This window comes from Papio anubis, chromosome 3 (assembly GCF_008728515.1).
Source record: "Papio anubis isolate 15944 chromosome 3, Panubis1.0, whole genome shotgun sequence".
Lineage (NCBI taxonomy): Eukaryota > Metazoa > Chordata > Mammalia > Primates > Cercopithecidae > Papio > Papio anubis.
Window position 1 is genome coordinate 45,308,396 of NC_044978.1, and position 255,999 is coordinate 45,564,394.

General features: G+C 37.7%; 2 protein-coding genes across 2 annotated transcripts; one reads left to right on the plus strand and one right to left on the minus strand.

Annotated features, from left to right (window-relative positions):
* The first annotated feature begins 58,362 nt into the window (after window positions 1–58,362).
* Window positions 58,363–167,292, plus strand: FREM3 (FRAS1 related extracellular matrix 3). Its single transcript, XM_003899225.5, has 8 exons — window positions 58,363–64,176; window positions 66,412–66,501; window positions 124,670–124,816; window positions 128,080–128,310; window positions 131,245–131,370; window positions 140,883–141,131; window positions 159,049–159,198; window positions 166,845–167,292. Exons 1-8 carry the CDS (start codon window positions 58,986–58,988, stop codon window positions 167,084–167,086), a joined length of 6,426 nt encoding a protein of 2,141 aa, XP_003899274.3. The 5' UTR covers window positions 58,363–58,985; the 3' UTR covers window positions 167,087–167,292.
* Window positions 167,293–175,684: 8,392 nt separating this feature from the next.
* Window positions 175,685–216,469, minus strand: SMARCA5 (SWI/SNF related, matrix associated, actin dependent regulator of chromatin, subfamily a, member 5). The gene is made up of 24 exons (XM_003899224.3): window positions 215,414–216,469; window positions 212,045–212,119; window positions 207,925–208,091; window positions 205,107–205,207; window positions 204,017–204,117; window positions 203,108–203,287; window positions 201,529–201,684; window positions 200,832–200,963; window positions 199,017–199,085; window positions 195,015–195,124; window positions 193,296–193,522; window positions 191,297–191,418; window positions 191,075–191,227; window positions 189,540–189,672; window positions 186,410–186,558; window positions 186,094–186,213; window positions 185,221–185,331; window positions 184,486–184,599; window positions 184,026–184,148; window positions 183,153–183,285; window positions 182,560–182,678; window positions 181,881–182,093; window positions 179,956–180,063; window positions 175,685–176,938 (listed from the first exon to the last, which is right to left on the minus strand). The coding sequence occupies exons 1-24, from the start codon at window positions 215,588–215,590 to the stop codon at window positions 176,873–176,875; spliced, it is 3,159 nt and encodes a 1,052-aa protein (XP_003899273.1). The 5' UTR covers window positions 215,591–216,469; the 3' UTR covers window positions 175,685–176,872.
* Window positions 216,470–255,999: the final 39,530 nt, after the last annotated feature.

The following is a 255,999-nucleotide window of genomic DNA, read 5'->3' on the forward strand; positions in this document are numbered from 1 at the left end:
TATTTGCCAAAAACTGTAAGCAATCAAGATGTCCTTCAACAGATGAAGGGATAAATACAATATGATACATTCATGCAATGGAATATTATTCAGCAAAAAAGGGAAGAGAAGGGAAGGGAAGGAAGGGAAGGGTGTTCAGGTGATCAAGGTCAATATTAACAAAGATAAGTCATGCTGATATATGTACGCTGGATAGAATGTAATGAAAATGAAACTTTACCTGTGGTCTTCCTCCCAAAAACCCGTAACTTCAGTCAAATCATGAAAACAAAAGTCTGAAAAATTTCACTGGGGTAGCATTCTACAAAATACTTGACCAGTGCCCTTCAAAACTGTCAAGGTCATCCAAAATAAAGAACATCTGTGAAAGTATCACAGCTAAGAGGAGCCTAAGGAGATATGACTACTCAATGTAATATGGTATCCTGGCTGGGATACTGGAATAGAAAAGGATATAAGAGCTAAGGAAATCTGAATAAATGATGGGCTTTAATTAATAGCAATATATCATTTAGTTTATTAGTCATAACAAATGTATCATATGAATAACATATACCATGTTAATCAAAAGGGAAACTGGGTGATAAGGTATATGAAAACTGTACTATCTTCTCAATGTTTCTATAAATCTAAAACTGTTCTAAAAAATAAAGCTTATTTTTCAAACATCTCCTAAATTACCCACTTTGATTGTGCAATCTATTTCCTGGTGGAACACTAACTGTTAATCCAGATGTCAAACAGTGAGCAGAATAATTAAGTAAACACTGTTTCTGTTCATTATAGTGTTTTTTTACCTGTTAAAAATACTTTTATAAAATGTATAAAGGATAAAATGTTTAAGTTATATTGCTGAGTAAAGAATGTAAAAAGCATAATGCATAATTACATATATGTTTGTCAAATATCTTTTTTAACTTATAAAAGGAAAAGACTAGAAGGACAAGCACCAGCGTGTAAAAAGTATTTAAAGTGAGTGATGGAAAACAATATTTTTTCCACTCTCTTTTCCACTTCTTTGTATTTTCCAGAATTTCTGAGTATTTAATTACCTTTGCTATTACACATGGAAGTTTTTGGTAAGGTTTCAGACTTAATTATATTTTATATATTTTAATTTTGCAATTCTAACATTCTGACATAGCCATAAAATTCTCAAATTTTGCTATTTATTGTATATGTTATGGACTGAGTTGTGTTACTCCAAAATTCATATACTGAAGTCCTAACCATTAGTATCTTAGAAGGTGATTATATTTGGATGCAGATATTTAAAGAGGTAATTGCTTTTTCAATGAGGTCATTAGGATGGACTATAATCCAATATGACTTGTATCCTGGTAAGAAGAGAAGTTTAGGACACAGGTGGGTACAGAAGGAAAATCTTATGAAGACACAGGGAGAAGAAGCCATCTATAAACCAAGGAGCGGGGCATTGGAAGAAGCCAATTCAGTTGACACTTTGATCTTCAACTTTTAGCCTCCAGAAATGTAAGAAAATTAATTTCTGTTGTTTAGACCACCCATTCTGTGGTACTTTGTTATGGTAACCTTAAATCCAATGGATTAAGTTAGGTCTCATTTTCCTCTGCACCTTTTACAGTCTTATTCTCTATATTATATGATTTTGTAATTAGTTTCTAGCAATAATGATTAGTTCCTAAAACAGCATCACTATGAAAATAATTGTATATATCTTAATCTGATATTAGCTCAATTGAAAAGAAAACATTTTTACAATCATAAGCTTTAATTAAAATTTGCTGACATCAAAAATAATTTAATGTGCTCTTCAAAGGTGAATTTATATGGATATCTGTGTAAATTTATACATATTTGTAAAACGAAACAAAAACAAAACAAAACAAAAGAACACCTGGGAAGGAATTAGTGTTCGTATATTAGAATCACCTGGGAAGTCTTCAACATGACTAATACCTGAAGGCAGCCCCAGAGATTGTGGGTTAAAAGTCTGACATGTCATCTCATCCCTGGAATTGTTAAAGTTCCCTAAAGTGATTCTAATGTGCAGCCACAATTTAAGAGCCATTGCTTTTTACTAAGAAAACATTACCTACATTTTCCTCTGAGTGAAGACATAATAACGTTTTTTAAAAATTCCTCTCTTATCCATAGAATCAATAAGCAACCTAAATGACGAAAAACAAAGAATATGTTATCATCAGTTAAACAAGAAAAGAGCCATAACCCCAAAGCCCAGAATTTGAGGACAAAAAAAAAAAAAAATCTACTGATCTTGTACAGAAGGAAGAAGTTGATCAGTAATCCACTTTGTAGCAATAGTTCAGAGTCGGGGGGCGGAGCAAGATGGCCAAATAGGAACAGCTCCAGTCTCCAACTCCCAGCGCGAGCAACACAGAAGACCGGTGATTTCTGCATTTTCAACTGAGGTACTGGGTTCATCTCACTGGGGAGTGCCGGAGATCCGTGCTGGTCAGCTGCTGCAGCCCAACCAGCGAGAGCTGAAGCAGGGCGAGGCATTGCCTCACCTGGGAAGCGCAAGGGGGAAGGGAATCCCTTTTCCTAGCCAGGGGAACTGAGACACACAACACCTGGAAAATCGGGTAACTCCCACCCCAATACTGCCCTTTAAGCAAACAGGCACACCAGGAGATCATATCCCACACCTGGCCGGGAGGGTCCCACACCCACGGAGCCTCCCTCATTGCTAGCACAGCAGTCTGTGATCTACCGGCAAGGCAGCAGCAAGGCTGGGGGAGGGGCGCCCGCCATTGCTGAGGCTTAAGTAGGTAAACAAAGCAAGTCCTTAGAGACTTATAAAGAGACTTAGACTCCCATACAATAATAATGGGAGACTTCAACACTCCACTGTCAACATTAGACAGATCAACAAGACAGAAAGTTAACAAGGATATCCAGGAATTGAACTCATCTCTGCAGCAAGCAGACCTAATAGACATTTATAGAACTCTCCACCCCAAATCAACAGAATATACATTCTTCTCAGCACCACATCGTACTTACTCCAAAATTGACCACGTAATTGGAAGTAAAGCACTCCTCAGCAAATGTACAAGAACAGAAATTATAACAAACTGTCTCTCAGACCACAGTGCAATCAAACTAGAACTCAGGACTAAGAAACTCAATGAAAACCGCTCAACTACATGGAAACTGAACACCCTGCTCCTGAATGACTACTGGGTACATAACGAAATGAAGGCAGAAATAAAGATGTTCTTTGAAACCAATGAGAACAAAGATACAACATACCAGAATCTCTGGGACACATTTAAAGCAGTGTGTAGAGGGAAATTTATAGCACTAAATGCACACAAGAGAAAGCAGGAAAGATCTAAAATTGACACTCTAACATCGCAATTAAAAGAACTAGAGAAGCAAGAGCAAACACATTCGAAAGCTAGCAGAAGGCAAGAAATAACTAAGATCAGAGCAGAACTGAAGGAGATAGAGACACAAAAAACCCTCCAAAAAATCAATGAATCCAGGAGTTGGTTTTTTGAAAAGATCAACAAAATTGACAGACCACTAGCAAGACTAATAAAGAAGAAAAGAGAGAAGAATCAAATCGACGCAATTAAAAATGATAAAGGGGATATCACCACCGACCCCACAGAAATACAAACTACCATCAGAGAATACTATAAACACCTCTACGCAAATAAACTGGAAAATCTAGAAGAAATGGATAATTTCCTGGACACTTACACTCTTCCAAGACTAAACCAGGAAGAAGTTGAATCCCTGAATAGACCAATAGCAGGCTCTGAAATTGAGGCAATAATTAATAGCCTACCAACCAAAAAAAGTCCAGGACCAGATGGATTCACAGCTGAATTCTACCAGAGGTACAAGGAGGAGTTGGTACCATTCCTTCTGAAACTATTCCAATCAATAGAAAAAGAGGGAAGCCTCCCTAACTCATTTTATGAGGCCAACATCATCCTGATACCAAAGCCTGGCAGAGATACAACAAAAAAAGAGAATTTTAGACCAATATCCCTGATGAACATCGATGCAAAAATCCTCAATAAAATACTGGCAAACCGGATTCAGCAACACATCAAAAAGCTTATCCACCATGATCAAGTGGGCTTCATCCCTGGGATGCAAGGCTGGTTCAACATTCGCAAATCAATAAACATAATCCAGCATATAAACAGAACCAAAGACAAGAACCACATGATTATCTCAATAGATGCAGAAAAGGCTTTTGACAAAATTCAACAGCCCTTCATGCTAAAAACGCTCAATAAATTCGGTATTGATGGAACGTACCTCAAAATAATAAGAGCTATTTATGACAAACCCACAGCCAATATCATACTGAATGGGCAAAAACTGGAAAAATTCCCTTTGAAAACTGGCACAAGACAGGGTTGCCCTCTCTCACCACTCCTATTCAACATAGTGTTGGAAGTTCTGGCTAGGGCAATTAGGCAAGAGAAAGAAATCAAGGGTATTCAGTTAGGAAAAGAAGAAATCAAATTGTCCCTCTTTGCAGATGACATGATTGTATATTTAGAAAACCCCATTGTCTCAGCCCAAAATCTCCTTAAGCTGATAAGCAACTTCAGCAAAGCCTCAGGATACAAAATCAATGTGCAAAAATCACAAGCATTCTTATACACCAGTAACAGACAAACAGAGAGCCAAATCAGGAATGAACTTCCATTCACAATTGCTTCAAAGAGAATAAAATATCTAGGAATCCAACTTACAAGGGATGTCAAGGACCTCTTCAAGGAGAACTACAAACCACTGCTCAGTGAAATAAAAGAGGACACAAACAAATGGAAGAACATACCATGCTCATGGATAGGAAGAATTAATATCGTGAAAATGGCCATACTGCCCAAGGTAATTTATAGATTCAATGCCATCCCCATCAAGCTACCAATGAGTTTCTTCACAGAATTGGAAAAAACTGCTTTAAAGTTCATATGGAACCAAAAAAGACCCCGCATCTCCAAGACAATCCTAAGTCAAAAGAACGAAGCTGGAGGCATCACGCTACCTGACTTCAAACTGTACTACAAGGCTACAGTAACCAAAACAGCATGGTACTGGTACCAAAACAGAGATATAGACCAATGGAACAGAACAGAGTCCTCAGAAATAATACCACACATCTACAGCCATCTGATCTTTGACAAACCAGAGAGAAACAAGAAATGGGGAAAGGATTCCCTATTTAATAAATGGTGCTGGGAAAATTGGCTAGCCATAAGTAGAAAGCTGAAACTGGATCCTTTCCTCACTCCTTATACGAAAATTAATTCAAGATGGATTAGAGACTTAAATGTTAGACCTAATACCATAAAAATCCTAGAGGAAAACCTAGGTAGTACCATTCAGGACATAGGCATGGGCAAAGACTTCATGTCTAAAACACCAAAAGCAACAGCAGCAAAAGCCAAAATTGACAAATGGGATCTAATTAAACTAAAGAGCTTCTGCACAGCAAAAGAAACTACCATCAGAGTGAACAGGCAACCTACAGAATGGGAGAAAATTTTTGCAATCTACTCATCTGACAAAGGGCTAATATCCAGAACCTACAAAGAACTCAAACAAATTTACAAGAAAAAAACAAACAACCCCATCAAAAAGTGGGCAAAGGATATGAACAGACATTTCTCAAAAGAAGACATTCATACAGCCAACAGACACATGAAAAAATGCTCATCATCACTGACCATCAGAGAAATGCAAATCAAAACCACAATAAGATACCATCTCACACCAGTTAGAATGGCAATCATTAAAAAGTCAGGAAACAATAGGTGCTGGAGAGGATGTGGAGAAATAGGAACACTTTTACACTGTTGGTGGGATTGTAAACTAGTTCAACCATTATGGAAAACAGTATGGCGATTCCTCAAGGATCTAGAACTAGATGTACCATATGACCCAGCCATCCCATTACTGGGTATATACCCAAAGGATTATAAATTATGCTGCTATAAAGACACATGCACACATATGTTTATTGCAGCACTATTCACAATAACAAAGACTTGAATCAACCCAAATGTCCATCAGTGACAGACTGGATTAAGAAAATGTGGCACATATACACCATGGAATACTATGCAGCCATAAAAAGGATGCCCGTGTCCTCAGGGACATGATGCAGCTGAAACCATCATTCTTGAGCAAACTATCACAAGAACAGAAAACCAAACACCGCATGTTCTCACTCAGGTGGGAACTGAACAATGAGATCACTTGACTCCAGGAAGGGGAACATCACAATACCGGGGCCTATCATGGGGAGGGGAGGGGGAGGATTGCATTGGGAGTTATAATTGATAAATGATGAAGTTGATGGGTGCAGCACCAACATGGCACAAGTATACATATAACAAACCTGCACGTTATGCACATGTGTACCCCACAACTTAAAGTATAATAATAATAAATAAATTTAAAAAAAAAAAGAAACAGAAAAGAGACAAACACAAAACTACAAATAAGATACTCTGTATGAAATGGGATTATATTTAGTTGTAAGCAGCAACGACAAAACAACAAAATACAAAAATAAAGTGGCTCGTGTAAGAAAAAAAAAAATAGTTCAGAGTCCACTACAGTGATGCAATAAACTGTAATCTGTAAATAACTGAACAGAAGGCATCTGTTGTATACAGCTTGTCAAGAAGTCACAGGAAGGATGGCTCCACCAGGCTGCCAGTGCCACTGTTCTTGTGGTTGCCATCTCATCATTGTTATGGCAGTCTCCACCGTTGCCTTGGCCATGGCCAGTTACATCAAATGGACCTGAGGTCCACCTCATTGAATGAGGTGTCCAAGTGGAATGTCATGGTTTAGGATCAAGAGGAGCAGCACTGCCAGGAGGGGGCCCTGAGCCTTCTGCAACACCTGTGTTGACATTGGGGCCATCCAGGAAGTAACTCTGAAGCTCTTGATAGAAGGAATCACAAATAAACTTATTGGCTATTGTATGGGTGATATAAAGGAGGATGCAGACTTTGAGAATTTATAGCATAAGACTGAGTTGCTAATCAAAGAGATAAGGAAGTGAAAGGTTTTAGAGTGCTGTAGATTCTACTATACCTTCTATCACAGTTCTACTGGACCTTTATTTATGGACCATGCAGTAAATGTATACAGGGAGAAGCACTGGATCCATAGCATACTGGCAACTCAGCCATTTTCAAGCTAATAGCTCTTCAGCTTGTTAACATTTTGGCTATTTATGCACACAATGACTGGATTCCTTTATTAGTCAGAGTTCTGCAGAGAAACAGAACAAATAGGATATATATAGAAGCTTAGAAAGAGCTTTGTTATGAGGATTTGTTCATGCAATTATGCAGGTTGAAAAGTCCCACAATCTGCTGTCTGCAAGCTGAAAACCCAGGAAAGCCAGCAGGGTAGTTCCAGCACAACCCAGAGGCTTGAGAACTAAGGAATCCAATGGTCTAAGTAAGTTCTGGTCCAAGTTCAAAGGCCCAAGAACCAGGAGCACAATGTTCAGGCATGGTAGAAGATGAATGTGTCAACTCAAAGAAAATTCATCCTTCCTCCACCATTCTGTTCTATGTAGGCCCTCAATGAAATGGATGATGTCCACCTGCATGGGTGAGGGCAATCTTCTTTACTCAGTCTACTGAATTAAATGCTAATCTTTTACGGAAACACCCTCACAGACACACGCAGAAATAATATTGTGTCAGTTATACGGGCATTCCTTAGCCCAGGCAAGTTAATGCATAAAATTAATCCTCATGATTCCTAAGCCTAATCTATGACTACATATGGGAAAATATTTCTCTCTCATTCCCATAGAATTTGCATACAAAGACATTAATAAAATGTTCCTAAGAGATATTCCAAGCTCTCATTAGTAGGTGATGACTTATTTGAAGGAGATTCTCTCCAACATGGGCTCATCAGTTGTGCTTTTCATAATGACCTATTTTGCACAAATGCAATCAACAATGAGAAACAAAGTGACATACAGTTCGATGATTGTGAACATTCTATATACAACTACCTAGCGCATGATATTAGAAGTCATTTTAATACATTTGTAGGTGTGCTTTATATAGCCTTAGTCTCTATCCAGGCAAAGAACTACAGGGCCCATGGCTGCATTCTTACCTTGAAGTCTACAAAACGTATAAGGACTTTGGAATTAAATTTACTAAAAAGAAGGTAGACATATTCTTTATTCAAGTCAATCAGTTTGCATTGGCCTCTAGTTTCTTTTGGAACTGTGAACTTTCATTCCAGCCAAATACTACACTAAGTTGTATTTCCTTGGGTGTGCAATAGTTCATTTTAACCAATACTTCAAAATAAAGCCTGAGATTGCTGCGTCAAGAGTGCTTAAGTAAAGAGATTTAATTATTGTTAAATAGCTGAGCAGTACTTGCATATCATAAGAATTCTAGAAAACAATACTGAAAAGCCAATATTTGTTCTAATTCTGTTATTTAACTGGTTATCTTGCTTTACAAATTATGTCTCTATTTTTAAAACAGATTTAATGATGTCAAGAAATATGCCTACTTCTATCAGTATATGGCAAAACAGAAATTTGTTAAATCTGCCAAGAGCTATAAAAATGTCAGTTTAGTCCTTCCTTTGATCATTTAATCTATGCTATGTGTGAGTTTTTAAAATTAAACATGATTCCATAGCTGCATTCATCTGTTTCATCTGTGTTCTACTTTAATAAGATCAATTTTCATAAACATTCTAGGTGTTCAGTGTGAATATTTTAATCTTGAGGCACTGTATGTAAAATGAATCATTTACTCTTGAAATGCTAGTCACTGCTATAAATAACTTAGAATGTTCAAATAAAAATATGAACATTCAGGAGGGTGAAAAACATTTACCTTCTCTGTTGATTGCACATATTTTTGAATTAAATATTGAAAAGCATTTCTTTGGGGAGAATATATCTTAAAATTAAATTCTCTTCTCCCTGCATAATCTGGAAGTATAAATATTATATATCGTGGAATGTATATGATAATTAAATATTACCAAAATCTATATTAAATAATGTTTTCATATAGTAAATATAATGATTTACATGAATAGTTTCAGTTTTCACAATTTTACTGGATCAAATTGCTTCCATTATTTTTGTTGAAATGTTCTGTCTTTTGCTTGCTATAACATAGTAGCTAGTAGGACTATTGCTAATTTTTTAAACAAATGTAGCAAGTTTATCACACCTGGGGACATTTACTACCATTTAGATATATTATTCTTAACCTCTCCAATTTTATTTCTTGCATTTTGGTTTCATGGGATTTGTTGTTGTTGTTGTTCCATGTATTTAAAGTAACAATGATTAGTTGATACATGTAAGTTCCGAGTAATATGTTGAGACTGTGAAAAAGATTAATAAGGAACATTTACGGCATTGATCTTGTACCTTGAGAGTCTGCTATAACAAAGTATGGATTAAACAGAAATGCTTATGGTAGGGGGCTTCTGTTGTTTTGTTTTTGTTCAAGTGTATTTTTATATTATGTTTCAGGATGGAAAGGAGGCAATCTTGTGGAAGGAAGTTAGCCCTTTGGGTAGGTAAGTAAGCATCAAGTTTCAAAAATTGCTATTTGGAGTTTAGCAGTTATAATTAGCTTTAGTTTGAAAATTAGTGTGACAAGCTTTACACTTTGGTCATGTAAGTGCTTAGATACAAAGTTGGCTTAATGGATCTGCATAGTTGTAGCCACAAATTTTTTCTCTGAAAAATCTTCTGGAGAGCTTGCTGTATTATTCTAAATAGCTTATACTCTCAATCAACTGCCTTAAAATACTTAAATTATTTTAAGATGTTTAAAACTAATAATAGAAGTAGAAATAACTAAAGGCCATTTTAAATGGTAAATTCTAGTTACATAAATAGAATCTCATAAGGGATTTTTTGTATTTATATTAGTGTTAAACCAAGAGGTTTTTGTGGGGATTTTTTGTTATCGATGCTATTGTTTCTTTCTGTGTGTTTTTCTTGCAGTGGTCCGGTCCGTCTTCTAGCAGTAGTGCTGCTGCTGTTTGCTGGGGGTACTCTTCCAGCCCTATTCATCTGGTTCACTCCCATGCCTGGAGATGCCACTTGAGGAAGCTGGAGAACAGCACAGATGAGTGCCTTCTCCTTCCTCTGGGATTTCTGACCTCAAGGGGCACCACCATGATGCCAATAGAAATGCTCCTGTTCAGGGTGTCTGATAACCCCTGTTGGAGGGTCTCACCCAGCTGGGTGGCATGAGGAGCAGGACCCATTTAATGAAGCACTTTGACTGTCCCCTGGTGGAGGGGGTGTGCTTCACTGGGGGGAAACTTACTCGTCTGGGTTGCCTGGATTCCTCAGAACTAGCAGGAGGAAAGACTAAGTTTGCTGGTCTGCAGAGACTGTGGCCACCCTTTCTTTCGCCTAGGGGCTCAGGCCCAGGGAGATCAGAATTCTGTCCCTGAGCCCCTGGATGGAGTTGGAGTTCCTGCAGGGAGGCGCAGCACAGTGAGGAGGGTAAGTCAACATCAGGCCTGAAGAGACACTCTGGCTGCAGTATGCCACAGCAGTGTGTTGGACTGTGGGGGATACCTATTGGGACCCAGCCGTCCAGTCTCCTTGGCTTCAGCAGGTGAAAAGCAAGCATGGTCTGGAGCTATAGAGATGGCTACTGCCCTTCCCCTACCCTGGGAGCTTAGTGTGTTAGGTAGGTATCAGTCACAGTGTTGGCTGTCGCCCCTCCCCCAAGGAACTCAAATGGCTTAGACAGTAGGCAGCCACAGCTGGGATGCTGGTCACCCCTCCCCACCAAGAGCTTGGCAGGCTTAAGCAGATTCTAGTTTAGTGGTTGTTGAGAATCTGTGTGGCTCCATGGTTGGGACCCTAGGCCCTGGTGACATGGGCTCATGAGTGGGATCTTCTGATCCGTGGGTTGACAGTTCCATGGAAAAGCCATGGTTTTCCCGGCTGGGTAGCACACTCACTCACTGCTTCCCTTGGCTAGGGGGTGGGGGCTCCCCTTCCCTGTGTGGCTCTCAGGTGGGTCACCACACCACACTGCTCTTCCTTCCTCTCCGTGTGTCAGCCACCTAGTCAGTTCTGATGACAGAACCTGGATACCTCCATTGCTGGTGCAGGATTCACACACTGTTATGGTTCTTTTCAGTGGGAGCCTGCAATCACTGCTGCTTCTAGTTGGCCATCTTGGCCCCACCCTCCAAACAGTAATTTTAAACCATCCCTGTAACATCTGTCTTGTGACTTTTTGAGATGCCTGTTGTCTTTTTATGCTAAGCTGAGAAACATGAGCGTCTTACCTGATAACTCAACTTGTAGTAAGACCAATCTATAAATATAAAATGCTTATTAGAAGTGGTATTTGGCCAGGCACAGTGGCTCACAACGGTAATCTCAACACTTTGGGAGGCTAAGGCAGGAGGATCACTTGAGGCCAGGAATTTGAGACCAGCCTAGGCAACAGCGCGAGATTTCATCTCTACAAAAAATAAAAAACAGCCACACATGGTAGCATACATCAGTAATCCCAGCTACTTAGGAGGCTGAGGTAGGAGGATTGCTTGTGCCTGGGAAGTCTAGGCTGCAGTGAGCTATGATCACAACATCGCACTCCAGCCTGGGCAACAGAATGAGACCCTGCCTCAAAAAAAAAAAAAAAAAAAAAATTAAAAATGGTATTCATGTATATTCAATGTCAGTCAATATGTTAGTCAATAGATCATAGTGGCCTGGATGCATCAACAAGTAAAATTTAACACTTTTTTCTTTTTTTCTTACTTATTTGTACAGCCTTTCCCGGCCAGTGATATTTGATTAATTTTTCCCTCTTAATACCATGCTACTACCATTTTCTAGAAGTCAAAGAGATGTTACAGTAAATCAAACTGCTCACATGATCATCTGAGATCAATATGAGCACAAGACTCATCAACTATATCTTTCTGGAATGTATATACAACTGTGTAAATAAAATTTTGTAAATTAGTGCAAATTGTATCTTGCATACGACCTTGCATATTGTTTTGAATTCTCTCCTCTTGTAGAAATTTGTATGTTAGGAAATAATCTAGCTCTTTGGATTTGAACTGGAGATAGCCAACAGTTCTGGCTGCACAGTGGAATGACAGAGGAACTGGAAATAAGGTTTTTCAGTTTTCATGTTAATATTAGCACTTATTTAATATTTAACCTCCCGTTTTCTAATATGGTTTTTCTTCCTTACTAATTTAATTAGCCATACGTTTTTGTGAGGTTAAATTTTTGCAAGTAAGTACACTGTTCAAAGAACTCCATTCTTTGAGTAATAATCCTTAACTAAATCAAAGTAAGAAATGTAATTTAATAATTGCAAATTGAAGTGTGACCCTTTCCTATTTTCAGAACTATGAGCCTTTTTCTACAAAAATAACTTAGAAATTTATACTTCTCGATGTGAGTCTAAACCCCATGTATACAAGAGATATTGTATTAGTCCATCACATTGCTGTAAAGAAATAGAGACTGGGTGATTTATAAAAAAAGAGGTTTAATTGGCTCACAGTTCTGCAGGCTATACAGGAGGCATGGCAGCTTCTGTTCCTGGGGAGGCCTCAGGAAATTTACAATCATGGTGGAAGGCAAAGGGGAAGCAGGCCACAGCAGGAACGAGAGAGAGAGAGGGAAGGTGCTATGTACTTTTAAACAACCAGATCTCATGAGAACTCACTACCTATCACAAGAACAGCCCCAAGGGGATGGTGCTAAACCATGCATGAGAAACCGTCCCCAATTATTCAATCACCTTCTACCAGGCCCCACCTCCAACAATTCAACATGAGATTTGGATGGGGACACAGATCTAAACCATATCAGATATGATAAATAATACCTTTTAGTTCAACTAAAGCATATTTCAGTTGGCTTCTCTAAATAAAGTTGTTAATTATGGGATTGTAAAGGGTAGAAAAGATATAAGTAATATTTTAATTATAGCTATTTCCATTTTTACTGAACTAAAATATTTATCTTAACTCTATTTTAACTTCATAAAAATATGTAAATGAATCTTCCAGGTTTAAAGGAAAATTTCCTTCAACATGCTCAATTAAAAGTTTGAAACATCCACCTTTAAAATTATGAAAACATTTTCTTTTTAGACTACATACAAGCCTTCTGTACCATTTCATGAATTCCTTATTTTGTAATATAAATAAGAATGCACGTGGTAACTTGATTTTTTTGCCATAAATTGCTATGATATACTACAATTTATTCTGTATTTCAAAGTGATTTAGGCTTAAGCTTTTAATATTAATCTGTCATTAAATTGATAGAGAAAGTTAACAATGTTTTATGCTGAGGGGAAAGTTTTGTTATTGGTATCAACTTGCATTACTTTACAGAAAAGAAGGCAAGCACTAGTAATTATTATGCACAGAGCAAAAACAATGATAAGTATGTAGTTAAGCAGCTCTACCTTTACTTCAAAATGGAGTTTCTCTGGTTCTTCTTTCATCCGTTAGATCTCAGCATATCTTTTGACTGGGGACGTGTTAAGGCAATCTGTCTTGCTTTTGTTTCTTTTTTTGAAAGAAAACATTACTTATATTGAACCACCTTTTTCTTTTCTTTTCTTTTCTTTCTTTTTTTTTTTTTCTGTTACATACCACTTCTGTGATTACAGTGTTATATCTTGGGTTTGATGTCTTTGGACAGAAAAGCATATCCATTATTTTAACATTATTTTAAATAAATTTTCCCCTGTCTTTGAAGCTCAGTCTGTAAATGTGTTGCTATGAAAGAAATCACTTGGGTATAAATTACTTGAAGTTTTACACACATATATGACAGAATAAGTTAGATTTTCCTGAATAGATTTTTTTACACTGGAAACTTTTCTTTCTGGATAACACTTTGAAAGACATTAGAGATTTGGGCTATTTGGATGGGAAAAAATAATGATATTGCTTGTAGAAAATATCCTTTTGTGTTTGAGATATCCAAAATTCAAGTCAATGATAGACTTCTGTCCTGAAATCTTCTTTCTCTTCATTCCTATACTCAATGCACTTACTATATTACTGATGTTATAAAATATTATTGTCATTACATACATTAACATACAATCTCATTATATCTGTGTTTAGTGTGAATTCTATAGCTTTTCTAGTTATGGGGGAAAATGCTCTCTAAAATATTCTTTTAGCTCCTAAATGTAGGCATTTCTTGTTTACATCTTACTGTTAATGGTACTATGAATACCATTAGTCACCTTAATAAAACACTGATAAGATGCTTTAAAAATTAAAAAATAGGCCAGGCGCAGTGACTCACGCCTGTAATCCCAGCACTTTGGGAGGCTGAGTCAGGTGGATCATGAGGTCAGGAGATCGAGACCATCCTGGCCAACATGGTGAAACCGTGTCTCTACTAAAACACAAAAAATTAGCTGGTCGTGATGGCGTACGCCTGTAGTCCCAGCTACTCAGGGGGCTGAGGCTGGGTAATCGCTTGAACCCAGGAGGTGGGAGGTTGCAGTGAGCCGAGATCGAGCCACTGCACTCAAGCCTGGCAACAGAGCAAGCCTCCGTCTCAAAAAAAAATAATAATTTTAAAATAATGTAAACTATGGTCTTTGGCTAATAATGACGCATCATTGTTGGTTCATCAGTTGTAACAAATGTACCATTCTGGTGGGGGATATTGATAATGGCAGAGACCATGTACTTCCTGGGAGGTACATGGAAAATCTCTGTACCTTTTTCTCAATTTTGCTATCAACCTAAAACTGTTCTTAAAAAAAAAATGAAGTATATCAAACAATTTAAAAACACTTATCTATTGCATTTGAACTACTCAGTAAAGAGTAAGAAAAAAACTGACTCATGGCCGGGCACGGTGGCTCACGCCTGTAATCCCAGGACTTTGGGAGGCCAAGGTGGGCAGATCACGAGGTCAGGAGAGGGAGACCATCCTGGCTAACATGGTGAAACCCCGTCTCTACTAAAAAGACCAAAAAAAAAAAAACAATTTGCCTGGCGTGGTGGCGGGCACCTGTAGTCCCAGCTACTTGGGAGGTTGAGGCAGGAGAATGGCGTGAACCCGGGAGGCAGAGCTTGCAGTGAGCCAAGATCGCCAATGCACTCCAGCCTGGGCGACAGAGCGAGACTCCGTCTCAAAAAAAAAAAAAAAAAAAAAAAAAGAAAGAAAAAGAAAAAAACTGATTTATAAATGTTCTGTTAGTTATATTTCAAAACTCCTAATACAGAAACTTTCAAAGATAGTTTGAAACACTATTGTAGCCTTATAAACTAGCTTCTGTAACCTGAAAAAGAACCTCCAAGAAGTGGGAGGAGACAAGAATATATACTTACCATTGTTTGACATAGTGAGATTTCTATTGTCCAACAATCTGAAGTAGTTTCCTGTATGTATCTATGCTAAAATAATTATAAATCAATGGAATCTACAAAGAGAAAAATTTTTGATTCTGCTGTATTTAGGCACCTTTGTACATCTTGGTCAATTTCCATGATATGAAGTATTTGAGGTTTAAAATATATTATTACTATAAGGGAGAAGATGGCATTATTCCATGTGCTTAAATGATTATTTCTTTATTCAGATTCAGAAGAAAAAATGACATGAAAAAATGTTATTGCATTAGCTGTACCTTGAATTGGAAACTTGCGGCATGAAGTTTAAACTTGGGTTTATCAGATGTGAACCCTAGTAGTACAGTGCTGTTTTGAGTATGTTGTAAGTACTGTAAATACTCTCAGCACTGAAAATGTATTAATACCTCCTGAATGAATGCAACTTTTGATGCAGGAGTTCTGATATGCCTCAGAAATTCTGAGAACTTACTAATAACTTGTTTTATAATGAAAATACTTCCTGTTTTTGTTGCATATTTTCATGTCTAAAATTTAATTTTTAAATGTTTTAATATTAACAAGTAAAATGTGTCCTGTGGATAAAATAAAGTTGCCAGTAAAAAAATTAAAAACAGCCTAATTCCTGTAACTGCTTAAGTAAATGTATATTTTTGCTATATGCCCCTAAATTTCTAATAAAGCTATTTATATTAAATATAAATGATGAAGCTTGTCATGGGGGCTTATGCCTGTAATCCCAATACTTTGGGAGGCTGAGGTAGGAGAATTGCTTGAAGTCCAGCCTGGGCAACATAGTGAGGCCCCATCTGTACAAAAAATGAAAAAAAAAAAATCAGCTAGGTGCAGTGGCTTGTGCCCATAGCTACTCAGGAGGCTGAGGCAGGAGGATTGCTTGAGCCCAGGAGTCTGAGGATGCAGTGAGCTAGTATCATGCCGTTGCACTCCAGCCTGGGTGACAGAGTGAGACTCTGTCTCAAATAATAATAATAATAAATTGTTTAATTAATTAATGAAGTAGTTTCCTGTATGTATCTATACTAAAATAATTGTAAATTAATGGAATCTACAAAAAGAAAACTTTTTGTTTCTGCTGTATTTAGGCACCTTTGTACATCTTGGTCAATTTCCATGATATGAAGTATTTAATGAAGTAGTTTCCTGTATGTATCCATACTAAAATAATTATAAATTAATGGAATCTACAAAAAGAAAACTTTTTGGTTCTGCTGTTTTAGGCACCTTTGTACATCTTGTATATATATATACACATGCACACACACATATATGAAAGATGTACTTTATTTTTGTTAAGTATGTCTTTTAGCATTAATTAAATGAAGGAATATATCTTTTATGAGATTTATATTAAATAAATAAAAACTGATTGTGATGATAAATTTCTATCTTAACTGGGAAAAAATCAAGGTAATTTACCATTAACAATTGAAATTTACCATTGAAAAACAAATGATCAGTTCAATAGATTTAAAAATATGAATTTCACAAAATTCAGAAGATTAGGAATGGAAAGTCTTCTTTAATCTGAGAAAGATCATCTACAGAAAACCCACAGCTAACATCGAATCATACTTAATGATTAAATATTGAATAAATTTTCTCTAACATAGAAACAGGGCAAGAACGTTCACTCTCTTGCCATTTATCATTGTACTATTTGTTCTAATCTTTTCAAGAAGGCAAGAAAAATATGTAAGTTCATAAAAACAAGAAAGGAAGAAGTAAAACTGTCTCTATTTTCAGATTATATGATTGCTTACAGAAAACTTACAGAAAATGTAAAAAAAACAACTACTAGAAGTAATACATGAAGTTAGTAGGGCAAAAGAAAAAAAGCTAATTTGCAAAAGTCAGCAAAAATATCCAGTATCTGCATGGAATATCAATTTTATCTTATTATTAGGTTGGATAGTCTGTGCTTGAATGGCAAAGCTGGGCTATCAGAATATGTACATTTAAAGATACACTTTTAAGAAGGAAAATGAGAACAGGTAAATTACACATCTTTTTCAGTTCTATTCTAACTGAAAGGTATACATGAACATGGTTCCTAATTATGTTCTCTTATCACTCAGCGTTGGAAGAATATTGAAAATTACCTAGTTCAGTACATACATCTCAAACTACCTGTAGTGAAGAACCAGTTTTCTCCCCCAATATGTTTGGAAGAGATGCTCTTAATAAATACAATAAAAGTATCAAGATAATGTCAAATTGTTTTAAGCATTTCTAACTGCGTAACCTCAACTTCTGTACTTACTCTATTACAGACTGGTAACAAGAGTTAATGAATCAGAACCAGTTATAAATAAAAGTACTGCCACTGCCAACACTCAATTTTCTTTAATTTTTCTCACTATCCTTTTAAGATATTGTTTAAAAAACTTTCTCTTTTTTGCTACCAACTTGCCTCTACTCTTTTCACCATTTTGACCTTATGTTAAATCTATCCATGTTCATTGAATGTAATCTGAGCAATGAAGAGTACTTAATTTCACTTATCCCTGTTATTCTATAAAATATATCATTGTTTTTAAAAGTCTAAAGCTGAATAAACAGAAATTATTATTAGACCACTGAAGGTGACCAAGATGCACTGTATGAGCTGGTTAATTTTTCTCTGTTCCAGTACATTAAGCCTTATTATTAGGTGGCTATTACATTCAAATTCACATCATATTAGCATATGATAAATTATTCACATATGAATAGTCACACATTGTTAATTAGCCTTGAATTTTAAAATAAAGTGAGCAAGTAAGGAAAATTAATAGATAGAAAATAGATGGATCTAGACTACACTTGCTTATGCAGAAACTGAATCAGATGCTAACTCTCAAGAATATTTATGATCTTGAACAATATTTATGATAAAGTATTTTCCTCTGTAGTTTTGAAAGTACAAACCAAGAAGTGGTCTTCTCATAAGAATGATACAATGGGCCGAGCTCGGCGGCTCACGCCTGTAATCCCAACACTTTGGGAGGCCAAGGTAGGCAGATCACGAGGTCAAGACATCAAGGCCATCCTGGCCAACACGATGAAACCCCAGCTCTACTAAAAATACAAAAATTACCTGGGCGTGGTGGTGCACACCTGTAGTCCCAGCTACTGTAGTCCCAGCTACTGAGGAGGCTGAGGCAGGAGAATCGCTTGAACCTGGGAGGGGGAGGTTGCAGAGAGCCGGGATCATGCCGTTGCACTTCAGCCTGGTGACAGAGTGAGACTCTGTCTCAAAAATAAAATAAATAAAATAAAATAAAATAAGGAATGATACAATGGACTTTGGGGACTCAGGGAAAGGGTGGGAGTGGGGTAAGGGATTAAAAAAGTAGACATTGGGCATAGTGTACACTACTCTTGTGATGAATGCACCAAAATCTCAGAAATCACCTCTAAAGAATTTATTCAGGTAACCAAACAAACACCACCTGTTCCCCAAAAACCTATTGAAATTTAATGAGAAGGAGGAGGAGGAGGAGGAGAAGAGGAGGAGGAGGAGGAGGAGGAGGAAGAAGAAGAGGAAGAAGAAGAAGAAGAAGAAGAGGAGGAGGAGGAAGAAGGAGGTGGCCACTTTAACTGGGCATGGTGGCACACCTGCAATCGCAGCTACTCGGTACTTGGGAGGCTGAGGCAGGAGAATCGCTTGAACCCTGGAGGTGGAGGTTGCAGTGAGCCGAAATCACGCCACTGCTCTCCAGTCTGGGTGACGGAGCAAGACTGTCATAAAAAAAAAGAAAAAGAAAAAAAAGTGGTCTTCTGATACCTATTCCCAATTCTCGCTTACTCACATGATTACAACCAAAACAGAGTAAGAATTATATCCTATAGGAGATAAGATATCCTGCATTAAAGATCTCGATAAATTACACTCTGAAATTTTTTGGACTTTAAATAGTCCATTTACATATATCTTAACCATACCTGAATCCCACAGTTCTTCTATCTTACTGGTCATGATGCTATATTTTGTAATCTGCATTTTGACTCTATTTAAGTGAGGCACATTTCCAGCTGACTTTTCAATAAGAAAAGCCATAGTTGGCTTTTGGGTTTTTCTGAACCAATGCTTCCATTTCCTCTTCCTGCAAATTGCAGTGCATCTCCAGGGCTCATGAAAGTCTTCCTGGGTCCCATGGAGTTCAATGTCAGAGATTACCTCACTAGCTGAACAAGACGTGAGAAGATTGTCTCAATCCAGATAGCGTCTGACCTGAATTTGCTCCTAATAGGTGAACAATTCATGCTTGTTTTCCCAGGCTTCCTCCTGAGCTTCCCATTTACCTAGAAACAACTTTCTGTGGCCTAACCTATTAAACAACAGACAGGTTTAGGACTATATGCTTGGCTAAAAATAGAATTCAATAAATATTTGTTGAATACAGCCTATTCACAAAATTATCTTAAAAGTTTCAACTTCTCATCTACGTGAAGATTCTAGCACTTGAGAAATAACTGCTGCTAGAAAACCTTAAAAAGAAGAGAAAATACCAAATCTATATTAAATTAAAAATTTTTCATCTCTAATAATATTTCCCATCTAAGTGTTATGGCATATAATAGTGGCATAGCCCTCCAAGGAATAGGTAGGGAAATTAAGATAAACTGATAATCATCTGCTCTCCTTTTAAGCACTATAGTTTTATGATTATGTAAAATTCACCATTTAAATTAGCATGTATTATCATCTTTTTCAATACTGGTCATGAATAAACATATTTCAGGGAATACCATGGAATGTAGGAAAGATTTTAATATTTTGTTTTGGTCCTTCCGTATATGTATGTTTGTATATGTATATAACCTCGGCATTACAGTGTGTTTCTCTACTTTCAAATTGTTTGATGTTAACATTATTTTCTTAGTGAGGGGATTGTTTGGTTGCCAGAAACAGAACTCCTTGGACTGAGTTTAAGCAAAAGATAGAATACAAGAATGTCTCCTGGAACTCAGTGGTAGGAGATACAACTAGGTGTCACAAAGAAGTGGAACCAGTCAATAAATGACACCATTCACTTTATCTCTTTTGGAGTCACAGAACCGTCCATTTCTACTGACCCTCCATAAACGCTAAATTTCTCTCCCTCTCCTTGTCTGTCTCTCTCTATTTCCCAAACCTAATTTTCTCTATTTTAGTATGCACATGATTACCCCAGGTCACTTTAAATAGCCTCTCTAGTTGCAAATCCAACAAAAATTCACTGAAGTCCCTGTGCTTCAATTTCTAGGAAAGAAAAATTTATTCTCCCACTTTGAGTTAGATGTCCATACCTGTTCCAATCAGCTGTGGCCAGTGTGACGAACTCAGATGTCCTACAAAGAAGGAGATGTGTGTAGATCATCTACAAAGGTGTTACTATGTGGATTTAAAAAGAGCATATACTAATAATACAGATATAAATCTACAGAAATATGTGTTCTTTCTATGGTTAGTATTACTGAAACCAACATATTGGTCCGTCTTGACTACTTGTCCAAGTACTGATTTTTGACTTTTTAGAAGCTATTGAAGAATCCACAGAGGAAAGCCTAATGGTGTACGATAGATGTAATATGATACAGGAAAGTACAGTTGTGCAGAGTGCAATAAGGAATGTCGGTGTGATGTTCATCCGGTTATCCTGACGTTTCCTCTCTACACTAGTGATACAGCTATCAATGGTGAGGCAAACGCAGAACTTATAAACAACCCCTCCTTCTATTTGCCATCTTACTGTCTCCAAACTTCTCTTGCGTACTTATCCTTGCCTATCAAACAAACTCCTGGTATTAAACAAAGGCAAATTCTGCTCCTCACAAGTCAGCAGAGAGAAATGCTATTGTTTTTTTGCTTGGTATATAAAAACTAAGCTTGGCTACTGCCAAATCAGAGTCAGAGATCAGAAAAGCTAACAAAATCCTGGTACACTTTCTGCTTTCTGTCTTCCTAGAGACCTTTATTGACAGCCTGGCCTTAGGAAAGGAAGTTCTTTGTTTTGTAGTTGTTGCTGCTGTTGTTGTTGTCATTGTTGTTATTGTTTACAACCTCAAGGCTTAAGTTTTTTCACTGATTATTATTGTTACTACAATAATAATAATCACAACCACTTTGTAGTGCTGTTGAAAACTTTTAGAACATTCCCTAAGACATGATGTGCACCTAATAAATGTTAGTTATTATTATTCCTGCCACAGAGGAAGATGTACCGAAAAGAAAAATTCATAAACTTAAATACATATATTAATAAACAAAGAATAAAAATAAATGGATTAAACATTAAACTGAAAACATTAGTAAAAGAATAAAATGAACATAAGTCAAAACAGAAATTTTAAAAATCAAAGGAAAAATTAGTGAGTGAGAAAACAGAGATGAAGATAGAGCTAATGAATATATGTTAGAACTGAGTTCTGGGGAAGGAGGGAGTTAATAAAATATATAAACTCTTAGATAATCTAAGCAAGAAAAGGGAGCACATAAACACACAAAGTTAAAATGACAAAGACATCAAAAACCACAGATATGAAGAAAATTGCAAAACCAATGCAGGATAATTTTCTAAATTTTAAAAAAATAAATCTGAAAACCTGCATGCATGACTCATTTTTTGTGAAAATATAAATTGCCAAGACTAAATCCAGAAAGATAAAAACCTAAACAGACGAATTACCATTAAAAATAGAGAAAATTGTCAAATAACAACCACTCTCCCAAATAAAGCAACATAATCAGATAATTTTACTGTGGAGTTTTACCAAATGTTTAAAACTTTAAAATCTCAATGTTCTTTAACTGTTTCAGAGCATAGAAAAAGATATCTCTTATTCTTACAAAACTAGAATAATATTGATACTAAAAACCAACATAACCATATAACAAAATTATAAACCACATTCACATGACTACTGAAACAAGATTACGAATAAAATATTAGCAAATATAGTTCATCAGGAATTCAAGAATGATTCATTTATAAGAAAATCATATAATTCATCCTAGTATTATTTAAAAACATATTATTAATCTCAGTAGATGCTGAAAAGGGACTTCTTAAATTCAACATTTATTCATTCATGTTTAAAAATAAAAATACAGATTTTTAAATAGGAACAAATACTTCCTAAACATAATGATATTGGCCAGCATCTTGCTCAGTGAAAAAACATTTTAAAATGTACAATTAAAAATAAAAGAAAAATACCACTATCTCCAATAGTAAAAAAAAAAAAAAAAAAAAAAAATGCAATTAACTAGGGAAATACATAATCAGCATAAAAACTGGGGAGAAAACAGATGAAATTATTATTTTATAGATAATATAATTGGGCACCTAGAAAATCCAAGAGATTCACCTAAGAAAACTATTCTAAGTATTAAGACAATGTGACAGAGCAGTAGAGGAGACATTAACGTACAGAAATCAATTGCCTATGTGTACATAAGCAATCACCAGTTAAAAACATAATAGATTAAAATACCATATATTCAGTAACAACAGCACAACAAAAAAAAATTAAAAACACTGATCATGAAAAATGCAAAATATACATGAAGGAAACTTTACAATGTGACAAAAAAGAAGAAAAGGGAATGAATAAAAATAAGAACTAGTGTCCAGTCAAATGAAGTTCTTGTATATAAAGGCCTAACATCATATAATGATATCAAGGTTCCCTAAATTTACCTATAAATTTAGCATGATCTTCTTCTCACTTATAATTGGAAGCTAAACACTGGGTATTCATGGGCACAAAGACAGGAACAATAGACACTGGGGACAACTACAGCGGCCAGGGAGAGAGCTGGGCAAGGATTGAGAGACTAACTGTTGGGTACTATGCCCACTATCTGAGTGATGGGCTTATTTATATTCCAAATCTCAGCATCATGCAACATACCTATGTAACAGACTGGCATATGTACACCTTGAATCTAACATAAATGTTGAAAATATTTTAATAATTAATTAATTAAATTACTTAAAAATTTGACATGATCTCAATGAAAAATACCAACATGATTCTTTTAGAAAGTGGACAAGGTGATTACAATGCTCATCTAAAAAATAAAAAAGTAAGAATAACCAAATATCGAAGTGTATTATAACACTTCCAAGTATTAAAATAGGTTATTAAGGTGCTATAATTAAAGCAATACAGTGAAATAAGATGGAAATACAGGCATAGACAGAACAATGAAAGAAAATGAATGGTCCAGAATAGATCCATCAGTACAGGTAAGTTTAGGATATGATAAAAGTGCCTCCCAAATCAGTGCCTCCTAAAACATTAAACAGATGTTCAGACAACTGAGTGGTAATCTAAATATATATATATATATAAAAACTTAGATTTCTCCTTCATCACCAACATAAATGCCAGACTGCTGAAAGATTTACATGAATGAAATACAGAACTGTAAAAACATGAGAAACAACTGAAAAAAAAAATGTTAACCTCAGCACAGGGAAGGATGCCACTAAAAAGCCATAAGCTATAAAAGAAAAGGATCCCTCATTCCAGTGGAATAAAAATTAATAATTTCTCCATAGGAAAAAAAGACAAACAGAAATAACAACCCAGGAAAATAAGCTTAGAAAACAAATTTTTATATAGGCCTTCTAAGAGCTCTTAAAAACCAAAGGGGAAAATCCATCGCATAAGTGGTCAAAATATATTAAAAATACAGTTCATAGAAAGAGAATTACAAATGACTATTAAACATATAAAAAGATGTTTAATTTCACTCATAATAAGAAAAATTAGAGCCAGGTGCAGTGGCTCACACCTATAATCCTAGCAACTGAGGGAAATGAGGCAGGAGAATGGCTTGAGGCCAGGAATTGGGGACCAGCTTCAGCAACATAGCGAGACTCTGTCTCTAAAAAAATTTTTTTTAACTTACCAGGCATGGTGGCCTGAGCCTGTAGTCCCAGCTATTTAGGAGACTGAGGTGAGAGGATCCCTTAAGCCCAGCAGTTCAAGGCTGCAGTGACCCATGATCACGCCACTGCACTCCAGCCTGACCAACAGAGCAAGACCCCAACTCTGAAAAGACAAGAAAGAAAACTTGAAATTTAAACTACATAAAAGTACATATATAGTATATATCTGGAGAGTGCACAAGAACTAATGGTTTTGCCTCTGGGAAAGTGGAATGTGTAGCTTGAGGATCAATATTCTTGAAAGACATACATTTCATGAAATACCCTTTTGTATTCTTGGTATCATATGCATGTAGCACTTACTTAAAATAATACATAAAATTATTTTTTAAAGTAAAAATATTTAGTGGAAATAAACCAAATTTTAAAATTATATATACAGAGTTCTGTCACTTACATGACTGCTGAGAAAACAAAATGATACCTTTGTTCATGAATACATACAGATATGGTAAATGTTTCAAAAATGTGTACATAAGGGATACAAACCAACTTCATGAAAAGAAGAAGCAGAAAAAGGACTGGGCACCAAACCAAAGGGCCTTCTAATTTATCTATAATTTTTTTCATCTAAAGCAAATGTTATCATTGTTAATTCTATGTGGTAGGTACATAGGTGCATGCTAATCTCTACATATATATTTTTATACTTGAGATAGTTTATAATTTTTTAAAGCTAGAATCTGATCAGAAAATACTACCTCATTGCTATGGCAAATGTATCAAATCACTGGCTAAGAGAAAATGACATTATTGAAGATCATTTAAAGACAACATAATCTAGTCACTCCTACCCATACTTTGAATTCTATCCTGGGATCACATTGAATCAGCAGATGTCATATTACATACTTGGAGCAATCGCTTAGCCCTAACAGAGTCCATATTAATGTTGATACCATTATTGAAAATAATCGTTGAGGAGATCGTTCACTACGTCTATCACTGTATCCCCAAAATTTCAAAAGAAGGACATGTCCTTTGATTTCTTTCCTTTTAGGAAAAGCCCTGCTTTCCCTGCAAAACTGTGTGGCATGATTCTTTTAATGTGAGAATCATCAGTTATATGTCACTCTTTCTTTTGGCTGCCTTAATACATCTCATCAAATTTAAGGTCCGACTCGACAATAATATTGTCTTTCATGATTCAGATTCTTATTTTCTTTTTATTTGCCCCAATTTTGTATTTATAGTTTATTATTATATTTCCTTGAGTTATTACTATAAACCAACTTTATATCTATTATAAATATCTCAAAAGGTACCATATTAACAAATACAGATATGCATCAAATTGTCTTATTGGATCTTCAGAAATGCCCTGTGGGGTAGACAAGATTGTTACTAATTGGTCCATTTTGTGGAGAAAATTTTCCTAGAGAAGCTCAGAGAAAATGCATGCTCTCCAGGGATTGCAGTCACAGGCACCCTGAGGAGCCAGCAGCTCTCAGTTTTTATTGATTGAGCCCTCAGCGTGTATGCAGAATCTTCAACTTGATACAATGGGGAAAAAAATCAAAACACACTCACAAAAATCTATTATACATTTATAAGCACAGCATGCATTTCATCACTTACTGATGGTAGAAAAAATATTAATTTGTATCATTAAATGTTTGCATTGAATTGACTAATTTTTGAAATTTATGTGTGCCTTAGAAAAAGCTGTTCTTTCTTCTTGGAATGAACTGCTTCTCCTCCATGGGCAAATGTTTTACAGCCTTTTCTCATGCCCCTAGGCAGAACCTGGAGCTCTCTTATGGGTCTCTGCAATATAGTGATCATCCTTCAGTCATAGCACTCATCTTTCTTGATTATATCTGTCCTGCATTCGTCCATTTTCACACTGCTATAAAGATACTACTCCAGACTGGGTAATTTATAAACAAAGGAGTTTTAATTGACTAAAAGTTCTGCATTGCTGGGGAGGCCTCAGGAAACTCACAATCATGTCAGAAGGGGAAGGAGAGGCAAGTACCTTCTTCACAAGGTGGCAAGAAAGAGCGAGAGAGTGCACGAAAGGGGAAGAGCCCCACACTTATCAAACAACCAGATCTCATGAGAATTCACTCACTATCACCAAAACAGCATAAGGGAAACTGTCCCAAGATCCTATCACCTCTCCCCAGGTCCCTCCCTTGGCATGTGGGGATTATGGAGATTACAGTTCCAGATAAGATTCGGGTGGGGACAAAGCCAAACCATGTCATATCCCTTATATGGGGATGCAATAAATGTAGATTAATAAAGCTAGTTCCCACTTACAAATTTTTTTCATGTAATATATTTATTCTTTAAAAACTTATTCTCCTTAATATTTTTCCTTCCACCAGGGAACCAGACTCAATTATTATGTTATTCTCAAAGTTACTGTTGAACTCTGCAGTCTATAATGTTCAGGGATTATGACTACTTACGAGTATTCAAAAACAAACTACACTAGCTTTACCATTGAAGAATGAACAATAAAATATTGACTGCTAAAATTTAACTATTGTACAAACAGGGATCTTCATTTTAATTGGTGTTTAGATTTTATCTTTTCTCATGGATGTGTCTCAGACACACAGCACTCAATAAATATTTGTTAAATTAACAAACGTTGATGTGGAAGTGTGTTAACATTTTATTATTATTATTATTATACTTTAAGTTCTAGGATACATGTGCAGAATGTGCAGGTTTGTTACATAGGTATACACATGCCATAGTGGTTTGCCGCATCCATCAACCCGTCATCTACATTAGGTATTTCTCTTAATGCTATCCCTCCTCTTGCCCCTCACAGTTTTGTATACAAAACTGTCACTCTTCGTGGATGATACAATTGTATACCTAGAAAACCCTAAAGACTCATCCAAAAAGCTCCTAGATCTGATGATAAATGAAACTGAAACTTCAGTCAAGTTTCAGGATACAAAATCAATGTGCACAAATCAGTAGTGCTGCTATACACCAACAGCGACCAAGATGAAAATCGAATTAAGAACTCAACTCCTTTCACAATAGCTGCAAAAAAATAAAAATAAAATACTTAGGAATATATCTAACCAAGGAGGTAAAAAAGCTCTACAAGGAAAACTACAAAATGCAGCTGAAATAAATCATGAATTGACATAAACAAATAGAAACACATCCCTTGCTCCTGGATTGGTAGGGTCAGTATTGCGAAAATGACTGTACTGCTAAAACCAAGCTACAAATTCCTTCTAGACGTTGTCTTAGGCAAGGATTTCATGACGAAGAACCCAAAAGGAAATGCAACAAAAAGAAAGATAAATAGATGGGACTTACTTAAACCCAAGAGCTTTTGCACAGCAAAAGGAACTGTCAGCAGAGTACACAGACAAAAATTTTTGCAAACTATGACTCCAACAAAGGACTAATATCCAGAATGTACAAGGAACTCAAACAAATTAGCAAGAAAAAAGCAAATAAGCCCATCAAAAAGTGAGCTAAGGACATGAATAGACAATTCTTAAAAGTATATATACAAATAGGCAACAAACATATGAAAAAATGCTCAACCAATAATTATCAGGGAAATGCAAATCAAAACCACAATGCGATACCACCTTACTCCTGTAAGAATGGCCATAATCAAAAAATCAAAATATAATAGATGTTGTCATGGATGTGGTGAAAAAGGAACACTTTTACACTGATGGTGGGAATGTAAACTAGTGCAACCACTGTGGAAAACAGTTTGAAGATTCCTTAAAGAACTATAAGTAGAACTCCCATTTGATCCAGCAATCTCACTACTGGGTATCTACCCAAAGGAAAATAAGTCATTTTATGAAAAAGATACTTGCACATGCATGTTTATAGCAGCACAATTCGCAATTGCAAAAATATGGAACCAGACCAAATGCCCATCAATCAATGAGTGAATAAAGACAGTATTATACATATAAAATATCATGGAATACTACTCAGCCATAAAAAGGAACAAAATAATGACATTCACAGCAATCTGGATGGAGTTGGAGACCATTATACTAAGGTAAGTAACTGAGGAATGGAAAATCTAACATTGCATGTTCTCACTTGTAAGTAGGAGCTAAACTATGAAGACACAAAGGCATAAGAATGATACAATGGGCTTTGAGGACTCTGTGGGAAGGGTGGGAGAGGGGATAGGAATAAAGGACTATACATTGGGTGCAGTGTACACTGCTTGGGTGATGGGTGCATCAAAATCTCAGAAATCACCACAGAAGAACTTATCCATGTAACAACACACCATCTGTTCCACAAAACCCTACTGAAATTTTTTTTTTTAATTTAATGCCTGCCCTGCTGGGTTTTGGACTTATACAGAGTCTATAGTCTCTGTCTTTTGGCCAATTTCTTCCTTTTGGAAAGGGAGTGTTTATCCAATGCCTATACTACCATTGGATCTTGAAAGTAACCACTTTGTTATTTTACAGGCTCAGAGGTGGAAAGGTCTACCATTGTCTCAGATGAAACTTTGGAATTTGGACTGTGGACTTCTGAGTTAATACTGGAATGAGTTAAGAATTTGGGAAGGCATGACTGTGTTTTGAAATATGAGAAGTTCGTGCAATTTAGGAGGGGTCAGGGGAAGAATGATAAGGTTTGGGTCTGTGTCCCCACCCAACTCTTAGGTCAAAGTATAGTCCCCAATCTTGCAGGTGGGGCCTGGTGGAAGGTGATTGGATCATGGGGGCAGATTTCTCCTTTGATGCTGTTCTTGTCATAGTCCTTTTTGCGTTCTGCCATGTTTGTAAGTTTCCTGAGACCTCCTCACTCATGCTTCCTGTACAGCCTGCAGAATCATGAGTCAATTAAATCTCTTTTCTTTATAAATTACCCTGTCTCAGGTATTTCTTTATAGTAGTGCAAGAACAGACTAATGCAGTAACAGATGCTGGTGAAGTTGCAGAGAATAAAAGAACATTTACACACTACTAGTGGGAATGTGAATTAGTTCAGCCATTGAGGAAAGCAGTTTGGCAATGTCTCAAATAATTTAGAAAAGAACTACCACTTGACCCAGCAATCCCATTATTGGCTATATACCCAAAGAAATATAAATCATTCTACCATAATGACAGATGCACATGTATGTTCACCACAGCACTATTTGCAATAGTAAAGACAAGAAATCAGTCTAGATGCCCATTAACAGTAGACTGGATAAAGACAATGTGGTACATATACTACGTGGAATACTACACAGCCATAAAAAAAAACAAGATTATGTCCTTTGCACCAACATGGATGGGGCTGGAAGCCATTATCCTAAACAACCCAACACAGGAACAAAAAACCAAATACCACATGTTCTCATCTATAAGTGGGAGCTAAATGTTGAGTACACATGAACACAGAAGAAAACAGAAATCAAGGCCCAGTTGAGGGTGGATAATTGGAGGAGGGTGAAGATTGAAACACTACTTATGGTACTATGTTTATTACCCAGGTGATGAAATAATCTGAACACAAACCCCCATGACTCACAATTTACCTATATAATAAACCTGCACTTCTACCCACACTTGTATTTTTAAAAAATACTTATGAAGCCTGGTCTGAAAAATACACTGTTCTAGGATCTGCAGACACAACAGTAATATGAGGATTAAGAGCAAAGACACTGAAATGAGAAGGTCTGATTCTAATCCTGACTCTGCCACTATCTAGCTGGGTAACTTGAGGCAAATTACTTAAGTTTTCTGTTCCTTGGTTTCCTCATCTGGAAAATGAGAATATCAGCATAACCTACTTCTGAGAGTTGTATGAAGCTTAAATAAGTTAAACTTTTCAGAGTCCTACAAGTCCTTAGAATTGTACCTGGCAAATAGTAGGTACCATACAGGTGCTTGCTGAATACAGCTTTAAAAATCAAAATTTCTGTTATCATGTAGTTTACATCATAGAGAGGATGAAATGGCAGAGAAAGACAACAGATAAACTAAGTGAATAAATACAAACTTTTTCAGGAGATTATAAGTGTTCTGTAATAAAATTAAGTGAGGAAAGCAGAAAGTGATGCAGTGGGCCCAAGAACTTCTATTTTAGAGCAAGCGGACCTGAAAGGCCTTTCTGACAAGATGAGGGGTGAATAAAGTGAGAGAGTAAGCCATGTGGAAGTTAAGAACAATCATCCTTAAACATTTATAATAATGCATTCTTTGAATATCACTATTAGTCTTATTCTCAGATTTATTTTTTGCATAACAGAACTTGTCATTATGACAGAGGTATTAATTATACTGCCTTTATTAGAAATCTAAATATAGGCAACAATTAGAAAACTCTAAAACAATCAACCTAGTATCTATTCTCAGATTTATATAGTTTTAAATGTCAGGTGTAAATGCTGCCATATACTTCTGTTCTATAAATGCCAGAAGCATCACATTACCATAATTATACCCTGGTTCTTAGGAATCCAAACCCATGACTTTATCTCAGAAGGTCCTTTACTTCTGGATTGTTGGTGGAGGTGGAGAAGAGCAGGGAATGGGACTTCTCTCCATTGGTAGATTCTTTTTGTTTCTGAATAAATATTAGAGTTAGATTTGTTTTGTTATCGAACTGAACTTGAGTCTACCTGCCCAGTGCAGCAAAACCAAACACTGACATCAGAATTTGCAGCAAGAGCAAAGTGAAGTGTTTATTGTAGGGTGCCAAGCAAGGAGAATTGGGAAGCTAATGCTTAAAACCCAAACTCCTGAGAGCTCACATCAAAGGATTTTTAAAGGCAGGAGGCAGAGATTACAGGCAAAGTTATAAGTCAATATATAGAGGCTATACATTGGCTTGGCCCCAACAGGTAAGAAATCTTAAAGCAGAGGCTTACAGATCATAGGTGGATTCAGAGATTTTTTGATTTGCAATTGGTAAAGCAAGAAAGACTGTCTGACAGCTTGGAGTCAGCAGAAATGAACGTTAAAGTCTGACCTGTGGGCATGACTCTTTCTAGGATCCTCCAGAAGAGATTTAGAATACAGAATGCTAATTAGAGTTTAGTCCTCAGCTTTTCTTATCAAAGGTTTATGTGATAACAATCAGCATTTTTCATCTGGTAGGGGTCCAGGTTTCTTAAAAACAACTCAGGGACATAGATCAATATGTTATCTTTAGTTTTTATGGGGAACTAAACATCTTGTGGCTCTAACTGGTTTGGGTGGCCATGGCTTTAAATTATTACTACCTTCTTGTATTAAACTGTTTATTATTGAAGGCTAGTTAGGTAACTGAAATTTTTCTTGAAAAGACTCAAGATTTTTCTTCATTTTTATGTTTAGGGGGGCTCATCGGACCCCTAAGAAAAAATCAATTTTTTTTTCCATCAGCTAAGTGTTTCTTCTCTAAACTCCCTCTCTCTTTCTTAAATGATAGCAGCCAGTGATAGCCAGTGAAGATGATAGCCTCATTTTCAACAATAGCTTACAGATAGAATATTTCTCATTCCTAGTAGTAAACAGGTGTTGTCCCCATCACATTGATTCAATTAGGATACCAGGGCTCTCTAATAGTTGGCTTAGCTACTTTGAGAAGTGTGTATTACTACCTAATTTCCTACTAGAAAATTATTTAGCATTAAGAAGAGAACTCATCTTCTCTTTCTTTTTACTTTTCCATGTCATGAATTAGTACTTAAGACTTTGTAGTGAGATTTTGGAATAGGACAGAATTAAAAGGGAAAAAAAGGAGAAATTGAGAAAAATAAATCAAATTTTTTTCCCATCAGCTAAGTGTTTCTTCTCTAAACCAGGGTTTCCCAACCTCAGCACTACTGACGTCTTGAACTGGGTAATTATTTGTCGCAGGAACTGTACTGTGCATTGCAGGATATTTAGCAACATCCCTGGCCTTTACCCACTAGGTGTCTGTAGCACTATCCCCCAAACCCCGTATGACAACCAAAAATGTCTCTAAAAGCTGTAAAATGTCTCCTTAGAGCAAACATCACCCCTGCTTGAGAACCACTCTCTAAAATCATTTTTATAGAACTTTAAAATAAATGACAAATAATTTAAATATAAATATATGTATGCAAGCATGTATTAGAATTATCTCACAGAATGTTAGACCAGTAGATCTTAATTAAGTAAACCAGTAGATCTCGAAGTTTTTCTTCAAATCACACCTTCTATCTCCCATATATTCCACAACTAGACTTAAAAATATCCTTATTGAAAATAAGTAATCAAAAAGAATCTGTTACAACTAATAAAAAGCTGGACTTTCACCAAGACTCTTGTTACCCCTTGATATGGTTTGGTTGTGTCCCCACCCAAATCTCATCTTGAAGTGTAGCACCCATAATTCCCACATGTTGTGGGAGGGACCCGGAGGGAGATAATTGAATCATGGAGGCAGTTTCCCCCATACTGTTCTCGTGGTAGTGAATGAGTCTTACGAGATCTGATGGTTTGATAAGGGTTTCACTTCTTGCTTGGCTCTCATTTTCTCTCTTATTTGCCACCAAACAAGATATGCTTTTCACCTTCTGTTATGATTGTCAGGTTTCCCCAGCCATGTGAAACCATGAGTCCATAAAACCTATTTTTCTTTATAAATTACCCTGTCTTGGAAATGTCTTTTTCAGTAGCATGAGAAGGAACTAACACATCCCTAATACAAAAGTAAAAGGAAATACGCATAAACTAAGCACGCAGACTATTTTCACTGATTTTAGCCACTAACATCAACTTTTATCAATACCTTCATAAGAGTTTTTTAAATTACCAAGTTGAAAGGTTTTCATATCATATACTGTGAAACCTTGATTGTGATTTGCATAAAGTGGTAGTGAACTGAGGGCTACACTATGTGGGCTGGGAAGCAGAGACTCAAGGGAATGGATAGTCAGCCATTGAATCATATACACAAAATTGTCTATTCAGGAAAAGGGAACAAAGAAAACCTTTAAAAATGTAGCAATATGTCCATAAATATTTTGTACGCTCTCTGTGTCCTGTTTTCTTTCCTGTGGATCATAAAATTTCTTTTGAGGAACCCACCTTGTGGGAACATAATCACATCCCTTAGACTAAGAGAAGAGTGAGGATGTGAGAAAGCATTTCAGCAACTCTGGAGGAAAGTTCAAAACTTTACAGCTCCGCCTCCTTCCCAGAAGACTGGCAAACTTCATGCAGAAGAGAGGGAACAAACTGGAATTCTGTTCTTATAAAATGTGTTCTTGAGTTGACCCTTCTTTACCTCCCCCACTTCTCTACCCACTCTATGCCTAACCCTAGCTGTAATTCTGCTATTCTAGCCTGCTCTTTATTTAGGCTTAGAACTTTACAGCATTGATTTCTTGGTTGGCCTGCTTCTCCAGTCTTTAGCTCACTACTTTTTCTCCCAGCTCATAGCTGGTCTTTCAAAAAGTGCTCCATTCACATAAACAATGGGGATCCAGTGAAAAAAGAAAGCATGGTCTATCAGGGAAGGTGAACGTTGAATAATCACAATACAGGGAATGAGTATTGTGAAAAGGAAATTAGGGGAGAAGATTCTGGGTTAATTGTATCCCTCAGAAAGATATATTGAAGTCCTAACCCTAGGCAACTGTGAATGTAAGCTTATTTGAAAATAGTGTGTTTGCAGATATAATAAAGTTTAGATAAGGTCATTAGCATGGGCCCTAATCTAGTAAGACTGATGATCTTGTAAGAGGAAAATGCCACATGAAGACAGAGACACACAGAGAATGCCATGTGCTGACAGATGCAGAGACTGGAGTGATGGCAGCTGCAAGTCAAGGAACATCAAGAGTTGGCAGGCACCACCAGAAGCTATGAAGAGGCAAGGAAGGATTCTACCCAGAGTCTCAGGGAGCATGGTCATGATGACACCTTGATTTTGCACTTCTAGTCTTAAGAATTGTGAGACAATGAAAAAAGAAAGCATGGTCTATCAGGGAAGGTGAACGTTGAATAATTACAATACAGGGAATGAGTATTGTGACCAAACCAAAAGTTTGGTTGTTTTAAGCCACCCAATTTGTCATACTTTCTTATAACATCTCTAAGGAATTAATACTGGGCATTGTGGGAGCATAGAGCAGTGGAGACCACATCTAATCCAAGATTCGGGCCAAATTCCCAGAGAATTTATATTTAAGCTGAAATGTAAAGCATGAGTAAGAGTTTGCTAGGAAAGGAGAGGGAGAAGAATTACTTCATATGGAGGACACAAGGTGTGGAAAGGCCCAAAGCCAAGAAAAGCAAGACCTCCTTAAGTAAGCGACTAAGTTCAAGATGGCTAATGGCCCAGTGTCCCTGAGAGTGGACAGAGATGAGTCTGGAGATCTGCAGTGGATCCAGGTCCCAGAGAGCTCAGGAATGGAAATACTAGGTTGCTGCAAAAACAATTGCAGTTTACTTTTTATCAAAAAAAAAAGTTTGCTTTTTACATTAAAGAAATGGCAAAAGCTGTGATTGCTTTTGCACCAACCTAGTAAGTGGATAAATTTAAAGAATGAAGAGAGATTTAGAGGACTGCATCAAATAGAAGTTGTTGACACTAAATGTGGGGATGAAGACAAGGGAGGAGGGCTCACTTCCCAATGAGTCTCCAGTCTCAGCTCTCTGCTTACTAATTTGTTACACAGTAATAGATGATGACATGGGAATTTGGTTATAAATGACTTATGTATTACCTTTTAGATCACTAGAGTACAAAGAAGCACATTGCAAGCTGATAGAAAGGACGGCTCATCACTTAGAGTTCCTGGACTCTAAACTGGATGCAGAAACTTAATGAGACACTGGATTGTCTCCTGGGAGAGAGTGTGAATGTATCCTATGCAGAGAGAGAGTGAGAATAAGTGTGCATATAGTTACTTTTGTAGTCCTAAGAGTTACCCCTTGTCCTCCAGTACCCATTTTCACTTTCTTCCTTTTAGTAATTGGAGACAGTCACAGGTCTACCATTTAGCAACCTTTCCTGCTTCTCCTTCCATGTAACCAGGTTCAAGTCCATAAAATATGAGAAGCAGTGCTGTGTGCAACTTCTGCATCATCTCTTTCACTAAAAAGTGACTTTCCCTGGACTCTTTTCTTCCCTTTCCCAAGGTCAGGAGAGTGGACAAGTAGGTGCATCTGCCCAAACCATTCAAACAAGAACAAACTATATTGGATGGCAAAGCAAAAAAGTGAAATATTGTGTCCACAGAAGAGCTTGACTGTAGATGAAACTCTTTTTGTTTTTCCTGTGAAGACAGTAGAGCTGGAAGATGTGGTCCAATTCTACCTGATATACCAAATAATTCAAAAGAAAGAAATTGGCCAACAAATATTTGAGAAAAGAAATATTTTTCTGTATACATTAGAGTGACACTTAATTGATTTAACAAACTAACCCCAACATTCAATGCTTAACACAATAAAAGTTTATTTATTGCTCACAAAAGAGTTCAATCTGTATATTTCTGGTCAGGTAGCTTTTCTCCATACAGTGTCAGGGGCATAGATTTCTTTCCATTTTGTGGTCTTTTCTTCAATAGCAGTTTTCCAAGGTTGCCACAGTAGTCAGTTATATTCCTACCATCTAGAAATGGAAGAGAGCGTGAAAGATTATTTTGAGAGGATCTTGTAACCTGGCCATGGCATAGTGCATATCATTTCCAGTCACAAGCTATTGGTGGAACTGAGTCATGCGGCCATATCTGATGGTAGAGAAGTGGGCTAAAATGGCCAAAATGCCCAGGGGAAGAGAATGAGTTGAGTAATCATCTAGCAATCTCTTCTACAAATTGGGCACAAAAATAAAGGAACTCTTTTGAAAGTCTGTAGATTTTTATCTCTCTCTTCGGATCTAGACATTTCATTCACTGTTGCAGCACAAATGCTCTGTATTTGTTGGGGGCTCCTAAAGGACATTAAGCCACATAATTGCATGAGTAATTTGCATGCACTGGCTTGGCTGGACAGTCTGAGACTGGAGAGAGGAAGACTGTACAGACTGTTCTTCAGTTATCTAATTGAGACATCATAGTGGATTGGATTAAGGCAGTGCCAGAGAAGCAAGAGAAGAAGAAATATAAGATATAGTCTACTGAATACGTAGACTATGAGATGTGATGAAGAATTGGTGGTATTAAGGAAGAGGGACTCCTACAGAGTCCTGGGCATCTAGCTGAGATTCCTAGGGAGTGTGTACTCCAGAGAACATAATGGAGGGAGCAGATTCTCCAAGGCAGAGGGAGATGATGACTTCAGCATGGATATGTTGAATTTGAGGTGTTCATGGGATTTTCAGTCAAAGATGTCCAGTGGGATATTTATAAAAACAGTATGAAACTAAGCAAAAACCTGACAAGGAACTTGAGGTGATAAAGTTATAGCATGGTCACTTGAGAGACTGGAAGAGAAAGCAAACTGGACTCATGAAATTGATTCCAAAGAGATTGACAGCTTAATTTAGACTACATAACATGAATGATTTCATTTATGAATCTGTTTCAATGGGTGCTCACCCCGATATCACTTAGAGTCCAGTGCCTGTGGGAAAGTACATGACTGAGCAATCCCTGCTTGGCAGCTTGCTGAGAAAATGCAGAAGAAGGCAAAGGACCAAAGGAGCTCAAAGTGCTAACATAAATGACAAATGTGATGTATCAGGGGTCTCTATGGGGAAGGAAGTAGTCAGGACAAGGTTGGTGGCTTTGAAAAAAAATGATAAAGGAATCAAAGGACTGAGGTGAAGTTGGAATCAGACACAGGGGAAAGGAGATGAAAAAGTCGGTCATGTAAAAAACTGTGGACAAAGAGTAAAATATTAGATTTCTTTTAAATCCTTTTATGGTGAGAAAAATGCACATGAAAGTTAAGATCTTTAAAATAATTATAAAATGAACGACCACGTCAAAAAATAGAAAGTGTCCAACCCCAGAAGCCCCATGTGCCCACCTTTGATCAAATCCCCTTCCCTTCATCTTTTCTTCCTTTCTTCTTTTGATATTTCTTCTTTCCCTCTGCTAACATTTATGAAATTATTTTTTTATTTTCTTTAGTATCTTACCATCAATATATTTTCCCTAAACAATATAGTTTGGTTTTGTCTATTTTAAAACTATTGCATATATATATAAATAAAGTCATGTTATATGTATTCTATTATAACTGATATTCTTTTGTTTTTTCCTTATGTTTGTAATATATAGGCACATTTTTGTAATTAACTTATTCATTTGTACTGTTGAGGACATTGGGTCATTTCCAGCTTGGGTTGTTAATAGAATGCTACAATGAACATATTCATTTAAGTACCCTGGTACATTTGTGTATGGATTTCTCAAGTATACATAACTAGTAAAGAAATTGGAAGGTGGCAGAATATGTGTGTTTTAGCAGATTATGCCAAGTGATTTTACCAATTTATACTCCCACTTGCAGTGTCTAAGAATTTGTATTGCTTCACACCCTCACCAACACTTAGGTTTTAAAAAGTTGTCAGACTCTTTAAATTGTTAATCTGGTTGGCACTTAATGTAACGAAATACATATGAATTTTCAATGTCTTTATTATTAGTGATACTAAACATCTTTTTGTATGACCATTGCCTATTTGAAGTTAGATTCTCATAAAGTGCCTACTTGAGTCCTTTGCCCATTTCTCTATTGGAGTATCTGTCTTGTCCTTGTTAATTTATAAACATTCCTGATATACTCTAACTATACATACAATATATATTTATGAACATACAACATAGGTTGGCTATATATGTTATGTATATATGCTCATACATTCTGTGACTTGTCTTTTCTCCTTCTTTTTATAGTGGTTTATTTTCTTTCTTTCTTTTTTCTTTTTTCTTTTTTTTTTTTTTTTTGTGTGTGTGTGTGTGTGTTTGACAGTCTCACTCAGTTTCCCAGGCTGGAGTGCATGGCACGCTCATAGCTCACTGCAGCCTGGAACTTCTGGGCTCAAGCAATCTTCCCACCTCAGATTACTGAGTAGCTGGGACTACAGGACACACCACCATGCACCACCATGCCTGGCTAATTTTTTAATTTTTTTGTAGAAACGGGGTCTCACTATGTTGATCAGGCTAGTCTTGAATTTGTGGCCTCAAGCAATTCTCCTGCCTCAGCTTCCCAAAGTGCTGGGACTACAGGCAGGAGCCACTGTGCCCTGCCCTATAATGGCTTCTTATATTCACAGAGGTTCTTAATATTACTTTGCTAAAATTTATCAGTCACTTCTTTTGCAGAAAATTATTTTCACATCTTGTCTAAGAAAACCTTGCCTACAGCAGGGTCACAATTACACATTTTTATAATTTTTTTTAAAAAACAGTTTATGGTTTTGTCATTTCATTTATATAGTTAAATCTGGACCATTTAAGTATAAATGCTGTTTTGGGTTGAGTGCTTTGGAAGTAGTCCCTAAAATGAGGATTCTTGTGCAGGTGATTCATTAAGGACATGTTTCCAGAGAAAGCCAGCAGGAGAGTTGGAAGAAAGAAAAGTGAAAAAGCCAACCAAATGTATAAATTCAGGCAAAGTCCTGTGGAAAGCTGCTTCAGCCTGATCTGTCAGAAAACTCTAGAGAAGGGTTTCTCAACAGGGGTGATCTTGACCCCCAGGGAACATTGGGCAATGTCTGGAGATATTGTTTGATTGTCACAATTGTGAGGGTGCTATCAGCATCTAGGGGGTAGAGGTTAGAAATGCTACTAACCATGCAACAATGTATAGCCCCTCACAACAGGAAACTATCAAGTCCAAAATGTCAATAGTGTCAAGGTCAGGAAACTTTTCTCTAGAAAGTGACTTGTGTCTCAGAGCTCTCAGGTAAGAGAGCTGAGACTTCATACTCCTATACCGATCAGTCATTCATTAATGACTGCCAGTGAGGGGTTGGTGAGTGACACATTTCCAGGCATTTCTGGCTGTCTGAAGGATATAAAATAGAGTGGACTACATAGCTCAAGTCAGTCTTCTGGGGAGTAGGAGAGGAGAATGCTAAACCTGAAATATGCACAGAAATGGTAAAACAGCTATCAAAAGCATCTGAACAGAGAATGGACTTTATTTGCTATGGTCCACTCCATGAACTTCTCAAATGCACTCCATTTCAGTTTACCCAATTGCATTGTTCACAAAAAGACATAATTTCTAGTGAGAAAAATTAGAAGAGAAAGATTAGTAGAACAAACTATAGTCCACACTGCTATGATTGGCTTTGAGGCAAAAATTCATTATACTACCTGCTTTGAATGGGCCCCTCAAAGTTCATGTGTTGGAAACTTAATTCCCAATGCAACAGTGTGGAGAGGTGTAACTTTTAAAATACGATGAGGTCCTGAGGGGTCTGCCCTCATTATCTCGGGAGTGGGTTAGTTATCATGAGAGCAGGTTCCTGGTAAAAGAATAAGTTCATCTCCTTTCCATTCTCTCTCTCTCTCTCTCTGTCTCTCTCTGGCACTCTGACTCACTTGTTTGCCCTCACACCTTCCACCACGGGATAATGCAGCATGAAGTCCCTCACCACATACGGACTCTTCGACCTTGAACTTCCCAGCCTCCAAAACTGTAAGAAATAAATCTCTGTTCTTTATAAATTACTCAGTCTCAGGTATTTTGTTATAGCAGCACAAAAAATGGAGTAAGTACCACCAACCCTACATTTCCTCATCATTGGGTAGACTTCTCCTGTCATCAGTTGTTCATCTGATGGGGTGACTTTGGCCTTCGTCTTTGTGGGACTGATGGTTATCATAGTCTTCTCAGGTAGTGGTTGCCTAATTGGCCACTCACAACTAAATTTAAATATAAGAGTACCAACAGATGCCCCTGTGGATCCCACAAATTGCAAAATGCCAAGCAATTATTGTAACAGCAGTTACACCTCTCAAGATTAATGAAATAAATTGCCAGCATGAAGTGACCAAAATGACTAAATAATAACTGGAGCTTTAGGCTTGGTAGGATTCTTATTGGCTTTCCTCTCTGGGAACCAAATCTCTCCATCCATACAACCTAAAGCTATTGAAACAGAAAGCAAAAATTCCTCCAAAGGGGACACTGTGAACGATGGTGAGGTGATTCATACCTCCACTATTTGGTGGACTGTTTTCCTGTCTTGGCAGTTTCAAGGCAGTGGGGCGAAGGGAAGTCAGTTTGGGAGCTATCACTCAGTCTTTTACTGTAATGATAACTTTTATTTTATGAGTCAATGAATCAAAATTAGAGTTCTTCCAGCTGCCAAACATGTCCAACCCATGTCCAATTGATCAGCTGAACTCTACATTCCTCTATTCTTAAAGGGAGTCATATTAGTGTCTTGGGGTCCCTTGGTATCAGTGTCAGCTCAGACCCTCATCCAGCAACCTTCAGAACATCTAGTGCCCAGCTGGTGCACTGTTGCTGGAAAAGAAACCACAGATCCCTTTGGGGAAATACTGGGGGAATTGCTGTTATACATATTTGCTGTGATGTTGCAGCATCCTTCTTCCAGGGGATGAAGTCACTCATTCCATGAACTTTGTGTCTGATAACTGGCTCATTTATTAAAACCCACTAGTGTGGCTGACATTTTGCTTACATTCACCCATTCTGTTATCTTTGATTCTATATAGTAAATAATACCTTTTTCAAATGCCCCTAGAGTGTCATGCTCTATTAGCCATTAACATGTATTTCTACAGGTCAGAGCCCCCGGGCTGCCATTCTGACTCAAGCTGTCCAACACTTAGTTCCATTTTGCCTCTGATGATTCAGTGCTATCATTTGGCCTCTTCTTCTCTGAAATCTCATCATTTTTGGTACACTAAAAATTCAAATTCCATAACAGAAAATCCTACTAACAGCCGTAGCCTACAGAAGACAACTATTTCTGAGTTTCTAAATGATGCCAGGAATCTAAATGTTACCAGCAAATTTCTTCACATCTTAGTGAAGAGAGTGTCTTCTGGACCATTCTGAAGAATGTAGTCATCTGATAGATTCTCAGGTCTTATAGAAAAGATTCAGTCAAATATTTCTATTTCTATAAGCCTTTTTTTCCTCTATCAATTCTTAGCCAAGGGAATTATGGCAGCTCCACTTCATCTGACAGGGGCTGTCATTTCTTCTGAGTTTAGAAACCAACCTAGCAGTATATGAATGTCTCTAGATGCCCTTGCCAGAGCATTACATCCCAAATTATTGGAGAGTGGCCTGCATTAATAAATTGATCCCTGTTCAGCCTTACATTATGTCTCCATGCCCCAGGCCAGCATCCTGAAGATCTATTTTCAGGCATGTTCTTCAGTGTTTTTCAGTATATTTCAGTCAGGTCACAGTTCCTCTGTGGGTCATTTCTTTCTCCCTTGGCATGGCAGTCACTTTCCTAGAGAGCCATGCTGATACTTGACCCTAGTTACTGGTCTGGAAGTCAGGAGGATAGGTGGGAGGATGAATCTTGAGAAGGACAAATATTATCTTATAAGACAGCTATCTCAGTTGAGACTTGGTTGCTATCCCCTAGCAAAAGATGCAGGTGGCTTCTGCAGGCCCAGAGGATTTGGGGGAATCTGTTCTCCCCTACATCTACCCTGATGCTCCTATCCCAGGTCTCAGAGTCCCATCACTTCCTTATCGAGATCCTACTTGGGTTCAGGAGACTTGAGCTTAGCAGACTTACCAAAGGTCCCAGTTCAACCTTCTCAAGTCCCCTTACCTAAAATTCAGATCCTAGACCAGAGTTTATAAGACTTAAAAGGCATAACAATCAAACACAATGAGTAGTTCTTGATTGGATTCCAAACAAAACAGTTAAAAAAGACATTTTGAAAAAATTGGAAAAATATAAATAAAGACTGCATTCAGTGGCATTATAGGGTGGTTGGTTTTCTGTATTGTTTTTTGTTTGTTCAGGGAGTTTCTGGTGCGGTGGTGGTGGTGGTAGTGTGATTGTGAAAGAAGGAGTCTTTATTACAGGAAATGCAGGCTGGGATATTTGAACATAGAGTGAGGTGATGTTATATTGTTTCCTCGGAATACTTCAGCAAATATGGCAAAACATTAATAATTGTGATATCCAAGTGTTGCAGATATCAGTGTTCATTATACTGTTCTCTCTACATTTCTGCATGCTTGAAAGTTTTCATGATAAAAAGTAAGTGAGAGATATTTTTAAAAGAAAGAAAGGTTTAGATTCAGGTGTGATTGTTCAATACACAGGAACAATGGAAAAATCTCAAAGTAAAAACCTCCAGGAGGGAATGATCCCAGAGTGTCGTAGGGAGACTAAGTGACTATTTCACAGTCTGTGTACAGGTTGTGTGGTACTTGGAGAGTGAACCACCTGCAAAGGAATCACTCCACTAATATTCAGAGGAAATAAAGACTTTCCATACCCTATGAGAGTCAATTCTCTGAAATCTTGCTTCAAACGGAAATGAAGCATAATAAATATATCTGCTCCAAAATTTAGTACTTTCTCTCCCCTCCCCACAAAATTTTAATTTTAAAATGAGAAATTAATTCTACAAATTACGTAGGTGCCACACCAAGTCTTCTGTAATCATTTCTCATAATCAGAATACCTTAAACTCTTGGGAGGAGGTCAAAGCAAAATTGCCTTATACTAAACTCAATTTTAATATTAAGATTTTGCTGTATAGACAGAAGACAATGGGTTACATAGCTATTAAAAAAACAAAGGTTTTTGATCAGATTAAATCAGTTAGATAAATTATCTTTATTTCCACAAATTACCTTTTTCTATGACTTTGAGACTTTGGAGGTTCAAATTCTACTTATGACTGCATTTTAATTACCGTATGTGGATTTCCAAAAGCTTAGGCCATGAAGTAACAGGATTCCTAAAATATTGACTATTGTTCTGTCTGATTTGCTGTGTGCTTAATAGGTTCATCTTGTAACAATATACACATCAATATGAATATTCTATTACCCCAATCATTTTTATCTCATGATGAATAAACTTATTTAAGCATCCTTGCCAATTCTTCACACAAAGTGAGATTTAGGTATTAGTTATCTCAGTGAAGTGTTGAAGCCAGAGTTTTATCCCCCACTTCAGTCAATGAATAAAATTCTATTGGCCACTCTCCATGTTCCAGATACTGTACAATCCACCAGAAGCCCTGTGTACACAATGCACACCAGCTTCCTGCTGTCATAAAGCTTACACTTCTGCAGAAAATAGATCATGAAAGATCTTCAAATAATTAATGAAATCATTATTAGTGTTGCAAAGTGTTTTAGAAAAGAAAAAGAAACTCAATCTCCTGAAGTCGTAAAAGACAGAACTGATAGTATCTTTGTGGTATTTCCAAAGTGAATAATACTAGGAAGTCGAACATGGTTGAGCAGAAAAATAAAATTGCATGTTTTTGGCAGAGTAAAGGGTATTAAAAACAAGGAAAAATGCTTTAAAAAATAGAGACCATAAACCCCCTTTCCTCCAGTAGCCAAATTGAACTAATACACAAACAAAAGTGCACACAATACTGAAAGGCAGATATTTTCTCTAGCACATTTGGCTTGTGACAACGTTTTGCCAAATTAACTGGTGTAACCCTAGTGAAACTATTCTACTCTTATTAATAAATCAACTTCAGTGTTTCACAGATCCATCAGAGATCATATTACAAACGTAACACAAATGATCAAATACCATACGAAGGATCTACTCCCAACTACAGATATCTTAATTTTATTCCATAGTCCCATATTCTGTGGCAGAAAGATCAAATATGGTCTTTCTATCCATTCCCAAAGATTTAATTTTTTTTTTGCAATAGCACACTGAGGAGATAATTATGATAAAATTTCTTCTCCAGCAAACACTCAAAATATAATTTCTCCTACTTGCTTGAGGTTGTAGAAAACTTGAGTTTTATTCTTTTTAAACAGTAAATACAAGTCTCTCAATATATAGTGAAAATTTTAACTCATTTTTATTTTTTCAAACATAGAAACTGAGGCAAAGACAACATTTTCTTCTCTATTGTTATCAGTGACATTACATTTGGATGAATTAAAATCCTTTAGCTCCACTGAAAACAGAAATTTTTGAAGTGCTTAAAAAAGAAGTGTTTCTGCATTTAATAATCAGAAAGAATGGGCTATTGCCAGCAGACTTTCTGGAGTTGGGTAAAATTTCAGTCCCAGACATTGGTGACCCAGAGACAAATTCTCCTTGCATTTACCATTGAAACACTAATGTAGAAACTGGATGTTTTGTTTTCTATAACGGGGCAAATAAGGCACATAGCAAGGGCAACATCTAATTCACAGCCCTTTACCAGACCCCTCATTTCAGGAAAATAGCACATCTCATGCCAAAAATCCACAGCTCAACATTAAAAACCCACCACAGATGTTACCTGCAGGTGAAGGGGGTAGGGGTCTGGGAGAGCACCAAAAGTAACAAAGAAATTCCCAACAGCCAGGTCAAGCCAGGGGACAGAGGACAGTCCCAGAGGACAAAAGTGAGTTTGCCATGGGAAGGATGTAGAACAACACTTCTGGGAAGGAATGCAGAAAATGGGGCACCAGATCTGCAGCCAAGAACCTGTTCTGTGTGTGGTTGTTGTTTACATTATACAGGATTTCACATATTGCAACGGGCTTTCACATCCATTGCTTTATTCACACCTCATGAAGGAGAGGCAGGTATTATTAAGTACATATTGCAGGCAGGAGAGCAGAGATTCAGAAGGCTCACGTACACGAGTTGTGGCTCTTGCCTAAGAAAACGTAACTAATAAGCAGAGTCCAGGTCTCCACACCACAAGGTCAGCATTCCCCCCAGTACCTCCTATTTGGAGTCACCAAAACCAGAGGCACCAGGCCTTACTTACTGCAAGCAACTACAACAACTTCACTTACTTAGCATACACATTTCACCATATTTCATCAGCTTGGGATCCAGATTCTTTTTTTATTCTCCTTTGATCGCACAGTGTATAGAAAGTCTGATTCAAACAGATACACATTATAAATAACTGGTTTTTATAAGCTTGCCTTGTAATTTCAGGAAAATTTCAACTAAACAAAGATGGCAGGAAAACCATTTTTCCAATAGCTGTGCAAAAATGAGTTAAGCTGGCAGCACAAATTATACCACTGATCATCTCCAATGTGTTAATGTACAGAATTCAACTCAATATGTCTGTTGTTTTTATGTCACAGTTTAAATAGTATCTATGTGTGTACACACACATATGTGCATATATATGCATTATACATAAATGTGTGTGTGTGTGTGTGTATGTGTGTGTGTATATATATATATATATATATATAGGCAGCACCTATTAAATTGTGCTTTGCCTGAAACTGCAGCACCATAAAGATTCAATAGGTAAGAGGGCTGTCTGGCCATGTTAAACAACCAGAGGGATAAGACATCACCCTAGCAACGACACTACAAATCTCAGAATTAAGGACCTGTAATTATGCCAAACATGAGATATACCCGGCATGCCTTAGATTGTATCACAGGTACAAAAAGTAGTGGTTAAACTGTTACCCAATGAGCACTACTCATGGATTTAGCTATTTTAAGACCAGAAAAAAAATGTTGTGTTCCAAAAACAAATTATTTAGTTAGAATTATTCTTTCAATTGTTCATCATTTTTTATTAATGCTCCCGTGGGTCTTTGTACTGAAAAGGACATTCTCTAGTTCTTCCAAGTTTGAAAATATTGAATTCTTTCTCATAAAGACCACAGTTTGCAAACTTAGTTCACAAATTCAAAGAACTATGGAATTACCAACTGCATCTTAATTTAGAGTGTCTGATGTTATAAGGCATACAAGTTAAAGTAATGGTATTGAACACTATAAACGTCTGGATAACAAATACTCCAATAAAAATACTTCTCAAGAGAATGTGTGCAATAACAAAACTCACAGAACTTACACGTATGCTTAAAGCATCTATTCAAAACTTGATTTTACAATCACTGTAAATGAATAGTAAACACGTTACATTACTAAATATAAACCCATTCAATGACAATAACCAAAAAGGAAAGTAACGGGTGATCACTCCACTCCCACTGCAGCTCTTTCGTGTTATTAAAATTTCCCATTTTGCAACTGACTCAAAAGCAATCTAGACTTCTTAAAACACAGTGTGGGTTTGGATTACTTTAAAGTTATTTCTTGTAACTCAAAGACACAAGTTTTTTAACTTAAAAACATGAATTTTAATCTCCAGATTATGAAGGGTGTACATGTTCAAATACAGGAAACAGATGGGGCCAAAAGCTTCATAAACTTCACATCCTGCATATTTACATCTGTTTACAAGACTTGTGTTTCAAGCAGTCCTGAAGTGAAAAATAGACACAATCTTCAAAGCACAACTGTATTCCTCTACATATTACATAGAAACTAAAGCCAAGCCTAGAGAGATCTTTATTCAAAATACCAGATTATTATGTGAAATGTGACAGCCAGACATAAACTTTGGAATGGTTCACTTAAAAGAAAACCACTTATGGGACATCTACTGTGTATTGGGTCCTAGGAAGACATAGAAATGCAAAGCCAGGCCGGGAGCGGTGGCTCAAGCCTGTAATCCCAGCACTTTGGGAGGCCGAGACGGGCGGATCACGAAGTCAGGAGATCGAGACCATCCTGGCTAACCCGGTGAAACCCCGTCTCTACTAAAAATACAAAAAAAAAACACTAGCCGGGCGAGGTGGCGGGCGCCTGTAGTCCCAGCTACTCGGGAGGCTAAGGCAGGAGAATGGCGTAAACCCGGGAGGCGGAGCTTGCAGTGAGCTGAGATTCGGCCACTGCACTCCAGCCTGGGCGACAGAGCGAGACTCCATCTCAAAAAAAAAAAAAAAAAAAAAGAAATGCAAAGCCAGTTCTTAACCCCAAATGAGAGCAATGAGCAGAGAAACAGCAGATGCTGGGAGGCCATGATGCCAGGCACTCCCATGTGTCATTTCACTCAACTCTGACACCCGCTGGTTGGTCCCGGTGCCTTCAACATTTCTATCCCTGTGAGCTTTCATTTCCCTTTTGTTATATCTTCTTCATCTCTGTTTCCCTTTCCCTTCTCTTTTCATTTCCTTAAAACATCCTAATTTTCCCCACACATCCTCTGAAATAGAAAAATGAGGCACTAAGTGGATGTTCCTTTTGCATACAAAATCTAACTCAGATCAATCCACAGTGATCCCCCTATGGAGCCCATTCGTGGCTTCAATATCCCTGCTGCATCACAGTCCACCAGGGGCAATAACTGGATGCCTGCGTGGCTTCTTTATCATCCCTACTATGGACTCACTTCTTATGATCTTTATTTAAAATGAAATTGAATATGTACAAAGGTCCTTTCTTCCTAGTCCATGCCACGCTATATACCCTGGTGGTCTAAATGTTCCTTTAGTGCCTAAAAGATGAACTATCTTCCCCCAGAATCTTATATCTTAGCAGGCAAAAGATACTTTGTGAAACAATGTCATGTCTTTCATATATGAAAACGATGCTTGACCGTAAAGTATGTACGTCGTGATTACTAGTAGAGACAAAGATGTAGTCCATTCCTTTTTTTCCTTACACCCTATGGCTTAATTAATATATGTCACTTGTCTAACCTTGCAAGTAATTGAATTTAGAGCCCCTTCAAATTTTCCATACAGAGTACCATTAATCTTGCCAACCCTCCAAATTCTTAATGCAACTTGGCTTTAATGACTCAAAAATGTATTTCTTTTCTAAGCCAATTTTTGGAAGTGACTCCAAAGTGCTCACACCTATCTTTTAGGGGAGGGGGAAAAGAATGAAAGGTTGTACTACCTGCTGTGACTCCAAGAAGCCCTGATTACTATTCTAAGTTAGTCTGCCTTTACCAAGTAGAAGTCTCTTCCTTGCTGAGAAGAGAGAATGCATACACATATGCAGATGCAAATTTAATCTCATGTGGCCATCCTACTACTATTAGAATCTTCTTTTAAAAGTGCCTTTAATATGCCATTTATAAATTAATTTTTAACAAATGATTAAGTCCCTTTCCTTTGGAACTTTTCTTTTTTGTTGAGATAAAGTATCACTCTGTTGTCCAGGCTGGAGTGTACAGCCAGGGCTCACTGCAGCCTTGACCTCGTGGGTTAAGCGATCCTCCCACTTCAGCCTCCCAAGTAGCTGGGACTATGGCATGCACCACCATGTCTGGCTAATTTTGTTTCTATTTTTTGTAAGAAGGAGTCTTGCTATGTTGCCCAGGCTGGTCTCAAACTCCTAGGCTCAAGAATCGCTTGAGCGCTGGGATTACAGATGTGTTGTAAAGTGCTGGGATTACAGATGTGAGCCACCACTTCCAGCCCTTTGAAACTGTTAATAGAAAATATTTAATAAACTTTGTGCAAGTTTATTGAATGTATTTAAAATGCCCTTGAAATTCAAAAGTAAATAAATAGATTCACTAGTTGTATTAATCAGTTCTCTGAAGAAACAGAGCCAATAAGATATATATATATATAAAAAGATTTATTATAAGGAATTGGCTCATACAATTATGCAACTGAAAAGTCCAACGATCTGCTGTATGCAAGTTGGTGACCCAGGGAAACCAATGCTGAAATTCAGTCCAAGCCTGAAGGCCTGACAACCAAGAGCACCAAGGGCAGCAAAAGACTGATGTCCCAGTTAAAGCAATCAGGCAGGAAGGGAAAGGAGTTAATTCCTTCTTCCTCTGCTTTTTTGTTCTTTTCAAGCCTTTAACAAATTAGATGATACCCAGCGCATTGGGGAGGGAGTTAATTCCTTCTTCCTCTGACTTTTTGTTCTATTCAAGCCTTTAACAAATTAGATGATACCCAGCACATTGGGGAGGGCGGTCTACTTTACCGAGTCCACTGATTCAAATGCCAACCTGATACCATCCAGAAACACACTCAGAGACACACCCAGGAATAATGTTTAACCTTGGCACCCCATGGTGCAGACAACTTGACACTTAAAATTGACTGTTGCACTGTTTTTAAAACATTCTAAACATAATAGTTAAACTCTCCTTGCAGTTACCCTGGATGGCATTTCAAAAACAATAGGTCAATTACTGAAGCGACATTTTTATGATACCCTTTCCACCACATCCTTGGATCAGTTTAAATCAGAAAATTACAGTTTTTAATCATATCCGAGGAAAATATATATAGCTATAATCTCAGTATTTTCCATAGGTCAGTTTGATATTGCTTAATAATTTGGGTCTATATAAATAAATTATCATGAAAATAGGTGTGACTATATGGCATATCATTGGTAGTTTTTATTATCATTATTTCTGGAAAGAATCTAACAATAAAGTGATAATTTGCTCTCACATATAAAAGTTTCCAAAGTTCATTTCCTACCTTACCACCTAAATATGAATTCTCATTAAGCACTGCCTTGATTCTAAAGTTGAACAAATCAGCCCCTTATTAATCAGGTAGAATTCAAATTAGATGTTTTTTTCCCTCCCTAAAACTTGCCTGACAAAAATTTTCCTATCATAGTAACATTCTTTATAGCTATAACTAGTTAAGAATATTACCACATATTCAAGCAGGGCTGAGGGGCAGAGTTGCCACTCAGGTGGGCCTGGAGAACGGAGTAGACAGAGCATCCAGCCAAAGAGGATTCTCAAACCTTCAAATCTAATGGAATTTGCTCTGCCAGACTTCAGACTTGCCTAGGACCCATAACCCAATTTTTCGATTTGATTTCACCCTTTCAGAATGGACATTTCTACCCTATGCCTGTCCCACTGTTGTATTTTGGAAGCAGATCAACTTGTCTGGTTTTACAGGTTCACAGCTGCAGAGGATTTTTTCCCCAGGGTAAGTCATTCTCCATATCTCATCCATAATTGATGAAGATGATATTTAGATGATATTTGGGACTTAGAGTTGATGCCAGAATGGTTGGGATAAGGTGAATGTATTTGTCATGTGAAGAGAGCATGAGTTACAGAGGTAGTGTGAGAGCTCTATGGGTTAAATTACATCTCCCAAAATTCATATGTTGAAGTCCTAACCCCAAGTACTTGAGAATGAGACCTTATTTAGAGACAGGGTCTTTACAGAGATAATCAAGTTCAAATGCGTTTACTAAAGTGGGCCCTAATCCAGTATTACTGGGGCCCTTAGGAAAAGGTGAAATTTAGACACAGAAACACAGATAGAGGAAAGACAATGTGAAGAGACATAGAAAGAGCCACTATCTAAAAGTCAAAAAGAAAGACCTGGAAGAGATTCTTTCCCCAACAGTCCTCAGAAGAAGCCACCTCTCAATATCTTCATTCTGTACTTCCAGCCTCCAGAACCGTGAGACAATAGATTTTTGTGGTTTAAGCCACTCCTAAAACTGTAGTGCCTTGTTACAGCAGTCCTGGAAAACTAATACCACCCCATTTAATATTAACACAGAACATTTTACAGAATTAGAAAAATATATTCTAAAACTCATTTGGAACCAAAAAAGAGCCCAAATAACCAAAGCAATCCTAAACAAAAATAACAAAACTGGAGGTATCACATTGCCTGACTTCAAACTACACTCTAAGGCTACAGCAGCCAAAACAGTATGACACTGGTTTAAAACAAACGAACAAACAAACAAACATAGACCAGTTGAACAGAATAGAAAACCTAGAAGTAAACCCGCATACCTACAAACATCTGATCTATGACAAAATCAACAAAAATAAGCATTGAGGAAATGACTCCCTATTCAATAAATGGTGCTGGGATAGCTGGCTAGCCATATGCAGAAGAAACTGGACCCTACTTCTCACCACATATAAAAATTAACTCAAGATGGATAAAAGATTTAAATATAACACTTCCAACTGCAAAAATCCTAAAAGAAAACCTAGGAAATACCCTTCTCAACATAGGCTTTGGCAAAGAATTTATGGCTAACTTCCCAAAAACAATTGCAACCAAAAAAATTAACAAGTAGAACCTAATTAAAGAGCTTCTGCACAGCAAAAGAACTTACCAATAGAGTTAACAGAAAGCCTTAAGAACAGGAGAAAATATCTGCAAACTATGCATCACATCTGACACAGTTTTGGTTTTTGTTTGTTTGTTTGTTTTTTGTCTCGTTCTGTTGGCCAGGCTGGAGTTCAGTGGCACAATCTTGACTCGCTGCAACCTCCTTCTCCTGGGCTCAAGCAATTCTCCTGCCTTCAGCCTACTGAGTAGCTGGGATTACAGGTTCCACCATACCCAGCTAATTTTTGTATTTTTAGTAGAGACGGGGTTTCACCATGTTGGCCACGATGGTCTCAAACTCCTGACCTCAGGTAATCTGCCCACCTTGTCCTCCCAAAGTGCATGGATTACAGGCATGAGCCAGCATGCCTGGCCGACACAGTTCTAATATACAGAATCTATAAGGAACTTAAATCAACAAGCAAAAAAAAAAAAATCAAAGTTCAATGAAAAAATGGGCAAAGGATATGAACAGACATTTCTCAAAAGAAGACGTACATGCAGCCAAGAAACATATGAAAAATGCTCCACATAACTAATCATCAAAGACATCAAAGAAATGCAAATTAAAACCACAATGAGATACCATCTCATACCAATCAGAGTGGCAATTATTCAAAAGCCAAAAAATAACAGATTCTGGCAAAACTGCAGAGGAAAGAGAGCACTTATACACTGTCAGTGGGAGTGCAAACTTATTCAGCTACTGTGGAAAGCAGTTTGGAGATTTCTCAAAGTACTTAAAACAGAACTACCATTCAACCCAGCAATACCACTACTGGGTATATACCCCAAGGAAAATAGTTTATCCTACCAGAAAGACACCTGCACTCATTGCAGTGCTGTTCACAATAGCAAAGACTTGGAATCAACCTAGGTGTCCATCAACATTGGATTGTATAAAGAAAATGTGGTACATATACACCATGGAATACTATACAGCTATAAAAAAGAATGAAATTATGTCTTTTGCAGCAACATGTATGCAGCTGGAGGCCATTATCCTAAGCAAACTAACGCAGTAACAGAAAATCAAATATCACACAGTCTCACTTACAAGTGGAAGCTAAACACTGAATACACATGAGTGTAAAGATGGGAATAATAGACACTGGGGACTACTAGTGTCTATTATTAGGGGAGAGAGGGAGAAGGATGTGGGCTGAAGACCACCTGTTGATTCTTCAAAGTGGTTGTTTTACTTTGTTTTACTATGCTCAATGCCTGAGTGACAGGATCATTGGGATCCCAAGCCTCAGCATCACATAATATACTCACGTAGCAAACCTGCTCATGTACCCTTTAATCTATAATAAAAGTTGAAATTATTTTCTAAAAAATTAACATAAAAACATATTAATGTTTTTTCCACCTTTATTGATATATAATTGACAAATAAATGCTTTTTACATTTAAAGTGCATAACACGATGTTTTGGTATACAAAGACATTGTGAAATAATTGCCACAATTAAAGCAATTAAATTATTTATCACCTCACAGAGTTAACTTTGTGTGTGTATGTGTGGTGAGAATATTTAAGATCTTAGTAAATTTCAAGTGTACAGGATAGTATTATTAACTATAGGCACCATGTTATACATTAGATCTCTAGAATTTATTAAACCTGCAGAACTGAAACATTGTACCTTTAACCAACATCTTCCAAAAATATATTAATGTTTAAATGATAACATTTATATGATATTTGAACGTCCATTCAATAGCTACTAGTCATATTTTGTAGGTATAATAATAACATACTGTATGATGTAAAATCATATAGTAAGATACTGCTGAAGACACCAATTCTCTTTGAAAACATTTAATGAAGGTAGAATCATATTTCAATAGTCATGTATTTCCTACCCATATTCTGCACTTTTACTATTGATCAAAAGGGGAAACATTACAATGGAATGCTCTGAGAGGATATGCAAAAAAAACAAACAAACAAACTGAGAAGTAATTGTAATTTTATCTAACTGACAAATATACTAACAAGTCATTTTCAGAATTTATCTGAGCTTTCAACTTCAGTGCTAAAGTCATGATTATAATATGGAATGGATCGTATTTTAAGAAAGACAAAAGCTGATCTAGTAAAATTACACAATTCTTCATCAGACAAAACCTGTAGACAAATAAACAGGACTATGCCTAAAAGCCAGACTTTCACTAACTCATTCAAATTGAATTAATGGAGACCCCAAATAATGTGCAAAGTAATGTTATCTTTAAGTCATTTTGAGAGTAGATTCAACTAAAAGTTCTCAAAAAAAACCCAATGCCAATTAAGTACTATCATTTTCTTCATCATCAGAGCTTTTTCTCCTAAAATTTGAAACTACTTAAAAAGAAATCTATTTAAATAGGCATTGTACTTGTATGTACTATAAATAGAACAAAGAATATCAAGTACATTAGAAAACTACCCAATCTTTTAGCTTTGATTCTTGTTTTACACCTGTTCCTAGTGCTTTTCTTTGAAATAAAAGTTACTTGTTTTATATGTTGTATGATTTAAAGGAAGATGATCAATTATCATGTTTTAATTTAGTGCTGAATAACCCCTTTTGTTCTTTCAAGGTCTTATTTTCAGCCAATATTGAGAGTTTGAATCAGCTCTTTGTGATGGCCCAGAGCAAGATAGAGCCGTCTTCACCTACCTCATACATGCTGCCCTCTTCTGAATGCCTTGCTGTGCATCATTTTCTCTGAGTAATGACAGCCTGAACAGGAACTTTCAGAGTCAGGGATCATGTAGCCAACAGCCTAAAGGATGGCTCTTTCCAGCATGAGAGAGCTACTGACACCTGCTCTCTTTTAGATACTAGTTGATGTCTCAGAAGAACAGGCAAAACATTCATTTCCCTCTTCCCTCTTTTTTCACACCATTCAGTTTTCAAATGGCTCTGACATTACCATTGTACTTGACTTTCTTTTTTTAATTTTTTTAATTTTTTTTTTAGACGGAATCTCGCTTTGTCACCCAGGCTGGAGTGCAGAGGCACACGATCTTGGCTCACTGCCAGCTGTGCCTCCCGGGTTCACGCCATTTGCCTGCCTCTACCTTCAGAGTAGCTGGGACTAGAGGCACCTGCCACCATGCCCGGCTAATTTTTGTATTTTCAGTGGAGATGGGGTTTCACCGTGTTAGCCAGGATGGTCTCGATCTCCTGACCTCGTAATCCACCCACCTCGGCCTCTCAAAGTGCTGGGGTTACAGGCATGAGCCACCGCACCCGGCCTGTATTTTGACTTTCAACCACCTTTTTGAAGGCAAGCAAAATAGGATAACTAGTAGTTGGTTGGGAATGTTTTAGAAGTTAGTGAATGCAGCATCACAATGCTGAGTGATCATTCCATTGGGTATGATGATCTTCTCCTTGCTCCGTTGTATGGAGCCTGCCTTTACCAACATCCCATCATGTGTAGAGGCACAGAGAATAATAGTGCCCATCCCAGAGGGCACGGAGAACCTAGCCCAGATTTATGCAAGAAAGACATGGCCCTGAGATGTAGTTAGTGAGGTGGGGCTGCAGCTACTGCACTCTTCAGGTTGGGAGAGACTCACAGAAAATGAAGGTGCCCCACTGAGTCTATATGTGATGGAGGCAAAGGTGGCTCCGCCACTGACAGGCTGTGTGACTTACTTCAGTTAACTTGTCTTGAAGATGCAGTCCCCACAGGTTACAAATGGTTTGGATGCCATTTTAATGTTTTGTTTTGTTTTGTTTTGTTTTGTTTTGTTTTGTTTTACTTGTAGTCTCCCTGGAGCATGTTCTTCTAAGAGCCCTCTGGTGACTCAATTAGACCAAAGCCTCTAGATAGGCTTTACTGAAGTACATCAATGCTAAACATTTGCAAGCAACCTGATTCAAGGCATTCATGGTGTGACATGTGGGGTTTAAGATCTTTTGTTTCTCCAGCTGCTAGAGAAAAAATAACTTCCACAAAGATCAGGTTAGATAGCTGATCTCAGCTCCATTAGTTTGAGGGAATGGGGCTACTATTCTAGCACCTCCTGGTTCATGAGGTGAGAACTTTTCCTACCTGTTCCCAGTAACTTGTGAAAGCTGGATGTGACTTTTCTAAAAATGGACTCTCTCTGCCACAGCACACTCAGGATATTTGGACACATAGTCTCCCTTCTATGACCTATTTAATGCCATTTATTCTAAGTACTTCAGGGCAGAGCCACTTATTTATGAAGTGCAGCATGATGGAAAGTTGCCCTGAAGTGACAGGGGTATGTAAGAAGTCCCTCCCAATAGGACATACTTTTAGTTATAGTGGAATTAATTCACAAGGTAAAATTTTTCTACCTAACTCCTGTAAGTCTCAATTTCTTATCTATAATTATAATAATTACTTACATTTATTGAGTGCTTACTGTGTGCCAGGCACTATTCAAAGCCTTTTATGTGTAGTAATCTGTTTAATTCTTATGATAGCTGTATGAAGTGGGATCTATTATTACATAGAAATTAGAAATACGACACATAATCAGCTTGCAGGGGTTTTTCACAATGATCACATAATGTAGGGCTTATGAAAACCTTGGGGCCGGGTGCGGTGGCTCACGCCTGTAATCCCAGCACTTTGGGAGGCCGAGGTGGACAGATCAGGAGGTCAGGAGATCGAGACCATCCTGGCTAACACGTTGAAACCCCGTCTCTACTAAAAAATACAAAAAATCAGCCGAGCGGGCGTGGTGGTGGTGGGGTAGTCCCAGCTACTCAGGAGGCTGAGGCAGGAGAATGGCGAGAAACCAGGAGGTGGAGCTTGCAGTGAGTCGAAATAGCACCACTGCACTCCAGCCTGGGCAACAGAGCGAGACTCTGTCTCAAAAAGAAAAAAAGAAAAAAGAAAAGAGAAAAAAGAAAACCTTGGGCATAGCATACAGTTTGTAGTTCCCACTTTCCTTCCCACATAATGACAGACTTGATGCAGCTCAGGTTTAAAGAATAAATTTGGATTAATGAGAGACTGAAGTACAATATGGATAGTGAAATTGCCCTGTGAAAAGAAAATTTTGGTAATATAAATATTTGGCTAGAAATCAAATTTGAATTTTCTAAACAGAGCTTCCACTGACCTCTAATGAACTGGCATATTCCGAGGAAAGAAGAAAGAAGTCATCCTACACTTGCACTGGTTTCTCCTGCCTGACACCTAGACTGCATAGTATGTCGATCACTACTTCTGATTCTCCTTCATTTTTCTATTCATTCATTCATTCATTCAATCAATCAACAAACACTTATTACATACCTGCTATGTGCCAGTACTTGGCATAAGCACTAAGTATCAATGGTGAACATTACATACTCCCTGCTCTCCTACAGCTTAAAGCCAAACAGGGAAGACAGACGCTAATCGACCTGTACATGAATAAATAATTACAGAGATTTTGCAACATGGTTTGAAGAGCATATGAAAAGTGCTTCCTGAAGAAATGGGACTTAAACTGGGAGGTAGAAGAGAAATCAGAAAGGTGTGGCAACATTAACAACATGAGAGATAGCTATAGGAGTTTGCCGGGTGGAAGTTACTAATGACCTTAGCGAAAGTTTTGTTGGTGTGTCTAAGGTGGAAACCAGACTGGGAGTGCCCTAAAGAGACAATGAGTGAGAGGTGAAGAAATGGAGACAGTAACGAAATAAAAAACCCTTTCAAGACATTTAATGGTGAAGAAGAGGAGAAGGGAATATATGCTTAAGAGGGAGGGTCAGAGGACAAAAATATAAATATAGTAGTTTAGCTTTCTGTTATCTCAGTTGTCCACATCCATCTCTACTTCCAGTGAAAATAGCACAGAAAAAAAAGGTACTTGTCCCAAAGTGAGTGAGTGTGCTTGAAAAAGAACCAAAGCTGCACTCTTATAGGAATATTCATTAGGTAACTTTAATATATGCAAATTAATAAAAGTTCTACCATAAAAACCCGTCCTTTGGACAAGGCAGCAGCTTTATAAAATATAATATAATGACTCATTTTTACAATGAAATTTTACTGGTGTTTCAATTAAAAATATATTTTAAAATAATATTTTCCCAGATACACTGAATATGGTATAATTAGGCTAAACACATATTGATTCAAACTTATTATCTCAAAATTCTGTTATATGAACAAATCTGTGTGCTAATGGGGCACACTAACATTCAACTAAAGTGAATTGTATAGACACATAGCATTTCACTGGATGATTACTTTAAATGTTTAGAGAGAAAATTAAATCTTTCAAGTCACTAGCAGATTATACTTGCCCTGGAAATCAGCTGATGCTGTTGCTGCAGTGAATGAAACAGGCATTTGTAACACTGTAAAAAACTAAAAGAATAACTTGGGGATGACATTTAAAGAGTTCTAGTCCCCCTTGAAGCCATTTCTCTCAATATAGTTTTAGGCATCTATTTTTACTGCCATCAAAAGGTCTCTCACATTCACATTAATTTTATAAGGAAGCAAGTTACTATTATTACTACTTTATTTATAGAAAAAGATTACTCTGCACTGTAACTAAATTGGCTATTTTAAAACTTAAAAAGTTAATAGGATTTTGTTAAGTACCTAACACTACATTCATGGTCATCTTCATCTGAGAGCCACGAAGAGCCTGATTCAGGGTGTCAAATAGATTGAGCCACAGAAATTGATCCAAGTACCTGTGTTAAATATTTTCTCTGCTACTGTTTCCCTTGACATCCTCCCCTCTGGCTACTGTCTACGAAGAAAGTAATTAGAAAAGAGCATGTCTAATAAACTAACAGGCAAGTCACTGTTGATCAGACATGGAAATCACATTCTAAGAAAACGGAAAGAAGCCGAGCCGCACACCTGATTGTGTTATGTGAGACCCAATGACAAAAAAAAAAAAAAAAAAAAAAAAAAAAAAAAAGATTACAAGCTATTCAAGTTTGGGTGCTGATTTTCTTTTTCAAAACCTGAGCAGAAGAAAAATGTCAGGGTTGTTTGGAAGCACCGAATTACAAGATGCTGAATAAGCTGCTTCATCAGACAGACAGCTAGAAAATCCTATTTGCAAAATAGCTCCCACCAGTGTCTTTTATGTCCGAAGTGAGACTCAGTTTTTGGCTAGAAAATACACTCCTGTCAGCGGTAAGGAAGAGGAATGGTGTCTCTCCCCCTTTTCAGAAACACCATTCCCTGGATGAATGGACAGCAGGAGCGCAGTCTCACAGACGCAGGACTGACCCGAGTACAGTCACCGTCTCTCTCCCAACCCTGAGGGGGGACAATCCCTTTGCGGCACCCGGGAAAGAGAGTATCCAAACGAGCTGGTCGGAGTCTGGCAGCGTGGGCAGCAGCGCGGCGACCACGGCTCCGGGCGCGAAGGTGTGTAAGGTAGGCGGGGTGAAGCACCCAGGAGCGGAGGGAAGAGCGCTGCACCCTCGCTAAGTCTAGCCGCGCTGGGCGCGTATCTGGGCGGCCCCAGAAACCAGCAGAGGCAGACTTGGGCCCGGGCAGAGCAGGAGGTGGGCAGAGCCCATTCCCCCGCTGCCGTTACCTGCAGCAGCAGAAGCGCAGCCGCTGGCTCTTGCTGGATCCGCGCCTGGGCTACCGACTGGACAGCAGCTACCGCCTCCACTGCCTGCACCTGCGACTGAGCGGATCCCTCTTTGGACAGGGCACCCCCACTCCGGGAATCCCAACGCCAGGAGCCATCCATGGCCATGGCGGGGGCTTCTCGGCACCCGACTGGGAAGCCCAGCCAGCTCCTTGTGGCGCTCGCCTGCCTGCTCTTGAGTCGCCCTGCGCTGCAGGGACAGGCATCGTCGCTTGGGACCGAGCCCGACCCGGCGCTTTACCTGCACGCCTGGGGTGCGCTTGAAGGCACTCGCCCCGACGGCCCTAGCGTGCTGATTGCCAACCCTGGACTCCGGGTGCCCTTGGGTCGTTCCCTTTGGCTCGACCCGCTCCGGGACCTGGTGATTGGAGTGCAGCCGGGGGACCGGTGCGAAGTCACGGTACTGGACGCCCTGCCGCTGCTCAAGGGCGCGCTCTCCCCGCGCCGCTTCCCCTGCGCCTTTGGGCCCCGCCAGGTCCAGTACACTCATTTCGGCTCCCACAGCCCCGGACGCGCCCGGGTGCTGCTGCAGCTGCGCTACGACGCCCCGACTCACACTCTGGTGCTGCCCTTCACGCTGGCGGTGGACGTGGTCTTTTCCCAGCTGGAGCTGGTGACGCGCAACAGGCCTTTGGTAGTGGAGAAGCTGCAGGGCTGGAGCCGTGCCATCGACAGGAGAGTGCTGGACTTCGCCTCCCTGAAGTACAGAGCCACGGCCAGCCGCAGGTGCCGGCTCACCCCACTTCCTCAAGAGGACGGCCCCCTGCCCAAGTACGGGCGCTTGGTGGACGTGATGGGGTCCCCTCTCCCCAGGGGCAAGCGCGTAGACTGTGAAGCTTTCCTCCGGGCTGGGGTGCGCTATCAGCACACCGCTGCCTCCTCGCCCAATCGGGACTACTTGCCAATGATGGTGGAGCTGCTGGGGCCTGAGGGCCAGGACGCTGGGTCCGGGGGTGTGCTGGTCCGCGAGCATTTCCAGCTGCTGGTGAGGATCCTCGGGGGAGCCAAGAACACACCGCCCAGACCCAGCTTCATGGCCACGATGATGATGGAGGTGGATCCATTTGTGCTGACAGCCCTGACACCTGACGCACTAGCCGCGGAGGACGTCGAGTCAGACCCTGGCGACCTGGTGTTCAACATTCTCAACGCCCCCACTCCCGCACCAGGGCATCCAGGGCAGCAGGGCTACGTGGTCAGCACCGACGACCCACTAGGCCTTCCAGTCTCCTTCTTTACCCAGCAGGAGCTGCGGGAGCTGAAGATTGCCTATCAGCCCCCTACAGAGAACTCCCATGGAGAGCGCCTCTTTCAGCTGGAACTGGAGGTGGTGGACGGAGACGGCGCCGCCTCAGACCCCTTTGCCTTCATGGTGACAGTGAAATCCATGAATACTCTGGTCCCAGTGGCTAGCCATAACAGGGGACTTGTGCTTTTTGAAGGTCAGTCAAGGCCCTTGTCCAGCACCCACAGCGTTCCTATCAGTGATAAAGATAACCTAGAAGAGGTGAAAATGGCTGCAGTCAGGGGCTTGAGACATGGGCAGCTGGTGGTGTTTGGGGCACCTGCTGGGTGCAAGAATTTCACACCTGCGGACCTGGCAGCAAGGCGAGTGGTGTATCAGCATGATGGCAGCAACACCTACAGTGACAACATCATCTTCCGGATGGAGGACGGACACCACCAAGTGGAATTTCTCTTTCCCGTCACCATCCTACCTGTGGATGATGAACCACCAATGGTCAATACTAACACAGGACTCTCACTGACGGAAGGGCAGGTGGTCCAGATCTCTCCCTTTGTACTGAGCGCTACTGATATTGACTCTGAGGACTCAACCATCCACTTTGTGCTAGAGAACCAGCTCTTAGAAGGAAATAAGGAAGCACCACAGTGGGAGGTGGCCCCTGGTTCCTCCCACTCAGGCCACTACCTGGGGGACATGTTGCTGCGGCAGGCTGAACTACCTCTCTCCACCGAAGGTGGGGACTGGCACTACATGGAAAAGGAAGGGCTTTATGAGAAAGTGGTGACTGAGTGGCTACAGAGAGACATAATGGAAGGGAGACTCTTCTACCGCCATCTTGGACCACACAGCTCTCAAACTGTAATGGTCCAGCTGGCTTTCCATGTGCAGGATGACCATGACCCACCCAATCTCTCCAACCAGCACATTTTCACCATCAAGGTCCAGCCAGCGGATATACTGAGTCCACAGCTGTATCCAGGAACTACACTAGAAATGACTGTACAAGAATACCAACTCACTCACTTCCAGAAGAACTTCCTCCGATACATTGACCAGGGCTCTGATGACCAGAACCTATGGTACACCCTACTGACACTCCCGACTGACACAGATCGAAACCACCAAGTCCGGGCTGGAGAAATTGTGCTCACTGATTCACCAGACACACTCATCACGCACTTCACCCAAGCCCAGGTAAATCAGCGTGAAGTTGCCTACCAGCCTCCACAGAAGTTAGGTATTGCACCACGGGTTGTGCAGTTTACCTACCAGGTGGAAGATGCTGCAGGCAATAGCGTGCCAGGCACATTTACATTATTCCTGCAACCTGTGGACAACCAGCCCCCAGAAGTCACCAACAGAGGCTTTACTGTCTTAGAGGGAGGCAGCTTTAACCTCAGCAGTAATGAGCTGCATGTTACAGACCCAGACACAGACATTGACCAAATTGTCTTCATATTAGTCCGCAGTCCCCAACATGGACGCTTGCAGTACTTTAAAAAATGTATGGTCCCAGGGGAATCTTTCATGCAAGCTGACATTATTAATGGGAGTGTCTCTTACCAGCATGGTAGAGACCAGACAACTACCAGTGACACTTTCCATCTGGAAGTAAGTGATGGGGTGCACCATATACCCATCACCATCCCAATTTCCGTGCATCCCAGTGTGGCTAACAAAAGTCCTAGGATCTCTATCACAAGTAGTTCATTATTGGATGTTTCTATAGATGTACTAGAGAATAAAGCCACTGAAATTACCATGGGTGTCATCCATGGCAAAAGGAAGGATGTACATCACTTGATGCTGTCTTTCATTGTAAAGGACAGCCCCAAATTGGGCACTATTCTGGTCAATGGTTTGCCCACAGAACGATTCACCCAAGAGGACCTCATCAGTGGGAGAGTAGCCTATGTCCACACTGTAGGTGAAGTTGGTTTTCGAAAGCAGCACGATGCCTTCAGCCTCATCCTCTCCAATGATTCATACCAATGGGTAGTGGGGAATAGCATAATAGAGAGAGTACAGGTACGAGTAACTGTGCTGCCTGTGGACAATGTGGGACCCAGGGTCTTGGTGGGGGAGTCCTTCATTGTCTATGAAGGTGAGAAGAACTCCTTGACCTTACAACATCTCCATGTTGAAGATGTGGACACTCCTCAAGATGAACTCCTCTGCACAGTGACTAGTCAACCAGCCTCTGGCTACCTGGAAAATATTGCACCAGCTCCTGGTTCAAAAATGTCCCAGTCTGGCAGCCCCATCAGTGCTTTCTCCCTCAGAGATGTCCAAGTGAGGCATATCAATTATGTACAGAGTATTCACAAGGGAGTAGAGCCACAAGAGGATCAATTCACCTTTTATTGCTCTGATGGCATCAACTTCTCCCCAAATGTCTTCTTCCCTATAATCATCCTACCCACCAATGATGAGCAGCCTAAACTTTTTGCCCATGAGTTTGAGGTACTAGAGGGGATGAGCCTGGTCATAGACACCCAGCTGCTCAATGGAGCAGATGCTGACCTGCCACCGAATGAGCTCCACTTTCAACTCACAGTCCTCCCTCGGCATGGACAAATCATAGAGCAGCTGGCTACGGGCAGCCAGCCCATCCACAGCTTCACCCTCAAGGAGATTCAGGAGGCCTCCACCATTGTGTATGAGCATGATGACTCAGAGACCAAAGAGGACAGTTTTGAGGTCTGGCTAAGTGATGGCAAGCACACCACCCACAGGAAGGTACCCATTGTAGTGACCCTAGTGGATGATGAAACTCCTCAGCTGACTGTCAACAATGGGCTGAAAGTAGAGAAAGGACACTCTGAGATCATCACAAATCAGATCCTCAAGGCCACAGATCTTGACTCAGATGATAAGAGCCTCAGTTTTGTCCTCCATTCTGGGCCTCAACAAGGGCTTCTACAGAGGCTGAGAAAACCCAGAGGAGAAGTGAGGAACAATCTTACTCTGGGAATGAACTTTACTCAGGATGAGATTGACAGAGGCCTCATCTGCTATATCCACACAGGCCAAGAAGGGATTGTTGATATTATCAAGTTTGATGTGACTGATGGGGTTAACACTTTGACAGACCACTACTTCTATGTCACTATTGGCAACTTAGACAAGGTCTTCCCTGAGGTAATCAGCAAAAGGATCACCTTAACAGAAGGTGCCAGAGTGACCCTTACCAACAGTCTGCTTAGCAACAGTGATATCAACAGCTCTGATGAACATCACTTTAACATTACACGGGCTCCAAGCCTGGGTCACCTAGAAAGTTCTGACCATGCTGGGGAACCCATTGCCTCTTTCACTCAGCTTCAATTGGCTAGCAACAAAATATCCTATGTCCATACTTCAAATGATGAGAAAAAGATGGACAGCTTTGAGTTTCAAGTGATCAGTGAACTCTACCCTGTGTCCAGAACCTTCAGGATCTTCATCACTGATGTGGATCATAAGAAACCTATCTTGACCATCCATAGACTAACACTACAGAAAGAGGCTAGCCAACTGATCACTCCCCTTGAGTTGACAGTGGAAGACAAGGATACCCCAGATTATCTTATTCTCTTTACCATCACCCAGGTCCCCATGCATGGCAAGATTTTGTACAATGGTAGCCATCCTGTGACCACTTTCACCAAGCAAGACCTGAACAAGAACCTGATTAGCTACAAGCACGACGGCAGTGAGACCACTGAAGATAGTTTCTCCTTGACTGTGACAGATGGCACTCACACTGATTTCTATGTCCTCCCAGACACTGCCCTGGAGACACACAAACCTCAAGTAATGAGGGTCCAGATAAGATTATTAGACAATAGGCTTCCCCAGATTACTATCAATAGGGGTGCCCTAACCTTGAAGCGCCTTCACACTGGACATATGGGCTTCTTGATTACCAGTAAGTCTCTGAAGGCAGAAGATCAGGACAGTCCCCACAGGCTTCTGAAGTATAAAGTTACCAGAGGACCAGAGCATGGCTTCATTATCAGAACTGGCCTTGGAAACCAGAGCACTCGAGAGTTTACACAAGGTTAGTATGCATTCTTCCCTGACTATTCTGTCCCTCCCCTTCATTGGATCAGATCTCCCAGCTTTGTGTAAAATTGTCCTGACCTCAGACATTTGCACTAAGATTCTTGTTCTAATAAAATACAGTAAAGTATGAAATTATTCTAAAAACAAACAAAGCAACAAGTCCTTTTTCATCAATTTCATCAGAATGCCTATTTAACAGGAACTCACACGTATTTCATAAAGTTGTAGTTATACCTTAAAACTGCTAAACACAGGAGGACAGCTTCTACTTCTGAAATATTATAAGATAACCTTATATTAATTCTGATAATATCAGATTGATTTTGAATTTTAAGAATGACATATAGAAATCATTTGCATAGTTATTAGTAAGTCCAGATTTCTGAAGATGTTTGGTATCTAGATTTTGGATATAAATTCCTACATTGTTCATTTTTATTATACTATTCAAATGTAATTTCTACATCTAATAAAAGCACAGAACTATGTTTGCCTGAGATTATTTTTTTCTTTTATATTTGGTGTTACTACTAATTATGAACTAGAGGCAGGTCCCTCTACTTTCCCAGGTGATGTGATACCTGCTGGTTTTTAAATGCTCTTTATGTTGTCATAACTTTTTTAGATAGCTCTGTGCATGAAATGTCCCACATATGATACATGTAAACCTAGATGCAAACTCAGAGGAAAACTTACACATGTTTAAAAAATAGTTTGATTACATTTTCAGAATTTCTTCTAAAGCAAATGAAATCATATGTGGTTCTCCATGGCACGTGTATACCTATGTGACAAATCTGCATGTTATGCACATGTATCCCAGAACTTAAAGTATAACAGAAAAAGAAATAATGCAATCACAACAGTGATAACATTTTCAAATATTAAACTTATGTAAACTCTAAATAATAAAATCATGTGACTCTATAAGAATTATTTCTACAAACACCTCCGAGAGCAAATTGTTTTTAAAATACTAATAATTACCAATATAAAAACATAATTATAGACCTTCATAACAAATTATTACCCAAGAAAATAGGCAATAGGAAAAACTCATGATTTTATTCTAATTTTCTTTTTTCTTAGGATGCAGCAATTATTCTTGTTTAAATTCATTTTGACAAATAGTTCATGAGTATCCACAAATATGTCAAGCTCTATACTTGTGCAGAAGATTCAAAACCAGATAGACCTGGCTCTCAATAGAGGGCCAGGATGTTGTAAAGCACACGTAACTAGAATGCCCTCCTTGCTGGGCTTTAGCACCCAGAGAATATGCACATAGTAGCACTGTGACAAAGTCAGGGTTTCTTACTTTTATTTGAGGTTTGGAAGTACATATATTTAAACTCATGTCATGCTGGTTTGTTGTACAGATTATTTCATCACCCCGGTATTTAAGCCCAGTACCCAGTAGTTATCTTTTCTGCTCTGCTCCTTCCTCCTACCCTCCACCCTCAAGAAGACCTCACTGTCAACTGTTCCTTTCATTGTATTCATGAGTTCTCATCATTTAGCTCCCACTTATAAGTGAGAATATGCAGTATTTGGTTTCCTGTTCCTGAATTAGTTTGTTAAGGATAATAGCTCTAGCTCTATCCATGTTCCTGAAAAAGCAACAACAACAACAAAAACACATGATCTAGTTTTTAATGGCTGCATAGTATTCCATGGTGTATATGTAATATATTTTCTTTATCCAATATATCATTGATGGACATTTAGGTTGATTCAGTGTCTTTGCAATTGTGAGTAGTGCTGCAATGAACATTTGCATGCATTTGTCTTTATGGTAGAATGATTTATATTTTTGGGGTGTATACCCAGTAATGGGACTGCTGGGTTGAAGGATAGTTCTGCTTTTAGTTCTCTGAGGAATCACCACACTGCTTTCCACAATGGCTGAACTAATTTACACTCCCACCAACAATCTATAAATGTTCCCTTTTCTCTGCAACCTCACCCAGCATCTGTTATTTTTTGGCTTTTTAATAATCACCACTCTGACTGGGGTGAGATGGTACCTCATTGTGATAAAGTTTCAAACTAAAGTTTTATTTTTGACATTGTAGCTTTAAGAAGATTCATGTTCACTTAATCATTATTTTCAAATTTATTAATTGGAGTATTTCTATGCCTAATTAAAACTTTGAGGTTGTTAACATACTCATTTTCATTTGTGCCAATATGACTATGTGTGACGTTTGCTCTTTTTTTTTTTTTTTAGCTGACATTGATGAGATGAAGATATCCTATGTCTTGAATGAGGGCAGCAATGCATCAAAGGATATCTTCTATTTCTCTGTTGAAGACAATGGTAAGTCAGTAATAAAACCTTCAAAAGGACTCGTGGTTAACTAAAATCAACATAAAATAGGAAAAAAATTAAATAATTTCTAGGCAAGTACAGGCATCATATAAGCAAGTAATCACAATCAATAATGTCATAATACAAACAAATTAATTCTTTTTGTTTCTCTTATGGTCCTGTGCCAAATGATTCTTGATAAATAACTTTTTAGGAAGGAAAAGTAATGAGGAATTTGATAAGTGAAATGTGAAGTATTTTATCTGATCTGGATCATGTGTGACATCATATAGGCAAGTGAATCTCACCTTCAAGAGATTCTGTGAATCTAGCTAGTGGTTTCTATCATTCTGAAACAAATTAGAAAATACATCTTCAGATTTTGTTGGGATTTTTATTTGCAGAACTGAATCTTATGGCTCCCTGACCTTAGATTTGAAATCTTTCTGGATGGGGTAAATATATATATATATCTCCCAGCATAGAGGAAAGCTTACTTTAAAACTGCCTGTTTATGCTGCAGCTTGGTCTGTGTACTATTAACTTCAAAGTAGAATAATGGGCAGCATCTAGTTAACAGAAGCCACTTTCTTTACACACCTAGGGATTCAATGATTATGTGGTCAGCAGAAAAATCATTTTGCAGTATGACAGGATAAGAGCAGAAATTATCTCTGTGTGCTGCTTGCCACTCAGTAAACTCTTTCAGTACAAATCATTACTCATTCCCAGTAAGTAAACTGCATTTTCTGCCTAAATCATGTGTAATCAGTCAATAATTGAATTTATTGTAAAGTAGTCCTCTATGAGAGGCCGTATGGTATACTGACTGGGTTTGAATCCCAACTTGTCCCATGTGACCTTGAGTTAGTGACCTTGTCCTCTTCATTCATTCCCCCATGTATAAAGTGGTGGTCTTCATACCTATGTCAAAGGGTTGCTAAGAGGATTGACTAAGATCATAAACGTAAAGCACTTCATAAAAAGTAGGTGCTTTCACCCGATTCTTGTTCATTTTTTAAAAAAAATTTAATTTAAAAATAGGTGCCCATTCTTGTGATAGTTTGCTAAGAATGATGGTTTCCAGCTGCATCCATGTCCCTACAAAGGACGCAAACTCATCCTTTTTGATGGCTGCATAATATTCCATGGTGTATATGTGCCACATTTTATTAATCCAATCTGTCACTGATGGACATTTGGGTTGATTCAAGTCTTTGCTATTGTGAATAGTGCTGCAATAAACATATGCGTGTGCATGTGTCTTTATAGCAGCATAATTTATATCCTTTTGGGTATATCCCCAGTAATGGGATGGCTGCGGGTCATATGGTACATCTAGTTCCTAGATCCTTGAGGAATGCATATACTGTTTTCCATAATGGTTGAACTGGTTACAATCCACCAACAGTGTAAAAGTGTTCCTATTTCTCCACATCCTCTCCAGCACCTGTTGTTTCCTGACTTTTGAATGATCGCCATTCTAACTGGTGTGAGATGGTATCTCATTGTGGTTTTGATTTAGCAAACTATCACAAGAACAGAAAACCAAACACCGCATGTTCCCACTCATAGGTGGGAACTGAACAATGAATCACTTGGACTGAGGAAGGGAACATCACACACCGGGGCCCCTATCATGGGGGAGGGAGGGGGGAGGGATTGCATTGGGGTTATACCTGATGTAAATAGCCGAGTTGATGGGTGCAACAGACCAACTTATGGCACAAGTATACATATGTAACAAGCCATGCACGTTATGCACATGTACCCTACAACAAGTATAATAATAATAAATAAATTAAAAAAAAATAGGTGCCCATTAACTAGATATTTTCTCCCCTTCTGATAAGACTAACTACAGTTGAAACCACTGATCCCTCCTCCCCATTTCCTTCCTTAAAGTTTAAAACCAAATCTTCTTTCCCTTTCCCAAGTTCTCAAGAACCATAAGTTGCTAAAAAGATGAATGTATGCCTTTAAACAGGCTCATAAATAAATGTAAGACAAATGCTTTATCTTGAATATTTTCCTTTCTGTTTTTGAAACGATCGTCACTCTAAAAAGATGTACCTCTGACTCTGACACTATGCTTTGTGGACAACATTACAAACAAAAATACAGTCTGTGATGACACTGTAAGGTGGATTTTATGTAGCTACCATGTTTTAACTTTTTTCTGTGAGCTAGCCTGTCCTTAAAGACATTATGACTTTTGATCCTCACTACAAAATAAAAAGTAAATGTTATGATGCCCACTTTAAAATGAAGACACCACGGTTAAATAACTTGCCTGAAGTCATACAAGTAACAGGCAAGTAAACTGGAATCAAATCCAGGTCTTGCCAATTCCAAAGCTAGGGTTCTTAACTGCTAATGCTACACTCACCCTGCTTTGGGAAGCTGAAGCCATAGGCAAAAGTTAGAGAACAGAGCCAAGACTGCACTTCCTAACCTGACAAAGAAGCGCCTTGAGAATCAAAGTGATAAGAATGATCAAACACAGAGTCCAAAGTATTTGAGGATACATTTGTTCATAGCTGGATCTTAAAGTATGTATACATAAACTAATTAAATATTTGCACATTCATTTATCCAGTGAATTTTTTTCCCTTGGATCCAGGGACAAACTGGAATTTTTAAAAATTATTTCTTTAAGATTTTTTTCTAGAAACAGGATCCCTCTATGTTGCCCAGGCTGGAATGCAGTGGCTCGAACTCTAGGCTTCAAGTTGGTCCTTCCACATCCACCTCTCAAGTAGCTGGTACTACAGGCATGTGCTGCCATGCCCAACCAGTGAATTTTTTAGTTGCCTTCCACGTACTGTGCATGGAGCTAAGATCCATGTCTGCTGATGATGGGCATTCCTGGAACAGCTGATAAAGGACTCACTTTAAACGTTTTATTATCTGTTATTTTGAAATATTATGAATCCATTGCTTTACAGTAGCTGACTTAATCGTTTTTTCTTTCAAAATGCCCTCACTTTAAAAAGATTTCCCAAATGGAATGTTGAACATTTCCATTTGATCTATTAATAATTTTTTTTTCCTAATGGCACATAGCACTAACAGAAGGTGTTATACCCTTCTAGAAATAGATCTTTCACTGTCGTCGTTGTTGTTTCCATACCAATATTCAAACTGTTAAAAGAAGACCCTGCCCTGCCTCCAGAACTGACATTAGGTGTATGCTGCAGCTTAGCTCAGGGGTCTTAAGAATGGAAATACTGGCAAAAATGACCCTCGCGCTCCAACTTTGCTAAAATCTCAAGAGTGATACCATGAAGGCTTCTAATTAATAGGCTCTGGACCCAGGCTGTCTGTGTCCAAATCCCAGCTCAACTCTTGTAGTCTTACATATTTGAGAAACTGCCTGTGCTTTAGTTTGCTCACCTATGAGCTGAAGATAATGATGGCATGCGCCCCTTAGAATTATTATGAGGATTTTATTCGTTTCCTATTGCTGCTATAACAAATTACCACAAACTTAGTGGCTTGAACCAACACAAATCTGTCATCTTACAGTTCTGGAGTTCAGAAATCCAAAATGGTCCTTACTAGAATAGAATCAAGGTTTTGACAAGGCTGCATTTTCTTTTTTTTTTTTTTCCATAAGTTTTTGGGGGTACAGGTGATATTTGGTTACATGAGTAAGTTCTTTGGTGGTGATTTGTGAGATTTTCGTGTACCCATCACCCGAGCAGTATACAGTATTTTTTGCCCCCTTGCCACTCTTCCCCCCAAGTTCCCAAAGTCCATTGTATCATTCTTATGCCTTTGCGTCCTCATATCTTAGCTCTCACATATCAGTGAGAACATATGATATTTGGTTTTCCATTACTGAGTTAATTTATTTAGAATAATAGTCTCCAATCTCATCAAGGTCACTGCAAATGCTGTTAATTCATTCCTTTTATGACTGCATAGTATTCCATTGTATATATATACCACAGTTTCTTTATCCACTCATTTATTGATGGGCATTTGGGTTGGCTCCATGATTTTGTAATTGTGAATTGTGCTGCTATAAACATGCGTGTGCAAGTATCTTTTTCAAATAATGACTTCTTTTCCTCTGGGTGGATACCTAGTAATGGGATTGCTGGATCAAATGGTAGTTCTACTTCTGGTTCTTTAAGGAATCTCCACACTGTTTTCTGTAGTGGCTGTACTAGTTTACATTCCCACTGGCAGTGTAGAAGTGTTCCCTGATTAACAAACACATCCACACCAAAATCTACTGCTTTTTTTAAATTATTATTTTTTGATTATTGCCATTCTTGCAGGAGTGAGGTGGTATCTTATTGTGGTCTTGATTTACATTTCCCTAATTATTAGTGATGTTGGGCATTTGTTCATGTTTGTTGGCCATTTGTATATCTTCTTTTGAGAATTGTCTATTAATGTCCTTAGCCCGCTTTTTGATGGGATTGTTTGTTTTCTTCTTACTGATTTGTTTGAGTTTGTTGTAAATTCTGGATATTAGTCCTTTGTCAGATATATACATTGTGAAGACTTTCTCCCACTCTGTGGGTTGTGCGTTTTCTCTGCTGACCATTTCTTTTGCCATGCAAAAGCGCTTTCGTTTAATTAGGTCCCAGCTATTTATCTTTGTTTTTATTGCATTTCCTTTTGGGATCTTGAAATCCTTGGCTAGGCCAGCGTCTAGAAGGGTTTTTCCAATGTTATCTTGTAGAATTTTTATAGTTTCAGGTCTTAGGATTAAGTCCTTAAGGCATCTTGAGTTGGTTTTTGTATAAGGTGAGAGACGAGGATCCAGTTTCACTCGCCTACATTTGGCTAGCCAATTATCCCAGCACCATTTGTTGAAAAGGGTGTCCTTTCCTCACTGTATGTTTTTTGTTTGCTTTGTCAAAGATCAGTTAACTGGAAGTATTTGGCTTTATTTCTGGGTTCTCTGTTCTGTTCCATTGGTCTGTGTGCCTACTCTTGTACCAGTACCATGCTGTATTAGTGACTATGGCCTTATAGTACAGTCTGAAATCAGGTAGTGTGGTGCCTCCAGGTTTGTTCTTTTTGCTTAGTCTAGCTTTGGCTATACGGGTTCTTTTTTGGTTCTATATGAGTTTTAGAGTTGTTTTTCCTAATTCTATGAATAATTATGGTGGTATTTTGATGGGAAGTGCCTTGAATTTGTAGATTGCTTTTGGCAGTATGGTCATTTTCACAATATTTATACTACCAATCCATGAGCATGAGATGTATTTCCATTTGTTTGTGTTGTCTGTGATTTCTTTCAGTAGTGTTTTGTACTTTTCCTTCTAGAGGTCTTTTGATTCCTTGGTTAGGTATATTCCTAAGTATTGTATTTTATTTTATTTTATTTTATTTTGTTTTATTTTATTTTATTTTATTTTATTTTATTTTATTTTATTGCAGCATTTTAAAAGGGGTTGAGTTCTTGATTTGATTCTCTGCTTGGTAGCTGTTGGTGTATAGAAGAGCTACTGATTTGTGTACATTATTCTTGTATCCCGTAAACTCTATTGAATTATTTTATCAGTTCTAGGAGCTTTCTGGAGGAGTGCTTAGGGTTTTCAAGGTAAATGATCATATTATCAGCAAAGAGTGTCAGTTTGATTTCATCTTTACCGATTTGGATGCCCTTTATTTCTTTCTCTTGTCTGATTGCTCTGGCTAGGACCTCCACTACTATGTTGAAGACGAGTGGTGAGAGTGGACATCCTTGTCTTGTTCCAGTTCTCGAAGGGAATGATTTAAACTTTTGCCCATTCAGTATTATATTGGCTGTGGGTTTGTCATAGATGGCTTTTATTACATTAAAGTATGCCCCTTGCATGCCAATTTTGCAGAGAGTTTTAATAATAAAGGGATGCTGGATTTTGTCAAATGCTCTTTCTGCATCTATTGAAATGATCATGTGATTTTTGGTTTTAATTCTGTTTATGTGGTGTATCAAATTTATTGACTTGTGGACGTTAAACCACCCCTGCATCCCTGATATGAAACCCACTTGATCATGGTGGATTATTTGTCTTTTTGACATATTGTTGGACTAGTTAGCTAGTATTTGATTAAGGATTTTAGCATCCATTGTTCATCAAGGATATTGGTCTGTAGTTTTCAGTTTTGGTTATATCCTTTCCTGGTTTTAGTATTAGGGTGATGCTGGCTTTGTAGAATGAATTAGGGAGGGTTCTATTTTTCTCTATCTTGTGGAATAGTGTCAAAAGAATTGTACCAATTCTTCTTTGAATGTCGGGTAGAATTCTGTTGTGAATCCATCTGGTCCTGGACTTTTTGTTGTTGTTGTTGATAATTTTTTAATTACCATTTCAATCTCACTGCTTGCTATTGGTCTGCTCAGGGCATCTAATTCTTCCTAATTTAAGTTAGGAGGGTTGTATTTTTCCGGGAATTTATCCATCTCTTCTAGGTTTTCTAGTTATGTGAGTAAAGGTGTTCATAGCAGCCTTGAATGATCTTTTCTATTTCAGTGGTGTCATTTGTAATATCTCCTGTTTTGTTTCTTAGTGAGGTTATTTGGATTTTCTCTCTACTTTTCTTGGTTAATCTTGTCAATGGTCTATCAATTTTATTTATCTTTTCAAAGAACCAGCTTTTTTGTTTTATTTAACTTTTGTATTTTTTGTTTGTTTGTTTCAATTTCATTTAGTTCTGATCTGATCTTGGTTATTTCCTTTCTTTTGCTGAGTTTGGGTTTGGTTTGTTCTTGTTTCTCTAGTTTCATAAGGTGTGACCTTAGATTGTCTATCTGTGCTTTCAGTCTTTTTGATGTAGGTGTTTAGGACTATGAACTTTTATCTTAGCACTGCCTTTGCTGTATCCCGGAGGTTTTCATACGTTGTGTCATTATTGTCGTTCGGTTTGAAGAATTTTTTAATTTCCATCTTGATTTTGTTTTTGACCCAATGCTCATTCAGGAGCAGGTTAATTTCCATGTATTTGCATGGTTTTGAAGGTTCCTTTGGGAGTTTTATTCCACTATGGTGTGAAAGAGTGCTTGATATAATTTCAATTTCCTAACATTTATTCAGGCTCGTTTTATGGCCTATCATATGATCTATCTTGGAGAATGTTTCATGTACTGTTGAATAGAATGTGTATTCTGCTATTGTTGTATACAATGTTCTGTATATATCTGTTAAAGTCCATTTGTTCCAAGGTATAGTTTAAATCCCTTGTTTCTATCTTCATGACCTGTCTATTGCTGTCAGTGGAGTATTTAAGTCCTCCACTCTTACTGTGTTGATGTCTATCTCATTCCTTAGGTCTATTAGTAATTGCTTTATAAATTTTGGAGCACCAGTGTTAGATGCATATATGTTTAAGATTGTGATATTTTCCTGTTGGATGAGGCCTTTTACCATTATATAATGTCTTTCTTTGTCTCTTCCAACGGCTGTTACTTTAAAATTTGTTTTGTCTGATATAAGAATAGCTACACCAGCTCACTTTTGGTATCTGTTTGCATGAAATGCCTATTTCCACCCCTTTACTCTAAGTTTATGTGAGTCCTTATGTGCTAGCTGAGTCTCCTCAATGCAGCAGATAGTTGGTTGGTGAGTTCTTATCCATTCTGTGGTTCTGTATCTTTTATATATATACACACACACATATATATATGAACTTAAAGTATATATATATGTGTGTGTACATATATATATACTTTAAGTTCTGGGGTGTGTGTGTGTGTGTATATATATATACACTTTAAGTTCTGGGGTACATGTGCAGAACATGCAGATTTGTTACATAGGTATACACATGCCATGGTGGTTTGCTGCACCCATCAACCCATCATCTACATTAGGTATTTTTCCTAATGCCATCCCTCCCCCAGGCCCCCACCCCTCGACAGGCCCTGGTGTGTGATGAGCCCCGCGCAGCTGTGTCCATGTGTTCTCATTATTCACCTCCCACTTATGAGTGAGAATATGCTGTGTTTGGTTTTCTGTTGTTGTGTTAGTTTGGACATGAATGAAGCTGGTTCTGTATCTTTTAAGCAGAGCATTTAGATCACTGGCATTCAATGTTAGTATTGAAATGTGAGGTACTATTGCAGTCATCATGCACTTTGTTACCTACGTACTTTGGTTTTTGTTGGTTTTTTGCTTTTTAACTTGTATTTTTGTTTTATGGGTCCTGTGTGATTTATGCTTTAAAGAGGTTCTGTTTTGATGTGTTTCCAGGATTTGTTTCAAGATTTAGAGGTCCTTTAGAGTTCCTATAGTGGTAGCTTGGTAATGATGAATTCCCTCAGCACTTGTTCATCTGAAAAAGACTGTATCTTTCCTTCATATATGATGCTTACTTTTGCTGGATACAAAATTCTTGGCTAATAATTATTTTGTTTAAGGAGACTGAAGATAGGCCCCTAACCCTTCTAGCTTGTAGGGTTTCTGCTGAGAAATGTGCTGCTAATCTGATACATTTTTCTTTATAGGTTACACGGTGCTTCTGTCTCACAGCTCTTAAGATTCTTTCCTTCATCTTTGAATAACCTGATGACAATGAGCCTAGGTGAAGATCTTTTTGCAATAATTTTCCCAGGTGTTCTTTGTGCTTCTTGTATTTGGATGGCTAGGTCTCTAGCAAGGCTGGGGAAGTTTTCCTTGATTTTTCCCCCAAAAAATGTTTTTAAAATTTTTAGACTTCTCTTCTTCCTAAGGAACAACGATTATTCTTAGGTTTGTTCATTTAACATAATCCCAGACTTCTTGGAGGCTTTGTTGATATTTTCTTATTCTTTTTTCTTTGTCTTTGTTGGATTGGGTTAATTTGAAGACGTTTTCTTTGAACTCTAAATTTCTTTCTTCTACTTGTTCAATTCTATTGCTGAGACCTTCCAGAGCATTTCACATTTCTAAAAGTATATACAAAGTTTCATGAATTTTTATTGTTTTTTCTTTAAGCTATCTATTTCCCTGAATATTTCTCCCTTCACTTCTTGTATCATTTTTTGGATTTCCTTGCATTGGGCTTCACCTTCCTCTGGTCCCTCCCTGATTAGCTTAATAACTAACCTCCTAAATTCCTTTTCAGGTAAATCAGGGATTTCTTCTTGGTTTGGACCCATTGCTGATGAACTAGTGTGATTTTTGGGGGGTGTTGAAGAGCCTTGTTTTGTCATTTTACCAGGATTGATTTTCTGGTTCCTTCCCATTTGGGTAGCCTCTGTCAGAGGGAAGGTCTAGGGCTGAAGGCTGCTGTTCAGATTCTTTTGTCCCACGGGGTGTTCCCTTGATGTAGTCCTCTCTGCCTTTTACTATGAATGTGGCTTCTGTGAGCCAAACTGCAGTGATTGTGTTCTCTCTTCTGGGTCTAGCCACCCAGCAAGTCTACCAGACTCTGGGCTGGTACTGGGGTTTTCTGCACAGAGTCCTGTGATGTGAAACATCTATGGGTCTCTCAGCCATGGAAAGCAGCTCCTGTTCTGGTGGAAGTGGCGGGAGGTGCAGTGGACTCCATGAGGGTCCTTAGCTTTGGTGGTTTAATGCTCTATTTTTGTGCCGGTTGACCTCCTGCTAGGAGGTCACACTTTACAGAGAGCATCAGCTGTGGTAGTATGGGGAGGAATCGTCAGTGGGCAGGGTCCTAGAACTCCCAAGATTATATGCCCTTTGTCTTCCACTACCAGGGTGGGTAGGGAAGAACCATCACGTGAGGGAGGGGTTAGGTGTGTCAGAGCTTAGACTTTCCTTGGGTGAGTCTTGCTGCAGCTGCTGTGGGAGATAGGAGTGAGGTTCCCAGGTCACTGGAGTTGCGTACCTAGGAGGATTATGTCTGCCTCTGCTGAGTCATACAGGTTGTTAGGGAAGTGGGGGAAAGCCTGCAGTCACAGGCCTCAGCCAGCTCCCACGCAAACTTAAGGGCAGTTCTCATTTTTCACCATGCCCCCCACAACAACCCCCAGACCATTTTCAGGCAGAGAACCACATGGGCTTGAAAACCTGCCTCAGGCTATACGCCTCCCAGCTGTGAAAGAAAGGGGCTTGGTTCTTTCCCTACCTGTGGAGTTCTCCACACTGGATTTGCTGCCTCTGAGTTCTGGCCAGGAGGCTTCTCACTCCATTGAAATTGTTACAAAATTCAGCTAGCGATTTCGTTGTCCCTGTGTAGTTCTCCACCTGCTCCTCTCCTGTTGGATCCCTGTGATGCCAGGCAGGAATGGCCTGCTAGGAGAACCAGCGAGCTCCCGGGCCTTTCTGCTGCTTCCTCTACCCCTGAATTTTGCTCAGCTCTCCAAATTGACTCAGCTGCAGGTAAAGTTGGAAACTTCTCCTGCGAACAGACTTTCAGCTTCTCCAATGGGGGTGTGTGTTCAGGAGAGGAGGGTCTCCCTTTACCAATTCCATAGTTGGGGCACTCACAGTTTGGGGGGACTCTCCCAGGTCCTGCAGGAACAGTCTGCTTCCTTCAGATGGTCTGTGGGTCCTCTTGGGATTGCTGGTTTGTTCTTGCAGTCGATCTGGAGCTAAAATTCACAATGTGAGCCCCTGCTCGCTCTGTCCGGAGCTGCAGTCTAATCCTGCCTCCCGTCTGCCATGATGTCCCGCCTCTCTCCAGCCTAGTTTTTAAAACCTCAAGACCACATGCTCTTCTGCAACTTTAGGGTAGAATCCATCTCCTGGCCTTTTCCAGCTTCTAGCAACAGCACATTCCTTCATCTTCAAAGCCAGAAGGGGCTGAATCTTTCTCCTGCTGCATCACTCTGATACTCTCCTGCCTCCCTCTTTCACTAGTAAGGACCCTTGTGATACATTGGGCCTACCCAGATAATCCAGCATAATCTCCCTGTCTCAAGAGCCTTCTTTTAATCACATCTGAAAAGTCCCTTTGGCCATGCAATATATTCATAGATTCCAGGAATGAAGATGTGGATGTCTTTTGGGAAACATTGAACCATTGTTCTCTACCACAAGTATTAAAGGAATCAACACACATAAGGCACTTAGAAGACTGTCTGACACATAGTAAGCACTCAATAAATACTATCTTTACAATTATCAGCTAGTGTTAATGGTAAAGGGTAGTTACTGCAAGTTGTCCAGGCTCTTTGCATTTTGAACAAAGAATTGGACAAAACCCCCAGCAAAGCAAAGAAGGAATGAAGCAACAAAAGAACCAAAGCAGGGATTTACTGAAAACAAAAGAACACTCCACAGTGTGGGAGCAGACCCAAGCAGTGGCTCGAGGGCTGGATACAGAATCTTCTTGGGTCCCAATACCCGCTAGAAGTTTCTCTTTGGCCACTTCATGCTCACCTCATGTAACGGAAGTGGTAGCCCACTATCAGTCTGATTGGTTGCAGACAGTAGCTATTCAGAGGCTGAAGTTACAAAGTTGCAAACCAAGACTCAACCTCACTCATTATGATTTGTTGCAGATAGCCAATCTCCCATCTGATGGGCAGAAAAGGTCAAAGGCAGTAGCCTCTGGTCCTTTTGTTACTTAGGCCTGGAAAATTAGGATTTTCCTCTTAATTTAGTTCTAGGAAGTTGGCGTGAAACAGGCTTAGATCCCCTGCCTCCAGACCCTATTCTCTTGCCTCACCATGATACCAAATTTTGTATTTTTCTTCTTCTAGCTGAAAAGGAGTTTATTAACTTATTCCTCTTTATAGGAGGTCAACTTTTAGACTATTATGGTGAATTATTTTATTGGGATATTGCCTGAAACCCTTGGTTTCTCACCTCTTTTTCTCTGCCTACTTATAAACTGATTTTATATTTATTAGACATCCAACAAGTAGACAAAAGAAGGAGAGGAAGTAACTCAGTCCAGTGTTTCAGTCTTTGATGCTACTTACTGAGCTAATGCAGAGTGAATATCTTACCTATCCATATCTTGTTGTCTCTATCAATTTTGCCTTTTTCTTTTGTTCTGCTATAGTTAAATGAACTAACATATACCAAAAATGTAATATGATGCCTAGCATATATCAATTTCCCAATAAATATGAGTTTTCGTCTCTTCTTTCCTCTCACATAGTTATGGACATAAACATACTGGTGTATAGAGTTTAACTGGCAATTTAAATGGAAATTTTTGACCATGTGGTGGATTTATGTGTTTCATCAATTTCTGCAGTTTTTGAGTAATCCAGACTAAGGCTATTTCACCATAAGAGATCAGTCTACTTTTTAATATTAATGATAAATTTCATTATATTCAAGATTACTATGAAAGCCACTGGCAGAATAGGGGATACAGTTCAGATTTCTAAAGCTCTGAACTGTGCCAATTAAGCATACTGTCAAGTTTATTAATTTTCCTTCCCTAGGTCATTATACTCACAGAATCATAGATTTGTATTGAAATTTTTCACATCTCCACTATATATAACACTAAATGGGTCTCTTCCACTTACCATATAATAATATTATTCTAAACTTATATAGTAGTTAATATATCAATAAAGCGTTTTATAGGAGTTATTTCATTTGCTCCTTACCACAAATTTTAAGATGACAAAATGGGCTTAAGGAATAAAAGTCATCTATACAAAGAACAATTTAGAGGAACCAAGTCAATACCTTCTAACAAGCCATACTGAATAGCTAGCTATATGCAAGTAAGACTATTATAATTTTGTGATATACTATAGATATTTAACTATTCTATTAAGACTGGAAACAGATTATTCAATTTTCTCTCAAATAATTTGGTGTTTAAAACTCATATGATTAATATTGTGCGTTTTGATTTTAAATTTGACCTGATGGAATTTGACTAGCCTCATGATCCATATGAATTCCAATTTTCTGTTTAAGTGGGCTGTCCTTTTCAAGCAAGTTATGAAAATAAAGTAATAAGAGATTTAAAAAATATTTATCAGGACAGTGACAGGGATAGAACCAACCAAGAGTTCAATGAATCTCCCCATGCAGTTAAAGTAATCTCACACTTACTTAGAACATTGAACTCTCTAGAATACATATGATAATTCAAAAGCAAGTTAGAAATGTCTCTGTATAGTCAAATTATGAGCTCCATGGCCCAGAATTTTCACACCTGACTCAAAAATGCTTGAAGTCTGTTTGCTCTTATTCTTCAAATGACTCTAATTATATTTTAAACAAAAACAGTGGTAAGAAAAGCATAAGTGTTAAAGGCAAAGACGGTTACAAAATACAGACAAGGTAAAAATTAGCAGATAAAGAATTCAGGAAGCAATGTAAATGTAGTGATGAGACAAAATGCCCAATATATTTCTATAGCTCCTTATAATATAGAGGAAGGCATAAGCTTGGTAAGTCTATAAAACAAGTCTATGGGCCTTGGAAGATGATATAATAATAAACCTATATTTGTTCATATTGGAAAAGGTTCATAATGTACTGCTAAATGAAGAAAAACAAGTGGAAAACAGTGTGTAACGATGTAAAAGAGATTACATTGTGATATATAGAAATAGATATGCTATATATTCCATATATATGCATTATTCCCTATTCCATATATATGTGTGTGTGTATATATATATATTCCGCGTGTGTGTGTATATATATATTGCATATATATATATGGAAAGGTCTAAAATATATACAGCAAGATGTTAAGATTGGTTTATAATGGCAATGATGGATTATAAATTATTTTTATTAATATTTCCTTTTGCTTTTCTTTACATTTTCTTGTGTAAATGCTTTACAATGACCATTTTATTATTATTAGAAGAAGGCAATTTCCATTTAAGAAAAAAAGAATACTTGAATACATCACAACCAACTTGGTTCAATAATATTGATTAATATGACTAACCACATTATTCTGGCTTATACATACCTCAAAAATGTCCCCATTATAATGATGTAATGGGTTCAAAAATCCAAACAAAAGAGAATCAGGACGATTTATCTCAGGCAGGAAGGAATCAGCAATTGGACTTGTTGCTAACTTGTTTCCTCATGAGTCCTTCTTGCTTGATTCTTTTATTCCTGCATACATGGTGAACAAAAATGAATTGTTCGCCCTGGACTAGCTCTAAGCAAGATAGTTCCAGAGGCAATGAGAGGCAATGGAGCAGACAAGGCTCACCAACAGCATTTCCAGGTTCCATAAAGCCAATCTGTGGAAGAACTGGCTCAGAGCTGTGAAATATAGGAAATTGCTGCAGAGGGCTGGATGTGCAGATCCTGTGCTGAGCAAAGTGACATCATCCACTCTCCCACATGAGATATGCCAGATAATCTTCCCTTTGTATGATTTAATTTTATTCTGTTTTTCTTTTATGCTGAAACCGCTGATTATATAAAGATGAAAAAATATTTTCTATTTACTTTTGATCATCTAATAAGTTATCCAGGGAGTCAGCTCAGCCATATTTTCTATTTTTACTATGAAGGCCAGGCCTGGAGTTCAACCATTGCTGTAGGCAATTTTTGCTACAAATTGCTCTTTTCTAAAAGGCAATACTTTTTCACACCATCCAAGATTGAGTCAGTCTTAGAAGAGAATTCAATGAATGAGACAATGGTAAGGAACAATATTTTGAAAATTAATGGGCAGACTGGTAAACTTGTTTTTAGCATTGTTAATTGTACTTCCAAGTGAAAGTGTTAAGTCTAAAATCCTGCACATAAATACCTGAATTTGGTGGTATTTTTTAAATAGTCTAAGAAATTTTAAATGACCTATAATTTCTGGTGGAGACCAGAAGACTGCTATCAACATTTTTAGAAAATAAAATAAATGTGTATACATTATTAAAGAATAACAACAATTAAACTGTGCATTGACACCTAATTCCTTTTCCAAAAGAGAAATTATTTCTTACGTTTTCTTACAGAAAGAAAATCATTCACAAAGCAGAATATATATATGTGCATCCTTTTTATACATGCAAAAGAGATTTTTTATGTTTGTGTCTAAACCTTACTCGCATCTACTTAAAATATGTTCTTAATATATTACTCGAAATATAGTTCATCATATATATAATAAACTAGCACAAATGGACTTATCTAAGCTGCCTTATTCTTTTTAAACAGTGTATATTTCGTTTTATGACTATACTGAGGTTTAATTAAGTTGTTATCTAATAAAAGGCATTTTTCTCTTTCATTTTCAATGTTGTTTTGAACTTTTAATCTCGGCTGACTGTGGTACATGCTTGCATACTTTTTCTTAGCACCAGAAATATTGATTTAACCTGAATATTTGAATGTCTAAAACATTCTATCGTTTTCCTAAATTCCATAGTTGCTTCAAACATAGACTTTTTCATACAAAGATGCCAAGACAGACATGTGGTTGAGGTCCAAAGTATGACAGCAGTTTATTCCAAGATTAGCTTTTAATCCTTAGAAGTAAAAATAGTATGAGCAAAGAAACAACCAAACAAACAAAATCTCTTGCTGGTAGATGTTCCAAGAAACTCCTTGAATAGTAAACTGAGTTGTCAGCATTCTTGCTTCTTTGGCTTTAGAGGGGTTGAACTATGGTGGATTCTCTACCTTTGGGGTTTTGAGGTCATTTATGCTGAACTTGTAAGGATTAAGTCTGCAATTTAGAATCAAGTCTACACTTACACTGAACTGCCTGAAGATATACTGCTGCTCTGAGTACACATTTCTAGCTCGCTAGCCAGTGGAATGCCAAACATCACTATGCAGTGACGATGCATAGTGATGCATAGTGAGAGAGAGGGGAACCTTGCCCACTGTATGTCACATAACAGAGCTGGGTGTCGTCTCAGCATTTTATCAAATATTCTACATCCATCCCCAGTGCTTGACTATAAAATCTCATTCAGAATGTAGGAACCAATGGCTTTAAATCTTCTAATTTTAGATCCTGCCCACACATTCATTTTGTGTGATGTAGACTTGCCCATACTTTTACAAAGTAGCTGCATTTCTGATGTATCAATTTTAATTTTTAACAGTTAGAATTCTTCACACCTAGTTTCCACAGAGACAATTAAATGGGGTTTTGAGGTGAAAGTTTTTTAGATATTGAGTCAAAAGTGGGATGATTTCCAGATGATTATCTCAGTTCTGTATTTTATTCTGAAACATCCCTGTGGTTTTCACCATACTCTTAAAAAATAAAAATAATATATACAAGAATAAAATGAGAATTTTAGTGCAGAAGAGTCTAAAAAACAAAAGTTTTCTTTCCTGCCCCCATCTGTAGTCCTATTCCAGAGAGAAAAAATTGCTTTTATATAAACAAATATGTATAAGTGTGTGTCTAACTAGTACACATAGCTGTAGCTGTAACTACATCTCCCATTAATTTTTTAAAAACTGGAAGTATGATAGATGAACTCATTTATATTTTATTTATCTATAGCATAAATATTTATCTTTTTGTAAGAGAATGCTGTTTAGAATTATATCTCAGGCTGTGTATATGAGTTAAAGAGGAGAGGGAGATAATCTGGTTAGACATAGTCAATCAAATCATATACTCCTAATCATAATCTATGTTGGAATTGAAATGCCTCCCTGACATATAATAAGTGATCAAATCATATTGGTTGAATAAAAGAAGAAACAGTCAAAATAATGAAAAAATTATTGAATTTCAAGTTCATTTTGTGATTTGTAGAGGCTCAATATTTAATTGTGATTTTTGAAGTAATATTGATTATCATTGTGGATGATTTGGAGGGAGACTTTTTGAAAATAATAAATGAATATATTGTGGAGTTTCTGAACCAGAACAAATAGCTTCAAAGAAAAATAGCTTTGGTCTCTTTATCTTTTAGTATTTGCATGAAAACATTTGTGTTCATGCTTCTCTCCATAAAAATGAAACACAGGCTTATTTTTTCACTATAATTTATTTTTTTAATCATGCAATTCCATGTATAAAAATAGAAAGTTGGTGTATGTTGCAGGAAGTCAGGGACCCCAAACGGAGGGACCAGCTGAAGTCATGGCAGAAGAACATAATTGTGAAGATTTCATGGACATTTATTAGTTCCCCAAATTAATACTTTTATAATTTCTTACGCCTGTCTTTACTGCAATCTCTGAACATAAATTGTGAAGATTTCATGGACACTTATCACTTCCCCAATCAATATCCTTGTGGATTTCCTATGCCTGTCTTTAATCTCTTAATACCATCATCTTCATAAGCTGAGGAGGATGTATGTCACCTCAGGACCCTGTGATGATTGCATTAACTGCACAAATTGTTTGTAGAGCATGTGTGCTTGAACAGTATGAAATCTGGGCACCTTGAAAAAAGAACAGGATAACAGCAATGTTTGGGGAAGAAGGGAGATAACCTTAAACTCTGACTGCCAGTGAGCCAGGTGGAACAGAGCCATATTTCTCTTCTTTCAAAAGCAAATAGGAGAATTATCACTGAATTCTTTTGCTCAGCAAGTAACATCCCTGAGAAAGAGAATGTGCCCCTGAGAGTAGGCCTCTAAAATGGCCATTTTGGTGGCAGCTGTCTTTTACAGTCAAAGACAAAGGGATGAAATAAGTCCCAGTCTCCCATAGTACTCCTAGGCTTTTTAGGAGGTGTGATCATGTAAAAACCTAAGAAAGCTCTGATATAAGAAAATAATCACACTTCAGAAAACCTGGCTAATCAAAAACTATTTTGGAAAGAAAAAGAATATTATGAATGATTTTTTTAAACATTCTCAACTAGCAAATCAATACCTACTATATTCACAGATTGTGTCTTTTAGATTGCATTATTGTGTATTTCTTGCCTTTCATTTTCCAGTTGCTAAATATCCTGATTACCACATACATCAATTTTAAAAACATCATTTTGCTTGAAAAGAGAGTTTATTGCTTGAAAAGTCAAAGCTGTTTTTGTCTTGCTTTATGTAAACAGGTTATTAAATAATCAATTCACAGATAAATTTAAAATATAACTTCAACCTCAGGATAAAGTCTTAAATTCCATGTACACACATATGTGCCTAGTAAGTAGATAATTATAAATAAACAAGTACATGTGTGTATATTAATATATGAGGCATGTATATACAACTCTTCAAAAGAGAAAAATATTTTTACTCATTTGGAATGGCTAGTTAGCATGTATCTTTGCTATTGGTAGTAAAGTAAAATACTTCATTTTTCAGGATATTTCTAATTCTTCATTCTCAAATTCAAGTTCAGCATTTACTGAACACATAGCTCATCCCAGGTATTGTGCTAGATGTACCTAATTTCTCAGTGAATCTCCACAATACCATCAGGAGATAGATATCATCCTCTATTTTTTAGATGAAGAAACTAAATTTTGATGAGATTGAGTGAATGGTTACATTCTAGGCAGTCACAGGGAAGGACAGGAAAATCACAAAATTCTAATCCCTTTGAAATTAAGTCAATATCAAAATTATCTTTAAATGTGTTCATCTACTCTTACTTTAAAAATTACATAGTTCTTGTAACAATAGACAGAGTGGACTACTTGAGAGGGGAGGAAGGGAGCAGAGTGTGGGTTGAAAAACTTCCTATTGGGTACTATGCTCACTATCTGGCTGCAATATACCCACGTAACAAAGTTACACATGTACCCCCTATGTCGAAAATAAAAGATGAAATTTAAAAAAAAATATATATATATATATTACATGTTTCTGTAGAATGCAAAAGATATTTAATTTAAAGCAAAAACTATAGGCAAACATCTGGAAGCTGACGTTTGTATACAATACGTGCACACAGACAAGTCCTTAGGTGACTTGGGTTTTTGGTTTTTTTTTTTTTTTCTGAACTAAAAAAGCAGTTGAATACATTTATTTGTGGTATGTAAAACTTCAGATAAAATTGAATGAAGAGTTAGGGACTGGGCATAGTGACTCAGGCCTATAATCCCAAAGTAGGCCGAAGTGGGAGAATCACTTGAGGCCAAGAGTTTGAGACCAGCCTGGGCAACAAAGGATGACCCTGTCTCCACCAAAAAAAGAAACTTGTTTTAAAAAATAGCCAGGCATGGTGGTTCACGCCTGTAGTCCAAGCTACTCAGGGGCCTAAGGCGAAAGGATCAAGTGAGCCCAAGATTTCAAGGCTGTAGTCAGCTATGACCAAGCCATTGCACTCCAGCCTAAGTGACAGAGCTAGACCCTGTCTCTAAAGAAATTAATTATTAATTCATTAATTATGAATTAAAAGCACAGCTAAGAATAGAGTTATGATCTGTGTAGAGAATTCATAATGCACCCTAGTTCCTAATGTGATTATTTTTGCTGGTTCATGGGCCTCTCAGTCTTAGACTCATTTTTATTTTAGAGAAAATAAAGCCACTCCTCTGAGTTTTTGCCTCTAAATAAGCAAGTAGCACAAACAACTGAATGAAACCACTGCCACTTTTAGAAACCAAAAATCAGTTTCAATATGTAAATGACTTCACTGTATACTCTTCATTGTCTGGAGTGACAGAAGACAGGCATTCTTCAGTGTCTGCTGAGCTGAAGATGGTATTTTTTAATAGAAAAACTACCTATAGATTGCATTCTAATTGAGCTTCAACTAAGTTGAGCTTCTGAGCCGTTTGCTTACAATTTCCTATCAAGGCACAGATATACTGGGCTGTATCCATGTATGAGAATGATTCAGGTTTTTCTAACGTAATTTACAAAAAAGTAGGAATGACTATGCTTATGCCCACTTGCACACTTTCTTTTAGCCTATGTTTATGAAAAATTGGCAGAGAAACAAAATATATGTATGAAGCATGGAGTAGATATCAAACCCTGGCCTCATTAGAAGGAGACCATATAGTAAAACATGGAAAGCGCACCTGGTATCTAACCTTGTCAGGTTTTCAGAGGCCCATGCCCTAGCAATAGCACCAAACTGGAAAGTCAGTGGCAATATAATTTCAGCCCTTTCATGAACTGAAGCCAAACAAGCCAACATTAAGGGCGAGGATGTGCCAATCAAGTAATCAAGGATCACAGTGTTTTATTAGTTAGGTGTGTTATTAGATATAGACATGCAAAAAGAATGTTCTGCTTTTGCTTTTATTTTTTGACAGTTGTTTGAGAAAGTGAATATAGGAATGTATTGTTACACAGTGTGGCAAAAACAGAGGAAGGTTTAGGGCCTCCAGATCATTGTTAGTGATGCCATTGAGGTTCCAGTTCTTTGTTTTTACTTTTTTCTTCTTTCTACCTCTACTTCCATCTTCTCTTCATTTGCTTTTTATTTCTCTGGCCCAGCTTGTAGAATGAGCTCTGGATACTCATCGTGTTCATTGTGTTCTCTGGTTCTTGAGTTATTTTCCAGCCCTGTAGTAATACTCCACCTGGGACTTTATTTACATTACTTAGTGCCTTATCTTTCATTCTGCAAAATAGTGTTTAGAAAATATAAAACACTTTCATCTATTTACTAAAGAGTGTTTTCATAAGATAACAATTTATTTTTAAAGTAGTTTCATAAGTTATAATAAGCAACTTTTACTATATCTATCGTCATATCTAATAAATGCACTGAAGAAGGTGTGGAATTTGTTATTTTTATAAGTATAAATTCTCTGAAACAGAATGACTTGTTATGATGTTTACTCAAAAAAAGCTAAGAACATCAGAAGACTCTGTAAGAAAATCCTACTAAAGAGAGGAAAATTGAATTTCCTTTGAGACTAGCTAGGTAAAATATCTCATTCACACAGTGAGTTTCAAGCAGCTAGACATCCTCTGTACTTATCGGGGAAGGCACTAAACCCTACTCGGGGCAGACATTTTGTAGTTCTGGCAGGGTTACAGCTGGAAGCATTCTTGCTTAGGAGAGCCAACTGAGTTACTCAACTGAAAAAGTTATGATGGATTGAAAATGGCATGTGGTCTCTACTTCCTCTGATTAAAACAAAGCGGAATATGTGCCAGTTGGCAAGGAACTGGGAGAAAAGAAAATGAGTTTCTTGAGACAATGACTTTCTAGTCTTTTCAAGCCACCGATATAATGTTGGAGTTAAATGATTATTTGAGGGAAGACTTGTAATAGATTTCCCAGTTCCTTTTTTTAAAGTAGTTTGAATTACTATGCAATGTTAATTTAATAAACACTGCCCAGCATTAGATTCTCAGTTGACAAAATTATTTATACAGATAGATTAAAGAGAGAAAAGACAAATCAATTTTTTCCTTAAGTAGTTTATTTTCAGTAGAATAAATCTATAGATCTTAATCTAAGAGATCTGTATATAGAATATAGTGGTGAAATGGAATTTAAATTTTGTGTTAATTTTAGTAACTTCCACATAAAATATAGTATTCCTCCAATTATAAATATATGTTGGTAACAAAAATGCTACTAGCATTACTTGTGACTTTGCAACTATTAGAAATATCAAATTACAGATACTTTAATATCAAATTACAGGTATTGCAGAGATGTCAAAATATTCTTCAGAGTCATTATCACTTTAAATTTTGGTAATAATTTTATTCGAATTTTTTAACAGTTTTATTGAGATATAAATCATATACCACACAATTTGCCCATTTAAAGTCTATAATTCAATTGTTTTTAGTATATTATACATTTTTTTACATTGTGGTAAAATATATATAACATAAATTTTGTAATTTTAACCATTCTTAGGTATGCAATTCAGTGTCATCAATTACATTTACAATGTTGTGCAACTATCATTACTGTTTTCAAAACCTTCCATCACTCCAAACAGGAACCCTTTATCTATTAAACAGTAATCTTCCCCCTTTCTCCAGCCTCTGGTAACCTCTAATCCACTTTATGTCTCTATGAATTTACCTTTCTAGATATTTCATATAAGTGGAATTATACAATATTTTTCCTTTTGTGTCTCACTTATTTCACTTAGCATATTGTCTTCAAGGTTCATCCATGTTTTAACATGCATCATCACTTCATTTTATGTTGAATAATATTCCATTGTATGTACATATCATATTTTTCTATCCACTCATCTGTTGATGGACATTTGGGTTATTGCCACCTTTTGGCTATTGTGAAAAATGCTGCAGTGAACACTGGCATACAAGTATCTTTGAGTCCTTGATTTCAGTTCCCTTGGATATATACCTAAGTGTAGAATTTCTGGATATCATTAAGCAATTGTATGTTTAGCTTTTTTAGAAATTGCCAAACTGTTTTCCATAGCAGTTGCAGAGTTTTTTTTATATTCTAATAATTGTGTTGTAATATAATTGTTTTTTGCATATCCTATGCATTTTCTTTTATGCATGTGGAAATATTGTTCTATGAAGGGGATCGTAGGCTTTCCCAGACTGCCAGCGTACTCCATGGCACAAAAATGTTTAAGAACTTCTGCACCTATCTTCTGTTTTATCTAAGACAAAATAATTTAAATTTGTAAAACCCTGGCAGGTATTTAAAGAATGAAACTAAGACGAGCAATCATTATAAAAATAGTGATTTTGCATGATCTTAGAAGGTTAGTACAAATAAGCTAGACTAATGACTAAAATGAAAAATGCTTTCAGAACAAAATGTGCTGGATTGATAATGTAAGAAATATCTTTAACAATAAACATGTTGAGAAAACATAATATGCAATTCAGTGGGTAATTATGATAAATCAGGCCTTGATATCCTAGAACGTAAGGGCTAGTTAGATGAGTACACTTTGAAATCCAGATAGTTCTTGAAACATGGTTGATTTAATCAATCAACTTCTACTGGAGTTCTGAAAAGGTAGAGGGGAAACAATTTGCATCTCTTGCATAGAACTGTATTCAATTTAAACATCTCAAAATTCATTATGGTTAGCATTACTGTGTCTTTTATATAGAATTTCACTTAAATCTTGTGTTTTATAATAAGAAAATAGTTTAACCTCTTGCCCAACTTAAGTGTTTAGGATTCAGAATAGGATTGTCCTCAATATGTGAACACCTACCTTGAACTTGGGCTGAATTTCAGAAATGGCCTAATACTATTCTGAATTTACTGTAGCATTATTTTATAATTAACAAATACTTATTAAGTACCTCCTATATGCTAGGCAACTGGGATATGACACAGAAAAAGACACAATCCTTGCTCTCAAGAACTTACAGTCTAATGGGAGATAAGTTAACAAGGCAGAGTAAATGCTATGGTAAGAGTAAGCTTCAGTTACTATGAGAGTAAGTGAGTAAGGCACCTTATTCGTCTTTGAGGACTCAAGGAAAGCTTCCCATATAACCTGAGACCTGAATGAGTAGGAGTTAGCCAAGTGAAGGAGATGTATAAAGGGAGAAAGAGCAAGAGCAAAGGAGATTTGGGGCACTGCTTGAATTCACTGTGACTTTGTAAACCTGACTGCAGAGGCTGCGGCCAGAGTTGAAGTAGTGAGCACGCTCCAGACCATGAAAGATATTCTAAATCAGGGGTGACAATCTTTTGGCTTTTCTGGGCCACTTCAGAAGAGGAAGAATTGTCTTGGGCCACACATAAAATATACTAATGATAATAATAGCTGATGAGTTTAAAAGAAATTCTCATAATGTTTTAAGAAACTTTACAAATTTGTGTTGGGCCACATTCAAAGCTTGTTCTAATTGATGTCGATAGACTTCACCGTGAGGACACTGAGGAAACAGCAAAGGTTTAGACAAGGTGGTGGGTGACATGCTCACTCTCTCAGTCCATTCAGGCTGCTGTAACAAAACACCACAAATTAGATGACTTTTAAACAGCAGGAATGTATTTCTCACCATTCTGGAGACTGGGAAGTCCAAGATCATGGTGCCAACAGATTTGGTATCTGGTGAAGGCCTGTTTCATGGTTCACAGATGGCAAATTCTTACTGTGTCCTCATGTTGTAGAAGGGGTGGAGTCTCTTTCTGGCCTCTTTTATAAGAGGACTAATCCCATTTGTAAGGGCAGAGCCTTCATGACCAAGTCCCCTCCCAAAGGCCATGTCTCCTAATACTATCACCTTTGGGGTTAGAATTTTAACATCTGAATTTGAGGGGGACACAAATGTTCAGATCACAGTACTCACAATGTGCTTTGCACACATAACTTTGTTTGCACTACGAAGACTAGATTGTGCAGGTAGAGACAAAACTAGAAAGGAGGAGATGGCAGTAAAATAAGGTGAGATTGATGTTAGTAGAAACTTAGGTGGTGGCAACAAGAGTGGAGAGAAGTGGATTGATTTTTTATTAAATAAATGTGTAGGAGTTGGAAGTGACAGTTATTGAACTTGAGGAGGTAAAGAGAGGAAGTCAGGAGGAGCACCCAGATTTCTGGCATGGGTCCTGGGTGACATGGTGGCAGAGAATAATGAGTTTAGCTTGGGAAGTGTTGGGTATGAAGTTCTCATTCCATATCTAACATTTACTATCCCTATGGCTTTGGGCAAATCCTAGAACCTTTTTTAACCTAAAATTAGCATCTCTGAAAGTCAGCTAATTCTAAAATAGAGATGCTAATTCCTGCCTGGCTCATATGGTGTGATGGAGCACTAATAAAATTATGTATGTGGAAGTCTTTTATAAACTGTTAACCACTGTACAACTGAAAAGTGCTATAATTCAGATCACTGTTCCAGTAACTGTTTAAAACCTTCTGCAATATCATTACTATCATGAATTATCATTTAGGTAAGTAAATAAATACAGGCCTAGGAATCAGGAGACTTAAGGGTCAGTCTCAGCTCTTCTGCTTGCTGGCTCTGGGATCTAAGGTCCTGACTTGCAAAATGAAGAGGTTGAACAGCTCATCTCCAAAGGCCCTTCCAGTCCTAAAATTCTAAGAATGCTATTGACTGTTCTATTGAATATTCAGCATGATCTCAGTAGGTCTAGGTGGATTATTCTTACGGAAAGCATTTTAAGAAAAATTTTCAGTCACCATTAACCTACTTTATGGAGAAAAGAAAGCTTAGGCTTTCTGAGAAACTATTATTATACAAACAAGTACATATGTGATTAATAGGTTACTTGATACATATGAATGTGTTACAGAAACAGTTTAATTGAGTATGACTAGGAAATGGTAAAATGTGATTTATTTGCTGCAATGGTCAGGAAAGATACGAGATAATTCCAGCATTTCCTATTAAATTTCATTTTGTGAATGTGAAGGCATAAACAATGCTTGGGATTTTTTTCTCATGCCATTGATGCAAAGAGCAGAAAGTATGTAAAACCCTAAATAATTTCCTTCATTATTTTATGTTCTATGTTGTTGAATGTAAACAATCAGACACTCCTGGGCTTTGCCTTCCCCCTTAGTTTTTCCTTTTTTTGTTTGCATTTTTTAAAAATAAAATCTATTCATTTACATGAAAATACATACTTAATGTCATATTTTTAACAGTTTTATTGAAGAAAAACTCACATCTTATCCAATTTACCCATTTAAAGTGTTCAATTGAATGGTTTTTAGTATATTCACAGGATTATGCAACCATCACCACAATCTAATTGTAGAACAGTTTATTCTCCCCAAAAATAAAGTTCATACAGTCACTTCCATTTCCCCCACCCATCTCCCTACTCTGGGCCTTAGCAACCACTCATCTACTTTCTCTCTGTAAAGATTTGTCTATTTGGTCCTTTCACATAAATAGAATCTCGCCATATGTAGTCTTTTGTCCGGTTTCTGTCACTTAGCATAATGTTTTCAAGGTTTATGTTGTAGCATTTATCAGTACTTCATGCCTTTTTATGGCCAAATAATATTCTATTGTATGTGTATGTGGTAGTGCTTTTTATTTACCCATTCATCAATTGATAGACATTTGGATGTTTCCATTTTGGGGCTGTTGCAACTAGTGCTATCTGAACATTCATACAAACAAGTTTCTGTGTGCATAAAAATTTTGCATGGAGGTATTTCTCTTGAGTATACACCTAGAAATGAAAGATTTTCCCTCGGTTTTTAGAACTCAGGACCTGATATCTGCTGTCATCACTGCCTGGGGAACTCTTTATTTCAGTAGAAAGAGGAGTAATGAGGGGCAACTGATAGGAAAGCAATTGGATTTCTTTTGAAAACATATTTAGGCTTTGGTGTTTATCTAATTATGCATGAATTACTTGTTTCCAAATTTATAATTACTGTGGGGTAAGAAATTTTTACTGCAATGCATTAGACAAATTCAATAACCTATGCCTGAGATCTGTTTTCTTAAGAGACTTCACAACTTCAGTAACACTTGTTGTAAGTAATATCGGTCATTTAATACGGGGGTTATGCCTATGAGCTAGGGAATGTGGAAAATTTGATAAATTTATTACATATCCTCTGAGGAGTTTTACTTTCATATTAATACAAACACTGATAAAACTGAATACAAAATTCACAGTGAATTTTTAAGCTATCGCTGTGACTTCAAAGCTCATAGCCTCTAGTTATGCCCCGGGCCCCTGGTCCTTGCCCCTTGTAGGGACAGGTTCACTCCGATTTGCCCTTAGGGTATTGGTGTAAGGTTTGAGAAGCACTGATGAAATGAATTTATTTTTTTCACATGGTTTTTGATACGAATTCAAAATAATTTACATGGTATTTCCTCAATGGAGCCATATGGAGCTGGCAGTTAAGAGATGCTACATTAAAAGATGCTGCCTTTTGTTTCACAAGTTGAACTGTAAATTGACCAAAACTATCCATTAGAAATCATCTCCAATGTTAACTTTAGAGTACTGAGAAGAGATTCATGAGAGGGTACTCTCTAGGTGTAAAACATTCTAATTTTATTAACCACTGAATACAGTTTTGTTCACCTGCAATGTTTTTCTTCTCTCATTTTGTCGTGTGTAGCCAAGTTGAGCTTGGTAATGTTATTTCCCTGTTTCACCTGGGCTACTTTCTGATAAAATGGCTTCAGGCTGGCAGACACATTTTCTGTGATTAACTAGGCATAAAAGGGTGATATTTTTCTACATAATTTCACCTTTCATGCTTTAAATTGATTTTTGCCTTTACAGCTTCAATTTTTCTCTCTCCTGAATTTATTTGTCAGGGAAAAAAAGTCCTAAGGAGGAGAAGACTGGTGCACAGTATAATGAAGATATCTGGAAGGGATTTCTGACAGATTTCTACGCAAAACACAGATCCTTTCTGCTGCCTTGCACCCCTCCCTGACCCCCATGCCTCTGTCCTCGCTTACCTGCCTGGGCATCCTGGTGTGGAAATGGAGAATGGAAGGAACAGCTCCACTTCGACTGTTCCTGCCAGCCATGTGCTCCTCCATGCTTACTCTGATTCCTTCATTCACTCACTGTCTTCAACTCTAATTTGTTTCCTTACTGGGACATGCTCTTACTTTACAGTTCACCACAAAGTAGCATCACATAATAGAATGAACACAAGTTTGCAAATACAGTTTAAGAGTCATTGGGTGACAAGTTCAGGAAAGATGAGTCTTCCCTTTCCTTAGCCAAGAATTCCAAATGTCAAAAAAAAAAAAAATGAGGCCCCTCCAGATTAGTAGATATCATTGCTTTAGTCAGAGTTGCTTAGGAAAAACTTGCAAAATGTAGCAAAATATATAAAACACATTTAGTGGAAAACAAGTGCAGCAAGAAGATGGGAAGGAGTTGGATTCATTCTGGTTTAGTGCTTCTTTTTATTCTTACCAACAATCATTTTCCCCAGAGCATTTGGTGAATCTTTTTTACTGAGTCTTGTTTCCTAAGTGCACTTTACATGAAAATTCTTTCCTAGCAGATACGTCTCACTCATTTCAAAAACTTCTTTTATTACACTCCAAGTTATTAATGTTAAATTTTAGACAAAAAGATTTTTTACTTTGGGCCTGGCATGCTGGTTCATACCTGTAATGCCAGCACTTTGGGAGGCCAAGGCAGGTGGATAACTTGAGGCCAGGAGTTCAAGACCAGCCTGATCAACTTGGTGAAACGCTGTCTCCACTAAAAATACAAAAATTAGCCGGTCATGGTGGCACAAACCTGTAATCCCAGCTATTCAGTAGGCTGAGGCAGGAGAATCACTTGAACCCAGCAGGCACAAGTTGCAGTGAGCTCAGTTTGCACCACTGCATTCCAGCCTAGGTGACAGAGTGAGACTCAGTCTCAAAAATAAAAATTTTTTTTAAATTAAAAAAAATAGAAAGATCCCTTGGTTTGTTGTACTGGATTTAGACCAGTAGTCCTCCTAAAGGTATTAGTTCAACTGCCTAATATTGTTTTGCTTGTTTAAGAATTCTCACTTTATGAACCTCCTACTAAAAAGAGCTTAATTTTAAAATTTTTTTCTCATGTTTTATACTGGTAATCAAAAGAAGAGTTCCCTAATTCCAGAATTACTGAATAGGCACACGTGGTCCTTGTGGAAGTATTTGTTTTATAATTACATTACCTGGGAAGTTTTTTAAAAATACAATCCTGGGCCCAGCCATCTAAACGCTCTAATTTAATTTGTCTGGAGTAAATACTGGACATCAGTGTTTTGAGTAACTTCTCCGGCAATTCTAATGTGCAGCCAAGTTGGAAACAATGGTTGGCAAAATGTTAAGATAAGTCCCGTGTATACTTCTTGTATAACCTCTCGTCCTTGAGTGTAAGTGGGACCTGTGACTTGCTTCTAATCAATAGAATATGTCAAAGGTGATGGATACCACTTCTATGTTTAGATTTACACATGTACATACCTGTGTGTATGTGTGTATGTGCATCTCTGTCTGGCTGGCACACACTAGAGAGAGTCTCCATTGACCTTAAAGAAGGAATCAACCACGATATGAACTACCTGTTAAAAGATCCACATGACACGGAACTGCAGGAAGCCTCTAAAAGCTAAGGGCAGCCTCCAGTCAAAACCAGTAAGAAGCTGTTGAATGACCACAAGTAAGTGAATTCTGCCAAAAATCTAAATGAACTTGGAAGTAGATTCTTTCCTATCTGAGACTCTAGATGAGAATGCAGTGTGGTTAACACCTTGACTTCAGTCTTTTGAGTCCCCCAGCAGGGGCTCTAGCTAAACTGGGCCTGGACTTCTGACTCACTGAAGCTGTGAGATATATGTTTTTTCAGCTGCTAAAGTCATGGCAATTTTTACATGGCAATAGAAAATAGGAACCACTCTCTAATAATTATATCAGAGCCATTTGTGTTTGTGTTGCTCCTTTATGCCTTTTAGAGCTTGCCCAAAACATAAAAAAATAGAGTCAAGCCCTATTATTTGCTGCACTCTGGTATCAAAAACTTGTACAGCTTTTTTCTCCAAGTTCTGCATGTTGCCATTAAGAAAAGGCAGAAAAGGCCCATATCCTAGCACTTAGGAAGGCTGAGGCAGGCAGATCACTTGACCTCAGGAGTTCAAGACTAGCCTGGCCAACATGGCAAAACCCCATCTCTATAAAAAATACAAAAATTAGCTGGGCATGGAGGCGTGCAACTGTAATCCCAGCTACTCAGGAGGCTGAGGCAGGAGGATGGTTTAAGCCTAGGAGGCGAAGGTGGCAGTGAGCTGAGATCGCATTGTACTCCAGCCTGGGCAACAGAGCCAGACCCTGTCTGAAAAAACAGAAAGAGGAAAGGCAGGAAAGCATGCAGTCTTCCCCTCAATTTACCCGACTCACAAGACCCAAAAGGACTGAATGGGATTTTTTTCTATATTCCATTTCATTTGCCACTTTCATTTCTATTGCTAGTTAAGAATTTTTAAACTCTTTATGTATTATTCTTTTTTTAAGAAAGGAAAAAGACCATTTGAGCGAATAGTTGAGTTACTTTTAAAGTTGTATCTTTAGGACACATCTTTAGGACACATCAAAACCAAATGAACAGGGAGGAAACTGGCAGCATGTAACATTAAGCACAAAATGGTAAGATGTTATTCACAGCTAGGGACTTGTGCAGAAATACAACATACAGAAGAATCTTTTGAACTATTAGTTCTTCAGATATTACAAAAAATGCAGCTCCAAGAATGAGTCCATTGAAAAGAAAATAATAGTAATGCTGAATTAAAGTACACTATTCCCTCCAGCACATAACTGATTATTTTATATGAAAGTGACCTTATGTCATCTTTACTTCCCTCTCCCTTTCCATCTATTAAGAAGTATAATGACTTAAGGGTGGGCTTTATTTTCTCGCAGGTTAAAGGATTAGGATTTCCTGATGTCCACATTGGATTTGCACAATTTAAACTAATATGGGAGTGTGTAGGCCAACTCGTTTTGAGGGTCGGATTAACTTATTAATAAAAGAAACCAACTTATAGCATTTCAGCTGACCGCTTTACTAATCTGCACCCACTGAAATTAGAGCAAAGTTACCATCTGTTGAGGAAGGAGCAGATAGTGCAAATGAATTCTAAGGCCCTCCAGACGCCAGCATTTTGTTCTGTGTGTGCATTTCCATGTCCCCATCAAGGGCCCTGGAGTGCTCACCAGTGAAACTCTGAACCATCTTATCTGAAACCTTTCAATATTTAAGAATTGGGATTTCAGTCTTTTGTAATCTCTTTCCAGCCATCCTCTGAGTTCCTATTGAATTCATAGGAAATCAAAAGCCTCTATCTTGCTTGATTATTGTACAACAAGCCAAATGCTGACGAGATTTAGCAAATGGTAGTTAGAGAAATCATCTGATAGACCAGCATTAACTATTTGTTTATAGATTCTGTGACATTTCTGGTGAAATGAGCAACCATTTAAAAAAGCAGGGAGATATGTGTTTTTAAAACCACTCAGGAATCTCATTGTTTCTTAAGTCCTGGTTAGCACTCTGTAGATATATTACTTGTCTGACTAAAACCAAATTGAATTACTATCCCATATTTAAATAGTAAGTAAAATAGAAACATATGAATATTATTAAAAGGAATGCCTAGACCACTACAGTGATCAAATAAATGAGCACTGAGTTTGTTCACTTGCCAGGAAGATAATCGCATCATTGAAAAAATTCAGAGTAGTTCACTGAAGATGAGAAGTCAAGGACTATATCTCGAGAAAAGAAAAGTCTATTGTGATTATGCGAAGTAAGGACTGACGCCTGTACACTGGAGAGAGTGGGATGAATCCACAGTATTGATATAAATGATTAAAACAAATCCCATATCGGCTGTGGTGGCTCATACCTGCAATCCTAGCACTTTGAGAGGCCAAGGAAGGAGGATAGCTTAAGGCCAGCGGTTCAAGATCAGTCTGGGCAACATGGAAAGCTGTCGTTTCTACAGAAACTTTTTTTTTTTAAATAGTATTTATGATTTGTGGAATTGGTTCAACTTTTTTTTTTTTATCCTTTATGTTCTAGGGTACATGTGCACAATGTGCAGGTTTGTTACATATGTATACATGTGCCATGTTGGTGTGCTGCACCCATTAACTCATCATTTACATTAGGTATATCTCCTAATGCTATCCCTCCCCTCTTCCCCCACCCCACAACAGGCCCCAGTGTGTGATGTTCCCCTTCCTGTGTCCAAGTGTTCTCATTGTTCAGTTCCCACCTATGAGTGAGAACATGCGGTGTTTGGTTTTCTGTTCCTGTGTTAGTTTGCTCAGAATGATGGTTTCCAGCTGCATCCATGTCCCTACAAAGGACACAAGGTCATCCTTTTTTATGGCTGCATAGTATTCCATGGTGTATATGTGTCACATTTTCTTAATCCAGTCTGTCACTGATGGACATTTGGGTTGATTCCAAGTCTTTGCTATTGTGAATAGTGCTGCAATAAACATACGTGTGCATGTGTCTTTATAGCAGCATGATTTGTAATCCTTTGGGTATATACCCAGTAATAGGATGGCTGGGTCAAATGGTATTTCTAGTTCTAGATCCTTGAGGAATTGCCACACTGTCTTCCACAATGGTTGAACTAGTTTACAGTCCCACCAACAGTGTAAAAGTGTTCCTGTTACTCCACATCTTCTCCAGCACCTGTTGTTTCCTGATTTTTAATGATTGCCATTCTAACTGGTGTGAGGTGGTATCTCATTGTGGTTTTGATTTGCATTTCTCTGATGGTTAGTGGTGATGAGCATTTTTTCATGTGTCTGTTGGCTGCATAAATGTCTTCTTTTGAGAATTGTCTGTTCATATCCTTTGCCCACCGTTTGATGGGATTGTTTGGTTTTTTTCTTATAAATTTGTTTGAGTTCTTTATAGGTTCTGGATATTAGCCCTTTGTCAGATGAGCAGATTGCAGAAATTTTCTCCCATGCTGTAGGTTGCCTGTTCCCTCTGAAGGTAGTTTCTTTTGCTGTGCAGAAGCTCTTTAGTTTAATTAGATCCCATTTGTCAATTTTGGCTTTTGTTGCCATTGTTTTTGGTGTTTCAGACATAAAGTCCTTGTCCATGCCTATGTCCTGAATGGTATTGCTTAGGTTTTCTTCTAGGGTTTTTATGGTTTGAGGTCTAACATTTAAGTCTCTAATCCATCTTGAATTAATTTTTGTATATGGTATAAAGAAGGGATCCAGTTTCAGCTTTCTACTTATGGCTAGCCATTTTTCCCAGCACCACTTATTAAATAGGGAATCCTTTCCCCATTTCTTGTTTTTGTCAGGTTCGTCAGAGATCAGATGGTTATAGATGTGTGGTATTATTTCTGAGGGCTCTGTTCTGTTCCATTGGTGTATATCTCTGTTTTGGTACCAGCACAATGCTGTTTTGATTACTGTAGTCTTGTAGTATAGTTTGAAGTCAGGTAGCATGATGCCTCCAGCTTTGTTCTTTTGACTTAGGATTGTCTTGGCAATGCAGGCTCTTTTTTGGTTCCATATGAACTTTAAAGCAGTTTTTTCCAATTCTGTGAAGAAAGTCATTGGTAGCTTAATGGGGATGGCATTGAATCTATAAATTACCTTGGGCAGTATGGTCATTTTCATATTATTGATTCTTCCTATCCATGAGCATGGAATGTTCTTCCATTTCTTTGCGTCCTCTTTTATTTCATTGAGCAGTGCTTTGTAGCTCTCCTTGAAGAGGCCCTTTACATCCCTTGTAAGTTGGATTCCTAGGTATTTTATTCTCTTTGAAGCTATTGTGAATGGGAGTTCATTCATGATTTGGCTCTCTGTTTGTCTATTACTGGTGTATAAGAATGCTTGCGATTTTTGCACATTGATTTTGTATCCTGAGACTTTGCTGAAGTAGCTTATCAGCTTAAGGAGATTTTAGGCTGAGACAATGGGGTTTTCTAAATATACAATCATGTTATCTGCAAACAGGGACAATTTGACTTCCTCTTTTCCTAACTGAATACCCTTTATTTCTTTCTCTTGCCTGATTGCCCTGGCCAGAACTTCCAACACTATGTTGAATAGGAGTGGTGAGAGAGGGCATCCCTGTCTTGTGCCAGTTTCCAAGGGGAATGCTTCCAGTTTTTGCCCATTCAGTATGATATTTGCTGTGGATTTATCATAAATAGCTCTTATTATTTTGAGATACGTTCCATCAATACCGAATTTATTGGTTTTTAGCATGAAGGACTGTTGAATTTTGTCAAAGGACTTTTCTGCATCTATTGAGAGAATCATGTGGTTTTTGTCTTTGGTTCTGTTTATATGCTGGATTACATTTATTGATTTGCATATGCTGAACCAGCCTTGCATCCCAGGGATGAAGCCCACTTGATCATGGTGGATAAGCCTTTTGATGTGCTGCTGGATTCGGTTTGCCAGTACTTTATTGAGGATTTTTGCATCGATGTTCATCAGGGATATTGGTCTAAAATTCTCTTTTTTTGTTGTGTCTCTGCCAGGCTTTAGTATCAGAATGATGTTGATCTCATAAAATGAGTTAGGGAGGATTCCCTCTTCTTCTATTGATTGGAATAGCTTCAAAAGGAATGGTACCACCTCCTCCTTGTACCTCTAGTAGAATTTGGCTGTGAATCCATCTGGTCCTGGACTTTCTTTCGTTGGTAGGCTATTAATTATTGCCTCAATTTCAGAGCCTGTTATTGGTCTATTCAGGGATTCAACTTCTTCCTGGTTTAGTCTTGGGAGAGTGTATGTGTCCAGGAATTTATCCATTTCTTCTAGGTTTTGTAGTTTATTTGCATAGAGATGTTTATAGTATTCTCTGATGGTAGTCTGTATTTCTGTGGGGTCAGTGGTGACATCCCCTTTATCATTTTTTATTACATCTATTTGATTCTTCTCTATTTTCTTCTTCATTAGTCTTGCTAGCAGTCTACCAATTTTGTTGATCTTTTCAAAAAACCAGCTCCTGGATTCATTGATTTTTTGAAAGGCTTTTTTTGTGTCTCTATCTCCTTCCGTTCTGCTCTGATCTTAGTTATTTCTTGCCTTCTGCTAGCTTTTGAATGTGTTTGCTCTTGCTTCTCTAGTTCTTTTAATTGTGATGTTAGGGTGTCAATTTTAGATCTTTCCTGCTTTCTCTTGTGGGCATTTAGTGCTATAAATTTCCCTCTACACACTGCTTTAAATATGTCCCAGAGATTCTGGTATTTTATTTCTTTGTTCTCATTGATTTCAAAGAACATCTTTATTTCTGCCTTCATTTTGTTATGTACCCAGTAATCATTCAGGAGAAGATTGTTCAGTTTCCATGTAGTTGAGCGGTTTTGATTGAGTTTCTTAGTCCTGAGTTCTAGTTTGATTGCACTGTGGTCTGAAAGACAGTTTGTTATAATTTCTGTTCTTTTACATTTGCTGAGGAGTGCTTTACTTCCAACTATGTGGTCAGTTTTGGAATAAGTGCAATGTGGTGCTGAGAAGAATGTATATTCTGTTGATTTGGGGTGGAGAGTTTCTACAGAAACTTTTAAAAACTGGCTGGTCATGTTGGCATGTGTCTACAGTTCCAGTTACTCAGGAAGCTGAGGTGGGCAGACAGCTTGGACCCAGGAGTCCAAGGCTGCAGTAAGCTATAAGTGTGCCACTGCACTCCAGCCTGGGTGACAGAGCAAATTCTCTATGATAAATAAATAAGTAAATAAGTGCCAGTTCCATGTTCACCATTCACAGAAGACTCTTCAACTGGGCCTGGTGAGTGTTTTAGATACCACAGTCATTGATCATCTTTGACAGTTCATTGTCATTTATAAGGTATGGCTGGTTAGAACCAGCTGTGGGGAAGGGCAAATATAGCATCCAGTTTTTATATCTCCTGAACAAGAGCTTTGTGAATGAAAACTGCTTTTACAGTGCCTTCTATTGGTTTTCATCTATTCAGGCAAAACAACATGCCTACAATAAGACAGGCAAATTATCAAATGTTTAGTTCTACACTACTACCTTGGTTTGAAGAGAGGATTTCACACACTATTAGTGTCTTTTCAGTGTTGTTTCAGACTTCTTTTGCTATAGAATCATCAGATGTATGAACTGGTGGAATGCTGACTGTGCATAGCATTTATGATTTTGTTAACAATTGACATGACAAAAGCAATGAATGGGAACAAAGACAGAAACAGTATAACTAATATTTATAGAATGCTCCCCAGCTAAACTCCTGTTTTGCCAAACCCAAACTGTGAGAGTAGATGTCACAGACTGGTTTATTCAATTTGAACAACCAATTGATTTGTTCTTAAATTTAATGCAAAGGGTTCTCAACTGGTCCTGAAACATTCATTCAGAGGAAACAGAAGGTGTTAACCAGTGCGTAAACAGACCTTAATTTTTCATAAATAATCTGCAATTCTGTTATCTAGTACCATTGTAGCAAGTACATAGAGTCTCATTTGCAAAGCCTGTAATGCAAATATAGTTTCATTTGCAATGACAGACAAGGTGAGAAAAAAAGTTGTATACAGCTTTCTAAGGCAAGTAATCCAAGCCAAGGAAGAAAGTCCCACTGAAAGCCACAAATATCTTCAACTCTTCCAGGAAGGTCTACCTATCATCAAAAGTGTAGTCAATAGGTATTACTAATGCCTGAAGAGAAATTTCAACCTTGTGAAGGATCTTATCAACACTCCCAGGTTAACATTTTTCTTTCCCTGGGTTGGTATGAGTATATTTAATTTTCACAAAGGAAAAACAAACAAGAGTCTGTGCAGTCTGTAATGGAATCAGGAGGAATGCAGAGGTTTCCAGAAAGCCGAAGCACTGATCCAAATGTTGTCTGATGCACGAGGTGAGAAGAACATAAGGTGTGGAGCATGTGTGACAAAGGAGAACTTAGTGATGATGAAGAGTTGATGATGCTTTCAGGATTTCCATACGGGTAAGGCAGAATCTATGACTGCAATAGAATCCATTTAAAACTTTATAGTGAAATTTAACAGATATGGAATCTTATTCATATAAACATTTTTGGTAAATGATATTCTCTGTTCTACTATCCTTATTAAAATTAAATTGGCTTTATTTTATAAAATTAAGTTTTTCAAGCCATGGAATTTCAGTTAAAGAAAAAAAGCTGGCCAGGTTTGGTAGTTTATACCTGCAATCCCAGTGCTTTTGGAAGCCAAGACAGGAGGATCACGTGAGGTCAGGAGTTTGAGACCAGCCTAGGCAACATAGCAAGACCCCATCTCTATTTTTTTTAATGTTTTAATTAGCTGGGTGTGGTGGTGCACACATGTAGTCTCAGATCTTCAGGAAGCTGAGGCAGAAGACAGCTTGAGCCCAGGAGTTTGAGGCTGCATTGAGCTATGGTCACGCCATTGCACTCCAGCCTGTGCAGGTGAACAGGACTCTGTATTAGTCCATTCTCACACTGCTATGAAGAACTGCCCACGACTGGGTAATTTCAAAAGATAGAAGTTCAATTGACTTACAGTTCCACAGGGCTGGGGAGGCCTCAGAAAACAAATCATAGCAGAAAGGGAAGCAAACACATCCTTCTTCACTTAGTGGCAGGAAGGAGAAGTGACTGCCAAGCAAAGGGTAAAGTCCCTTGTAAAGCCATCAGATCTCATGAGGACTCACTCACCATCATGAAAACAGCATGGCAGAAACTGCCCCCATGATTCACTTATCTCCACCTGGTCCTGCCCTGGACACATGGGGATTATTACAATTCAAGGTGTAGGTACACAGAGCCAAATCATTTCACTCTACCCCTGGCCCCTCCCAAATGCCATGTCCTCACATTTCAAAACAAAATCATGCCTTTCCAACCGTTCCCTAAAGTTTTAACTCATTCCAGAATTAACCCAAAAGTCCAAGTCCAAAGTCTCATCTGAGACAAGGCAAATCCGTTCTGCCTGAGAGCCTGTAAAATCAAAAGCAAATTAGTTACTTCCTAGATACAATGGGAGTACAGGCATTAAGTAAATACACCTGTTCCAAATGAGAGAAATTGGACAAAACAAAGGGGCTACAGGCCCCATGCAATTCCAAAATCCAGCAGGGCAGTCAAATCTTAAAGCTCCGAAATGATCTCCTTTAACTCTATATCTCACATCCAGGTCATGCTGATTCAAGAGGTGGGCTCCCATGGCCTTCGACAGCTCCACCCTGTGGCTTTGCAGGGTACAGCCCCCTTTCCAGCTGCTTTCATGGGTTGGCATTGAGTATCTACAGCTTTTCCAGGCACACCGTGTAAGCTGTTGGTGGATCTACCATTCTGGGGACCGGAGGATGGTGGCCCTCTTCTCACCACTTCACCAGGCAGTGTCCCAGTGGGTACTCTGTGTGGGGGCTCCAACCCCACATTTCCCTTCTGCATTGCCCTAAAAGGGGTTCTCCATAGGGCTCCACATGTGCAGCAAACTTCTGCCTGGACATCCAGGCACTTCCATACATCCTCTGAAATCTAGGCAGAGGTTCCCAAACATTAATTCTTGACTTCCGTGCACCCACAAGCCCAACACTATATGTAAGCCACCAAGGCTTAGGGCTTGCACCCTCTGAAGCAATGGCCTGAGCTGTACATTGGCCCTTTTTAGCCATGGTTGGAGTTCAAGCAGCTAGGACACGGGGCACCAAGTCCCAAGACTGCACAAAGCAGCAAGGCCCTGGGCCCATCCCACAAAACAATTTTTGGCCCCTAGGCCTCTGGACCTGTGATGGGAGGGGCTGCCATGAAGTTCTCTGATATGACCTGGAGACATTTTTCCCCATTGTCTTGGTGATTAACATTTGGCTCCTCATTACTTATGCAAATTTATGCAGCAGGCTTGAATTTCTCCCCAGAAAATGGATTTTTCTTTTCTATCACATTGTCAGACTGCAAATTTTCCAAAGTTTTCTAGTCTGTTTCCTCTTGAATGCTTTGCCACATAGAAACTTCTTCTGCCAGATACCCTAAATCATGTCTCTGAAGTTCAAAGTTCCACAGATCTCTAGGGCAGGGGCAAAGTGCCACCAGTCTCTTTGCTAAAGCATAACAAGAATCACCTTTATTTCAATTCCCAACAAGTTCCTCATCTCCATCTGAGACCACTTCAACCTGGACTTAGTTGTCCGTATCACTATCAACATTTTAGTCAAAGCCATTCAACAAGTCTCTAGTAAGTTCCAAACTTTCCCACACTTTCCTGTCTTCTTCTGAGCTCTCCAAGTCTCTAGGAAGTTCTAAACTTTTCCACATTTTCCTATATTCTCCTGAGCCCTACAAACTTCCAACCTCTGCCAGTTGCCCAGTTCCAAAGTCACTTCTGCATTTTTGGGTATCTTTATAGAAGCATCCCACTCTCTGTAGTATCAAATTTACTGTATTAGTCTGTTCTCATGCTTCTACAAAGAACTGCCTGAGACTGGGTAATTTATAACTGATAGAGGTTTAATTGATTCACAGTTCTGCAGGGCTGGGGAGGCCTCAAGAAATTTACAATTATGGTGGAAGGAGAAGCAAACATGTCCTTCTTCACTTGGTGGCATGAAGGAGAAGTGAGTGCTGAGAGAAGGGGGAAGCCCCTTGTAAAACCATCAGCTCTTGTGAGAACTCATTCATTATCACAAGACCAGCATGGCAGAAATTGCCCCCATGATTCAGTTATCTCCCCCTTGTCCTGCCCTTGACATGTGGGGTTATTACAATTCAAGATGAGATTTGATGGGGACACAGAACGAAATCATATCAGACTCTGTCTCTAAAAAAAAGAAAACCAACTAATCCTTAGTACATGAAAATACAGCATGTCCTAATACCTTAAGTAATGTTTGCTAATGCATCAATTTTGCAACTCAGGTTTTCCTCTGAAGGATCTTTGAATGAATGTTTGGTGTATTTTATGTAAAACATTCTTAAGCTTTCATGTTGTATGTCTTATTCTTCCTCATATTTTCCAACAATTTTAAATGTTGGGCAACTTTTATAAACGTAGAGGATTTCTTTTTTTGTTATTATTCTGTGTTCTCCAGTGAAGGATCTGAGTTTAAATCTTCATGAAAGTGCTTTAGGCAAATTAGCTAACATTAAAATACTTCATCTCTCTCACTGGGGAAGGGGCAAATCTCCCCCTACAAAGGGTTTTTGTTGCAAAGGCTACATACAAAATGCTCCTTACTGAATTAAAACAAGCAAACAAAACATGAAGACAGGGTCCAAACATGTAAATAAAAATTAAAAGCAATTAAGATACGAGATTTCATAAGATGCCTGTATCTAGCGCTTTCACAGAGGAAAAGAAAAAGGCAAGGGGTGCATATCATAGTAGCTATATTAGTTGGGATTCTCCAGAGAATCAGAAAAAGAACCAATATATTGATAGATAAGTAGATACATTGATAGATAGACAGATAAAACATAGATATTTACTGGCTGACACAGTTGTGGGGGCTAGCAGATACAAAATCTATAGGAAAGGCTGGAAATTCAGTTAAGAGTTGATGTTACAGTCTTGAGTCTGAAATCTGCAGGACAAGCCAGCAGGAAGGAAAGTAAGGCAAGGTTTCTATGTTTCAGTCATGAAGTATGATTGCTTACTGGGGAAACCTTAGTCTTTGCTCATAAGGCTCTTAACTGATTGAATGAGGCCCACCAACATTATGGAGGGTAATCTACTTTACTTAAAGTTAACTAATTATAAATGTTAATCGCATACCCAAATACCGTCACAACAACATCTAGACTGAGCACCATAGCCTAGCTGCATTGACACATGAAATTAACTATCCCAGTGACTATTCCATCAAAAAGTTGCCACCATTCTTGAAGCAAGTAGAGATACCCTGAATGAAAATTCAATCAGAGTAAATTGGTGCCTCTTTTTCTCAGGCAGAGAGTTTGCAAGAGCTACGAAACAGTTCTACAGACCATGAATGTCTTTGCCCTGCACTAGCAAAGCCCCTAGGCTTTCACTGATTATCTCACCATCCTCACAGAGGACACAGTTCCTCTTCTGTTAAGGTGGGCCACAAACCCGCTAGACTCTCACATGTACAAGCTGCATGAGTAAAGAAGATTCATATGTCTTCACTTAAGAAATAGTTATCTTTTCATTAGTGATGCTTATCCCCAGTTTGATTTATCACCCGTTATTAATACATAGAAAGAAGGCCAGAATCAAAAATTATGATAATAATAATTTTGGAAAGGATAGATTTGAGGAGAAATAGTGCATTTTAATCCTCAACCTATAACTTCTGCCTGGACTTTCCTTGGGAAACCAAAAGGCCACCTACTCTAATATAACTATGGAACCTCTACGGCTGGGCAGAGGACCTTGGCTTGCCAGGGCAGTCATATTTTTGTTGTACAACTTGTACTGTAAAGCTTATATGTTCTTAGTGAGAAAATATTTATTTTCCTTATAAACTCTAAGTAAAAAGTTATATGCTTTGTAGGTTGAACTTGCCTTTTCTTATTTTTCAAAAAGATAAAATTATAGAAACTATTATTATAATTATTACTATACTCAAAGTTATAGATCTAAAGACTGGAAACAACCTCAGAGATCATGCGCATTTTTGTGTCTGTGTTCAATTAAAGATGTGGAAGTGAAGCATTACCTTGAGATTTTTATCACAAATTTCCAGGGATCTACAAGGTTTGACTCTAGAGACATGGTAAAGGAAACAGATACATTGAGAAATCTCTTTGTGGATGCTGATTATTAGGTACTCATTCTTTATATTTTAGATTTCTTAAAGATAGTATATACAAAAACTAAATGACCTTCTGGAAACTGGAAAGAGCTCACGTATGCATAAAGACAAAGAAGTAGAAATAAGATTATCACTTTGGGAGGCCGAGGCGGGTGGATGACGATGTCAGGAGATTGAGACCAACCTGGCTAACACGGTGAAACCCCATCTCTACTAAAAATACAAAAAAACTAGCCGCGCCTGGTGACGGGCACCTGTAGTCCCAGCTACTCGGGAGGCTGAGGCAGGAGAATGGCGTGAACCTGGGGGGCGGAGCTTGCAGTGAGGGGAGATCACGCCACTACACTGCAGCCTGGGCAACAGAGCGAGACTCCGTCTCAGAAAAAAAAAAAAAAGAAGAAGATGATGCAGATACACGGAGAAGGGCAAGATAAAATAAAGAGAAAGGGGCCTTGGGAAAAGAAATACGAGTGCAAATGCACACACACACATACACACACAGAGCAGGACGGGAATAAGATTAACAGAAAGTTACAGAGACCAAGTGCCTGGATTGTTCTCTTGTTAATTTCTGTCTGTGTTTGGATGCTCCTGATCATCATTTAACAGTATCCTATGTTAAATTATGCAGCAGCATAATTCATAAAACAGTATATACAATCCGAAGTCCCCAAAACTATTTTCATTTTAATAAAATATATTTTAAATAATTTGTAATTGATATGCTGTACTTGTACATATTTATAGGGTACAATTTGATAATTCCATAATGTATGGGTTAAATACTGATCGAATCAAGGTGATTAGCATATCCATCACCTCATGAGTTTCTCATTTCTTTGTGGTGAGAACATTCAAAAGCCTCTCTTCTAGTTATTCGGTAGCATGCAATACCTTACCATTTACCATAGTCACCCTACTGTGCAACAGAATACCAGAACTTATTTCTCCTACCTTATTGTAACTTTCTACCTGTTGACCAGCCTCTCCTCATCCTCCCCTCCCAACTGTCTTCCCCAATCTCTGGTAACCATTGTTCTGCTCTCTGTTTCTACGACACGAACTTTTTTAAAAAAAAAAATCCCATGAATGAGACTGTGCAGTATTTGCATTTCTGTGTCTGGCTTATTTCATTTACCATGATGTACTCCAGATTCATTCATATTGTTGTAAATGACAACATTTTTCCTCTTTTCTATGGTTGTATTTATATTTATATACTTTATATACTATATAATATAAACATTGTGTTTCTATACCACATTTTCTTTATCCGTTCACCTGTTGTTGGACACTTACACTGATCCAATATCTTGGCTATTGTAAATAGTGTTGCAATAAACACTGGAGTGCAGATACCTCTTCAGCATATTGATTTTATTTCCTTTGGATATATACCCAGCAGTGGGATTACTGGATTCTTTGGTAGTTCTATTTTTAATTTTCTGAGGAACTTCCAAAATACTGTTTCCCATCATTGCTGTACTACTTTATATTCCTACCAGCAGTGTGTAAGTGTTTCCTTTTCTCTGTATCCTCACCAACACTTGTTGACTTTTGTCTTTTTGATAATAGCCATCCTAACTGGAGTGACGTGTTATCCCATTGTGATTTTGATTTGCATTTCCCTGATAATTAGTGATGTTAAACACTTTTTCATATACCTGTTGGCCATTTGTATATCTTCTTTTGAGAAATGTTTGTTACGGTCTTTTGCCCATTGTTTTCTGGATTATTTTGTTTGTTTGCTTGTTTGTGTTTTTTTGCTGTTAGGTTCTTTATATATTCTATATATTAACTCCTTGTCAGATGTGTAGTTTGCAAACACTTCCTACCATTGTGTAGATTGTTTCCTTTGCTGTACAAAAGCATGTTAGTTTGGTATCATTCCATTTGTCTATTTTTGCTTTCATTGCCTGTACTTTTAAGGCCTCATTTAAAAAAATCCTTTCCCAGCCCAATGTTACGAAGTTTATCCCCTATGTTTTCTCCCAGTAGTTGCATAGTTTTGAGTTTTACACTTAATTCTTTAATCCATTTTGAGTTGATTTTTGTACATGATAAGAAATAGAGGTCTAGCCTCATTCTTCTGCATTTGGCTATCCAATTTTCCCAGCACCATTTATGGAAGAGGCCCTTTTCCTCGATGTGTGTTCTTGTTACCTTTGCTAAAAATAAGTTGGCTGCAGGTGCACGAATTTATTTCTTGGATCTCTATTCTGTTTAATTGGTCTATGTGTCTGTTTTTATGCCAGTACTATGCTGTTTTGGTTACTATAGCTTTGTAGTGTATTTTGAGATCAGGTAGTGCGGTGCTTCCAAATTTGTTATTTAAGCTCAGGATTATTTGGCTACTCACTATATAAATTATATTATTGTTATCTCTTCTGTGAAGAATGTCATTGGCATTTTGACAGGGATTGTATTAAATCTGTAAATTGCTTTGGGTAGTATGGCCATTTTAACAATACTAATACTTACAATCCAGAAACACAGGATGTATTTCCATTTGTTTGTGTCTTCTTCAATTTCTTCAACAATGTTTTACAGTTTTCAGTGTAGAGGTCTTTCACCTTTTGGGGTAAGCTTCTTTCTAGGTATTATAAATGGTTTTTGAACTGAATTTCTGTTTAACATGACTGAAGGTAGTATCCAAGTTTAGTCTGCCATCTATGACTATTCTGCCATCTTTAAAATGTTTGTCTCTCTCTATAGCATAATTCAAAATGATGCCTAACAGACTCAGTTCTGTTTTCCTTAAGGGTATATAAGATTTATGAATTTGACAGTTTATTGCTTTAGTGGAACACTTTGGGATCATTTATAGCTTATGCTGTGTAAAGGGCATTTTTATTTCTAGAAAAAGGAATATTTTACCCAAGAGTTTGTAAGTTAAGTGGAAGCTTTTTATTTATCTAACAATTGTTGATTTGTGGTCTGGCAGGAAGGAATTTCTGGCAAATGGAATGCTTCCCCTGAAAAGAAAAGCTCAGCTTGTATTCTTAGCCTGATAAGTGTTGGCCAAGAACTTGGTTAATGACATCTGTTACATCTCTGGTTTGGCTATTTTTGCAATGTGTGGACTAACGATGGAGATTATGATTACAGAGCTGTGCTGTAGTTTACTTAACTTCCAACCTTTCCTCCCTGATTATTGTTTTATCAAACCTCAAAAAGAAGTCTCAACCAGAGGTCATCCATCCCCCATTCACTTAAGGATTTGTTAGATAGATCCAAGGTTCAGCCAAACTCACAATTGTTAGTGAATACACTTGGTTCTAAAACTTAGTCTGTGATCAGTAGAACTTCATTTTTATGCCTCTACAAGGCTTCTTTTTTATCTCCTTTTTTTCATGTAGACCTTCAGGTGGCTTCCCTTTTCCTCACATCTATGAATCAAATTGCTCTTGGAATCATCTTATTTCTCCTTTGAGTACACTGTGTACATAAGCCGTGTAGGGATGTGACACTTATCTTTGTGTTCTTAGAAAAATAAGTATTTCTGGCTTTTACACTTCCTATTTTACTGACATTAGCAAAAACACACTTGGGCTGTCTCCTGTGTGTATAAGGAAGTAAAGTGGCTTGGTTTGATTGGGACCAGGTGTTTCTAAGATGTGCAGTGCATTATGGCTTTCAGGAAATATTTGTTTTTATTTATTATACTATCTAATTTCAATGCCAATCAAGTACAACTCTATATGACCAATGTGACATGACCAATTTATAGAACATGAGAATGCTAGATTTTGAATAAAAAGTTAAATAATATATACTATGGACATGTAAATCATTTTTATCATTTTTTTTAAAGATTGTTCTAGAATAAGACCCTTATACTTAAAGATTGGTTCACAGCCTGGCTGTACATAAAGTATTTTGTAGAAACTCTAAGCTAAGAATCTAAAAGCCTGAGTAAAGGTACTGGCTCTTGCTAACTAGAAAAATAATGGTTTTATACTATATTACCAGAATTTTTTTTTTTTTTTTTGAGACCAAGTTTTACTCTTGTTGCCCAGGCTGGAGTGCAATGGCACAATCTCAGCTCACCACAACCTCCACCTCCTGGGTTCAAGTGATTCTCCTGCCTCAGACTCCCAAGTAGCTGGGATTACAGGCATGTGCCACCATGCCCAGCTAATTTTGTATTTTTAGTAGAGACAGGGTTTCTCCATGTTGGTCAGGCTGGTTACCAGAAATTTTTAACCCATTATCTACATAGTTATGTAACAAGATAATAAAAGTAATACATTTACAAACCATACGTAGGTTAAATTATTAGCAGTGCTCATTCTATTCTTCTTTAAGTCTACATTTAGGTCATTTTTTTCTCCAGAAAGCATTGTCATTCAACAGGTATTGATTAAGCCCCTGTCAATTGCCAAGAACTGTGCTTGTGTACTAGGAACTCCAAAGTGAAAAGACACTTGGAGTAATTTGGAGCAATCAGCTCCAAATCTGGAAAGAGACCGATATGTAGACAATTAACTACAGTAGCCTGAGAACTGCAAAAAGGAAGTATGTGCAAGGGTAGCAGAGATAAACCATTACCCAGGGAAGCTTCATTGAGGAGCAACGTTCAAACGGGGCCTTCAAGGATGAATAAGAGTTTTCAGAGCTGTGAAACAGCATGAGAACTTGGTATCGCTGGCCTGTGTGCTCCAAAGTCAGTAAGAGAGGTAGGAGACAATGGAGAAGTAGAAAGGATCCAGGCTGTAGAGAGTTTTGCCTATTTTTACATTTTTTTACTAGCATTGTGACCTCAGGAAAGGCACGGTTACTGAACTGCAGGTACTCCATTTGTCAAATGTCGAGTATGACTGTTCCCACTCTTGAAAGTTGTTGTAAGGATTGGATTTGCACATGAGACAATGGATATGAAAAGACTTGGTGATAATATGCAGTCAATGTTAAGATTACACCTCCAAATTTGCCAGTGCACTTCTGTACCCAGACCATTTGTATGCCTTCTGGGGAGTTCACCCTCCTCACACTGCTTAGACCTCCAGGAAGCTTAAAGCTCACTTAATATATCAAGTTACAACAACTTTTGCTGAGTAATATTATTGTTTGTCCAAAATGGGACATAATAAGTTAATCTGTTTTCTGGATTTCTGTAATGGTGCCACATGCTGAGGGGGTACAGAAAGAGTCACAGAATGTTAAACCTGAAAAGGAACTCAGAAAGGTTCTAATTTCACTCCCTCATCTGAGAGGTGGGGAAAGGTCGCCCTGAGAAGTAAGCGATTCATCCAGGACCACACCTTTAGTTAGTGGTGTTGCCAAGACTCCAGCCCAGATCTCCTCACTCAGTCCAATTTTGTTCCCACGACACCTTGCACCACTCATATATCAAGTTGAACTATTGGAAATTGCTGAACATTCACCCATTTTTGACCTGAAGAAAATAATAATTTCCTCTGGATCAATCTAATGGAAGGACTCATTACTGATTCCCTCCCAAATGCTATCTCTTTCTATGATTTCTGCGGGTGAAGAACTGTTCTCTTCTTACTGAGAACTCTGCAAACTTAGGTTTAGGAAAATTCTGTTTTCTAAAACTTCCACATCTATCTTCATATTTGATCCTTGTAATGGCACAGAAGGATCCTTATATAGCACAAAAGGTAAGAATCACCGGAAGAAAAAATTTAAGATACCACCAAATTAATATTTTGAAAGCAAACGTAAATTATTTCACACAGCAATCACAAGATCAACTATGAAATAAGTGATACCAAGGACAGATGACGTACTTGGGTGTGGCACTCACCTGGGCAGTCATGAGCTCGCTGTGATGCTGATGGCCACATTTCCTTTCACTGCCTCAGAGCCCTATTTAGTCTACAAGCAGAGTCGCAATATGCTGTATCTGTGTCTTCTCAATAACGATAAATCAAGACTATGTTCTGGACAGTATGTTTAATTGCTAGATTGCTAAGGACACAGCAAACCCTGGTGTCCCTGGCCCTAGAGCATAGGGATCAAACATAGTCTTTACCGCGAATAGGGAAGGACAAGAAAACAGAGTGAGATTCAAAAGGAGAAGAGGACCCTCTAGTTCAGTACATGAAAGTACACAGTCACTTGCTCTGTACTCAAAATTGTATCCGAAAATTAGCATGATTTTTTGATCTCTAAATAAGTTGTTATACTAACTATATCATATTACATTTCTGGAAGAAAGAGTTTGTTTCAACCTCCTCCTTAAATCCTGTATGCTCCTGAGAAGAAGGTACAATGTCTTCTGCCTTCCAGTTAAGCCATGTGGAGCCTCAACTCCCAAAAAGAGATGGCCCATGTGGGCATGCAGCGTATTTCTACTTTGCTACTAATTGAAAGCTTCTGCTAATACAATTGTTTTTAAAAACTAATGTCTTGCTTTGAGACTTCTTTGAGTAGTTTTATTTTGTGTCAAAAGCAGAATGTGGTGTCCCTATTGAGGCGTGCAAAAGAATCTAAGAAAAGATTGGGGTCTTTATTATTTCACACTGTTTCTACTGTTCTTATATTGAAGAACACTATTTTAAGAAGGAGGAAAAGGGCACGAAAAACTTGTATTGTTATACATAGCACTACATGTTGGGTTTTTATTCTCCAAAACAGAGAGCCAAATATATTATCAAGACAGTTTGGGGACATCTCCAAAAAGAATACACCAAACACCTCTCAGTGAACAGAATTAGAGCTAGCAGCCTTGACACCTGCCACCTTCTGCTCTCCCCACCCACCAACCACGTGAGCACAAACACCTCTCCCTCTACCACCTGTCCTACATGTCCAAAGATTGCAGGGGTGGATTTAAGAGCATTGTCTGTGAGTAGCATCTCTGCAGCTTAGGAGAATACAACTAGGAAAAGGACCACAGAAATCTCATCTCTTTGCTGTTCTTTTGGTTTTTCCCTCTTTTCTGAAAAACCTATAGGCTATTTTGTATGGTTTCACGAAATAGTCTATTGTTCCTCAAGAAGAGAATGGATATGAGCCTGTAATGTTGGAGACTCCAAAAAGAGGGCCACCTATCCCTCCAAGCTCCAGGATGTGGGTGGTGGCACCCTGAAGCACTAAGAGGGCACAATCAGGGAGACCTGGGAAACAGTTGAATAAATAGAAGTGAATTAAGCAAAAGCCTGAGAAATGGAAGTAGACAATCAAGTGGAATAATACCCTTATTTGGGAAGGGCATAGAGCAAATTTCAACCAAAAAGACACATTTTTGAAATTGCTACCAACAGCTCCAGGAACATGGGAGATAGCCAGAGGAAGAAAATGGAGACCTAGCTGATATACCATTTGGCTTTTTCTGTTACCTAATTTGCCAATTCTTCTATTCCAGGTTACTTTCTTTTCCTCAAATGTATAGCTCTACTGGAAAAAAAAGACCATTTTATTTATTATCTATAGACATGTAACTGGACCTGTGCATGTGAAGTCACAAGTCAGAGTAACACATTTCTCACTGTGAAGCATTTTCCAAATGACAATGATACTAACTGACACTATGTGACAATTGCTAAGTAAAGGTATTGTTTCCAAATGCATGATGAGTGGGTTCTTATGGAATTCAAATACACTTTAAAATGATATTACAGTGTAAGCTGTAGAAGCCAAATGCTTATGACAATGAAGCTATTTAAAAATCTATGAAGTATTAGAAAACATAAGTATATATAATGTTAATTTTTCTTTTAACTTTTAAGCACCTAAGATAGAATATCCTAGTCAACTAAAATTTTTTCCAACTTCAAGTTATAAACATTTAACATTTGACAATGACTGCCACTTTATCATTTGGTAAATGACTTTACCTATTTGAGAGTCAGCATTTATTAAATGGATTTTCAAAATTTCTTTAGTGGTATATCATATTTTTTATTTTGTTTTTATTTTTGTGTTTATTTTTTAAATTATTGCATTTTTAAAAGAGGAGATTATATTAGAAATTAGAATTAGTAATTAAGTTATATCAAAATTAAGTCTTCCTAAATATAGTATTTAGGTAAAATACTTGATGTCTTTTTCCCATATTTTTTAACCCAATGGGAAATAATTGTGAAAACATAAATGTCATTATACTCTTCACATTTTGGTAAGTTATAAAATCTGCAGTTGGGTGTTTTTCTCTAGTATTACTTTAATAGTCACTTTCTAAGCCATTTCTATTCCTCAAATTTCTATTTTTCTTCACTTTACTGTACACTCAAATCATTTTCTCATCCTGGCTGGTCCTATCAGAGCCTGTCTACTGACTCCTGTCTCCTTCAGCTTGATCATCTCTCCATCTTTTTTTTTTTTTTTTTTTTTTTTTTGGTCAGGCTGCCCAGTGTCCAGTCCAATGTTTGCCTCATAATGGGCTTTTGGTGCATGTTGGTCCCTCTTTACTCTCATTTCCCAGTATGAAGTTATATGTTTTCCTTCCTTTATTTTTTTTAGAACATTAGGGCATCAATTTTATTCTATGTAGTTTTTTAAAAAAAAAAAAAAAAAAAAACACACAACAATTTTTTCTACTGTTTTTTGATGTGAAGAAAGGAATTTAATAATAAAAGCTTAAGTTATAAAGATGATATTTGTCCTGCACTCCCCTGCCTCTGAGGTCTCTCACACACAGTACTTCTTTGCACCTCTTTTACTCCCACTTTACAGATGAGAGAGCAGATGAGAAGTTGCCTAAGGCCAGAGAGCTACTGTGTGAGTGAACAGATTGTCAGGTCTCGCCAACTGAACTTGACAACCTGATGCTTCCACTTTAAAATACTGTCTGAAAAAAGTATGATGGTAAATCAAACCCCACTAAATAGCTCTTCTTCATGACTTGTAAACTCTAATATTCTCACATGGAAAATAGTTTTATATTATGATTTTCCTTGGATTAATTTAGGCAATGCTAAGACTACCTTCTGAATTCAACAGAGAGTGTTTGATTTTCTATGCCAAATTCAAATCTAAAATGTTTTATCATTCTTGTAAAACACAGGTGTGTGAGATATATGAAGATTTGTATCAGATTTAGTAAAATTATTTCATTTCACCTACACCAGTAGTTCTGAATCAATGGTGATTTCCCCCCCAGGGGACATTTGGCAATGTCTAAAGATAGTTTTGATTGTCACAATTGAGGATGAGGAGGAGCAGTGAGGGAATGCTGTTGGTATCTAGGAGGTAAAGGCCAGGGAGGTTGCTGAGCATTCTGCAATGCACAGGGCTGCCGTCACAAGGGAATTATCCAGCCCATAATGTCAGTAGTACTGAGATGGAAAATCATGCACTAGAGTATAACTAGATACATAGCTACAACAGCTTAATTTAGCAAATAACAAAGTGTCATGCTTTGATGTGAAAATTATACTTACGCTTCAAGCTATTCTTTTTTACTTCTAGGTGATCATTTTATACCAGACTTCCACATTGTGATAAAACTAATTCAAATATTTCTTATTTTCTATTCTGTAACTGATTTCTTTTTCTTCACTGGTTTCCAAATGCAACTGTCCTCAAAGTTTAGTTCTTGGTTCTCTTTTTCTACAGCATCTCCCTCATGATTTTTGCATAGTGTCAGCTACACAAAGTCCCTGACTTACATAAATTGGGTTTTCATACACTCCAGAATCTGCACTCTTATTTATTACACATTAAACCACCTCTCATACGCAGAATACAATTGTTAATGCATCATCTGGCTGACGGCCTGCTGCTGGGTCTGAGGGAGGACGATGAGTGCTCCCAACTGAAGCCTGTGGGGGCATAGCTAAGGTCTGAGCAATGATCTCTCTGGCCTCCATTTGGAAGGACCACAGTGACATCCCCCACTCCATACCCCCTCACAATTCTCTGACTTCAGAATCCCACACCCCCTCACAATTCCCTGACTTCAGAATTCAGGGAGCCTGTAACTGACCCTCACACGAGGAGTCTCCGTCTTAGCAGGGTTTCCCTGGCCCAGCCCACCTTCTCCCTTTCTAATATTTCATTTCCTTCCCCTCACACCCTTTCTCCAGCAAGTGATTATGCACAGCCAGAAGGGGACTCTCAGAGCCACACGTGAGGAGGCAGGATGTGTCATGAAGACGCAGCCCTTTCCTCCAGCTTGCTTCTGGCTTGGAGTGTCAAAGTCCAGGGGTGGCCAGCTGTCCATCAAGACCCCAGTAGCAGGTCTGAGAGAGGGTGGAAAAGGGTGGTGGCTGAGTCAGCTAATTCAGAGTCCCCGGGGTATCTTATGACAGATACACAGCTGGGGTCCCACTAGCTATAAATCTTCTTATGCAACTCCACAATTGCCTAGATCCTTTGAGAGTAATGCCTAACAAAATACAAAGGTTGTACAATATATATTTAGCTCTCTATTGTTAAACTTTCAGAAACCTGACTTTCAGCCTCTCTCTCAGAAACTTCCTGCATAATAACTACTCCTGAATTTACATGTCTTGCCTTTGGCTGTCCCCAAAACTTTGTCCCATATATCCAAATATCTGATGAGCTTTTTGCACTTGGACTTCTTACCATCACATCAAAGCCAAATTAAAACCAAACTCCCAAGCTATCTTCCTTCCTGGCTTCTCTAAATCGGCTATTGCTATATCTATACTGCCATACTACTGTACCTACACAACTCCTCCAGCTGCCCTGTTTGGGCTCTATGAGTCATTTTTTACAGTCCCCGTAACTCTCAGAGCTGGTCATCTCCTACAGCCTGATGGTTCTCACTTCATTTTTCTTTAACCCATCTTTTCCCTTTCCACTGTCACTGTTTAATGCTTAAGCTCTTATTATTTCATGAAGCCTGTCAACATCCTCTCTGAAGAGCTCCTACCTGACATGTCTTTTTATCTACAACCCTTAGCACTGTGCCTGATGTATGGTTTGACTTCAAAGTAATTGCATATTGTGTAAATGAGCAAATAAACAGTTCTCTGTGAATAATTGATTTATGCATTCCAAAACACCAATTTGTACTTATTTTCTCCTGTGTGTCCATTAAAATGTATGCATTGCATTGATATCAGTATAGCCTTAATGGGCCCAGTGTCTTGAGTGCCTAGTGCATGCCAGGCATTATGCTAATCATTTTCACCTTCACTATTCAATGTCTTCTTATTCCTTTACAAACCCAACTAAGACAAAAATAAGTTCATTGCTGTGGGATTTTGTTGTTTTCATTTTTCTGTCCTCAACACTTAGAAGAGGGAACAGCATATGCCAGATGATCAATAAATATTTATGCAATAATTGAATGGATGGCTTAGTCAATTATAATATTTCATCAATCATCCTTCAGAAACCTAGAATATAACTTAGATCTACAAGAGAATTTTCCTAGTTGCAAACCTACAATTGCTATTTAAGTCCTATTAAATACCGTTGCTATTAAATAAAGAAACTTATTATGGCATAGTAATAAGCTTTAGTAGTATCTCTAGGAGGCCAGAGAGACAGAATGACAGGACATGCAGCAAGAAAGAATGCCAACAGCACTCTGTGGATGACCATTGCCACTAGGTACAGTTGTCCCTGGACACTAGATCTCTGCTCCCAATGTCCATGAAAACCAAGTGCCTCCACTGCAACCCTCACCAATATGGGCTCTATGCAGTTGACCTGCAGCCTCCTCATATTGTACACTTTTAAATCAAAGTCTCAAGCCACATTGGCAGAGCCTAAGTGACAAGCTTATGCCCTAGCTGTTAGAGAGGCTGCACAATGATGTTTTCTAATTCTTTCCAGTAGATCAAGCTTGTCCAACCCATGGCCTATGGGCTACATGCAGTCCAGGATGGATTTGAATGTGGTCCAACACAAATTCGTAAACTTTCTTAAAACATGAGTTTTTTTGTCATTTTTTTAGCTCATCAACTATCGTTAGTGTAGTGTATTTTATGTGTGACCTAAGATAATTCTTCTTCTTCCAATGCGGCCCAGGGAAGCCAAAAGATTGGACACCCCTGCTATAGGAGATGGGATTCATCAAATCCTAAATCCTCCAATTATGGACAGGGAGTTCAAAAGCTGAAGAATAGTTACAAAACAAAATCATGTGACCTAAAGGGCCCTAATGAATACTACTGGCCAGAAAAAGCCAGTCCACCTTCTTAAGTACTGATTAATAGGTACTGATTCATAGGAATAAAAAGGGCACCAGAAGGGAATGGAGACCAAGTAGCCTTTGGTCATGACAGAATATTGATTAGTTTTAAAATATGGAAATATTTGTTGTTGTGTTTGTTTTCCCTCTGACTGAAATATTCTTTCTCTCATTCTCTAATCAAATACTACCCCTTTAGAAAAGCCTTTTCTACCCACTCTATATAAAATATCACCTTCTGATTCTCCCAGTTATGCTTTATCCAACTATCCTGATTTTTGCATAGCACTTTCACCATCAACTACATTATACATTATTTGCTTATTGGCCCACTGGAAAGTAAGCTACACAAGAACAAGGATTTTTTTGATTTCACTGTTCTACCCTCCACACTTACAAGAGTCAATAGCATATAATAGGTATTCAATAAATATTGGTGGAATAACTGAATGGATGATTTAATTAATTAATTATAACTTTTCATCAATCCTCCTTCAGAAACCTAGACTATAACTTAGACCTACAAGAGAATTCTGGAGTGCATTAACACATTTTTTATTAATTATCAAGCCAAACAAACTGAAAGGGTGCCTGAAATGTTTTTAGGTTACCAGAATTACTCTTTTTGTGGTAAATGCATGTAAGTATTTTGACAATCAGAAATCTTCCTGAATCTATTCTGAAGTGGTCTTGTCATGCCTTAGAAACAGTACATTTTACTAAAGAATACTGTTACAAATTTTCAAGAACGTACCATGCCCCGTGTAAGTTTCCTTCATTCTGCTTCCCCTAAGTCTACCTTCTTCTCCCTCCATATTAAAATGTCCCCTCTTTCTCTGCAGAAAGAATTCTACCCATCTCTCCTAGCCCAGTCATCCCAGGAGGTCTTCCTTTCTACTTATTTTGCTCCATTCATTTCTTTTTTTTTTTTTTATTTATTATTATTATACTTTAAGTTGTAGGGTACATGTGCATAACGTGCAGGTTTGTTACATATGTATACCTGTGCCATGTTGGTGTGCTGCACCCATCAACTCGTCATTTACATCAGGTATAACTCCCAATGCAATCCCTCCCCCCTCCCCCCTCCCTATTATAGGCCCCGGTGTGTGATGTTCCCCTTCCTGAGTCCAAGTGATCTCATTGTTCACTGGCCATCAGAGAAATGCAAATCAAAACCACAATGAGATACCATCTCACACCAGTTAGAATGGCGATCATTAAAAAGTCAGGAAACAACAGGTGCTGGAGAGGATGTGGAGAAATAGGAACACTTTTACACTGTTGGTGGGATCGTAAACTGGTTCAACCATTATGGAAAACAGTATGGCGATTCCTCAAGGATCTAGAACTAGATGCTCCATTCATTTCTATCCACAATCATATTGCCCTTGTGTTGTAATTTAACAGTTTCATATACACGTCTTATTTTCTAGTTGGATTAGAGAATCCTGAAGGTCAATGCCCATACTAGGAAAATAAAAATGTATAAATATTATCTCTACTATTTAGAATTAGCCAGGCGTGGTAATGTTTGCCTGTAATCTCAGTTACTCAGGAGGCTGAGGCAGAAGAATCACTTGAACCTGGGAGGTGGAGGTTGCAGTGAGCTGAGACGGCGTTACTGCACTCCAGCCTGGGTGACAGAGCAAGACTCTGTCTAAATAAATAAATACAGCATTACAATAACACAGCTTTTCCGGATGTTTATTTCTGTAGTAAACCGGCAATTGCAATGGTAGCTCCTTCAAGATTTAAGCATTAGGAACTAAGCCAGCCCCAGAATCAAATAATATTGTCTTTGGCACAAATTTGCATTTAATTGGAATAAAATAACATTTTTAGCAGAGAGCAAGAAGTTAGTATTTGGGATCAATTTGTAGGATATGACCAATACATCAGGGAGCCATTTATCTCTTATTTGTGTTGCTTTATAGAGAAGGGGAAAGAGAAAATACTTTAATGAAAACTCTCTTCTGCTCTAGCATCACCATTAATTAGTTTGACTTCTGACAGACAGTCTTTTTTCTGGCCAATACATGTACTTACTACATTTTAGCCACTGGTATCTTTAGGCCAAAACCCCATTGAGTTGTTCCTTAGCTATTAATTTCTCTATTTCTAAGGTTAATGTGATTAAGGAATATTAATAAATAGAGCTTTAAAACATCTGTAGATGGTCTTCACCTTCTTGGATTCATCTAGAACTAGAAACAATTCCTACCAGCCTCTTTCTACTAACATACTTGGTTTAAAGTAGGTTCCCCTTAAATGTTTTGAAACACAGAATATTTCTTATTTATCCCAGACCATGTTTATATTTCTCATTTCTCTAGGAAGTGAATTGATATGGTGCCTAACAGCAAGCATGTGATCACAGAAAGCACTGATTAGCCAGTGATATCAGGTTACAGTGACTAAGGAGCTCATGCTTGAAGAGGATGATGCTTTCATATTTTCTTAACTTGCTCAAGGCATACTAAAATTTCAACAAAACGTAACAATAGTGTTGTTTGGTTTGGGGGCAGGCAAAATATAGGCAGATTGCAAAGGAATATGAAATGTGACAGGAAAGTGCTTTAAAAAGAAAAATGTTAAAATAAAAGAAGAGTTTCAAGTTCTAACACAGGCTGTTCTGATGAAACTAGCCACTTTTTAAAAGATGTATTAACCAGTCAGCAGTGAAAGCAAAGTCAAAAGAAGCAATATAGCCTGGCGTAAATCAGTCCTCTGCTGTTTTAAAACCATGATGATTAGAACCCACATTTATTGAGCACCTCATTTGTGCCAGGCATTTGGTAGCATTATTTTCTTTGATTTTCACAACAATCCGATCGAGCACATAATGCTATTATCACATTTACTGATGAAGAAACTGAAGACCCATAATTTGCTCATGATCAAATGGCTCATAAGTGGCAGGCCTAGAACCTGGGTCCATGTGACTCAGGAGCCTATGCTCTTCATCACAAGACTACAAATTAGCTGTTTGGAATCTGGAAATGTTTCTGTCTCTAATTGTTAAACCCTTCTCACTGTGCATGTTTTTATTCAGAGGGTCTGATGTGCAATCAATTTTTCCTACTTTGCTTTTGAAGTGTTTGCATTGCATTGATCCCTAACCCACAGGAATGGTAGCTCAGAGTGAAAGAGCACTGGAGTAGCAGACTGCAAAACTGGCCTCACCACTCACCTGTGGGGACCTGGTCAAATTGCCTCATCCTCCTGAAACTGTTTGTCCAGTTATAAATTGAGACTAATATTTGCCATACTCTGTAATGGGTTTGTAGAATAAAACATGTGACAGTATATAAAAGAACTTTGAAAAAGACACAAAAAAAGTAAATATAAACTATTGCCAAGACACAAGATTTCAAAATCTAAAGGACTACATACATGAATAGTTAAAGTGTTTTCTAACTGTAAACAATATGGTCTTTTAAAAAAATAGCAGTAGGATTTGGGGCACGTTTATTTGTCTGATTTGTCTTATATTTTTCTGTATTTATCAGAATATCCACAACAGTATCAATAATGTTATTTTTTAAAGAGAGAGAAAACTACAGAGAGTAAACATGAAAATCAACATATGTATTTATCTTGCAGTTACACATCAGTGAGTTCCTGTAAGCCCAAGTAGGATTAAATCTCAGTGCTTGTTTTCTACTGATCCTTCTTTGCAACTATAGATCAGAACCTGCAGTGCGAAGGAGGGCTGAGGCCAGCTTTCCTCTTTCCATGCTCATGGTTCCCCTCACTTACTACCAAGGCCTTGCTCTTCCAAGGTTGACTCTAGAGAGAGAGGAGATAAGGTAGGCAGAGCACAGTCTAGTATAGAGAGTATCACTGCCATCTGCTCTTGGAGGTCCCTGGGTGGCTGCTCTTTAAAGGGGGACCCCTTCTTTACTTAGTGTTTTCATGGGTTCCTTGAAGATTCCTATCTTTGGAGCCTTCTTGTCTCTTACCACCTGTGCAACCCATGGGAATCTGGTGGTTGGCTCCCAGCTTCCTTTCTGCGGAAATCCTGTTGCCTCCTTAACTGGCCCTGTTGGACGGATGACCCACCTCTAGTCCATACACCTGCTTTCTTTGTCCTGCTCTTCATAGCTACTCTATTGCTTCCCAATGCAGCGCTCTCCACTCACCCCTTTACCCTGCCAATCTTTTTTGGAAATGAGTAAGTCACATAGACTCCAACTGTAGAAGGAGATGTCAAGCTCTCCAGGAGGTTCCCTAAAGCCCTGTAGGCTGGAGGTCAAGGCTGTAGCCCCATCTCATACCCATACCCTTTTTGGTGATAATAGGGATTTCCACCACAGCATCAGCTTTTTCTAAAGTATTCTCTTCACAAATTCTTTCTCTTGTCCACATGCTGCCCCATTTTGATATGCTTGATCTGATTAAGGGGTCCAGTAACTGTGGAACTGGTTAGTAAAGCTCTATTTGATAAAGTTTATACACAGTCACTTTGGTATCTGATATCTATCATACTGGCCCATCAGTTGAAACTCAGTCATAAAGATTTCTACTTCAACATCTTTTCACAGGTGATTATTTGCAGCAACCACTCCACAGATGAGGGAGACCTTCTCCTGCTACCAATACACAAACCTTACACAGCCACAATAAGGGGCTGGGTTGATCTTTCAGAAAGAGGCCAGTGACTTGGTATGGACAAGAGGAAATACGATAGAGCTCTTATATCCCTTGTCTATTGTCCTCTTCATGGGTAGTTTTTAAACATTAGAGTGTATAGGTTCAATGCATCATACTATGTCCTGAAAGTGATAAAATAAGTAAATATAATGTCGGTATTATCTTCAAGGAACTTCCAGACTAATATGAGATCAAATGGATGCTCAAATAATACAAACGAGTAAGTTAAGGGCAGAGAAAAAATTGAGGAGGCAGAGAGAGTGGAAGTGAACAAGACAGGCAGGGAGAAAAGGATAGAGGTGTTGAGTATGACCTGAATTTAAAACTACCAAGCTCTGGCTCTTTGGAACCCTGATGCACAAGACCCTTTGGGAACAGGAGGCATCTGGCTCACTCTAGATTAAGCAGGGGGAATAGGGGTTAAGATGACACTCATGACATCCTCTAGCAAAGCAAAGAACATTTCCTCTCTCCACCAAAAAAATAAAAATAAAATAAAACAAGAGTATGTTTTGAAACCCCTGATTTCAGAAGCAAAATGCACACCTTGATCATTGACTTTTGCCATCAAATACTCCAGCTGACTTTTCCTTTGCCCCTATCAATTACAGGAGGAAATAAACTAACAAATCAACCTTTCCATCTAAACTGGGCTTGGATTTGTTTGGAGAAAGAGTACTATATTGTGGATGAAGACTCCACATTCTTAGAAGTGACACTTACACGCAGAGGATACCTTGGAGAAACATCATTTATCAGTAAGTAACTTTGGATTGGTTGTTGGTAAAACGTCATGGAAACATGAAATCTAGGACTAAACCTAATTATAAGAAAGTATACTGAAAGAGAATAAATAACTGGTTTGGAGAAATCTCTAAAAAAGTGTCTGTGAAATTATGCATTGGTTTTTGCTCCATGTGAGTTATGGGGCTTAGATATATCAATTTTTATCATCCTTTCCCTGTTTTTCTCTTTCTAGCAAGTTCATCTTTCTCTCTTTTATAACTCACCAGTCCTCAGGAAAATTAAGACAGTTCATAGCCATCCCACAATCTTCAAGTCACTCAATTTCCTTCAAAGTTGTTTTAAGCATATATTTTTAGCCTTAGTTCTAGCTATTTCTTTTGAAAAATTATTTATGAGTACATGATCCATTACTGTGTTTAGTTCTATATATTTCTTTTGATTATGTATAATTGTTTTAACCTTGCTAGTAGGTTATAAATTCCTTGAGGACATGTACTATGTCGAATTTCTTTATGTTCTACAAGGACCTAGTACAGAAATATGTCTTCTTGGAGTAAACACACACATAGTGCGTGCATAATATATCTCATTATCATCATTAATAATTAACAGTAGTTGTTCTAATAAGGCATTGCATTTTCATAACATCTTTAGCTGCCAGAACTTTCAGAGATCATTTTGCCTTTATTTACATAATCTATTAAGAAGACAGATAGGAGTATATTGTCTTCATTTTATAAATAAGCATTGAGTTTCCCTGACATGCAGGACCCCAGAGCTCAGGCAGTATATCAAAACTGTTGGAGAGAAGCCAGGGAAGAAATGAGCTGGGGAGAAAACAAGCAATCAAGAAAAGGCAGACTTTCCCTAGTCTCCGCTCCAGGCCCAGAGCTCCTAAAATAGGACTGTTCTCCTAGGAGAAGGGGTCAGCCAAAGAGCACCCTGATTTCTGGGTGGCCCTCAGCCTCGGCCTACATTCCAGGTTACTACATCAACACATGGTAGAACTCGCTGCCAGGAATGTCAGCTGAAATACGCCTCCCTCCTCTTGTCAGGCCCTACTTCCACAATTCTTTATCTCAAGGCCTTCTTGTGAGTTTGGGTTAAAATGTCAAGAAGCATTTTTATATCCTGACCCAAGAAAAAAACGTTCATCTGCTCAGAACCATTTCAATGTTTGCCCTAACTGAACCCTTTGGAAATCCTTCTGGCCACCCTGTCCAAAGCAGCACCCCTGCCATACTCTATCTCCATGCACTGCTGTATGGTTCTTCATAGCACTTACCATAATTGGCATAGATCATGTGTCTATTTGTCTTCCCAAGTAGATTTCAGCTTTATAAGGTCAGGAACTACATCTTGGGTTATGTCCAACCTCAAGAACAGCATGGGGCATACGGTAGTCACCAATATTTGTTGTTAAGTAAACTACAGCCAGGCCTTTTGTTTGGTAAATACTCTTTAAAAGCACAATACTACTCAACATCACAGACAGGAACCTCTAAAGCATCTCACTCAGACAATCCAGAAAGTCCTCCTGATGCCCCCGCTTACTCCACCCCAGGCTAATAGTCGAACCACAAGATCCAGAAGAAAAAAACAAAATGGTAGAGTTTGACTTCCTGCTCTGTCACTTACTCTTTTTTGTGACTTTCAAAAGAGTTCAGTTTCCTTACGTGTAAGTAAATTATCCACCTCACGATGTGTTTAAGGGGAATTTGTAATAATGATTATAAATCAATCTAGCACGGTTCTTGGCATACCGCCAATGCTCAATAAGTGATAAATACCATTCCGTGGCACTCATCAAACACAATTAAAATCACCTGTTTATCTGTTTGCCTCTTCCAAAATTGAAAACCTCTTGAGGGTAGTGGTGGCTGTGCCTAATTCTGTGTGACATCCTCAGCACTTCACACAGAGACAATGTTCACCAAACATTAAGTAAACACCATGTGCCTGCTTCATTCCTATAGCAGCGCCACTTAGCTCTATCTAAGCTTTGGCTGAGGATACCATTCACTCTTCTTTATGTTCTCCACTTCCAACATGTGGCCAAAGGAGGCTCTTCCTAAACACTGAACATTCACTCTCGGTCACAAAATTGATATTAATGCAGGCTTTCTTCAGCAGATTTGCAAAGGCAACACGAGCTATCCTACCTTTGAAATTATTTTCAGGCTCTATAGCTTCATGTATCTTTTACAAGGTTTCAGATTATTTGAGAATGAGGCCAAGGAATTGCATGAGGGGGCTATTAATCTTATTTTATATCAAGTTTTCACCAGAGCTGGTGTCAAGTTACCGTATTTGATTTCACACATCCACACAACTGCAGAATGTAACTAACCCTTATATTGAGACCTACAGTGGAGGGGCAGGGGTATTGTTTTCTTGGTGTGTTAAAATCAAGACCAAACAATATTAGAATGCTGCTTGAACACTTTGGGTTAAGAGGAAGGTCTGTTTAGTCTTGATGGGATAGCATCTTTCATCATTGTATCTCACATTGGATATTTTAACACTATTTTGTTGTTGTTGTTTAGTATCTTCAGTAAGTTACTAATTACTATTTCCTAACAGAGCTCAAATCTCTCACCTCTCTCCATTTTCACCAACATTGCACTAATTGCCTGAAAAATTCCTAAGCATTCTCTTACAATCAAAAAATCACTAAACATATGAGGAAACAAGACACCATGAGTAAGAATCAGCAAGAGAAAACAACCTTTGGGGTCATTCTTCCAAAGACTGCAGAAATTGAAATTATCAGATACAAAATGTTCACTCAAAAATTTTTTATTGAATACCTACTACATGCCATGTACTGTCCTAATTCCCAGGAATTCATCAGTGAACACAATGGTCAAAGATCTCTACCTCCATAGAGCTCATATTCTACTATCTTTCTCTTGAGACTATGAACTTTCTGGGGGCTGGGACAATTTTTTATTCATCTCTGAATCCCCAGCATCTGGTAGAGTTTGGCACATCAGAGGATCTCAATAAGCATGTGCTAGAATAAATAAGTTAAATAAGACTGTTCTCTGTTCTTTCTGTCAATCCCCTTTCCATGTTTTCTTCTCAATTCTATTCAATTCTGCTTACTTATACTCTCTTAGCCAAGAAAGATCATTTACAGGTGTCTTTTGGGAGCATTAAAAGAAACAATTTCTATGTTATCTACTTTTGTTAACAATAGAAACCACTTTGAAAGGAGACTATGCCTTCAGTCACTTGACTTTATATTTATAGGTTTTTTATTTTTATTCAGGCATTGGTACCAAAGATGAAACTGCAAAAAGAGACAAAGATTTCAAATGGAAGACCAATAAACAGGTCCAATTCAATCCTGGACAGACTACAGCCACATGGAGGGTGAGAATCATACCTGACAATGAATATGAGACTTCAGAGACCTTCCAGATCATTCTGTCGGAACCTCTCATGGCTGTACTGGAGTTTCCCGAAATGGCAACGGTTGAAATTGTGGACCCTGGAGATGGTATGTGATACTGATTGATTTGCTTTATTAACCAGTACAGGTTCTTGGCTCCATTTCCAGCATTCACACTTCCCTCAGGCTCTGTAAGCCACTAGATGTGTTCGTATCCATTTAGGATTTAAAGTGAAGTAAATTACTTTATAGACAATAATTTTTCGTTTGCTCTCAGGATTTTTGAAAGAGAATACAGGAGGATTAAAATACGGAGGATCTGTACCAGCATTCCTGTAATATATATACAAGATCTTACTGCAGGCTTTCTACACACCATAGGTACCAAGCAGCTCTGCTCCCAGATGGCTAATCCTCAGGGTTCATTCCAGGGCCACCATCTTTTCACAGCCAGATTAAATGAGAACTTAGATATCCATTGTCCTAGATGTGGCTCCTGGAGCCAACTCATTTGTTTCAACATGTGTTCCCTGAAGTTCTGTTATTATTGTACATAATGTCCTTGAATTCACTGGTTCGTTTTATGCATTCATTCTTTCAGCAAATATCTCCCCAGATAAATTAAAAGGAAAAAAAAATCTAAGCAGTAATTAAACTGCTCGCTGCCCCTTTTTTGGAAGTAGAAGAATATTCCCTAAAGGGGGGTGGGGATTAGTGTTCATCTTTGAATTTCAATTAAGTACATTGATTACACACAGTAGTTAAAAGAGGTCATGTAGCACCTGGAAGTGCGTAGCTTACAACCAGGGAGCAGGCCTTAAGTTCCACAAGACTCAGTGAAGAATCCCTGCATTAGCATGCTCTGAACTACATAAGAGAACGTTAGTGTAATAGACATCTACAGGGGATGGAAAGCTTTCCATGGTCAAACAAGTCTAGGAACTATTTCAAACTTCATCCCTCTTTTTAGGCATCATAATTCATGTTAGCATATTTAAGATTCTGAGAAACTCTCCTATAAGGAAACCGATTTAGTTTAGTTTAGTTTTGTTAGTTTGAACTGTGGATTTTTTTTTTCATCATCTCCAAGGAATGTCTTTTAAAATCTCTAAGTTCCAGTTTTCTTAAAACATAATTTGAGTAGTGTTCATATGCTCTGCACTTTGGCAGGTACAAAAGAAGTAGAAAACATTGCCCCCACCACCTAATGAACAAGGTATCAGACCAGTTTTGTTGAGAACAACACTTCGATACATGAATCAGTTATGAAGTAAATATAAGACACATGGGAGAGTTCAAGGAGTTCAAGGAGAAGAATATAGGTCATCATGGTCCCAAGTAATTAAGGCTCATGAAAGAGGCAGGGTTTGAGCTGAATCTTGAAAAATAAATGGGATTTTGATTAGAAGAGCAGATAGAAACAGGCTCTCCAGATTGGAAAAAACAGAGGGCATGACTGAATAACTTAGTCCTATTGTATCAATTTTTTTCATACGACATTGATAACTTTAATTTACTTTTAGCTTCTTCCATGATGCCAACGTTTTGAATTGAAAGATGTCAAGATAGTAGACTACCACATAGGTAAAATGGAGGAAAGAAAATTATCACTGGTCTTTTCTCCCTGCGCCTCAGGGCCAGTGTCTTCCTGGAGGTTGATACTTGTATCTGTTGAAGCTAATGTAGGCAGAAAAGTAAAAAAGAAAAAAATTTGTAATAGCTAGATAATTTAACATTGAATTCTGAATTATCATTTAGTAATAGTTCCAAAATGAAAAAAAAAAAAAAAATGGTGATTGCCAGCTGGGTGCAGTGGCTCATTCCTGTAATCTCAGCACTTTGGGAGGCTGAGACAGGCAGATCACTTGAGTCCAGGAGTTCGAGACCAGCCTGGCCAACGTGGTGAAACCCTGTCTCATCTAAAAATACAAAATTTAGCCAGACCTGGTAGCGCATGCCTGTAATCCCAGTTACTCAAGAGGCTGAGGCATGAGAATTGCTTGAACCCAGGAGGCAAAGGTTTCAGTGAGCTGAGATCACGAAATTGCACTCCTCCAGCCTGGGTGACAGAACAAGATCCTGTCTCAAAAAAATGCGTATGTATATATGATTGCCTACAATCTTTTCCCTTTTAGCTTGCATCACTAAAAGGAAGAATCTAGGTGTATATATAACATAAGGAAAAGAACTGAGAAAATAAAATGTGGTTTCATAGATAGTTACTGCAGTTATCCACTTCACACTATGAGTTGGAACAACCTCCTCTAAAATTTTATTTGTAAACAAACACCTATATTTTAATTGCACAATGCATGCTTAATAAAAAGCCTTAGAAAACATCCAAAATCTCTCCCCGCCAAAATAGTACACATAATCCCATCAACAAGACATGACATGACCAATATTCATATGGATATTTCAGTGAATGTTTCGATGATGTCTAGGTGTATGCACACACACACATACACACACACACAAACGTGTGTGCACATATACACAACTCAGTAAATTTCAGCAGTAATATGATCTTTAAAATTGAGGGAAGGACCTGTAGTTTATTTTTCTCAGCCTATTAAATGACCAGCACAGTGTCTGCTTAATAAATATTAAATAAGCAGTTTGTTGAATGAAGCGTGAAAACAGTTTTCTTCATTAATGAATTAGATTACTTCATTGTTAAAATATTTTAAAATAAACAGTAAAAGTAAAGCAAGGACAGAAATATGTGATCTCCATTGAGAAGACTTAAACTTTGATCTCAGAAGAAAAAAAAGACATGAAATTGCTGCAGGATTTTTGTTTTCCTTTTTAATGCTGGCTATCCTTTTTAACCTTTCAAAAGAGGTCTCCTAAACCCAATTCCACTGCCTCTCCAGCTCCACTCAATAATAAATAATGTTTCCCATTCTCACTACATTTAATGCAGTTAACCTTGTTGGAAAATATAAGGGTCAAAGACTTTGTACATTTCTGCTCAGGTGTGTTCAAATATCACCGATCAAATCTAAATCTTGGTGAAAAGTCTTCTGCTGTCTTTTCTAGAATCAACAGTTTATATTCCAGAGGCAGAATACAAAATAGAAGAGGACGTTGGGGAACTTTTGATTCCAGTAAGACGATCTGGAGATGCAAGCCAGGAACTAATCGTCATTTGCTCCACACGTCAAGGTATGAGGCTCTGTGGGGTCCTGTTTGCAGGAATAAGATGATGAGAACAGGACTGTGGTAATGCTGGGAGTAGCACAGGGGGTGAGCAAAGCAGAGTTAAGATGCTGGATGCGTGGGCCCCTCATCATGCACGCCCTGCTGCAAACCCCCTTTGCTGACTCTGTGCAGGTGCCCTACTGTTCTTAGCCGGTCTCCTCAACCAGGGATAACACTTTATTCAAAATTGGGATTAAAATAACTATTTTAACTACCCCACAAAGGGGCTAGTCAAATGAGACATTTGTGAAAGTCAGATGAGACATCTTGTGTCAAAAGAGTTTATATATGCTGGTCAAAAAATTATAAATTAAAGATTCTTATTTGTAATAGTATTGCCTCTGGGCAATATTGTAAAATAGTCTGTATATACTACTCAGTTTCTCTTCTCCTCCTCTCTCCCTATCTCACAATCACAGATACCCCCCAACCATGAGTTCAGGCATCTTTGCAACCAAAACAAGGTTCCATTCTTTTTGACCACCTCTATACAGCCAGATTTAGCTGTCTCATGTCTCATCCCCTCAGGATCATATTCTCTAACATCTCATTAGTAACTATGTAGAAAACGAAAATTGCGGAAATAAATGAAGACCACTCAAATGACAACAAGAAAAGGCTATTTATTTAGAGCTTGCTGTAGTATGTCAGCCACCATCACTTGCATGTGGCAGAGACTCGCCAGCAGGCAGAAGCATGAGAAAGCTTTGTAGTGGAAAAAGGAAAGGTATCAGGTATGCCCTGATTGGAAGCTGTTGGCCTGGGAATCTGGAGACTGGCCCAGTAGAAGCAGGCATCCTATATGATTGGTTAGGAGGGCATATTTGGCTCTCTCTGCTTGGTCTTAAATTAGAAGTGGGAGCAGAAATCAGGGAAACTGGCAGTTATTGAGTAAGTCTTGACCATTTGATTGCTGATTGCTACAGAGGTGGTGGCTTGGCTTCCTGGACTCATTGCTGCAGCTGTGGGTCGGAGTTCTCTTTTTATGTATGGTATGGCCATTGTCCCTCTGTATATTCAGTCTCTCAAAATCAATGCTCCTACTTGTTGCTATGTCAGCAAGAGAGAATTTATTCCTCCAGCTTTTCTTCCTCTCCCAATGTTTTTGTTTTTTGTTTTTTTGTTTTTTAAGTAATACCCCCACAACACTGTTTGTAAACACTGATGGTGCACTAATCATTTGGCAGGGGCAGGAAGTACCTTGGTAGATGGAAACTTTAATGGTAGGACCTTGAGATCCCCAGCAAAACAGCATAAAACTAGTTGCCTCCTTCACTTACCTGTAGCCATGTTTAGTATTTGTGAATTATTAGTAACATACAAAGCATGAGTCTGCTTTCCATTGCACTGTGTATGTAGCTCATGTTCATTTTATTTGTGAAAATAAATAATTGTTAAACATTTACCTTAACATGACTTCCAGAGAGTTTAAGTAACCGAATTGAACTTTCATCCTATCCATGGTGAGTAGGTGAGGACAAATACCACAATGGCACACGATATGAGTATAAGAAGATTTACAACATTCATGTTTGTAATTCTGTTACTGGCCAGGTTCATTCTGCTTGTGCATAGCAAGCCAATCACTGTGGTGACAAGTTTTGCAAAAGAGAAAACAATTTCCTTCACAAGGCCACCATACAAAGATACAAGAGAACGAATCAAATTCATCTCTTTGAAAAGAGGGTTTGGGAGTACTTATGAAATAGAAAGCAGGGTCTTCTAAAGCATGGGGAAAGGTGATTGGCAAGTAGGAAAAGTGAGGCAATTGGGGCTTCTGTGCAAAACTAATCAAGCTACATGGTTCTTCATAGGACACGTATGCACAAAATGGCAGTGTTAGCATAATCTGAGGTTACAGCTTTTGGCCCTCTGACATAAGAAGATCACTCTTTGGGCACTGGAGCAGGCCCAGTTAAAGGGTCAGTGGTCTCAACAGCTTGAAATGGACAAGAGCTGCCCCCTAGTTCCTGAAAAACAATTTAAGCAACATTACTCTAGTGCCCCAGTCAGAGATGTTATCTATAAGGATGCTAGTGGGAGTTTAGTTATATATTGTTTGGCTAAGTGATTTGCAAGTGGGAGCTTTTTGTTGTTGGTTTCTTGGTAGGTGGAGGGAGGATTTTGAGACAGGGTCTCACTCTATCACCCAGGCTGGAGTGCAGTGACTCCATCACAGCTCACTGCAGGATCAAACTCCTAGGCTCAAGCCATCCTTCCACCTCAGCCTCTGGAGTAGCTGGGACTACAGGCACCAACCAATATGCATGGCTAATTTTTAAATTTTTTTGTAGAGACGAAGTTCTCGCTATGTTGCCCAGGCTGGTCTCAAACTCCTGGCCTCAAGCGATTCTCCAGATTTGGCTTCCTAAGGTGCTGGGACTACAGGTGTGTGCCACCCTACTTGGCTGCTAAAGGGAGTTTTAAGATAAGCGATAAGTAAGCTGTTAAAAGCAAGCAAGGCAGGTTAAATTTGGCAAACTTAATCTGCTTAGCCCTCAGTTTCAGTTCCAGCAAGATGTATGCAAGAGTCAAGATGCTACCATGCATACAGTGGCTTAGTGTTCCAGGAAGGGCCCCGGCCCTGTTATATCCTATTTTTTCTTTTTCCTTTCTTTTTTTTAACCACAAACATGAAAATACCTTCTTATGTGGGGATCTGGGGGTCAAGGCTCAGGTGTCAAGCAGTCTGAGTTGTGCACCAGCTATGCAGGGAGTTTTCCAGGCATGCCAGCTTTCACATCTGGAAATCATGTGGGAAGTTGGATTACATAAGGGAATCCTATGAGAAGCTAAAGTTAGGTGTAGCCCTCCCACGTGGGGAAGCGGCACCGCCCCATCATAGCTGACTCCCTGCCAGACACTCTGAGCCTCCCTATTCATTTGGATGGTCCTTCTGCAGCATAGCTTTTCCCGAGGGAAGAACAGACAGACCCTCGGTGAATTCTTCCAGCTTAGCAATGACATATGATCTATCCAACTGGGCTATTCACCATCTCATCTCTTTCATTCACATTTAAGAGACCTTAGCACCATTGTCTGCTGGACACTTTGGTTGTAGACAGAGAATATGCCACTAATACAAGAAGAAGCCCAGCTTGAAGCCCAGAGCAAAGCATGAGTACACTTTCTACCCAATAGCTAGTCTGTCCAGCCTCAACCACACCCCCTAGCTCCCACGCACTTGCCCATTATTGCAAAACCCAAACTAGAGCCCCAATGCACCAGTGGAAGAAAGAATTTGGCACATCCTTTCAGTGATCAGCTAGCTAAGGAGAAAGGCCTCAAGGAGTACCTCACCTAGCTTGTTTTTTCTCCTCTTCACTTTTTCCTTCCCAAACAGAGGAAAACTAGCTTAAACACAAGAGTTGCTAACATTATATGGAGCTGGCTATATCTGGTGCTTTCAAGAGGAAATCTTAGTTAAAGAACAGGCAATAAGGCTGTCTCTGGATATATAGCCAAATGCAACAAACATGAAGATCTTGAAGATGCATTACAAAGGTTTGTCCTTGTAGTGGTTTTAAATATCTTAAAATAATCTGTTTACTGCCAAATCCTCTGTCTTCCAGGGCAGAGGAGAATTTATTCTTGTTCCTCTTCTCAACCTTGGCACCATTAATGTTCTGAATAACTATTTATTGTGGGGGCTGTCCTGTGCTTTGTAAAATGTTAAGCAGCATCCCTGCTCTCTATATACTAGACGCAAGTATCTAGCATCTAGATGCGTCCCCCACTTCCATCTGTGACCCCCAAAAATGTCACCAGACATTGCCAAGTGTCCCCAGCAGGTAAAATCAGCCCAACTCAAAACTATTGCTCTATAATGAAATGTTTTAAGCACAAAGATTCTTTAAGTAAAGACTTGCAAATTAGACATTTCTTGGCCCTGTTTCATTCTTAAGAAAAATCTCATTCATCTTTTTCTTCTCATTAGTCACTCTCTTGTTAAAAAACTGCCTTCTTGGAAGGAACAGCCAATGAAGAGCAAACCACAGAACCAAAAACCAAATGAGTAGGAACAGCATTGAATCATCCTGTGGTTTTTGGTCAGGCCCAAGTCAAATATGTTGAGGTTTTCAACTACTCTATCCAGTTAAAAAGAACTGCGTAGTAAACCACAAGCCATGGACCCCGCCCCACTTCTCTGATTGGACTTTTTCTCTGGGTCATCTCCTAAGATGGAGGTAGAAAGCAGATTTTTTTTTTTTTTTTTTTTTTTGAGACGGAGTCTCGTTCTGTTGCCCAGGCTGGAGTGCAGTGGTGCAATCTCAGTTCACTGCAAGCTCCGCCTCCTGGGTTCATACTGTTCTCCGGCCTCAGCCTCCCATGTAGCTGGGGCTACAGGCGCCCGCCACCACGCCCGGCTATTTTTTTTTTTTTTAATTTTTTTTTTTTTTTAGTAAAGACGGGGTTTGACCGTGTTAGCCAGGATGGTCTCGATCTCCTGATCTCATGATCCGTCCGCCTCAGCCTCCCAGAGTTCTGGGATTACAGGCGTGAGCCACCATGCCCGGCCAAAAGCGGCTAATTCTTAAAGGGTTCCAAGCATGTCCAGGTGAAAGACTTTCTTCTTTCTTTCCTTTTAAAAAAGATTCTCTGTGTTGATTTATTTAGTTGTAGGTGTGTTCATAGGTTATAGAGGTTATACTTTGCATCTCAGACGGTTTGCGGGGATTATCATTTTCTGTTCCTGAAGTACAAATCACATGGTTTAAAAGTTCCCTTACTGCAGGTTTTCTGGGGGTAAACTCTCACCATTTTCTGTTTATCAGAACCTGTCTTTATTTCAACTCCAGTCTCGAAATTCTAGGTTGGCAGTAATTCTCTCCCAGCATTTTAAAGTTATTATTCCAGCATATTCTGGCTTCCATTGTTAAGAAGTTTGTTTTTCATCTAAAAGTCGTCTTTGTAGAGATTTTTTTTTCTATGCATCTAAAATCTTACATGTATTTGATCTGAATCTGTGAAAGATCTGAGGGCTTCGCTTGAAAATGTTTTCCTCCAAGAAAAGTTTGCTTCGCTTTCCAGGATTCAGAGGGTACTACTGCTCCAGACACACTCCTGCGGCCCTGTATCCTCAGGCGTAACCATAGCTTCCGGGTCAGCTCTGTGAGGTGCCCTGTGCCTAAGGCCTGTCTCCACCTGCAGTGGTGATAGTGCACTTGCTCTTGGGGGGATACCACCTTCTGAATGAGAATCCCTTCTGTGGGTTATGGGATTTCAGGTTGGGGGAGGGTTTTTACGGTTCGTTTTAGATATTTTTAATTTCAATTTTGTTTTGTTTGTGGGTTTTTTTTTTTTTTTTACACTCGACGATATTCCCTACTTCCTATGAGAACAGAAAAGCCAGAATCATTATTTTTTCTAGTTGTTTTTTAATGTACAGGCATCCCAGAGTACCTGACTGGCCAGTCTGCTGGAAATAAAAGTCCCAAAGTCCCCTATAGATAGATGCTCCCAGGATGCTCCAGTCAAGCCTTTGCTACCCTCCTCCTCTCTCCTCTGGTTCTCCCATCCCCCTTGAATCATCAGCACTCCTGGGGCATGAAGTGACTTGTGCCTGGGGCTCCAAAAGCCTCCTGCTCCAACCAGCTGTTAGCTGCTGCACTTTAAAGAGGGTGATTGCTTGTCTTGCTGTCCTATTAAAATGTACATATTAAAAGAAAATCGTGTGTTTAAAAGAATTTATAATCAAGTCATCAAATAACTAAAGACAATGTGAGAAAGTAAAAAATGCCCCAGGCTGACTGTCAGGAGATGGGTCTTTGACTCTTTGGCTATCATGGGGCATTCTCTGCCTCAATTTTCTCATTGATAAAATGCCCTGGCCACCTCATAATCAAACATCATAATATAATGATTTAATTACCCTTTAGTGTAGTGCATTAATAGGACTTTCTCTCTGATTTTAACATTTATGATTTTTGTAAAGCAAGTGTAATATGTAGCCACAGAGACTGAGCCATAAATACTCTTTTGTAAATAAATAATTAATTTGTAAAGTAACTTCACAAATTCTCAGGCTGCCAGTGAGGTGAGGGAGGCCTGGACAGAGAAAATCGATGCCATCATCATCATGGATAGAGTGGTATGCTGGATCCAGCCAGTGACTGCTCCTGAAAGCTGATTCTGTGTACCTCTTCCCTACTCTGTGCTCAGTGACTTCACATTGATAGTTGAAGTTGGCTATGGTGGGAATATTAATACAACAAAAATCAGCAATTATTGCAAATCAGCTTTCATGTGCCTTGTTTGGAGAGCACATCGCCATGCTAAGGGAGGGAACTCCTAGGTTAACATGAAATGAATCTTTGGTCCTAACCCTTAATTTTGGAGAACTAAACCCATACCCATTAAAACTGTCATCCATCATGCCTCATAATCTACCCCTGCAAAAAAATGAATCTTCTGTAATATTTCTCACAAAGATGCTATGCACTACCACTGGTCAAGCCACCCAAACAAGGCTTGAGACCCAATAAGTGTCTTTGATACCAACCTGGAAATCATACATTTATACCCCTTGAAGCCTCTTCACTGTTAAATACGGGATATATACAGACCATCGCCAGGGACCTTATCTTTTATCTCAGAATATACTTGATGTTTTCAGAACAGAATTTTTCCAGTCCTGAGGATTCTTAACTTGCTACAGATAAAATATTGTTTGTTTTTTACGTAAATGAATGTCAGTATTCACATTCTTAACTATTGAATATAACTGCTGAAAGAGTTGCCCAAAGTAAATTTTCTAGAATCCTAAAAGGAATGTTCCACTTAGATCAACTGAATTTTTTTATTAAATACAATTTACTTAGACAACTTTTTTCACCAGCTCTTGTTTAAAAATCTTGCTAAAACATATTGTCTTGATTTCTGCTTTAGAAAAGTTCAATTGCCAAATGATTTTCAAGAAGTATTATATTTCAGTCTTTCATTTAACCCAGAAATCAACCTACTTAAATGTCATATCTATGTTGACCAGTGGATTGGTCAAATATAAAAAAAAATTTAACAGAAAAAGAAAAAATCTCAATTGCTTTTGTTTCATGAACTACAAATAAATCATTATTTGAATATTCGTTAGGTGGTATATATTGAGAAAGAGGTTTAATACAGATAGTTATATTCAGTGAAGACAGTGTTAGTTACCATGCAAGTCTAGTGTGTACAGTATCTGCTTTTGACATTTTTCTCGAGGAGTTAACATGCAGTTTCTGACAAGGTTCTTTGTCATATTGCCTGTCAACCAACATAATGCACACTTGATGGCTAGGCAAAATTGAGAACTGTGTTCTCCAAGGTATAGTTCTTTTTAAACATCTGGCTCTTTAAAAAGACATTCCAAAAGTTGTTTGCTATTTAATCAGATTGTTGTAAGAGCTTAAGACCTTTTCCCTTTGTCTGTGTGCCCGGGAACACAGAAAGTCTCCCTGACAGTGTATCATCTCATCTTGAGAGCCTTTCTATATTGCTAGCCACTTACCTCTTTCCCCATTTAACTGGAGAGTGCCTGTCTTAGGCATTCAGTGATAGCACTATGTCTCACATCCCAAGAGCCAGCCTATCCTGGTTGACTTGAGCGTGGAGAACTTTTTCATGCATAGGTTTCCCCAGAGAAGGAATCTCATGAAATAATAAGGTTTCAAAGCATAGACTACCACTGAAACTCAGCTAGCCTCCCCACCAAGTGATAGTCCCCCTTGTGCCTGTCCATTTTGATCAGTTTCTGCCCTCTGACCTAGCAAACACATTTTATTCTCATCAACTCTCCAGCTCTAACAATTTTTATGATTCCAGAATAACAAAACAGTCCATTTGTTACTTCCGAATAATTCTAAAATTTTTGTTCTTTCAAATAAAAAACCATTCTGAAATACTTTGTGAGTCAGTGCCCTTTCGAGCAAAGCATCTGAAGTCAGTTGGAGACCACTGTCATTTTTTAGCAACTTAGATCTATACAGGCAACATGCAGTGATGGACACCAACTTGTACTGATGTTTAGATGACAGTGGGCATTGGGGTCATCATGCATATGTGCATGTACCATAGCTATAAGCAAGAAAGACTCTTACAAGACTGGAGCATCCAGTCCAGAATCTCACTATCATCTCCTTATTGCTTCTTATTAAAGTGAGGTATGGTGGGAAATATTTATACTTTTCAAAAACTTCCTATCTGGTATAATAGGTTACTATTTAGTAGTCTTTGTTCTGCCTAAATCTGGTCTGCCTAAATCATTTAAATTACAATGAATACTTTTCAGTCTTTTAGCCCTAAGCCTATGTGTTACTGTTTTAAAACTGCAAAAATGCATCAAAACCTAGGAATCCTACTCCTAAGTATTTATTCTAGAAAAAAAAAAATTGGGGGGTTGGTGCAAAAGTAATTGTGGTTATTGCTATTAAAAGTAATGGGAAAACCGCAGTTGCTTTTGCACCAACCCATATATACCCACTCAAAGACTCGTACTTGAATATTCATAGAAACATTACTCACAATTGCCAAGAACTAGAAATAACCCAAATTATCAACCAGTAAATGGATAACCAAACTGTGGTATAGCCACACAGTGGGAAACAGCAGTCAGCAATAAAAGGGAAAACATGTCACGGTACATGGATGAATCTCAAAAGCATTGTGCTAAATGAAAGAATCAAAACATATGCTTCATTTGTATGAAATTTCTCATAAAGGCAAATAAATCTATAATGACGCAAAGCAGATTTGTGATTTCCAAGGCCTGAGAGACAGGGAAGGAGATGGATTGCAAAAACACAAGTCAACTTTTGTGGATGGATAGAAACATTTTATGATTGTGGTGGTGGTCACATGATTATATGCATTTGTCAAAACTCTTCAAACTGTGCATTTACGTTGATGAATCTTAATGTAAGTAAATTATTAAAATAACATTTAAAACACACTGATTCTAAACTGAAATCCTCTAATCAATCTTGCACTCCTTGTAAAATAAGATATAATTTTCTGGCTGTATTATGGTGTGATACAAAGAACTCTAGTTAGGGTGTGTGATGATCAGATTACATAGATGCTGCTCACAGCTATGCCGCTGTGGGTAGAGCACAGCAGGAAAAAAATCTATACTATTTTCATGCTGTGGATTCTCTAGTCCTAATTTCACTACACCTCAGTTTTCTCATCTGTAATATGAAATAATTGAGCTAAGCCAGCCCTAGCATCCTGTGATCCTGTTTGTTTAGCCCCTAATATAAACAAACCTTATTCAATATACTGTATTTAAAAATCGCTAAATCTAGATCATGTCTAAATACCACAGTCTATTCCAAAAGCTTTCTTCTTACAATATTAATATTTGTGAGCATAAGAGGTAAGTGTGTTGGATCATTCAGATAGCTATTATCTAAAAATGCATTAAAGAAAACAAACAGGTTTCTTGTTTGGAATTCCATTTCTTCTCAACTTCCCTGTTCCTTCTCACATTTCTGTAGGTTCTGCCACAGGTACGATTTCTTCCACAGTGTTATTCTCTGATTACATCTCACGTCCAGAAGACCACACCAGCATCCTCCACTTTGACAAGAACGAGACACAGAAGACCTGCCGGATCCTGATCGTTGATGACTCCCTTTATGAAGAGGAGGAATCCTTCAGTGTTTCACTGAGGCTGCCAGTGGGAGGACAGCTGGGAGCGAGATTCCCCACCACTAAGGTCACTATTCTGGCTGATCGTTATGACGGTAAGTCCATTTCTTGCTTCCCAACCTTTGGCAATGGCTGCCTTCTCACACTTTCCTGTGAGTAGCTCTTCAAATACATAGACATCACCAACACCAATGACAAAACAGCCATGCAGGAAGATTAAATATTTGGGTATGACTTAACTTGACAAAAGAAAAAGCACAGCCCAAGGAGGTGACCTAAGACTTAGAAGGAAGCCAGGGAGAGGACCTAAGTCAAGTGTCTAATTACCCAACCAGGACTACCCCAAGAGGACCTTCATCTTAACAGCACAAGCATCATCCCTCACAGCAAGTGCACGAGTTGTTAAGCAGCACAAGGATAAGATGGAGCCCAGTGTGTCAGCATCTGGACCTCTTTTTATGGTTACCTAGCAGGGCGTTTGCTCCAGTCCCTGGGGATCCCAGCTGAAATTTAGCCAGAGAAGAGAGGGGCACCTCATTCCTAAACACCAACCCTCCCCTCCCAGACACGACATAAAGTATCAAGCCCAGTATGATTTTCCTAGGTCTCACCTGCCCTTTCTATAAGGAGCACTTTTAACAGAAAATGGTAATAAAGACAGGGCCAGGATCAGACTGTTTTATTACTACTCTCAAATTAGTTTGACTGCTTCATCTCTCAACCATGCTTCTGTCAGGATTTGAGTGGCTGTGAGCTGCTGAGCTCAGATCTAAGAAGGGTTAGACTGGGCTGTTATTACAGACCCAAAATTAATGTGACTGCTTTATGGATGCATCACAAAGCTTCCATTAAACTGAGAGCTGTGCCAAGAGATAAACACAGATTTGTAAAGTTTGAACAGTTTATACTCTCCAGGTAGGTACAGTAAATTTATCATGTACTATTGTGTTGTTTAAAATTATGTCTTCATAACAACCATAGAACAAGGGAAAATATGAGCAAGATTGAAAGTGGCCTTTTGTTTGTTTGTTTGTTGTTTAATCTCCTAAATGGCTTTGCTTGGGAATATTTCACCCTGTGAACCAGATCTCTGAAATTTTCAGTAGACTAGTTTTGCTCCATTATAAAGAAAAAAGAATTTTCAAGGACTAATTTCAGTTCCGAAACACATCTTTACAAGTATCAAGAGCTAAGGATAAGGATAGGCCCTGAGATCCATGCTTTCTTCATCGTGTACTTTTCAAAAATTTCTTCATTGGAATTAAAACAAAGATTGTTTTTCTTAAAATAATTTGAATAAATTTTCAATATATTCCTTTATGGAAATGTATAATTGTATATATTTCCTGTTAAACCAAAGAGATAGGAAGAAGTGTCCAATAGGAAAATTAGCCTCGATTTTCCAGTTTCATTAGAAAGAAGTTGTTTTGGAAAGAGAAACACTACTCACATTATCTTATAAAAAGTATCTGCTGATTTGCCAACAGAAGAGAAGTAGAATCCGAGTAAATCTGTCTGGTTGAGACATCTGAAAAATCCCTACATGGTCAAGTCTAGTTGATTAATATGGAAAACAAATTGAGAAATGAGGACACTCTGAAAGAAAAAAAATGATGACATGGCATTATGTGGTTTCTGAAGCCTGCTTAAAAGATTAGAATTTTTTTTAATTACAGGGCTACGATTAGGATATTGCTAAAGCAACTATCTCTTACCAAGCGGTTAGGAAAGATTTACCTACACCGAGTGCTACAGACCAAGAAGGTGTTAGCCAGGCAGAGTGAGAAGGGAGAAAGGGAAAGTTATTTAACATTTTTCTACATAGTCTACTTCACAGTATATCCTTCTTTTTATAATCAATGCTTGCTTTTCCATGATGATGAAGAATTAACATGAAAAGTTGAAATGTGTAAACACATAGCTTCAAATCCCTTTTCCCTTCACTACCACACCTTTTCTTAGCCAGAAAGATTGGCGTCAGAACAGTCTCCGTTATTCTTCTCTACTGGAGCTAGTAATAGGTCAAGGTACACAATGAAGGAAATGGTAGAGAAAAGGAAGAGAATCAAAAGTGGAACAACAGAGTCAGAAAAGCTTGTGCTGGGGGCCTGGAGACTTGGATTCTAAGCCTGAGACACACTCTCTCTGGGTAACCTTGGCTACGTCAAGCTATCTGGGGCTCTGTTTCCCAATCATGAAATAAGGGGATTGATTAGGTTGTCTCTAGGAACCCTTTCACTCCATAATTCTATGATTCTTAAGTCATTCTAAGAAGAAGGCATTAGTTAATAAACACCACCAATACACCCAATACACAAAAATGATGCATCCTGTAGGCTGAGTTTTTCCATTAAAATTTTGTCATGAACTTAGAAAAATATATGTCAAAGTTTTGCTCTAAACAAGTAAAAAAGGGAGTTAATTAGTGAAGCAAGAACTTGAATGGTCTCGAGTTTTAAGCTATCCATTTTGACTTTTATTTTTCCAAGGCCTACCCCTGTTTTATTCATGCTATTCTTTCCAAGTTAAGTGCCAGAAGACATATAACTGAAGTGATATGTCTATACGCTGGACATGCTCTAACATTTTGCAAGCACATATTGAGTTACATTTTGATAAGCAAGTGTATTATATGATTTTACCCAGATAATTAGAAGGAAATTTCTTTTAAAACTATCCTGAAAATTTTAAGCAAACACGATGAGGTTGTCTGACCTTCAATTATTCTCTCTCTTCTTCCTCAATAAGAAGTATGTTTTCTGCAAGCTCTTCACCTAACAATTAGAATAGGCTCAAACACCAGAGCTTACTTGAAAACTACAAAAACTAGAGACAGGCATAAAGCACCCAACAGATATGAGATCTAAACAAGCAATTTAATGGGATTCAGGTGAGGTGACATTATATGACTTTGTTGGTATGCTCAGAACTGAAGTGACTCTGGGGACCACCTTACAAAAGAATGAGAGAGCCCCTTAACCAAAATATTAGTGTTTATATAATAACAAGTGAATGGCTGTCAAAAGAGCAGACATCCAAACTCTTTGCTCATTAATATAGGCTGCATAATGGACCCCAAAGATATCCACATTCTAACCACCAAAAGTGTGAATGTGTTACCTTACATGGCAAAAGGGACTTTGCATATCTGATTAAGTTAAGGCTGTTGAGATGGAGAGATTTTCCTGAGTTACCCAAGTGATCCCAGAGTCATCAGCAGGGTCCTTATAAGAGAGAGGCAAGAGGATCACAGAGAAAAAGGGAAGCTGATGACTGAAACCAGAGGTTGGAGTGATGCACTTTGAAGCTGGAGGAAAGGATAACAAGCTGAGGAATGCAGGCAGCCTCTAGAAGCTAGAAAACGCAAGGAGATGGATTTCCTCCTGAAGCCTCCAGTTAGAACACAGCCCTGTCAACACCCTTTATTTTAGTTAGACTTCTGACTTGCAGAACTGTAGTAGAATAAATTTTTGTTGTTTTAAGCCACTAAATTTGTGGTAATTTATTACAGCAACAAAAGGAAATTAATGCCATCAGTATTGTTTCTGGAGGAAACATCTATATAAGAAACCAGTTTATAATTAGAAAATTTAGTGACTGGTGTGGAAATGAAATGAAAAGATGATCTCTTCTTGTTATTAGGCAAATACAACCTTCTCTTCTACACTCATAATCCTACAAGAGTATTGAACATTTGAGTGTAAGTCAAGGATGCTCAACCTAACTCTTAATCGTTGAGTTCCCCCTTCTGACTGCATGTCCTTTTCCTAAATCTTCAACTCCTCTTCTAGCAACACTGTGAACCAACTGCAGAGCAAGGTAAAAAGTGATTAAGGCAAGGAAAGCTCAGATGAAGGACGAAGGGAATCAAGAAAAAGCAGAGATTTCTTCTAGCTGGAAGAACTCAAGAAAAAAAGTACCATTTGTGCTGTGTCTGGATGGGTAGGTGGAACTTGAGGATACAGAAAGGAAGGACAATAGCATTTCAGGTGGAGGAAACAGCTTGAGCAAAGTCATAAATGAGGAGATATCAAGAAAGCAATTCAAGACTGTGCAGGAATGCCATAGGCCAATTCTTTTATTCAATAGGATTGATAATTATCCTCATGCTTTACATTTATGAAGAACTACTTGTTTATTAATGTACTAGTTCCAAAAGCATTTGTTGAGCCCCTACCATGTGTCAGGAACTCTGCTAGGCACAGAGGATACAGCAATGAAGAATACAACCATTATATAATCAAGGGGGGAACACTATTCTGGAGTTTTCCTAGAGACTAAATAAAGGATATTAATAATAACTTTCAGCCATTGCAACTCAGGTTCAAACTTAAGAAAATTTTTCTGGTAAAGTTCTAGCTATCAAAATATACAGCAGAGAGATATTTTTTGGAATAATTTTAAGAAGAGAATATACAATATAATATTACCTAAGTTGTTTGTATGTAAGTCTTGCTAAGGACAAGAAATAGATAAAAATCCTTCTAGATTCATAGAAGCATGAAATCTTAGAAATAAAAAAGGACCTAGAGATCATGTGGTTCAGCCTCCTCATTGTTGAGGCTAAATGCACTAAGTGGTTTTTCCAGTTTGCCCAGTCAGGTAAAGCCCAGATTTCTGCCTCTGAGTCCATAACTCTTTTGCACTCTACTATGATCCTTCAGTGATATGGTTGTAGGATGCATTTACCCCTAAGAAATGGCCAAATCTTCCACAGATAATATTTTCTTCCTTTTAAAATTACTAACTGCAGTGATACTGGTGGCCATCTAGTGTTTCTGATAACAAAAATCTTCCTTCTTGTTCAAAACCCACAGGAAATCACCAGTCACCAAAGTTTGACCCCATTGTTAGTTTAAAAGGGTTGCAGCTTTTCTCGTGTTTGCAAAAAAACAAAAAAGTTACTATATTCCATAATATAGTAATTTCACAGGTACCATTTAGCAAGCAAACCCTTGAAGAACATGTTTTCATATGCACACAGTCAAAAAGTAGATACTTTGGAGCAGATGCCAGCCCTTTGATGTTGGCTCTCTCCACACAGGTGAACAACAGGATTTTGTAATGTACCTTGATCCTGTTTAAATACTGTGGGCTCTGTAGCATTGTCTCATTTTATGTGGAGACCTGCTGGCTGTGCGTGTACAACTGAACAAAGAATCCAACTGTTCATCGGTAAAAATTTTGAAGAAAGAGATGCAAACAACGTGCTACTTAATAAGTGAACAAAAATCTGAAATAAAAGGGGCTGGCACATTCTGCCAGTCATCTCATAGGCTGAGCGAATGTCTATGTAGAAATGAAAAATGGCCATAAGGGAAAAAAGAACCATGAGCCAGTATAAGTAACTTACCCAAGAAAACATCTGGGTATGCTTGACTTTTCAGAAAAATAGAAATGGCATTAAATTACCACTTTGTTTATGAAGTAGCAAGTAAATAAACATTATAAGATAATAAAAGGAGACTTTTTGCTGACTTATAAAGTAGTAAATTGTTTGCCTCTCAGTATTTGGAGTTAAGTGGTAGGAATTTGAAATGATAGTGTCTTTATTGGCTGCACATGAAAGTCAGAGGAAGGAAGAGAATAAAGAATGTAAATGGCTTTCTTTGTAATCACCACTTTCTTAATTAATCCAGTGCATATCCTGGTAAACCACTTTGGCTACATTTTTCTCTCTCTTTGACTCTGTTGTTTATATTTCAAATAGTAAAGTTACATCTGCGAATCATAGTGGCCACTGAAACAATAGAATAACACTAATTAAATTCCAAAAATGAAACCAAAACACTTGAATTTTGTTAGTGCCACAGCATTGTATGAATAACAAAGCCATCAGGTGAACAATAAAGTTAATAAGATGAGCTACATTGTACTTAACTGTGCGAGTAGTTATTTATACAGGGATATGTAAAAACAAGTAGAAGTCTTAATATCTATTTCTTGAAGAAATATTATACCCTTGCACCCTGCCATATTCCTACTTAATTTTTACTTAAAACTTGGTAGTTTTAAATCCTCCAATGTTCAGAAGAGAACTTGAGAAAATTTCCAGTATTAAATATAAAAAAGAAGGAAAAAACAGAGAAAGGAAGAAAATTACACAAAATCCAGTATATGATCCAATGATTAATTTACAATGTTATTTGAAATGGTTTTAGTGGACTCTTAACAGGTAGATAACTCATTCAAGAGACATTCGTAGTGACCTGCCACTTGCTTAGTACAGGACTACGAAGTCTATCTCTGCCTTCTATCCTACCCAATTTGATCTTTAATTAGATTATCCTTGAATGAATTAAGCCTTCTTAATGGAGGAAAAAAATATGCACAGAAATAATGATGGAAGATTCATAGTTCAGTGAATTCACAATCTGAATTGCTACTTATCTGAGCAAGTCATTATTTGTAATTACTGGATTGTGGGAACTTGCATTCAGGTTCTGTAACATTTATTGAGGATCAAGCACATTGCGAAGCTTAAAATGTAATGCTAGAATCCACATACATGGTCATCTGTGTGATTTGTTCATGAAGTCACACTAAATATTGTTTAATATTATTAATATTATATATTTTATATTAATTAATATTATATAGTAATCCTATATAATATATTAATTAACATTATATATTAATCATATATATTATATATTATATTGATTAGTATTACATATTAATTAATGATTAATTATTAAATAATTATTTATTAATTATTAAAATTAAAATATTAATAATATTATTAATTAAAATTATTAATATTATTTAATTTTAAAAGGAGGCAAGTTCTCAAGTTTTGGCTTCCAGTTACCTTTCAGGAGCTTCCTAAGTGATTTTGGTTGTGCTCTTGAGTTCTCAGCACCCCTGAGATTTGAGATCTCCCTTATTTTTATCACTTAAGATATTAATAATTAATGAAAAATAGATAACTTTTAAGTATTTTATTAGTATCCTGAATATGTTCACCTAAAAGGAAGAAGTTGAGGCAAAATCAATATAGAGTTTATCCGAGCCAAGGTTGAGGACTGCAGCCCGGGACAACGTCCAGGTTGCCCTGGAGAGTGTTCCAGAGAGTGAAGAAGAGGCTCAGGTTTTTAGAGAAAAAGGAGCAAATCAGGAGATGGAGTGTCTTAGTCCATTTGTGTTGCTATAAAGGAGTCCTGAGGCTGGGTAATTTATAAAGAAAAAAGGTTTATTTGGGCCACAGTTCTGTGGACTGTAGGAAACATGGTGCCAACATCTGCTTCTGGTGAAGGCCTCAGGAAGGTCCACTCCTGGCAGAAGGGGAAGGGGCGCTGGCATGTGCAGATAACATGGCAAGAGAGAAGCAACAGAGAGAGGGGAGGAGGTGCCAGGCTCTTTAAACAATCAGATCATGTGGGTACTCATACAGCAAGAACTCACTCATTACTTTGAGGATGGCACCAAGATGTTCATGAGAGAGCCAACCCCCGACCCAAACACTTTCCACCTGGCCTCACCTCCAACCTTGGGGATCACATTTCAGCAAGAGATTTGGAAGGAACAAATATCCAAACTGTATCAGAAGGCAATTACAAAAAGTTGTTTGTCAGGAATTCTCATTGGTTTACAGAAATAACATTGGTTAGTGGTTGGCTATACACTGTTGAATTATAGGGTGTATGACATTTTATGGCTGCTTAGAGTCCCCATAGCAACTGACTTCAAGAACTATATTATTTAGCTCAAGGGGGAGTGGGATGTGACAGGTGTTACATTTTAAATGCCTCTCTGGGCTGGATAACTTAAAGGGACTTGCATTTCTCAGATAAAAAGATTTTTTTTTTCTTTCTCATATAGATAATACACAAATTATTTCTGAATCAACATATTTACATTAAGTTGTTCCTTTATCTGGCACTCCTCATCTCAGAAATATGTCATTCTACTGAGGCTACAGAATGTATTAAATTGATCAACTATGTCTAAAGTGCAGACTGTATTTGGCATTTCACATATGAGGTCATCACAGTCAGAGACAACTGGGAGAAAAGAAATGAGACAAACAATAACAGCTGATTGCCACTGATTTTTATCCTAGAAATCTGAGAAAATGTATCAAAATCATTTTAAGGTTAGATATTCATAAGATGATGTACATTGCACAATCTCTTTACAAAGCAAAGTGATGTAACATTCTTTTCAGATTTCTAAAACTACCTAGATATCTCCCAGCCATGTAGACGCAGTTCCTTGGTTCATCACTGCAGTCCATGGCCTGACAGAGTCAGAGGTCTAGAAGCTCAATTTTGTCTGTGGGCACAGAGACAGGATGCAGACCCACAAGAGACATGATGTATGTGCCAAAATGACAAATTATAAATTACAGTGAAAACCAAAGTCAAAGAAAACTGAAAAGCAGACTCCCCTGGTTAATAGATTCCCTCCTTAAAGGAGGCTCTACTGGGCAACCACTTCATAAGCAGGAAACTGATGATAATGGGATCTGAGAAACCCCATCAAGCCAATACAGCCATCTCCATCCTGGGCAAATAAATGCTGAGGGTCCTGAAGAGTAAACATCCAAGGTCAGAGTACCTTTCGTCTTAAGATGGCTAGAAACAGGTAACCCATTTTTCCTTCTTTTGGCTGCTTGCTCTTTTCTAGGTTTCATGCAGAGCTAACTTCAGCTAAAGCCATTTTCCTTTAAATACAGCACAAAACAGTCGGCCATGCTGCAGATGTAACCATGCTAACCCAGCCTGACTCTACTGAAGTTACACTTGGTCACATTCCTTTAAGCCCAAGCTTGAGTCTACTGAGTGCCCTAAAACAGCTCAATCTCCAGGGTTAATGATATTTAACTCTGACAGAATCTCCTGTCAGAGTTAATGATACTTTGAGCAGGCATTGGTTTGTAACATTCTGAGGTGTGACATCCTCCCGTCTTCAAGTCCACCATGGGGCACTCATTTGGCAGCTGTCAGTGTATGACTTTTGTGGGAGATACTTCTGCTTTAGTCCCTACCCTAGAGATATTCAGATTTTGCCACTCGTGAGTCTAATGATCCCTTTGAATGGTATCATTTTATTTTGGCCTTGAGGAAGCAACCACAAGCATTATTAGTGCACTTCCCACATAATTATAATTTTTTAAGAATAATGACATAAAATGATAATTCTGTTAATTTGAGTTTCTAAGCATTAGCCACCTGTCAAATTCCTGTGTGTGGTGTGTCCCCAGCAGTAGTTTAGTTGTCATTTCAGTCAGAAATAAAACATGTGTCCTTCAGCATTGACTATTTGAGAAAATACTGGGAAAAGCACACGTTCATTTCCCAGGTTTAGGATTTTACATATAGTTTACCAGTCTAGGCACATGTTAGATACCAATAATGCTTCCTTTTGAGGAGAGTCAAATACATCATCTTGTAACGAAAGCATGTTTTCATTTAGGCCAAGTGATGACACAATATCTAGCAACCTGAAGATGTACCCAAGTTGCTCAAGGGCAAGGTTTTTTTTTTTTTCCAGATGGAGCTGGGGAATTTTATTCTATTTTGCTGGACTCCAGGAAATGTTAGCTTCCTTAAGCAGAGATTGAATATCCCCTATCAAATGGATCACCTGAAGAAATACTTTTATAAGGACAACTATCATGGAGTAAGACAAAGAAAAGAAAAAGTATAGGAGCAACCACAGACTAAGATTACCCCAGGCCAGGGACAACAGACTCCCTGGCCCACACTGCCAAGACAGCCATTATAAAAGCATCAGCTCCATGAGAGCGGAGGCCACGGTATCCGCCTAATAAATGTTTGCTGACTGAATGAATGGCAACTTCACATTTATTCACCTGGCTTTAGAACCTAACTTCCACTGGACCTGTATCAAGAGCAAGATAAAATTGAAAAATGTGTCTGTCCTATATATAAGCACTTTATACTATCTCTGCTCAACGAGTAAAGACTTTCTTTCAATTTTTAGTACGTGATTTGAAAACTCTAGTAACCTGCCACAAAAAGAATCGTCCAGTTCCACAGAGGGTTATATATTTTGTCCTGAGGCAGTAGGATTTGGAAAACTTGCATAAAGTTTGCCTATAAATATTACCAGCTAGTTTAGTGTCTTGGTCATTAAATGGGCATCTAACAGAATGTTGACAGATTTAAGAAAACATTGTAAGGAAAAATTGTGCATAAACGAAGTGTCATTTTGGTGATATCAGCACATTCAACTTTTTGAAAATATGGTTATAGACCAAGATAAACTTCAACACATAAAAGTTTTTAAAATGTGAAAGGCATATATTGCTATGCTGTAAAAACCCAGGAAACTGTTCAGAATAGAACCATTATGCTTTCTAGGGCTAGTCGTATAATAAAACAATTGCTACAGGTTTTAAAAGTATCATAATTTTAATTTTGGACCTTATTTTTTAGTTTAAAGTTAATGAAAGAAAATATTTTAGAGGCCATTACCCAACATCTCAAACAAAAAAAGAAAAAGGCTTTAGAAACAGAAAGGAGAAAAGAGCATTCCCAGAATGAAGTGACCAGTGACCACCCCTGCTTGCGATAGAAATGATAGCACTGATAAAAAGTAGTTATCAGGCAGACATGTTGGCTGTGCGTGGTCTTTTCAGCCTCCGTGATATCTTAAGCTCTTCTGCATTTAGTATTTAGTAAACAAGATATTTAATCACATACAGTTCATATTTGTTAGTTATGTTACATTTATTTTAGGTTTTATGCTGAATCTTAAGGAAAATGGATTATATTCTCCTAACCATTGTCAGATCTTTTCATGAAGTTTCGCAACTTTTATATTTGAAGGTAACCTTGAGAGAAGTAGACCTAGGATTATTTTACTGTTAGACTCATTATGCTGACAGCATATTATAGTTTAAATGGCAACTGCAAATTTCAAAACAACTTTTTTATTTTTTATATAGAAAGCACACGAGGTTAAGGTCTAAACTAATGCATTTGTCATTTCTTTTATTATATCAATAGGGTTTTGGGGAACAGGTGGTGTTTGGTTACATAAATAAGATCTTTAAAGGTGATTTTTGAGATTTTGGTGCACCCATCGCCCAAACAGTGCACACTGTACCCAATGAGTATTCTTTTATCCCTCACCCACCTCCCACCCCTTTTCCTGAGTCCCCAAAGTCCATTGTATCTTTAAAGTCCTCATAGCTTAGCTCCCACTTGTAAGTGAGAACAAAATGATGTTTACTTTTCCATTCCTGAGTTACTTCACTTAGAATAATGGTCTCCAATTCCATCCAGGTTGCTGCAAATGCCATTACTTTGTTCCTTTTTATGCTAGCCACTGTCAGATTCAATAAGACCACTACAACCAGTTGGAAAGATTTAAGGGCTTCTTTAAAAATTCCGATGCCTCTGCTCCAGGGCACAGACTATTCTCCAGCTCATGCTGGATGCCAGCATGACTCAGAAAATGTGAAGACTAACCACTAGATTTTTAAGTAGCTCCCCAAGTTATATTTCTCTCTTCAGATGAGGTGCTTCTGAGCCCATAGTCCTATATCAAGGGCAAGATAAGCACAGTGCCATACAATTGGGAGCTCCAAGCTCTTCTTTGAGGAAGGAGGAGAAGAGAAGCACCATACCTCTAATGCCTTGACTTTTCTGGGGCATGCACAAAACACTGGCTTCTGTGTCACCTCTCACTGAGCACTAACAACCTCACATACTATAGATGTCCAGAAGCTACTACTGAGAACAAAACTAGAGTTCGTAATAGCAAGCTAGCACATGCCACAGCTGCAGCCTCCAGCTCAGTGCAAAGTGAGTGGGCAGGGGAAAAGAAAACAGCTCCAAGCTGATATTACAGCTTGTACCTGGGCAGGGAAGAAAAGGATGTGACCACACATAAATGTTCTGATTTTTACTGAGGCCTTCCCAAGTCACTGGCTTCTGTCTACCTGCCTCAGACCACTGATGTAACCCACCATACTCTAGATGCTGAGGGCCACTGCAGTGCACGGAATGTTTGTGTCTCCCCCAAATTTATCTGTTGAAATTCTAACCTCCAAGATGATAGCATTAGGAGGTGCGGACTCTGGAAGGTGATTAGATTATGAGGGCAGAGCCCTCATGAACAGTACTAGTTCCCTTATGTAAGAGACCTAAAAGAGACTCCTCACCTCTTTTGTCGTGTAAGTGTATAGCAAGAAGGCAACATCTATGAATTAGAAGGTGGACCATTACCAGATGCTGAATCTGCCAATGCTTTGATCTTAGACTTCCAAGTCTCCAGAGCTGTGATAAATTTCTGTTGTTTATAAGTTACTCAGTTTATGGTATTTGAATCTATAGATTGCCTTCAGTAGAATGGATATTTTAATGAACACAGGATGTCTTTCCATATGTATGTCTTCTTAATTATTTTATCAATGTTTTGTAGTTTTCAGTGCAGTGTACAAGTCTTTCTCTGCCTTAGTTAAGTTTATGCCTAAGTGTTTTATTCTGATAGTATTTGAATGTAAATGGGGTTGTTTTCCTAATTTTCTTTTCAGATAGTTTGTTATTAGTGTAAAGAAATGCTAGTGATTTTTGTATGTTGATTTGTATTTTCCATCTGTACTGAATTTATTTATTGATTTTAAAAGCCAAAACAGTTCTGAGAAAGAAGAGCAGAACTGGAAGCATCACATTTCCTGATTTCAAAATATTTACAAAGCAACAGTAGTCAAAATTATAAGATACTGGCATAAAAACTGTGCTTATTTAAGCAGGTCTTCCTGAGTAGATTTTCTATCTTCTTTCATATGGGCACTCTAGTTAATTTCCTTTATGCAGCTGAAAGTTTCATACGATGTGCTTTGGGATTTTGCCATTGACATCCACTGTTGGCTTACATGTATCTTTCTGGATATGCTTGCTGCGTTTGACATTGTGAACACTCATTCTTCTCAAAATTCTTTACTCTCTTGATTTTCCTGTTTCAAACTCCTCTCTCTCCATCTTGCCAACTATTTTTTGCTTGTTTGTTTTTGCTTGTTTGCTTATGTTTCCATCTGTTTGTTTTTGGTCTCTTTTTGGGGCTCCTGTCACTCGGTCTTTCTCCCCAAGAGTTGATGTTCTCCGCTATGATCCTCTTTTTATTCAGCCATAGTAGACGATCATACCATCTAATATAGGATTAACCCCAATCTGTATGCTTAAGACTTCCAAATCTTATCTCCGGCCCTAGCTTGATTTTTTATTTTTTGAAACAAAGTCTCGCTCTTTTGCTCAGACTGTTGTGCAATGGTACAATCATGGCTCACTGCAGCCTCAATCTCCTGGGCTCAAGTGATCCTCCCACCTCAGCCTCCCACAAAGCTGAGACTACAGGCATGTGCACCACACCCAGCTAATTATTTATTCTTTTGTAGAGATGGGATCTCGCTCTGTTTCCCAGGCTGGTCTTGAACTCCTGATCTCAAGTGATCCCCCCTCCTCGGTCTCCCAAAGTGCCGGAATTACAGGCATGAGCCACTGTGAGGCTTGATTTTTGAACTCTAGATTCATGCATGAAAGGGTTTTTCCGAAATATCTACTTAAATGCACCACAGGCCACTCAAATTCAACACACCTACAATCAAACTCATCATCTTTCTTTCTCTTACCCTCAGTCAACACTGTTCCACCTGCTTTATTCCCAACTGAGCTAGTGCCTCCCACTCCCACCCACAAACACTAGAAATTTGCAGGGCATCCTAGAAGCCGCTGCATTAGTCACTGTGTGCCATTCAGGGCACTTCTTACATTCACCTCTTCCACTCCATCACTAATACTACTGCCTACTAGTAGTATCATCATCATGTCTCACATGAATAATTGCAATACCTTTCTAATGGGTTACACTAATTCCTCCTAAATTCATGGCCCACACTGACACTGGACAAATATACAGAAAACAAAAACCCAAACACCTTTTCACTGCCTAAAATTGGTTTCCACATTCTATACAATCTAAAATGTCAAGTCCCATCTACCTAAAATGATTATCTTTCTCTCTCAATTCATTCCAACCATTCCTCTGTTCTCACCTTACACACTACCAATAAACGAGTTCTTGCATCCCTTCCTAAATGCTAGATGTTTTTCATGCTTATGTGTCTTTGTTCTTACTAGCCACTCTACCTATTTTTCCCACCTCTCTCATTGGTCAATTCTCATTAATTTTTAAAGACATAGCACCTTATTTTCTCCAGGACTCCTGAGCCTCAAAGGCAGTTTCTTTTTTTTTTTTTTTGAGACGGAGGGTCGCTCTGTTGCCCAGGCTGGAGCAGTGGCGCGATCTCGGCTCACTGCAAGCTCCGCCTCCCGGGTTCACGCCATTCTTCTGCCTCAGCCTTCCGAGTAGCTGGGACTACAGGCGCCCGCCACCACGCCCGGCTAGTTTTTTTGTATTTTTAGTAGAGACGGGGTTTCACCGTGTTAGCCAGGATGGTCTCGATCTCCTGATCTCGTGATCCACCTGCCTCGGCCTCCCAAAGTGCTAGGATTACAGGCATGAGCCACCGTGCCTGGCCCCCTTCTGCTAAAGAAGGAACTGGTGTGGAGGCCCTGTTATACCAAAAATATCTCGAAAACAAGACTGTATATCTCTTTACATTCCCAGTAACTAGCACCATGCTTACAGCACATAGGGGATGCTCAATAGATGTTTATTGAACTGAACTAAAAAATATTTTTTTGAAAAAACATTGAATTGACTTTGCCAAATCTGATATTAAAGAACCAATACTGACCAATGGGCATTATATTTCTTTTCTCAGAATTCAAAACCTGTTTCAATAAGCAGTTCTAGAATTTTTCTAAAGATTAAGCCTACCCGTCTGTTTCTAGAATCTGTTTTCTATCCTGAGGCAACTGGAAAAATATTTTTCTATCTTCCATCTGTTGGCATCCATTCTGTTCTGTATGGTTTCTCAGTTTACCAACATTGTTTCTGTTACCTCACCTGCAAAACTTGGCATTAAATGTCTCTGAATATGAACACTGAACTCATTTTAAATGATAATCTTATCTCTCTGCTTAATTTCTGACATCGTATTTATTTTTCCTATTCTCATGTAAAGGACATTGTCTCTTAAAGGAGATTAAAACTCATCTATGGCTGTGGAATCCATTTAACATAAATATGATGTGGTCAAAGCATCATACTCTCCTAATTGCCCATCCTTTAGAATCACTGCTAGCATCTCAGTTTCTCAGACAGAGCTAAGGTAAAGAGTACTTGGAAACTCTTCTGTGCTACATGGAGGAGCTATTTTCTCTATTCTGACAGATCTCCTGATACTCAACACCTAGAGCATCTAGAAATAATTTCATGACATTTTTTCCAAGTGTCACTATCCTCCTCTTATGTCTTATATCTTAGTGTATTCAGAGGCTTGAGTTCTGACATTTTTTTCTCTGAACAACAGTATAACTGATCCAAATGTTTTTTTACTTTTCTCACTTCTTGCCCTTCCCCAATGCCACACAATATAATTCCTCTGCTAAAAATGCAGGTAACTTTGTCCAGACTTTTTTTTCAAAAAACTTTTTAATAAGTTCAAAATATATCAGAAGAGAGTTAAAACTGTCCATTTGATGAATTCTTGAGACTTTGTCAATATGCTAGCCACTGCATCACTAAAAATACAAGGGCATATAGAATATGGTCCCTGACCTTGAGAACAGTTCATAAGGCTCTGATAAAAACACAGGACAGCATGTTAGAATGTATTTAACATTTTTGCACTTTAAAGAGATGCTAAATCAAGAGAGGGGGCTCGAAGGAGACCATTTGGGAGGTATGTGTGCCACCTGCAATGTGGAGAACCCAGTGAACTGGGATCTGGCTCTGCCTGGAAAATCTCAATGTGGGAGATAAACTGGTTGGTTGCTTTGGTGGATGAACAAAAGAGAGGGACTGCATTGGGGTTAAGCAGTATTCCTGGAGTTATCAAGGCAGAGGATGCAGGAAGGTTGGCATGGACCACATGTTAGCCATGCATACAAGAGTGAGCCGGAAAGAACTTGTCTTAGGTCGCGTCCAAAGGTGCCATCTAGAGGCTGAACAGGGGTACTGCCAAATGCTAAATAGGTTGAGGAATGATTAAGTCACCAGCCAGAATATAGCTGTTTCATCCTGATCAAGAGAACTGCAGATAAGAGATACCCAACTGTGGGAGTGAGAGATCTCCAAAGAACCTGCAAAAGTGTCCATGATAAACAGAATCAGCTTTTCTTCCATCTTCCGAGACCAAAGAGTACTGACATCCATGAAAGTGTTCAAGAAATAACTTTTCTGCTACTCCTGCCTCTCCGCCTTCTGTCCTGTCCCAACCGTGGAGGCATCAGAAACACCCATTAGCAATAATGAGGAGAAAGTTATTGGTAAGAGAAGAAAGAAGGGGATATGCACATTACCCTGACCTGATCACTATGCCATAAATATATCAAAACACCACTATGTACCCCATAAATATGTACAATTACTACATGTTCATTAAAAAGAAAAGAAAGAATGACTCCACCACCCTTTTCTGAGTGCAGGCCATCTGCCTGCTGTATGCCTGAGGTGAGCAAATTGCAAGTGTGTTCCATTACTACAGTTATAGAACTATCTGAAATGTTAGGGAAGCACAGAGTGAAGAATGATTATTTCTTGAGGAAATAAATATGGCTTCCCAGAGAAGGCAACTCTTTATCAAAGCCTTAAAAAAATGAGTAGACATTTGCCAAATTGGCACATTCCAGCTCAGAGAACATCACCAACCAAGATGGAGGCTCATAAATGCATGCTGTGTTCAGTGTATTGGGAGCTCTTTGGCATAACCGGGACACAAGCCACAGAGTGGGGTATGGCACCAGATGATTCCAGAAAAAATGGACTCAAATCAGATTGGGAGAGGTCTTGTATGCCATGGGAAAACTTTCAGCAGTTTTACTACTACTACTCCCTCAGCAGTTAAGAGATCTACTAAAATACACCTTGAAGCAAATATTTACTAAATCTGATTTCTAGCCTCCAAAATTTGAATTTAAATTCAGATATGCTCCTGATGCATTGCAGTATGTTTGCGAAGGTGTCATCTCCATAACTAATTTTCCATTCGACAAGCTCAAGGGGTCGTCCCTCCATGATGAATCTGCTTCCTAATATTTACATTTTTTGCCTCCAGATGTCACAACCAACAAAAGCATTCATCTCAAAACCTTTTTCATGACAGTACATATAGTAGGTACTGTTACAGCTAAGTCTTGTATATGCTTTAAATAATCACCTAAGTTCATAGCTACTTTTTAGAACAGAGCGAACGGGGTATGGATAGGTGTATTTGCTTGGCCAAAGCAACATTCGCATTGTCAACCTCTTCCTCCTTTTAGAAGATGTACAATTCCCTTCTACCCACCGCTGAAGCCTGGTGTCTGTGCTGGTTGGTCTGCTTCAGCCTTCTTTTTCTATGAAGCCACTTCTTGGCCTCTTGGGGAAGTGCTTCTGGCATCTCAGCTAACAGGATCTCTCCTCCCCCTCATTCACTGCCCCAGGATTTCCATCTGTCCCTGTAATCAGCAAATGCCCTAAGAAAAGCCACAGCCATAGTGATCAAACTCAAAATTCTGGCTCAACTGTCCTTCCACAAGAAGAGCAATTTTCTCCCTGCCAAAAAAGCCTCTCTAACTTCTCCACCATCTTTTCCCAAACAATAGCAGACTTGCCTGAGTTACAGCTGATTGGCCAATTTTCCCTAGTAGGAAAATCTCTTCTATGTAATGGAAAGTTCTTAAAAAAATGAATAGCATCCCAACTGACTTCATCTCATGGCATTTCCTGGAGTCAAAGTCATGGCATGTGACTCTGATGTGGTTTTTTGTGTGTTTTTGTTTTTGTTCTCCCTGAACTACATAAAAAAACAAGACCTATGGGATCCGTCATGTCTGACAATTATGACAAATGCCTGGGCTCACACAGGGCCAAAGGAGACAGTACACCAGGCAGGCTGAAGCATTCTTAGTTTATCTTTTTTTGCCTCTCTAGAACCTGTCCTGCACTTTGGGGATGCTGAATATCACGTCAATGAAAGTGCTGGCTATGTGGAGGTTTGTGTTTGGAGAAGAGGCACTGATCTTTCCCAACCATCATCCATCATCGTGCGTTCCAGAAAGTCAGAGCAGGAGTCAGCAGAAGGTGAGAGGGCCACACAAAGAACATATCATTATCATGATACATGTTTATGGTGGGATCTGGTCTGTTAAGTGTAAGCATGCTTAGTCTTTGTTGATGGACTCTGAATGAAAGTTTCTCTGGTTTCAGCACATAGGTGGTTTGTATATGTAATGACTTCTGCTGGTTATGAAATAAATACGTTATTCAAACAGCAGCCTTTATGATTCATTTATTACCCACTTGCTTGTCATGGGCTCAAATTAATTTTTCCAAAGTTCAGAATATTTATAGATACTTAAGCTGCTCATAAATAATATTTCAGATGAAATTACCCCCATAATGGCCAAGCAAGTCCAAGCTCCTGGAAGAATCCCATCACATATTAGACCTTTGAAGGGTAGGAGGTTTCCACTTCAGACTCAGGCATTTGCCTTAGCTTCAAACAGCATGTGTTCATGCCCTGCTCACCTTTGCATTTCCTGACATGGATTACCAAGGCCTAGCTGACAGCATGGCACAATTCTAGATACCATTTCCTGTAGAGTACCTGTCAGGTGCTTTATCAGAAAAAGAACAGGACCCAACAGGAAAAGAAAAGGACACTTCCATGTACATTGATGCCCACATTTTCTCATTTCCAGTTGTGACCTTTTGGTGTGGTGTTAGGTTGTTACTTTTACATCTTTCTAACTTTTTGATGTGAGCATTTAGCACCATAAACTTTCCTCTTACTACTGCTTTAGCTGTGTCCCAGAAGTTCTGGTATGTTGTATCTTTGTTCTCATTGGTTTCAAAAAATTTCTTGACTTCTGCCTTAATTACATTGTTTGCCAAGAAGTCATTCAGTAGCAGGCTGTTTAATTTCCATGTAATTGTATGGTTTTGAGTGATGTTCATGGTATTGGTTTCTATTTTTATTGTTATATAGTCTGAGAATGTGGTTGGTATACTTCTGAATTTTTTGAATTTGCTAATAATTTTTATGGCCAATGGTGTAGTCGATTTTAGAGTATGTGCTATGTGCAGAAGAGAAGAATGTATATTCTGTTAGTTCCGGGTGCAGAGTTCCATAAATGTCTATTAGGTCCATTTGGTCAAGTGTCAAATTCGGGTCCCAAATACCTTTGTTATTTTTCTGCCTTGATGGTCTGTCTAATGCTGTCAATAGGGTGTTGAAGTCTCCCTCTATTATTGTATGGTTACAGTATTGTTGTATGGTTATAGTCTCTTCATAGATCTTTAAGGACTTGTTTTATGAATTAGGATACTCCTCTGTTGGGCACATAAATATTATTCAGGATAGTTAAGTCTTCTTGTTGAATTAAACCCTTTACCATTATATAATGCCTGTCTTTGTCTTTTTTTTTTTAATCACTGTTGGCTTAAAGTCTGTTTTGTCTGAAATTAGAATAGCAACCCCTGCTTTTTTTGTTTTCCATTTGTTTGGTAGATTTTTCTCCATCCCTTTATTTTGAACCTATGACTGTCATTGCATGTGAGATGGGTCTTTTGAAGACAGCATATGGTTGGATCTTTCTTCTTTATCTAACTTGCAACTCTATGGTCTTTTAATTGGGTCATTTAGCCTGTTTACATTCAAGGTTAATATTGATATGTGAGGATTTAATGCTGTCGTCTTGTTGTTAGCTGGTTTATTATGCAGACTCAGTTGTGTAGTTGCTTTATAGTATCAATGGTCTACGTACTTAAGTGTGTTTTTGTGGTGGCCATAACGGTCTTATGTTTCCATATTTAGTGCTCCTTTAAAACCTCCTGTAAGGCAGGTCTGATGGTAATGAATTCCCTTAATATTTGCTTGTCTGATAAAGATCTTATTTCTCCTTTTTTGATGAAGCTTAGTTTGGCTGGATATAAAATTCTTGGTTGAGTTTCTTTTTTTTTAATAATGCTGAATATAGGCCCCCAATCTCTTCTGGCCTGTAGAGTTTCTGCTGAAAGGTCTGCCATTAGCCTGATGAGGTTCTCTTTGCTGCCTTTCTCTTCTCTTTAGCTGCCTTTAATATTTTTGTCTTTCATGTCAACCTTGGAAAATCCGATGACTATGCGTCTTGGGGATAGTTGTCTTATACAGTATCTTGCAGGGTTCTCTGCATTTCCTGAATTTGAATATTGGCCTCTCTAGTGAAGTTGGGGAAATTTGCATGGACAATATCTTCAAATATATTTTCCAAGTTGTTTGGTTTCTCTTCCTCTCTTTTAGGGATGCCAATGAGTCATAGATTTGGTCTCTTTACATAATCCCATATTTCTAAGAAGTTTTGCACATTCTTTTTTACTCTTTTCTCTTTTTGATTGTGTTCATTCAGAGAACCTTTTTGCTATGAGGTTCCTTCCTCAGCTTGGTCAATTCTGTTGATAATACTTGCAATTGGCCCAGCACAGTAGCTCTCATCTCTAATCCTAGCACTTTTGGAGGCCTAGGCAGGTGGATTGCTTGAGCCCAGGAGTTCAAGACCAACCTGGGCAACATGGCAAAAACCCGTCTCTTCAAAAAATACAAAAAAATTAGCCAGGCATGGTGGCATGCACCTGTAGTCCAAGCTACTTGGAAGGCTGAGGTGGGAAGATCACCTGAGCCCCTGAGCCCAGGAAGTTGAGGCTGTGGTGAGCCATACATTGCAGTCTGGGTAACAGAGTTTGACCCTGTCTCAAAAAAAAAGTTAAATTCATTAATTAAAAAATAATAAATATTTTCAATTGTATTATGAAATTCTTGTAGTGTGTTTTCAGCTTTATCAAATTTGTTGGTTCTTTCTTCATTTCATCTTTCAGTTATTACATCATTTTATTGTTATCCCTAGATTCCTTGGATTGGTTTTGATTTTCACCTGAATGTCAATTATCGTTATTCCTAACCATATTCTGAATTCTATATCTGTCATTTCAGTCATTTCAGCCTGGCTAAGAACCATTGCCAGGGAACTAGTGCAATCATTTGGAGGAAGGAAGACACTATGGCTTTTTGAGTTGCCAGAGTTATTATGCTGGTTCTTTCTCATCTGTGTGAGCTTATATTCCTTTAACTGTGATGTAATTTTAGTATAGTCAGTTGACTTTGTTTCTGGATGTTTTCAGAGGGCCAAGGCTTTGTTCAGGGTCTTCATTTGTAGCTGAATTCTTGTCCTTGGTTTCACAGGGTGTTATATGCACAGTATTGTTGGTTTTGAAGTTTGGGCTGTGATCTAGAAGATGGTGTGTAAGTGTAATGGCTGGTAGGCAGGCTGTCAGCCAAATGGCTCCTTTGTGCATTTGGAGCCATGTTCCCTCTCAGCACTCTAACAGTGTGGGCTCCTCTCTTACTTGAGTGCTGGCTGCAGATCCTGACTTTGCATTCCTAAGCTATACACCACAGCCCTGAGGCAAGCTCAGGTTTTACATGTCCTCTCCTGCTTGGGGGCGATGAGGACAGGGACCTTTAGCCGTGGTAATGGCAGAGGGTTTTCCACTTGTCTCTTGGAGCTCCACCCCAGAGAAACACAGAGCTACGACAATCAGAGTGACTGCATTCTGAGCCCAAGCTTGGGGGACTGGGGAGGGCCTGCCTGGTGATGAGCAGGGGATGCAGGAGGCTCACAGGGAGAACAGACTGGCCTCTTCTCCTTAGGGCAGTTAAGAGCTGGAGGTGTGAGTAAAGCACTCAGAATCTTTGTTCCTTTTCTTGTCTGTCTGGGGGCAGCAAGGGCAGTACCACTACAGTGGCAGTAACAGAAGAACTTTCAGTTGCCTCTGGGAGCTCCACCCCAGAGAAATGCAGAGCCACTGCCAATGGAAATGTTCAGTCAGGAGGTAGTGCAGCTGTGCTGTGGGCTTGAGCCAGGAGACCTGTTTGGTGAAGAGCAGAAGGTCAGCGGCTCACAGGGAAAACAGACTTGGCTCCTCTCCATATGGCAACTGGAAAGGTAGAGGTGGGAGTAAAGCCCTCAGACTCTTTGTTCCTTCCCCAGTCTGAGGGCAGCACTGGCAGAACCACTGCAGTGGCAGTGGCAGAGGGGCTGTGAGTTGCCACTGGGAGCTCCAGCCCAGGAAGACACAGAGCCACTACCAGTGGGAATGCTCAGCCAAGGGCAGGGCAGCCGCTCTGCAGTCCTGAGCTGGGGGCCCTGCCTGGTCAACAGTAGAGGCTCCCAGGAAAGAGAAACTGAGCTCCTCTCTGTATGGTGTTTGTGGCATGCTGGAGGTGCTGGTAACTTGACCAGCCCTTTGTTCCTTCCCCGGCCTGAAGGCAGTAAGGGCAGTACGACTGCAGCTGCAATGGCAGAGAGGTTTTGCATTGTCTTTGGGATTTCCTCCCCAGAGAAATGCAGAGCCACCAATGATTAAAGGGTTCAGGTGGGGACAAGGTGGCTGTGCTGGATTCCCAGGTCGAGAGGCCCTGCCCAGTGAGGAGTAACAGTGGCAGGGACTCACATGGAGAACAGCCTGGGCACTTTTCTGTAAGGCTGCTGCACTGGGCTGGAGGCCTGAGTTAGTCCTGAATCTCTTTGCTCCCTCCCAAGCCTGAGCTCAACAGGAGTGGGGGTTGTGGAGCAGCAAAAATGGCGGCACTGCTACTTCTGGGAGCTCTGTCCCAAGGAAGTGCAGAGCTGCTACCAGCCAAGAGCCTAGGTGGGGCTGGGGTGGCCGGCATCCCAGGTCGGGAGGCCCTGCCCAGTAAGAGGTAGCAGAGGCAGGACTCATGGGGAAAACAGTCTATTTCTCCATAAGGCAGCTGTGCTGTGCTGGGGGTTACATTAGTTCTCAATCTTTTTGCTCTCTCCAGAGCCTGAAGACTGCAGGGGCCAGAGCTGCAAACCAGCAAAACTGACAGGCCTGCCTGCTACCACTGGGATCTCCATCCCAGGGAAATACAAGGCTGCTACCAGCCTGTAAGCTCAAGTGGCCACGCTGGGGTCCCAAGCCAGTGGGCTTTGTTTAGTGAGTTCAGTGGAGGCAAGGTGTATAGTCCATCTGCTCTTCAGCTCTGTGGATTCAGCCCCTATCCTGGGGGCATGTGAGGCAGCAGGAGCTTAGGGTTCCCAGGGGCCCTGGGACTCCATGCATGTCTGAGCCTTAGCTCTGCCCAGTCTCCACACGGTTCCCTGTGTCTGTCTGCAGGCGCCAGTGGTGGGGGTGGTCATGGGGGATTTCCAGAGCCCAGGGTTGCAAAGGCTCATGGAAGAACTGTGGGTCCCAGGAAGCTCGCACTCACCATTTACCCACGGTGGGGATCCTCCCCTGGCTTCGCCCCAGTCCTAGGTGGCAGCTGTCCTGTCTCAGTCTTCTCTGTTCTCTATGGGTCATGTTGCTTCCTTGATGAGTCTCAACCTGTCCACCTGGATAATCCAGCTGCAGAGCTTGTGTGTTTATTCACCACTCTCTGTCCTCTCCATGAGAGCGGCACACACTAGCTGCTTCTAGTTAGCCATCTTGCCACTCCTCTCCCCTTTCTTTCATTCTTTTTTAAGTTTTCAGACAGGGTCATTTATCACTCTGTGTGTATCCATGAAAACAAGAGTGAAGAAACCAATTTGGTTAGGTGGACTTCTTTGCTTGTGGTTTGAAAGAGAAATTTAGATTCCTTTAGATAAACCTCTTTGCATAAAAGTAATGATGCCTCTGCTAGCTGTCTGGTAGGGATGAACTAATAGAAGTAATGTTCATGCTTGGGGTGGTGATTCATGGGTTTAACAAGTACAGTTGTAGAAGTAAGGTTTATACTTGATAATCTATTGAACCTAGTAAATATTTGATATCTGCTCAGGTTAGTTAACTATATTAATCTTATGTATATAAGATATACCTTGTTACATTAATAATTATAACTTCTGTGTTCTTAATGCCTACTATTTGCCAGATATTGTGTTAGCATCCTTGCTCTACTATCTATAATCTTCACAATTATCCCCATTTTGCAGTTGAAGAAAAGAAACTGAGACTCAAAGAAGTTAAAGAATTAGTATAAGTAAGCAGTAAACCAAGATTTGAGTCAAAGTCCATGAGATACAAAACCTTATCCATTACTCTCCTGCCTTAGTAATTTTCGCTATAACCTTGCTTTTGTTTTTGTTTTTGAGACAGGCTCTCGCTCTGTCCCCCAGGCTGGAGTACAGTGTCGTGATCTCAGTTTACTGAAACCTCTGCTTCCCAGGTTCAATTGATTCTTGAGCCTCAGCCTCCTAAGTAGCTGTAACTACAGGCACTCACCACCATGCCCTGCTAATTTTTGTACTTTTAGTAGAAATGGGTTTCACCATGTTGGCCAGGCTGTTCTAGAACTCCTGACCTCAAGTGATCTGCTCACCTCGGCCTCCCAAAGTGCTGGGATTACAGGAATGATCCACCAGGCCCAGCTCTGTTTTGTTTTCTTAATGTCACTATTTGGTGCCTTTTAGAAAAATTTTTGGAGTAATCTCAAACTTACCGAAGAGTGACAAGTAGAATGAGATACTTTTCTTTTTCATCAACTATTGAGAGCAAGTTTGGAACCATGTCTCCAAAAACTTACAATGTAATTCCTTCAAAGACGTTCTCTTGTATAACCACAAAACAAGCATAAACTGAGAAATTAACTTGATACACTTCCATAATCTACTCTGACCTCATTCAAATTTCAACAGTTGTCCTCAAATCATTCTTTACAGCAAAAGAATCCAGCTCTAAATCACGCATTATATTTAGCTGTCATGTCTGCTTTTGTTTTCTTCAGTCTACAACAGTCCTCTCAACACCTTGATGTTTTTGAAGATTATAACACAGTTATTATACTATATAGAATGTCTTCCAAATTTGGGTTTGTCTGATGGTTTTTCATCATTAGATTCAGGTAACGCATTTTCAGCAGGAATATCACAAAGATGATACTATCCTTTCATTGTATTCTGTCAAATGGCACACAGTTTCCATTTGTCCCATTGTGGTGGTGTTAACTTTGGTCACTTGGGGAAGGTAGTATCTGCCAGGGTTCCTCATTATATTCCCTTTTTTCCTGTGCAATTAATATTTTATGGAGGAGTACCTTGAGACAATATAAATATTCTGTTCCTCTATTTATTTTTATATTTATATCACTCAGGGGTTTCCATTTAATTCCATTGATTATCATATGTTACAATCATTACATTTAATGGCTTTCCAAACAAGTCTCAAAGAAGCTGTATGGTGAGGTGGACCAGCTTGAAAAAATGACTAATAACAACCCAGAGAATGGCAGAACTTCACGGCTTCATAACATTGAGCAGAATGTTGTGAGATTAAAACAGATGTCTGGCAAAAGCGAATGAGTGAAACCTAATCAAAATAAAATGTATCATATTTATCTTCAAGGTTAAAAATTAAAAAGGCACATCCTTTCATTTCAAATTGAAGCTACCTTCAGAGATCCTTCCATCAATTGGCAGAATCTTGGTGGAAGTAGTTGGAAGGTGATGTGCCTGGTCTAGACGTGTAAAGCCCTGGTGGGGATGGCAGGTGGGCATGGCACAAGGGCCTACAAGGCATTTGGCAGAATATGGAAGTTCCCCCTACTGGGGATCAAACCCAAAATATATGATCCTGAGAGTGCTGGGTACAAAGGAGAATGCCGCAGAGTTGATGATGATCATTTTTCTCTGAAGGAAAACTTATGACAAGTTCTGCTGTCTCACTAGTGCCTTTTCCTCTTCCACTAGCTGGAACAGATTATGTTGGCATCAGCCGAAATCTGGACTTTGCTCCAGGCGTGCGCATGCAGACATTCCGCGTGACCATCCTTGATGACCTGGGACAGCCCACCTTGGAAGGCCCAGAGAAGTTTGAGTTAGTTCTTCAGATGCCTATCGGTGCAGTGCTTGGAGAACCAAATAAAACTACCGTTTTCATCAAGGATACCATCACTGACTGTAAGAAGAGTGCTTGTAGTTCCTTTGATTGAAAGACTTTAAGAGGGAAAAAAAAAGAGTCAAGATATGTCTCCTAACAACAGAATAAAACTCTACTGTTTATAGATCTTAGCAATTCTGGGATATCAGTGATATTGTACCATCATTGGTGTTATATTCTGGTGATATGTGGAAATGTAATTTATGTGACTGCATGGAAATAGAAATATATATACATAGAAAACATTGAGCCCACAAAGAATTAGACCGTATTCATGCTCTTTTTCTATTTTGTTTTACTTTGTTTCTGAGGCAAGCAAGAAATCCACTGTGATCAATTAAATCAAAAGTTAAAATCAAAAGATTAACCTCTCTTTACTGATTGATGCCGCATATGAAACACTTTTCAACTGTCTCTCTATATATAAAGTTCTTTTAGTGAATTCTTCAATTTTTCTTCACAACTCTTTATCAGAACTACTTGGTAGGAATATTTTTCAACTCTTTATTCCTTTGCACTCTTTTGCAAAAAAAAAAAAAAAAAGGATAATAAACAGTAAAGTGATGAAAATGTAAGTAGTAGAAAGGAGAAGAAAGAAGAGTTGAAGATTTGCATAGTTCACAAACTGCCCAGTTAGTTCTTAACTAATGTTAAATTGACAATATATATAGCTATGGCTAATACCACATAAACCAAAGTTCCCAAATTATTTTGAAACCACATCTTTGTGCCCCATCATTACTTTTTAGGTATTTCTTGTGCAAGTCTTTTTTTAAAATTTGTGTTTCAGACATTAACTTATTCTCAAGTCAACATAGTGTATAATAGAAACCATTCCCAGATGCATGTTTTCCAAATGTTGAATGGGGATGACAAGGCTCTTGACTGTAATATAGTCTGCATATATAGGCCAAGAAGCCCTTGTCTACTGTTAGCCCAGGTTTTGCTTCTTTGCTAGACTTTCATTTTCCCAATCAGAGAAAATATTTTTCTAAACTACCTTATAACTCTTGACCTCACTTCTCGCTCTGTAAAATGAGAAATTTGGACTCGATTTCTGTTAAGATCTCTTCCAGTTCTGTCTGATTCCTGTCTGAGTGCATATCCACCAACAGAAAGTCACCCTCCCTCACCTTGCAATTTGCCCAACTCCCAGAGTCAAAAATCTTTTAAACTCAAATTCAACAAATAGTTATTGGGCTGCTTCTTCAGGTCAAAGAGATATGTCCCCTTCACATGCATTAGAAAAAAAGTAATAGAAAAACTACACATGGACCAAGATAACTCTCAGATATACCTAAGAGACCCCACAGATGCCCTGGTTCTGGCCCCAGATGAAGCCACAATTGAATTTCCTGCTGAGTACGTGTGTGCCCAGGGGAAATACACATTGTCAGCGTTATGGAGGAATCTGTTTTGAACTCGAAATTAATTCCAGTCTTTCAGTGTTTTCCAGAAAATCACTCTTTTTCTTTCTCACTGTATTTTTTGTTACTTAGGTACATTCAGATGAACGCAGTGTTTAGGCATTCATATTTTTGGAGGGAGGATATCACAAACAGTGCTTTTTATAAAGTCTGTTTCATTCCCAGTTTCTACCCATTAAGACGTACCAGAGAAGCAAAATTACATTTTTTAGGCTTCTAGGATAAAACCTGGTATATTCTAGTTATGACTTACAGCATATTCTACAGTTCAGTAATGAAAGTAATCTAGTGTCCTGAAAGAGTGAAAAAATACCTGATTTCCTACCAAGAATGGAATTGCACACTATTGAAAATTGGGCTCATTTGTCATCCCTTATATACTCTTCCCTATGCTAACATTTTTATAGAAAAATTAAATATTTTTTTCTCACTTAATATTTTAGTTTTCTCAGAGCTGGAAAGTGTAATGGAGATATACTAGATGTTGCTATTCTTGTGTAAACTTTAAATGGAAAGGTGTTGTATATTTTATTTCAGTACCCAGGGCCCAATTTAAGGGGTCCACTGACAGGGTGAATGAAAGAGGCAGCTAAGGGCCATCATTTACTGGAGCAGAGACACCAGCCATAGGTCCTTGGTGAAATGCTGTACCCACCAGGGCTCAGCCCAGGAGACTGAACTATGGGGAGCAACCCAACACTGATGACTCCACAGTTGGTTTTCTGCCAACTAAGCATTCAAAAATGTGTTCGTCACTAAGGCAGCACAATGTTGCTGCTCCTAACCTTATTTATAATAATAAATAATTATAAGCAGCCCAGTACTCAGGAAACGGTTAACTGAATTATAGGATATCTACGTGATAGAATAGTATGAATTCTAGAGTATCCGCAACCATGTGGCTATTGCAATCCTTAAACATATGGAAAACACTAAAAGAAAATGCCTGGAAATGGTAATAACTTTCTATTAGGGTAATGAGATTATCAGTCATTTTTTTTGTGAATGTACTCTAAAGTTATTTAATCAGTAAATATATGTGCTCATTAGGAAGTTGTTGCTATTTATGAAATTAAGGAAATTAAACAGATTATAATGATCTCATTCTGTTATTATTATCACAATTTGTGATGAAGTCTCATAGGGTCCCTGCAGGAATGTTTAGCGCTGACTTGTCCTAATCCCTGGAACCTATGGATTTTACCTTATATAGAAAAAGCATCTTTGCACGTGTAATTAAGGATTTTGAGATAGGAAGATTATCCTGAATGGGCCCTAAATGTAATCACAAGAGTCCTCATAAGAGGACGTGAGATGGAGGTTACATACAGAAGAGGAGGATGCAATGTGACTATGAAAGGCAGAGATTGGAGTGAGGGGGCTACAAGCCATGGAAGGCCAGCAGCCATTGGAAGCTGGCAGGCAAGAAGTAGATTCTCCTGCTGGAGGCAGCACAGCCCTGCCAACACCTAGGCTTTGTTCCAGTAATACTGATTTTGGACCTCTAAACTCCAGAACTAGGAGAAATTTCTGTTTTTTTAAAGCCATCAAGTTTATAGTAATTTGTTTTAGCAGCCACAGGAAACTAGTACCACAGGCAGGGAGAGATCAGGAGAGTTTGCTGGTATTGGCAACGAAGTAAAATGAAGAACACTAGAAAGCACGCTCAGAGAATACAGACAGAGGCTGACACTCAGTGCCTGCTGTGAGGGGATCTTTCTGTACAGATTCAAGGCCCTGTCCTGAAGACATAATGCGGTTCATCTGACAGAGGTAATACTTGGAAGCAGCATCAGCAGATATACAATGTCCTGAAAGCAATGGGAATTCCAATATGAGGCTTTAGTAGACCTATATTTAGAAAGAAGCTGTAGGCAGTCCAGCATTAGCCTAATCTACCAATAATGTAATAATTAAGAAATCTAATGAAATAAAAAGTATTCCTTGCCTGGGCATGGTGGCTCACACATTGCTGGTGTAATCTCAGCACACTGGGAGGCCAATGCGAGAAGACTGCGTGAGCCCAGGAGTTTGAGACAAGCCACTGCAACACGGTGAGACCCTGTCCCTACAGAAAACAAAAAATTAGCCAGGTGTGATGGCCTGAGCCTGTAGTCCCTGCTTCTTGTGAGGCTGAGGTGAGAGGATTACTTGAACCCAGAAGTTTGAGGCTGCAGGAGGAGCCCTGCGGACTGGTCGCGCGCGACGTGATGCACCGGTCGCGCCGAGGAAAAGTATTTTTTAAAAAACAAGAGATTTGAACTGAGGAACAATTACAAATACCCAAAGGGATGATTTGTCCCCCTGTGTTTAAAAGTCTTGGTGCTAGACAATCAAGGATGTTTCCAACACATACCTAGAAGACTCTGACCTTCTAGCACCACTGTTCAGGTTAAACCCGGCCCCGTCCTAAGTGACTGCCTGTGCCTCTCTGCATTCTAGTCTTTCACTCCCAGCTGCAGCTGGTAGCTGGCAGCGTTTGACCTGCAGTGGGAGCTGCAGCTCACCTTTGTTCATAACACCGCCATCCGTCTGCAGTCTCCAATCAGAGCTTCAAGGTGAGCCTGGGGAGACCTCTACAGGTGCCTGTGGTTTCACTGTAACTACTTAAACTATTCATTCTCTTATCAAGCACCCAGTCCCAGTACTGTCCAGGTACAATAAGGAGCCCAAAGATAATTTTTTTAAGATTAATTCCTGCTATGAAGAAACTAAACTCAGCGTGCTCTTGAAGGAGCTCCCTCTAACTTATGACTATTATGGGTAAGAAAGCACTGTGGCATCTGCAGCACTTAGATTGGTAGGAGTATTCTGCAAGACCTGTGCCATTAATTTTCTCAAGTTTGCTCCCAGGGAAAGAGGTGACTGGGGAAGAGGGGGAGCACAAAAAATAGGGGCCTGGGGGAAAGCCAGTAACCAGAGAAAAGACCTTTCTACAACTGGAAAGCATACTAAGAAAGCAGACCTATCCATCTACTGGGATTAAAGGGAATACAAAATGAAAGAAAAAAAAAAAAGTTATTCCTTGCAAAGCTAGGATGACCAGATGGCCCCTCGCCACCTTGTAGAAAGGAGTCTGAAAGGCAGCTAATCACCAGCCTGTTTGTGAGGAAGAGCTGGTAAGAACTCCGCCTTTGCACAGTAAATCTGTATCATCTATATTCTTCTTTTTCCCCCCACTCAGCATCCCTACACCCAGCCAGCATGCGCATCAAGGAAAGCAGGCTGGTGGTAAACTTCAGGGCAGAGATCCGCTTCTGAAGGCAGCTAGTACTGTCTCACCCAGCTAAGCCTTGCTTCTAGACAACAGCACTGCCTCACTCAAGAAATTATCCCTCTGCATCAGGCCAGACGCAGTGGCTCACACCTGTAATCTCAACATTTGGGAGGTCGAGGCGGGCAGATCATTTGAGGCCAGGAGTTCGAGACCAGCCTGGCCAACATAGTGAAACCCTGTCTCTACTAAAAATGCAGTAAGTAGCCAGGTGTGGTGGTGCATGCCTGTAGTCCCAGCTATCCAGAAGGCTGAGCCAGAATTGCTTGAACCCGGGTGGCGGAGGTTGCAGAAGTTGTGGTGAGCCTAGATCGCACCACTGCACTCCAACCTGGGTGACAAGAGTAAGATTCTGTCTCAAAAGTCACTAGTCTGCTTGAGACGCAGAAGCTTTCCCCGAAATTCAAACAGCCATGGAGAAATACCCATGGTCTACAGAAGCAGTGCTTAGTCCACGCTAGAATTCTCTAGAGTTTTGAAATACGGGAAGAAGTAGAACTTACAGTGTGTCTGATGAGTAACCGTGGTGTTTATTGCAACTGAGCTTTAGAAAGAGGCTGCTGTTGTCTATGATCTATCCTTTCCCCAGCCGCCCAGGCATCTCTTTGTCCACTCCAGTGATGTCTGCAGACCACCCTAATGTCACCTCTTGAGGGGTGAACCAACCTTCCACTGGCCAGCATAATAGCCCTGGGGTTTCATCTCAGATTTCACAGTGAATTCTGCTTTCAGGGCAGGATTTAGTTAGGGATGAAAAAGTGTTTCCATTAAGTGTTGTATTTGAATCCTGGGTTCTTCAATGATTGAGGAAGACTAATAAAGAAAAATTTACAAATAATCACATGAACTAAATTAGGACTTCAAAAGTTTAATGAAACGAAATAATCTCTGCTTATCTCTATTTCTTTTCCCAATTTATTCACCATCTCTATACATAAAAACTCCTTTGGGTTGTATCCAACATCAAAAACAAGAATTTCTATAGTAAGCAAACTATATGCATAATTATTAATATTTTTGTCAATGTAGTGTTTACATTGTTTGTATTACAAAGTTTCCAACATTAACTAAATTCTGATAAACTTTCTTCTCGTACTGGAGATACATGATATGCAACATTAAAAATATTGGTGTCCTAGAGATAAGAGCGACACACCTTTATGCTGTAGAATTAGAGGCAAGCACCTAGATCCTCAATCTTCTCACAGCCTCATTACCCCCCCACCCCGCCCCACCAAAAATCTGTCATTAGAGCTAGGGAATCTCTCAGGACACAACCTCAGTGATAACAAAGAATGAAGACCCATGTTGCCAGTCTTGAGTATCTCAGGTGAGGTGCCAGTCCACTTCTGAAACAATGCTTTGCCTGCTATGCCTTTGGAGAAACTATTCCACTTCTTTATTTTTTTCATTTAGAATCATATAATTTCGGTCTTTGTTCTTCAATTTTCATTCTTGTAGCATAGCCTTTTCTGGTAACTACCGTGAAGTTAATCCTGCAAAAGCCTATTAAATCATTCTAATAAAAACCTTAGCAGATCCAAAATTATTCTGGGATGTACACAGGGGAGTTAATTCGGCAGCACTGCTCCACACCAAGAATATATTTTGCCCATTATCTGTCATCTGTGGGATGCCATCACCTTTGATCTTCACGTCAGATTCCAACAAGCAAGGATATATTTTGGTAACAGCTATGTACCTCAAAGTTGCTACTGTTAATACATGTCTTCTAGCATTCCATTCATTAGGATTTATGAGTTCATCAATCCTTGTGTCATTAATCTACTTTGTTTAAATTATCCTCCTTAGTACCTGTTTTTTTAGCAATGTTCTACTCCAAAACTGGCTTGAAATATAGTAGCACATTCTTTCAAAAAGATTTGTTTTTAGATTAAAAGGGATAGAACAAGATGAAATTTCTTTTTCACTCAAATTTTTCTGAAAAACCACAGGGGTGTTTCATAATGCTTTTTAAAATTGAAATTTTTAAGAAAGGCACTAAGCCAAAGATCATTTATGTAATTAAATCCTGATCAGTTTAAACAATCAGCATATACTAAATACTCAAAGGGCAAATTGAGCAATCCTTATCTGAAATGCTTGGAACCAGCAGTGTTTTTAGCATTGTCCAGACTTTAGAATACTTGCATTATACTTATCAGTTCAGCATCCCTAATCCAAAAATCAGAAATGCCCTAATAAGGATTTCCTTTGAGCATTCCAATTTTGGAGCATTTCCGATTTTCGATTTTTTGATTAGGGATGCTCAACCTGTACTCTATGCTTAGGATTTGCTTCTCTCAACTTTATGAAAAAATTAAAATGTAGGCCAGGTGTCGTGTAGGCTCACACCTGTGATCCCAGCATTTTGGAATGTAGGATCACACCTGTGATCCCAGCACTTTCGAATGTAGGCTCACACCTGTAATCCCAGCACTTTGGGAGGGAGAGGCAAGAGGGAGGAGTGCCTGAGGTCGGCATTTGAGACGTGACCGGGCAACATAGCAAGGCCCCATCTCTACAAAAACTAAAAAAACTTAGCTGGGCATGGTGGTGCACATCTGTAGTCCTAGCTACTTGGGAAGCTGAGGTGGCAGGATCACTTGGGCCCTGAAGTTTGAGGTTGCAGTGAGCTGTGATCGCACCACTGCACTCCAGCCTGGGTGACAGAGCAAGACCCTGTCTCTTAAAAGGTAGTAATAGTAATTATACTTTATAAGAGCCGCCAGCACTTTGTCAGATGTACAATTAAGCAATCTTTCATGCTTTGTTAAATTAAAAACAAAAAAAGACATTTATTCAGTATCATGACTAGACTATTAAAACATTTAGCAATCAACAGCATGGGTACAAAACAAAACAAAAAATTCTGCATTGAAGCCGTGTGTTGGAATGCTTTACACTTTCCACAGAACAGACTAATCTATTATATAATTAGTCACAAATACAGCCATCAAGTTCTATGATCGTGGTAGCTTTGGTGGCAGCCATGGTGGTCGTGGTGGATATGGTGGCAGTGGGGATTGCTATAATACATATGGTAATGATGGAAGCAATTTTTGAGGTGGTGGAAGCTACAATGATTTTGGCAATGGCAACAATCAGTCTTCAAATTTTGGACCCATGAAGGGAGGAAACTTTGGAGGCAGAAGCTCTGGCCCCTATGGTGGTAGAGGCCAATACCTTGCCAAACCATGATACCAAGGTGGCTATGGCAGTTCCAGCAGCAGTAGTAGCTGTGGCACTGACAGACGATTTTAATCACTGCCAGGAAACAAAGCTTAGCAGGAGAGGAAAGCCAGAGGTGACAAGGAAGCGACAGGTTAAAACAGATTTGTGAACTCGGTCAAACACAGTGGCAGGGCCTAGCTAGTTCACGCTTTTTTCGAGTTAGTTTCCCTTCACAGTTTCCATTTGAGTCCCTAAGCATTCAGGGCTAGCACTACACTTGATTCATTTTGCATTTCCCCTGTGTATCTCCCTCCCAGTTTCTCTTCTTCTTGAAAAAATCACTTTTGTGACCTCCGTTTAAGTTTTCTTCAGCCTTACATTTTTTCAATTTCTTCCAAACTGAGGTCATAACTTGTACAAATTCTTCCTTTCATGAAAAAGGTAACCATTCCTCACACATGTATTAGACCTTTAACTGTTAAGAATCTAACACAGTATTTAAAAAGTTAATTTTGAGGGAGCACTAAATTCAAATTACAATTTAACACTACGTTTTGCTTGACATTAACAGCAGCAATTCCACATTTCAAGAAATTAAGCAGTATTAGTAATACTGCAGGTATCAAATTTTTTTAAAAATCTTCAATTACATGTGGGCAGATGAAAACAACTACTAATAGAAATTTAAGGGAAAGATATCCAATTAAGGGAAATGTGTCCTAAAGGAAAAAGTGAATAAAAATTGAGAAAAAAATTAAAGAAATGGAAAGACCACTTTACAGATTATAAAAGTTATATTTATTCACGATGCTACATTTATTGCATTCCCTTAGAAAAATGGAGAACTGTTTATGTACCCAATCTGCACATATAAAATTTTATACAAATTATGTGTAGCACATAAAGGCCTCTGGTACAGCTAAAATCCTGACACTATAATTTGGGTATTCCTGCTTTAGGGTCTCCAGTTTATCAAGTCTGTCCATAGAAAACAGAAACTGGAATTACAGTCAGTCTTGCTAACACTTAGAAATTACTTTAAAATACAATAAAATTTTCATTTACCCTAAAACTCAAAATGGGAGGGGATACATTTTGTTACCAATTTCAATGTAACAGTATGACAAATTCACACCTCATTTTGGCTGGTTCTTTCAAAATTAAAAAAAAAAAATCACCTTAGTTCTGACATTATCTAAGTTGTGGCTGCTTCAGAAGGTCATATGACAAAATATTTACCAAATAATTAAAAATAATAATAATAATATTCCTTTTACAAAATGGTACAGTAATACCTTAAGGAACCGGAAAATACTAAATGTCTTTGGCTATACAACTAAAAGGCCATTCTTTCAAAAGAATAGGGCGTATTCATTTCAGAATCAACTAAAAAAACAGAAAGCATAACAGAAATATGCATAGAATTTAAGTATACTTTGTCTTGCCTTCTTTTCCCATTCTACCCACATAAGCAAGGAGAATGCAATTTATATAATCTTTCCAGATGAGACTCAATAGCACTACAAAGAAAATACCCAAATTTCTGCAAAGGCAAAGTGAATTAAAATAATTATACAACTAAATGAAGACTGAAAGGGACAAATGTTATTTGCAATTTTCTTTTTAACTTGTTTTTAAACCTTACAAGTATAGAAATTATAGCTAATAAACAAAAAGTCACAATCTTCACAAATGGAACTACAACAGAAAAATAAATCAAATGAAACACTTAGTAATAAATGAAGCCTATTTTATTACTTCAAGTGTTAATGATAAAAAAATTTCAGCACAGCTGTTGCATTTAAAAAAGTGAAACTACATACTATGTTTCTAGCTCAGTAAACAGATGAACCTGATGTCTTTAAATGACATAACAATTGAGCATTGTACAGTACATCTTATGAAGACCCGTAAATTAAAGAACTACTGGTTTAAAGTTAGTGATTATGAAACAAAAACATATTCATAGTTTCAGCTTCTTTTTTCTTCCTCGACCATCAGGTGCTCCATCCATTTTACGTTTCTGTGTCTACAAACAGACAAAAGGATTAGTTTTCACAAGACTCATATAAACATGAAATATAGTTGCAGACACATTATAACACTTTAGTAATAACAACTACTACAAAGTAATAGGTATATGAGATTTTTCTCCCAGGCTATATAAATCTTTCAAAGCAAACTATAAAGCCTCGAAATAATCTTACCTACTTATTTTACTTACAGAATAAAAAAGTTTAATGTTAATAATGACATTATAAAAATAATGCACAATTAACAGTAGTAAATCAGCATCAAATAAATGCACACTTCCCAAAAGAGTAATAAGAAACACCTGAGTTTTTAAAAGGCAGTTACATAAATATGAAATATTATCCAGAGATATTCATTTACTCATGACTTTATAAAGTAACCATTTTTTATTAAATTAACTATTATTAAATAACATTTTTTCCCTTAAAGTATTTGCCTTCACGTTGCTAAAACATCACTAAAACAATCAATCAAAGCTTAGAGACTAACAGTAAAAGTCATAATACCACTGCTTTTGCAATGTTTCCTATTCTAAAATTATAACTTGTATTCCCAATGAGATGTGTACACACTTGGCATTTACGAGACATACATTCCCAGATTTTCATGAAGCCCCATATTAAGGACTACCATATCATCAAGATGTGATTTTTTCCCCACACAACCCAGTCAAGCTAAATTTGTACTTTTTAAGTATTTCAAGGAAGTCCTAGTTACAGCAATCAGACGAGAGAAAGAAATAAAGGACATCTAAATTGGAAACAAAGAAGTCAAATTGCCCTATTTGTAAATGACATAATCTTACATTTGGAAAAACCTAAACACTCCATCAAAAAACTATTAGAACTCATAAACAAATTCAGTGACACTGCAGGATACAAAATCAAAATACAACAAACAGTAGCATTTCTATGCCAACAGTGAAAAATGTGAAAAATAAAAAGTAGTAACTACATATGAAATAAAATACCCAGGAATTAATCAAAGACGTGAAAGATCTCTACGATAAACTACAAAACACTGATGTAAGAAATTGAAGACACAAAAAAATAGATATTCCATGTTCATGGATTAGAAAATTCAGTACTGTTAAAATATCCATACCACCCAAAGCAATCCACAGATTCAATGCAATCCTTATCAAAATACCAATGGCATTCTTCACTGAAATAGAAAAAAAAAAACCACTAAAATTTATATGGAACCACAAAACACTCAGAAATAGCCAAACCCACCTTAAGCAAAAGGAATGCAACTGGAAGAATCACATTACCTGACTTAACTTACAGTACAGAGCTATAGTAACCAAAACAGCATGGTGCTGGTATAGAAACAGATACATAGATCAGTGCAACAGTGGAAAAGAACAGAGAATCCAGAGATAAGTCCATATATCTACAGAGAACTCATTTTTGACAAAGGTACCAAGAATATACACTGGAGAAAGGACAGTCTCTTCAATAAATGGTAATGGGAAAATTGGATACCCACAAACAGAAGAATGAAACTTGACCCCATCCCTAATCATATACAAAAATCAAAACAAAATGTATTAAAGAGTTAACTCCAAGGCCTCAAACTATGAAACTACAAGAAAACATTGGGAAAACTCTCCAGAACACTGGACTGGGCAAAGATTTCTTGAATAATACCCCACAGGCAACCAAAGCAAAAATGGACAAATGGGATCACATTAAGTTAAAAAGCTTCTGCACAGCAAAGGAAACAATCAACAAAGTGAAGAGACATCCCACAGAATGGGAGAAAATATCTGCAAACTACCCATTTGTCAAAGGATTAATAACCAGAATATTTAAGAGCTCAAACAACTCTACTGAAAAAAATCCTAACAGTCCAATTTAAAAATAGGCAAAAGATCTGAACATGTTTATCAAAGGAAGACATACAAATAGCAAACAAGCATATTAAAAGCTATTCAATATTACTGATCATCAGAGAAATGCAAATCAAAACTACAATAAGGTAACATCTCACCCCAGTTAAAATGGCTTTTATCCAAAAGTCAGGCAATAACAAATGCTGACAAGAATGTGAAGAAAAGGGAACCCTCATATACTGTTGGTGGGAATGCAAATCACTGTGAAAGCAATTTGGAGGTTCCTCAAAAAACTACAAATACAGTTACCCTACAATACACTAATCCCACTCCTAGGTATACACCCCCCAAAAAATCAGTGTATCAAAGAGATATCTGCACTCTCATGTTTACTGCAGCACTATTCACAGTAGCCATGATTTGGAAACAACCTAAGTGTCCATCAACAGACAAATAGATAAAGAAAACATGGTATGTATACACAACAGAATACTATTCAACCATAAGCAATGAAACCCTATAATTTGCAACAACATGGATGGAACCAGAGTTTATTATGTTAAGTGAAATAAGCAAGGCACAGAAAGACAAACTTGGCATATTCTCACTTATCTGTGGGAGCTAAAAATTATAATAATTTAAACTCATGGAGATAGAGAGTACAAGGATGGATATCAGAGGCTGAGAAAGGTAGTGGGGTGGGGGAAAGTGGGGCTGGCTAATGGATATAAATAAATACAAAGAATGACTTAAGACCTAGTATTTGATAGCACAACAGGGTGACTACAGCAATAAATAATTTAATTATACATTTTAAAATAACTAAGAGTTAAATTATAACAGAGGATAAATGCTGGAGATGATAATACCCCATTTACCCCGATGTCCTTATTACTTATTGCATGCCTGTATCAAAATATCTCACGTAACCTATAAATACATATACCTACTCATAACAACTAAAAATAAAAAATTTATACCACTACCTAAATTTGAAAGTGGAAGAATCTCAAATTATGACTTTGGGTTCCCCCTTAAGGGAAAAAAAAAAAATTAAAGGCAATGGATGGGGTGCACAACAGGGACTAACACATCAATGACAGCCAAGCAGTGTTAAATACTTAGAAAGGAGAAATTTACATTATCCACATATTTACATATTCATGAATACTTACTGAAGGCTTTGGTCCTCGTTTCTTTTTCTCTGCCTTCTCCTTTTCTTCTAGTTCCATGTTTTCTCTTTCAATCAAAGTAATTAAGGTATTACATCTCCTCTGGAGCTCCTAAATTATAAACAAACACAGTACATGTACTTTCCATCTACAAGTTTCATGATTTCAATTTTAAAACAAAGTATGTTTTAATAGGATAGTATAAAACCACTAATATATCCCTAATTTTAAAAAAAACGATTTTCATACACAATTCATGCTATGAAGATTAAAAGCAAGATATTTGTAAATAATGTTTTTACTCCATTCTTTAAAGCCAAACTACTGTGTGTTCTTCAAAAATTCTTCCTTCACTTAGGAATTAAAGCAATAAAAATGAACATCTCATAACATATGCAATACTGCTACTTAGTGTTTATGTCTGATAAGTACTGTGCTACTCATATCCAAAACTTAAATAGATTAATAGCGTACGTATGTGAGGGTCAAAAACAAGAACTTTAACAGGTGTGTATAATCTTTCCCTTCAAAGTATCACTAGAATTATGGTGGTCAATCAATCACATGGCACCTTTCCCAATTTTGGAAAACCAGCCATGGAAGTCTACGATGAGTTCTACCTCATCTCTCTCTGGCAAACTGGACATACAGTCTTCAGAAAAGATTTAAAGTATAACCTAGAAGTAGCAGATAACCCTGAAAGAAAGAGAAGTCCATTTGCATGGCTAGCATGGTTAGCAGCTCCCTTTCTTATAGGGCAAAATTATTTTTTTCTTATAGTAAGTGACTCTACTACACACACAACTACAGTAAAATAATTTTAAAATACTACTCTATAGAATACACCACACAAGGCTTAGAAATAGTATATAGAGATAGAAAAGTACATTATCATTTTTTGTGCATCTTAACATGGAACATGTTAAGAAGTAACAGAGTTTTAAATTATGGTACTGTACTAGGTAAATTAACATGGCACTGTCTTGTTACAATCACTATAAAATTATTCCTTATTAACTCTATAAACTGTTCCCACTTAAGAAATAAGCTTTCAGCAACTGGATCGTTTCTCTAATTATATATTTACACAGTGTTTTATCTTCAAAGTAGCTTCATGTATTTAAGTTTAGTACATTTCCCAAACCTGGGTATCACAAAATAGTGATGTCTAGTGAAATAAAAATTTCAGTGGTCAAACACGAAAATACTGCTTACTATCCACTGTCTTACAAAGTGACATTTTACTTTAAACATACAGAGAAATCTTACTATAAACAAAAAGATGTTTTAACTTTGTTTATCCCAGAATATACCAAACTTAAGACTACAGAACTTATTAGCATTATCCTCATCTGGCAGAAAACAAGTTGAAGCTCAAAGTTCAATGGTGGTGAAATAAGGAAGAAAAGGAGCAATCCATCAAAGCTAAACTTTTCTGTATTCAAATTTTAGGTTATTAGAAATGGGGCTATTTGGTCAGAAATGGTTAGCCAGACATTGGGAATAAAAACAAAACCTAGCATTAAATCAGTACAAAAACAGTGTTTACTACAATAAGCCATCTTAAAATAATCCAGACTCAGCATTCTGGTATGCAGATGCCTGAATGCAAGGACCATTTTTCTTTATAGAAATATGTTCATTTGAAAAACCAAAAAGTCGTAACACTCAGAAGTTGAAACTGATACTTCCTCCCACTTAGAACTTGAAAAGCTAGTCTTATCATATAGTGATGTTTGAAGATGTAAGACATTAAAGGATGGGATCAATAAACTTGTAAGTTATCCCTGCTATTAGGTTTTATGATACTAACAATATTGTAACAAATGTCTACTTCATACATTTTTTTAAGGTCACCTTAAAGAATACCAAAGATGACACTTACTCTGAACTTGGCTACAGTACACAAAAAAGCCCTGAGCACTCACCATTGCAGTTCTGGACTTAAGAAACCAGTCAAATCTGAACTGAGGAGAGTTGCGAATACACTGTCGTAATTCATCATAAACATTTTCTTTGTCAAATCCAAGTTTGTGAAGCATACAAATCAGAAAACGATCTTCTTCTTCAGTATAGTTTTTTCCTTTGTTAGTACCGTATGATATTCTCAGCTGATGAAAAGGTGCTTTGTACCGTCCAATCTATGAAAGTCAGATTTTGTATTATATAAAATACAAATGCTATATAATCTGTATTTCAAACGCAGCTTTAGTATAATTAGCTGAAATGTTGCATTTCAAATCAGAATTTTTTATCCAGAGCACCTCAATTGCTTTATATAACCTTTGTCCTGAAAGACCTTTATAGTCTTTATTATTATTATTAAGAGAAATACAGACTAAGACTTTCTGATTCTACTTAGTAAAAAGCTAATCTTAGTGCCTCTGACTCAGATCTATTAGTCTAGCATATAGGTAAATTCTGTTGACAACACCATATTTGAATGCTACTCAAAGAAATTTTAAATTGTGAACCCTTACCTCTTTTCCTTTTATAAAAAGTCACTCTCTAAGTGACTGTATCACTGACTACAACACACTATATAAAAATAACTCTCAGCTAGGAGTTATTTTATTAACTACCCTAACTTATTAACAAGCAAATTACCTTTGTGTCAAGTGCTTTCTTGATGCTTATTCTTCTTTGAATTCTCGCCTCTCCCCTTTCAATCTGAGCCATAATCTTCTCTATGTCCTGGAGCTCATTGCACCTTTCCCAGAACACAGCTGTAAAAATTGGACAAAGTAAACAAATCATTTATATTTTTATTTCTTTAATGTAAACAAAAATGGGATCAACTAGATTATTTATCTTCTAATTCTTAAATTTCTGCTATTCTAAGCAGACTCACCACAGCATACCCTCACATATTAACCTGATAATACAACTGACTTCAGGAAACACAGCACATAATACTTGAAGTTATGGAGAGAAATTAAGATAAAAATGCAAGGGCAATTATCCAGTGACTTATTCTGATTTTCTCTGCTGTAGCTAGAGTTAGCTACGGTTAAAAAATTTTTAAAAAGGAAACCATTACGCTATTTTTGGGAAGGGGACATTTTCTAATTTGTAAAAAATAACGAAGGTACTAATTACGTTGTGACAAAATTAGTTAATCACAACATAATTCAGAGGAAGAAAACAAGAACCTTCCAACAGCTCTTACTAAACTCCAACAGCCTGGTTAAAATAATTACCTGAATATTCAATGACTTCTTCTGGAGTTTTGCCTTCTACTTCTCTTGCTATATTTTCAATATCATCACGACCCCACTTCTCATTAGCCTTGATAAACTGATTAAAATCTCTCTTATTCCAATTGGTAAATCCCTTCACAGGAATAGAAACAAAATATTTAATCACAGCACATTAAACTGGAAAACATGCTATGAAAACTTTAGCAATCCTTCTAAATATTACAAAAACAAATTTTCAATTGCTGCTAGTTTATTTATTAAGTTCTTTTAGAGTGGTAACTTTTCGTGTACGTAAACGTACACTTTTGACAACACATTATACATTGCTCAAATACCCAAGCAATTAAATATGAGTGGGAGAGAGTAAGGAACACTGTATGAAAAGGTGACAGTTTCACTGAGCTTTGAAGGATTATTAGCAGTTGGCCAGAAAGAGTGAAAAACATAAAGGGCAAAAATATGAGCAAGTAGAAAAATGGAAGGAAAATAAAGCTTTAAAGGTAAGTCAAAGGCCAGATTCTGAAAGACCTTGATGAACACCAAAGGATGTTTAAAAAATACCAAGCCAAGATTTATAATTGAAAATGGTGACTAGGTAGCAATGTGGAAAATTCATAGGAAAGATGGGAACATTCAAAGTAAGGTGATAAAAAGGATACCCACTCTACCGAGGCCAAAGTAATAAAATCCATAGTCTTCTCAACTACCTCAACTAGTGACAATCAAATGGAGCATTTATCCACGTGCCCATAATTGTCTCCAAGTATTCCATCTTTAAAAGCACAAACTTATTTATTTGTATGCCCCAACATAACCTAACACAGTCCTTTACAACAAACTGTTACTAAAGTTTGTACTGATTAAAGGCTATACCTGTGTTAGAAGCTTCTCTTTTTCCTCTAGCTCTTCATCATTAAGGGATTCAGCTTCATCAATTTTAAGCTGTTCTTCTTTTTGTGCCTGTGCTGCATTAGGCAGCTCAGGATTTCGAGGTACCTAAAAGATATTTTCCTATGCCATTAAATCAGTAAATTTTAAAGAGCATGTGATAAACCAACTAACTGACATTTCACAAGTTTCGATTCAACCAGGAGAGAAAATACACTGATACATTGCATTTATGACATTAAAAACCAACTAGATTAGTCATGAAGTCTTATTTTTTCTTTTTAAAGAATAACAGACCCAAGTTTACATATTTCACATACACAACTAGGCTAGGCTAAAGCAGTTATTTTTCCCACTAGGTCCAAATTAAATATTTATAACTAATGTTTATACCTTCCGTAATTTCTGGATAGGAATTAACAGAAAGGTGGATAATTTCAATTACCTTGTACCCAATAGTTTTTCTGTAAAACAGAATTTCTTTTTCCAGTAACTCAAATAAACGTGGAGGAAAAAACTGGAAATCCTGAACGTTGGGTTGTTTTGGAGGTCGAGGAGCCTAAAGAAAAATAACAATAAGTGTTATCCATAAAAAAGAAATTTTGTTTTAAATGTATTCTTAGTCCTCACTTCAGAAACCATGACAGCCAATTCTGCAAGTAACTGAATGCATCTTTCAGTAAAACTGAATTGATATCTTAATTTTAAATGCACAGATTCAAAATTAATTTTTTAAAAATGTTAACTAAAAACAGAAGGGAGTACACTCCAAAGAAATACAGAATGTAGGCCAGAGGCGGTGGCTCACGCCTGTAATCCCAACACTTTGGGAGGCCAAGGCAGGCAGATCACGAGGTCAAAAGATCAAGACCATCCTGGCCAACATGGTAAAACCCCATAGCTACTAAAATTACAAAAATTAGCCAGGGGTGGTGGTGGGCGCCTGTAGTCCCAGCTACTCAAGAGGCTGAGGCAGGAGAATTGCTTGAACCTGGGAGGTGGAGGTTGCAGTGAGTTGAGATTGCGCCACTGCACTCCTGGTAACAGAGCAAGACTCTGTCTCAAAAAAAAAAAAAAAAAGAAACACAAAATGTAATTATCAATCTTTTCCAAAGAATATAAGAAAAAAATTACATTTTCAAAACTTTTAGATATTTTTATGCTGTGTCAGTCAACTCACCTTGGGTGCTTTAGGTTCACTAACACGAAGAGCTTCCCTGAAATATGCATCAACGGCATAGTTGGCTTTTCTTTCTCGTTTAGGTGGTTCAATCCATTCTGTGAATGCAATCTAGAACATGAGAAACAACTCAGATCACCGACTTTTATTCCACAGTAACAAATCATCATCAAGAAGGATGTTTGTAAATGGAAAGATATTCACAAAATCCTAGGCTATAAGCTATGAGGGTGGGGAATATGATACTTTGCTCAATATTATGTATATAATTAACACATGAGACAGTGTCCAGTCAACAGTGTAAGCATTCAGTATTTCTTGCTTAAAGGAACAACTGTTAAATGAGGGAGAAACGCTACTGAATGTTTCATATAAATCTAAACTAGGAGAAAAGTGTAGACACAAATTAGCCTAGAAAAAATTCTGAAGATATAGACCTAAATGTTAACACGAAAAACATTGGGTAGAATTATTTTTTTCTTGTACTCTATCGGTATTTTTCAATTTATCTCTATATTACCAAGTATTACTTATGAAGTTAGGAAAATTTTCCGTTTATTACCAGCCACTTCTGCTGTTTAAAATAAAATGAATCAGGTTACCATCCCACATTACTATTCATCTCATAAAAGAATATATTTCACTGTAAACATACACCACAACCTTCATTACAAAAACTTTAAAAATATTTCAGAGCTTCCCAACTGAAAAACTGGCATTAAATTTTACATAATGATGAAAACATTCAGATGTGAATAAGCAAAAATGACTGCTGTTTTAAGCAAAATTATTAAGACATTACAGTAACACTTAAAATTCCAGGTTTCCAGTAAAATAAAGCTTTCATGTAACCCAAACCTATTTCTAAATTACCTTTTGTTTTTCCCTATAGTCTTCTCCTTCGAAGTTATAAACACTCGACTCTGTATCCATTGTAAAGTTTCTAAGTGAGCTTTCGCCCATCTTGGAGAGCTTTTCATTCATCTCTGCAGTCTAGAGAACAAAACAATCAACTTCTTAGATTCACAACAAAGAAAGCATGAAACCTGCAGTCAAAATAAATTAACTTCAGGTACACAAAAGGTTTTTTGTTAGGGAAATAAAATTATTTATCATCAATGTAACAAATATTTCCTGTTTCTGGTCTAAAACATTCTATATTAAAAGCATTATTTAATCTACATCTCACCTTCTTTGCACCTCTTTCCAAAATACCATCAATATCTTCATCAGTGATCTCACTTTCCTTTGAAGCAAACACATGTGTTGCCCCATGTCTAATCATTTGAAGCATTTCATCTTTCCCAATTTTGTTCAGATTCTGATCCACAAGCCTCCCTGAAAAAAGATTGTGTTGTATAATGTTAACTGAACAGACTTTATTTTACTGGAAACTTGAAATTTTAAATGTAAGGTTTAATGCCTTATAATTCTGTCTCAAATGTCAATCACTTCTGTTTACTGTTTATTCACATCTGATCATTTTCATTTTTGCACTAAATTTAATGCCAAATTTTCAGTTGGTAAGCTACAAAACATTCCTAAAGCTGATGTATTATATAATGAACCCTACTGTATACTGTGTCAATGAAATATAATCTTTTGTGAAAGCTGCATATGACGAAGTTTTCAAAAACCTACAAGTTTCAACAGATGGAAGCATTATATACACAAGTTTCTGATGAGCAGAAAGGTGTTATTACTAATACTCCCCAAATCAGCTTTTTCTCCTTAGAAAAGTAAAGTGAAAAATCCTTCCCACAGGCCAAACTTTACACAGAACTGAAATATGTAACATCAGTTTCTTTTTAAAGAAAACTTCCAGAAGAACTGGAACTCCTAAAAACTTATTTTATTCGTTTATTTCTTTGAGATGCAGTCTTGCTCTGTTGCTTAGGCTGGAGTGCAATGACAGGACCATAGTCACTGCAGCCTTCAACTCCCTGCTCAAGCCATCCTCCTACCTCAGCTTCCCAAGTAGCTAGGACTAAAGGCATGCACTACCACACATGGTGAAAAAAGGTATCTGGATCATCAAAGAAACTCATCATTAATAAATTACTAAAGATTTTCAGTTGGCAGGAATTTGGACAACCTTGTAATTTGTGTTTTCAAAAATACAGACATAAAAACAAAAACAAAAACCCAGAAAGACTTGTTTTCACCCACCTCAAGGGTCACTCACATACATCTAAACAAAGCTTTGATTTTTATACGCCAACCAACTTGTAATTAAGTGGAAAAAGATCCAAGTTTTCAACAACTTCTTTAAATACTTGTATCATGGTTTGGGGCCCATAACAGAATATACAACCAAACATCTGTGACTCTGAAAGTGAGGCAATATCCAGAAAGTACGTTTCTTTGGATTGGATGCTGCCATTGCTACCAAAATGGTCTCATGCTTATACAAGCTACTTCCAAGTTGGGCAGAGAGGGAATCTTCAGATGTAAAGTGCTTGTGTACTCTCATTTTCAATTATGTTCCTCAAATAAAAAACAGTAACACAGAGGTATGTACTTAAGGCTTGCTGTTTGACTAACATGTCTACAAATGGCACAAGAAAGCTATTAGCCTGAAGGTTTGCTCCAAAAATTGCCACAGTAAATATGAAGTAAAAAACCTCAAGATTTCTAAATTTATGAATCAATTAAGGTTTTTTAATCTTTAAAAAAAAAGTGTTTCAGACAGGCGTGGTGGCTCACACCTGTAATCCAGCACTTTGGGAGGCTGAGGTGGATCACCTGAGGTCAGGAGTTTGAGACCAGCCTGGCCAACAAAGTGAAACCCTGTCTCTACTAAAAATACAAAAAAATTAGCCAAGCACCACTGGTGGTGGGCATCTGTAAACCCAGCTACTCAGGAGGCTGAGGCAGGAGAATTGCTTGAACCCAGGAAGTGGAGGTTGCAGTGAGCCAAGATCGTGCCATTGCACTCCAGCCTGAGTAACAAGAGCAAAACTCCACCTCAAAAAAAAGTGTTTCATGGATGAAAATAACTGAGAACAAGAAGCACATGGCAGGTGTTTTTCAAAACACACAGATGTGTGAAGAAAAATAAAACATTAGCCATTTTATCACCCATGAGATAACCTCATGGGTTGGTAGCCTCGAGAAGCCCCCAAAGGCCTTCCTAATTAAATACTTAATAGTTAACAAAGTTCTTGATCCCCCTTGAGTCACTTCCCAGCTGTATGTACAATGAACAAGTAATTTAACCTCTCAAAAGCCTTTACCTCTGATACTAACATCTCAAGTTGGCATGAAGACTAAAGGAGAAAATGAAATGTTCACACTGCCTGGCACAAAGTAAACACTTTATTAATGGAAACAATTTGTAAAAATAAGCAATAATTTATTGTCTTTCGGTATGCAGACAAATGGCCAACACTATGAATAGCATTAGGGATACCAAAGACATGTAAAATACTCTCTTACATGGAAATAAGAGACTGACAAAATCAAGACACCTACATAATCAGTAAACAATGTAACAATATGCCTTTCAGCTTTTTAGACACATAGTAAATATACGCTCACAATGCAGTTACAAAGGAAACTAATGAACATTTGAAGTTATTAAGTTTCCCACCCCTTTTCTTGAATTTTATATTTCCCATCATCAACTTTACAGTAAGTTTCATGAAAACATAAACTATGTCATCCTTAAAAGCTGATCTGGAATGAGAACTTAAGCTTCCTTCAATCAATTCAAAATAAAATCCCACTCTCACCCCCTACTCCTACTTATACCTTGTTTACTTCATCTGCCCTCCCAACTAAATTGTAAACTCAAGTAAGAATACTTGAATGTTCCATTTACCACTGAATTCTCAACACCAAGAACAGTGCCTAGCATCTGGTGGGTACTCAATAAGTTGCAGACAAAAAAAAAGAATAAAATCAGGCTCTCTGATTTTTATTTCTTCAGTATTCCCCACAGTAATCAAGAGTAATTAGTATATATAAATCATTAACCACCACACTGAATATCAGATATCTTATATACATTATCCCCTTTAATCCTTTAAAATCCTTAAGTGTATTTTTATCCCCACTTAACAGATGAGGAAATGGGTTCATGTAACGAGAGAGAACTGCTAACTGGCAGAGTCATTATTCAAAATTCAATTGTCCTGAGCCCAAATAAATCTTAAGGACAAAACTAAAGTTTACTGTATTTGCAATACAAGTAATCTCTACTGGCTGCAAGCTTGACTCAATGGATGCTTAGTAACAAGAATCTTCTAAGACGATGTTCAAACAAAAACAGGTTGTGTCAATCCAGCTTGGTAAAGTTTTAAAGTTCCATGGCTTACCTTGTTGAATGACTATTGAATCCAGTCTGAGTTTCATCTCAGCACGTTCTACTATTCTTTCTTCTACAGTGTTATCAGTTATAAAGCGGAACACCCTGACTGTCTTGGTCTGTCCAATTCTATGTGCTCGGTCCTAAATAAATTACCATGTTATTTTGAATTGAGTTTAAAAATCACATAAATAACACTGAAATGGGTACATTGAGAAACAAAATTAAAATATTCTGAAGTAAAAAACTTTTAAAAATTTGTAGTAACAATGAATCTGTAAGAATCAGATGAATTCTGCTAGGTTACAGAGATAAAACACACACAATGTCTCCAAACAATATACAAAATTATAATTTTTAAGTCTGATGAGAAAAGATTTTAAGTCTTTTTCCCTAGGTTTAAATTCAAAATGTTTTTCTATCTATATCAAACCCAAATTGTTACTGCTATCAGGCAAAAAAGTGACATGAAACAATGAACTTAGCAAACAACATAAAAATTCTAATCTTTAAATATTACCCAATTAACTACATACAAGTAGTCAAACTAGTTTGAATAGGAATTTCTGTTTCGCTTTTGCTAACTACATTCCTAAAAAACTCCTTTATTTCTAATAATTGGACAATTTTCCCCAGTCAACCTTAGTAAGAGCACAAGATGAAAGTGACTAACGGGCTGGGCGCAGTAGCTCACTCCTGTAATCCCAGCACTTTCGAAGGCCAAGGTGGGGGGATCACCTGAAGGTGAGGAGTTCAAGACCAGCCTGACCAACATGGTGAAACCCTATCTCTAATAAAAATACAAAATTAGCCAGGCGCGGTGGTGCACACCTGTAATCCCAGCTACTTGGAAGACTGAGGCAGGAGAACAGTGTGAACCCGGAAGGCGGACCTTGTGCTCCAGCCTGGGCAACAGAGTGAGACTCTATCTCAAAAAAAAAAAAAAAAAAAGAAAGAAAGTGACTAATTACAGTTGGGTTTATGGTCACCAGTATCACGGGTCAGGCCAATCTGCAGTATCAATTCTCTCAATCTAAAAATAATCTTCCTGATCTGACTGGTACTTTCACACAGGTGTATCTTTTAAATATCTAAAGTGGCAGACAGGCTAGTTGCTCATCAAACTCAATTCTCTTTCGTCCTGTGATACAACAACAATATAATTTACCAATTCCCTTGCAGGCAGTTATGCTACATGATTTGAGTTCTGTCCAATTGTCTGATCAAGAGGGTGGAGAGACAAGGAGGCTCTTTCAAGGTCTGACCCATAAATTTCCTGGAAAATCCCCAACTCTATCCTTTCCCCCTTCTGCCAATAGGATGCAGAGGATATAGCAGAGGACTCCAGGGTCCTAAGATATGCCAGATCTCTGAGATGGAAATACCCTTATTTAGATGGAACATCAACTCAATATACTCTCACTGAACCACTGGATTGGAGAAAAATAAAATTCTATTGGGTTAAGTCACTGATATCTGAAGAATTACCTCACCCTAACTAATTCATCTACTAAGCACAGAATACATTTATTTGTTATCTCTTACCATAGCCTGAAGATCTACTTGGGGATTCCAATCAGAATCATACAAAATTACTACATCAGCAGTCGCAAGATTGATGCCAAGACCACCAGCACGTGTGCTTAACATGAAAACAAACTTTGTGCTGTTTGGTTCATTGTATGCATTGATGGAGTCCTACGGATAAAATAAAATGATTGTCAAAAAATTTATGATTTTTTATCTCCCTCCCCAAATTTTACTCACTTGTCTCTCATCATGGGGCGTCTGACCATCCAACCTGCAGTACTCATAATTTCTCCACATGCAATAATCTTCCAAAATGTCCAATACCCTTGTCATTTGACTGAAGATTAATACTCGTGAACCTGTTAGTGAATATATTAATATATTCAAAAGTAGAAAAATTTAAGGGTAACCAAAAGTAAGACTAACCAATTATCTTTAATTCCAAAGTTACCTACTTGGTTACAAGGGGGCAAAAAAATCTACACATTATCATCCCAGTCAGTCGTTTCCCACTTTTTTCTCACCATGGCACAAATAAAAAAGGATAACATTTGTACAGAAAAGCATATTTGCCTCTGGTCTGGAAGGCTTTCCCATCTCAAAGGGTAAGATAATCATTATCTTGTTACCTCACGTATGTTTAAAAATAACCTTCCACTACTCCACAACTCCTCTTCAATGCGTATGACTCCCCAAACCCCCAACACACACCTAATACTCCAGGTTTCAACCTGGTTCTGAAGACCCATTCCAGATCAAAGGACCATAATATGTACCTCATATATCTACAATGACTATCCTTCACTTATCTGACGTGATTCAAACTATCTGACTGCCTTCCACTTCTTTAGGCAACTACATAATACTTTCAGTAGAATGCATCAAGACAAAGGATCATTTTGAAAAGTAATGATTATGAAATGATCCTGTCTTAGAAGTGGAGGCTGACAATCTGCTGTTGTCACACGTTCCTGCACCTCAAATGCGTTAAGAATTTTTTTTTTTTTTTGAGACGGAGTCTCGCTCTGACACCCAGGCTGGAGTGCAGTGGCGCCATCTCAGTTCTGCCTCCCAGGTTCAAGTGATTCATCTGCCTCAGCCTCCCAAGTAACTGGGACTACAGGTGCATGCCACCATGCCCAGCTAAATTTTTTGTATTTTTGGTAGAGATGGAGTTTCACCATGTTGGCCAGGCTGGTCTTGAACTCCTGACCTTAAATGATCTGCCCACCTCAGCCTTCCAAAAAGTACTGCAACATGAGAACATTTAATAGTCTCCATTTTCCTTGCAGAGTTCAATATACTTTGCATTAATATCTGAATATTCCCACCAAGTTCCTGCCACTCCTCTCCACCAATTCAATTCCTTTAATTACTTTGCTTTCAAGGAAAGCATTTTTAAAAAATCTATCTCTACAAAAAGGTATAAAAAGGAAAAAGTAAACCCATTCACTGACAACTCTTACAATATGCTTTTGATAGTATCATAGAGGAGATTCATCTACTGGTACAACTGTCATTCTTATTAAAATACAGAGAGAAACACAAACAAACTTGAATCTGTACACTTAATACTGTATCAGTGATATTTCTTATCTTTAAGAGACAGATAATAATTTATGAAATGCTATAGTGTCTGGCGTTTGCTTCAAATAATCTGGGAGGAGGAAAAGTATAGTAGACTAAAAACATTTTTTATTAGTTAAAATTGGAAGCTGGCTTCTAAGTTCTTTCTACATTCGTGTAATTTAAATATACCCAAACACACACCACAGACATACCCCTTTTCATATAAAAAGTCAACATATTATAAATAAAAATGTTTCAGGTCCATGAACATGGTACCTAATTAAAACCCCACATAAATAATTAAAAAACAATATCATGAACACACCACCACTGTCTAACAATGGATCTGGGAACCATGTGTGGGAGGGAGGTGCAATCTTCACATTTTATGACAGAAAGCTGTAATTTCTAGGAAAGTATATATAAAGTGTAAACTCTTCCCAAAATCAAGGGAGTATGGTTGCTCTAACTATTGCTTATCTTCTAAGAGACTTCAGGCCTAAAATCAGGAGCGGGGGTTAGAGTTCAGATAATGAATAGGTTTTTTTAATGTTCTACACTTCAACTTTAGAAAGCATCAGAGCAGTCATTTCAAAGTATAGTGCTCCTTTGTTTTAACATGAGCATTTTAAAACAGTTTTGATAATTTGATACGGGTAACAGATACCTTGTTCTTTTAACTTAGGGAGCAGCTTGTCTAAAACCACCATTTTGCCACTGTTGGTTACTAGATGCATATCTGTTGTATAAGGTGGACCAGGTTCCGCTCCATCAAAGAGATATGGATGATTACAGCACTTTCTCAACTGCATCAGGATGTTCAATAACCTCATTTTGTCCATCTTGCCTGCTGAGTTGAGTATATCTATATCCTTCATTAATATCCGAGTATACCTATTCAAAGAAGAAAAATATTTTTAGAGCTTAAATGTTCCTTGATCAACCCCTGCCACTTTACATACTTAATCCCCTTCCCCACCTGAACCCCCAAATATCTGTAAGAAACTACTCATCAACTTCTAGGGATGGTTAGGAATTTAACATCTGTAACCTCCTTCTTTTTGCTTCCATTTTTCTTTATTGTACATAGTGTTATAATGTTCACACTTATGCCTTGGGCCTTGAGGATATTATTTTAAAAGTACAAAAACAGTTCCCTTGGGTAGAATTAAAACAAAGCAGTAAGATATTATATCTTTAAGTAATAAAGCAAAACTTTAAAAAATGTAAGTTTTAAACATAATTTTAGTTTGTAGTTTTTTGCAACAGAAAGTGCCACTATTCGATTTTTATATACCCCATAGCTAGTGCAGCATTTAGGTAAGAACCCTAACATCTGAGAAGACAAGAAGACTAATGAAATGGTAAGGCATGATGATGAGAATAATATGAATACAACGTGATTTACATATATATATAAATACATAGGGGGAGGGAGCTATGTCTGTGAGGTAGGTCTGTGAAGCTACTACAGCCATAAGCTAAGGCCAGATTATAAAAAGCCTTGAATGTATACTAAGAATTTAGACATTGTTATGAAAGAATGAGTAATTTGTCTAAGCACTAAAGTTTTAGAGCCTTGGATCCTCTGAACAAAATAAGTAGCCTAAGCAATCTATGCTTAAACAACAAGGCAGACCTTTCCATCTCAATTCTGATATAAAGTTCACTCAAATGTTTAACTAAAAAATATTTGTCTTCTCTTAGCATTGACTCATTTTAGTTCTGTTTTAGAGCCATCCAAGCTAAGCCTAGTATCTGCTACTCTTTCAAAAGTTTTGAGGACATTTAGGACCGACCACCTTCTACAGATAACCTCTTACCCAGATAACATGCCCAGTTCTCTATATGATATTAAGTCCTTTAACCAAACAACTCTGGTCTCTTGCAAATACTTATCAAAATTTAAGTATGCACTTAAATATACATGAAATATAATGAGACCACTAAAGAAAAGGGTAAATTTATTTCCCCTCCTTTGAACACAAAACTTACATAACAGTATCTTCTTCTGCAGCCACTTTACACTGCTGACCTAGTATTTATGAACTACTGAGTGAACTGTGTATCTCCCACACTGTGCTATCACAGTTTCCTTCTTAAAAAACCCAAATAGATGGCTTCATATGAAACCCATTGATTTAAATCCCAATTTTAATTTTGGATTTATAAGCCTTCCATCCTGATTCTGTCATCTAGTAAGTTCAAAATTTTCTATAACGAACTTAATGAGCAAGACCTCTACTACATGACGAGAAACCTCTTTTCAGGTTGAGTTCAATCCAGCAAACTGCAATTCCATGAAAACACAAATGAGGAAAACAAAATACAAATGAAATTTAGGGAAGAATCAATAGTGCTATCAACTACATCTGAGAACACATACCATTCCCTTTGCATTTTGCTGAGGCCCACATAGATTTTTACTTCCTTCTTTGGAGGCAAACTCTTTTCAACATCAGCCTTAATTCGACGAAGCAGGAATGGACGCAAAACCTTAAAAAGGACAAAAATAAATAGGTAATACCAATATTACGCATAAGGTCGTATTTCAGCATCTTAGAATTGTATATAAAATATATGAAAAAGAAATTTCTCTTCATGAGTATCAAGTGATTTCTTAGGACCTCTTCCTGCAAATACAGTCATATCTCAGTATCTCTGGGAGACTAGTTCCCGTCCCCTTCTCTTTGAATATCAAAAGCCACAAATGCTCGAGTCCATTATATAAAATGTAGTATCTGCATATAACCTACAAACATCTTTCCATATACTTTAAATCATCTCTAGATTACTTGTAATAACAGTTAATAGAATGTAAATGCTATGTAAATACTTGTTACACTATACTGTTTAGGGAATAATGACAAGGAAAAGGTCAGTATCTTTAACACAGATGGAACCATTCATTTTATTTTTATCTTTTTTGGGGGCAAATATTTCCAATCCATAGTTGATTGAATCTATGGATGTGGAACCTACGGATATGAAGGGCTAACTGTATATAATTTATTACTACAGGGTTCCTGAAGGGTAATAATACAAGATCATTACTTATTCAATACAGGCATACCTCAGAGATATTGTAGGCTCAGTTTCAGACTACCTCAATAAAGCAAGTCACATTTCCCAGTGCACCTGAGAGTTACATTTACACTATTAAGTGTGCAATAGCATTATGTCTTAAAAAAAGTACATACTTTAGTTTAAAAATACATTATTACTTTAAAAATGTGATACATTATTTAAAGCAATACATTATTGCTTTAAAAACAGAGTAAACACATGCCTTGGGAAAATGGTGTTGATAGACTTCCTTGACACACGATTGCCACAAACCATCTATTTGTTTTGAAAAGTAAATTTTTCTTAAAAATACAGTATCTGTGAGGCACTGCAAAGCGTAATGAGATGTGCCTGTATACATAATGAGTATGTACCTGTTATACTACCATAAAATACTAAAAACAGTAGTAAATTTTTAAAATGATGTTTTCAACAATTCGCTGCCTTTCAGGTCTAAAACTAGTTACTTGCATGCAGACTGTCTAACATTGCTTAAGAATGGGCAAGGGTCTCATTAAGATCTCTTTTATGGTTGGTCTTTAAACTTACTGTCCTAACTTACGGAAGGAATATACAAGTATACACTTCAATAAATCATGAGTGTACAGTTTTAGAAATTTTATTCAAGTACTGTAAAAGTACCCATGTTATTACCTAAATAGAACACTCTAGAAATCATTTTTGTGTCCCTTCCAGTCACTATTCCCTCTTCTCCTTCCCAAGGGTAAGCAATATTCTTACTTTTAGACACCATAAATTAATTTCGTCTATCATTTTTAACTTTATATACATGGACTCACTCAATAAGCACCCATTTATATCTGGTTTCTTTTATTAAACAATGAGACATTTCCACGTTATATGTAGTAGTAGTTCACTCATTTTCATAAAACAGTAAGTTTTAAAATTAACTATACAACTAAAGATACACTTTTTTGTACCTCTCTTCTATCTACACTGGTTTTTAAAAACAGTGACTATATCACAAAACAAATTAGATATCACTGGGGAAAGTATCATCAACATCTCTCTAATATCACCATGTAGAAAAGCTAGTTTAGCCCTAGTTGACAGGCGCCAACAACTGCCAGATGTGTAAGTAAAGACCTTTAGGCTCCAACTGGTTCTCTTCTGGCATTGTCCAGCTAAATAAATCTAACTGGATAAACCCAGGTGTAACCCACAAAGAAACCACCCGGTCAACCCATAAATTCTAGGGTTGTTAATAAACTATTAAGTGTTTTGGGGGTGGGGGAAATAAGGGAGTCTTATTTACCCCTAAAGGGGGGTTAAGGTGTTTTTGGGGGGTGGAGGGAATAAGGGGTTCTTTTGCAGCATTAGATAACTAACGCATCAAATAAGAGTTATCTCATTCCTAAGCATATCCATACTGACTTCTAAACCTTCCTTTCATTATGAGACCACAGGTGCTACTGTAGAAACTTCAAAGTAAAGAGCAGGAGAAAATAGAAAGGTAGCTACAAGACCTCTTCTCCCTGACTTCATAAGCATTTTCAAAATACCCTGTGAACAAAACAGTTTCCAAATCTGGTTGATTCTGCTCTGTGGGTTATTTGTTTGCTTTACCTAGATGTACCTACGTATTTACTACAGGAAAGCCAAGAGCAGAAGAATAAGGGGAAAAAAAATGCATGAAAAAAATCATGTTCTTCTGCCTCCTTTTCTACCCCCAAGATTACATATACACTCCACAATCCTTGGTCTAAGTAAACACGAAGAGAGTGCTCAGACGCATGAATGCCATCTGAATTGAAATAAAGGTAGCTAGGAAATTACTACCTTCAAATATTTAACAAAACGCTCAGTATTTAAGAATTTTAAAGTACTTTATAATGAAATATTTGAACAATTATGAACTTAATTTTTTTTCCCTGCTCAAATATCCACTCTAACTAGGCATTGTGCCAGGTATACAAAGACAAGTAAGTATGTGCTTCCTGCCTTTGTGCTTACAATCCAGTATAGAAAACACTTGTGAATCATCTCAATATCCTCTGCAAAGTCCTATAACGTTAGGGTGCTCAGATTGTTAAAGATGGAATACACAGATGACTAGGCCAGCCTCAGCCTGGCTGGTTCAGTGGAGGTGATGTCACTGAGTCTTGGACTAGGTATTAGTAAAGAGACCAGGAAAAAGGATTCTATCAGCAATCTATCAAATTAAAGCTCAATATATTAAGTAAAACAGATGCCAAAGAACGTTTAAAAGGTTAGGTCATGGAGGGGCACAATTTTGTTCCCCAGGGGACATTTGCAATGTCGAGAAATTTTTGGTTGTCACAACTGGAGGAATGTTACTACTGCCATCTAGTGAGTAGAAGTGTCAGGGATGCTATTAAACATACAACACCACACAGGACAATCACGTTCTCCCCTCTCTCCTTACCCCTCTCAAAGATATACCCAGACCAAAATGTCAAAGGAGGCTGAAAATCCCTGAGTTAGGTCATTAAGGGCTTTATATAACATTCTTACAAGCTCCTGCTTTAACCTGCTGACCAGGGTATTTTAATTTGGGGTCTGTTAGAGAAGTTTCTCTACCTACCAACTTTTACCTGTGAACCGTCCCAGGAAGCTGTATGTAAAAACAAAGCTACGCAGCAAAGCAAAAACATACTAACTCTGCTCATTATGCAAGGCAGTTGCTTACACACAATGTCACTAGATTTAAGAAAAAACAGATGGATCTTTCGCTCTTTCAAAAGTGAACCTGTTAGATTCTTCTACAGAATGTTAATTGAACTAAGCTTTAAAAACGTGTCTATAAGGCCAGGCGTCGTGGCTCATGCCTGTAATCCCAACATTTTGGGAGGCAGGTTGATAACTTGAGTTCAGAAGTTCGAGACTAGCCTGGGCAACATGGTGAAACACCGTCTCTGCAAAAAATACAAAAATTAGCTGGGCATGGTGGCGAATGCCTGTAATCCCAGCTACTCTAGACGCTGAGTGGGTAGAGACTGCTTGAGCCTGGGAAGCAGAGATTTCAGTGAGCCAAGATCAAACAACAACAAAAACTTGTCTATATTAATTATTATGCAATTCTTCTTTCCCCCACTGTACTTTGTATAACTGTAAGAGATTACTTTTTCCCTTAAGTCAGGATTCCACTCTAGGTTCTAACACTGAACCACACATCATCCCCTACATTGATTGTAAGATGTAACAGTTAAGTGTCAGAATTCAAGCAGATCTGATTCTTAAGCCATTGAGCTTTCTATTAGCAGGAAAATAATCTACTAATTTAAACCTTTATCCTTTTTCCCATCAGAAATATGCTTTAACACTACTCCAAAATACTTACCATATGAAGCCTCTCAACTAGTTTTTGATCCCCAAGGCAGTTGTTTGTATCAAACCAGGAATCAAAGTCCTAGATTAACCAAAAAAAATACTCAGATCAGAGATAATATTAATAAATACCCTATAATACCAGATATAGAAATGATTTCTAGAATTAGTAATTTTAATTGTAACCCACAAAAAAAACACACTTAGTCCAACCCCATTTCTCCTGTGTCACTGTTATCAACAAATTTTAAAACAAGTAGATCAGAAATCACACTACCTTCTAAATATTCTTCTCGAAAACATCAAAATAACAAGTTTCACAGTAAAAAGATAACTTGGAAAGCAAGTTCTATAGAATTAGAAAATTAATATTCTTGAAAAATATCTTTCAATTTTCATAAAAGCTTGAAAATTAAAACATTTTATAGTTTGTTCTCTAAGACCATTCAGACTTCTCAAATACAAGTTTACAGAACAATGTCAATTTTAATCAAACTTACTAAATGAAATTGAAATTACCAGCATTTCATTAATATTTGGTTAGGATACAAGGACAGTTTCTCTAACCTCATCTCTTGAAAATATGTATTATATATGTGCTTTGTTTTTGAGTAAACATAATCTTAGAATTCACTGCTTTAACTAAAGTAAATGAAAGTGTCAATGTAGTGAGAAAAAAGGAATTATCTCAAGAACATCAAAATATGTAAAATCGAAACTAAAACTGCTTTTCGAGTTTGATTATCTTTTTACAACACAAAATCACTATTCTTTCAAAATAATCTTCAACAGAAAAAAACAAAATTAATACCTTTTTATAACTTAACTGTACAAAAATATACTAACGTGGTGCTCTTCAAATCCCTCCAACACACACAAGATGCCAGCTATGCAAACAAAGTTTCAAAAATAAACGCTGGTCCAGCAAAAAAAAAACCCTGCAATTTCTAATAGCAAAAACTCTTGACATAGCTATTATATTACTATTAACAGTTCAAATAGCTAATTAACGATTGCTATCATTTCTATGACTACAAATAATCCATAAAGATTAGGTTATATTGGTTTGTTAGACTATAGTAAAAGAAAAGCCAGACGGATTTCACTAAATTTGACAGTCACCCTTGGCACTTAAAACATAAGCAATGTGAGGTATACAAATCACTTCAGTAATACCTTGAGCAGCACCTTAAAACCATAACCAGTCAACCTAGAGCCACTGAAACAAGATCAGGCTAACATGACTTACCAAACAGAAGTGACAATTTATGCCATTTCAGATACAGAAAACAATGATTTAAAGTAGACTGAGGCCTGGCGTGGTGGCTCACGCCTATAACCCCAGCATTTCAGGAGGCCGAGACAGGCAGATCACTTGAGGCCAGGAGCTTGAGACTAACCTGGACAACATGGCAAAACCTCATCCCTACAGAAAATACAAGAACTAGCCAGGCGTGGTGACACACACCTGTAATCTCAGCTATTGGGAAGGCTGAGGCACAAGAATCACCCAAATTCCAGAGGTGGAGGTTGCAGTGAGCCAAGATCGCACCACTGCACTTCAGTCTGTATGACAGAGTGAGACTTTGTCTCAAAAAAATATAAAATAATAATAATAATGAAGTAAGATTGAAACTAAAGGCACAAAAGTAAATTCCCATTATACAGAGACAACCTAGGAGATAACACCAGGCTAACTATATACATAAAAGCATAAAAAATTAATAATAATCTCAAGCCACGCTAAAAGACAGGCCACTTTTATTACAAAAATATATAGCATTAAGCAAAATATTATTATTACCAGAAAGCATCAGGAAATACTTACATCCGCTGAATTAAACACATCTGGCAACAGAAAGTTAAGAAGTGACCACAGCTCATGCAAGTTGTTCTGAAGAGGTGTTCCAGTCAATAATAGTCTATTTGTAGTCTTGAATTCCCTCACTATTTCTGACAACTGAAAGAAAAGAACCAAATACGTCATTAGAATATTCTGCATATTACATTATTTACAACAGCAAAGACCTGGAACCAACCCAAATGCCCATCAATGATAGACTGGATAAAGAAAATACGGCACGTATGTATCAGGGAACAGTATGCAATCATAAAAGAGAATGAGTTCATGTCCTCCGCAAGGACATGGATGAAGTTGGAAGTCATCATTCTCAGCAAACTAACACAGGAACAGAAAACCAAACACTGCATGTTCTCACTCATAAGTGGGTGGTGAACAATGAGAACACATGCACACAGGGAGGGGAACATCACACACCAGGGCCTGCTGGGGAGTGGGGAGAAAGCAGAGGGAGAGCATTAGGACAAATATCTAATGCACACGGGTCTTAAAACCTAGATGATAGGTTGCTAGGTGCAGCAAACCGCCATGGCACATGCATACCTACGTAACAAACCTGTACGTTCTGCACGTGTATCTCATAACTCAAAGTTAGACGAAAAAAAAATCTGTACTTCAATCAAATTCTTACATGAAGGCTTTTCACATCTAAGTATCAAATTACCTTAGATTTTTCATTTTTGATCCTGTGAGCTTCATCTATTACTAAGTATCTCCAATTAAATTTTTTGAACACAGACTTCTCTTTAATAAGCATTTCATAAGATGTTACACATACGTCCCATTCTCCTGGTAATAAAACGTCTCTGACAAAAGCAGCCTGTGTAACAAGAGAAAAAAATTACATCACACAGGAATAAACCACGCATTAAATTTACTGATGACAAGTAATCTAATATGTAAAAGGAGGTGGGAATATTAAAAAGGAGTAGAGTAGCTATATTATGCAAATGTTTAGAATCAGCTTTCTTAACACTAAAGTAACGTCATTAATCATTTAAATGTCAGAACCATTAGATTTTTAAAAACTGACAAAGTTAACCCGTGCAAAATTCAATAGACACTTAAAATGGCTTTCTGCAATTCCACTAGATATGGAAATCCTTAGGAGACAGGTTTAGACAAAAAAGAGGGAGGTTTTAACATAAAGAAAGGAACAGGGCGGAAAGATAGTTAGCAGTAGTAGGCATCTGCATTCCTTTCAGGTTTATAAATGTATTAACACATTCCTAATAGTATTATTTTAAAGGTAAGAAAACTGAAGCAAAGAGTGGTTATTAAGTAATTACCACTCTCTGGGCTCCCAAACAAACAAACAAAAATTGATAACTTAAAATACCCAACGTAACTAGAAAAGGAAAGAAAAAAAATCTAGACTTCTCACTCACAGGTAAATGAATGGGAAATAAAAAACAAGTACACAGCTATTCAGTAGAGTCTGAATAAATTTCCAAATCTGAGCTTTATATACTAATGTTATTTTTTCCATCTCTTCTTCCCACAAGGATGTTGTTAACTGATCGAAATTTTAACTTATTTTGTTAGATATCATAATAAATCACCAAATAACTATATATGACTCAACTGTCTTTAAAAACCGTAATTCTGTGACTATTACCACTACACACGTTCATCTAAAAATGTGCCTCCTTAAATTTCCAACCAACTCACATTTCAAAACATCTTTTAAAAACGAGAAAATACTTCTAATGAGAGCAAAACCACTGATTTTATACAACCACTCCCAAAAGGGAAACACTATATATTCTTACAGCTTTCTACAGTTTCTAGTGTCTTCTTTCCAGTATGATTTTCTTTTTTTTTTTTTTTTTTTTTTTTTTTGAGATGAAGCCTTGCTCTATCGCCCAGACTGCAGTGCAGTGGCGCCATCTCGGCTCACTGCAACCTCTACTTCCCAGGTTCAAGCGATTCTCCTGCCTCAGCCTCCCAAGTAGCTGGGACTACAGGCCATGTGTGCCACTACACCGTTAATTTTTTATGTTTTTAGTAGAAACAGGGTTTCACTGTGTTAGCCAGGATGGTCTCGATCTCCTGACCTCATGATCCGCCTGCCTCAACCTCCTGAAGTGCTGTTTTTTATCCACCAAGACGATGCTACATTTGTAAATACTAATATTTGCGAAGATCCGGTCTCTTTTATCCTTCCTCCCATTATACCCATACTCAAGCCTGAATTCAAATTATTTTAGCATCAAAAATGTAATGAAATACTAGAAACTTACTCTTTGTTCTTTATCCCCTATCAAACAAACAGATCTAAGTGTTGGTACCCATCTCTTGAATTCACTCATCCAGTTGTGTAATGTAGACTTAGGAACCAAAACCATATGAGGACCAGGAATGTTTCTATAATGTTTCATGTACCCAAGAAGAGAAATTGTTTGAAGAGTCTTTCCTAGGCCCTAAAAGATTTCAAAATAACCATGAAGCAATGAAAAACAAAAACATTATTTCAAAATTATACCTCCCAACAAACAGAGATAAATATTTAAGAGAAATGCCACATATTTATAATAGTTAATAAATGGCAAAAACTTAACATATGTCAAAGTTTGTAAGTGTTATGTCATATAATCTTCACAAGTCTCTAAAGGAGGTATTATTATCACCCGCATAAGGCCCAGTTGAAGTGACATTCCCAAAGCCATCTAGCACAGCTAGCATTGAAACACGTTTCTTTTGACTTCATACTTTCTCCAACCAATTAAACATTTTAGCACTATAGCAATAAGGAAACTTTTTAAAACATTCATTACATAACTAGCAGTTAACAAAAGATGTTTTATAAGAATTGTACAAGCTACCACCTGGAAAAAATTCTTATCATTTATAAACAACTAATGACCTCACTTGTGTTTTACCGAACTGGAAGGAAATAGATCAGTGTACTATAAAAGTCATCCAAAAACATGTTTCTCAAATGTATTGTTTTTAAATTTATTATATTTTCACAGATGGAAATTTCTCACAATTAAAATACAGATCACACGCAATTAAGGCAAGCTGCTTACACTAGTTTCAGAGAGGATCCATTTGCTAACAGTTGTAGACTGTAAGAAACTTTTGTCAATTTAATGTATAAGATATTTTAAATACAAAACATACCCTTCAAAAAATCTACCAACACATACCATTTCATCTGCAAGGATACCATTGATGCCATTCTCATACAAAGAAATGAGCCAGTTTAATCCTCGGACCTGATAATCTCTCAGTTTACCCCATTTTACATCTAAGAACAAAAGAAAAGCACAAAATGCGCATTTTAAGACAAGAAATACAAGGCAATCTCTTCATCTGGGCCTACACATATATACTGACTTCATTTTCATTACTAAGGGATTCTTGAAGAATAGGAACTCTGCAAGTTCCAAACTACTAGAGGTAGTTGCCATGGTCTGAAGTAGATACGCTGGACATGGAAGATAACCAAGTGCGGGAAACATGACTGCAGGAATCAAGAGTACCCACTCCAACAACTCAGTTCTTATGTTACCCATATAGTGGTCCAAGAGACTCTTTGGCCTCTTGTCTTTTTAATGACAACCCAAGTGTTCCTAACCAAGTATTTTCAGCTTTCATAAAGACCAGATACAGGTTATCTGCAGATTTTATTTTCTTTCTAATAAAAAAAAGGAAATAGGAAATTCCTAAGTTACTTTTCCAATATATCTTATACATTCCAATGTGCTCTCTTTCAGGGTATACTACTTATTTTGCTCCCCAGAATAATTACCAAATATACATAACAGTCACCTGATTTTTCTTTTTTAATATGTACACAGTGTACCCCCCATTTCCTTTTGAAAAACACTTGAGGATAAAAAGCTAACCAACAAACAAATACATTTCACAAAATATTAAAACAAATTAATATAAAAACATCAGAAAATAACTAAGCAGATGTGTTCATGAAGTACCTTTTTTAAAATAAATTAGTTTTCTTATCTGGGACAAATATAAAGCAAAATGATCCCTAGTTTTACATATACTTCAGGGCAATAACAAACACAATGACATTTTATGTAACTTTGAAACATAGCACTACTGTCCTATAATATGCTCTCATCTCCATCAAAATCTGAAGTTTATTTCACAACCAATAAACATCTAAGATTACTAAAAATCTGCTTCACAGATAGTAGCCTACACAAATCCAAAACATTAACCAAAGGATGTCTCAAAGGGCAATTTTTTAAAAAACAACTGTGTTTAACATACATGATGGAGAGTCTTCAAATCGAGTGCAAACATTGGTTGCTTTGGAGCTTTCTGTTAGTAGTTCTTCATCCTCCTCCTGCTCTGTTCTACGGTGTCGGTAACTGTTAAGATGAAAACAAAATTACCTGATTTGAGTTTTGGTTTTAATTATCAGCTACTATTTCAACATCATAGTCAAGTGGCTGACCAAGATTCCACAAAATTAAATTTCTAATAGGCATCAACCAGTGGACAGTAGAAAATATGAGTAAATTTAAATCTCCAACATTTCAGATAATTATTTAAAATATACATTAGTTATTAAAATACAGCAGTACTATAGATTAACCAGAACCCAATAAACTCAAATGTGATAGTCAAATTTCAAGAACTATGTAGTCAGAAAATCTCAATATTTGAATTTTAAAGTGTACCTTTTTAAAAATCTTTCTGCCAAAGAAAAAAAAAAGTTCCAGAAACCACATGTTTAAAACTGCAACTTTGAGCAAAAGGGGCACCATGAGGACTCAGAAATTTAAGCAGTGACCAGGGATTAATCAAAAATATTTTTAAATACACATCTAAATTCTACATCCTAAGAGAATCAGACATACCCCCTTAAAAACTGATTTTCTCAAGTTTTAATACTGCCAATTAATCTCTAAAGGGCTCGGTTCAATAAAACTATTAATACTTACTCCCCAATTCTGACACTTTCAACAAATATTTTCATCTTATTTAGAAAAAGGCAGGTTATGCCCCTACTGAGACCCCTGAATCTAATTTGTAACTTCATTTCTACCAAAACTACATGCTTGGTAAAAGGATAACTGGCCTTCCAAGATAGAAGCATTCCTCAGAAATTCAAGGGCCTTCTTGTTTGTTATATATGCTTCTAATCATAATCAGTACATCCTAGTCTGTTATTCCTTGTACTTCTCTGCATTCTGAGCCTATGAAATTGAGTACAAAGATCTACTTCCATCCCCAATTTATTCTCCATAAACTGGGAGATAATTTTAACATTTTTATAAAATATCCTTTATAGTTACTCTCAAAATGCTTATTACAGTTGTAAAACTTAAAAGCTGAGTTGTCATTTATTGTTAAAAACTGAATATAATTGTGAATGCCTAAAAAAAACAACAACAATGTATTCCCGGCCAGGCACAGTGGCTCATGCCTGTAATCCCAACACTTTAGGAGGCCGAGGTGGGTGGATCACTTGAGGTCAGAAGTTCGAGACTAGCCTGGCCAACATGGTGAAACCCCATCTCTACTAAAAATACAAAAATGAGCTGGGCTTGGTGGCGTGAGCCTGTTATCCCAGCTGAGGTACAAGAATGGCTTCAACCCCAGAGGCACAAGTTGCAGTGAACCGAGATCACACCACTGCACTCCAGCCTGGGTCACAGAGTAAGACTCTGTCTCAATATAAACAAACAACAAAAAGATTTTTAAAAATGTATTCCTGATACTCAAAGACAATACTATCACCCTCATTACTTTAGGTAAATTAGCTTCCCATTTAAAATGGTTTGAAGAGTAAAGAAATCTGTTAACTAGGACTCTTTTTCCCCAATAACACTATTTAATACATCAAGCTGAAGAATGTATTATGTATTTCCAATAGAATCTTTTTTATCTTATAAAAAAGATAAATTAGGATGATAATAAAATAGAAAAGAATAACAGAAGTGTTTCTTTTCGAGACATCATATTGACTATCCCATAACAATATTCATTAGTTTCCAGTTTCACACCATGACACTAATGATATTTAAATATCTGCAAACTTCTGAAGTCTGAAATATTTTAAGAAGTATTAAAATAGTGTTTTGGTCACAATGGATGAGAAATAAGATATACTGAATGAGTGGAATACCCCAAATAAAAGGTATTATGCTTACAACGATAACCCCTTCAAGATGAAGCTCATACTTTCCTTTCAACAAACTGTGTAGTGAATTTAACCTTGTTGATATTTTAGACAATCTTTTATATTTTAATTACTGATCACAGTTTTCACTTTGGGAATTTTACATAAAGCCATTTCAGGGAGCCAAGACTGCCCTAAATCTACTATTACTAATTAAACATCTTATTTATCCAACCAGGACTAAAATTCTAGAGAATTTCCAAATTCAACATCTAAGAATTACTTTCAACAACCACCAAAGGATGGCATACAACCTGACACTTCAATTTATATAAAAACAACTAAATATGTAACAAAAAGTTTAAACAAGCTGCTGTGATGTAAGTCATCACAATATCCCATACACCACACTTTAGATAAAATATCGTCAACATCTGTATGTGATGGAGGAGCCTAGAGCACACCCAAGTCAGATTCAAATTCAAGTCTGGATCATTTTTCAATGTGATATTAAACAAGCCACTTAACCTCTGCATTTGGTTCCTCTCTGAGGAATGACATGACATCTAAATTCCATACTCAATATGATTGTTACAATTCATAAACTATGTAATGCTACAAAAAATAAGACGTTATACAGTTTTACTGTTCTTTTTTTTGGTAGAGATGGGATCTCCCTACGTTGCCCAGGCTGCTCTCACACTCCCGAACTCAAGCAATCCTCCCACCTTGGCGTCCCAAAATGCTGGGATTACAGGCAAGAGCCACTGTGCTCTAACCAATATGCATATTTTTATATACTTATGCACTTATGGCTAAATCATGCCAAGCCAAGCAGGGCCAAATAAATAATGGCACTAAAATAATTTTTTAAGTTATTTATCATAGTGATTTTATGCTTCTACTGAAGACAATCAAAAATAAGTTTAGTTGAACTATGAAGTCTGAACTATTACTCACTCGCCAACTGATAGTAAGTTCTGCTTCTCATCTTTTTTTATTCGTGGGCGTCCTGGTTTCATCTTCAAAGGTGAAGTTGGAGTCTTCTGAGCAGCAGGTTGAATGAAATGTGCAAACAGTTCTGTCTGCTTTAATAAATACTCGAATCTATTTGCCCGGTCAGTTTGCTGAAAAAAAATTTAAGATACATTTTATCAGAGTATCAATTAAAACGTCAGAAATCAAAAAGTTTCAGCATGCCTCCATACAATGAACTCAGCAAAAAAAAAAAAAAAAAAAAGGAACTACAGATACATGCAACAACATGGATGAGTTTCAAAAGCACTATGCAAAGTGAAAGAAGCCAAACACAAAAGACTACATGCTGTATGATTCCACTTAAATGAAATGCTAACTAGTGATAGAAAGCAGATCAGAAGTGGCAAGAAGGTGGGAGCAAGAACTGATTACAAAGGAACAGGAGCAAACTTTTTGGGGATGATGGAACTACTCTGCATCATGATTGTGACAGTATTTAAATAAATATTTGCTAAAACTCATTGAATTGCAAACTTAAAATTATTTTATGTCAATTATACTTCAATATAGTTGATTGGAACAATTTTTAAAATATTAAGAGGCATTGTGCAACACAAGTGAATTTATTCAGAAGCTGGAAAAAATGTGACAAATTTTAAAACGATATTGGGCTTGATACTATTCCTTCCTTTCGTATCTGCCATCTGCCCCTTTGAATGTTCCCTATTTTTATAAAACCAAGAGAATGGAAGACATTTACTTGGGCAAAAAAAAAAAAAACCCTTAAGAGTCTTGAAGACAACTTTTCATAAAAATAATGAAATTGAGAGCCATCAGGCAGCCTTTATACAGAAACAATAATAGTTTGATGAAACAAAGGAGAAGCAAGACAAGAAAAGCTCAATAAACAGGGAAACCAACTACTCAACATCTCCGTCTATAAATGTCTAAAATGTCAGTTTGGGAATGAATTACAAAAAGACATTTGCCTAAAAACACAAGAAGTATCCAAATGCCATAATGTTGTAACAACTATGTATTTTTAAAAGGAACACAATCATTTTTTAAGGTCACACCAATGTAAAAACTGAAACCCAACTTGCTATTAGGAAGGCACATGGTTATAGTGTTTCATTGGGTCACAAATGGCAGTCACAGCAGCAAATGAATCTGCACAATAACAAGACTGTGAACATGCTAGAACCCCAGTAATGTCCTACAGATGACAAGCCTCCGCTATTTATGTTTCCCAAGATTACGGACTGTTTTTACAGTACTGAACAAGATACATATGTGAATCCAAATTTTACATAATTACATTTCTTAATTTATAGATAATGAAAGATAAGCCAAGAGCATGAATCTAGAAGATGTTTGGACTGAAAAAATAATTATTGTGATTATGTCTGGAATCAAGACAAACTGCTTGAGAGAATTAAAAGGTTAAAACTGAAATGTCTTGAGGGAGAAAAACTAACAGAACCTAAAAAGCAGAAACAAGAGAGTATGATTAGCAACCTGGAAGAAATCAATTACGAAATTAAAGTGAATAGCTTTGGATTAGCTTCTTTCTCTGAGAGAGGAAGAAATGAGGTAGGACAGCAGAGGCTATACATATGTTTGAAAAGAGAAAGAAAATAAAGACAGGCCTGCAATTCTTTGTGGAGGAAGACTGAAAATGAGGGCATGGGAGAAATGGAGAAGGAAGATTGATCAGAGTGGGCACATTTTAGAATGGCTAAATGAGATTGACAGGCAATAAATACTCAAAGTCCAAGAAAATAAAAACCATAAACTTATTCTGACACCGATCAGCACTAGTATTTAGTTTTCTGAAGTAGTACTCAGCATTCTGGGTTCAAGAATGAAGAGTGGATAGTGAACTTATCTATGGTTAGGAACTAGCAGATGACAAGGGAGTTTGCTTAGGAAAAAACTGTTCAGGTGAAGATCATGATGTCAAAAAACGAAATGATGCTGGGAGACTGAAAAACCTGGAAGAAATGAGAAAAGTTCCAATAAAGGCCACTAAGAAAACGAAAAGCATTGTAGAAAACCACTGAAAAACCTCCATTTCACAGTCAAATTTGTGTCCCAAATAATACTTTGCAAAAATGTTAAGAAACTCAGAAGGGGCCAGATCATAAGAAAGGGGGCAAATAAAGAAGCACAAAATAATCTATGCAATAACAGAAAAATAATGAACGAGGGTGATATGGAAAAGAGAATAAACTTGTAAGTAAACTTATTATTAAAAAGTATGCAGTAATGTCATGGACATCTTGAGTACACCTGAAGAGGAGCTTTCATTCAGTGAGGTAACGCTAAGGTATGTTAAGTAAAAATTATGAATACAGTTTTGGATATTCTCAAGTAAGAGGTATGAATAGGATTTTAAAGTAAATGAAAATATTGATTACAGGCTTCTGGCCTAGAGGTTAAGTATTTGAAAATATTCAGTTTAAAGATACCAGGTAAACACCAGTAAGAATCAAACTGTCTAGGAAGAAACATTCAAATTTTAATAAGGAAAGACAAAGGAATAAAAAAGCAAAGAGGATATTATCAAGGGAAAAAACGTCTTTCAAGGCAAGTCAAGATTTTTGAGGAATGGTCAACAATATCAAGCACAAATCAAGAAACTAAAACTAAGCCTCAGAATTGGCAATTAGATTCACTGGCATAGTGTCAGAATCTAAACTATAAGGAGTTAAAGCAGTATTAAAATATGTAGACTGTATTCAAAATCGTATTCACTTTAAAAAACAGAGGCAAATCTATTTTTTCTCTAAGTTTGATAGCAAAAAAGGTGACAGTTACATATATACATATGTAAACCACGTAACAAATCAAACCTAAAGATAAATCATTTATAATTTACATAGTATTATATGCTCATAGAATATACATCATAATTTTAAGATTTTGAAGTTATTTAAGAGATTTAAAAATATTTACTGATTTGGAAGAGAAAGTCAAAGGACAAGAAAAAAGTATGTTTTAAAAAATACGTAAGATCTGCTATGTGCCAGATATTGTTCTGGGTTCTGAAGACAGAAGGATTAAGACACTGTTCTTACCCTACAGGAGCACACTGTGTAGTAGTGGTATTCTTATTTAATACATTGTTATTTTAACTTTTTAAGATTTCAATACAATTAAATGAGTTTAATTCATATAAAGCATTCAGAACAGGGCCAGATAACGGCATACATTCACTGTTAGCCACTACTACTATTATTAAAACTGAATTTAAATTTAAAGCTCTGTGTAGGTACTGTTTAAGTCAAGTCATAGTTTTGAGAAGTTTCTTAGACGATACGGAATGTGAACTGGGACTTGAATGATTCCAGTACAATGTCATGTCCTTTTTGTAAAGATCGCATCTATAATGTAAAAATGCTGTGAGCAAGGAGCATATTTCTTTTTTTGGTAACTAGCAGAGTATAATGCTAGCCAGGCGCAGAATAAACATACATTGAGTAACTATTCTGGTCACTTCACTTTCAAGGTTAAATTTTCAAAGGTGTTGTTAACATAACCAGATAATAACATCATATTATGTTAATTCATACAATACTTCCATTTGGTTTACATAGACACATAAGATATGGAAGTTATAGTATTCCACATTACACATACTTCAAATGGATATCTGTGCCCTAATTATAAAATTGAACAGATGTTGCTATGGTTTGACTGTGTCCCCCTCCAAATCTCCCACGTTGTAATTTAATCTCCAGTGCAATAGTGTTGGGAGGTAGGGCCTAATAAGAGGTGATTAGGAAAAGATTACTGTCATCATCTCAGGAGAAGGTTATCACCAGTGGGCTTGTTATAAAAGAAAGTTCAGTCCTGTCTTGCTCTCTTCTCTTGGCCTTCCTCCATACAATGACACTGCAAGAAGGCCCTCAGCAAATGCTGGCCTTGACCTTGGACTTCCCAACTTCCAGAACTCTAAGAAATAAATTTCCTTTCTTTATAAATTACCCAGTCTGTGGTACTGTTGTAACACAAAATGGACTAAGATAGACGTTCAGTACATTTAATCACCTAATAAAAAGTTTTCTTTACAGACTCTATTCATAAGCCTAGAACATACCATTTTTTCTTCATAGGTAGGATCTGGTTCTTGGATTTCTTTTTGCTTTCCAGGTGACGCATCATCAAATACTTCCTGGTAGAAAGAAAACATTAAATAGAATTGGTCTTCAAAAATAGTAAACATACCATTATAGACCAATTTCTGCCCAAACCACATCTCTAATAATATATTCTCACCTCAAACTTCCTAGAAACTTAAATGGTTGTCATCTAAACTAACAGAAAAACTGATAAAATGATATTAGATACTATGGGGATAACAACCTATTTAACCCATATAAACTGTATGATTGTTGCCAAGATTAGAACACAAGATTATCTTCATCATCCTAAAAGAAAACTACATTTAATACAAGCCAATCTGTTTCTCTTTTCTGTAATAACCATGAAACCAAATTAAACAGTATAAAATATGGGGAAAAGTTCCCTTTTTGTCACAAAACTACAGTATCTACTGTGCTACTACACAAATGTATACAAAGAAATCAGGATTAGTTACCCTGATTTCCATCTGGAATATTACAAAAACTTTTTCTCCCAGCCTACACTGAATACTCTAACTACAGTCTAAGTCCTAAACTAGTAATAAATGTTACTCTTGCAAATGTATTTATCCTGACATTCATATGTGACAAGCAACAAAATCAACAACTTCTACACTGCAAAACTCTATTCATCCACTAAAAAAAATTGGCAGAAGTATAATCTTCACTAATGATGCACAAATCTATGCTTAGCAATACATACTATAATAAAACTATCTGTGACCAAGAGGTTGTGGGGAGGAGACCTGGTATGGTACTGGAATAAAAGGTAAAATGACCTTAAGTCAAGTCTAACTTCATTGTTAAGACCCTTGGCACTTGTGTGACCCTATGCTCTTCATAAATCTCTGGTCTCCATATATAAGTGACAAAGCCACCTACCCAGTCGTTTACAAAATTCCAAAATGTCATGAAATGCAACCTACAAAAATAAAATGTACTTTCCAACGGTAGTCATTATTTCTTCCACAGTTTAAAAAAAAAAAAAAAAAAACCTGACTTCCAGGCATTTTGACATCATTATTATTGGCATATCAATCTAGTCAATAGAGATGAGGATGAACACAGAAGAGTTCCACATTGCCAAAAGGATAACTAAAAAACAAGTTGCTCCATTGACCTGTTAGTATCATGCAAAAAGAAAAAAAGTAACTGAATACATAGGGAGGCTATTTCTGGGAAAATCAGCTTTGCCACACACACACACACACACACACACACACACACAATTCATGAATGCTGAGTTTATTCTGTGATTTTAGAAAAACACCTTAGATCATACTTCCAAACAAGAAAAAGTCATTTATAAAATATTCATTTTCCAAGTGCAAAACAGATTAAGTTGTGACATATAATAGGCATGTGTGCTCAAACTTAGTTTTGATCATGAATTGCAGTGATTCTGAACAGGAAACTGTCGGTGCATTTTAAGACAAAAAAATCACACTATGTCAACAACAACAACAACAAAATGAGTCAGTGATAAGATGGATAAAAAATAAAATTCCTAATATTTCTATACTAGGAAGGTAAAAATAACTATGTTATTCAATAAATTGAACTGCCAAATACGTTTTTTTGGTAAGAACACGGCAGAGTAAGATGGGTGGGAAAAGGCTCACTTTTAAAGGCAGACCTGAGTTTTATCACAGGTTCTACCTAGCAGAACTCAAATTCCCCATCTGGCAAATGAAAATATCACTTATTTAATACGGTAGTGACATCATCTATACTCACATTTAAACTTAAAATCAATTTTCATTTAAAATAACAACTTCAAGTCAAAAAAGTTGACTTGCTTTTGGCTTAAAATTACTCTGTGTTCAGATATTAACAAGACCTCTGGTGAAAATTTATTTTTCCAAAGTTTGGATGGCAGACCCCTCTTTGAGAGGCTGAGGATAACTATGAACAGATTTTTGTCCAGAACTGCACATTTACACACAATTGCTTTGTGTCAAACCCCTTAAGCCTTGGAACCGGAATTCAAGTTAAAGAGCCCTGGTAACCCAAAAGAACCATTTCCTTAAGGGGAAAAAAGGCAACACTGAATATATTTTAATTTGAAAGAAATATTATCCTAATCACTCAAAACTACAGGAACCATCAGGAGTTCCCATGTCACTAAACCTACCCTCACACTAAAAGTTCTTTAAAAGATTACTAACATTAATGTTACTTAACCCCAGCTACCCAAATAAAACTACTGTGCCAAATGCCTCAATGGTAAACTATGCTCCCATTTCCCCACTGTACAACGACTGTGCGTCAGGACTCATCTTCGGAGCAGTATTACTTTCATTCTAAGGATAGGAAAATCCCAGAAATCTTTGGGCTCCGACTTACAAAATATTTCAAAACAGGTCGAAGGCCAAGAATAACAATTGGAAGGAGCAATTACTTTTTCCCCAGATATCGCAAAGCCTGGAAGCATATCCAATTTACCCGCCTGGCAGCTTCCCCATCTTTCCAGCCCCCTCAGTACCGTCAGCATCCTCTGGACAACCCAAACCCAGAAGTCTCGGGAGCCGAGTGGTACTAATTTTTTTTTTTTTTTAAAGGCGAGAGGCCAAAAAGAGAAAAAGTGCCGGACTGAGAGCCAATCAACTGCGCCTGGTTCTCTAATTCATTCCTACACTTACTCATCCCCCCTAAATTCGATGGGGGATCCGAGACAGCTGCTGCTGCCTTGGTTGCTTCCCTTCCAGTGGAACAGTGCCTGGGAGGGGCTTCCTCTCCCTTCACAGAAGCAGCTGCGCCCCGCTTATCCCCACTGCGCACTCGGCCATCCAGCTCTCGCCATTGTTTCTGCCCAGAACAGATACCGCCCCCGCAAGGACCGGGAAGAAGAAAGAGGCCCAAGTCCTCGGACGCGCTGCTTTTAAATGCCTCCTTCACCCTGCCCGTGCATCCCGCTCCTAAGGGGTCATCTCCTCGCCCTTCCCCGAAGTTTGGTGGAAACTAAAAACCACATTCAGAGGTAGGAGAGGGAATTATGGGAGTCTAGTGCGAAAAAAAGATGGGTCCCCCTGCGCCACGGTAACCAAGAACATCTGTTCATTGAGAGCATTCAAACATTTGTCAAGATTCACGAAAGAGACAAATAATTTCAATGTGAGGAGCCGGAAATCCATTTTGCTTGGCTCGAATAGGTTAAGAACAAGGGAGCAAAGGTGAGAGCATCATTTCGTATCCACAGGGTGTGAAGCTGAGTCTGGTGCAGAGAGAGAAGCCCGGCTCTGCGTCCGATCGCCACGATCCGGCGAGGGAGCCAGCTCCTCCTCCCCGCTGCGCCCGCTCCCCACGCCGCAAGCTGCCCTCACCTCCATCTCGGCGTCTGCGGGACCCGCGCTGGCCGCAGACGCAACCGCCTGCGCAGCGACGCCCTCGGGGCCGCCTTTGTTGCTGCTGTTGCTCCCGCCGCTGGCGGTCGAGGCTGCGGGCTTGGAAGGCGCGCTCTCGGGAGGCGGGGGTGGCGGAGGCTCGGCCGCGGACGACATGATGTTCCGTCTGCGTCACCCGCTGCTGCCAGAGGCCGAGTCCGGCGGGGATGGACGGGGAGGCCTAGGCCTGGGTGGCTACGTCGCAATAAACTGGTGGAGGAGCGAGACTCCCACCCGAGCGCTCCCCCGCGCCGCGCCTCCGCGACGGGCCTGAGCCGGGCCCAGGAGCTGCACACTCCCAGACGTTCTGCTCTTCCGCGGGGCTCTAGGTTCCACCGGCGCTTACCTCACGGCGGGAATCACGTCGACGAGGATGGGCGGGGCCAGACGGGTCACTGAGGTCAAGGAAGGCGGGCTGATTTAGAGAAGGGCGGAGGGTTGGGGGAAGGAAAAGGAAAACGAAACAGACTGAGGCTGGGAAAACGCTTCGCCACCTCCTCCTTCTCTTTCTCTGGCAGATATCGTCTATCTCGCCAGCATCCAGGACGACTACCTACGCCACCGACTTTCAACCCTCGCGAGATTCCTTATTGGCTCACTGACTGGGTACTGAGTGCGCATGCTCATACTGTCCTCCTTACCCTTGGCCCCTCCTCCTCACCCTTGGCCCCTCCTCCTCCAGACCTCTAGCGGGCTCGGGAGAGAAGAGTAGGCGGGACCTCGAGGGAGGGCTCGGAGGCGTAGGTTTGTGCGTCTGCTGTCTGGCAGGACGCGAGCTCAGTGTTTTAGGCTTTCATAACGGCTCACGGTTCTCGTTGTGTCTTCCGGGCCTGGCTGGGATCGGCGGCACTACTGCAAAACTTGCCCGAGTTTTGCGCTGCCCATTCAAACTTGGAAGTCTTGTGTCTGACCCCAAAACTTCTGCCGTATCCGCTTAGAGGCGTGACGCCACAGCCTTGAGGACGTTATGGTTACCCCAAGTGACGTCTCACTGTTTTGTTAAAAAAAAAAAAAAAAGTCCGTTAGTTTTTTCTTTTTTGGTTTTTTTTTTTTTTTTTTTGCCTTCTCATGTTAGCTGCGTCAGTTATTTCTAAATATCCTCTTTAAGCACAGAGTTAAATGCTATTTCTTCTGAATTTATATGCTAAAGGTAAGCAAATAACATGCAAACTACCATGTAAGTGAGAAACACAAATAGTATGTGGGGAAGATAGGTGGTATGATGTAATCTTTTCCTCAAGCATCAAACATTAAAATTAAAACGCACTTTCTCAAGTGTTCAGCACTAATTTTGTATACTGCCTTAGGCAGCCTTCAATGTAGCTTAAGGGCCTTGTGCATTCATCTCCTGCAAAATTTAAATACATTGTAGTCTATTTGATAACAAATCTGCATACTACAGTAGATTATCTGCCCAGCACAGGGTCTTATTTATCTTTTTTTATTCGTCATATCCAGTGTTCTATAAATGTTTGTTGAATAAAGGAGGCACATTTTTCAAGAGTTGAGGTTTTAGCTATCTGGTTATGTTGAATTCCAAACAAAAGGGATCTCCTTTGAATATATAGCCTGCAAATTTTTTAACTAACTGGTTATGTTGAATTCCAAACAAAAGGGATCTCCTTTGAATATATAGCCTGCAAATTTTTTAACTAATGGAATAATTCTTTAATTGACATCTGGAAAAATGTCCCCACTCCACTAGAAATGCTAGTTCTTAGACTGTAAGGAAATGTCTAAGGATATGTGCAAAGATAAATACCTACAATGATGTTCATCATACTCTTCATATGTAACTGCAAAAAGCTAACAGCAGTAGGCTGAATCCAGTATTAAAAGTTATGTCTTTAAAACTATCGTACACCCAGAAAATGAACTATTAACCTTTAACAACCGTTAATGTAGAATAATGGTTGTTTTGTTTTGTTTTGTTTTGAGGCAGAATTTCTCTGTCGCCCAGGCTGGAGTGCAGTGGTGTGATCTCGGCTCACTGCAATCTCCAACTCCCGGGTTCAAAGGATTCCCATGACTTAGCCTCCGTAGTAGCTGGAATTACAGGCGTGCACCACCATGCCCGGCTAATTTTTGTATTTTCAGTAGAGACAGGGTTTTGCTGTGTTGGCCAGGCTAGTCTCAAACTCCTGGTCTCAAGTAATCTGCTCCCCTAGACCTCCCGAAGTGCTGGGATTACAGGCGTGAGCCATCACACCCAGCCCCGAAGAATGTTAATTTATAAAGTGTTAACTGAAAAAATTTTTTTAACAGTTCAAAAATGTAGGTAAAAGTTGGAAGCATATTTACAAAAGTATTCAAAGTGATTGTTGCTGGTATTTCCTAATTATTTTTTGCCTGACTGCATGTTTTTCATTTGTATAAAATGAATTTGCCCTTTTTTTTTTTTTTTTTTTTTTTTTTTTGACAGCAGCTTGCTCTGTCTCGTAGGCTGCTGTGCAGTGTCACAATCATGAGTCACTGCAGCCTCAGCCTCTGGGGTCCAGCAATTCTCCCACCTCAGCCTCTCAAGTATCTGGGACTGCAGGTGCATGCCACCACGCCCAGCTCATTTTTGTATTTGTTGTGTGTAGACAGGGATTGCCATGTTGCCTATACTAGTCCTGAACAACAGTTAGGGCTCAAGCCATCTACCTGCCTCAGTCTCTCAAAGTGATGGGATTACAGGTGACAGCCACTGTGACAGACTGCTGAATTTGCCTATTATTAAGAAAACTTTTTTTAAAAAATTTCAGCTTTGCTAAGGTATAATTGACAAAAATTGTATATAAGGCATACAGTGTGATGTTTTGATATATAAACACGTTGTGAAATGATTACCACAATCAAGCTAATAAGCATATCCATCATCTCTTATATTTACTGCCTGCCAGCATGGTGAGAATATTTAAAATTTACTCTCAACAAATTTCAACTATGCAAACAGTATTATTAGCAATAGTTACCATGCTGTACATTACATCTCCAGAAATTATTCATCCTGTATAACCAAAACTTTGTATCCTTTGACCAACATCTCCCCATTTTTAGAAAACTTATTTTTAATTTTAAAAAATGTTCTTTCACTGAAAAAAAAATTGTGTGGAAGGGTAAGAGAGTAGCATCTAGGGTGGAACCTGACACGTAATAAATGCTTGATGAATAATTTTTTGTATTTACATTAAATAGACTAAAACATTACTTTAGTACTCAAAATATTTCTTCACTTTTTATAGTCTTAGGTAGAAATCTTGGGTCTTGGTCTGGAAACCCTAAAGTTATACGTAGGTATATAAATGGAAGGATCTTAAGTCTGATAACTATTTAAAGAAAGCAATAAATAGCAAGGAAAACAATGCACATAAATAAATAAAAATTGCATCCAAAATGGTGATTGTCTTTTAACATGTGCATTTATATGTGAGTTTCTCATATGATCATATGAAAGCTGTGTTATATTTGGGGGGAAATTATAGAGAAAAGATAGAAACTAGAAAGAGGACACAGAATGTTTGGACTCAGTTATCTAGCATGAGTGATAGAGAAAAAGATTTTTGGCAGAGTTTAGAACCAGAAAGGAAAAGCAGAGAAGAGCTACAGAAAAGACAGGAAGCCTAGAAACAGCTACAGGGACATTAGCTGTGTTCCTCAGGCAGATAGCAGTACTAATGTGGTGGCCAAATCACAAAATCCTGCTAAAAGGCTAAATCTAGCAGCTAGTTGTTGAAGTGATCACATAATACAGAATTCATGTGTTGGTAAGAGAGTAGGTTGGGGAGCAGGCAAGCCTAGATTCCAGTGCAGGCTCTAAAACTTAGTAGCTGTGTGAATGCAGACAAGTTATCTAACCTCTTTGAAATCAGTTTTCTCATCTTTTTATTATTATATTATCCTAGCTTTATTTTGAGATAATATTCTTACTATGATGTCATAAAATTAAATGAGACAGTACAAGGTGCATGATACAGTGCCTGACATATAGTGAGCTCTGCGTTCAAGTGTCAGATAGTCTTATCCTTGAGAATCATAAGCCTAAGGTTCAGAGTCTAATTGAAAGGAGGAACCAAAGAAGAAGGAGGGTAAGGGGTTTGGTACCAAGAAAACACCAGAAAGGATTAGAGCTTTAGCCATGTTCCCAGCAACAGAATGCTGCAGTGTAAAATAATGTTAGTATTCTATCTCCAATATGTATATACACAGTTTACACCTAAAATTTCCTCTGTTAGATTTAATGTGCTAGAACAGCATGTACAGTACAGAAAGACAATGGAACAAAGAGATGTTGCCAGAGGACAAAAATGTGCCAAAGAGCCAGGGCTCTCTCAGCATTGTGTCCTTGAATGGTAACAGAAAGGAGTTAATGTTTTCTCAAGGACAAAGAAGAAATGCAGCACCTCTCTTCGTTGCAACTCCTTTTGTCAAAGCCTAAGAAAATAAAGTCTGATTACTGCAAGACAATAAAACCATATTGAGTTTGTATCTAAGAATGGGTATTTCCAACACTGGATACCAATGTTTACACCTTGTATGTATCTTTTTTAGAGTTCTCCCACATAGGTCATTTGTCAGTGTACAGAGATTTCAGTTAAAGAGAAACAACAACTGTACTGTTAAATAGGTAAGGATATATTCCCTTAATTCCCCTCATATTTAGTCACCAACTAAATAGTGGGAGACTTTATAGCTGCTTGGTATGTACACATATGTTTATGTAGTCAAAGTTTTTCAGGTTTTCTCTGCATTTCTTCCTGCTCATGAAAAAATAATTTCTTTTTTGTTGGACTGGTTGTAGGTAAAGTATTCCTAGGAACTCAAATATTATGATCCAAAGTTAAAATTTTATCCACCATCTTAGAAACATTTTTGAAAGAATAAACTACAAAACTTCAATTAAGAAATTAGAGATTTTTATTTAGTTCTTATCTCATTTATTAAAAGGAACTTCAGACAAAGGAAATTAGGCAGTCTTTTGCTCAAAATATTGAAAGTAAAATGATAGAAAAGATTAATCATTAAAACATTAGTAAACAGAAAACAGGAGTGGCTATATCATCAGATAAAGTGGACTTCAGAGCAAAGAAAATTATGAGACAAAGAGGGACATTATATAATGATGAGAGTATCAAACGAGAAATCTTTATGTACCAAACAACAGCTGCAAAATATGTGAAGCAAAAACTGACAGAACTGAAATTAGAAATAACAAATCCACAATTATATGTGGAGACTGCAGCATCTCTCAACAACTGATACTACAACTAGGCAGAAAACCAGCAAGGGTATAGAAGAACTTAACAACAGCCAATAGGATCGAATTGACATTTATAGAACACTGCACACATTTTTTTTCTTCTACGAAAGTCGGACTACACACATTCTTTTCAAGAACCCACAGAAAATATAGCAAGATAGACCATAAACCTTAACAAATGTAGAAGATTTGAAATCATACAGAGTGTGTTTTTTAACCACAATGGAATCAAACTGGAAATCAATAACAAAATGTTACCAGGGATATATTCAAACTAAATGACATGCTTCTAAATAATCTGTGGGTCAAAGAGAGGTCTCAAGAGAAATCAAAAAGTACATTGAACAGAAAAAAATACAATATATTAAAATTTGTGGAACACAGTTAAAACAGTGCTTAGAGGGAAATTATACACTAAATGCTTACATTCAGAAAACAGAGTAGTCTAAAATGCAAGCTTTCACCTCCAAAACCCAAAAAAAGCAGAACAAGAATAAATCCAAAGTAAACAAAAGGAAGGAAATAATAAAGGTAAGAGCAGAAGTCAATGAAATTAAATATGGAAAATAAAAAGCAAAAACTGGTTCTTTGAAAAGATACATAAAATTGGCAAATCTCTAGGAAGTCTGACAAGAAAGGAAGAAAGGAAAAAAGTGGGAAGGAAGGAAGGAAGAAACAAGGCTCAAATCACTAATATCAGGAATAAAACAGGACCTATCATTGTAGACCCTGAAAACATCAAAAGAGTAGTAAGGGAATACGACACACATAAATTTGACAACTTAAATAAACTACTTCCTTGAAAAATACAAGCCACTTTAACTCAAACAGTATAAAAATAATTTGAATAGCACTATAACTATTTAGGAAATTAAATTTAGAAATTAAAAACTCCCAAAAAAGAAATCTTCAGGCACAGATGCTTTCAATGAAAAATTCTACCAAATATTTAAAGATGAGTTAGTACCAATACTATGCCATCTCCTACAGATAATAGAAGAGGATGATACACTTTATAATTAATTCTATGAAGGTACTATATCTCTAATATGAAATCAGACGGGCACTACAAAAAAAAGAAAAGAAAATGACAGACCAATATCACTGATGAATACAGACAAATCCTTAACAAGATATTATCAGATACAATTAAACAATGTGTAAAAATAATTATGCAGCCTGACCAAATGTGATTTATTCCAGATATTCAACACTGATTCAATATTTGAGTATTAGTCAATGTTGTCTGCCATATTAACAGGCTAGAGAAGAAAACTCACATGATTATATTGATTGATGAGGAAAAAGCATTTGACAAAATTCCAACACCCATTTATGACGAAACTCTCAGAAAAAAAAAGAGAAAACAAATAGAGCAGAACTTCCTCCTCTTAATAAGGAGCATCTGCAAAATACCTACAGCAAACATTATGTTTAGTGAGATTGAATCCTCTCCCTCTAATAAGGGAAGGTTTTCTGCTTATACCATTCATATTCAACACAGTGCTGAAAAGGAAAAATAGAGATCACTGAAATTATCTTCAAACTGACATAAAATAAAACTTTTGTTGAAAATCAGAATAATGACTCAATTTGGCCAAATACAAATTTATATTTTTCATAATCTTTAACCATAAAGTGGAAGTAATGCTATTTTATTTGATCAATAAATCAGTATTAATTTAGGAAAAACATTCCCAACTAAAATAAGTATAGGATTGCATTATACTTAACATCGATAAATTAGATAAGACATAGATGACTTTATTAAAACAAAAAAATTAGTCTTGTTTGCCAAAGATTCACCTAAACTTTGTGCACATGGCTTCTCTACTTGTTAGTTTCAGTAAGAATACTTTTCTTTTAGATTTTAGCACACTTAAAATTATTAGAAGTTTATTATTTTCTGGGAATTTTTGGATTACTCAATCTGTGTAAGTGTCTCTATTAGTCAATCAGAACAGGCCCCTTTAACAGTTTGTAATTGAACTTACTGATAACATCCTGAGATGGAAAACATTACACACTCACACAAGGAAAGTAAAATTCTTTCTGAATTATAGACACATACACAGACAGAGATAGATAGCACTTAGAGTTTTAATTCTAAAATTTCAGCCATTGGGCAAGAGTAAATACAGTATCACAATAACTTTCCAGTTCAGATACTAAAGAGCTGTTCTCTTTCTTGATAGGAAATTCTTAATTGATTTGAGCCCTAAATAGATAAATTGACAAACCAAAAGACTAACAAATCCAACACTTTGTTGTCTCGCACTCAGCAGAGAATAGATCTTTATTAGCCACAAATTCTTCTACCGAAATCAAATGGTCAGATCATAAAAACCAAATTGCCAGTTATTGCTGCCACTAATGGGAAATAACTTATCAGCTGCAAAAGAACAAAAAACAAAACATAAAATTAGTAGAGAAGAAAACTAAAAATAGAAAAACATCATCAGCAAATTTCCATTGCTGATTTGGATTTACCTTTGGAAGCCAAGACATGCTAGGCTTAAACTACCCATCAGATGCACTTCTCTGGTGACAGTTTACCTGGTGATATGGTTTGACTGTATCTCCTCCCAAATCTCCTATTGAATTGTAATCCCCATAATCCCCTCATGTCTAGTGAGAGACCTGGTGGGAGGTGACTGGAACATGGGGGCAGTTTCCCCATGCTGTTCTTGTGATAGCAAGTGAGTTCTCACCAGATCTGATGGTTTTTATGAGGGACTCTTCCCCCTTTGCTCCTTTCTCTCTCTCTCACCTGCTGCCATGTAAGATGTGCCTTTTCCCGTTCCACCATGATTGTAAGTTTCCTGAGGCCTCCCCAGCCATTCAGAACTGTGAGTCAATTAAACCTTTCCTTTATAAATTACCCAGTCTCCGGTATTTCTTTATAGCAGTGTGAAAACAGACTAGTACGCCTGGTCTTGTTAAGTGAATCCACCCGACATGGTCGTGGAAAACTCCCAAAACTGTTAAAAGAAATTTTTCAAAAAAGTAAAAGCATGATTCTCATACATATATAAAAAAGAACACTTGTTAAAGATATTATTTAACTCACTAATAAGGAAGTTAGTGAGGTGTTACAACCAGTTTAAAGATTAAAAAAGGAAAAACACATTTATATTGGGTAAAGAAAAGTTGAAATGAATGTGGAAGTGGAGGTAAAATTATCTTCTTCCACACGAGGGGAAGGAAGTCAATTTACCTTCTAATACATAGGACAACACTCGCATATGTACAGACAAGAATTATTTTGCACTTGTATAAATTATTTACAATTTACTGAGTTGTAAAATAGCTCCCATAGAGTCAGAAAACCCAAAAGTTTGTCCTCTGGAGTCAAGACAATTCGTGATTTTGTATTTAAGCAAATGTTTTCCCCTATGTGCTCTTGTTTTAGTTTTATTGTAAATAGTTCTCATTTGGACTCTTAAGTAACCCACTAGTTAATTTGCCTTTATTTTACACCAAGTGAAAGAACTGAAATTCCACCCATATGCAAGCTTGTAACCACTGCGGCATGTATTTTTGTCATTCTGCATCTCTCCAGAATAGCTTTCTTTGTTTTCTCTTGGTTTCTCTGCTTCTAAGTAAGTGCACTGTGTTTAGTCTGTTCCAAATCCAATTGGCTGTGCATTATGGTACCTCATAGACAACAACCAGTGTTTCAAGTACAAATCTCAAGGTCGGGAGACAGATAGTTCAGTTTAGGTCAGGTGCCAATTCCAGATTCATTAGGTGTAAATAGAGATCAGGCCACTAGATACAAACATGGCTACCTAGGCCACCTCTTGAGCAGCAGCCAGGAATGGAGGCTTTCTTAGAAAGAAGAGTAGATTAGTGCAAAGCATTGACTGGCATCTCTAGCATATGTTTATGATCTATTTATGTTGCAGAAAAGTAAACTATCTGTGATAGAAAAATTTATTAATGTTCCCATTCAAGCATTATGATCCTTTTAATTTTCATTTCATGGTTCAATTTTCATCCAAGTTGCCAATTCTAAGCCCAGTTGCACTTGAAATTGAGTTACTCAATTAAAATGTATTTGAAGTATGTTTTTGTGAGAGGTGGAGATTAATTTTGGCCTTTTGAAAATTTCATAACACTTGTAGGTATGTAATTATTATTCTATAATAACGCATCATGAAAGATGATATGGACTTAGTATCTTACAAATTCAAAGAAACTTTATTTAGTTTCTGATTCATCTCAAAGTACCTGTTCTTCACAACTGTTGAACTTAATCTTCTCTGAATGGTAAGTGCTCCAGAACGCATGTGAGGAGGAAGCCTTGTGACTCTGTTACTGGTCAGAAGACCCACTGAGTTGTGTTCTTAAAAAAAGTGCACTTTTGGTTTTGCCCTATCAAGATAGGCCACTTCAGGGTCTTAATTAGTGGAAAGAAGTGGAGATTTTGTAAGTCTCAATTTCAGACACAAGAGAGAAGGATGTTACGTCAATGGAATTTTCCACTTACTATTTTGGAAGAGAATCAGGAATTATAGAACAGAGACCTTGACAGTAATAAGACTAACCTTTGCAGCTTGCTCTTGCTTGTCACTTTTGTCACAGCTTGTGCTGAACATTTCAAACCTAAATTCCTTATTGAATTTTCTTTTATTACAGTTATCTCAGTAATATGAATTGATGAATAATGATATTTGGAAGTAGACTGAATTTTAATTCTAGATTTATAATTGAACTCACAATGAAATATTTATGGAGCTGCAATTACCTTTATAAAAAGAGTATATCTTAAGCACTTTGATTCTAAACCAGAACCTATGGTATAGATTGCAATAATATAATTTAGCTGTTTTGTATTTTATTTATATATTGTGTTTGTGTCCCCACAGAAACAGACAGCAGGACAGGGTCAAGCATGTGAGATATTTACTGGAGGGACTAACTGTTAAGAATAAAGGGGCTAGGAGTGGTGGCTCCAGCCTAAAATCCCAGCACTTTGGGAGGCAGAGGCGGGTGGATCATGAGGTCAGGAGATGGAGAGCATCCTGGCTAACACGGTGAAACCCCATCTCTACTAAAAATACAAAAAATTAGCCGGGCGTGGTGGCGGGCACCTGTAGTCCCAGCTACTCGGGAGGCTGAGGCAGGAGAATGGCATGAAGCTGGGAGGCAGAGCTTGCAGTGAGCTGAGATCGCACCACTGCACTCCAGCCTGGGCAACAGAACGAGACTCCATACCAAAAAAAAAAAAAAAAGAAAAAAAGAAAAAAAAATACATGAATAAAAATAAAGGGAGGAAGCATGAGTAAGGAGGGAGCAACTTGAGACAGAGAGGCAGAACTAACATTTGTAAAGACAAGGGAAGGATGGAGGATTGTGAAAGAAGAATTTCAGTTCGTAGCAGAGCTCTGAGAAAGTTTTGGCCAGGCTGATGGGGCATCTTTAAGCCAAAGTCGCTCATTACATGAGCAGTATGTTCCATGAGAATGTTCCTGCACTAGTACCACTGCCTGCTGGGAATAACCTGAGAAAAGTGGGCCCTAAGCACAAACATGGAGTAAGTGGGGAGTAGGGATGAGAGGATGGAGGGATGGAGAGGTGGATCCAGAGGGGCTACCACTGGGACTGCCATAGTAGATCTGAGTGTCATAGTTTCATGGTCACCACAAGAATATATAGACATATTATAGAAAGAGACAGAAGTATACTTTCAACAAATTCATCATCTTTTAAATTTAATTAATTTCAGCTAATTTTACACACACACACATACACACACTATACAATCTTCAGGGTGAAAACTAAAACACATATTTATAATTGAACCCTGATATTGGACTCACAGAGATCCCAGGTACTCAAATACAATTTAGATGAAAGAAGATTTGTATTTTGATGATCACAGTGATGATAATGATAATGATACCTAAAGTTTATTTGCTGCATGTAGTGTTTGAAGTTTTTTTTGTTTTGACTCATTGGCCCTCACATTAGCTCTTGTGAAGGGGATAATAATTGTCCCCATTTTGCAGACAGAGAAACAGACACAGAAGATGGAGTGGCTTACATAGTATTATACAGTCAATGTATGATATGGCAGATTAATTAGACTAAATTGCATAAGAGTAAAAGATGAAACCTGTAGCTCAAAGATGGTAACTTATTGAGATCGTGGAAATAATTGAAGGTCATCCAGACAAGAACAAACAGATGCTATTTATTCAGAACTTGTTATATCAAGGGACTTAGCCACCGTCACTTGCTCTTGGCAAAGTAGAACAGTGGTAGAGTGGGAACTAGAAAAGCTTTATAGTGTTGTACTCTAAGTAGAGCTCATTGGCATGGAGGAACTGGAGGCAGGCTAAATACAAATAAGACATCTAGGATGACTGGTTTGGGAAGTATATTTGGCTTTCTCTAGTTGATCCTGAGTTGAAAGTTGTCCTGATGCAAAAAATAGGGAAGTAAGCAGTCATTGACCAAGTTGTGACCATACTGAGCTGTTGCTGCAGAGGTTGTGGTATAGCTCCTGCTGTGGTTTGAATGTCTGTGTCTCCTCCAAATTCATATATTGAAATTCTCACTTCAAGGTAATGGTTTTAGGAGGTAGGCCTTTTGGGAGGTGATTAGGTCATAACAACTCCACAGAATGGGATTAGTTTTCTAATAAAGTAGGCCCAAGGGAGCTCGTTTGTTTTTTCTACCATGTGAGGACATAGTGAGAAGGCTCCATTTGTGAACCAGGAAGCAGGCCCTCACCAGGCACTAAATCTACCAGCACCCGGATCTGGCCTTCCCAGTCTTCAACACTATGATAAATAAATTTCTAGTTTTCTTTTTTTTCAGTCTACACAGTTCATGGTATTTTGTTATAGCAGCCCAAAGGGACTAAGATAGTTTCTGCAACTAGTTGCTACAGAGTTGTGTGTCACAATTCTGTGGTCGCATAGAGTCAGTTTGTATATTCAGTCCCTCACGGGGAAAATCACCCAACTTATCTTAATAATTCTGCTGACAATAGTTTGCTTCTATTTAATAGTAATATCAATAAAATGCTATTTAGTTTATATTAAATGCCAATAAAATTTAATATACTGTTTAATTTTTAATAAAAATGTTTAATAAAATATTAAACAAATATATAAATTATATATGCATATGTATATGTGTGTATGCTGTACCATTTGTACATATGTATATATGTACTATATATAAATGCATAGACACACATATGTATACATACCATATATGTGTGTATATGTATATATAGTGTATGTAAATACAACAGTGAAGAAACCTGGTTCTATGAACACTCAAAAGGTTAGTGCCTCTGCTAGTTCCTATATTAAATTTTACCTGATAAAGTGTTTTACAATGTGTGATTATGACCAACTGAGAGCTGTCCTTCAACAACCATTCTCCCATACTCTCTCAGTTAACCAGGCGTCTGTCCATCCTGAATAAAGTCTTCATTTCTCATCCTCCCGTGTTGCCAGAGGTGGTCATGTATATTAGTCTTTTCTCACACTGTTATAAAGAAATACTCGAGACTGGGTAATTTATAAAGGAAAGCGGTTTAATTGACTCACAGTTCCACATGGCTGGGGAGGCCACAGGAAACTTACAATCATGGTGGAAGGCGACGAGGAAGCAAGGACCTTCTTCACATGGTGGCAGGGGAGAGAAGTGTGAGTAGTGAAGAGGGAAGAGCCCCTTGTAAAACCATAGATCTTGTTAGAACTCACTCACTATCATGAGAACAGCATGAGAAAGCTACCCCCATGATCCAGTCACCTCCTGCTGGGTTCCTCCCTTGACACATGTGGATTATGGGGATTACAATTCCAGATGAGATTTGGATGGGGACACAGAGTCAAACCATATTACCATGTGAGTGAAGGATGAGTGCAATTCCTCATGCAATTCCTCAATAATACCATGTTTAATTTTTCTCCTTTGAATAATGCTAGCCTTTGAGACTATGATTTTCAAAACTAACTGAGAAAAAACTATTTAGAAACAGAGACTGAAAAATGTTTTTGCACATACAGCAGGTGCCCTTTAATGGAAAACAAAAGGACATCATTGACACATAAAAGTCATACTTCTCAAGCATCCAACAATTTTCTTTTTAAAAATAATGCTTTATAGATAAATGTGTCTATGTCATCTGTCCAGACACAATGGCAAACGTTTGTTTAAAATAAATTTAATGTATCATAATTAAAAGGTTCATCAATTCCAAAGGTGACCCACTGTTTTTATATATACTGAAATCAAACTGTATTGACACTATATCAAAATATTAGATAACTTGCTATTTCATATATAATTTTAAGTAAAGATTACTTTACCGGGCTGAGATAAGTAGGAGAAGCTAAGCACATGGCTGGAAATCACCAATTGTTTAAGTCTTGGAGGAAAAAAAAAACAGTACAATGGCTTATATTAGCTTGTGAGCTTGCCCTGTGTCTGTGGCTTCTGTGGACTTAGAGATGGGGAAAATGGAGTTGGGGATAGGTGGAATTTTGAGGCTGTCCCTTCCTCTTCTTCAGTAAATGATAGAAAGGTGTTAAATGACCAGTATTAAAGAGAGGAAAACAATTTTCCAGTTCATTAACAAGGTATTGTTACAGATTGGAGCTCTGCTACCAGAAACCCGAAAGAGGAATGAGGCTCTGGAGCAAGCTTGTGCCTTCCTACTATGGGTGGGAGCTCCAGGCATGCTGTAGGGTTCCTTGCCCAGCTTCGTGCCACATGATTAGAAAGGACATGAAGTAGAAAATGTGTTTCCAGGTTTTGGTGAGAGAAAAATTCAAGCACCAGAATGAGGAGGGTAAAAATATGGGCTCAGAAGAGAAATTGCTGAAAACAAGCACATTCACAAGGGCTTATCAACCGTGATCCAATGCAGAGTGAAGAGGGGACCCAGGAACCTGATCGCACCCTGGGAAATGTGAAGCTCTTTGTGAAATGACTATTAAAATGGCCTGAAGAGGTTGGGTGTGGTGGCTCAAATCTGTCATCCCAGGACTTTGAGAGGCTGAGGAGGGTGGATCCCTTGAGTCCAGGAGTTCTAGACTAGCCTGCAAAACATAGGAAGATCTCCATCTCTACAACAACAACAACAACAACAACAACAAAAATTAAAAATTAACTGGGCATGGTGGCATGCACCTTTAGTCCCAGCTTTTTGGGAGGCTGAGGCAGGAGGATTGCTTGAGCCCAGGAGTTCAAGGTTGCAGTGAGCTATGATCCCTAGTGCACTCCAGCCTGCATGACAGAGCAAGACACTGTCTCAAGAAAGAAAGAAAGAGAAAAAGAAGGGAAGAGGAGGAGGAGGAGAAGAAAAGGAAAATTAATTGTAAGGGTATCGGGGCCTAACTAAATGTAGTGTAAATATTAAATTGCAACTGAAATATCCCATAATGAGTATGTATAGTTAATGTATCTTATGTTAATCCTTATGGAACCTAAGCAGTGTTCCAAAAACAGACCCACCAAATTTGTCCTATTTAACTTTTTTAGATCAGGTTTTTTGAAAAGTCTTTGATGGCTCTTAATATCAATTAATACTTGATCTCAATTAGTTGTGTTTATGTATGCTAACTACTTAATTGACATTTAACAGTTGAGCCAGCAGAGTGATAAGATAATAGATATCTGGATTTAAAATAAAGGCCTTTTTAAAAACTTGGAATTCAACAACAATGCCACTGATAATAAAAGATAAACGAGAACATCAGTGTCCATAAAAATAAAGAGTTAAATAAGAACTTAAGGCAAAATTTCAAAGGCTTGTTGCCTTTTTGGCCATTTCATTTCTATTTTATGTTAGTTTTATGGATTTCTATCTAAAGTATTGCTATGGTCTGAATGTTTGTGCCCTCTGAAAATTCATATGTTGAAACTTAATCACCAGTGCAGTGGTGTTGGGAGGTAGGGCATCTGTAAGGTGACTAGGTCATGAGGTCAGAGCTCTCATGAATGGAATTAGTGCCCTTATAAAAGAGGCCAGAGAGATCTTGTTTGCCCCTTCCTTCATCTGAGGATAGACAGAAGGTGCCATCTATGAGGAATATGAGGATTCAGACACTGAATCTTCTGGCACCTTCATATTGAACTTCTCGGCCTCCCTAACTATGAGAAATAAATTTCTGTTGTTTATAAATTACCCAGTCTAAGGTATTTCGTTATATTAGGTTGGTGGAAAAGGAATTGTGGTTTTGGCCGTTGAAAGTAATGGCCAAAACCATAATTACTTTTGCACCAACCTAATAGCAGCCTGAGTTGACTAAGACAAGTATTTTCTGTTTTTGAATTCTCCAGTGTGCTCTGTGGGGAGAGAAACACATTTTTCTATTTTAAAGTATGGGATGCTGTCTTTAGTTGCTAACAGAAAGCAAAACCTTGACCAATATGCTGAGAATCTGATTCCAGGATAATTTGGATTAAAAGATAAAAATGTAAAAAGCCTTGGCTGATTCAGGAACTAAGGCAGTAGCCTTTTTCTCCCTTCTCTCAACCTCTATTTCCTTGTTAAAAATAATAACACAAAGAACAGGCAGTTGAAACATTAGCGAAATCCGTATTAGTAAGGCCAAATCACATGCAATGTATGAGAAGGACAGATGAGTCGATCTTGTTGGTAGCATTTTAAATAATACTCTTGATTATATTTATGTTTTATGCCGAGTAGCTCTTTCTTGCCACCACCTCTGCCTAAATACAGATGTCTTCAGCCAAGTGGCACTGCTCTGACTGCAAACAACCCTGCGTCTTTTTTTTTTTTTTTTTTTTGAGATGGAGTCTGTTGCCCAGGCTGGAGTACAGTGGCATGACCTTGGCTCACTGCAACCTCCTGCCTCTCAGGTTCAAGCGATTCTCCCACCTCAACCTCTGGAGTGGCTGAGATTACAGACTCTTGCTACCACACCCAGCTAATTTTGGGGTTTTTTTTTTTTTTTAGTGGAGACGGGGTTTCACCATGTTAGCCAGGCTGCTCTCGAACTTTTGACCTTCAGTGATCCGCCCACCTCGGCCTCCCAAAGTGTGGGAATTTCAGTCATGAGCCACCATGCCCAGCCAACGCTGGGTCCTAAATATAGTGAAAAGGCCCTTGGCTTGGTCCAAAACTTGCCCCAAACAAGTGTTATTTCACACATCATATTTCCAGAGCTGATTACTGGCTGGAATATTGCACTGCCCACTCTCTTGTTAGAAGCCTTATTCTCTTTTATTATTTTCTTCTTGAGTTAGTGCTCCAATACCTTACTAGGTGATTTTTTTGTAAGTTAGGCAACCGAGTGTTCTGGTAACCACCTCTCATTGGGAAAATAATCTATTGCTTTGAATTAATAGGGTTTAATTTCACATTACAGACAATTTTTATTAGAAGAGTGAAAACTGTAAATAAAAAATACACTCAAAGATACAATTGCAACTAAATCTTAAATTTCTATGAGTTTTCATGTTTTCCCTAACTCTGCTTTCAGTTCAAGGGGAATAGGAAGACAACTTGTTTTATTTATTTTGTTTTATTTTAATCCTGACCTAGGCCACTATAACTTCATAAAACTAAATGAAATTCTGGATTTGTGCCCATGGTCTAGCTCATATGGATCAAGGCATGTTTCTTATCACTTCACTAGCCACATTCTAAGTCTGGGACCTAACTTCCTAGGTTTTCTAAGTATTTTGGTTTGGACTAAGCCACCCTTTTCTAAACAGTATGATATGACCTGTTATGAAGACTTTATTTTATAATTCAAGCCTCTAGATTTTCATCTCTAAATTAATTATTTACATGTTAAATAAAATAATAGGAAAGCACTGTAGGAATATTCTGCTTGCTTTTCAGCATGATGCCACAATGTTAGGACACTTAAGCTGACCTAAGTAGAGGCCCACTGGGTGAGGTACTGAAGCCTCCTGCCAACAGCCATGTGAAGGAGCCATGCTGGAAGCACATTCTCCAGCCCCAGTCAAGCCTTCAGATAACTGGACCCTAGGCTGACATCTTGGCTACAATCCCTTGCCCTCTAAGAGACTTCCAACTGCTGATCCCGAGAATCTGTGTAAGGTGCTAATCATATTGTTGTTTAAGTTTGCTAAGTTGTCAGGTAGTTAAGGAACAATAGATGACTAATACAGATATCTTAATTATTTCAGATGATTTGTATAATTATAGTGATAATTTTCCAACAGATGGTACTAATGTATCTTATTCTAACAAAATCAGTGTATTATAATTTTCTAACAGATGGAAGGGCCATTTTCTAATCTGATTGATATTTTGCTTGTAAAAGAGGAACAAATTTGATAAATGACAAATCTCACTGATTTAATATCTAAAATATCTAAAATAACCCATGCTTATAAACAAAGCGCTATTTTTCTGGCTAATGTAATGATTATCAAATGTCTTGAAAACTTAAAACAATCTCCTATTGGTACTGGCATACTGGCTAAATTTGACATTTTATATTGCAGCTCAGATTTTTTTCCATTTCTTTACTATACCAATATCCTATTGCTGGGTCCCAGCAATAGTTTAAATCCATAAGTACTTCATGTAAAACAGATAATGTTATCATATTACTCAGGAGGCTGAGACAGGAGGTTCTCTTGAGCTTAGAAGTTCAAGGCCAGCTTGGGCAACAAACCAGATCATCATTAATGAATCAAAATGTAACTATTATATCATTGATGGAACAGGCTAAGAATTTATTTTCTACTTTCATATCAACTATAATAGAAGAATATAAAGAAAAACCTCATAGCGAAAAAAAGCCTCAGAGACTCTATTAATAATCTTTCTAGGTCATGGCCAGTAATTTGAATGTTAAACAATGGTACACTCTCTTTTTTTTTTTTTTGAAACGGAGTTTCGTTCTAGTTGCCCAGGCTGGAGTGCAGTGGCGCGATCTCGGCTCACCGCAACTTATGCCTCCTGGGTTCAAGCGATTCTCCTGCCTCGGCCTCCCAAGTAGCTGGGTTTACCCGCAGGCACCACCATGCCCAGCTAATTTTGTATTTTTTAGTAGAGATGGGGTTTCTGCATGTTGGTCAGCCTGGTCTCGAATTCCCAACCTCAGGAGATTCATCCGCCTCGGCCTCCCAAAATGCGGGAATTGTAGGCATGAGCCACTGCGTCAGCCCTGGCCATTGCTGAAATGACACCAGCCCAGGCTCCATGTGGTTCATGATTCAAGATAGCCCCTGGAACATGGAAACACAGACCTTGTATCTCACACCACTTACATATGCCTCCCATTCCACCTTCACCTTTTTAGTCCCCTCTCCTCAGCCTAAAGTTTGGAATGGTCTTTTAAGGACATAAGCGTGGCCATTCCCCAACTGCTGGCACTTAAATAAAGTTGCTTTTCTTTCACCAAAACTTGCTTCTCTTGTTTTTAGTCTCTGAGCAGCAAGTAGCCAGACTTGAGTCTGTTACAGTGTAAGAAACTTTAACTTTCAAAGGATAGCTCAGACTGGGATTTTTCAGAAACTGATTGTAGATAAACTCTTCCTATTGGTGAGGGGACCAAGCAAGGATAAAATCTTGTTCCAAACAGGTTGAGATATCATGGATATGACAATGCCAATGCCATGTGTATTTGTGGGAAACATAGATTTCTTTTTTTAAATTTTAAAATGTACAATTAAGTTATTGACTATAGTCACCCTGTTGTGCTATCAAATAGTAGATATCCATTCTTTCTAAATTTTTTTGTACCTATTAACCAGCCCCCACCTTCCCCAACCTCCCTCACTGCCCCAGTCTCCCACTACCTTTCTCAGCCTCTGGTAACCAATCTTCTACTCTCTATGTCCACCAGTTCAATTGTTTCGATTTTCAGATCCCACAAATAAGTGAGAATATGTGATGTCTGTCTTTCTGTGCCTGGCTTATTTCACTTAACAAAATAATCTCCAGTTCCATCAATGTTGTTGCAGATGACTGGATCTCATTCTTTACTTTTTTTTTTTTTTTGGAGACAGGTTCTCACTCTGTCACACAGCCTGGAGTGCGGTGGCATGATCATGGCTGTCTGCAGCCTTGACTTCCTGGGCTCAGGTGATCCTCCCACATCAGCCTCCCAAGTAGCTCAAACCACTTTGCATGGCTAATTTTTCCATTTTTTGTAGAAATGGGGTTTTGCTATGTTGCCCAGGCAGCCCTTGAACTCCTGGGCTTAAACAGTCTGCCCACCTCAGTCTCCCAAAGTGCTGGGATTACAGGCCCGAGTCTGTTCATACTTCTGGGCTGCACCCAGCCTCATTCTTTTTTATGCCTGAGTGGTAATCCATTGTATCTTTGTACCACATTTTCTTTATCCATTCATCTGTTGATGGACACTTATGTTGCTTCTGGATCTTAGCTATTGTAAACAGTGCTGCACCCAACATAGAATGCAGATGTCTCTTCGATATACTGACTTCCTTTCTTTTGGGCCTATAACCAACAGTGAGATTGCAGGATCAATATGGCAGCTCAAGTTTTAGTTTTTTAGGAACCTCCAACTGTTCTCTATAGTAGTTGCACTAATTTGCATTCCTACCAACAATGTATAAGGAAGGGTTCTCTTTTTTCCACATCCTCATCAACATTTGTTATTATCTGTCTTTTGGATATGTTATTTTAGCTGGGGTACGATGACATCTCATTGTAGTTTTGATTTGTATTTCTTTGATGATCAGTGATATTGAGCACCTTTTCATATGACTGTTTGCCATTTGTATGGCTTCTTTTGAGAAATGTCTGTTCAAATCTTTTGCCCATTTTTTGATAGAATTATTAGGGTTTTTTTTTCCTATAGAGTTGTTTGAGCTCCTTGTATATTCTGGTTATTAATCCCTTTTTTAGATGAGTAGTATTTCCTCATTTTCCCATTCTGTGCGTTATCTTTTCACTTTGTTGATTGTTTCCTTTGCTATGAAGAAGATTTTTAACTTGATGTGATCCCATTTGTCCATTTTTAATTTCATTGTCTGTGCTTGTGAGGTATTGTTCAATAATTTTTTTTGCCCAGACCCATATCCTGAAGATTTTACCCAATGTTTTCTTGTAGTAGTTAAATGGTTTGAGGTCTTAGAGTTAAGTCTTTAATCCATTTTGATTTGATTTTTGTATATGGTGAGAAATAGGGGTCTAGTTTTGTCTTCTCAATATGGATATTCAGTTTTCCCAGCACTCTTTATTGAAGAGACCATCTTTTCTCCAATGTAGGTTCTTGGCATCTTTGTCAAAAATGAGTTCACTGTAGGTCTGTGGATTTGCTTCTGGATTCTCTGTGCTGTTCCATTGGTCTATGTGTCTGTTTTTATGCAAGTACCATGCTGTTTTGGTTACTATACCTCTGTAGTATAATTTGAAGTAAGATAATGTGATTCCTCCAGTTTTGTTCTTTTTGCTGGGACAGCTTTGGCTATTTTGGGTCTTTTGTGGTTCCATATAAATTTTAGATTTTTTTTATTTCTGTGAAGAGTGTCATTAGTGTTTAGATAGGGATTGCACTGAATCTGTAGATTACGTTGGGTAGTATAGACATTTAACAATATTTATTCTTCTAATCCATGAACATGGAACATTTGTACATTTTTTGCTGTCCTCTTCAATTTCTTTCATCAGTGTTTTATAGTTTTCATTATAGGGATTTTTCACTTCTTTGGTTAATTTCTGGGTATTTAATTTTATGTGTGGCTATTGTAAATATTATTACTTTTTCACATTGTTTACTGTTGGCATATAGAACAGTACTATAATTGCTACTAATTTTTATATGTAGATTTCATATTCTGCAACTTTACTGAATTTATCAGTTCTGTTTCTTATGGAGTCTTTAGTTTTTTCTAAATGTAATACCGTATCATCTGCAAACAAGGATAATTTGACTTCTTTCTTTCCAATTTGGTTGCCCTTTATATCTTTCTCTTGTCTGATTTATATCATTCTCTTGTCTTGTTCTCTTATACTATGTTGAATAAAAGTGATGGCAGTGGGCATCCTTGTCATATTCCAGATTTTAGAGGAAAGATTTTCTTTCCTCTAAGCCTTCTAGCTGTGGGTCTGTTGTATATGGCTTTTATTATGTTGAAGTATGTTCCTTCTATCCCCAGGGTTTTTAGGGTTTTCATCATAAAGGGATGTTGAATTTCATCAAATGCTTTTTCAGCACCAACTGAAATGATCATATGGCTTTTATCCCTCATTCTGTTGATATGATATTTCACATTGATTGATTTGTATATGTTGTACCATCCTTGTGTTCTAGGGATAAATCCCAGTTGATCACAATGAGTGATTTTTCTATGTATTGTTGAATTAGCTTTGCTAGTGTTTTGTTGAGGATTTTTGCATCAGTATTCATCAGATATGTTGGCCTGTCGTTTTCTTTTTTTTGATGTGCCTTTGTCTGGTTTTGGTATTCGGTAACACTAGCCTTGTAGAATGAGTTTGTAGGTATTCCCTTCTCCTCTATTTTTCGGCATAGTTTGAGTAGGATTGATATTTGTTCTTCTTTAAATGTTGGATCAAAGTTAGTAGTGAAGCCATGAGGGCCTGAGCTTTTTTTTACTGGGAGAGTTTTTATTACAGCTTCGATCTTGTTACTTGTTATTGGTCTGTTCAGGTTTAGGACTTTTTCCTATTTTGATTTTGGTAGATTGTATGTATCTAGGAATTTGTCATTTCTTCTGGATTTTCCAACTTATTAACAGATAGTTGTTCATAGTAGCCACTAATGATATTTTGAATTTCTGCAGTATTCGTGGTAGTGTCTCCTTTTTCATTTCTGATTTTATTTATTTGAATCCTCTCTCTTTTTTTCTTAGTTGGCTAAAGGTTTGTCAATTGTGATTTAACTTTTCAAAAAATCATTTTTTTTCATTGATCATGTGTATTTTTTTATTTCAATTTCATGTATTTCTGCTGTGATTTTTATTATTTATTCTACTGATTTTGGGTTTGATTTGCTTTTACTTTTCTAGGTCTTTAAGATACATTGTTAGGTTGTTTATTTGAAGTTTTCCCTCTTTTTTGATGTAGGCACTTATAGCTATAAAATTTGCTCTTAGTACTGCTTTTGCTGTATTCCATCGGTTTTGGTACATTGTGTTTTCATTATCATTTGTTTCAAGAAATGTTTCAATTTTCTTCTTAATTTCTTTATTGACCCACTGGTTATTTAGGAGCACGTTGTTTAATTTCCATGTATTTGCATAGTTTCCAAAATTTCTCTTGTTATTAATTTCTAGTTTTTATTCCATTGTGGTAAGAGAAGGTGCCTGATATAATTTCAATTTTTTTTAATGCTTTAGTGTGACCTAACATGTGGCATATTGTTGAGACTAATTCATGTGCTGAATAAAAGAATGTGTATTCTGCAGCACTTGGATGTAATGTTCTGTAATTATCTATTTCATCCATTTGGTCTACAATGCAGATTAAGTCTGATGTTTCTTTATTAATTTTCTGTCTGGAATATCTGTCCAATGCTGAAAGTAGGATGTTGAAGTCTCCAGCTATTTTTATATTAGGGCCTATCTCTCTCTTTAGCTCTAATAATATTTCCTTTATATATCTGGGTTCTCCAGTGTTGGGTGCATGTATATATTTACAATTATTATATATTCTTCCTGAATTGACCCCTTTATCATTATGTGGTGACCTTCTTTGTCTCTTCTTATAGTTTTTGTCTTGAAACCTATTTTGTCTGTTATAAATATAGAGACTCCTGCTCTTTTTTGGTTTCCATTTACATGGAATATCTGTCTTCATCCCTTTTTATTCAGTTTACGTGTCTTTACAGGTGAAACATGTTTGTTGTAGGCAGCAGATCAATGGGTCTTTTTTTTAATTCATTCAGCCAGTCTGTGACTTTTCACTGGAGAGTTTAGTCCATTTACATTTAATGTTATTATTGATATTTATGGATGTATTCCTGCCATTTTGTTATTTGTTTTCTGGTTGTTTTGTGGTCTTCTCTTCCTTCTTTCTTTTCTTCCTGTTTTCCTCTAGTGAAGGTAATTTTCTCTGGTGATATGATTTAGTTTCTTGCTTTTTATTTTTTGTGTACCCATTGTATGTGTTTTGGTTTGGGGTTACCATGAGTCTTGCAGATGTTATCTTATAACCATGATTCTAACCTGATAACAACTTAACACTATTTGCATAAACAAACAAGCAAAAAGAAAACTAATAAAAACTCTATGCCTTAACTTTGTCCCCCTGCTTTTTAACTTTTTCTTGTTTCTATTTATATCTTATGGTATTGACTATGTCTTGAAAACTTGTTTTAGTTATTATTTTTGATCAGTTCATTGTTTAGTCTTTCTACTTAGGTTAAATGTAGTTTACACACTACAATTACAGTGTTATAATAGTCTTTGTTTTTCTGTGTACTTACAATTTTTTTTTTTTTTTGAGACAGACTCTCACTCTATCACTCAAGCTGGAGTGCAGTAGCATGATGCCGGCTTACTGCAACCTTTGCCTCCTGGGTTCAAGCAATTCTTCTGCCTCAACCTCCTGAGTAGCTGGGACTACAGGTGCACGCCACCACTCCCAGCTAATTTTGGTATTTTTGGTAGAGATGAGGTTTCACCATGTTGACCAGGATGGTCTTGATCTCCTGACTTTGTGATCCTCTTGCCTTGGCCTCCCAAAGTGCTAGTATTACAGGTGTGAGCCACCATGCACAGCATAAAGTCAATAACTCTTATGTTTGCCTTTTAGAGGCTATTTTCTAGATCCTGTAGGTGTGCTTCATCGTTTTTTATTCTTTTTCCCTTTGTCTCTTCTGTATTTTCAAATACCCTGCCTTCAAGCTCACTTATTGTTTCTTCCCCTTGACCAAATTTGCCACTAAAGGACTCGGTGCATTTATCTGCATGCCAATTGCAATTTTTGACCTCCAGAATTTCTGCTTGACTCTTATTTCAATCTCTTTGTTAAATTTATCTGATAGAATTCTGAATTCCCTCTCTGAATTCAATATCTTGAATTTCTTTGAGTTTCCTTAACACAACGATTTTGAGTTCTCTGTCTGAAAGGTCACATAGCTCTGTTTCTTCAGAATTGGTTCCTGGTGACTTACTTAATTCATTTGGTGAGGTCATGTTTTCCTGGATGGCATTGATGTTAGTAGATGTTCTTTGGTGTCTTGGCATTGAAGAGTTAGGTATATATTGTAATCTTCACTGTCTGGGCTTATTCATAGCCATCTTTCTTGGGAAGTCTTTCCAGATATTAAAAAGACTTGGTTGTTGTGATCTAAGCTATATTTGCTCTTTGGGTCATCCCAAGCCCAGTAACTCTGTGGTTCTGGCAGACTCATAATGGTACCGCCTTGATGGTCTTGGACAAGATGCAGCAGAATTTTCTGGATTACCAGGCAGTGACTCTTGTTCTCTTCCGTTACTCTCTCCCAAGCATACAGAGTCAATCTCTCTCTGTTCTGAGCCACCTGAAGCTGGAGTAACACAAGCACCCATGTGACCAACCACTATGACTGTGTTGGGTGAGACCTGAAGGCAGCATAGCACTGGATCTTGCACAAGGCCTGCTATAACCACTCCCTGGCCATGGCCTATGTTTGCTCAAGCCCTGGGGCTTTACAATCAGCAGGTGGCAAAGCCAACCAGGCTTCTGTTCTTTTCTTCAGGGCAGCAAGGTCCCCCGGGTGCTGGGTGGGTCCAGAACTGCTGTCCAGGAGTCAGGGACTAGATTTAAAAACCTCAGAAGTCTACCAGGTGTTCTATTATATTACAGCTGAGCAGGCACTCAAACCACAAGATGAAGTCCTTCCCACTCTTTCTTCCCCTTTCCAAAGACAGAGGAACCTCACCTCATAGTCACTGCTACCCTGGCCATGAGGAGTACTGCCAGACTACCACCGATGTTCCCTTAAGGCCCAAGGGCTCTTGAGCCAGCTTGTTGTGAATGCTGCCTGACCTGAGATGCATCCTTCAGGGCCACGAGCTCTCCTGAAGCCCAGGGCAGGTCCAGAAATGCTGTCCAAGAGTTATGTCCTGGAACTAGGGACCCCAAGAGTCTGCTTGGTGCTCTACCCACCTGTGGCCAAGCTGGTACCTAAAGTGCAAGACAAAGTCCCCTACATTTCCCTCTGCTTTTTGAAGGAGAAGTTCTGTCCCATAGCCACCAAGGCTGGGAATGTTCTGAATCTCACCTGAAACCAGGAAGTCTCAGAGGCTCACCCAAGGCCCTCAATGTAGTACCTGTTTATTGCTACTGATTATTCAGGGCCTAAGGTCTCTTCAGTTAGTGGGTAACTGAATGCCACCAGGACTGGATCCTTTTCTTCAAGGCAGCAGATTGATTCCCTTGTGGCCCAGGGTGTGACTAGAAATGTTGTCTGAGAGCTAGGGCCTGGAACAGGGGCCTCAAGACTTTGCCTGGTGCCCTTTCCTGCTGTGGTTGATTGAGCTGGTATCCAAGATGCAAGACAAAGTCCTCCCCACTTTTCCCACTCCTCTCCTCAAGTGAAAGGAAGAGGTCTCTTTTGAAGCCATGAGCTGTGCAGCCTGGAGTTAGGGGACGGGTGATGCCAGCACTCCCTTGGCTGCCCTAGCTGTTGCCTCAGTATGTCATGTGCTCCCCTCACAGTCCACTGTTTCTGGAGCTAGTTCAGCACTAGGACTTGCTCAGGGCTGCAGTCCTTATGGCCTAGACTGCCTTTCAAATGTACTTGGATACACAGAGTGCCGTAGCCCTTGGCGTTGTAGTTTGCAGGAACTCAAGTTCAGACCACTGGGATGGGATCGGTGATTTCCCTGTGGCTAGGGCCTGGTTTAAATGCTCACTCCCTGTCAGCTGAGTTTGGTCTGGTTTTCCTTTCTGTTCTAACAGGACAGCACTGAGTTCAATGCCTCACAATTGCTGTGTTCTCCCTCCTCCAGCACCCAGAGTTGCTGCTGCTGGGGGGTGGGGTAAGGGTGGTGTTGGTGACTCAGGACTGTTTTTTTCTGTCTCTTTGGTGCCTCTTTCTGTGATAGAAAATTGAAACCAGGTGCTATGAGTGCTCACCTGACTTTTGGTTCTTATGAAGGAGTTTTTTCTGTGTAGATGGTTGTTAGCTCGGAGTCCTTGTTGGGGGAATGATCTGTGGAGCTTTCTATTCTGCCATCTTGCTCTGCCTCCCTATCAAACACAACAGAGTTCAAAGCAGGATCCTCCAAAAAACATTCTAGAGATTCTATACTCTTTGTTCTATTCACTCTTTAAACTTGGTAATGGATGAAGCAGCAGCAGAATCTGTTTTGACACTAAATTTCTTTATTTTACCCAATAACTATGCAATTATTATAATAAACAATACATTTTTGTTTCAACATGTTGAAATGTGTCAGAGAAAACATTTATTGAACACAAATTTGAAGCTATTGTCAATATCTGTGGGAAAATTGAGAAGATGCCATCAGGCCACTAAGAACTGAATTGTAGGTAGTATAAAATCCTTTTGTGGAAAGTATTGATAATATTAATAAAGATGTAGAGTCTAGAAGTCAAGATATAGGCATAACTTGAAAATATCCACTTTAAACCTATTTCTTAGGACTAATTTGGCATATTTTAAGTCAAAATACAGGTATAATGAACATGATGCAGGACTAAGTTCAATGTAAATAATGGCCTTGAAAGCATCAAAGAAACTAAGATATTCTATAAAGATAAATAAAGTGATAAACTTACAAAAGCATATGTTATTGTGCTTGCTTTGGCAGCACATATACTAAAATAGGAATGACAGAGATGCTGTTTAATGTGTATACAGTTGCAAGATGAAAAAGTTCTGGAGATCTGTTTCATAACAATGTGAATATACTTAATATTGAACTACACATTTTAAAATGGTTAAGATGGTTAATTTTATGTGTTTCTTACCACTTTAAAAAACATGTTACAAATTCTAAATAAAGTCCCTTGATATTGATACCGCAAAGACAATCTAGAAGACTAAGAAGTGTCAATTTGACTGCAGATGTCAAAATCAAGCCCTCTTTGATCCAGCATCAAATACATGCTCTTTTCTGTGTTTCTACATTAGCTAAAACAGTATTACCGTTAAAAAGAAGATTGTAATGGTGATTTCCTAGACATGTACATACATTGAAACTCATCAATTTATACGCTTTAAATACATGCAGTTTCATGTTCATGAATTATATCTCAATAACGTCGTTTTATTTTTTCAAAATAAGAATAAACAATACTGAGGCATCACGACTTTTCTATGTCAGTGCTTCTCAAACTTTAATGTACACATGAGTCATCGGGGGGGTCATGTTATAATAAGAAGTAGGTTCTGATTCCATATATGTGATAGCTGTGGTTCATTGATGTATGAGTATCTGGAAACCTTATTTTCCAAAGACTAGTATTAATTCTATTTAATTATTGTGATATATTTATGGAGATAATTTACTGAACACATTCCAAAATACTTTGAAATTCTCAAAGATATATTTTGTTTTCTAGTATCATTTTGTGCTTGAAAATGTAGACTCTCAAAATCAAAAAATTTTTAGAACCACTTAAAGTCTACAATATCACAAAGACTGGCAAATCTGGTGATTATTTCTGAAGAAAACAAGATATTAGAGTAAGCACTGGAATGATCCTAAAGAACTTTACTTTTTATAATTTTAACAAAGTTTTATTTTAAAAATTGATCCCTTCATAGTGACTTTGAGTTCCTGCTCATTATAATTCATTTTTATCAGTTTATGATGACTTTGAGTCCTCAATGATTTTGATAATTTTAAACTTCCTATAATTTCATGTTTACATCTGATACATATAATTTATTCAGATGCTATATTGACTTTACATATGACATTTTTTATCATTGTTATTGTTGAGAATTAAATAACGTATTGACTTAAAATTTATTGTTACCCAGAGGCGCCTATCCAAAGGCACCCAAAGGTGCAGCTCTAAGTGCAGGGTTTGAGGAAAAAGTTAATGAATGAATTGAATTTTACTTTGAAGGCTGCGGGAGCCTCTGAAGGGTATTAGGCAAGTGAGTTATGAGATCAGATTTGTGATGGAGAAAGATTCATTTGGCAATCATGAAGGTGAATAGAGATTGTGGATTCAGAAGGCACAGGAGACACTGGGTGGGGAACTAATTAGAGATGACGGCCGTCAGGAGGTTACCAGCAGTGATCTATGTGATAAAAGAGGTAGGAGCAAACTAAGGCAGTAACAGAAGAAAAGAGAGAAGAGAATGAGAATATTCATTATCTGAGGAGAAAGAAAAGACTGAGGGTCATAAAAATTTATTAATAAGAAAACATACACTGATAAGTATGAATGTGTCATTAATATATTTCTATTCTTGAATACTTTTCCATCTTCACCACTTCCCTGCCCATCAGTCTTACCTCCCTCTGGGATCAGGCACCAGACTTGCTGTGTGCTGCCTAGCCTCCTTTCCAACTTTTCTCCATCTTTTCGCTGGTGCAGCGTTTTTCAGCTACAAGAACAGAACGATCAGATCAGAAACGAATTGCACATTCCTTAAAAGCTGTTGTGAAGATGAAGTAACACTATTCAACTAAAATGTCACAGGAAATTATCAAAAGCTATTAAATCTATCCCATCCAATGTGGAGTACAGTGGTAAACTTTATTAATAGTAACAAATATTAAAGTATATTCTGCCAATTGTTCATTTAGTGAATTGGCCTGATTCCACAAGTTCTAGGGAAGAAACTTCACGGTGGCTGGCTGGCTGTAGTAGGTGGAGGAAAAGGTCATTGGAGTTCAAGGAACACGGAGAGGCTGGTGTGCTGTACACATTGCCCTGAAGGATGTTAAAGTTACCCAGAAAATTGCAAGAGATATAGAAGAAGGGAAGGCATTGAGGCATGGGGGATGAGAGAGAGTGACCTCTGAATGAGAGGGAGTGAACAGACGTCACTAGAATATAGCGACGAGGATGGTGGTGTCTTAAGCTCCTCTAGTTACAGTTTGGGGATGAGGATTGAGAACTTGTTTGAAGTAGTGTTGGAAGAGGAGGAAGGGGACTCATGTCCTGCTCTTAGGGTCTAGGGTATGACAGGAAAATACTTTCACTTGAAGGAGATGGGAAGTGGTATCCTCAGGAGAGCTCACGTTTAGCGAAAAGTCAGTTTGGGAATAAAATTGAGATAAAGCTCTTCCTTTAGAGAACCAGAGGAAAGGCTTAAGGCTTAGAAAGAGGTGGGGGACTGTGGCAAGTGATGGGATGGTCATTTTGGGGGTGAAGAATTAGAGATGATAGATGACAAGACTTAGATGAATTGGAGATGTGGGGGATACCACTGTAGTTGGAGTGCTTTTGGTAATGGTGGTGGCGATGGGCAGTCGAGTCCTCTTTTTGTGAGCCTCTGATCATCTCAGCTCAGGAGAGTTCCATCTTTGCAGTTGAAAAAGGAGGGCAGCTGGGCACGGTGGTTTACGCTTGTGATCCCAACACCTTGGGAGGCTGGGGTGGAAGGATCACCTGAGGCCAGGAGTTCGAGACTAGGCTAGTCAACGTGGTGAAACCCCATCTCCACTACAAATGCAAAAATTAGCTGGGCGTGGTGGCTCGTGCCTGTAGTCCCAGCTACTTGGGAGGGTGGGGCAGGAGAATTACTTGAACCTGGAAGTGGAGGCTGCAGTGAGCCGAGATCGTGTCACTGTACCCCAGCCTGGGTGACAGAGCAAGACTCTGTCAAAAAAAAAAAAAAAAAAAAAAAGGCCAGGCACAGTAGCTCATGCCTGTAATCTTGGGAGGCCAAGGCCAAGGCAGCTGCATCACCTGAGGTCAGGAGTTTGCGACCAACCTGACCAACATGGTAAAACCCCATCTCTACTAAAAACACAAAATTAGCTGGGCATGGTGGCGCATGCCTGTAATCCCAGCTACTCGGAAGGCTGAGGCAGGAGAATTGCTTGAACTTGGGAGGTGGAGGTTGCAGTGAGCCAAGATCGTGCCATTGCACTCCAGCCTGGGTGACAGAGTGAGATGGAGTTCATATTTTAAATGTGCTATTTGTGCCTAAAATGTCTTTAAAAAATAAAATTTTTTTATTTTTTATTAAAAGAGAGCCAAATGTCTATAGCAGTGTTTATTCATACTGCCTTGAAAGTGGAAGCAATCCAAATGTCCATCAACTGATGAATGGATAATTAAAATGTAGCACAGCCATAAAATGGAATATTATTCAGCAATAAAAAGGAAAGCAGTACTGATACATGCTACAATATACATGAACCTTGTATACAGTATGCTAAAGGAAAGAAGCTAGTCGTAAATGGCCATGCCACATATTGTATGGGTTCTACTTTTATTAATTGTCCAGAAAAAGAAAATCTATAGAACCAGAAAATAGGTTCATGATTGCCTAGGGCTGGGGCAAGACTGGGGGAATTGGTAGTGATTGCTAATGGGTATAAATTTCTTTTTGGACTGATGAAAATGCTCTAAATTAATTGTGGTGATGGTTGTACAAGGCTGCAAATACACTAAAAATCAGCTATATAGTTTAAATGAGCGAGTTGTGTGGTATGTGAATTATTAACATATTTCAGTGGAAAAGGAGGACAATAATTCAGGTTGTAATCAAAATATAATGGATGTGAGAATGTTTTGGAGATCAAAAAACACAAAATGTATGTGAAATTGGTAAGGCAAGTGTGCGGACACCTTCTTCTGAAGATTTAAAAGAAAATGACTAATACTTTTAGGGCTGGCCATAACTGATTTATTGAAGGGAAGAGGGCAGACCATATGGCTTCAAGGAACTTTTACAATTGTAATTCCATGAGAGAATATTCATGTAATTTATTCTACTTTTTGTCAGAGTTCCCTTGAAAATTCAGTTCATGCACAAGAGGGTGCTGTCCACCAAATAACAACTTGTTCATGGCTGCTGGCAATGTGCATATATAATCTTAGGAGAAAAAACCAAAGTAAGGTCAAGGAGAACATAAATTTAAAAGTCCCTTAATACATATGAACTAGTGTATATGAGTTTGCTTATGAGTGTACAGCATATCTCTGGAAGGACATGTAACATAGGCATAGGAGAGAGGGGGACTTTTTTCTGTAAAATTTTTTATGCTTTTTATGTTTTGAACCCTATGATTATATTATTTATTAAAAACATGGTGTAGAAAGAAATAATACCTTATAAAAATTATTCTGTGATGTTATTTAGATTAACATGTGAAATTGAGAAAAGGGATGTGGAGAACATATGCAACATATAGAGATATTATTCGACTCAATTTTTTTAAATCATTGCCAATTCATAGTAATGGCTTATTTTGTTTACTTATTCTTCTAATGAATCCAAGCATTTTCCCATGTATTATATGTGTATTCTTTCCTTCCTTTCTTCCTTCCTGACTGCCTGGCTTCTTGCCTGCCTTCCTCCCTTCCTTTTTTTTCTCTTCCTCTCATTTTTTCCAGGTATAAAAAAGATAATTGAATTGTTCGACTACTTTTCAACTTTCTACTATAAAACTTTTCAATAGAAAATTTGAAAGAATAGTACAATAAACATTTACCACCTTGATGGAATAATTATTAATATTTTGATTTTAACTTATATCTTATTTTTTTAAGACACAAAGTCTCACTATGTTGCCCAGGCTGGTCTCAAAAACTTCTGGGCTCAAGCAATCCTTCCATCTCAGCCTCCCAAGTAGATGGGACTGCAGGCACATGCCAACTATTTTGCTTTATTTATCTCTGTACATATATGTATATGTGTGTGCATTTTTTTCCAATATTATTTTCAGATGTTTTAACCCTACAAAATTCAGCAGCCATCTATATAAGGACATTCAATTACAATGCCATAATGTTATTACACCAGAAAAATTATAAGTAATTATTTAATACCATTTATTATCTAGTTCATATTTTAAATGTGCAATTTGTGCCTAAAATGTCTTAAATCACTTTCTTCCCCCATGAAGTATTGTGGTTGCTATGCTTTTGTCTCTTTTGTTCTGGAGCGTTCCCTCACTTAAAAAAACAAAAAAAAAAAACAAAAAAAAACTTAATCTTTTTGTAGAGACCAGGCAAGTTGTCTTATATAGAATGTTCTATATTTTGTCTGTTTCCTGGTGGTGTCAATTAAATTGTACCTCTGTCTTCTGGATGTTAGATTCAGGTCAAATATTTTTGGCAGTAGTTTATTTTTAATCTTTTCGTTATGAAATAAAACACACACAGAATTCACAAAACAAAAATATGCAGCACAATGAATTATTACAAAGTGAACACACCTAGGCAACCACCACCCAAGTGAATAAATAGAACATTGCCACCACTCCAAAAACCACACGCGCCCTTCCCAACCTTTTACCTGTCCTTCCCATCCAGTGTAATTACTATCCTCATTTTTAGGAAATTAACTCCTTACTTCCTTTATAGTTTTGCCACCTAAGCATGCATTAAACACCATGGTTTAGTTTTTGCACTGTTTTTGAACTTTATTTGGGTAAAATAATATGTTAAGTATTCTTTTTTATCTAGCATCTTTTAGTCAATCTTGTATTTGAGAAATTCATCTATATGCTTATGAGTGGCTGCAGTTTATTCATTTAACTATCTGAATTATTAAAACATAATTCACTTATCCTTTCTACAGTTGATGGGCATTTGGATTATTTTGCTCATTTTGTTTTTATAAATAATACTACCATGAACATTCTTATGTCTGTCTCTTGGTACACAGGTGCATGCATTTCAGTTGGGTCTAACTTGGTAGTATGATTTTTAGGCCATAAGGTATTCATATGTCTAACTTTTGTAAATAATGAGTCTTTCAAAGTGATTGTATTAATCTGACTCCTACTAGCACTGCATGAGATTAACTCTCACATTCTCGGCAGTGCTTGGTATTGGCAGTCTTTTTAATCATTTGAGTGGATGTGCAGTAGTATAATGTGGGTTTTGTTTGCATTCTCGTCTCTTGCCCCTTTTTGAGTTACTGCATTTTTGTTACTGATCTATAGGAGTTCTAAATATAATTAGTTTATGAATCCTTTGTTAATTTTCCCACTGGGTGTTTTGCTTTTGGTTATTGTAATGGTATCTATTGATGAGTAGATGTTCTTAACTTTGATATAATTCGTCAATCTTTAATTTTTGGTTAATTCCTTTTTTGTCCTCTTTAAGAAACCTTTTTTTTGAATCATAAGATTATCCTGTATAAGCTTTGTTATTGCTTTGCCTTTCACAATTATATCTACAGTTCACTAGGAATTGATACTTGCTTATGATGTGAGTCACAGGTCAATTTTCTTCTTTTATTTATATGGATATCCATGTGGTCCACATTGCTTTTCCACTGCTCTGCAGCTACTATCATAAATCAGTGTCCATATATATGTAGTTCTGTTTCTGTGTTCTCTTTTGAGTTCCATTGGCATACTTTTTCTTCCTGGTACCAATATTACTTGCTACATCTTTATAATAAGTTGTAAATCCTGTAGAGTACTTCTTCCACATTGTAATTTTTCAAGAATATTTTGACTATACTTGGTCTTTTGCACTTCCATGGACACTTAAGAATCAGCTTCTCAGGTTCATTTAAAACAAAAACAAAATAAAAACAAAAAACTAAAACCTCCTGGGATTTTGAATGAGATTGCATTGAACTTAAAGATCAGTTTTGGGGAAAACTGGTATCTTCACATCATTGAATTACCCCACCCATGCACATCATATACTCTTTTTTATTCCTCTATTTTGACTTTATTCTTAATATTTTATAACAGAGGTTTTGCACATACTATTTTAAATGTATTTCTGATCGATTCTTTGATGCTATCAAAATTTCATATTCAAATTGTTATATACAAAAATTGATTTGTGTATGTTAACCTTATTTCTAACAACCTTTTACCTGTATATTTGTTTCAGCTTTCTACATACACAATCCTATTGTCTGTGGATAACAGCAGTTTTATTTTCTCCAATTCTTACAATTTTCCCTGCATAGGTCCTTCAGTACAATGCTGAATAGAAGTGGTGATAATGGACGTATTTGTCTTGTTCCAGGTCTCAAAGAGAAAGGTGTCAATATTTCACCATTAAGTGTGAGGTTTGCTGATAAATATTTAAATATTCTTTTTTTCCCATAAATTTCCCTTTTATTTCATGTTGCTAAGAGTTGTTCTTTAAATCATGAATAAATGTTGAAGTTCATTAACAATTTTCTGCATCAATTGAGATCATCATGTGATTAATTCCCCTTTTTTATTGATAAGAACTTTGCATTCTTGATTTATCAGGATTTATTTTTTATTTCTTAAATATTTGGTAGAACTATTTGTTTCTTAAATGTTTGATAGAACCCATTGAGATGTTACCTAATCTCAGAGGGTTCTTTGGAAAAAGGTTTTTAATTATAAAATTCATTTTAGCTGATATAGAACAATTCAAATTTTGTTTCAGTTTTAGTGAGTTGTCTTTTCTAGTGATTTGTTCATTTTATATAGTTTTCAAATACATTGGCCTAAGGTTGTCCATAATTTTTCGTTATCATTTTAATGTCTGCAGTATCTGTAGAGATATCCTGCTGTTTTAATCCTGTTAGTTGTATGCAAAAACAGGATTATACTCAAGTTATATAGTCTTAATTTTTACACCAATAGTCTTGAGGAACCATTCATGACATCAAATATTCTTTTATTGCAAGAGTTAACATTTTTTTCAAGTAGTAAAACCTATTTTCCAAATAAAATCTTAAACTTATATTCCAGTGTACAAACAAAAACGTGAAGGTAATGTAATTTAAACAAGGATAAGGTGGGACTGGATCTCTCAAATACTTGATCTACCTTTCTTTTTTGAGGTCTCCTCTGTTGGAAGGACATGCTTTTAAAAATTATTATTCTGTATTATAAATTGCTATATACATGTGTATGTACAACTTAATTGCCTCTCCATTGTTGGATAAGCCCCTGATTCATTGGAGACAATTTTTTGTGATTAATTCTTTAATGCTAATTGCTTGAAATGTAATTGCTAGGTTAAAGGCTAACTACGGTTTCAAGACTTTAAAATCGTGTGTATAAACTGCTCTTTGAAAAAGTTGAGGCTGGGCGTGGTGGCTCACGCTGGTAATCCCAGCATTTTAGGAGGCTGAGGTGGGTGGATCACCTGAGGTTAGGAGTTTGAGACCAGCCTGGCCAACATGGTGAAATCCCATCTCTACTAAAAATACAAAATTAGCCAGGTGTGGTGGTGCATGCCTGTAATCTCAGCTACTTGGGAGGCTGAGGCAGGAGAATGGCTTGAACTTGGGAGGTGGAGATTGCAATAAGCCAAGATCACGCCACTGCACTCCAGCCTGGGCAACATTAGTAAAGTTCCATCTCAAAAAAAAAAAAATTAAAAATAATAAAAAAATTATAAATTTGTACCAATTTATGCTCCTAGTGGTGTAGATGATAGTGTCCTATCACTCACATCTATATCAATATTGGATATTATCACTTAGTATTTCAAAATATTTGAAGGGATATTATGCAGTCTTTAAAAATAATTCAGATGCTTAACACCAGGAAAGCATTTATGATAATAGTTAATGCAAAAAGTAAAGTTCAACTGCACATTTAGGCAAAGGTAGGGAAGTAACACGGTTTGTGGGCATTTTTCTTGTTACTCTCCCAGATTGTCTTTAATTACAGTTTTACAATGTGAAAGTAGAAAAAAAAAAATTCAGAATGCAACAAGCTTGGCTCAAGAGAATTAATCCACGCTAGTAATTTTTAAACAACAGATAATTTAATGCAGATTAAAATCACACCACTCACTGGTAGGTATGAAGGCTCTTTAGGAAGGATTCTCAGAACAACGCTACAGAACTGCTAGACATGGGAACAATCAGGAATCTGGGTTTAGGAAACCACTGAACCAATGGTTGAAACCATAATACCTTCAGGATACAGTAATCTACCATGGCAAGTATTGGCTTCAAGCATACACCACTGCAGGAATTCCTTAGCAGGAATCTATTACTTCACATCCTAAATGCAAACTGTGAGATTTAATATTGATGCCTCAGACTTCTGTCTCTCCACTGAACTCAGTTTCTGAGTTTAAGCAAGTATCACTGGTGAAAAGTTAATTACAAGCAGTGCCCTAGTTGCAAGGAAGTCTGGGAAATGTAGTTTTTATCTTTACAGCTTAAGTACAGGAGGGTACTCCAGAGAGAGGTTGGATCAGCTGTTAAGCAACCCAATCTTCTACAGATGCTTTATTTCCATGAGGATGATCAATAAAAGATTAATTGACTTATTGGTCTGACATGATGACAGATACGAAGATTGTTAAGGATTTTCTGTTTGCTGTACCTGATGTGTCCTCCACCCTTCTCTGCCTTCCCATGTGCCCTGGGAGACTGACTTCTATGTATTACATATTCTGGGTTCCCAGGCTCTCTGGCTGCTGGTTGGTTTTAGCCAATGGCAAGCTGTGAGAGAGGTACCCTGGTTTCTTCACTGCTGGTCAGCATTTGATAGTGTGTGTGTCCCTTTACCTAAGATTAAAGTGTCTGTTGGCAAACTGTCTCCACCTGCTACAGCTCTTGCTGGGTATAACAGCTTCCTCCACTTGCCTCCGTAGTTCTAGAAGTGGTAATGGCTTCTCACTGCTGCCAGTCACTTACCGTTGCTCAGGATTTTATTTTTTAAGAGCTGAGGTCATTTTTCTCTGTCACCAAGGCTAGAGTGCAGTGGTGTGATCATAGCTCACTGCAGCTTTGAACTCCTGGACTCACACAATCCTTCCGCTTCAGCCTCCTGAGTAGCTGGGACTATAGGCATGCAGCACCACATGCAGATTACTCAGGGTTTTTAACCAATCCTTGTTGGTTCCCTTAACCTTACCAATGCAATAGTCCCTTCATTCAACTCTCCTCAATTACTCCTTTGAGTGTGCCATCTTTTCCTGCTGGGAAAAGTTAACATAGCCAGGTAGATGAGACATAAACATAGCCACAAGCTCAGAATGTGTCAATTTTTTGGAGATAGGGTCGTTAAAGAAGTAATTAAGGCAAAATTATTCATTTTACCTAATCTAGTATGACTGATGTCTTTATAATGAGAGAGCAGAATCAGGGGTGTCAACACAGAAAAAAAGACCATCTGAGGACACACTGAGAAGATGGCTATCTACAAGTGAAGAGACCTCAGAAGAAATCAAATCAACCCAGCCTTGATGCTTGACTTCTAGCCATCTGACCTGTGATAAATTTGTAGTATGAGGACTACATATGTATTATATCAAACAGCAACTGTTCAATAGTTTTATAAGAACACACAGTGAAACTCACAGACCTAGGTTTAGAACTGCCTCCTGACTTCTTGTGGCCTACTCTTTCCATGCTTTGGGTTATTGTTCTGACATTTTCAAAGGTCTTCCAGCCTTGGCCTCATCTCTCAACTCTTAATTCTGCCTTTGTGACAGCTAGCATCTTTGTGACAGCTAGCTCCCAGTGATCCTTGCTTCCTGGATTCATACCCTTGCAAGTCTCCTCCCACAGTGAATCAAGGAGTGAACTGTAAAACCCTTTACTGCACAGCAGAGATGACAGTGTGTGACCTCTAAGGCTAGGTCATTTGTTTGGTCTCTGGGATCACTAGCTTTGGGGGAAGCCAGCTACAAGGATACTCAAGCAGCTCTGTGAAAGTGCTACGGGAAGTGCTACAAGGATACTCAAGCAGCTCTGTGAAGCAGCCACATGAAGAGGAACAAAGGCTCCCAGCAACAGGCGGCACCAACTTGCCAGCCATGTGAGTAAACCACCTGAGGCAGATCTTTCAGCCCTAGATAACTCCAGTCACAGCTGACTTAACTGTAATTTCAGTAGAGGCTCTGGACCAAAACTGTTTGGCCAAGACACTCCTAAATTTCTGACCATGGAAACTTTGAGAATAGATGACTTTTTAAAGTCACTACATTCTGATTATACAGCATAACTGATACAATATTTCATAAGCCTCCACCCAATACATAGTTCTCCATATTCTGCTTTTGTCTTTTTCTTTACCTCTTCTCATGAAACAAACCAACAGCAAGCTAACCTTCTTGCAAATCCTCCAATGTCCAGCTCAATCTCCATCTTTATGAAGGTTTTCTTGACTATAGAACTTTTTCTTTGGTAGCTCATAGTTGGTACCTCAGAAATAATTACTTACTGTCGTGTATTATTTTTTCACACATATTTGTAAAGATAAAGATGAGGTAGATTTATTTCATGTTTCCCAAAGCACCTTGAATAATTCAACATGTGTAGCAGCTACCTTAGTGAAATGACTAAATTATTAATAAACCACCATCAAGTAGAAACAAAATTTGGGACAACAGTATTTTCTTCTTAGTCTGACTTCCAAAATTACTGTTTTGTCTAAGGACTGGAATAAGCAACTTTCAAATGCAGTGTTTTAACAAGGCTGACTAAAAAACAGCTTTAGAGGTACACAGGGTAATATGTTTTACAAAAATGGAAATTTAAAGCAGGGAAAACTAAATAAATGTGTAGGGTCATAGCATGTGACAAAGGTGAAGAGGTGAAGACTACATCCCAGTGTTACAAATGAAATTCTGTCCTTAATAGTATCCTGTACCCTATGTGACAAGAATCCAACAATCTGTGTTCTTCTTAGAATACTGTTTTCCATCATTGGAGGTGTTGATTTGATGGTTCCTAGAAGATAAAAAGTTATGGCCAGAAGTGGAAACATGGTTCACTGTCGGTAAATGGCTTCAAAAGAAACTTATGGAGCAGACTGCTAATACATTGCAAATTAAACTTCAAAACCATTGCTTGGTATGAGAGGCACACAGATTAATGATTCAATGTTTATCAGTCATGTTTCTCCAGAAAAACAGAACCAATAAGATACACTATCTGTAAGATATCTATATATTCTTATATACTTATATGTTTTATATGTGTTTGAAGATATACACACACACACAGACACACACACGGGGGAGACAGAGAGAGAGAGAGAGAGAGAGAGAGAGAGAGAGAGAGAGAATTAGTTTTAAGAAAGGCTCCAGGATTGCAGGAACTGGCAAGTCTGAAATTGGTAGGGTAGGCCAGCAGACTGGATCAGGTAAGAGGTGATGATGGAGTCTTCAGTTCAACATCTACAAGGCAGGTAGGCCAGCAGGATGGAAACTCAGGCAGGATTAGTTTGTTATGATCTTGAGGCTGAATTACTACTTTTGGAAACCTTGGCTTTTGCTCTTAAGGCCTTTAGCTGATTGAATGAGGTTCAACAACATTATGGATGAGAATCTGCTTTACCTGAAATCAACTGATTGTAAATGTTAATCACATCTACAAAATATATTCACAGCAACATCTAGGCTAGTGTTTGACCAAACACATGGGTGCCATAGCCTCACCAAGTTGACACATAGTATTAACCATCACAATACCATATCTGATAAAGTGGGCTTTTTTGGGTATTATTTGATTTTAATTTTTAAATTTCCTATACCACTGTATGTCCCCCGCACAAAGTACTCCAAATGTTCCAAGCACCACATGGAACACAAAATCAGAGGAGACACGTTAAGTGTTAATCACCACCAATAACCGTAAGGAATAGTAATAAAATCTTTTCTAATGAAGTATAGAAACATCTTAGAAACTTAATTTTCTGTAGGTGTTCCTTTATTTTATCAAAAATAGTTATTTTGTGTAATTTTAAGTCAGGAATCGAAGGGGACATGTTACCCAATCACAATAGTTAATAAAACGCCTCCCATTACAGACTCAGCTTTTTAAACATTCAATAATATTCAAAGAACTGGCAAGTTAGTCTCCAAAAAATTCTAATAGAAACTGCAACTCAAAAAGTGTGTCTATATCAGAGATGGTGTTAACTTCCTCAAAGAAGTTACATGCAAATACCCAGGAGTCTCATGGTTTAGAAGGTGATAGACATATGAGAAAATAATCTTGAAGAAGAAAGCCTCACCCTACCCAAACTTCCCAAATATGATACAGTGACAGTCAGAGTTGCAAGTGGGCTGGGTGGGCTGAATGGACCAAAGTGCTGACTTACAGCAATTGTTGGGATTTTATAAAGTACTGGAGACATTTGAAACTCTCACAGAAATGAAAAATCCCAGCCAGTTAATAAACAGAATCATTTCCCAAGTTATATTTTACATATAAAACCTAGTTTCTGAAGATAAAGGTTGCATGCTGGCCCTTATTTATTTGGCCTTTTACTCAATAACATGCTGGCAGCACTGGCTGGCTGG

Coding starts and splice junctions, on each gene's coding strand:
- FREM3 (XM_003899225.5), top strand. CDS start 58,986: ATGGCCATGGCGGGGGCTTCTCGGCACCCGACTGGGAAGCCCAGCCAG. Junction 124,817..128,079: donor TGGAGAAACATCATTTATCA/GTAAGTAACTTT, acceptor ATTTTTATTCAG/GCATTGGTACCAAAGATGAA. Junction 128,311..131,244: donor AATTGTGGACCCTGGAGATG/GTATGTGATACT, acceptor TGTCTTTTCTAG/AATCAACAGTTTATATTCCA.
- SMARCA5 (XM_003899224.3), bottom strand. CDS start 215,590: ATGTCGTCCGCGGCCGAGCCTCCGCCACCCCCGCCTCCCGAGAGCGCG. Junction 204,118..205,106: donor ATTTGAAGACTCTCCATCAT/GTATGTTAAACA, acceptor TTTTGTTCTTAG/ATGTAAAATGGGGTAAACTG. Junction 189,673..191,074: donor AAGTAGATCTTCAGGCTATG/GTAAGAGATAAC, acceptor TAATTTATTTAG/GACCGAGCACATAGAATTGG.